The sequence below is a fragment of the Leptopilina heterotoma genome, unplaced genomic scaffold (assembly GCF_015476425.1).
Source record: "Leptopilina heterotoma isolate Lh14 unplaced genomic scaffold, ASM1547642v1 Lhet_32, whole genome shotgun sequence".
NCBI classification, from domain to species: Eukaryota; Metazoa; Arthropoda; class Insecta; order Hymenoptera; family Figitidae; genus Leptopilina; species Leptopilina heterotoma.
Window position 1 is genome coordinate 1,339,690 of NW_025111017.1, and position 288,358 is coordinate 1,628,047.

Sequence of the window (288,358 nt, forward strand, 5' to 3'; positions counted from 1 at the left end):
CGAAAAAAAATGTTCTATTAAATTTATTTACAAATTTCTTCAAAAGTCAAATTATTCGAAAACATCAATACAGTTTTATTTAAAATAAATATTTAATCATTTTTTTTCATTGGAATTAAGATGTTAAAAAATTTCAAATTCAAACCTTTTTAAATTTAACATTTCATAAGAATATTATTATAAAAAATAAAGATGGCCGACTGACAAAATCATTATTTTATTATTAATAAGAATATTGTTATTGTAATTTCTTCAAAATTATTTGTATAATTTCAATTCAATTAACATTTTCTAGAATTTTTAACTAAAATTGTACTTTAAATCAATAACATCAATTATTATTCAATTAAACTTTTTCAAAAAAATTAATTCTACATAATTAATTTTAATTTCTTTTAAAGAATTTAATTAAAATTTTAATGAAATTTATTATATTAAAAAATTTTATAACAATTTATGAAAATAATTGAAACCTTTTTGAAGAATTTTATTAAATTTTTTTAAAATAATTGAATTCTTGAGAAGGATTTAAATAATAATTTTTGAAAATAATTGAAAACATTTTGAAGAATTTTATTAAATTTTTTTAAAATAATTGAATTCTTCAGAAGAATTTAAATAATAATTTAAAAAAAAAATTGAAAACTTTTTGAAGAATTTTATTAAATTTTTTTAAAATAATTGAATTCTTGAGAAGGATTTAAATAATAATTTTTGAAAATAATTGAAAACTTTTTGAAGAATTTTATTAAATTATTTTTAAATAATTGACTTCTTGAGAAGAATTTAAAAAAAAATTTTGACAATAATTTAATTCTTGAGAAGAATTTCCCTATCTATTTATAAAGATATAATTTAATTCTTGACGAGAATTTTTAAAAAATTTTGAAAATAATTTAATTTTTGCAAAGTATTTTATTACTTTTCAAAAGAATTTAATTCTTGTGATGAATTTTGATATTTATCAAAATAATTGAATTTTAGAAAAGAATTTTTATTAAAATTCCTCAGAATAATTGATTTTATGGGGAAAATTTATGCGATTTTGTTGTTTATCAAGCTAATTGAATTGTTTTGCAAAATTACTTAAAAATTGTTGAAAATAATTGATTTTCTGCGATGAATGAAATGTTATTTATGAAAATAATTGAATCATTGCAACGAATTTTATTGTTTTATTGAATAATTGAATGTTTCTTAAAATTGAATTCTTTCCTCAAGTTTTAATAAAATTTTTAATAATAATTGCATTTTTTAAGGAATTTATTTAAAATTGTTTTAAAAATATTTGAAATTCTGCGATGAAAATAATTGAATTCGTAAATGAAATTTTATTATTTATGAAAATAAATGAATCTTTTCGTAGAATTGTATCAAAAAGCTTTTTTATAATTAAATCTGTTGATAAATTTTATGAAATAATAGTAAATATTGAAAATTATTGAATTGCAAAAATCTTTTGAAAATAATTGAACTTTAAAAGATTTTTATAAATTTTTGAAAATAATTGAATTTTGTCGAAGAATTTTGCTATTTATTTATAAAAGATAATTGAAATGTTGACGAGACATTCGTGTAAATTTAAAAATAATTGTATTTCTTCGAAGAATTTTATTACAATTAAAAATAATTGAATTTCTGTGAAGAATTTTGTTATTTATCAAGATAATTGCATTAAAACTTTTGTAATAATTAAATCGTATTAAAAAAACAACCGCAACTTTTAAACATAATTGATACTTGACTTCACCAAAATACTAATTTTACAAATTTTATAAATTTCATGAAAAATTTCATCGATTATAAATTTCAAGATTTTAAACTTTTAAAACAAAAGTTTCCAATTGAAACTTTCAACGGCACTTTGCTAAATTTGGTGTAAATTCATCATTAAAAGATAAAAGAAAAAAATAGGGGAAATTTTGAAAATAGGGTACGTTTAGGGGACAAAATTAAAAGGGGACTTTTAGGGAAATAGGGGACAGACTGTGAAGCCTGTATTAGATATAGAATTAATTTTTTTATTTTTTATATATATATTTTTTAATTGCAATCATTAAATAATTAATGTAAATTAAAAGATAAATGCTGGAAGGTCGTTTAAAGTCGAAATAAGGAGTGAACTATGTAATATGTATAATAATAATAATAATAATAATAATAATAAAGTCCATTATAATATATACATATATTCATATATACATATGAAATTATATACATAGAGCAAATTGCTGATTTTAGAGATCCATACAATTCAAGAAAACTAAAGACAGGAAGGTCTTGTACTTATTGCTTAATATTATTTTCGATGATAAATATATTCTGTATTGCATCACACTTTCCTATATATAGGAAAAAATGCGAGTTTACCATTCTGTCTCCAATCTTCTTCTTACAGTTAACAGTATCTAATTCTTAATTTTAAGTAAACGTAGATACTAGTTTTTACAGTCAGGTCGCCTAAATGACGGATTCCTCCCTACTTTCATTTTTATTTTTTCACCATATTAGAGAATAGTGTAAAATAATGTAGACAACTTTCACAGGATCACACTTCAAAAGCAAATGAATAAAATATGAAGAAAAAATTATTTCAGATAAAAGAATTGAATTTATTAAAATTTATTAATGAAAATCAAATGGATTAGAAATTCTTCTAAGCTGAAAAACGATAATTTTCATTGAAATATTAATGTTTTAATAATAATTCTTTCAAATATTAAAAGAATAAAAGAATCAAGCCAGAAAGATTGTGAAAGTATATAGGCAATATGTAATTTAGGCGAACCAAATGTGTACCACTATAATATTAGAAATATCAACTATTTAATTTTTCGTAGCAAATTTACACTTTTACAATTTTTTATAATTATGTTAAGAATGATAGACCTATAGAAAATAAATAAAAATCTTTAAATTTAAAAACTATTATGTACATATATATCGTTTTTCATGTAAAGTAAATCTTAAATATGTGACATTTCACTCAGTGAAAAGGATGTTAAACTTTCCTAACAAAGCTAAATTTTCGAAGTGAAATTTAAAGTGATTCGTTCTTATTGGAAATTATTTATATTCGATTTATATGCAATTTATTATATGCAAAATATTAAGTGAAATAAAATACTTATTAAAGAAATTGAATCTTTATTAAAGCGAAAAGTATATTATAAAATAATCTAAAAGTTAAGAAAGATAAGATCCCTTTCACTTTGAAATATGACATATGATAAAACTAACATTTATTTTTCAACAAACAAATTTTGTTTTAATTTTCAGAGAAAATATATCTTAAAAATTATCCAACATAAATCGCATTTTTTTAAATGGAATTTTAACAAATAACAACATACTTCGATACTTGTTAATAATTTTTAGAAGCTTTATGCTAACAAACTTGTGCTTCAGTTTAAGTGCATTTCCACTAAATGATTCTAATTTCGATTTACAAACACGACCTTATCAATATTTCGACGTCGTAGTACTGCGGAAAAAAGTTATTTCTACACATAGTTTTGAAGTTTATTGTCATAAAAAAGTTGTTTTCTTTAATATTAATTTTATGAAAGAGAAAAAAGAAATTAAGTTTCTATTCCAACCAATGAAATTATTTTCATTAAATTTTGCACTTGCATAGAGTATATGTCAGGGTTTAGCTTATTCTTGCATTCAGCTACTAAAGAAGACATAGTTTGTAGTATCTAAAAACAAATATGAATCTGTAACAAGTTTCTCAAGAAAAAAAATTAAATTTTTTTTCACGAAAATTTATAAATTTGATAGAGTTTCATTTTCGACTGTCAAATCTCATCAAGAATATTATGATTTGCCGGTGAGATGACAATATGTAATTTTAGCATATCCTTATTCGGACCAACGAGAAAAGAAGAGATCGCCGTCTCCGAGTTCATAGCTCCATTCTGTTGAGGATTCAGCTCCTCAAAGGGCAGTAAATCATCTAAATTAAGGACACGATCATTTTTATTAAATCTGTGAATAGTTTCCATCACTCTAGCAATGTGTTCGACACCATCTTGAAGTCCATAGATCAAAACTCCGATTTTAACTCTTTTATCAGAATCACTATTGGCTGGCGGCTCTTTACAGGTCAAGGAAAGTCTCACCGATCGTATGACATGTTCCGGCATTTCCACAGTTCCTTGCCAAACTATGAGAAAGAATTTTTTAAACCAAACACCCTTCGGATAAATATCAACGACCCATTCGCAAGTTTGGTCGCCTGCGTATTCGGCGAGATAAGAATGACTAGAAAAAACAAGAGTTCGCGTATGATACGATCGCAAACTATGAAAGTTTTCTATCGTTAAAAGAGAGCTGCACGTGTCAACGGTGTAAAGTCTTGGTTCGAACAGCAAACATCCGTCTTCTTCAGTTTTAATAACTTCCCTAACGCGTTCGTTTTGTCCGGAATGAAAGGACATTCCAATCGCCATGCGTTCGACAAAAAACTCTTTGTACTTTTGAGTGAGAGGCGAGAGAAGCAAATCAGCCAGCTGACGTGGAGACATCATGGGAAACCTCACTGGTGACATGACCGCCATTACAAGTTGCTTTAAAGTTAATTCCAACTCACTAATTGGCATCTGACATTTCAAACGATTTGCCTGATGATCAAGCCAGGACTCAAGACATTTATACAATGTCATTTCGTCCTTGATTACTAAACTGCTTTGATGAAGAAGAGCAACGAGTATGTCCAATTCAAAATTTCCAAAATCTGTCGTTTTTGCAACAAGTTCAAGATTCCATTTGATGAAATTTTGAAATGCCTGGGTGATGTTGTGATGACCACAATTGAGTGTGTACTGGAGCCAAGATACTAATGTTCCATGAGTTGCAGCTAGAGCAATGTGATTTTCCATATAATCGAGACATAGGGAAATCAAATCTTTTACATTGTATTTATCGGCTAAGGAGAGTATTGGGAGTACAATTTCATGGCTGATTCTTATTTTACCAGTATAAAAATAACGGAGAAATTCACTAAAAATGGGAACACATTGAGGAGTTTCTTGTAATGTGACTCTGCTTTCTTGGGATTCAGTCCATTGAGGGCTCATTAACATCACCTGCAATATAGAAATTTGTAAAAATTATTATATTTACAGGCAAAGAAGCAAAGATTCAAAAAATTACATTTTTTTAGGTAGGGCGACAAAAGTACCAATTCCAAAAGTTCTTAATTACAGAACTTGGATCGACTTTAAACGAGAAAAAAAGTCGCTTTAGTCGATTAAAAAAACAAAAAAATCGAAAAAGTCGATTAATTAATTCAGTGTTTTCACAAAATTCTATTTTTTATCTACCTGACTGATACTACTTTTTAGTAGATTTTAGGTAGAGTGGGAGCAATTTTGTCATTCTTATTACGCTAGGCCCTTTTACAAAATTTGAATTATTTAAAAAATAGTTTAATATGTTTTAAAAATTCAATTATTTTTAAAAAATTAAAAAATATTTTTTTTTCGACTTGGGGCAAATGTTTTATAATAATTAAAAATGTTGGACTGATAAAATCATCATTTTATACCTATTATTATTATAAGAATATTGTTACTGTAACTTATTAAAAATTACTTTCATTATTTTAATTCAATTATTATTTTCCACAATTTTTAACTAAAATTCTTCTTTATAAAGTGTAAATTAATTATTATTAATAATTTCTGAAAAATTTCTTTCAACATTTTCAAATCCTTTTGTTTACAATTCAATTTTACGAAATTTCATCTATTATTCAGGTATTCGGAAATTCTTCAATCAAATATATATTAGAAAATAAAAACTTCAAATAACTTCAAAAAAATTCAATTCAACTTTTACAAAAAAATTAAATCTACAAAAGTGTGAAAAATTCAAACATTCAAAGATTATAATTTGAGACCTGCTTTTCAAAACTCAATTATTATCTAAAGTTTTAACTGAAATTCATATTTCAATCATTATTATTAGAAAATTCTACGACAATTCAATTATTTAAATAAAAAAAAAAAATAATTTGTTAAAGAATTTAATGTTTATTAAAATTTAACTCTCATTTAAAGAATTTTATCAACAAATTTTTAAATAGGTAATGAAAATTCTTTTGACGAATTTCAATAAAATTTTTAAGAATAATTTCATTTTTCGAGAAATTAGATTAAAAATGTATTCAAAATAATTGAATCTCTGTAAAAAAAATTTCATTGAATTGAGAAAAGTTTTTGAAAATAATTGATATTTTGTCATGAATTTTATTAAAAATTTGTTTAAATAATTGAAATACTGCCAAGAATTTTATTAAAATTTTTGAAAATAATTGAATTTTAGAGAAAAATTTTAATATTTATAAAAATAATTGAAATTTCGACTATAACTTTTTTTAAACTTTTGACCATAATTGAATTTCTGCTAAGAATTTTATTACTTTTGAAAATAATTGAATTCTTGAGACGAATTTTTTAATAATATTTCTTTTAAAATACCTAATTATTTTTAATACAAAAATAAATAATTTATTGAATAATTGAATGTTTCTCAAAATTGAATTCTCATAAAGAATTTTATTAACAAACTTTTAAATAATTGCATTATTTTGACGAATTTTAATAAAATTTTAAGAATAATCACATTTTTCGAGGAATTTGATTAAAATTGTATCAAAAATAATTGAAATTCTGCAATGAGATTTATTATCTACGAAAATAATAATTGAATCCCTGTAAAAAATTGTATTACATATTTATAAAAATAATTGAATCTCTGAAAACATAAATTGAATATTTTTGAAAATAATAGAATTATCGCGAAGAAATTTATAAAAAATGTTTAAAATAATTCATTTCTTTTGGAAAATTTTATTAAAATAGTAGATATTGAAAATCATTGACTGGAGGAGAATTTTTGAAAAAAAAATTTTGTTAAAAAGAATTTCATTAAAATTTTTGAAAATAATTGAATTTATCGTCAAAATTTCAATTGAGGCTCCGAATCTTAAAAGGGCACTTTTAACCATTTAAAATCAATGCCCTCTTAAGATCCATAGCCTCAATTAAAATTTTGACGATAAATTTTTTAAACTTTTGACCATAATTGAATTTTTGCGAAGAATTTTATTGAAAATTTGAATTTGAAAATAATTGAAATTCTTTGATGAATTTGAATAAAATTTTTAAGAATAATTATACATTTTTCGAGAAATTCCATTAAAATTGTATTAAAAATAATTGAAATTTTGCGATGAGTTTTATTATTTATGAAAATAATTGTAAATCTATAAATTTTTTGATTATTTATGAAAATAATTGAATTATTGCGAAGAAAAATTGTAAAGGCAACTCTTTTAAAATTGAATTAAGAAAATTGAATTAAAGAAAAATTAGATTTCAAGAATAAGCACAATAACTTTAGAAAACAATAATTTTCCAGAATTGCAATCAAAATTCCCTGACTTTTCCAGGTTTTTTCAAGGTTTTTAAATATTCCCTGACATTTCCAGAGTTTCCAGGTTTCCAGGTTGCGTGGCAACCCTGTCCCGGCTTTGTCCTAATTTTTTCCGTTTCTTTTTCTCATAAAATTTAAATTTATTTGATTTCAAACATAAATAAATCTACAAATGGCTTTCAAATTTTTTATTAGATTTTTATGAATAATTAAATTCTTTTAAAGAGTTTCTTTAAATTTTTTGAAAATAAAGTTTTTTTAATAATTTTAATTAAAAATTCGGAAAATAATTGAATTAAACAAAGAATTTTTTCAATTTTTAAAAATAATCTTGTTTGTTCATAATTATTATTGAAACTTTGATTAATTCAATATTATTAAAATGTATTGATACTAATTGAATTTCTGTAAAGAATCTTACTATTTATAAAAGTAATTGAATTCTTCCGAAGAATAATTATTACATATTTATGAAAATAATTAAATGTTTGTTTACGTAGAATTTCATTACAATTTTTGAAAATACATATTTAAATTGAGCTCCCGCGTCCAATAACTCGATCTGCGCTTGAACTGAAAAATTCAAGCCAGTCAAGCCGGCAGAAAATGGAAAAAAATAAAAGTCGGAATTTTTAATTTTAAAACATACTACCGTATAGAGCATAAAAATGCCCAACTTTTTTGTCTTTGAAATTTTTCTGTAGAACTTTTATTTTTAATAATAATGGACAAAAACTGAATTTTTTTTATTCTTCAATTTCATTGAATTTCAAAACATAAATCGACTTTTCTCAAACAAATCTTAATGAAATTAATTAAAAATTGATATACTTACTTATCAGGGTCTACCGAAGACGATGAAGTGATTGAAACATTAAAAAAAGTTTATTGCAAAATTATTTGTTAATATAAATACAGACCTGTCAATAAATACGTTTTCTCAACTTTGACGAGAAAAAGTGTGCGGTGAACTTTCGAGTTGACACAACTTCCAGTGAGACATTTGTTTATTAACATGTGAAGAAGTTTTTTGAAAATTTTTATTTAAATCGGATGAAAAATAAAGAAAATACATAATGTTTAAAAAAATATGCGTCGTGCGGTGTTTTGACATTTCGACGCAAGAGGAGAAAACTATTGGAAACTAACAGTGGTCGCCTTTTAAAAATGGCTGCTTGAACGTAAACGTAATTTCAAAAGGATTTTTCTCCTAATTTGGACAGTTATTGCAAAATAGAAAAAAACCAGTTATCCTGAAAATTTGCTTTTTCATTTGTACACAAGAAATTGAAAATCCAATATAATACACGACGTTAGGAAGTAAAATATGAGAATTAGATATGCCCATTAGGTGCTGCCCTCTGGTGGTAATTTTATGCATCGCGCATTTGTTTAACTTTTTCCTATTTTTCTTCCTGTCGTTGTAAATCTAAATAAATCTTTTACTGCCTATCATATTATAAATGTATAGAATTGTTTTTATTTTAAATATAATACATGAATAAACTTATTTTTAAATAAATCAACAGAAAATAGCAATAGTTTCCAATAGTTTTCTCCTCTTGCGTCGAAATGTCAAAACACCGCACGACGCATATTTTTTTAAACATTATGTATTTTCTTTATTTTTCATCCGATTTAAATAAAAATTTCCAAAAAACTTCTTCACATGTTAATAAACAAATGTCTCACTGGAAGTTGTGTCAACTCGAAAGTTCACCGCACACTTTTTCTCGTCAAAGTTGAGAAAACGTATTTATTGACAGGTCTGTATTTATATTAACAAATAATTTTTCAATAAACTTTTTTTAATGTTTCAATCACTTCATCGTCTTCGGTAGACCCTGATAAGTAAGTATATCAATTTTTAATTAATTTCATTAAGATTTGTTTGAGAAAAGTCGATTTATGTTTTGAAATTCAATGAAATTGAAGAATAAAAAAAATTCAGTTTTTGTCCATTATTATTAAAAATAAAAGTTCTACAGAAAAATTTCAAAGACAAAAAAGTTGGGCATTTTTATGCTCTATACGGTAGTATGTTTTAAAATTAAAAATTCCGACTTTTATTTTTTTCCATTTTCTGCCGGCTTGACTGGCTTGAATTTTTCAGTTCAAGCGCAGATCGAGTTATTGGACGCGGGAGCTCAATTGTGGAAAACAATTTAATAATTTATAAAAATAATAGAAATTTTGAGAAAAATTTAAAGAAATTTCAAACATAATTCGAATTTCTGCGAAGAATTTTATGGAAATTCATGAAAATAATTGAATTCTTATGAAGAATTTTTTTTAAAAATAATATTCAAAAAAATTTAGTAAATCTAAAGAATTTTGCTATTTATGTAAATAATTGAATTATTTTTGAGAAGAATTTTTTTACAATTTCTAGAAATAATTGAATTCTTTCCAAGAATTTTAATAAATTTTTTAAGAATAATTATATTTTTTCAGGAATTCGATTAAAATTGTATTAAAAATAATTGAAATTCTGCAATGAGTTTTTACTATTTAGGAAAATAATTGAATATATTGCTCATCGAAGAAATTTTTAAAAATAAAATTATAATTATGGTGACTAACTTCCCTTGATTATTTTCGAAAAATTTAAATAAAATTCTTTAAAAGAATTTAATTATTTTTAATAGAATGTAAAGAAGTTTCAATTATTTCAAAAATTTCCAATTATTTATTTATAAAAATTCAATTATCTTGAAACAATAGAGTTGAAAAATTTCAAAAAAAGGGTGAACACCTTTAAATTTTCATGTAACTTAATAGTTTGCTTTACCTGAAACACGTCACTAGAAGCACAAAGAATAAGTCGGTGTGCTGGATACTCGACACCATCTACGACGAGGCAGATATCATTCATTAGACGTTCAGCGTACAATGTTGCTATTTTCAGCAAAACAGTTCGGGAATTGTCCACCTGGAAATTACAAAATAATTAAACAATGATACAACAAAATATATACAATATATACATTTCTTTGTACAAAAAAGTCAATATATTGATTTATTAAATGAAAATCTAGACTTTTGTTCTTAACATCTTACACCAAATAATTACTCGAAGAAGTCGAAACGAAAAAAAGCATTTATTCATTCAAGTTATTTTTATACTTTACAGAAACGGTCTAACAGAAAGCAAATAATTAAATACAGACTTCGTACTCGATAATTAATTTTAGAAAAGTAGCAACTGACAAAAATTCCATTCTATATTTTAATTTGCTGACTTTTTCCTAATTTTCATAAAAAATATATTTACTTTTTTCTTATCCTGCAAATAAATTTAATTCCTGCAACGAATTTATTATTCATGAAAGAATTTAAATATTTATAAAAATAATTTCCTTTCAAAACAATTTTATAAATAAAAATTTTTTAAATAATTCATTTCTTTCGACTAATTTTATGAAAATACTAATTTAAATAATTGAATTCATGAGAAATTTTTATTATTTGATGAAAAAAATTGAATTCTTACGAAGATTTTTACAAAAAAATTTTTAAATAATTGAATTCTGTTTGGAAATTTTATGAAAATAGTAGATATTGAAAATTATTGAATTACGAAAAGTTTATAAAAATAATTTAATTTTATAAAAGAAGTCTATTAAAATTTTTGAGAATCATTGAATGTCTGTGTGACATTTTATTAAATTTTTTTTAAAATAATTAAATTCCTAAAAAGCATTCTATTATTTAAGAAAATATTTTTTGAATTTTTGCGAACGATTTTATTAAAATTTTTTTAAATAATTGAATTTCAAAAATAAAAATATTACTTTTAAAAATAATTGAACTCTTGTGATGAATATTGATATTTATGAAAATAATTGAATTTTGCAAAGAATTTTATTAAAATGTCAAAATTTAATTAAAATTGTATTTAAAATAATTGATTTATTTCGAACAAATTATATTAAAATATTTAAAAATAATTGAATTCCTGTGAAAAATTCTAATATTTTTGTAAATAATTGATTTTTTCAAAGAATTGAAATTAAATTTTTAAGAATAATTACATTTTTTTAGTAATTCTTATAAAATTGTTTTAAAAATAATTGAAATCCTGCGATGAATTTTATTATTTATGAAAATAATTGAATAGTTGCTAAGAATTTTATTAAAATTTTCAAAAATAATTGAAAAAAAATTGAAAAAATTTTATTATTTTGTGTATTTTGTTTTCGCAATAATTCAATTATTGAATGATTGCGAAAAATTTTATTAAAATTTTTAAAAAAATTGAATTTCTGTGAAAAATTTTGTTATTTTTAAAAATAATTGATTTCTTCATAAGAATTTTATAAACATTGTTTTAAATAATTACTTTTTTCGAAATATAATAAATAATTATGAAAATTTTGTTTTAAATAATTGAATTCTTGTGAAAAACTGTATTTGTGAATATGATTTAATTTTTCCATTAATTAATTTAAAATAATATTAAAAATAATTGAATTCTTACTTAGAATTTTATTAAAAATTTTTTTATAAAATTGAATTTCAATGAAAAATGTTATTATTAGTGAAAGTAATTAAATTATTGTGAAGAATTGTATAAAAATTTTGTTAAATAATTTATTTTTTCGAAATCTTTTTGTAAATGCTATTCTTAAATAATTTAATTACGGTGGAAATTTTATTATTTATGAAAATAAATGAATTTTGGATGAAATTTTATCAATTTTTTTTAAATAATTGAATTTTTTTACGAAATTTTATGAAAATACTAGATATGGAAAATAATTGAATTTTGAATATTTTTTTTTTTAAATTGAATCGTTTTAAAGAATTTGATTATAATTTTTGAGAATAGTTTTTTTATTTCTAATATTAGCGAATTTAAAGTAGTGGAAATTCTCAAAAAATAGAAATAGTAGCTTTTAATAGGTGAAGTCTAAAAAAAGTACCCAAATATTAGCATAACGTAAAAAAAGTAGTAAATAGTAGGTTTTAGTATATAGTAGATGAGTGCGAAGCCTGTTATTACGATTCCATACCTGCACTGAATCCACAGTTTCATTTCTTTCACTGGAACTAGGAACATCAGTAATATCTTCATCTTTCTTACATCCTTCTTCCATCTTGAATCTAATAATAAAGACAAACTTTTCAATGTTTGTAAAAATATTAAACACATTTGTACTTAGTTTTATTGTTAAGTAATGAACAGTAAGATGAAATTTTAACGAATTTGTCTTTAAAAATTTGAATATTTATAAAGAAATTTTTTTCGATTTTTCCATCTTTTCCATCATCTTCCAAAAATCGAAAAAAATTTCTTATAAATATTACAATGACAGGAAAAACTATTTCAAATATAAATTTGAATAATTTTAATCAATTTATTCCATTTATTCTGCGTGTAAATTCGATGTAATTATTATATAAATATTTCCTTCATTTGAAAAATTGTTACTTGAAAAGGTTAATCTTAGGGAATTTTAGTTAACAAACACTTTCAGATGATTTTCAGTGGAATGACCCGAATATTTCTTGAGAAGTGATAAAAATAAAATTCTTTCGTAACTGAATGTTTTTTAAAAGCCAGTCATGAAAATTATTTACTTGAACCAAGAATTTTGTTTCGCTTTTAATGTAAGTAGGTATTAAAGATTAGAATTATTTTTATTAATAATTACCATAGTCAGACAAAATAAATGGTTTGACAATTTAGTGAAATGAATAAATAAATTATATTAGGGGTCAGCAGGCGAAAGCTAGTAGACTAAATTGAAAATAAAAATTACGGATCTTATAAAGAATTTCTAAATTGTAATAAAATTCCCAATCAAATTTAAACATATTTTCTAAATTTTATTTTTACATCAATTTAAGAAATTTATAATTAGGAATTCTCGATTAGGGAAAAAATTACTTTGAAATAATTTGGGTAAGTTTATTATGCATTATAATAATATTATTTGAATTTAATAATAAAATTGATGTGTTAAAATAAATGAAAGATTATTAGTCTTTAACGAATATGGATTAAATAACCTATTTACATTTTTCAGGAATCCTTTATGTCTTCTATTTTCGTACACAAACACAACCAAAATAATGGTTATTTTGACATTATTTATATACTTTCATTTGCATATTATTATTTCGTTTTATATAAAATATAAATCACTTTCTGAAAAACATTATTCTGAATAACTTGTGATCGTTACTTCCAAGTGCAGAAATGACCTTCCAAATTTAAATTATTTTTTCTAACCCGAATAAAATAAAGATTCTGCACCACGTACCTAAATGAACATTCCTAATAAATTTTTCATTATTTTTTAATTTTAATATAAATATAAATATTTCTGTGAATGGAGTTGGCAGAATTTTAGTACTAGAAATATCAGCTTGAAGGCGCTGACATAGCTTTAATTTAGAAATTTAAAGGTCAACGCACAACTGCTTCGCGAAAGTCGTTCGCGAACGCAAATAATAAGTTAGAAAATGACAGAGATATATTTGTGTCCTTTTCTAACTCATTGTTTACGTTCGCGAAGCATGAGTTAGAAAAAGACGGAAATATATTTTTTTTTGTTTTTATCTCTTACTATCTCATGGTTCACGTTCGTGAACCTATTGACAGGATTTTAGCATGTGTTGCTATAGCAACCGACGCAGACGCAGAGTTTTGGGAACCTATTGGAGAAAGGCCTTAAGGGGATGTCAAAGTCGATGCGATTTTCCCATTGAAGCTCAATGCAAAAATCCAATCGACTTTGACATCCCCTTAAGGGCATCCGGGAAATAATACTGGTTTCGTGATAGACGTCTCATTTAAAAAGAAAAGAATATTTTGATTCGGGATTTTTTGGTAAATATAGAGAAATGCTCTGGGACCAGCGGTCCTCTCGGAATTTAGAGAAATTTTAATAATTAATTATTGAAAAAAACTGTTTAAATATACGGAAAAAAGGGGTTTTGAACGTTTCAGTATAGACGTCTCATTTTGAGAGGATAAAATATTTCGGGTTCATATTTGGAGGGTTGATAGAGGAAGACTCTCCGAGGAGCGGCCCTCTCCGTTTTTGCAATAATTTTGCGAGGAAATTATTTTATTAACGATTGAAAGTGGAGTAATTTGAGTTTAATACACGGAGTAATAATAAGGAGACTGTACTACCAGCAGGGATGGGTACGTATTATACATGATGTATTATACCTGGTTTTCTACACGTATAATACGTGGTATTATACATCTTTAGTTTTCTACGTATGTCATGTATTTTACATACATTGCGTGACGCGCGGGATTTTTAAATTTTAGACAAGAAACATGTGATTTTAATAGTATATTAAATAAATTTTAAACATAATTTCAATTTAAAAATTTATTAATTAACATTGAAAAGTTTTTTTAAAATTTATGTTTTAAAGAAATAGCACACAAACAAAGTTCTAACTGTTCGTGGTCAGGTCAGGTTGTCTGCTGCCGCCAGACCCATTTATAGGTTATACATCTCCATGTGCCAGGCCATGTGTCAGTGATTGTTGTACAATATTGCTTTTTTTAAAATAAAAAAAAATTAACAAAAGAGGTGGAAGGCCGAAACACAATTCCTGGGAGGAATTGTGTTTTATTCCCAAAAATAATAAAGGGAAAAATGTTGCCCTGTGTCCTATTTGCAACAAAACATTGCAAAATACAGCTATAATAATAATTTAGTACTTTTGTATGAAAAAGTTTATTTGAAACCCGTTTATTTTCAAATAAATAATAAATTAACGTGTCTTTTTAAAATTGTTCTATATAAATATATAATACAAGTTATGAAAAAATGTGTGTAAAAAACCATATGAAAAATCAATAAATATATATTATACGCATTTTTTTGTAAACTTACCTTATATGTAACCTTTTTTGGTTTTTTCTTGGTATTTTTAGCAACAATTTAGTAATGAAAACCAGGAAACAAATAAAAAATAATCAAACATATGATTTTTATTATTATTGTGAGGTTTGTACGCATGCGCAGAACTGGACATGTATAATACCAGGTTTTCTACAATTTTCTACGTATTATACGTCATTTATGTATTATACGTAGAAAACTCCGAAAAAAACACTTTTACCCATCCCTGACTACCAGTGAGATACCGTGCCAAATGTCTGCCTTGGTTCACTGAGTAGTAAATTTTACTCAATTTCAATGTTCAGCGTTGGCACTTATACTTGCGTTACGCTGCGTATATACGGCCATGACCTGGTGACTCTGAGTAGTAAAGACTTCTCAAAAATAAAGCGCATGCGCAGTTTGCAACTATCTTCGTCACTCTTGAAAGAACGATGAGAGAGATCATTATTTTGACGTGCGAGTTAGAAAGTGTGGTTATGTTTTATTGTTGACAACAGCAACTATACGGGAAAATCAACATTTAAATAAGAAAAAATATTAATTAACAAACTGCAAAGAGAAGAGTAAGTTCAATATATTATAATATTAATAAATTGTAATATAGGTGTGAGTAGATATTAATAAAAAGATTATTTTTGTCGAACCGGAGTAATTCTTTTCTTTGTATGATAAACTGAATGAATACAATATAATATAATGCTATAATCGCTATAATGCTAATATAATTAATATCTACTCACACATTTCCTATATTACAATTTATTAATATTATTTAATAGTATAATATATATTGTCAACAGTAAAACATAACCACACTTTCCAACTCGCACGTCAAAATAATGATCTCTCTCATCGTTCTTTCAAGAGTGACGAAGATAGTTGCAAACTGCACATGCGCGTTATTTTTGAAAAGTCATTACTACTCAGTGAACCAAGGCAGAAATCTGGCACCAGTTTGACTAGGGGATACGCTGGAGAGCAGTCTCCTTATTATTACTCCGTGGTTTAATACATTTCCCTCAGTTCAACTCGCGACCACTTCCGAGAATTGGCGCCACCTCCTTGACCACTGACACATAGATCCACTTGTCTGTGTGCTCGCCGCCATATTGTCTCTCACTTTCGCCAAAAATCCAACTTTTGTAATTTCGTTTTTCAATATTTATTTCAAAAATTACTTGCAAATTTCGAGAATATTCTTTATCATCATGAATTCCCCTAATTATCATGATAAATCCGAACTAAATATCTCTAATTATTTAGGAGTGAGATGACACGCGGGAAAACACTTTTTGGGCTCGATTTTTCCCGGATGCCCTTAAAGGCCTTTCTCCAATAGGTTCCCAAAACTCTGCGTCTGCGTCGGTTGCTATAGCAACACATGCTAAAATCAACGCAACGCAATCATTCGCAGACAAACGCAGAGTTTTTGGATCCTATTGGAGAAAGGCCTTAATAAGGAAAGAAGAAGAAGAAAACGTCTGCTGAAGTGTTGTTTTGCCGCATGGACCATCGCTGTTGTTTTGAAAAAATATATTTGTCATTGAACGAAGAAGAATATTGATAGTTCACCAATGCTATAAAAAGGTTAATATAATTTTTAATATTCAAATATGTTAAACTATGCGTAATTTTTTTTAAAGAATTGTGGAGTAATGGCCCAAGTAAAAAAATAAATTATGATATCTGCATCTTATTTACATGGTGTATGTTTAAAAAATACCACTTTTGGTATCGTGAAAAAACATTTTAAATACTTTAAAGACATTCAAAAATATAAGTTTTGTGTAAAATTAATTTTAAAAACTATGACCTCCAGCAACGTTTTATTTTCTTGTGTTCTATAGAGGTTAAATTTAATATAATTAGAACGATTAAAACTTTTAAATTGATGTTTTTTCCAAGAAAAACTCGATAAAATGTTTTTAATTTTAAATTATTCTTTCAATATTATTTATTTTATTTATTAGAAAGAAATGATTTAATTTAAGGATTAAATTGTAACCAGAATTAATTTTTTAATATTATTTAATTATTTCAAAAGTTTTAATGCAATTATTTTGATAAATAACAAAATTCTTCACAAAGATTCAATTATTTTTAGGAATTTAAAAAAAAATCTTTGAAAAATTCAATTATTTCTATAAATAACAATATTCATCACAAGAATTCAATTATTTTAAAAAATAATAAAATTCTTTGAAGAAATTCAATTGCTTTTACAAATTTTAACGAATATCTTGTCAAAAATTCAATTATCTTTATAAATAGCAAAATTTTTCCCCAAAAATTCAATTATTTCAAAAATTTATAAATAAAATTCTTTGCAAAATTTCAAATATTTTCAAAAGTTTGTCATAATTCAATGATTTTCAATACCTATTTACTATTTTTATAAAATTTATCAAAAAATTTAATTATTTTTATAAAATATCAAAATTTATCACAAGAATTCAATTCTTTTGAATAGTAATAAATAAAATACTTTGCAGAAATGAAATTATTTTCAAATTTTTTTTTAAAATTCTGGTCAATAATGAAATTATTTTTATAAATAGATAGCGAAATTCTTCTCAAAAATTAAATTATTGTAAAAAATTGTAATAAACATCTTTTCAAAATTTCAATTATTTAAACAAACTTGAATAAAATTCATCGCATGAAATCAATTATTTTCATAAATTATTATTTAAATTCTTCTCAGGAATTCAATTATTTTAAAAAATTTTAATAAAATTCTTCAAAAAGTTTTCAATTATTTTCAAAAATTGTTATAAAATTTTTAATGTAATAAATTTTATTAAAATTTTAATTAAATTCCTTAAAAGAAATGAATTATTTTCAAAAGTTGTTAAAAATTCTAGAAAATAATAATAAATTGAATTAAAATGATGAAAATAATTTTGAAGAAGTTGAATATTCTTATATAAAATAATAATTTTATCCCTTGGTTATCGTTAATTATTAAAAAAAACATGAAGAAATCGATTACTCCGAGTCGAAGACTTGGATATTTAATACTTTAAAATCAATTTAATACTTTAAAAACTTATAAAAGAAAAAAGTCATTTGACCCAGTGCCTGAACGTCAAATTTCTTATGTTGTCCCGTCGCGTTGTGCAGTCTCGATCGCTGCGCAAAATTGAGGTTGTAAATATTTTATTAAATTCGGAAAATATTGTGTTATTTTTAATATGAATACATACTGAATTGGCTCAGGGGGATTCCCGGTCATTTTTCCGAAAAAAATTTTCCGAAAGCAAATTTCCGCAAGTTTTTTTTTCCGAAAAATCATTTATTCAGAAAAAAAAATTCCGAAAAAATTTTTCCGACTCCAATTCTCCGAATATAAACTTTTCAAAAAAAAAAATTCCGACTCTAATTCTTTGCATATAAATTAGTAAAAAATTTTGCCAAATAAAAAAATTAAAAAAAAACAATTGAAATCGGTTTCTTAATCAATATACGAGACAATATATGAGAAATAACTTAAAAAGGCTTGCAGAACAAATATCTTAAATCGAATCAGTTTTGAAAAAGTTTAACCTTTTAATATAAAGAAAACTTTGATCATATGAAAAATGACTAAATAAACAATTTTTGTAAGTTTTAAATATTTTTCTTGAAAATTGATATTTGTTCTTCCAGAAGATATGAGTAACAATAATATTAATATTCATTAATATATACAATAATAATAATAATAATATTCTTTAATGTCAATTCAATATTTTTTCTAAAGGTCTGCATAGTAGGTTTTTGTATAAAAGAAATAATAATTTCAACTTGTTCACAGTTTTTCAACACTTTTATTGATTAACAAAAACCACAAAGTAATTTGAATTTTCGGAATTATTAATTTTCGGAAAAATTATTTCGTAAATTTAGATTCGGAAATTTTTTTTCGAAAAATTAGACTTGCGGAAAATTTTTTTCGGAAAAATGACCGGAAACGCTCAGGGGACATTGTACCAAAAAAAAATGTTAAACTAAAATTCTTCTGAAATTAGTTAAATTTGTTTATATATATATATCCTTATTAATAAAATCAGATGTCTGTCTGTACATTGCTTAAAACTTCAAAATGTTAACATGATTAGTTATTATGGACATCAGAGATTCCAAAAATGTTCTTAAAAAATTTAATGTATGTATGTATGTATGTATGTATGTATGTATGTTTGTCTGTCACAAAAACTTTGTACCCCAATCACACAAAAACATGTGAATCGATTTAAGTCCAACTTGGTAGGTTATTAGGTATTGACCCAAGGAAGGTTTATAAATTTACAGATTTAAAAAATATTAATTAGAACGGGAGATATTCAATTTCTTCAAAAAATTCAAAAAATCGAAAATTTCAAAATTTTTAATTTTTTCATGGATTGCTTTTAAAGTTTCTATACTTGAGTATCACATGTTATTTAGTCACATTTTAGCATAATTTTGCAAAAAATAAAGTCCTATAACTAATATGTAAGTATAAAAATGTTTTCAAAAAATCGAAAATTTCAAAATTTTACATTTTTTTATGGATTGCTTTTAAACTTTCTATATTTGAGTATTACATGTTATTTGGTCACATTTTAGCATAATTTTTCAAAAAATACTATTCTACAACTAAGATGTAAATATAAAAATATTTTCAAAAACTTGAAAAATGGAAAATTTCCAAATTTCACAATTTTTAATGGATAGCTTTTAAACTTTCTAAAAATGAATATTATATGTTATTTAGTCAGATTTTATCATAATTTTGCAAAAAATACTATCCTACAAGAAATATAAAAAAATTTTCAATATATCAAAAAATCGATACTAATTACTATATGAAGTATAATTCAGTAGTATTTTTGGAGTCTCTGATTAATATTTTGATGTCAAAATAGTGCAATTCAAAATTATTTATCAAATCAATCTAATATTTTCAAGAAGTTCAGAAATATTGAAAATGGAAATTTTTTATGATTAAAATGATTTCGCAGGATGTCAAGAATTGTAAGTCACCTGTGATACAATACAAGCATATTATGCCACTAGGCAAAAACTTACATGTTAAAACGTTTTTTCATTTTAACTCTAGATTTAACTTTAAGAGATGTTTTGAGCAATGTAAAGACAAAAGTTAACACGGTGTCTATTTTTGTTTAACAAAATTCCCTGCTTTGTCCAAACTTTTCACGGTTTATCTCTTTTTTGTCAAATTTAAATTTACTTGATTTTATCCATAAATAAATCTACAAATGGCTATAAAAATTTACTTATTTTATGAAAATACTGTTTCTTAAGTTCATATAAATATAGATTGTATTACTTGCTGTCGTACAGTTTTCTGTTTATACTAATACATTTAACTGGGTATCTACCAAACGGGAAAAACTGTAAAAAGCTGGGAATATGCCGAACCGGGAATTTTCCTATCAAATTAAGAAAAAGTTTCATTATATTAATTCGCTTTTAAAAAATTGCTTTTTACTTCAATTTTTATTGATGTATAATATTTATGAAAACAGACCCGAGTCAAAATTTAAGCCCTACTTTCAGCCTAAAATTTAGGTCTTATGTTAGGTTTTAGCAGTCGTAACGTAGGGTCTACTTGCGATACAATTAGTTCCAATTAGACTCTACTATAACTCCAAAAACTGTATGGAAAATTTAATTTTTTTAATACATTAATTAAAGTACTACAAATTGATAAATATTGTTCTCTGCATTTGAATTGGTTAAAATAACTAATTTGATAACAAAAAGTCAATCACTGATTCAAATAGTAATATTTTCCTACTAAAATAGCTATAATGGTAACTAATTATTATTTTTTTTCCGGTCAAATTAAATTCCCTAGCTATTTCCTGATTTTCCAGATTGGTAGAAACTTAAATGTATTGGTAGAAACTAAAACCCGTCGAAGACGGGTACGACAGCTAGTATATATATATATATATATATATATATATATTTAACTAGTTTTATTAAAAATAATGGATTTATATAAGAATTTTAGTTAAAAACACTAAAACAAATTGAATTTTGAAGCAATTACAAATGATTGTAAATTATTTTCAAAAGTAGTAAAATTCTTCTCAGAAATTCAATTATTTTCAAAAATTTTAATAAATAATTCTTGGCAAAATTTTAATTATTTTCAAAAACTTTCCTCAGTTCAATGATTTTTAATATCATCTACTACTTACTTTAATAAAAATTTCTAAAAGAATTCAATTTAGTTAAAACAATTTTTAATAAAATTCTACGCAAACATTTAATTCTTTTCATAAATAAAGAAAAATTGAAAGAAATTCAATTATTTACTAAGTATTTTAATATATTATTCAATTATTTTCATAAATAATAACATTTTTTACTGGGATTCAATTATTTCCATAAAAAATAAAACTCAATGTTAAATTTCAATTATTTTTAATACAATTTTAGTGCAATTCCTTGAAAAAAAGTTATTAAATTCTTAAAAATTTTATTGAAATTTATTAAAGAAATTTTGCAACAATTTATTTATTAGAATTTAAGTATTATTTTTAATACATTTTTAAATAAATTTTTTTAAAGAATAAAATTATTTTCAAAAATTTTAATGAAATTGAGCTCCCGCGTCCAATAACTCGATCTGCGCTTGAACTGAAAAATTCAAGCCAGTCAAGCCGGCAGAAAATGGAAAAAAATAAAAGTCGGAATTTTTAATTTTAAAACATACTACCGTATAGAGCATAAAAATGCCCAACTTTTTTGTCTTTGAAATTTTTCTGTAGAACTTTTATTTTTAATAATAATGGACAAAAACTGAATTTTTTTTATTCTTCAATTTCATTGAATTTCAAAACATAAATCGACTTTTCTCAAACAAATCTTAATGAAATTAATTAAAAATTGATATACTTACTTATCAGGGTCTACCGAAGACGATGAAGTGATTGAAACATTAAAAAAAGTTTATTGAAAAATTATTTGTTAATATAAATACAGACCTGTCAATAAATACGTTTTCTCAACTTTGACGAGAAAAAGTGTGCGGTGAACTTTCGAGTTGACACAACTTCCAGTGAGACATTTGTTTATTAACATGTGAAGAAGTTTTTTGGAAATTTTTATTTAAATCGGATGAAAAATAAAGAAAATACATAATGTTTAAAAAAATATGCGTCGTGCGGTGTTTTGACATTTCGACGCAAGAGGAGAAAACTATTGGAAACTATTGCTATTTTCTGTTGATTTATTTAAAAATAAGTTTATTCATGTATTATATTTAAAATAAAAACAATTCTATACATTTATAATATGATAGGCAGTAAAAGATTTATTTAGATTTACAACGACAGGAAGAAAAATAGGAAAAAGTTAAACAAATGCGCGATGCATAAAATTACCACCAGAGGGCAGCACCTAATGGGCATATCTAATTCTCATATTTTACTTCCTAACGTCGTGTATTATATTGGATTTTCAATTTCTTGTGTACAAATGAAAAAGCAAATTTTCAGGATAACTGTTTTTTTTCTATTTTGCAATAACTGTCCAAATTAGGAGAAAAATCCTTTTGAAATTACGTTTACGTTCAAGCAGCCATTTTTAAAAGGCGACCACTGTTAGTTTCCAATAGTTTTCTCCTCTTGCGTCGAAATGTCAAAACACCGCACGACGCATATTTTTTTAAACATTATGTATTTTCTTTATTTTTCATCCGATTTAAATAAAAATTTTCAAAAAACTTCTTCACATGTTAATAAACAAATGTCTCACTGGAAGTTGTGTCAACTCGAAAGTTCACCGCACACTTTTTCTCGTCAAAGTTGAGAAAACGTATTTATTGACAGGTCTGTATTTATATTAACAAATAATTTTGCAATAAACTTTTTTTAATGTTTCAATCACTTCATCGTCTTCGGTAGACCCTGATAAGTAAGTATATCAATTTTTAATTAATTTCATTAAGATTTGTTTGAGAAAAGTCGATTTATGTTTTGAAATTCAATGAAATTGAAGAATAAAAAAAATTCAGTTTTTGTCCATTATTATTAAAAATAAAAGTTCTACAGAAAAATTTCAAAGACAAAAAAGTTGGGCATTTTTATGCTCTATACGGTAGTATGTTTTAAAATTAAAAATTCCGACTTTTATTTTTTTCCATTTTCTGCCGGCTTGACTGGCTTGAATTTTTCAGTTCAAGCGCAGATCGAGTTATTGGACGCGGGAGCTCAATTGTTTACGTAACAATTCAATTTTTTTCAAAATAATTTTAATAAAATTCTTCGCAGAAATCGAATTATGTTTAAAAATTTACAAAAATTCTTGTCAAAATTTCAATTATCTTTATAAATAATAAAGTTTTTCACCGAAATTCAATTATTTTAAAAATAATTTTAATAAAATTCTTGGCAGAATTTCAATTATTTTCATAATTTATAAAATTCTTCGCTGGAATTCAATTATTTTTAAGAATTTTAAACGGCTTAGTCCCGTTTACTTCTTAAATAAATAAATAAATTTTAATAAATTTCTTCTCAAAAATTTTATTTTTTCGAAAAATTTCAATAAAATTCTTACCAAAATTTCAATTATTTTTATAATATTAATAACATTTCTCAACAGAATTCAATTGTTTATAAAATTTATAATAAAATTCCTAAAAAAGAATTAAAATATTTTTTTAAAAATTCAATAAAATTCTTCTCAGAAATTCAAAATTTTTTTATTAAATTCTTTAGGAGAATTAAAAATTTTTAATACGATTTTAATTAATTTCCTAGAAAAAATTCAATTATTTTCGAAAATTTTATTCAAATTCTTCGCATAAATAAAATTATTTTCTGAATTTATACAATTCTGTCACAGGAATTTAATTATTTAAATGAATTTTAATAAAATTCTTCTCAGAAAATCAATTATTTTGATATTTTGTTTATGAGAATTGAACTATTTTCGTAATTAATAAAATTCTTCGCAGGAATTTAATTATTTTAATGAATTTTAATAAAATTCTTCGCAAGAATTTTATTATTTTAAAAAATTTTGCAATAAAATTTTTTATAAAAAAATGAAATTAACTATTTAAAAAAAAATTTATTTTTTCGCAAAAAATTCAATTATTTTGAAAAATTTAGATAAATTTTTTTATAATAAGAATTCAATTAGTTCAAAATTTCTTGATAAAATTTTTTATGAATATTGAATTTTATGAAACATTCAATAGTTTAATAAAATATTTATTTTTATATTTAATTATTTAAATTCTCGTAGAATTTTCTAATAAATATTGATTTAAAAATGAATTTCAAATTAAAATCTTTGAATATTTGAACTTTTCAAACTTTTTAATATTAGAATTTTATAGAATTAATTTTTCTCAATAAGTTTAATGGAATTTTTTTTAATTATTTGAAGTTTTTAATTTCTAATATAGGGTAGAGGGCCCCAAGGTGACACGGGCCCTAAAGTGTTTACCCTAGGGAAATTCTTGTTGAAGAATTTTAGTTGAAAATTCTAGAAGTGAATAATTGTAATGATGAAAATAATTTTTTAAAATGTTATAGTAACAAAGTAGCAAGTTTTATATAATAATATTCTTATATGTTATTGAATTTCAAAGTTTTGTGAATCTTAATTTGTATTAAAAAAAATAATGATTAAATATTTATTTAAAAATGAAGTTATTGACGTTTTCGAATAATTTTCGATTTACAAACCTGAAAAAATTCCGTTTTTAACCTGGAAAAGTCAGGGAATTTGAAAAGAGCAAAAGCGTGGCAACCCTGGAAGATTAAAGTATGGTGTAATCCAATATTTCTATATAATTTTTTTAAAGATATGAATAAATAGATTTGCTTATTTCCGAATTCAGCGCCTTTTGGGAATACAAAAATGACGCCATTTTGACTTTTTGAGTTGTAATAAGTTGATTTTCGTTGATTACTTAGAATTTTGAGCAGAGCTCGGTGTTGGTTAACGTAAAATGTCCCAATTAAATAGGACAAAAGCACCAGTACTTGGACATTTTTAAAATATTAGTAGCAAATTTAGCTACGATTTTTACAAAGATAATATAGTTTACTTGACAGTCTAATTTTTATTTTAATTAAATTTAAATCTAAAAAATAAATAATTTCTTCTTTACCTTGATAGTTGGTCATGACATTTTATAGGGTGTCCAGTAGTTTAACATGATAAGGACCAATAGTTGGACATATCAGGAAATTCTCTCTAAAATTGAATTAGTAAAAATGTTTACTAATTTGAATTAGTGACTGACTTTTTGCTTTTGAATTAGTAAATTTTACTAATAAATAGTCATTTCTACTAATTAATTAGGAAAATTTACTAATTTAAAAGCAAAAAGTCAGTCACTAATTTAAATTAATAAACATTTTTACTAATTCAAATTTGGAGAGTACGCATAATATTTATTTGCATGAAATGTTTGTATTTTATATTAATTTATTGTCAACTTTTTAATTTACTAGTAAGTCATTTTATATTAATTAATTCATTATTTAAATAAATTAATGTCTGTAAAGATTTTGTCCAACTACTGGTGCTGCTGTTGCTCAAGGTTAAAAAGCAGAAGGTAAATTTGGACACTCGAGTTTTGGTAAATTTTTGGCTTAGAAATTAAAAACTTGAATTATATCCATAAGCTAACATTCAAAAAAGGTATATAGGCTGATTCTATGCATGTAGGGCGAATAGGTTAAAAATTCTAAATCAAGTTAAAGGTAATTTTTCTTCTTCTTTAGGACAAATAAAGAGACACGTATTTTTTTATTTAGCGAAAAAATTTTTTTAGAGCTAAACAGCTGACAAATTATTTTCAAATCTTTCTAGTTTTTGCAAAAATAAATATTTTTCAATTTTTTTTCTTGATTTTAGTAGTGTTTGTGATACTTTTTCTTTCCAAACTTGAAAATTTGAAAAATTTTGAAAATTAACAAAATGGCGGCCATTTTCCAAAAAATCAAAAAAGTCAATTTTCTCAAAAACATCATTTTTTATTTTTCTTAAAATTTTTGTGTGATTACTACTAATGGCGCATCTAATGTCCCGGAATTTTTTCTGTGTAGTAATCACACAAAAATTTTAAGAAAAATAAAAAATGATGTTTTTGAGAAAATTGACTTTTTTGATTTTTTGGAAAATGGCCGCCATTTTGTTAATTTTCAAAATTTTTCAAATTTTCAAGTTTGCAAAGAAAAAGTATCACAAACACTACTAAAATCAAGAAAAAAATTTATTTTTGCAAAAACTAGAAAGATTTGAAAATAATTTGTCAGCTGTTTAGCTCTAAAAATTTTTTTTTCGCTAAATAAAAAAATACGTGTCTCTTTATTTATCCTAAAAAACAAGAAAAATTACCTTTAACTTGATTTAGAATTTTTAACCTATTCGCCCTTGCATGAATTGAGATAGAATCAGCCTATATTATTTTTTTCATTTACATTGAAAGCATTTTAAATTATTTTTGTTACTGTCCATCTATTGGTTCCATTTTTTGCAATGTTCAAGTACTGGTGCTTTTACCTAGTTATTCTTAAAAATTTTTGAATTGCAATGTTTATTAATTTTGTTTATTAATAGATTTCTAAAACAAATTTATAAAGAGTTGAATAGTTTTCTAGATAACGTAAACTTTGTGGAAGAAGCATGGGTTTAAAGCTAATCTCATGCCACACTTATTAAGATGCATTTGTACAGAGATTTATAATGCAGAACATAATCACATCGGATTGTAGAGGTATGATATTACTACTTGAAAATCTACAACCAACTTTGAGTTTTCTTTAGAATAAGTAATTCCATTTATATTCATAATATATACTTGCAGGTTAATTTCTTAAAATCCGTTAACAAGGGCAATATAAATAATGATTCTATTTATACTTTTCGTTATATTGATGAGAATTTTGTACGTCATATTTAAAAATGGATTCTGCACTGCAAGATCTCGGAAAGCACCAGTAAAAACAATTATTTTTCTGGGATCTGGAGGACATACAACTGAGATTTTGCGGATTGTCAAAAATTTAAATTTCGATCTGTATACTCCAAGGATTTATATTCATGCGCAAACTGATAATCTTAGTGCGAAAAAAATCAAAGAACTTGAAAGTGATAACAAAGATTTTGAATTAATTCCTACATTTCGCTGTCGAGAAGTTGGTCAATCTTATATTTCTTCAATTTGGAGCACTGTTTATGCATCACTACATTGTTTTCCAATCGCGTGGACAAAAAATCCAGACCTTGTTTTATGCAATGGACCCGGTACTTGTGTGCCGTTATGTGCTATTCTGTTTCTTTTAAAATTATGTTTCATTTCTAATGTAAAAATAATTTTCATTGAAAGTTTTTGCAGAGTCCGTTCACTTTCATTAAGCGGCAAACTTTTGTATCTTATTGTAGATTTATTTGTCATTCAATGGCGTCATTTAAGCAAATCTTTGTTACCTTCTATCTTTCAAAAGAAGACTGTATATATTTGATTAAATAATTTTTCTAAGCTGCATTGTTTTATTTAATCACTTTTTCAAATTTATGTTTGTTTAAAATATCTTTTAATTTATTGGGAAATCGAAAAACACTTGAAGTTAGGATTAGCTCGAAAAAAGTTGAGACAACATGAACAAATTTTCTCAATAATAGTTACTTATAAGGAGAAATCCACAGAACCGATCGATTTCATGTTATTGACAAATCTTTTAATTTTTAAAGTATGCTATTAATTATTTTCATATTTTTACTACTTTAGAAAACCTCTAAGAAGCTATTGGACTAAGAAAATTAAATAAATTTTAGCCTATTTCGTGTAATAGGCATTTAAAGCAAGCGAGTAACTTACCACTATAAACAATTTTAGTAACAATTCGAATAGGGCTGATGCAATTTTTAATTAATAAGTGCTGAATTGTTCCACGGTATTATTCCTTATTTCTTTTTTTCTTAGTGCTTTGTGTCGTGATTTATCAACCTGAAACCCGTAAACTGGCTGTGAAGTGGGACTGCACAGGAATTGAGAGAAATTCAAATAACTGAAGGTAAGATCGTAATTCTTTGTTCTAGATTACTTGTTTTCTTTTCTTCTTTTAGTTTAACTCAAATATATTGGGCAAAATTTTTGAAGTGTGATAATGAGAACGGATATTTTTCCCAAAATTCAGCAGATTCGTTTGAAATGTAAAATATTTGTCAAAAATGTAATCACAGTCATTTTTCATGAAAAATCTCATGGTTTTTCTAAATTCGTCTTCAAAATTAATGAAAAAAAAACTTTTTTAAGTTTCTTTCATTTCGAAACAATATTAATGCTGCCATCTCTATGGAACTGTCACGTACTATTACGCATAGTTGAGCCAAAAATTATAAATAATTAATAAAAATAGTTATAAAAAATTATTCGTATTCAATTTAGAAATGTTATAGATGATTCTTGGTATTGTAACAATCGACATTCACTTTGTGCAGTTGTTACAATTAAATAATAGATATAGAGCTAAATCACCTATAATCTATATAAACAGAAAGTCTGACCTTTATCCTATAAATTGTGTAAAATTCAGTGTGTTTAGAAATGTTAGTAATTAAGATTGTAAATTTATATTTAATTAACCTTTGGATTTTAAATTTCTGCGCCGTTACCTGTGCGCCATCTGGTGGTAAATTGTAGAGTTGTATGCTATATTTTTTTTGTTTGCGTGAGTGTGATAAGGCCTAAGCACAACTGCTTCGCGAATGTCGTTTGCGAACGCAAAGTATGAGTTAGAAAAGAACAGAGATATATTTGTGTCCTTTTCTATCTCATGCATCTTGTTCGCGAACGACCTTGGTTAACCAAATTGTGCGTTAAACTTTAGAAGCGACGCGACGCCACAGCATTGTATCACCAGTTCTTAACAATAAAGTTTTTTTTTAAAGTGCTACAACGAAAATCTAAAAGGTATGATTCTCCTTTTCTCATTCAAATAATTATAACACAGAGAATTGGGACCATTGATCGATTTTAAGAAATGAATCCTTAAAGTACTCCATTAGGCCAGTCGTCGAATGCCTCATAGTTTGCTCTCGATTTCCGGTTGCGAAAAATGGTATAAACAATAGTCAAAGTTTGGAAAACGTGGGTTTTTGATAACAGTTGAGACCCCCGGTCTGTCAGGCTATTCCCATTTTTACGCTTTTTTTTAGTAATTTTCCAGTGGGCAAAAAACCATCATTGTTTTAAAAGCGTCTTAAAAACGTTTTTAGAACGTTTCATGTCTGCTAAATAATGTCCCAAAAACGTTATATGGTTCTAAAACGTTTTAAAAGCAATGGGACGTTTTTGGAACATTATTTTGCAGACATGAAACGTTCTAAAAACGTTTTTGGAACGTTTTTAAAACAATGATGGTTTTTTGCCCACTGGGTTATAATTTTCTAAAGACAACTGTTATAAATATTTTTTACTTTTTAACATAATAAAAAAGTCATTTCTATATTATTTTGATTCAAATTTTTTTTATTTTTACATTATGTTACAATACAAAATTTTACGAATAAAATTTTTGTAAAAAGTTGACACCTTAGGGGAGCGTGGGGGAATTGGAGCCCCTTAAGGAAAATTATTTAAAAAACCAACTTATCTTTATAATAATACATTGTTTTCGTTATTTCCTACTCATTTCGTTATTTATCTTTATAATTATGTTTAATTAGAAACTTAAAAAGAGAAAGTAAATTGGAAAAAAAAATTTAAAAAAAAAAATACATTTTTTGCAATCACCCAATTTGTGGGGTAATGGGAGCTTTCACTTGAAATTTAAAAAATTTCCATATTTTAGGAATATTTTTTGTTTTTTAATAGAAAAAAGTGTTAATACTTACAATGAAGCCAAAACTTTAGACTTAGAATAAATTTTTTCCTAAATTATAATTGAATAAAAAATTTTTGAAAAAAAATTAAATTTTTCATTTTTCCCACCAAAAATTATTTTTAAATTAAAAGTTTTTTCATAAGGTGATATCTTTTACAATTTTCAAAGAAATAACGAAAGACGCAACATAGTAACGAAAATTCTTTGGTCTGACACTAATTCTCCCATTACCCCACAGAATTTTCACAGGCCAAAATTTGAATAAAAAAATAAAAACATAAACAAATTTTACTATTATTTCGATTTTTATACAAGTATACATATCTACACATATTCACCTATAATATAATGAAAAAACAGAACTAAATAATACGATTTTAACTACTTATGGTGATGTTTAGAAATATTTGGCATTTTACAACGAAAACGCAAAAAATACATTTTCCCTTGTCTTTACTAAAAATTTGTCAAGAATGTGATCGTTTGTTTTGGAATGATATAAACAAAGGTTGTAGAAGATTTTCTATACATTGCAGCGAATTTGAAGGCTTTTAAGTGCGTGAAATTTAAAAGCTCCCATTACCCCACGCTCTCCCCTACAGGTTTTCATAGAATATGAAGCTACACTGAAATTTTCTAGTTCTTATTATACTTTGAAAAAAAGTTACAAGCAAAGAATAATTTTGTAGTGGTCTGTCAGACCGGCATAACAGTTTAAAGGTTAAGGTAGGACGGATTTTTTTTTTAATTTTTCGGAAACAAATAAAATTAAATACCGTATACACATAATCGAAAAAATGGAAATTGGCTATATGCGATTAAATGAAATTTCTATTTCAGTAGAACGAAAGTAAGTCTACGTAAGTGCAAGATCAAAGAAGAAAAAATGAAATCGGTACACGTGCAAAAGTGGCGAAATTTCGTTGAAAATGAGATGTTTTTATAGTGATGCACGTCAAGCAGAAAGCTTTCTTTTTTCGTTATCTTAACCCATTAAAGCCCACCAGGACGCAAAATGTACCATGATTTGACGACTCTTATTTTGTATGAAATAATTAGTTAAAAATTTTAGGAAATACCATTTCCGACGTAAAATTTATCGCTCTTTCGGAATATGAAGCTAAAATTTCTTTATAATTATCTCAAAAAAATTTATAACAATTTTATTGCAAAAAAACACTTTTTTTATGAAAAACAAATTTTTCAATTATTATTTTGACATGGAAAACTAAAGAATAATATGGTCTCCAAAGCACAAAATATCGCGTCCTCGAACTTTCAGCTATAAAAATCCATAATTTAATAATTAATTTTAATTAATTTTAATAATTTAATTTAATAATAATTCATTTATAAAATGGCCATTTTTCCAAAATGCAAAAGGCTGAAAAAAAATTTCGGGTAATGTTTTTCAAAAGTTATTAGATTTGCTTGAAAATGGTTACTCGGGGGTTTTTGGGGTCGCTGATTATGAATCTGATGTTACTTTTTTAAAATTCAAAATGGCGGATCCAATATGGCGGAAATATTTTTTAAAAAGTGATTGGATTTGCTTGAAAATAGTTACTCAGGGGTTTTTGGGGTCTCTGATTACGAATCTGATGTTACTTTTTCAAAATTCAAAATGGCGGACATATTTTTTAAAAAGTGATTGGATTTGCTTGAAAATAGTTACTCAGGGGTTTTTGGGGTCTCTGATTACGAATCTGATGTTACTTTTTCAAAATTCAAAATGGCGGACATATTTTTTAAAAAGTGATTGGATTTGCTTGAAAATAGTTACTCAGGGGTTTTTGGGGTCTCTGATTACGAATCTGATGTTACTTTTTTAAAATTCAAAATGGCGGATCCAATATGGCGGACATATTTTTTAAAAAGTGATTGGATTTGCTTGAAAATAGTTACTCAGGGGTTTTTGGGGTCTCTGATTACGAATCTGATGTTACTTTTTTAAAATTCAAAATGGCGGATCCAATATGGCGAACATATTTTTTAAAAAGTGATTGGATTCGCTTGAAAATAGTTACTCGGGGTTTTTTGAGGATGTTGTTTACGAATCTAATGTCACTTTTTCAAAACAATATTATGTTTATCCTCCACGTCCGTTAGCCGTCAACAAAATTTTATTGACGTTGCCCAGCTCTTACCACAAGGAGGTCGACGTGCAAAAAAGCTACTTTTTTTATTTTATTTTAAACAATTTTTTTGTTTTTTTATTTAAATGTTTTTTTTGGCTTTTTTAATATTTTTGCTTCCTCATAAAGCAGGGTGTCTACTAACCGGGAATTCCGGGAAAACCGGGAAATAACCGGGAATTTTATTTGACCGGGAAAAACCGGGAATTAGCCGGGAATTTTATACCGAACCGGGAATTTTTTCACAAAAATTAAAAAAGTTTTATTATTTTAATTTGTTTTTAAAAAATCAATTTTTATTTCAATTTTTATAGATATTTATACTGTTCTCTAAATTTAAGTTAGTTAAAAATAATTAATTTGATGATAAAAAATCAGTTACCAATTCAAATATATTATGTAAATAAATTTAAAAAAAATTATGGAGTTAATAGAAATATTGTGAAATTCGACTGAAAATATGTAATTAAATTTGTTAAAGAAATTCATTAGAAACTTTTTAACAAATAGAATTTTCAAAGTATTTTAATTTAATAATTGATTAATAATTGAATATTATAAAGAGTAAAATTCTAATGTATTCATGTTTCTTACTCCGAAGATTAATAATTAAAATTTTTATTAGTTATTTTAAAAAAATATACATACTTAAAATTGTTTAATATAATAAAATTAAACTTTCGCAAAATTTTTTTTAAGTCTAAAAAATAAAATTGTTGTAATTTTTCAATTCTATTGTTTCAAGATAATTGAATTTTTCTAAACAAATCATTGAAATTTTTTTACTTTTTTTGAAAAATAATTGAATTCTTTTAAAGAATTTTATTTAAATTTTTCGAAAATAATCAAGGGAAGTTAGTGACCATAATTATAATTTTATTTTTAAAATTTAAAGTCCCTCTTACAGTTTTAAATCAATTTTTTGCTTCTAAAAATTATACTATTCTATTAATTTTTAATAATTATAATTATTAAACTTCTCTTAAATTTTTATCATTTCAAATTTCTGAATGTTCAAATAAATGATATTTATTTATTTCTTGAGCAAATTAAATGTTTATTACATATTAAGTAAAGAATTAATTATTGCTGCTTATTATTTTCAAAAATTTTAATAAAATTCTTCACAAGAATTAAATTATTTTCATAAATAATAGCATTCTTTGGAAGGATTCAAATATTTTTATAAATAGTAAAATTCTTTGCAGAAGTTCAATTATTATCAATGTAATTTTAATAAAATTGAAAAATCCAATTTTCAATTATAATTATAAAGAGACAAGATTATTTTTAAAAACTTGAAAAAATTCTTTGTTTAATTCAAGTATTTTCCAAGTTTTTAATTAAAATTACTGAAAAAAACATTATTTTCAAAAAATTTAATGATTTATTTATGTTTGAAATCAAATTTAAATTTAAATTTGATAAGAAAAAAAACCGGGAAAAAATTAGGATATAGCCGGGAAAAACCGGGAAATAACCGGGAATTTTGTTAAACGAAAATAGTAGACACCCTGTAAAGGAAGTACTGTAATACCGAAATTTTTCAAGTTCGATTTTTTGACATATATCTTTATGTTATTTGACGTCAGGAGTTCAAAAATGACATTTTTAAAAAATGTCATTCCGTATGTGTGTGTGTGTGTGTGTGTGTGTAAACATCACATTTTCATAAATATCTCGAAATCATGAAAAGCTTTTGGATTGAATTTTTTTTAAATTGTAGATCTCACCTGCGGACATAAAATGAGACTACTTTGAGATAGATTAATAAAGTTTAACTAAATTTTTTTTGGATTTTTAATTTTGCAAAAAAACGTTTTTTGCCCATAACTTTAAAAAAATGTTAGGACACCTATAAATGTTTGTCCACAATTTTTTAGAGTTTTTTTAGACGCATCTTTTGAGCCCTAATTGAATATTTTTCGTCCATATTAACCGGAGTTATTAAACTTTTAAAAATCAAAAATTTTGAAAAATAAGAGTTTTTTGAAAATTTTGTTGAAAAACGTGAAAGTAACATTTAAATTATCGTTATCAACTTGTAGAGCATTAAAAAACGCTTCGATTGACCTATTTTTGAACCTAATTCGATAATAAATTTCGAAATTATTGGTATTTTAAAAACCAAAAATTGTGAAAAATGATATTTTCTCAACTTTTTTGTTTGAAAATTTTTGTTTAACTATTAAATTATTGTAACTATCTTGTAGGATATTTAAAAATACATTGATTGACCCAAAATTCAATCACTTTTACCATATTTATAAAAAGTTATTCATATATTTCTATTATTTTTATCTCTATGAGGAAGTAAAGTGTTCATGAAATGAACACCAAAATTATTAAAAAAAATATACAACCTGGCAGCGGTTTTTTAAATAAATAATATAAAATTTTAATTTTGCTTTCTAAATCTGAATCAACGATAATTATGACACTTATATAATTATGACATTTTTTATACAATGATAAAAAAGAGACTAACACTACATGTGGTTTGATTGAAAACAAGTGACGCACATATAAAGTAAGTTCTTTTTTAATGTAGCCAACTGCCTTTAACAACATATACTAGGTGGCTACATCAAAAAAGAACTTACTATATATGCCACATTGAATGCATAATTTTTGTGTCCTTTTGTTGCACTTTGCATGATAGTGGCTATATTTTTTGAGGCAAAATCCAAAAAAAATTTTTAAATAAAATTTAAAAAAGTGGCTTTTTTGCACGTCGACCTCCTTGTGGTAAGAGCAACGATAAATATAATATTGTTCTGATGTTAGATTCGTAATCAGCATCCTCAAAAACCCCCGAATGACCATTTCCAAGCAAATACAATTACTTTTTAAAAAAATGTCCACCATATTGGATCCGCCATTTTCAATTTTAAAAAAGTAACATCAGATTCATAATCAGCGACCCCAAAAACCCCCGAGTAACCATTTTCAAGCAAATCTAATAACTTTTGAAAAACATTACCCGAAATTTTTTTTCGGCCTTTTGCATTTTGGAAAAATGGCTATTTTCATATCCGCCATCTTGAATTTAAAAAAAAGTAATTATGGATTTTTATAGCTGAAAGTTCGAGGACGCGATATTTTGTGCTTTGGAGACCACATTCTTTAGTTTTCCATGTCAAAATAATAATTGAAAAATTTGTTTTTTATAAAAAAGTGTGTTTTTTTGCAATAAAATTGTTATAAATTTTTTTGAGATAATTAAAAACAAATTTTAGCTTCATATTCCGAAAGAGCGATAAATTTTACGTCGGAAATGGTATTTCCTAAAATTTTTAACTAATTATTTCATACAAAATAAGAGTCATGAAATCATGGTACATTTTGCGTCCTGGTGGGCGTTAATGGGTTAAAAGAAGAGAAACTATAAAATTCAATTGTTTTAAAAAAAACTTTCCAAAAAAGTCAAAACTTTAAAAGATTATAACTTATTATTTTTGTTTTTTAAAATTCAATAGAAATTAATATTTAGACTTCTACTGATGATACACGGAAAGAAAAAGTTTACGGATCTCTCGTGAACTAGTACACAGGCTTCACTGTCTGTCCTCTATTTCCCTAAAAGTCCCCTTTTTTTAATTTTGGCCCCTAAAAGTACCCTATTTTCAAAATTTCCCCTAAGTTGGTTGTTTTTTTTCTATGCAGGCAACGAAAACGTACCTACATAATTATTTAATTATTACAAAAGTTTTAATGCAATTATCTTGATAAATTACAAAATTCTTCACAGAAATTCAATAATTTTTAGGAATTTTAATAAAATTTTTTACAAAATTCAATTAATTTCATAAGTTACAATATTCATTCCAAGAATTCAATTATTTTCAAAAGTAATAAAATTCTTGGAAGAAATTCAATTGTTTTTAAAAAATTTCACGAATATCTCGTCAAGAATTTTAATGAAATTCTTTTCAAAAATTCAATTATTTTGATAAATATATCAAAAGTCATCACAAGAATTCAATTCTTTTGAAAAGTAATAAAAAAATAGAAAAAATTAAATTATTTTCAAAATTTTTTTAAAATTCTCGTCAAGAATTAAATTATTTTTATAAATAGATAGGGAAATTCTTCTCAAGAATTAAATTATTATCAAAAATTTTTTAAAAATTCTTCTCAAAAAGTTTTCAATTATTTTCAAAAATTATTATAAAATTCTTTAATATAATAAATTTCATTAAAATTTTAATTAAATTCCTTAAAAGAAATTAAATATTTTTAAAAGTTGTTAATACAATTCTTCGTAAAAATTAAATTGTATTTAAATAATTGATTTCTTGTAGAATTAAATTTTTTTTTCGTACTTTTAACTATGTAACAATTTTGAAGAATTAATTTTTTTGACAAAGTTTAATTGAATAATAATTGATGTTATTGATTTAAAGTAGAATTTTAGTTAACAATTCTAGAAAATATTAATTGAATTGAAATGATACAAATAATTGTGAAAAAATTGCAGTAACATATCTCAGGGCTCGGATTGTGCGACTTTTTCAACTTTTTTCAACTTTTCTAAGGAAATGTGACTTTTTTCGACTTATAATATATTATATTATTATATTATTATACTTATAATATTATTTTTTGTGAAAAAATGCGACTAATCGACTTTTTTCAAATTTTTCAATTAGTTTTCGACTTAAATTGTAAATGGCAGAAATCTTTTTTTGTAAACAATATTGTTCACAAAATCATTCTTCTCTTTGGTGAAAAAAACATAACATATTCCCGTTTCTTAATATTTTTGTAGGAAATTCTCAATTTTCATAAGGAAATAATTTACATTTCTTTACAAATTTTTCAAAAACATCAATAACTTCTATTTTAAATAAAAATTTAATTATAATTATTTTTCCATATAGGAATTTAGATTTTTAAAACATGCAAATTCAAACTTTTTTGAAATTAAACAACTTATAAAAAATTGTTATAAAACATGAAGACATCGATCACTCAGAGTCTTCGACTCCGAGCCATCAATGTCTTCATGTTTTATTACAGTTAAAGATGAGTGAGTGATAAAATCATTATTTTATATTATAAGATTATAAAAAAAAAATTATTTTTAAATTATTTTTTATGAAACTAATTGAATTATTGCGAAAAAATTTATAAAAAAATTAGTAAGTAATTGAATTCCTGTGAAATTTTCATTATTTATGAAAATAATTAAATGCTTGCGTACAATTTTATTAAAATTTTTGCAAATAATTGAATTTCAGAGAAGAATTTTATTATTTATAAAGAGAATTGAAATTTTGAACAGATTTTTAAAAAAAATTTTAAAGTAAATTGAATTTTACAGAAGAATATTGATATTTATAAAGATAAACGGGATTTTGACGAGAATTTAAAAAAATTTTTTGAAAATAATTGAATTTTTGCGAAGAATTTTCTTACACTTGGAGATTATTGAATTTTGCAGAGAATTTTATTAGAACTTTTAAAAATAATTAAATTTCCAGGATGAATTTTATTATTTATGAAGATATTTAAAATTTTGACGAGAAATTTAAAACAATTTTTGAGAATAATTGAATTTCTGCGAAGAATTTTATTCAGGGTTGCCACAGGTCAGGGAAGTCAGGGAATTCAGGCAAAAGTCAGTGAAAGTAAAATTGGTCAGGGAGAGTCAGGGAAAAGTCAGGGATTTTTACTAAAAGTACTGGAAAAAATTGAATTTTAAAAATTCATGAGAAAACTCTGAATTTTTTTTCCTTTTTGCCTCGTAAACTATAAAATCACCTCGAATTTTAATACAAAACCTTCCATTTTTTCAATTTCTGACAATAATTTTTTTTTTAAATAACTTAATTTTTCAAAAACTATCATAAAATTATGACTTATAAATTATTCAATGTATAATTTTTACAATTTTTATAAATACTAGATTGATAGAAGAATTTTAGTAACAAAAACTAAAAAAAATTGAATTTTTGAAAAGTTACAAATGATTCCAGAAATTTAATTATTTTCAAAAGTTACAAAAATTCTTCGCAGAATTTCAATTATGTTAAAAAAAAAAAAAAATTCTCGTCAAAATTTCGATTATCTTTATAAATAATAAATTCATCAAAATTCAATTATTTTTTAAAATTTTAATAAAATTCTTGTCAAAATTCCACAGGAATTCAATTATTCAATATTTAATAAATTTCATTGTAATAATTCAATTATTTTCATAAGTAATAAAATTTTCACAGAAATTCAATTATTCAAAATACAAAATTTCATAAAATTTTTCGAAAAATATCAATTATTTTAAAAGATTTTTATAAAATTCGTCGCAAGAATTTAATTATTTCAAAAAATTTAACATAGTTCTTTTCAAGAATTCAATTATTTTTATAAATAATAAAATTCTTCACCGAAATTCAATTATTTTTATAAACTTGAATAAAATTCGTTGTAAGAATTCAATTATTTATATAAATAATAAAATTCTTCACAGAAATACAGTTATTTTTATGAATAAAATTCGTTGGAAGAATTTTATTTTATTTTATTTTATTTTATTTATTTTTTTTTTATTTTATTTTCAAAAGTAATAAAATTTTTAGGAAAATTTTAATTATTTTGATAAATAATAAAACTCATCGCAGGATTTTAATTATTTTTTATACAATATTTTAATCAAATTCCTCGATAAATATAATTGTTCTTAAAAATTTTATTAAAATTTGTCTAATGAATTCAATTATTTAAAAATTTATTGATAAAATTCTTTATGAGAATTCAATTTTAATAAACATTCAATTATTCAATAAATTATTTATTTTTTAATTTAAATAATTGAATTTTTCTAGAATTTTCTAATAAAAATTGATTTAAAAATGAATTAACGAATAATTGATTTATTATTATTTATGAAAATAATTGAATTATTGCAACGAATTTTATTACATTTTTTTCAAATATGTACTGTTTTTTGATTAAAATTAAGGTCCTAAAAACAAACTAATTACATTTTTTTTAACCCTCGGAGAACACACCTCTTTTTTAGACTATTTTTCAAAGTTCAACCAATTTTAAACTGCTCATCTAATCAAGCTAAAGAATTTTCTAAATTATAGTTTAAACTCTGTAGTCTGTAGAATAAGTCTGTATACTTGAAAGTCCTTATTAAAAATATTAAAAAAAGATAAAAAGCTTTTCGTAAAAAAGCGTGGGGTCAAAAAGACCCCATGTGTTCTCCGAAGGTTAAATATGAATTTTTTGTGAAATTGTACTGTTTGTAAAATTAATTGAATTCTTGCGAAGGATTTTTTTAGAATTTTTGTAAATAATTAACTTATTTTAAAAAATTTTATGATTTAAATTATTACAAAACATGAAGAAAAAAAAACTCACTCCGAGTCGAAGACTCGGAGTGATGTTTTGAAATAATTTTCTTAAAAGTTGTAGAATTTCGAAAAGGTTTGAATTTGAATGTTTTGAAGAATTTTAATTCCTACAGTAAAATAATAATGATTAAATATTTATTTAAGAAAGAAGTTATTGATGTTTTCGAATAATTTGACTTTTAAAGAAATTTGTAAATAAATTTAATAGAACATTTTTTTGAGTATCTAATAATTTTTAGAGTGAATCAGAATATATCAGAATATATTATAAGGTTCTAAATGGATTTATTCAATGTCCGCATTTATTGTCATTAATTAATTTAAATGTTCCTGTGAGATCAAGTAGATACTATTCTGTTTTTGTTGTACCGTATCATAGAACGAATTATGGTTATATGTCTTTAATAAGTAGACTTAGTAGAGAGGCAAATTCGATTTCCAATAATATAAATTTTTTTCAAATTAATATTGCCAGTTTCACTGCATCTTTGCGGGCATTATTGTATAATTAAATTGTTGTAGTACTATGTGTGATTTTTGCTTTTGATTAATTTTAGTTATTACTTACCAGCCACCTAGCTTTATTGTTTATTGTTAAAACAAATAGGTATAGGTTGTTTATTCGCCTTAGATTGTAAGAGTACAAATGTACAAAAGGGTTTGATCCCGTTTATTATTAATAAAATAAATAATAAATACTCTTTAGGGTCAGGGGGAAAAGTGAAAATTTTGTCTGGAAATCAGGGAAAAGTCAGGGAAAAATAAAATTAAATATTTGTGGCAACCCTGTTATTACTTTTGATAATAATTGAATTTCTAGGATGAATTTTATTATTTATAAAGATAATTGAAATTTTGACAAGGTATTTATTAAAAATTTTTAGAATAATTGAATTTTGGTGAAGAATTTTATTATTTATTTAAAAGTAATTGACATTTTTAAAGAGAATTTTAAAAAAAAATGTTAAAAATAACAAATTAAAATTTTGCTAAGAATTTTATTAAAATTGTATTCCGGATTGTTTGAAATTAAAGTATGTGTTGTCGAGAAATGTTATTTTTTTTACAATTTCTTGTTTCTTTTTTGTCGTTTTTCTAAAATTTCATGCGACTTTTTTACGACTTTTTCGGACATTTTATGCGACTTTTCGTGACTTTTGTTGTGAATTTTTGCGACTAAAGCGACTTTTTTGAGTCTTAAAGACGATCCGAGACCTGATATCTTGCAAAATTCTTTTAAGCAGGTATTACTTGTGAAAGATGAGTGGTAGAGCTACGCGTTCCAAAAATCCGGTCCTAGAGTCCGGCCTGAAATTCAGTGAACGTTCCCGTTCCACAGACGATCGACCTGACGTTAACGAGCTGTACAATAGATTGGACAAGATATATTTTAATGGCGAGGTAAAGTTGGCAGGCTTTAGCGTAAACTGGGGAGCAAACATGCGATCGACTGCTGGAATTACTGATCTACATAAGCGAACAGTTAGCATAAGTTGGGAGGCTTACCAGCTGTTACCGGAAAGTGATCGCAACGGAATAGTTTTACATGAAATGATTCATGTAAAACTGTTCAGACATAGGATGGACAAAGACAGTAAACATCACACTGGCATGTTCATTTCTGAGATGGACAGAATCAATGAAATGGGACCCTATAAGGTATATTGTTAGAGATATATGTATATGTTACGCACTTTTTATATCCATAAAAAATATATCGATTTCTATTTCTTTCTAGGTGAAAGCACACCATGAAATACCGGAGGATGTGAAAGAACAGCTGCACCCATACGTGTGGAGATGTCGCAGTTGCAATTATATTCTCCGATTACCCAATACTGGGGCACCAGGTCCGCAAAATCGACATCTCACCGACGGTCAAATTGTATGTGATAATCCTTCGTGGAAGAAATTGTGGATATCATATTAAGCAGTTCTCTTTTACACATTTTTAAACTATTATATTTTTTGTTAGCACTTTAATAAATGTATATTGTTTACTTGAAGGAGATGGAGTAGTTTAATAAAGTAAATCTTTATTCTTAATATGTTGTTATTTGCCATACTTACCCTACTTTACTGAAGAAAGAAAGCCTCACCTTTTAAATTTGATTTTTTAAGTAAATTGAAATTTAATAAAGTATTTTCTTTAACTTTTCAGCAAAAATGTGCAACAATACGCTTTTAACGACAGAATCAATTTCCTGGAAATCTTTATTGATGGAATCGGAACAAACTGTTCCCAATGAAATTAAAATACAATTAATACCGATGATTGAATATTTCAGTAAATATAGTGAAAAAAACAAGTAATTCAAATTAATATTTTACTTTTCTATTCTTTTATATTTCTTTCAAAATGCTAAAACACTTAAAATGTACTTTAATTATAAAAGGAATGGCTCTAATGAGTTTATTAAAAATATGGAACTGCGATTAGAGGCTTGTTTGAATCGAATTTGGGAGACACTACATTCTGGTCACTGGAAAGATGTCCCAATTCAATATAGATATTCATATTCCATTTGCAGTATTCTTAAGGTAATGTATCAATTTATTTTTACATTTATCGTATGTAGTTCGAAAATTAATCTGAAAAAAGTCAGTCTGAATTGCTAACAATATTTCAAATGTAAAAAAATCAATTATTATAAAGAACCGTTTTTGCACAGACAATTTGTTTGGAACTCGAAAACAATATCGAAACAGATTTGCCAATAGTTTTAACGATGATAAAGCAAATTGACAAAGGAATTTTATTAGGAGCGCCTCTTCAGAGTTCTCCTGAATTGCTGACAACAATTGCCTCACAATTAAACGGTCATTTCATAAGTACGTCTTTATTTATTTTAAATAATTTTGATTTTTAACAGAATTTTAAAACTTTCAAACATGCACAGAAATTTCGTTTAAAAAGGAACTCAGCAACAGGATTAATATTAATGACATAGACATGTGCTCTCCACCGTTTCCTGAATTTCGATCTGTGCCTTGTTATGAACAACCATCAATGGAATCATTCTATAGAGATATTTTTCAACCGAAAGTTCCTGCAATAGTAAAAGGTATTTCAATTTACTCTCACGAAATTCTCTTTCTATAAAAATTAGGTTAAAAATAATTTCTGTTAAGTAGAAAATTTTTAATATTGTTAACGCTTTTACTTATTCAATACTTTCATATTGAATCTGCCATTTTGAATTTTTGAAAACTGACATCATATTCGTAATCAGCGACCTCTAAAACCCCCGAGTGACGAGTTTCAAGCAAATTCAAAGAGTTTTTCAAAAAGTGTCCGCCATATTGGATACGCCATTTTTAATTTTTTAAATTTGGCTCCTTATTCGTAATTGGCAAGCATAAAAACAACTAAGAAACAAGTTGTGAGCGATTTCTATCAGTTTTTAACTCATTTTAGCTGCGAAAAATCTTCACATAAGTTTTTTGAATAAAAACATTAATTTTTAATAATAATGTTGCTGTTTTTCCACAGGACTAATAGGTAATAAAAGTCATTTTTAAACTTTTTTCTTTATCCACGGTGTCTACTGGTCCTTGAAGTTCTGGAATTTGAAAAAATGTCCTTAAATGTCCTGGATTTGGAACTTTTGTCCTTGAATTTTCCATATCTTGCTTTTCAATATTCAATAATTTAAAAATTTTACTCAAATTTAAAAAAATAATTTTTTGATACATCAAAAAATTTACAAAAATTTTCGTCAAAATTTAAATTATCTATACAGAAAATAAAAATTCCTCTTCGAAATTTAATTATTTTCAAAAATTATAATAAAATTCTTGTCAGAATTTCAATTATTTTTAATACAATTTTCATCAAGTTTCTCGAAAAATGAAATTATTCTTAGAAATTTTATTAAAATTTGTCAATAGAATTAACTTATTTAAAAATTTTGTTGATAAAATTCTTTATAACAATTTAATTTTAAGAAACATTTAATTATTTAATAAAATATTTATTTTCGTAGTTAAATAATTGAATTCTTGTAGAATTTTCTAATAAATATTGATTATAAAAATGAATTTCAGTTAAAATTTTTAGATTATAATTGAATATTGAAAGCATTATAGCGTGGATTTTTAGAAATAATTGAATTTTGAAAAAGTTTCGAATTAAAATCTTTCGAAATTTGAACTTTTATACTTTTAATTAAGAATATAATTTAATTTAATTTTTTAATTATTTAAAGTTTTTAATTTCTAATATATTTAAAATTTAATTGAGGAATGTCAGAATAATCGAAATTTTATAAAATTAAATTGTAAACAAAAAAACTTTAAAATTTTCAAAGAAGTTTTTGAAAAATTATTTGAAAAAAATTGACCTAAAGAAGAATTTTAGTTGAAAATTCTAAAATGAATAATTGTAATGATGACAATTTTTGAAGAAGTAATAGTCACAAAGTAGCAAGTTTTAATTATTATAAGTTATTGAATTTCAAATTTTTAAAAATTTTAATTTCTATATGAAAAAATAATTATTAACTATTTATTTAAAAATGAAGTTATATTGATACTTTCGAATAATTTGCGTATTAAAAACCTGGAAAAATTCTGTTTTTTAACCTGGAAAACCTGGAAAAGTCAGGGAATTTGAAAAGAGCAAAACGTGGCAACTCTGGACAAAGAATTAAAAAAATTTTTTTTTAAATAATTGAATTCCTGTGAAAATGTTTATTTTTGAAAAAAATTGAATTCTTGGGAAGAATTTTATTAAAATTTCTTAAATAATTGAATTCCTATAAAAAAATGTATTATTTGTGAAAATAATTGAATTCTTAAGAAGAAATATATTGAAAACAATTGAATCGTATAGGAAAATTTTATTAAAATTGCAATTCAATGAACTAAATCTTGCAAAGAATTTTGTCAATATTTTTTTAAATAATAGAATTATAATTAAAAGAATTTTATTTAAATCTTTCGAAATAATTAAATTTCTCAATTGAAATGAGGAAAATTTTTGAAAATATGTAATTGAAATTTTGCCAAGAATTTTATTAAATTTTTTTGAAAATAATTGAATTTTGGAGACGAATTTTATTTATAAAGATAATTGAAATTATGACGAGAATTTAAAAAATTTTTTGAACATAATTGAATTTATGCGAAGTTATTTAAGTTATTTAAAAAGAAATTATTGGCAAAAATAGAAAAAATTGAAGGGTTTGTATTAGAATTCTTGACAAGTTCATAATTTATAAAGCAAACAAAAAAGACACCAAAATTCAAAATTTCCCTATAAATTCTAAAAATTTAATTTTTTCCAGTACTTTTAGTAAAAATCCCTGAATTTTCTCTGACCAATTCTAAAGTTCTAAAGTTCTAAGTGATGTACCGACATTTTCTTATTATTATTGTTTATTAAGGTTGTATAAAGCATTGGGAGTCTTTGGAAAAGTGGAAGGACATAGAATATCTTAAAAGAGTAGCTGGAACTCGAACTGTACCAATTGAAATTGGCTCCAAATATACGGAAGACGATTGGGCACAACAGCTTATTACATTTTCCGAATATCTTGAAACTTATATTTCTTCCAAGTCTACAAAAATTGGATATTTAGCTCAGCATCAATTATTTCAGCAGGTGTAACATTATTTTTAAATTTTTTAGTTTACTTTCGCTTATGATAAAGAACTCGTTTCTTAAATTCGTTTCTACAAATAAATATTTATAGAAACGAATGTATTAAATAAAATTACTGTTGTTACTTAGTAATTATTCAATACTATTTTTCACAGATACCAGAATTACAAAACGATTTTTCAGTACCGGATTTTTGTTCTTTTTCCGATACAGAAGATGAAAGTTCGACAGACATTAATGCTTGGTTCGGTCCAGCAGGAACTGTTTCTCCTTTACATTACGATCCAAAGAATAATTTATTATGTCAGGTAATGCAAAAATATTGCTTAAATTTTTATTTTAACTAATAATAAAATAAGATTTTGACTTACATACATATTTATAGGTGTTTGGATATAAACGAATAGTTCTCTATAAACCAGAGGACAGTGAATGTCTCTACCCTTACGAAACAAGATTACTCTGTAATACAGCGCAAGTGGATCCTTATCAACCGGACTACGAAAAATGGCCTAAATTTAAGTCAGCGGAAGCTTTCTTCTGTTACTTGAAACCAGGAGAAATGTTATTTATTCCACCCAAATGGTGGCACCATGTAGTTAGTCTTTCTCCTAGTTTTTCCATCAGTTTCTGGTGGAATTAAACGTCACTTCAGGCCAAAGAGAAATAAAGAGAAGCCTATATTTTTTACGAAAATTATTTATTTTACATCTGAAATCATTTCTTTTGTTTTTTTCTTAAAAAAAAAGATATTACAATGTTTTTCTAAACAGTATTGTTATATAAAGTAAAATAATTCACAGAAAAATAATAACAGATTGTATGGAAAACTATGTGAAAAAGTATAAAAAATAATTGAAAAAATAGAAACAAACTGTATGATACATTTGATGTCCTTAAGATAACGTAATACAAGTATGTAAGTATTTAGGGAAGTGGAGGGTAGTCCTCGTGGTGGGTAGCGTACTCCCTACAATTAGGACACGAGCGGCTATTATTCAACCATTGTTTTATACACTGAAATCAAACGTTAAATTTTATTAAATTATTAATTGTTCTTTTATACATTGTCCAATAAATAACACTTAAAATGTAGAAAATCACCGCCGAGTAAAAAATATCGAGTTTATTTAATAATTTTAATTAAAATTTTTGAAAATAATTGAATTTTATGTATAATTTCTTTCAAGTTTTTAAAATAATCGTGATTGTTAATAATTGAAATTAAACATTTAATTCTTAAATTTTATTAGAATTTTAGAAAATAATTGAATTCTTTTTCATAAATTTTATAACGAAATTAAGAAAAAAATTCAATTCTTTCGTGACATTTTTTTTAAAATAATTAAATGTTCGTACACGGAAAAACCTTTGAGAAGTCTGTCTTCCCACTGTCACAAAATTTCGCTTCTCACTGCATGGAAAGTCTGATCGCCCGCCACTGGGTGCGTAGCATTACCGTTTTCGATAGACAAACTTCCCAAAAAGTTTAGAAAATTACAACTGGGTACGTTGGTCACCCAGTTTGGGAGTGCAGATGAACAAGTTTAGTGGTGGCGCTGACGCATAAGTTTCGGGTGAGCAGACTGCTTAAAGGTTTTTCCGTGTATAATGTTACCTCTTTATGGAATGAGTGTTGGCAATCTAAGGTAGAGACACTTTTTCCATTCGCAACTTGATCCAGCGCTTCAAAACAAATATTACACTCCGCTTCAATGGTATCCTTTGTCCAGTTGTTAGCACTTGCTTTAATCGGAACCCAAGCCGACTTTCCTGAAGATTTTTTTGTAGTTTGAGCTTCAATCTTAATAGTTGCAGCGCCTACTGAAACAAAAGGAGGGTTGAGAGATTATTATAAATAAAAAGACACGTAAAGAAAATACAATAAAAATAATAAATATAATTTAAATAATAAATACAACAGGGCTTGGATCGTCTTTAAGACTCAAAAAAAGTCGTTTTAGTCGCAAAAATTCACAACAAAAGTCACGAAAAGTCGCATAAAATCTCCGAAAAGGTCGTAAAAAAGTCGCATGAAATTTTAGAAAAACGACAAAAAAGAAACAAAAAATAACATTTCTCGACAACACATACTTTAATTTCAAACAATCAGGAATACAATTTTAATAAAATTCTTAGCAAAATTTTAATTTGTTATTTTTAACATTTTTTTAAAAATTCTCTTTAAAAATGTCAATTACTTTTAAGTAAATAATAAAATTCTTCACAAAAATTCAATTATTCTAAAATTTCTTAATAAAATTCTTGTCAAAATTTCAATTATCTTTATAAATAATAAAATTCATCCTAGAAATTCAATTATTTTTAAAAATTGTTTGAAATTTCTCGTCAAAATTTTAATTATCTTCATAAATAATAAAATTCATCCTAGAAATTCAATTATTATCTAAAGTAATAAAATTCTTCGCAGAAATTCAATTATCTCCAAATGTAAAAAAAATTCTTCGCAGAAATTCAATTATTTTCAAAAATTTTTTTTTTAAATTCTCGTCAAAATTTCAATTATCTTTATAAATATCAATATTCTTCTGCAAAATTCAATTACTTTAAAAAAATTTTTTAAAAATCTGTTCATAATTTCAATTATTTTTATAAATAATAAAATTCTTCTTTGAAGTTCAATTATGTGCAAAAATTTTAATAAAATTCTTGTCAAAATTTCAATTATCTTTCTAAATAATAAAATTCATACTGGAAATTGAATTATTTTCAAAAGTTCTAATAAAATTCTCTGCAAAATTCAATTATCTTCAAAAGTAAAAAAATTCTTCGCAGAAATTCAATTATTTTCAAAATTTTTTTTTTTAAATTCTCTTCAAAATTTCAATTATCTTTATAAATATCAATATTCTTCTGCAAAATTCAATTACTTTAAAAAAATTTTTTAAAAATCTGTTCATAATTTCAATTATTTTTATAAATAATAAAATTCTTCTTTGAAGTTCAATTATGTGCAAAAATTTTAATAAAATTCTTGTCAAAATTTCAATTATCTTTCTAAATAATAAAATTCATACTGGAAATTGAATTATTTTCAAAAGTTCTAATAAAATTCTCTGCAAAATTCAATTATCTTCAAAAGTAAAAAAATTCTTCGCAAAAATTCAATTATTTTCAAAAAATTTTGTTTTTTAAATTCTCGTCAAAATCCCAATTATCTTTATAAATATCAATATTCTGCAGCAAAATTCAATTTACTTTTAAATTATTTTTAAAAATCTGTTCAAAATTTTAATTATTTTTATACTTAAATAATAAAATTCTTCTCTGAAATTCAATTATTTGCAAAATTTTTAATAAAATTGTACGCAAGCATTTAATTATTTTCATAAATAATGAAAATTTCACAGATTTCAATTTAAATTGAATTTAAATTTCAATTACTTACTGATCTTTTATAAATTTCTTCGCAATAATTCAATTATTTTCATAAAAAATAATTTAAAACAATTTTTTTTTCGGTCATCTTTAATTATTATAAAACATGAAGATATCGATTGCTCCGAGTCAAAGACTCTGAGTGATCGATGTCTTCATGTTTTATAACAATTTTTTATAAGTTGTTTAATTTAAAAAAGGTTTGAATTTGTATGTTTTAAAAATCTTAATTCCTGTGGAAAAATAATTATAATTAAATATTTATTTAAAACTAGCTGTCGTACCCGTCTTCGACGGGTTTTAGTTTCTACTAATATATTTGAACAGGTGTCTACCAATTGGGAATTTAATTTGACTGGGAAAAACTAATAATTAGTTACCATTAACTATTTCATTATCAAAATATTACCATTTGAATCAGTAAATGACTTTTTCTATCAAATACTATTTTCAACTAATTCAGATTTACAGAACAGTATTTGTCAATTTGTAGTACTTTATGCGTTCGTAGTATTTTAATTAATGCATTAATAATTAATACTAATTTTCCACCAGCTTTTGGAGTTATATAAGAGTCTAATTCGAACTAATTGTATCGCAAGTAGACCCCACGTTACGACTGCTAAAATCAAAAATAAGACCTATATTGTAATCTGAAAGTAGGTCTTAAATTTTGACAAATAAAAATATTACATCAATAGAAATTAAAGCAAAAACAATTTTTTTAAAATGAATTAATATAATAAAACTTTTTTTAATTAGATAAGAAAATTCCCGATTTTTCTAGACGAATTAAATTCCCGGCTATTTCTCGGGATACCTTTCCGATTAATAGACACTCTGTTAAATGTATTAGTAGAAATTATAACACGTTTTTGATTCCCACATGGGAAATCTACATGGGATCTACTTTTATAAAGGAAACCATATTGATTCCTATGTAAAACCGTATGGTATAATTTTTCTATATCCCTATTAAAAATTTCCACATGGGATTTTACATTTTACCCGTTTTTGCGTAATGCCCGGATAGAATTTTGGAAAGCAACACCATACCCCAAACATTTCTAAAATTCAAGAAGAACAATTTTAATTCATAAATAGGAATTTGTTATTTATTTTCAAAGTCATTTCTAAAACATTTCTTGAATTCAAAAAAAGAAAATTTTGATTCATAAATCCCAATTCATAAATCTTAAGGACTTTCTGTGTCCCAGTGCCCGCTGAAGTCAAATTTCAGTATTATTGATACTTTTACTGTATACCCTTTATATTGAACATAAATATTTTATTTTCTACGTTAAATATGATAATACATACTATGAAATTTTCAAACTTAAAACCTGAAAATATCAATATAGAAATTGTTTGCAAACTCTCACGTTAATTGATTTTAGAAAATTTGTAATCGGCATCAAATTCATGACTCTAAACTTTTTAATAAAATAAATGTAATTAATGTAATTAAAAATTTAAAAACATCAATCGATATCACTACCAACTTAATAAAAAATTAAACAATATTCAACAAAAAAAATTAATTAAAAATTTTGTCGAAAATCAAAAATATGATTTTGGCTTAAAAATTCGGATTAATTATTTATATTTCATTTTTACAGTAAAAATTAGTTGTATTTACATTAAAAAGTAGCTACAAAAAGTGTCACATCAATTTGACAAAAATTTAAAAAATTTGCATTTTTTTTGATTTTTTGAATTTTGTGAAAAAAGCTATAACTTTCGTTCAGCTTAATATTTTTCAATCGGATATGGCTATAAATTTAAGTTAGACTCAGACCAAAGAGACTGTAAAGTTTCGTTTTAATCGGTCAAGTAGTCTTTGTGTTTATCCCGGACAAAATATTGCGTACAGACATACATACATACACACAGACATACATACATACATACATACATACATAATTTTTTTTATTGTCATTTTTGGAATTCTTACTACTCGAATAGGAAAACTAATCATGAAATTTCAAATTCTATGCAATGTACAGACAAAAGTCTGATCTTATTTATAAAGATATAAGTTATTGATGTTTTCGAAAAATTTGAAAGAAATTTGTAAATAAATGTAAATTATTTCCTTATGAAAATTGAGAATTTCCTAAAAAAATATTAAGAAACGGGAATATGTTATGTTTTTTTCCCCAAAGAGAAGAATGATTTTCTGAACAATATTGTTTACAAAAAAAAAATTTCTCCCATTTAAAATTTAAGTCGAAAAGTAATTGAAAAATGTGAAAAAAGTCAATTAGTCGCATTTTACTATAAAAAAAAAAATCTTGAAAAAGTCGATTAGTCGCATTTTTTCACAAAAAAGTCGAAAAAATAGCACAAACCGAGCCCTGTAAATATAATAAAAATAAATTGTATCTTGTGCTTGCACAATAATTACCGTAGAATTTTTCACCGTCTTTATAAATACAATGTATTTTTTAACAATTATTAATTTTTTTTATTAATACTATTTCCATATTTGTTTAAAAAGTAATTTTAGTTCTTACTTGAAGATGACGAAGAAACAGAATTATTACGTTTACGTAACTTCTCCATTCCAAAGGGATGAAAGTTATCCTTGATTTCTGGAACTAAAAAGCAAGAATTCATTATATTCATTCATTTGAATTATAAATTTTCTTAAGCAAAGTAACAACTCACTTTTATCGTTAATGTCGTTATTTTCTTTATGTTCATTAGGAGTGTCGTTATAATCGAAGATATCTGAAAGCAGATAAATTTTAAAATTAATTATGAAATCTTGAAATTAAATACATTCAGAAAAAGTATTATTTTTCATACATAAAAAAGAAGTGTGAATTCTGCTACCTCCCTTCCCTAATATTTTTGATTTCTCAAGAAAGACTTTGGTTAGAAAAAAAGGTAAGATATTATTTAGAGACTCGTTAAATTAACGCAACTCAATAATTAATTTTAAACAAGTATCAAAAAGTAGCTTTAAGATTTAAAAAAAATATCAAAAAAGTAACAACCGAAAAATTAAATTTTTACATAATTTCTAAATTAAATTACATTTTTAAAAATAAAATAATTCTTTTTAAATACATATTTAAATATCTATTTATTTTTCCACAGGAATTAAAATATTTTAAATGTAACTCTTAGTGTCACAGATCTAAAAAAAAGTATGAGTAACATTTAGTCGAATCTAATACCTATCATTTTGGTAATTTGAAAATAGTGACAAAAACTTTCAGGTTTTACTTAATATTTGACGCCATATTTGGTCCGCCATCTTCAAATGTTTAATTCTGCATTACTTTTCTTGAAAGTACAGTTTCGTTTATAAAAATTAATTTTCTTTAATTCCTTAATTATTTTTAATTTAATAAAGTGTTCTGAAGATGATATCAAATGAAAATATTGTTTCCTTTAGTAACTGGTATTGATCTATATTATTACTGAGTAATCATAAGTTTATTTATAGAAAAATTGCTTAAATTAATATCAAACGTTGAATTAAAATAATTTTAATACAATAAAACTACTCACGTTGTCGTTGTCTTTTCAAAACGAATTGTCTAGCTTCATTTATAATTTCGAATATGTTTGTTCCGCTTAAACTATTATGATGGTCTTTCCTTAATTGTAGAATACAATCGATTAAATCATATCTGCAATATTTAAAATTGTCAATTACAATAATTTTGTTAATTTACAAATGTTTATAAATAAAATATTAAAAAACACATCATTTTGACAAAGTTAAGAATTAACACATTTATGATTATATGTTCTGAAAAATGTCTTGTTTTCGTTTCTGGCTTTTAATTTATATAAGGAATTAAATGCTTAAGTACATTTCAAAGAAAATCAAAAATAAATAAAAGTTGTGCGTAGAGTTTAAAAATTTCTCCCTTCTTTTCTTTTTTTAAAATTATAATATAAAACATTTGTAACTAATAATACATACTCAGGAACTCCGACAAATTCTAAGCGCAATTTCTCCATAATTCTATCAGCTCCATACTTTGGTACTTTAATTTGATGAAATCCATTTCTATAAATAAATATAATTTTTATTACAGACAAAAGGGTTAATCTAATTTTAGGGAGGGGGGGGCCGCTTGACCGAGAAACCGGGAAATGACAGTAAATTTTTATCTTGACCGGGAGTTTTGAAATTTTTTGTTAAAAACACTATGATTATTTTGTAAGAAAAAGTAGAAATATTTATTTTAAGAACTTGAATTGAACTGAGACTTTTAAAACTGATAAGTAACTGATTTTAAGTAACTTGTCTTGTGAGGACACTGTTTTTAAGATATTGTCCCTACTCAGATTTTTGGACAATATTTTTAGGGAGATGGAAAAAGCGGCTGACTAATTATCAGATTGGTTTTTTAAGAAGAAAATAGAGAAGAGAAAATGGTAAAAAGTTAAAAGATTTGATTCTGTCGTTTCGGGATTGGCTCTTCTCGAACCAACCCTCATAAAGAGACTGAGTCCTCGAGGATTGTATCCTAGGTCAGTGTCTTTCTAAAATAGTAGGGATATATTATCTCTATGTTTTTGAGTTGGTAGGGATATTATTTCACGTTCTTGAGAATTTACAAAATATTGTTATAAATCTAGTTAATAATAATTTTACAATCATTTTTATAGCGTAGTTTAATTGTTTATAATTTTTAAATGTATGTAGGTTTTTGAATTTTAATTTTATCATAATTTTTAACGTAATATGGCATTATTTATTTATTTCTATTTTATGATCATTTATTTTTTTATAAATTGTTATTAATAATTTGTGAATTATGATTGGTTTATTGCTTTTATTTATTCTTTGTGGGTATTTATTTGTTATTAATTATTTTATAAACAATAAATATTTATTTATATTTATACACATTATTAATATTTATGTACGGGAAATGTAAAAGGCCGAAAGGTCATACATATGAATCCAATAAAAAAAATAAAAATACACATTATTAATAATATTAAAATATTAATTGTTTACAATTTATAATTGTTAATAATTTTTTTCATTGTTTTATTTATTATTCATTTGGAAATGAAAATTAACGTTTAAACACATTTTAGAATGTGTATATGTATATACTCTCGACCGTACCCTCAAAAGGCCGTTCTTTAGACATCTGGTCATAGGTTATATTTCAATTTATGGTTTCCTTTAACATTTGGAAACACTTTTACTTTTGTTCGGAAAAAGTATTTTTTCTGGAAGGTTAAAGTTAACTGTTAAGAAGGATGCAATTTGAACTGCCTTTTTCACGGTACAATCTGTGAGCGAAAAAAATGTAGTGTGAACGAATTTTCTTGGGAAAAAAATAATTTTCAAATGTTTGTCTACTCTCTTTAATGTTACTCTTATAGGGCCCATTTTGAGTTATTTGTAAAATAAAATTTAAAAAATAAAAGTTAAAAATATACAGGATGTAACAAATGTTTCTTAAAATTTAATTGTTACCAGAGATGTTAAAAATGGGTCTCAAAACCTACTTAAAATGCTAAATACTAAATGGTATCACAAAAAGTATTTCAAATATAAAATATAAAATAGTTTTCAAAAAGTTATTTCAAATGCAAAATAGAAAATACGCATTTTCAAAATGGTTTTACAAAATAAAATGCTTTTTTTAAATGAACTTTATTTTTACGTAACTTTTTGACTTTTCTATAAAATAAGATTGAATCCCTTTTGAAACTGTTTTATATATTATTCTATTAATTTGACTTTATACAATAAACTACTTTTTTGAAAAAATTGTAAGAAAACTTTGTCAGCAATTAAATAAAATGTCTCATTTTCGAATGCTGGATGTGAAATCCTATATAAATATTAAAACTTTGAACCTGAAAATTTCCGTTTTTAGCATGTAAAAATGAATATTTTCCCAAAAAGTTTGGTAAAATTTAAAATAAAATTAATTAGCCGGAGAACCTCCTTAAAAGAAAAAATTGCTACAATATAAAAAAATTTTTCTTGTATTTTGCATTTTCAAATACAAAATAATGAAAAAAACCATTTCAAATCAAAATGCAAAATGGTTTTCGGCAAATGCATTTAAAATGTAAAATGAAAATAGGCATTTTGCATTTTCTATTTTGCATTTGAAATAGATTTATTTGAAATAGTTAACATCTCTGATTGTTACGAAGAATTGTATTAACAACTTTTGAAAATATTTAATTGCTTTTAAGGAATTTAATTAAAATTTTAATGAAATTTATTATATTAAAGAATCTTATAACAATTTTTGAAAATAATTGAAAACTTTTTGAAGAATTTTATTAAATTTTTTTAATATAATTGAATTCTTGAGAAGAATTTAAATAATAATTTTTAAAAACAATTGAATTCATGAGAAGAATTTTATTAAAATTTTTGAAAATAATTGACTTCTTGGGAAGAATTTAAAAAAAAATTTGACAATATTGTCAAATTTAAAAAAAAAAAAAAATTCAACTTTGAATTTTGTAAAGAATGTTATTAAAATTCCTAAAAATTATTGAATTTCTGTGAAGAATTTTGTTATTTATCAAGATTTGCATTAAAAGTTTTGTAACAATTAAATAATATTAAAAAAACAACCAACTTCTAAACATAATTGGGACTTGACTTCACCAATATACTAAGCTTACAAATTTTATAAATTTTATAATTAATAAAATATAAATAATCGATCATAAATTTGAAGATTTGAAACTTTCAAAACAAAAGTTTCCAATTGAAAGTTTCAACGACACTTTGCTAAATTTGGTGTCAATTCATTATTAAAAGATAAAAGAAAAAAATAGAGGAAAGTTAGGGAAAATTTTGAAAATAGGGTACGTTTAGGGGCCAAAATTAAAAAAAGGGGACTTTTAGGGAAATAGGGGACAGACTGGGAATCCTGTTATATGTTAATTACCCATTAAATTTCGGGTAAAAAAACTCGATGAAATATACTATAAATTGATTTTTTTCAATTATTTTCTTTTTTCCAAAAGTTAATTAATCAGGGTGGCCACCGGACCTCGAAACCTTGAAATGGACGTGAATTTTGTCAAACCTTGAAAAAACCGTGAATTGGACGTGAATTTTTTAAAAACCTTGAATTTTAGTATTATATATTATTTAAATCGGAAAAAAAAATTTTCGACCATTTTCAAAATTTTATTTTTGAAAAAATTAAAATTTTTCAGGCTTACCACAGGTCAAGGAAATCAGGGAAAAGTCAGGGTAAGTAAAATTGGTCAGGGAAGTCAGGGAAAAGTCAGAGATTTTTATTTAAGTAACTGGAAAAAATTGAATTTTGGAGAAGTTACAAATGATTGCAGAAATTCAATTATTTTCAAAAGTAATAAAATTCTTCGCAGAAATTCAATTATGTTCAAAAATTTAAAAAAAATTCTCATAACAATTCAATTATCTTTAAAAATAATAAAATTCTTCTCCAAACTTCAATTATTTTCAAAAATTTTAATAAAATTCTTTGCAAAATTTCAAATATTTTCAAAAAATTTTACTCAATTCAATGATTTTCAATATCTATAGTTTTAATAAAATTTTTCAAAATAGTGACATTTTTTGAAGAATTTACTTATAATTGTATTAAAAATAATTGAAATCCTGTGAAGAATTTTATTAATTTATGAAAGTAATTGAATTCTTGCAATGAATTTTTTCAATTTTTTTTTTTAAATAATTGAAATAATGTAAAGAATCTTATTATTTATGAAAATAATTGAATTCCTGCATCGAATTTTATTACATTTTTTTAAATAATTGAATTCTTTTGAGAACTTTCATTAAAAAAGTAGATTGTGAAAATATTTGAATTTCAACGAAGAATTTCATTATATTCGTGAAATGTAATCAAATTCTTACAAAAAAATTAAGAGAATAATTCAATTTTTCTAGGAATTTACTTTAAATTGTATTTAAAAATAATTGAAACCATGTGAAGAATTTTATTATTTATGAAAATAATTGAATTGTTGCAACGAATTTTATTATAATTTTTGTAAATAATTTAATTTTTTTTTTTTTTTGAAAAATTTTATGGAAATTAAAATTTTTATAAGTTGTTGAATTTTAAACATTTTTGAATTTGAATGTTTTGAAGAATTTTAATTCCTATGGAAAAATAATAATTAAATACTTAGGGGAGAGTGGGGCAAACCGGACCCCCTAACGGTTTTTTGACTCTTGTAACTAAACGAATCAACCGATTTCATTTTTCGATGGCTTGTTTGAAAGATCATTTAATTGCGCAACTTTTTCCCAGAGACACCTATACTTTATCTTTTATTGTTTAGTTGCTGTGTTAACTTTAAAAAAATTCTGCAAACGGTCCGGTTTGCCCCACCCCCTGGGGTAAACCGGACCGTTTGGTTTTTTATTTATAATATTGCATTTACATAATCTACAATAATAAAAAACATAAAGAATCATGTAAACAATGGTTGTAGTAATGAAAATAATAATACGGGATTGAATTTTAATTGAATAAATATTTTTTTTAATAAAAAAATAAAAATGTTTGTCATTATCAGAGAAACAATATTAAAGGGTCCAATTCTCATTGGAAGACAATTATTTTTCATTGTAAGTAAATATTTTAATGAAAGAAACGTTTTATTTAAAAATAATTTTTATGAAACTTTAATTCAATGGAAATATCCTATGGCCGGTTTGCCCCACAGGCCCATTTTGAGAATAAATGTTTGTCAAAAAGAAACGCTTTGCAAATTCATCAAAGTTTTTGGTGGTAAATATTCCTGAGGTGTGTACCTTCAGAACCTAAGACCTAATATTTGGAAACATTACACGATTTCCTCAGAATTTCCTTAAGAAAACATTCGAAAAAGTGTAGAAAAAAACTAAAAAAAAAAACTTTTCCTCCCTTCGTCGCACAAACGCAAGCTAAAACTGCCAGATTGAAAAAATAAGGTATACTAAACATAGTTGTTTTAAATTTGTAAACAACACTTTTTCCAATTTCGACATTTCGGAAATATTGAGGGGGGTCCGGTTTACCCACCGGTCCGGTTTGCCCCACTCTCCCCTATTTAAAAATTTAGTTTTTGATGTTTGCAAATAATTTTACAATTTAAGAAATTCGTAAGTAAATGTAATAGAATGTTTTTTTGAGTATCTAATAATTTTTAGAGTGAATCAGAATATTCTTTATGGTCAGGGAAAAAGTGAAAATTTTGTCTGGAAATCAGAAAAGAGTCAGGGAAAAATAAAATTAAATATTTGTGGCAACCCTGAATTTTTTAAAATCTATACGATTGATTGTTCAGAATCGTAAGAAAAGCCTATAAAAAATTCGGCAATAAAAAATAATAATAAATGTGGAAGTAGTTGAATTTTTTAAGATTTCTATAGTAAAATTTGAACCAACAAAAAAACCTTGAAAATTTCCTAGAAAACTTGAAAAAACCGGGAAATAGACGTGAATTTTATTCACGAGTTTTGGTGGCCACCCTGATTAATTAATGTTATTAATAAAAGTGAAATTATATAAAACTTGTTACTTCAGGAATACTAAAATATGATTTCTAATGTACTTAAAAATTTTTTAAATGTTAAAAACTTTATTTTATAGCAACATATCGATTTTTTCATACTTTGTTATAAATGTAAATAAACAAAAATCGATAGAAATTTTAGTAACGAAGATTTAAAAAAAAATTTGTTTAATTTGAATTTTGGAGTTGCTGATCACGAATGAAGGTAGATACTAAAATCTTACGGATTCTGAAAGCTTAAAACTTGGGCAAGAGATAAGATTTAGCCAAAGTTTAAGTTATTGTATTATTTAATAATTTGGAGAACAAAATTCAATTATCGTTCGTTACTTTTAACAACTATTTCTCTGCGTGCAATAAGACAAGTGAATAAATAAGGGGTTAATGTATTATTAATTATTATTGATGCATATTACTCACTGAGGAGAGATATCCGACGTAGACAGAGAAGTTGTACTTCCTCCTAAACTTGAAGCTTCACTCAATTCATCTTTCTCTTCCAGCACAACATCATTCAAACTAACATCATTGTCATTTACCAAATCTTCTCTTGAGCCAGAGTAAAATGTTTTATCATTGTCATTCATAACTGTAAAAAAATATAAATGATTCTTTACTGAAAAGAATGTCCAACTTATTAAGAACAAGAATTCGTAAGTGAATGTAGAGCAATTTTTACCTATTGTATTATCAATATTTAATGGTCTGTTTGGTTCATTGTAGATCGAAACTGGAGGTGGTGGTGGCATATTCATGAATTGTTGTGGGTGCCTAACTTGCTGTTGCCAGTTGCCCATCATGTTCTGCCTTGGAAAGCCTTGATATCCATGATTCATTAGATACATAGGCGGCGGCGGGAATCTGGGATCCATTTGGGGTGGATAAATTCCCGGTCGTGGATGAGGTGGCGGAATATTTGACATGCGATGCACTATATGCCTATGTGAAATTTGAAAAGCTTGATGAACACTTTCAGCCAAAGGTATAGCTGGCTTTAGGAGAATTTGAGATATTTTCAAGTTGAAATCATCCAGGTGAGAGAATTCGGTTTTCGAATTTAGTAAATCAACCAATCTTTTATGTTCATTCTGCGAAAAAAAAGAATACACGTTTCAAAATGTACAACTTGTTCAAATATTTCCATAAATCAAATTTTTCCTGATAAAAACAGACTTCGGATAGACTTTAACGCAGGGCTCGAACTAGGTTCGTAAATTCTGTAAAGGTCCGTAAAAGTCAGTATTTTAAAAAAAACGTTCGTAAAATCCGAAATTTGTTTTAAAAATACTGAAAACTAATTTTATTTAACACCTTCTTAGAAAAATTTTTGGAACCAAGGCCACAATATCAATAAATTTATTTGACAAAAATTAAGGTCCTTGAAAACATTCTAAGTTTTAAAAAAGTACGAAAAATCCGTAAAGTGTACGATACAATTTGAAGAATTTTAGAGAAGTTACAAATTATTTGAGAAATTCAATTATCATCGAAAGGAAAATCGATTATCATCGAATAAAATTTTTCGCAGACACTCAATTGTGTTAAAAAATGTTTTTAAAATTCTAGTCAAAATTTCAATTATCTTTATACACGGAGAGACCCACATTCGTAAAAATTACTAAAAATGGTTGCAATGACCGGAAATAAGGGGACTTTTAGCATAATGTGCTACAGAATTAGATAAATTTACAAAAGAAATAGATAAATTTGCTACATTGAAATAGCAAGTTTTAATATTTTGTGTAAGAGTTGTAAATGTAGCAAAAATTGATTATAGTTTTCTCTAATTTAATTAGACAAAATCTGACAAATGAAAACATTTTCCACTAAAACCTACGATCCACTGTAGTAATTTTTGGTGAGCAAGTGTGGCTAGCGAGTGCAGTCATATGGCGCCTGCATTTCTATTGGTTGCTAACTTTGTCAATCTCCGTAAATGAGCCGATGCCATCCGATCATTGACAGTGACTATGTTTCGCGTATGCAAAATAAATTTGGATATTATCTACAATAATTAAATATAAAGTGAAACGTAGGTCGTTCGTTATCTCAGAAATTGACCATTATAAATTAATAAACTTTGCATTTATTCCTGTCCCAAGAACTATGTCTTATAATAAGTTGTTAAAAGTACACTGCTTTCTCGTAAGTGCTGTAAATTTTCATCATTCAATATATAAGGAAACAAAGATGTATGCTTTCAGTGAAATTCGTTGTCGTGCGTGCAGTTGTGTATTAGTGTATTAATTAACCGCGTCTATACATATAAGTGAAATAAACATGTGTGTGTCTTCAAATATTTATCCAACAAATATATAAGTGTGTGTGTGTGTGTGTGTGTGTGTGTGTGTCTGTGTATATAAAAATTCTTCCAGTTTGTCTCCATTAGTCAAGAATTGACGGGAAATCGGCGACAAAAATCCGTATTTTTTCTTTCACTCTTTCTTTCTGCATTTACAAACGACTGTAGTAATTTTACGTACACAATGCTTCTGAGTTTACTACAGTTGTTTGGAACTATTGGACGAAATAGTAAGAAACTTTGCTAATTTGGTGAACATTTGTCGGGATTAGTGACTTAGTGTAGAAAATAGTAAAAAATACAAAAAGTTCCCTTATTTCCGGTGGTTGCAATGTGAAAATAGTAAATTCTAGTGTGATTTTATACAAAAATTAGTAATCTCGGTCTCTCCGTGTAAATAACAAAATTTTTCTCGGAAATTCCATTATTTTCAAGAATTTATATAAAATTCTTAGCAAAATTTCAATTAGTTCAAAAAATTTTCCTCAATTCAATAAAAATGGTAGATATATTGAAAATCATTATTTTCAACATCTACTATTTTAATAAAATTTTCCAAAAGAATTCAATTCTTTAAAAAAAAGTTAATACAATTTTACGCAAACATTTGATTATTTCCATAAGTAATACAAATTTCACAGGAATTCAATTATTTATCAAAATTTCTTTCTTCTTGAAAATTATCAATTATTTTCAAAAAATTTTCCTCAATTCAATGATTTTCAATTCTACTATTTTAATGAAATTTTTTGAATTATTTTTAAAAATTATAGTCAAATTCATTGCAAGAATTCAATTATTAGTATTAATAATAAAATTCTTCTCAGAAAGTAAATTATTTTTAAAAAATTTCATAATATTAATTACAGGAATTCAATTATTTTCAAAAATAATAAAATTCTTTTTAGGAATTTAATCATGTTTATAAATAATTAAACTCATCGTAGAATTTCAATTATTTTTAATACAATTTTCATCGAATTCTTAGAAAAATGTAATTATTTTAAAAAATTTTATTAAAATTCATCGAAAGAATTTAATTATTTAAAAATTTGTTGATAAAATTCTTTATGAGAATTTAATTTTAAGAAACATTTAATTATTCAATAAATTAAAATTATTCTAAATAAATAAATTGAATTAAAATTTTCTAACAAGAATTGATTTAAAAATAAATTACAGTTTAAATTTTGATAATAATTGAATATTAAAAAATTAGTGTGAATCTTTAAAAATAATTGAATTTTAAAAAGGTTTTAAATTAAAATATTTCAAAGTTTGAATTTTTTGAACAAATTTTTTTTGAACAATTCTGTAGAACTAATTTTTTTAAAAATTTTAATTGATTTTTTTTTTTTTTTAAATTATTTGAAATCGAAATTACAAAATTCAAAATGGCGGATTAAATATGTCCGACAAATTAGTCGAATTTTTGAAAATAAATAATTAACATTATTTTAAAAAATTAAAAGCAATTATTTGAAAGAAATCAATTATCTTGATAAAGATCTAAATTCTTTCCAAAAATTCAATTATGTTAAAAATTTTTTTAATTTCTCGTCAAAATTGCAGTAACCTTTGTAAATAATAAAATTCTTCTATAAAATGCATTATTTTTAATAATTTTTGAAAAAATTCTTTGAGAATTTTCAAATTCATTTGTTAACAATTCAATTTTACAAAATTTCAATTATTCGTAAATTCTTCAATATTAAATATGTATTTTAAAAAATAAAAACTTTAAATAATTTCAAAAAAAATCCGCAATTAAAGTTTTTTAAAAAAAATTAACTCCACAGAATTGTAAGTTAAAAGTATGAAAAATTCAGGTTTTCAAAGATTTTAATTTGAAACATTTTCAAAATACAATTATTTCTAAAAATCTATGCTATAATGCTTTTAATATTAAATTATAATATAAAATTTTAACTGAAATCCATTTTTTTAAATTAATTTTTATTATAAAAGCCAACTAGAATTCAATTATTTAAATACAAAAAAACAATTTATTGAATAATTGCGTTTCTTAAAATTGAATTCTCATAAAGAATTTTATCATCAAATTTTTAAATAATTGAATTCTTTTGATGAATTTTAATAAAATTTGTAATAATAATTACATTCTTCGAGGAATTCGAATAAAATTGTATTAAAAATAATTCACGGTTGTCTTCAAGCACTTTTAGGTTTACCTAAAATGAGTCAAAATTGTGCTAACGCAGTTTTATCTGGAATCGGCGCAAGATTCCAAATTTTCATTTCCGAAAATCGTAGCTGATTCTTTTTTCGAAAAAAACCAAAAAAACATATATATATCACGGTGGTCTTCAAGCACTTTTAGGTTTACCTAAAATGAGTCAAAATTGTGCTAACGCAGTTTTATCGGGAATCGGCCCAAGATTCCAAATTTTCATTTCCGAAAATCGTAGCTGATTCTTTTTTCGAAAAAAACCAAAAAAACATATACAGTACGAAAACCTACCACGTCAGTCATATCCCATGAGTGGGAGTGAGACAGACTTATGCGATTCCCATACTTTCCTATGACTGACGGATAGCTTTTCTTACTGTATATATATGGGCAATTCCACGTGAGATTTTAGTCGACGTCTTGAAATCGACCAAAAATATTTTTTTTCTATTCTGTATCGAAAAAAACAGATACGTATTTTTTTATTTTTGTTTAATTGTCCAAATTTTCGAGTTATGAATTTTCGAAATTTTGGACTTGTAATTGTAGACCTATATTTAGTAGCTTATAAGTCTGAAAATATTGAGTTTAGGAAAAATTTGTCACAGAATGAAAGTTTTAGTTTTCTTTCGACTTTTAAGAAATGTAAACAAAAAATTTTTTTAAAATTTTTTATTAAAAAAAATTTTTTTTTTTTTTTATAAACAAATTAATTTTTTTTAACTTTAGCCCGGATTTTTTTTATTTCTTTTAAATTTATTTATTCCTTATAATATATAGAAGATTTTTCAAAAAGTCCCGAGGTGGGACTGATGTGTTGAATGAGTTTTAAAACATTTTCAAAAATCACTTGCAAGCATCACAGTGGGATTTTTTTACAATTAACTTTTTAAAACTGTCTACAGTGTATAATTTTAATCTATTTGAGAGTTCTTTTTTTAAATTAAAGGATCTACGCTGTATAGACAATTTTAGAAGTTAATTGTAAAAAAAAATCCCACTGTGATGATTGCAAGTAATTTTTGAAAATGTTTTAAAACTCATTCAACACATCAGTCCCACCTCTCGGGATTTTTTGGAAAATCTTCCTCTATATTATAAGGAATAAATAAATTTAAAAAAAATAAAAAAAATCCGGGCTAAAGTTAAAAAAAATTAATTTGTTTATAAAAAAAAAAAATTTTTTTTAATAAAAAATTTTAAAAAAATTTTTTGTTTACATTTCTTAAAAGTCGAAAGAAAACTAAAACTTTCATTCTGTGACAAATTTTTCCTAAACTCAATATTTTCGGACTTATAAGCTACTAAATATAGGTCTACAATTACAAGTCCAAAATTTCGAAAATTCATAACTCGAGAATTTGGACAATTAAACAAAAATAAAAAAATACGTATCTGTTTTTTTTCGATACAGAATAGAAAAAAAATATTTTTGGCCGATTTTAAGAGGTCGACTAAAACAGGGTGGCCACTTTTTTTGTAAAAAAAAATTCACGGTCATTTCCCGGTCCATTCCCGGTCATAAATTATTTTTCCCGGTCATAAATAATAACTCTGAAAATAAATTATTCAATGAAAGATTGAAAGAATTTCCTGATTTTTAGACAAAACTTTGACTTTTTCCCAAACCCTAAAAATATTTTAGTTTACTCTAAAAATAATTTTGAACTTAAATAGATTTTTTGAAATAAATATTTAATTATTATCCATTATTTTTCCATATAGTAGGTACTCAAATTTCAAAAAAAATTCAAATTTCAAATCCTTTAAATTTGAATAATTTTTAAGAATTGCTACTGCAACTTATTAAAAATTATTTTCAAAATTTCAATTCAATTATATTCTAGAAATAACTAAAATATTTCTAAAATCCACTTGTTTACAAGACAATTTCATGAAATTTTGAATAATTTGAAAATTTTTCAATTAAATATTACATATTTAAAAACATACACTACCGATGTACGGCTGCACACGCTCGGCCCAAAAACATACCAATCTTTAAGGCACGATTTTTTTGTAAATAAAAATGTCAGAAAATTAAAAAATATACCATTCGAAAGATTATTAAATTCTACGATTAATGATACATAACTGAAAATTTTAATAATTTATACAAAGATTGCAGCAATCGACAAATTTGACAAAAAAATTTTAAAAATACAATTTTTTTGGAAATTTTTTCAACCCCTGCACATTTTTCAAAAATTGCAGAAAAAATTTGAAACTTGTATAGGTGTGATCATTCAAGTCGCATCTTTAATTTAAGACCAAAAGAATTCAAAAATCTTAATCGGTTAGTGAGATATCATTATAAATGGACGAGCATTTTCAGCCAAAAACCGTTCAAAATCGACTAATTCAATGCATTTGTCAAAAAACATGCTCGGACGTTTATAATGATATATCACGAACCGAATAAGATTTTTAAACTCTTTTGGTCTTAAATTAAAGTAGAAATTTGAATGATCACACTTATATAAGTTTCAAATTTTTTCTACAATTTTTAAAAAATGTGCAGGGGTTGAAAAAATTTCCAAAAAAATTTTATTTTTTATATTGTTTTGTCAAATTTGTCGATTGCTGCAATCTTTGTATAAATTATTAAAATTTTCAGTTATGAACCATTAATCGTAGAATTTAATAATCTTTCGAATGGTATATTTGTTAATTTTCTGACATTTGTATTTACAAAAAAATCATGATTTAAAGATTGGTATGTTTTTGGGCCGTGCGTGTGCAGCCGTACCGATAATTCCCGACGGTAGTGTAACTAATTTGAAAAAATGTAAATAAAAATATTTTTAAAAACTGACTTATTCAGAATTTTTAATTAAAATCTTTTAAAATTCAACTTTTCTAAAACTTAAATTTGAAATTTTTTAAAATTCAATCTATAATAATTATTAATTTAACATTCTAAAATACAGAAAAGTTTGCTTATCAATAATTGCAAAAAAAAACTAATTGATATTAATGAAAAATACGGTTTTTTAAAATTTATTTTCTAAGAAAAGAAATTTTATTTATTTTTATTTACTTTATTTATTATTCAAAAATTCATTTTTATAAATTTTGTATCACTTTTGTTCTAATTAGTTCAAATTTTTAATAATTCTTATTTGTTTTGTTATAATATTAATTGCAAAAAAATTTTTAAATTGATTTATTTTTCATTATTTTATAGGATGTGAAATTTTTTCTCTTTGAAATTTTTTTGACAAATTTAATTAAAATTATATTTTGTTTAATTATTGTTAGAAATAGAAAGAATTTAAAATTAAATTTAATATTTTCTTTTTCTAAGTCTGTTATGTTGGACAACAAAATTCATAATTTTCTTATAAATTCTATAAATTGAATATTTTTATAGTACTTTTTATAAAATTCTCTGACAAAATATAAATAGATTTTATAGAAGATCATTCAATCTTTTTTAATGAAATATAGTTAATACCTAAGTCTTAAAATAAATATTTCTATTTTTTCTCACAAAGTAATGTGTGTTTTTAAAAAAAAAATTCCAAAATCCCGGTCAAGATCAAAATTCACTGTCATTTCCCGGTTTTTCCCTGTCCAAAAAAATTCACTGTCATTTCCCGGTTTTCCCGGTTTCCCGGTCCAGCGGCCACCCTGTAAAAGCTCACGTGGAATTGCCCATATATATATAATATATATATATATGTTTTTTTGGTTTTTTTCGAAAAAAGAATCAGCTACGATTTTCGGAAATGAAAATTTGGAATCTTGCGCCGATTCCAGATAAAACTGCGTTAGCACAATTTTGACTCATTTTAGGTAAACCTAAAAGTGCTTGAAGACCACCGTGAATTGAAATTGAAATTCTGCAATGAGTTTTATTATTTATGAAAATAATTGAATTCCTAAAAAGAATTTTATTATTTACGACAATAATTGAATCCCTGTAAAAATGTTATTATTTATGAAAATAATTAAAGGTTTTTGTAGAATTTTTTTTTTAAATAATTGAATTCTTTTGGAAAATTTTGTTAAAATAGTAGATATTAAAAATTATTAAATTAAGGAAAAATTTTTGAAAATAATTGAAAGTTTGCCAAGAATTTTATTAAAATTTTTGAAAATAATTGAAATTTTGGAGAAAAATTTAATTACAATTTCTAAAGATAATTGAAATTTTGACGATAATTTAAAAAAAATTTTGAACATAATTGAATTTCTGCGAAGAATTTTATTACTTTTGAAAATAATTGCATTTCTGCAATTATTTGTAATTTCTCTGAAATTCTCCAAATTATATCGTAGAATTTACGAACTTTTCATCCTTTTTCAATCAAATTACGGACTTTACGGATCTTTTTTCAAAGAAACGGACATTGTTCGAGCCCTGTTATTGTAAAAAATGTATTATAGTTATTGCAAAAATTCCTTTTTAACATTGTTACATATTACAAGAAGAGAATTAAACGATTCTTCCAAAGTATCAATTATCAAAGTTGATTTTTTCAACTGTATGTGGCGTCTTCCAAAATGTGAATTTTATTCAGGGAGACAGTTTCCAGACAACCAATTTTACAAAAATAAATGATTTTTATGGGACAACATAAATAAAACTTTTTACCTGTTGAGCAGTCATCACCTCTTGCATATTGGTCTTAACTTTATACCATTCTTGCATTTCAGGAAATAACTTTATTCGTAAAACATCATTTGCATATTTATTTACGCTATTAAAGACATGTATTGCTGTATTGCATTGCTCTATGTGACTGTAAAATAAAAAAAAGTTATGAAACATTTTATATGCAAACAATTTTTGATTTAAACACAAATGTTCAACTTACCCGTTTAATAAATTCCCATTAGCTTTCAATTGTTCATCAAGCCATTTTCTAAATAACATTTTTGTCCATTCTAAAGAAGATTCTCGTTCTTTCCTAAAATATTCAAAAAAAAAATATTATGTGGAATTACATAATTTACAGAACTTTGAATTGATTAAAAAAAATAATTAATTTTAAAAAAATTACTCTAAATCTGATGATCTGGACTGCAACTCTCCGGTTACTTTAATTTTATCGTTTTCGCTCTTCTCAAGCTCACATTTCAAATCTTCCTTTTCTTGAAGGACTGTCATCATATTTTCACGTAACTTAGCATAATCTTGAATTTGCGAGTTGTATCGAATTTTTAAATTTTCATTTTCGACTGATAACTTATTCCGCTCTTCTTCGTAACTTTTCACTATAATACCGTTATCATGGTACATTTGAGCAATTCTCTGCTCAGCAACATTTTTCTTTCTAGTTACTATATCTATTTGATTATTTAAATGTTTAATATGATCAACACACTGTTTATAAATAACGTCGTCCATATTTTTAATGTTGTCTAACTGCAAAAAGAAAGTAACATTTTGTATTATTGTATGTACTGTAATACCAAAATTCCCGACTTTTTTTTTCTCATCAAATTTAAATTTATTTGATTTCGAACATAAATAAATCTACAAATGGCTTCCAAAATTGTTATTACAGTTTTTATAAATGATTAAATTCTTTTGACGAATTTCTTTATATTTTTTGAAAATGATGTTTTTTTTAATTAATTATAATTAAAAATTTGGAAAATAATTGAATTTCAGAGAAGAATTTTATTATTTATAAAGATAATTGCAATTTTGACGAGAATTTTTAAAAAATATTTGAACATAAGTGAATTTTTGGAAAAAATTTTGATATTTATCAAGATAACTGATTTCTTTCAAAGAATTGCATTAAATTTTTTGAAATAATATTAAATATTTATTTTAAAAAATTCGATTAATTCGTCCAAAATTTTGAATACACCGTTTTGAATTTTGATTTCAAATAATTTCAGAAAAAATTCAAATAAACATTTTCCAAAAAATTAATTCTGCAAAATTGTTAGTTAAAATTGTAAAAATTCAAATTTTCAAAGATTTTAATTTGAAACATTTTTAAAATTCAATTATTTCTGAAAAAATTCATTCTATAATGCTTTTAATATTCAATTATTATCTAAAATTTTAACTGAAATTCATTTTTAAATTTATTTATTAAGAATAATTTAATTTATTGAATAATTAAATGTTTCTTCAAATTGAATTCTCACAATGAATTTTATTAACAAAATTTTTAAATAATTGAATTCTTTCGACGAATTTTAATAAAATTGTATTAAAAATAATCGAAATTCTGCGATAAGTTTTATTATTTAATAACATAATTGAATTTGTAGAAAGAATTTTTTTTATTTATGAAAATAATTGAATTCTTGTAATTCATTTTTTGTTTGCCTTATAAACTATTAAACTACCACGAATTCTAATACAAAACATTCAAAATTTTTTTCTATTAATTTCTGACCAGAATGAATTTTTTAATATTATTTAATTATTTCAAAAGTTTTAATGCAATTATTTTCAAAAATAACAAAATTCTTCACAAAGATTTAATTATTTTTAAGAATTATGAATAAAATTCTCTGCAAAATTCAATTATTTTTATAAATGACAATATATTCATCACAAGAATTTAATTATTTTCAAAAGTAATAAAATTCTGCGAAGAAATTCAATTACTTTTACAAATTTTAACGAATATCTCGTCAAAAATTCAATTATCTTTATAAATAGCAAAATTTTACGCCAAAAATTCAATTATTTTCAAAAATTTATAAAAATCTTTGCAAAAGTTCAATTATTTTCAAAAGTTTTTCGCATTTCAATAATTTTCAAATATTCACTATTTTCATAAAATTGATCAAAAAATTTAATTATTGAAAAAATATTTGATACGTTTCTACGAAGATTCAATTATTTTCATAAATAATAAAATTTCATTTAGGAATTCAATTATTTTCATCGCAGAATTTTAAATATTTTTAATCCAATTTTAAATAAATTTCTCGAAAAATGCAATTAATCTCAAAAAATTTTTTAAAACCCGACGAAAGAATTCAAATATAAGAAATATTCAATTATTCAATAAAATAATAAAATTCGTTGCAATGATTCAATTATTTTCATGAATAACTTTTAATTCATCGCAGAAAATCAATTATTTTCAAAAAATTTTAAATAATTGTGAAAAACAATTCAATTATCTTGATAAACAACAAAATTCTCCCCATAAAATCAATTATTTTAAGGAATTTTAATAAAATTCTTTTCCAAAATTCAATTATTTTCATAAGTATAAAAATTCTTCACAAGAATTCAATTCTTTTAAAAAGTAATAAAATACTTGTCAAAAATTAAATTATTTTCAAAACTTTTTTCAATTCTCGTTAAGAATTAAATTATCTTTATAAATAAATAGCGAAATTCTTCTCAATAATTATAAATATTTTCAAAAATTTTAATAAAATTCTTGGGAAAAATTTCAATTATTTAAACAAAATTTAATAAAATTCTTTGCATAAATTCAATTATTTTCATAAATTATTATTTAAATTTATTCTTCTCAGGAATTCGAGTATTTTTAAAAATTTTTATAAAATTCTTCAAAAAGTTTTCAATTATTTTCAAAAATTGTCATAAAATTCTTTAATATAATAAATTTCAGTAAAATTTTAATTAAATTCCTTAAAAGAAATTAATTATTTTCAAAAGTTATTAATAAAATTCTTCGTAAAAATTTCCAATATAGCATGGATTTTTAGAAATACATAATTGAATTTTGGATAGGATTCAAATTCAAATCTTTGGAAATCTAAATTTTTCGTACTTTTAACTAATAATTGATTTAAAGAAAATTTTAATTAAAAATTCTTGAAAATAATAATTGAATTTAAATGATGAAAATAATTTCGAAGAAGTTAGAGTAACAATATTCTTATATAAAATAATAATTTTATCCCTGGGTTGTTAATTCTTATAAAAACATGAAGAAATCGATTACTAATTGACTTCTTCATGTTTATAATAATATTCTTATAAGTTATTAAATTTTAAGATTTAAATATGAAATTTTTGAAAATCTCAATTTTAATGGAAAAATAATAATGATTGAATAATTATGATAAATAAAACAATTGTTTTCAAAGAATTAAATATTGTGAAAAATTGTATAAAAATTTTGTTAAATATTAGTTTTTTTCGAAAATGCTATTCTAAATTAATTGAATTCCTGTGGAAATCTTATTATTTATGAAAATAATTGAATTTCGAATATTTTTTTAAAATAATTGAATCATTTTAAAGAATTTGATTATAATTTTTTATTCTCAAAAAATAAACAGAAATATTAGCTTATTATTTATTAATTTTTTTTTAAAATGATGCAAAAATTTGTTATTGTAAAAAAAGTTATAAAAATTTTAAATTTTGAAAAATGATTTAAAGCGTTTCTTTAGTTCGTTATGAACTATCGATTTTCATAAATGTTTATACTTTTACAAAAAACTTTAAAAATTTTATTCCTGGTTCACGTGGTTTGACCGCATACAGAAAAGATTATATATTAAATAATGAATTTCTCACTTCTCTTACTTTTTTATATATAGATTACGTCTGTCATAAGCAGGTTGATATTTTATGAACAAATTTTAATCATTTTCAGTGAAGAGTTTTTCAGTGTTTACACAAAGCTAAATATTTGTTTGAAAAAACATTTTTGTTGCAAAATTTTAATGAATCACCACATACCTGATGTAATTCATATTATTATAAACATTTCTCAATAACTCTGTTATGTTGTACAAACACAGGGAAAGTATAAGTGAAAATTACCTATGGTTTTTTGTTTTTACGACAAAAAATTAGTTTTCTTAAAATTTAAGTCAACTTAATTTAAACACAAAAAAAGGAGTAATTGATATAATTTTTTTCTAAATTTTTATAAAATAAGTAGAATATTCAACAGAAAGCCAAATGACAATTTATTTAAAATTCTACATTAATGAAAACTTTCTAAATGCCAAATTTATATATAAACAAAAAATTAAAAATAAGAATAAGTCATTTTTTTTAACTAATACAGAAAATTATATTCAGGAAATGTCTATTGTTTTTGTATATTATAAAATAAAGTCTCAATATACCACCGTTGGGAAATGATAACTCACGTATTCACTTATTATGAATCACAAATCACGTCACGAGTAATAATTATTATCTTGTTTTTCATAATAATTACTAAATACTGAATTAAATGACATATTTTACTATTTATCGTATTTATATTTCATTAAAACCTAACCTTCAAAGCACTTTTTGAAATAATAAACTATTAATGAGATTTAATTGATAAACAATACAAGTGTAAAATATAAAAGAATTACATTTTTGTTTTTATAAAGAGTGTTGTTAGAAGATAAATCCAGTAATGAATAAATTTTTTGGTTTAACGTGTTATTATAATTTTTCTTTCCTGCTTTTTTAAAAACACACTTGAATCTTTTAAGGTGCGTTCATATTTTGTAAGGTAGCACCAAGGAACATAAGCATAGGCTGATTTTACAATGGCAGCATTTGCGTTGCGTTTTGTTAAGGTTTAGGGTGCGATCCCATGTGAGCAGAATACGTCGACCGAAAGCAGAAAATTATGAATGGAAAAGAGATAGGTAGATATTGTTGTTCTTTTCACTCTCATAATTTTCTGCTTTCGGTCGACGTATTCTGCTCACATGGGATCGCACCCTTAAAGGCCAACGTAGAATGAATACGGATACGAGAACAGAAAATGCAAAAGAAAATGACAGAAGTTGTCTGCGTCCTTTTCTTCCCAATGCCTCGTACCCGTAACCGTGTTCATTCTGCGTTGGCCTTCACCTTTGGAGGGCCGGTAAATTTGCACGAATTTTAGTAGTTTTTTATTATAAATAAAATTAAATAAAAAATCAATTCGACAAAAAGATTAGACAAAATAAATAGTGGTCACCCCGGCCCTCTCAAGGTTAAGCACAACTGCTTCCCGAACGCAAAGCATGAGTTAGAAAAGGACAGATATATATATTTATTGCTCTTTTGATTCCTAACTTTTTGAATGTTTTAAATTTTTAAATTAATGTACTGAAAATCATTTAATTCTTGCAAAGTATTTGTCAAAAAATTTGAAAATAATTTAATCCACTTCAAGAATTTTATCAACATTTCTTTAAATAATTGAATTCCTTCGAGAAAATGTAATTCAAATTGTTTTGAAAATAATTTAATTGTAAGCAAGATTTTTATTAAAATATTTTAAAATAATTGAATTGTTTTGAAGAATTCATTTCAATATTCTTGAAAATAGTGCAGTTTTTTAAAAATAATTTTTGAAAATTTTGAAAGTAATTGAATTTTATGAAGAACAGGACTCGGATCGTCTTTAAGACTCAAAAAAAGTCGCTTTAGTCGCATAAATTTACAACAAAAGTCACGAAAAGTCGCATAAAATTTCCGAAAAAGTCGAAAAAAAGTCGCATTAAATCTTAGAAAAAATAAAAAAAACGACAAAAAGAAAACACAAAATTGTCAAAAAATCACATTTCTCGACAACAGATACATTAATATCAAACAATCCGGAATAAAATTTTAAAAAATTTAATAAAATTCATAGCAAAATTTTAATTATGTATTATTAACATTTTTTTTTAAATTCTCTTTAAAATGTCAATTATTTTTATAAATAATAAAATTCTTCGCAGAAATTCAATTATTTAAAAGAAAATTTAATAAAACTCTTCTCTAAAATTCAATTATTTTCAAAAGTAATAAAATTCTTCGCAGAAATTCAATTATATTCAAAATTTTATAAATAATAAAATTCATCATAAAAATTTTATTATTTTCAAAAGTTCTGATAAAATTCTTTGCAAAATTCAATTATCTTAAAAAGTAAGAAAATTCTTTACAGAAATGAAATTATTTTCAAAATTTTTTTTTAAATTCTCCTCAAAATTTCAATTATGTTTATAAATATCAAAATTCTTCTGCAAAATTCAATTTCTTTTAAACATTTAAAAAAAAAATCTGTTTAAAATTTTAATTATCTTTGTGAATAATAAAATTCTTCTCTGAAATTCAATTATTTGCAAAAATTTTAAATAAAATTCTTATCAAAGGTTAAATTATCTTTATAAATAATGAAATTCATCCTGGAAATTTAATTATTTTCAAAAGTTTTGTTAAAATTCTTTGCAAAATTCAATTATCTTCAAAAAGTAAGAAAATTCTTGGCAGAAATTAAATTATTTTTCAATTTTTTTTTCAATTCTCCTCAAAATTTCAATTATTTTTATAAATATCAAAATTCTTCTGCAAAATTCAATTACTTTTAAACATTTTTAAAAACATCTGTTTAAAATTTCAATGATCTTTGAGAGTAATAAAATTCTTCTCTAAAATTCAATTATTTGCAAAATTTTTTTAAAAATTCTTGTTAAAATTTCAATTATCTTTATAAATAATAAAATTCATCCTAGAAATTAAATTATTTTAAATTTTTTTTTAAATTTCTCGTCAAAATTTTAATTATTTTCATAAATAATAAAATTCATCCTGGAAATTTAATTATTTTCAAAAGTTCTGTTAAAATTTTTTGCAAAATTCAATTATCTTCAAAAAGTAAGAAAATTTTTGGCAGAAATAAAATTATTTTCTAATTTCTTTTTAAATTCTCCTCAAAATTTCAATTATCTTAGTAAATATCAAAATTCTTCTGCACAATTCAATTACTTACTAATGTTTTATAAATTTGTTCCCAATAATTCATATATTTTTATAAAAAATAATTAAAAATTTCTTTTTACAAAGTCTTATAATATAAAATATAATGATTTTATCACTCGGTCATCTTTAATTATTATAAAACATGAAGACATCGATTGTTAAAATAAATGTATTTATTATTAATTGTAATTAACAATTTTCTTGTTAAATTATATATAAAATTATTCATAGAAAATTAAATTCTTTTAAACAATTTTAGTAGAATTTTTGTAAATAATAACATTTTTTTTTGTAAAATTTCATTAAATTTCGTAAAAATAATGTAAAATAATTGTAATTGAAAATTTTGAAAATAATTGAAATTTACAAATAATTTTATTGAAAAATTTTCAGAACATTTGAATTGTATAGAAAAATTTTGTTACAATTTTTTAAAATAATTGAACCTGTTAGAGAAATTTTATTGAAATTATTATCTTGAATATAATTGAATTATTTCCTAGAAATTTAGTTACAATTGCATTGAAAATATGTAAATTTCTCAGAAGAATTTTATTTATATTTACAAAAATAATAATTGAATTCTTACCAAAAATTTTACAATTTATAAAAATAATTGAATTGTTTCGAAGAATTTTATCTGAATTTTTTAAAATAATTGAATTTTTAAAGATACATATTTTATTAAAAATTTTGAAAATAATGATTTTTTTAAAAGAATTTCATCAAAATTGTTGAAAATAATTGAATTTAATTAGATAATATTTTTAAAAATAATTGTATTCTTTCGAGATATTTATTAAAATAATTGAATTGCTTTGAAAAATATTATTATTTATGAGAATAATGAAATTCTTGCGAAAAATTTTATTAAAATTTTTGAATAATAATAAACAAGAATATTTAATATTATGTACTTAATAAGTGAATTTTTTAAATTCATGGATTCTTACTTTGGTTAAAAATTATAGCAATAAAACCGTGTTTTTGATTTCGAATAATTCGTTTGAAATATAATAGTAATATTGGTATTAATATTAATATTATTAATAATAATAATAATAATAATAATAATAATAATAATAATAACTGTTTTTTTTTGTTATTATCATATTATTATTATTTCTTTAATTTAAAAGAACTGTCAAAACTCAAGTGAATCCGAAAAAGTTTAGAAAAAAGTGTCCGCCATATTGGATTCGCCATTTTAAATTTTTGAAAACTACCATCATATTCGTAATCAGCAACCCCAGAAACCTCCGAATAACCAGTTTTAACTGAATCAATTATGTTTAAAAAAATGTGCACTTGCTGTATATTATTTATTAAGAAGTCAACTTTGAACGCCATTTTGTTTTATTACTATATTTTAGGTTGGATATTTTTGAGGCAATATTTATACCTTTGAGACGTATTCCTTTGCTATAAATAATAAAAAAATTTGATTTCTAAAGAAAAATCTTTAAAAAATCGTGTTTTTTTATTAAATAATTGTAATTATGTAATTTGTTTATTTATGAATTCACAATATTTTTTATTGCATCACTCGAAAGGGCGGTTCCTGAGCTTTAAGAAATGTATATTGAAAAATTTTTATCACTCCGTTTTCATACCAACAATTTCTGACAAATTTCAGGTAAAATTTTTGTACATTTGGTCCTTAAAGGGTTAAGAATAGAATTTCCAAAATTTCGCGTCTTTACTCGTTTGAATTTCTAAAAGTTCGAATGTTTTCTTGTTTAAAATTCCTAAATGTTAGAATGTTTATTTGTTCAAAATTCGGTTTTCAAGCGAAACCGCATTCTACTAGAGTTATGACTTAAAATATAAATTGAATTTCAAGTGTCCATTTATATAAATATGCAAAAAAAAAATTTACTAAACCAAAAAAATAACTTACCACTTTATCAATATTATCAACAGCTTTAATGTTCTTGGGAGCATCATTCATATATGAAACATTTTCTTCCAGCTCAATTTTTGTTGATAAACTATCAACTGCTAAAAATTATTATTATTATTATAAATATTATTATTTTGAGATTATTTTTATAATATAAATCTTTACAATTAGACTCACATTTTCTCTTCTGTTGAAGTTTTCGATCAACGTCCTCAAAATAAGTCCTTAAAGTTTGACTTACTTCGTCTATAATTTCTCTTTTATTAAGATCTTTTTCAACATTTTCAATACTGTAGATTCCATTAGACTTTTCGCATACAAATTCCTGTTCGCACTGAGTAACATCGATATTTTTATTGAGATCTCTGACTGGTTCCTCTTCTTTAAATATAAAATCATCGAAATTTTTGTCATAGCCTTTGACCGATTCAGTTGCAGGATTTCTACCAAATATATATTTATCATTATCTGCCTGTGAAGAATAAGGAGTGCTTTTCATATATTCCATTTCAAAATTTTGAATTTTTGGTTCGATGAAAAGAGTATTTGCGTTGTCGTTTTGCTCTATTAGATTAAACAAACCGTCATAATCTTCGCCTGTAAATAAAGTTTAAAAAAATATTAAATCTTTTACATGCTTTGAGAAAACTAAAGAAATCTAAGTAAAATTAATTCTATTTTTTATTATTATATTATAAAATAAAAATAAAAAAAAAAAATTAATTAAGTTTGTATAAATAAACTAGCAAAAATAACATCATTCTACCAAATAATATAAAAAACTATCTTTGAATAGGTATAAGCTAAAATTTTATTAATATTTTACCTGTAACATAACCTCGTGTATAGTGTACTAAAACGTGTACTAAAACGCAATAGGTTTGAATGTAAATTAAATATTAAATTTCAAATACCTTCTAAATCCGGATCATCGGGGTTCAGTGCATTTCTCAATGCAACTTCAAGAACACCATTTGTTTCTCTTTTAATTAAATCATAAACAGTTGGTAGCATTTGTATGATGCAGATATATTCTCCAATCATCACAATGTTTGAAGATTCCAATAAAAAGTCTATTATTTCTGTAATAAAGTAAAAAATTTACAAAGACGTGTCTGAAACATATTTGGAATTATAATTTAGTTTATAAACTAAAAAAGCCTCCTACTCATGCGATATTTACTGAAATAAATAATTTTTATTAAATTTTTCGTGGAATTATTATTCTTAAAATGCAAGAAAATTGAAATTGTTGCTACCTATTTCCAAACAGAATTTGGACTTTTTCCCTGACACTAAAGAATATTCTGATTGACTCTAAAAATTATTAGAAACTCAAAAAAAATGTTCGAATATTTGCGAATTTCTTTAATTATTGTAAAATTATTCGAAAACAATTGTTTTATTTATCTTAATTATTTAATCATTGTTATTTTTCCACTAAATTAAGATTTTCAAAAATTTCAAATTCAAAACTTTTGAAATTTAATAACTTATAAGAATATTATTATAAACATGAAGAAGTCAATCACTTCGAGTCTTCGACTCGGAGTAACCGATTTCTTTATGTTTTTATAATAATTAACGATAACCAAGGGATAAAATTATTATTTTATATAAGAATAAGTATTGTACTTCTTCAAAATTATTTTCATCATTTCAATTCAATTATTATTTTCTATAGAATTTTTAACTAAAATTCTTCTTTAGATCAATTATTATTTAAAAGAACGAAAATTTAAATTTTTTTAAAGAATTGAATTTGAAACCTTTTCAAAATTCAATTATTTATAAAAATTCACGCTATATTGCTTTTAATATTCAATTATTATCTAATATTATTTCAAGTGAAATTCATTTTTAAATCAATTTTTATTAGAAAATTCTATGAGAATTCAATTATTTAAATACAAAAGTAAATAATTTCTTCAATAATTGAATGTTTACTAAAATTTAATTTTTACGAAGAATTTTATTAAAAACTTTTGAAAATAATTAATTGCTTTTAAGGAATTTAATTAAAATTTTACTGCAATTTATTATATTAAAGAATTTTATAACAATTTTTGAAAATAATTGAAAACTTTGTGAAGAATTTTATTAAAATTATTAAAAATACTCGAATTCCTGAGAAGAATTTAAATAATAATTTATGAAAATAATTGAATTCATGCAAAGGATTTTATTAAATTTTGTTTAAAAAATATAAATTTATCCCAAGAATTTTATTAAAATTATTGAAAATAATTATAATTCTTGAGAAGAATTTCGCTATTTATTTATAAAGATAATTTAATTCTTAACGAGAATTTAAAAAAGTTTTGTAAATAATTTAATTTCTAAAAAGTATTTTATTACTCTCCAAAAAAATTGAATTCTTGTGATAAATTTTGATATTTATGAAAATAATTGAATTTTGGAAAAGAATTTTGTTAAAATTCCTTTAAATAATTGATTTTATGGGGAGAATTTTGTTGTTTAACAAGATAATTGAATTCTTTTGCAGAATTACTTAAAAATTTTTTGAAAATAATTTATTTCCTGAGACGAATCAAAAGTTATTTATGAAAATAATTAAATCATTGCAACGAATTTTATTATTTTATTGAATAATTGAATGTTTCTTAAATTTGAATTCTTTCGTCAGGTTTTAATAAATCTTTTAAGAATAATTGCGTTTTTCGAGAAATTTATTTTAAATTGTATTAAAAATACTTAAAATTTTGTCGTAAAAATAATTGAATTCCTAAATGAAATTTTATTATTTATGAAAATAATTGAATGTTTTTGTAGAATTTTATCAAAAATTTTTTTCAATAATTAAATTTTTTGATAAATTTTATGAAAATAGTGAATATTTGAAAATTATTGAAATGCGAAAAACTTTTAGAAATAATTGAAATTTTTGAATAGAATTTTATTTAAATTTTTTGAAAATAATTGAATTTTTGGCGAAAAATTTTGCTATTTATAAAGATAATTGAATTCTTGACGAGATATTCGTTAAAATTTTTAAAAATAATTGAATTTCTTCTAAGAATTTTATTACTTTTGAAAATAATTGAATTCTTGTGATAAATGTTGTTATTTATAAAAATAATTGAATTTTGCAAAGAATTTTTTTAAATTCTAAAAAATAATTGAATCTTTGTGAATAATCTTGTTATTTATCAAGATAATTGCATTAAAACATTTGAAATAATTAAATAAATATTAAAAAATCAAATTTGGTCAGAAATAGAAAAAAATTTGTAGGTTTTGTAGTAGAATTCGTGGTAGTTTGATAGTTGACGAGTCAAACAAAAAGACACTAAAAATTCAGAATTTTCTTATGAATTTCAAAAATTTAATTTTTTTCAGTACTTTTAATAAAAATCCCTGACTTCCCTGACTTTTCCCTGATCTCCCTGACCTGTGGCAACCCTGATTATCGCAAAGATATTAACTGCAAAATGGAGACTTTTTTTAACCCTAAACAGTACAACTGAGGTACAAAAGTGCCCCAGAGAAAAATTATAAAAAAAATTTATTATTATAAAAGTTATAATTTATTTATTTCAAAACATAGACGGGTTCAACTGTATTCATACGCATGAATGCATTTTTCATTTTGGACATTTTCACTTTGGACTTTTTGTACTTTGGATTTTTTTCTTGGATATTTTAGATTGGACCTTTTGTCCTTTATTCGAACCAGATATCTTGTACTGTCTAGAGTTAAATATGTGTTATCAAAAATTTAAATATAACCTTCGTTTTGGTCAGAAACTATCTAATATCATTAGATATGCGATCATCATATCGCAAGATAATAAACACTATATGAACATTAGTTGTGGAAAAATTTATCACATACCTATATCGATATTTACAACACTGACAGAGGCCGGAATTAAACTTTTTGCTTCATTCCATTTGGAAAGAATATCACTAACTTTGACGTATTCACTTTCAACGATGTATTCATACAACAGCCTTGAAATAAAAATTATAATTATTAAAATCTCAGTTTTTTGCAATTAATATGTTATAACTAATTTATTCTTAATTAAATATGAATAAATTAATTTTTATTTCAACTATTTAATAATTAATATTCAAAATTTTTAGTAGGTAACCAGGCACAAGACATATGAATAAGTCACAAAGTTCATTTGTTGCATAAAAATCCATCAAATAGAACGAAAACATTTTTTTAAAAATAAATTCATGCTTAAAAATTATTCAAACTGTAACTCCTATAAAAATTTACATTTCTTAGATGAACTTTAGGATTACTTTTCGATTCGAAAATACTACAGAATTATATTAATAAAGAATTTAAAAATTGCTGCATTAAAAAATTAGTGCCTACTTCAGGAATTTTTACGCAATAATCGAGCAATATCAAAAATGTTAACTGCAAAATAGAGTCAATTTTAAAGTCCTTCTAATTACATGGCTCGGATCGACTTTAAGAATCAAAAAAAGTTGCTTTCGTCGCATAAATTCACAACAAAAGTCACGAAAAGTCGCATAAAATTTGCAAAAAAGTCGAAAAAAGTCGCATTAAATTTTAGAAAAAAGGAAACACGAAATTGTCAAAATTGTAAAAAAATCACATTTCTCGACAACACATACTTTAATATCAAACAATCCGGAATAAAATTTAATAAAATTCAAAGCAAAATTTTAATTAGGTATTTTTAACATTTTTTTTTAAATTCTCTTTAAACTGTAAAATATTTTTATAAATAATAAAATTCTTCTCCTAAATTCAATTATTTAAAAAAAAAATTAATAAAATTCTTGTCAAAATTTCAATTATCTTTATAAATAATAAAATTCTTCTCTGAAATTCAATTATTTTCATAAGTAATAAAATTCTTCGCAGAAATTCAATTATATTCAAAAATTTTTTTTAAATTCAAATTTTCTCGATAAAATTCTTTACAAAATTCAATTATCTTCAAAAATAAGAAAATTCTTCTGCAAAATTCAATTACTTTTAAACATTTTTAAAGAAATCTGTTCAAAATTTCAATTATTTTTATAAATAATAAAATTCTTCTCTGAAATTTAATTATTTGTAAAAATAATAATAAAATTCTTGTCCAAATTTCAATTATCTTTATAAATAAAAAGATTCATCCTAGAAATTCTATTATTTTCAATTTTTTTTTTAAATTCCTCGTCGAAATTTTATTTATCTTCATAAATAATAAAATTCATCCTGGAAATTTAATTATTTTCAAAAATTCTGATAAAATTCTTTGCAAAATTCAATTATCTTCAAAAGTAAAAAAATTCTTCGCAGAAATTCATATTTTCGAAATTTTTTTAAAATTCTCCTCAAAATTTCAATTATCTTTGTAAATATCAAAATTATTCTGCAAAATTTAATTACTTACTAATGTTTTATAAATTTCTTCTCAATAATTCAATTACTTTCATAAAAAATAATTAAAAATTTTTTTTTATAAAGTCTTATAAGATAAAATAATGATTTTATCACTCGGTCATCTTTAATTGTAATAAAACATGAAGACATCGATTGCTCCGAGTCGAAGACTCGGAGTGATCGATTACTTCATGTTTTATAACAATTTTTTATAAGTTGTTTAATTTCAAAAAGGTTTGAATTTGAATCTTTTGAAGAATTTTATTTCCTATGGAAAAATAATAATGAAATATTTACTTAAAAAAGAAGTTATTGATGTTTTCGAAAAATTTGAAAGAAATTTGTAAATAAATGTAACAGATCATTTTTTTGACTAAAACTTTTTCCTTCAATTTTCTAAAAATTTTAAAAGTTTCATTTTCTAATTGACAAATCGAATTTATAAACATTTTTTTTCATTAATTTTTAAAAAAACTTAAAATTTTATTAAAGCAATTGTAATTAAGAAATAGAAATGATGCAAATTGTTTCCTTATGAAAATTGAGAATTTCCTACAAAAATATTAAGAAACGAGATAACATGTTATGTTTTTTTTCCCTAAAGAGAAGAATGATTTTGTGAACAATATTGTTTACAAAAAAAGATTTCTGCCATTTACAATTTAAGTCGAAAAGTAATTGAAAAATTTGAAAAAAGTCGATTAGTCGCATTTTTTCACAAAAAAAGTCGAAAAAAGTCACATTTCCTTAGAAAAGTCGAAAAAGTCGCACAATCCGAGCCCTGTAATTAGGTAAATATTATTTGCAATTATATTTTTATTTAATTATTTAAATATCCATTGAAAACATGGAATTTTCTTGATGTATCAGAATTCGGAAATTGGGTCACTTACCCTATAAATAATAAAAATGTAATATTAAAAAATGTACTAACGAAAATGTAAAGTTGTGTAATTCCGTTATCTCGGGTTCTGTGCAGGAATAAGTATGATGAGAATAGTCATTGAGGTTCACATGTAAGTTTAGAGGTCCATACATCCCAACGTTTGGTTTCCACTTGAAAAGATTAAACAAAAATATTCATAAAAGTTAAAAGTTTGGAAAAAAATGCAAACAATTTATACGGGCATATCTCTAGAAATTTTAAACTTTTCGTTATCGCTCATCATGATACATTAAAAGTTTTATTCATTTTTTTGTTAATTAATTAATATGCACTTTTTTAAATAAACATAATTGTAGAAAAAAAATTTTAATTTTGAATAATAATTTCAATAATGAAATTTATACATAACATATCTTGGACTCTTATCTTTATATTCCCGAAAAAAATTTTTGGGAATTTAATGCCGAGTGTTTAAAAAAAAAGAAGATAAAAATCTGTTAAGATTTACGTGCTCTACGATATTTTGAACTCAGTTTTTCGATTTTAAATGTTTATATTTTCAAAAATTTGAATACAATTCTTCGAAAGTATTCAATTATTATCATAAATAATAAAATTCTTCTTCAAAAGAATTCAGTTATTTTTAAAAATAATAAAATTTTATGCAAAAATTCAACTATTTTCAACAAAGTTTTAATGAATCCTTCAAAACAATTCAATTGTTTTTTAAAATTGTAAAATCTTTGCAAAAATTCAATTATTATCTTTCTAAATATTTAATTATTTTCAATACAATCAATCTTAACTAAATTCCTACAAAGAATTTAAATGTTCATCGAAACAATTATATTATTTTTCAAAAATTTTAATAAATATCTTTGCAAGATTTCAATAATTATTTTCATAAATAATAAAAATTTTTCAAAGAATTTCAATAATGTTAAAAAATTTTAATAAAATTATTCCTAAAAATCCAATTATTCTCATAAAAAGTAAAATTCTTTTGGAAATTTCAATTATTTTCAAAAAATTTAATAAAATTATTCGCAAGAATTCTATTATTATAAAAAATCAAATTCTTTGGAAGATTTCCATTATTTTCAAAAATTTGAAACAAATTCTTGTCAAGAATTCAATTTTTTTATAAATAATTGAATTCTTTGGAGGATTTCAATTATTATCAAAAATTTGAAACAAATTCTTGCAAAGAATTTAATTTTTCCATAAATAATTGAATTCTTTGAAAGATTTCAATTATTTTAAAAAATTTGAAACAATTATTGTTAAAATTTCAATTTTTATCATAAACAATAGAATTTTTTACAAAATTTCAATTATTTTCAAAAATTTGAAACAAATTCTTGCAAAGAATTTAATTTTTTCATAAATAATTGAATTCTTTGGAGTATTTTAATTATTTTCAAAACTTTGAAACAAATTATTGTCAAGAATTCCATTTATTTCATAAATAATAGAATTCTTTACAAAATTTTAATTATTTTCAAAAAATTTGAAATAAATTCTTGTCAAGAAATCCTTTCGAAGTAAAATTCATCGCAAAATTATTTTGAAAATTATTTTAAAAAGTTGAAAAAATTCTTTTTTTTAAATTCATTTATTTTCAAAATTCTCAATTGAAATTATTCAAAAAATACATTATTTAAAAAAAAATTCTTCAAAAGAACTTAATTATTTACAAAAACTCTAATAAAAACCTTCAGTAGTATTTATTCTTTGAAAGAATTTAATTATTTTCTATATTTTATTGAAATTCCTTGAATGAATTAAATTTTAGAAAATTGTAATAAAATTCTGAGAAGAATGTAATTATTTTCTAAAAATTTTAATAAAATTAAATTACTTTAAAAATGTTTAATTAAAATTATTAAAGAAACTCCATTATTAAAAAAAATATTTAAAGAATTTAATTAGGATTTTTTAAAATGTTAATAAAATTTTTCTTGAGAATGGAATTATCTTCATAAATAATAAAATTCTGCGAAAAACTTCAATTATTCTCAAATTTTTTGACAAAATTCTTTGCAAGAATTCAATGCTTTTAATATATATTAATTTTAAAATTGAAAATATTTTTTAAAAAAATTATTTAAAAAGTTAGGAAACAAAAAAGCAAACAACTAACTTCAAACTGCAAACAGATTTTACCGGAATACAACGATTATTGTTAATATATAGATTTTAAGAATGTGCCTTGAAAAAAACTATGTTTTCTAAAACCTAAAAGTCTAAAAGTTCCAGAGATTGGTTAAATTTCGACAAATGTCACATTCATGTGTATTTGTTTATGTTACAATTAATATTTATAGTTTAATTTAAATATAAATATACTTTTATACTCTTGTTTAAATATACTTTGTAAATTTATCATAGTAGTACAATTTAAAAGTAAATTGCACAAAAATCAAAAGCCAAAAAATTCTCAGCGGTAATACTTGTCGAATTTTGTACCCACATATTGCTATTTTGCCCTAAAATTTGAAAACTGCATTAAGTGACACTGTCACTTTGGTTGATTTCCAGAATGTTGAAAAAACAGAAACTACGATTTAATCGTCAATATCACTTTCCGCAGTTTTTAAATTATAGGGCAGTATATCAATTGATATTCTGTTGTTATTTTGAGCCTCGGGAATGACGTGAATCCAAAGAACAAAAATTAATTTTCTATCTGTGAAACATGCTGTGCTTTAATAAGATAAAAACATTTGAAAAGTGTGCTGAAAAAAAGCTAAAAGTACAAGGACAAAATTTTTAATTATAAAAAAATTATTATGGAAAAAACATCGATTTACGTGACATAGATTTATTAAATTAGAATACTTAGTATAAAACAGGGTGTCCAGCGGTAAGAGAAGTCAGGTCAGAGAAGTGTTGCTCTTGACATCCCCATTATCATCTGTTACTATCATAAAATATACGTCAAAAACGTTACTCATTTTTCTAAGTCGATAGATACTCTACTTTTCTCTAAACAATTTTTCTAAACTTGGGAAGTATAAAAAAACAAAAGCCAACGGTTATTTATTTTACAGGGTGGCCACCAAAACTCGTGAATAAAATTCACGTCTATTTCCCGGTTTTTTCAAGTTTTCTAAGAAATTTTCAAGGTTTTTTTGTTGGTTCAAATTTTACTATAGTAATACTTAAAAAATTCAACTACTTCCACATTTTTTATTGCCGAATTTTTTTTAGGCTTTTCTTACGATTCTGAAGAATCAAAATTTTCACTTTTTCCCTGACCATAAAGAATATTCTGATTCACTCTAAAAATTATTAGATACTCAAAAAAACTTTCTATTACATTTACTTACGAATTTCTTAAATTGTAAAATTATTCGCAAACATCAATATTTAAATTTTTAAATAAGTATTTAATTATTATTTTTCCATAGGAATTAAAATTCTTCAAAACATTCAAATTCAAACATTTTTAAAATTCAACAACTTATAAAAATTTTAATTTCCATAAAATTTTTCAAAAAAAAAAAAAATTAAATTATTTACAAAAATTATAATAAAATTTGTTGCAAGAATTCAATTATTTTCATAAATAATAAAATTCTTCACATGGTTTCAATTATTTTTAATAGAATTTTAAATAAATTTCTCGAAAAATAAAATTATCTTCACCAATTTTTTGCAAGAATTAAATTAGGTACATTTCACAAATAATGGAATTCTTCGCTGAAATTCAAAAATTTTCAAAATTTACATTTTTAATACAAGTTTTCAAAAGAATATGATTATTTAAATAAAATGTAATTAAATTCGTTGCATAAATTCAATTATTTTTACAAGTAATAAAATTTTCCACATGAATTCAATTATTTTAAAAAAAATTGATAAAATTCGTTGTAAGAATTCCATTATTTTCATAAATTATAAAATTTTTCTGAGGATTTTAATTATTTATAATACAATTTAAAGTAAATTCCTAGAAAAATGGAATTATTCTCTTAATTTTTTTGTAAGTATTTAATTACATTTCACGAATATAATGAAATTCTTCGTTGAAATTCAAATATTTTCAAAATCTACTTTTTTAATAAAAGTTCTCAAAAGAATTCAATTATTTAAAAAAATGTAATAAAATTCGATGCAGGAATTCAATTATTTTCATAAATAATAAGATTCTTTACATTATTTCAATTATTTAAAAAAAAAAATTGAAAAAATTCATTGCAAGAATTCAATTACTTTCATAAATTAATAAAATTCTTCACAGGATTTCAATTATTTTTAATACAATTTTAAGTAAATTCTTCGAAAAATGTCACTATTTTCAAAAATTTTGTTAAAATTCTTCGAAAGAATTCAATTATGTTTTATGTATTTTATCAATTATGTATTTTGAAAAATTCATGCTATAATGCTTTTAATATTCAATTATTATCTAAAATTTTAACTAATATTCATTTTAAAATCAATTTTTATTGGAAAATTCTATAAGAATTCAATTATTTAAATACAAAAATAAATAATTTATTGAATAAATGAATGTTTTTCGAAACTAAATTATCATAAAGAATTTTATCAACAAATTTGATTTTTTTCCAGAAATTTTAATAAAATTTTCAAGAATAATTAAATTTTTCGAGGAATTCAATTAAAATTGTATTAAAAATAATTGAAATTCTATGATGAATTTTATTATTCATGAAAATAATTGAATTTTTGTAAAAAATGTTATTTATGAAAATAATTGAATTATTGCGAAGTTTGCTTAGAATTTTATCAATCATTTTTTTTAAAAATATGTAATTGAATTCTTTTGAAAAATTTTATTAAAACTGTAGATATTGAAAATCATTGAATTGAGAAAAATTTTTTGAAAATAATTGAAATTTTGCGTGAAAAAATTCACGTCCAATTCACGGTTTTTTCAAGGTTTGACAAAATTCACGTCCATTTCAAGGTTTTCAAGGTTTCAAGGTCCGGTGGCCACCCTATTTTTATAAGAATTTAATTAAAATTAAATTGAAAGTTATTAAATTTAGGGAAATTTTTTGAAAATAATTGGAATTTTTGTCAAGAATTGTAATGAATTTTTTTGAAAATAATTAAATTTCTGAGTAGAATTTTATTCTTTATAAAGATAATTGAAATTTTCACGAGAATTTTTTTTTTATTTTTGAATATAATTGAATTTTTGCAAAGAATTGTATTATTTACAAAAATAATTAAATTGTTCCGGCGAATTTTATTAAAAATTTGTGAAAATAATTGAATTTTGTCGAAGAATTTTCTTTTAATTTCTGTTCATAATTGAATTTCTGCAAAAGAATTTTACTATTTATAAAAATAATTGAATTCTTGGGAAGAATTTTACTATTTATAAAAGTAATTGAATTGTTTCGAAGGATTTATTAAGATTTATAGAAAATAATTGAATGCATTCGAAATATATTAAAATTTTTTTTTAAAAATTGAATTCTTCCGAGGAATTTAATTAAAATTGATTTGAATTTTAATTACTTTCAAAATTTACAATTAAAATTCTTCAAAAGTTGATTTTCAAAAATTTTTATAAAACAAAAAATCAATTATTTTCAATTAAATTTTTTCAAAATTTCAATTATTGAAACTCTTTTTAATTGTAAATACGCTATTAACTAAATAAAAAAATCGACTTAAACCAAAAAATTTAGACATAAACTTTTTGTTTTTTCTATACTAGACCAAAGGCTACAAAATATTATCTCTCTTGACTTCTTAAAAGAAAAGGTCTACAAAAATACTAAACTATTGTCATTCCCGTTTAATTGAATTGATGAATCGTGATTCATTCGAAACAACATTTTCAACAAATTAAATTCGGATAAATGACGATTTTTGAATATAAAAATTTTCCATTCCCAACAAATTTATTTTCCGGTTAAGTTATTATAAAAATGAGTCAACTAATCAGACACCAAAAATCAGAAAATCTAATTAAAATTTGGACAATCGAAGTAGCAATAGATAGTGCAAAATTTAAAAAAAAAGATAATTCAAACTTTTATAAATTGTGTTTTTAAAGTCACAACAAAATAATACATAAAATTTATTAAATAAATTATATTTTAGAGAAATATTCAAGATTCACACATTTTTTAAAAAATAATCAAGGGACTGGATTCTATAAGGGGATGCCATAAATTCACAAACAAACCTTTAGTGTAATTTAAAAAAAGAAATTAAAAATAATGAAGTAAACTTACACTTTGTTCAAATGGAAGTCCGAAGTCGCTGGATCGAAGTTTTACTAACTCAAGCAGATTTGATTCCAGATCAAATCTAAAACGTAAGAGTTAAAATGAAATTATTTAAATTTTTATCTACATTTAAAGGTACAGTTTACAATAAAAATAAAACTGAATAACAAACCTGGAATAGTTGGAAATTTCTTTAACTATCGGTGATTGTACAGCAACAGGAGATGATTTTTTCAATTTTACAAAAAGCTTTTTTTGTTTTGGTGGAACGATCTAAAACATTAAAGTATTTATTACTCGAATACAGGAAATTGGTAGTAATAAGCATTGCTGAATAATTCTAAAAAATCTGACAAGTGTGAGTTTAATTATTGTATTTTTATAAAAATTTACTAGTAAAAATACGCGGTGTGCTTGAACCAACTTTAAAAAAATTCTTGCGAAATAGGATTTGTTATTTATGAATTCCAACATTAGAGGCCTTCGTGAGGCCTTTTAAGAAAATTAATTTTTAATATATAAATTCTAGAGTTTTTGGGTCACAATTTTTTTTAGAATATCAATTCTAGCCCTAGGAACTTTGAAAATTTAAATAAATAAATAAATTCTGTTTCATGACAATAAATTCTAATTACGAATCTGATGTTAGTTTTTCAAAATTCAAAATGGCGGACCGGAAAAGTAAATAGAAAATACTTACATTCTTTCGAATTGCGCCTTTCGCAACTGGAGTAGGCTTCACTGGTTGTGCGGGCACTGTTCCTTCAATGACGGTTTTAACTTCTCCTTGTTCATCAATAATTTCTATTCGCTCAATAACACTATGTGTAGAATTACTTTCACAATTAGGTGTAAAACACGCAAATCCTATAACATCCTAGATATAAAAATAAATTTGTCAAACATTTTCATCCTCTAACACCAATTTAACAATTTTTCAGGGTGTCTACTGAAAGTATGACTTAAAATTCCAGGACATTTTTAGGACATTCCAGAACAGATTTTTTATTTTTCCAGGACATTTATATGTGTAACAGGGTTGCCACAAGTTAGGGAAGTCAAGGAATTCAGGGAAATTAGAATTTGTCAGGGAAAAGTCAGGGATTTTTACTAAAAGTACTAGAAAAAATTAAATTTTTAGAATTTATAAGAAAATTCTGAATTTTCGTGTATTTTTTGTTTGCTTTATAAACTATGAACTTGCCAAGAATTCTAATACAAACCCTTCAATTTCTTCTATTTTTGACAATAATTTCTTTTTAAATAACTTCGCATAAATTCAATTATGTTTAAAATTTTTTTGAAAATTCTTGTCAAAATTTCAATTATCTTTATAAATAATAAAATTATTCTCCAAAATTAAATTATTTTCAAAAAATGTAATAAAATTCTTGGCAAAATTTCAATTATTTTCAAAAATTTTCCTCATTTCAATTAATTTTGATATCTACTATTTTCATAAAATTTTCCAAAAGAATTCTATTATTTAAACAAAATTTTAATAAAAATTTAACAGGAATTCAATTATTTACCAATTCCTTTTATAAATTTCTTCACATCAATTCAATTATTTTAAATTTTTTAATGAAGTTTCTCGAAAGAATTCAAATATATTTAAAGAAAATTGAACAAAATAGTCTGAGAAATTCAATTATTTCGAAAAATTTAAATAAAATTCTTTTAATAATTCTATTATTTAAAAAAATGTTGACAAAATTCTTTGCAAGATTTAGTTCATTAAATTGCAATTTTAATAAAATTTTCCTATACAATTCAATTGTTTTTAATACATTTCTTCTTACGAATTCAATTATTTTCACAAATAATACATTTTTTTATAGGAATTCAATTATTTAAAAGAATTTAAATAAAATTCTTCGCTAGAAATCAATTATTTTCTTTTTTAAGAATTCAATTATTTTTAAAACTTTTGATAAAATGTTTTATAAATTTGCAAAATTATAATAAAATCGGTCATAGAATACAATTATTTTAGTAAAATACATTTTTTCTAGAAATACAATTATTGTCAAAAATGTTTCTAAAACTCTTCGAAACAATTCAATTATTTTCGTAAAAAATAAAAATTCTTTTAAGCAATTAAATTATTTAATAAATTTTAATAAACTTCTTCCCAAGAATTCAATTTTTTTCAAAAATAAACATTTTCACAGGAATTCAATTATTTAAAAAACAATTTTTTTAATTCTTTGTTAAATTTCACTTATTTTAAAGTTTTTATTGAAATTTCAAGATAGAATTTAATTATTTTTAAAAAGTTTTTAAAAATTCTGAAAAATTCAATTATTTAAAAAAATTTAAATAAAATTCTTCACAAGAAATTAATTATTTTCATAAATAATAATATTTTTTTCTGGAATTCAATTATTTTTACAAATAAAATTTTTCACAGGAATTCAATTCTTTAAAAAGATTTTTAATAAAATTCGTTGCAAGAATTTAATTATTTTCATAAATAACAAAACTTATCGCAGAATTTCAATTATTTTTATAAAATTTTAAATAAAATGATAGAAAATTGCATTTATTCTTACAATTTTTTTTGAATTCGCCGAAAGAATTCAATTGTTATTAAAATTTTTGATAAAATTCTTCATAAAAATTCAATTTTAAAAAAACATGCAATTACTGAATAAATTATTTATTTTTGTATTTAAATAATTGAATTCTCGGGAAATTTTCTAATAAAAATTGATTAAAAAATGAATTTCACTTAAAATTTTAAATTATAATTGAATATTAAAAACATTATAGCGTGAATTTTTAGAAATAATTGAATTTTGAAAAGGGTTAAAATTAAAATCTTTAAACATTTGAATTTTTAGTTACAATATTCTTATGAAATAAAATAATGATTTTATTACTGTGTCATCTTAAATTTCTTCATGTTTTATTATAATATTCTCATAAGTTATTGAATTTGAGAATCTTAATTCCTATAGAAAAATAATAATGATTAAATATTTATTTAAAAAAGAAGTTATTAATGTTCTTCAGGGTCAGGGAAAAAGTGAACATTTTGTTTGGAAATCAGGGAAGTCAGAGAAAAACAAAAATAAAATTTTATGGCAACCCTGTGTAATATTATTTCATATTACGATTAACATAATTTAAATTAACCTACTTGAAAAAAAATATTTATTTTATTATAAAAAGAGTTAAAAATCAATATTGTTTATACCAGTTTCTTTAATCAAATGACAAATTGAAATTATTTTTTGATGGATCAAAAAATTATTTTTTTAAATTTGAGTAAAATTTTTAAATTATTGAATATTGAAAAGCAAAATATGGAAAATTCAAGGACAAAAGTTCATAATCCAGGACATTTAAGGACATTTTTTCAAATTCCAGGACATTTCCAGGAATTCCAGGACTTCAAGGGCCAGGAGACACCCTGTTTTTCATTCTATTACCTTATCAGATAATTTCTTAATAGGAGATAAATTTTCTTTCATAAGTTTCCAACAAAGCTGATGAAAATGGACTTTACATGGATTTTTCGAGTTATTGCAGACAATCCTGACCATTCCAGTGAATGTGGTATCCCTGAAAATCGTTTAGAAAGATAATTGAACAATTTTATTGTATAAATTTAAATAATATTAATAATAGACTGAATTCTTTTGAAATATTTTTTAATACAACTATAATAAAATAAAAGTAAATTACCTGAAGAAAATGTTCCGATTCGGAGATAAGGAATCTGTTGTAAAATTGTGACATTTATTACAGACAGCATCTGGTTGATGCCATCCGTAAGAATCTTCTGTCATTTGCGTTAAATGTTCCTAATAAATTAAAGAAGAGAAATAAATAATTATACACAAAATTATAATCAGAAAGGGATCGGTACACTTTTTAAAAAAAAAACTTTTTATCTAATTGACGTTGCTTTTGTCTCATTCGATTGCAAATACCAATCAAATAGTTTTTGAGAAAATAAATAAATAAAATTAGCAATTTTAAAAATAATAGAAATTATAAATTTTCTAATTTAAATTTTTGTTGAAAACACTAAAAAAATTCAATTTTGCAGAAATTACAAATATTTGCAGAAATTCAATTATTAAAAAAAAAAAAATAAATAAATAAAATTGAACTATGTTCAAAATTTGAAAAAAATTCCAATTATCTTTATAAATAACAAAATTCTTGTCCAAACTTCAAATTATTTTATTTTATTTTTTTTATTTTACTTTCAAGTTAGATGTGTTTTTTTTGTTTCTGAACTTTTTTATAATTTTTCTTTTCAAATATTTTCAATTTTAAAATTAATGTATTGAAAATCATCGAATTGTCGCAAAGAATTTTATCAAAAAATTTGATAATAATAGAATTCCTTCAAATAATTTTATTATTTAGGAAAATAACTGAATTCTCGCGAAGAATTTTATTAAAATTTTTGAAAATTCTAATTAAATTCTTTTGAAGAATTTCTTTGATTTTTTTTAAACTAATGGAGTTTTTAATAATTTTAATTAAAAATTTTGAAAGCAATTGAATTTTATGAATAAGTATTTTATTAAAATTGTATTGAAAATAAATGAATTCTTGCGAAGAATTTTACTATAAATAAAAATAATTGAATTATTCTGAAGAATTTATTAAAATTTTAGAAAATAAATAAATTTTTTGTTAATATTTGAAAATTTAAATTCTTTCGCGGAATTCTATTAAAATTCTTTTGAATAGAATTGAATATCTGCAAAGGATTTTACTATTTATAAAAATAATTGAAATGTTTCGAAGAAGTTACTGAAACTTTAAGAAATAATTAAATTGTTATGAAGAATTTTATAGAAATATTTAAAAATAATGAAATTTTTTCGAGAAATTAAATTAAAGTTGTTTAAAAAATAATTGAATTTCTTTAAAGAATTTTATTAAAATTAAATATATTCAAAATAATTGAATTCATCACAAGAATTTTATTATTTTTTGAAAATAATTGAATTCTTTCAATTTTTTTTGACGAATATATTTAAAAATTGCATTGAAAGTAATTTAATTTTTATATAGAATTTTTTAAAAATATTTTTAGAATAATTGGATTATTTTTAGAAAATTTTGAATTCTTGTTAAAATTCAATTTTAATAGAAAATTTTGAAAATAATTAAATTCTTTCGTGTAATTTTATTTAAATTAGATTAAAAATTATTTAATTCCTGCAAAGAATTTTAGTATTTACAAAAATAGTTGAATTGCTTCGAAGAATTTATTACAATGCAATTTTAGGAAATAATTGTTTATCGAAATAATTAAAAATATTTGAATTCATCCGAGGAATTCAATTAAAATTGTTTTAAAAATAATTGAATTCCTGCAAAGAATTTTACTTTTTATAAAATTAATTGAATTCTTGCGAAGAATTTTACTATTTATAAAAATAATTGCATTTTTTCGAAGGATTTAATAAAATTTTAGAAAAAAATTGAATTTATTCGAAATATATTAAAACTTTTTTAAAAATTGAATTCTTCCGAGGAATTTAATTAAAATTTTTTAAAAATCATTGAATTTTTGTAAAGATTTTACTATTTAAAAAAATAATTGAATTGTTTACAAGGATTTATTAAAATTTTAGAAAATAATGGAATTCTTTCGTGAAATTTTATTAAAATTTTTGAATGTATGAACAGTAATAATTAATTTTGTACTTAATAAGTTAATTTTTTAAATTTTGATTGTGAAATTATTTAAAAAATTTATATTTGAAAATAAAAAATGTTGTAATTTGCATAACAATAATAAATTGAATATCTCGTTCCGCGCGTAACATTTTCTGCTAATAATATAATATACAATTTATCTAAAGTTAACAAAAAACAAAAGTATAAACAAAAGACAACTTCAGAGTGTGAGGGACAAAAAAAGTAAATGGATGAAAGAACATTCAAATTATTATAGAGGCATTTCACGTCAGAAATATCACGATTCGCAAAGGGTATGATGCTTTTGCAAAACTTCGTGGGATTATAGTTCTATAAAAGAGACTTCCTTCCCCCAAATTTTTTCAAAAAAAATTTATAATTGTTGAAGATACGCCATTTTGAATTTTAATATTAATTTTATAAAATTTTGAATATCTCGGAATATTGTTTATGGATTTTTATGAAATTTACACATTTTTCAGGTAAAAGTATGTACTTTAAAATGCAAATAAAGTTAATAAAAAAAATTAATGTTTAATTAAAAAAATTAAAAAAAAATTTTTTGTTTATTTACTTCTCTCTGAGAAAAATGTTATTAACATATTTGAATTTCTTGTAAATTCACCTTTTATTTCATAAACAAAAATTAATCGAGACTCAACTGGTTCCGGAGATATTGAATTTTTTTAAAAAAAGCGTCGCCGCGCCATAGCACCATACTGCACAAGTCGCGTAGTACGTTACCGTAGCAGTGCATTGCTGCTTCAACAATTATAAATTTTTTTTGAAAAAATTTGGGGGAAAGAATTTCTATATAAAAATCTTATATAGAACTATAATCCCACGAAGTTTTGCGAAAATCGGCATACCCTTTGCAAATCGTGATATTTCTGACGTGAAATGCCTCTATAGTTAATTTACAAATAATAGGACAAACAATTGAAAATTAAATTATTGTATTTGAAAACATTTAGAGAATATACATTGGAAACTTACAGTCATTGTAGATGTTTTTTATATTTCTTTTACAAAATTTAAAATTTCCTTTCCATTTAAAGTGAAGATTTTGATTCTCTAAAACAGATTAAAATTATTTAAAAAAAATATATTTTACAAGAATTTTTTTATAATAATGGTAATAATTAAATATAGTAAATAATTTGACATTTTAATGGTTGTTTATGAGAAATGTTTTTCAAGCTTGAGTAGCTGTGAGGAATGTGTATCTGATTTGCGTCCCCAAGGTCCAAAGTTCGAACCCCCGTGTGTGTGTGAAATTTTCAAATATTGTTTTATGTGTTATATGTGCGGCAACTTTTATTATGAACAAAAAGTTTTGAATGTTCAAATGAACGAAATATTTTTTGTTAAAAATATTTTCATAGATTATTGATTACAATTCAAATTAAAAACTCAAATTTTACATTTAGAAACATTATAATTAATTTGCTTAATAGTGACGAAAAATTATAGTAATAAAAATTTAATTTGAAGAAGAAATAAATAAATTTCGTTCATTTGAACGTTCAAAACTTTAACCTCCTCTTTTATTAATAATGTGAAGTGAAATATATGTTTAAATAATATATTGTAATTAATAATAAACAATGTAATTTGGTTTGTTAAAAATAAGATAAAAAAACCGAAATTTAAAAATATATTTTTGCAAATATACACAACGCAATTGTAGTATTCATAATTATTTTTAATAATTTATATGTGACCTGGTAAGTTAAAAGGAACCTTACGCCCAAAATCAAGTTTTCGAGAAAAACGTTCTTAAAGTTAACAAGTCGATATTCTTGCTTCTGCACATTAAAATAGCTTGAAAATTGTTAACCCCTTAGCAGTGTAGTCAAAATAAGCTTTTCGTGACACAAATGTGCAAAAAAAAATTTTTTTTTAAATTACTTGACATTATTATATTTTATGTTTTCGGGGTCGCTGAATCCGAATATTTGATAAAAATTTAAAAATTCAAAATGGCGGCTCCAAAATTTAAAAGTTTCCTGATTTGACTCAAAATGCTCACTTGGGGGGTTTTTTGGGTTGCTGATTTCGAATATCTGGTTGAAATTTTAAAATTCAAAATGGCGGCTTCAAAATGGCAAACGAAAAAATTTTAAAGTTTTCGGATTTGGCTAGAAATGAGCATTTGGGGGTTTTTGGAGACACTGAATTAGAATATTGGGTTAAAATTTTATAATTCGAAATGGCGACTTCAAGATGTCAACTAAAAATTTAAAAGTTTACGAATGTGGATATAAATAGTTATTTGAGTCTTTTGGGGTTTATATTTTTATATATATGTATAATATATTTTACATACATTATATTTTTATATTTATATATATTTACACAAACTATTTAAAACACCGCTCTTAGTCGAATCCGGAGTCACGAACTATTTAATTTAATAACTATTATTAAATTTTTTAATATAGATCGATTTTGAGTATTTCACAATGTTTTAAAACATCGGACATATTAATTCCTCTGCTTTAAGTTTTAAGAACTAATTTGAGAACTTTAAATTTTTTTGGTCGACATTTTGGAGCCGCCATTTTGAATTTTAATTTTTTAACTAAATATTTGGATTTAGAGATCTCAAAAACCCCCGAATGAGCATTTTCAGCCAAATTCGTAAACTTAAAAAAAATTTTGGTCGCCATTTTGAATTTAAAATTTTCAATAACGGATTTGGATTCAGCGACTCCGAAAACCCTCGAGTAGGCATTTTTAGCAAGATTCGTTAACTTTTATATAACTTTTTTTTCGATGCCGCTATAGCGGTCATACACACTGGGGGCACGAATTATTTTTGCCTCTATAGACGTCAAACACTGTGAAGGGGTTAATCGGGGATTTTTGATGTCGCTAATTACGAATCTGGCATCAGATTTCCAAAATTCAAAATGGCGGATTCAATATGGCGGATAAAAATTAAAAATTGTTTGCATTTGTCTGAAATTCATTATTTGGGGGTTTGTGCGTTCGCAGATTACAAATCTGACATCAGATTTTTAATATTCAAAATCTGATGTAAGATTTGTAATCAGTGACCCCCAAACACCTTCATGTAATAAGTATCATAAAAAATAATTAACTTCTTAGTTTTAATGTCCGCCATATTGGATCCGCCATTTTGAATTTTGGAAATCTGACCTAAAGTCTCTTTTAACCTTTAAATCTTAGTCTAAGAGGCTGCTAAAGTTATTTTAATATGGATTTTTAGCAGGATGGTCGAGTCTAACACAAAATAAATTTTGAAAAAAATATAAAATTAAATTGCTTAAATTTGTTTTAAGGGGGGAAACCACATTAGAAGGTTTAAAAAATCGATTTTTTAATTGCATAAATCGATAGTAGGTATAATTATTCAAGAGTAGGCTCACAAAATTTCAAAGCGAAATTTGAAGTCTTTTATGTGATACAGATGGTAGACGGTGATCCCTCCGGTTTAGCCACGAACTCATGAAACATGTAACTAAGGGTGTCCGTTTTTTAATTGTCTCGTTTTGTTGTACATGGACTGAAGGTATAATGGAGATAAGGGAGAAATTTGCCAGAAGTTGCTTTATGGTGCTGGAATAGCAAATTAAAATGTAAGTGGTTTCTTACTCTTTTGAATATAAAATTTGCGAATCTTTATTTTCAAACGCGCTTTTCTGGAACTGACATTTTTTCATATTTTCGGGACGTCAAACTTAAACAGTAATCTACCGATCATTTTAAAATTTAGTAGTTTTATTCTATATAAATTATTTTTATTCAAACATTGTTGAAAGCAGCAGTAAAATGATGTCGAACTGTCATTGAATTTTAAAAAATTTATTCTTGCCTTAAAAAATACTTTAAGAATCCATAGAAATGAGCCTTCTAATGTGGTTTCCCCCCATAAAGAATATAAATTTTACTTTTTCTAAAAGACTTGAAAAAATAAGATACTACAGAAAAAGATTCGACTATAGTTATTTTTTACACTATGGAAATAAAAATAAATTGCATTTTCAATTGTTTACGATTTATTATGTACATCTTAGGCGATTTAGAGATAAAAATATAAAGCTTCAATTCTAATTTTTTGTAAAGTTCAATTATTTTCCAAATTTTCAGTAAGAATTCTCCAAAACTACAATTAGATTTAAAAATCCAATTCTTAATCAAAAAAATTAATATCGATAATTCTTCACAAAAATTGTAATTACAATTTTTCAGAATTTCCAAATTAAATTATTCAAAAATTCAATAATTTTTGTTAAACAAATATTTTAATACCTACTTATTATTTATTTTCTTAGAGGAATTAAATTTTTTTTAAATTTTAATGTGAAATGATTGGAAATTATTTTTATTCTAAAAATTACAACTGTAATTATTCCAAAATACAATTACTTTTTTTTAGAATTTTTAAATAAAATGATTTAAATCATTTTTTAGATAAAGGATTGAATTGTCTTTGGTTTTTTAAAATCGATTTGATAGAATTTGAAGAAATTGCTATAACTTTCTTTCTGTTGCATATTTCTTTGAAAATGTTTCAAGACAATAATTTTATGATACTAAGGAACATTTTAAAGCAAAAAAAGAAAAATCGATTTTTTTTAATCCTTGACCAGAAAGTTCCCTTAATTGTAGTTTTTTTCTTAACACTTAAAGCTTTAATAGTCTAACATAATTGGATCGAGGGATATTTGAATCGATTAAATTTGTTTACATTAGATCAATTTGAATTAATAAAGTTAAATTTAGTAACAAAATTTTTATATAGTAGCGAAACAAGATGAGTTTGTGATTCCTGAATTTATCATTATTTTAACAAAAATAAATATGAATTATTTTATTTAAACTATTAATGGGTATGAAATAGTGTAAATTCTCAATGAGAAAAGTATTTTTAGTGACAAGAATAAAAAAAAAAATGTTTTAAAATAGTAGCAAATCGTGAGAAAAGTAACAGAAAGTAGGTTTTAGTCAATGCGTGCAAAACGTGTGCGTATTCACAAAAAATCGTAAGGAACTGAAAATTGGAAAAGGCAAACTTTTTTTTACATATACATATACATTAGCTTTAATTTTTTTTATTCATTTACCCAGGCGCGAGCTGACAGTGAGTTCAGGCTTTACGAAGCTTGATTGAGACTTGGTCAGTATTGGTTGAAGATTGGTGGGACAGCGAAAGCAAGGCTACTTGAGTCCGGAATAGTAACATCGATGTAAACCTGACGCTCAGTCTTTGTTGAAGACTGGCGTTCAATCTTCAATCAATGCTGCGGAAACCGAAAGCAGGACTGAACAAGACTGCTTCCACTGTTCCCAAATTTACACGCTTCTCACGCGTTCATTCAATATAACGTGAATATATTAATTATTATTATTAATAATAAACAGTATTGTTATTAATATATATGTATTTACATATTTAATGACAATAAGTTATTATTATAATAATTATATTATTTTCATATAAATATTATATGACTAACAATAAATTTCATTTAACATAATAATATTGAAAAATAATTTTAGCAAAAAAAAAACACAATTTGTGATAATTTGTACATTTTTTAACTTCATTTTTGACAGACTTTTAATATTATTTACAAACAAGTTCACAAGTTTTTATTCACAACACTTATTAATTATACAGATTAAATAGTAATTTTATTATTTTATGTAACCGCTTATAATGAAAAAATCCGCTCGCATGTGGGATCGAACTCACGTCCCCCCGCCCCAAACGCATTCCGGAAGTCCTAGACGCAACCACTTAATCCGCACGGCCACTGAGTCTCGATGAGACCTCGGGCTAATGTAATATATTAATGCCAGTGCCGTATACTTTGTTACTTATAAGGGCAAAGTGAAAACTATGACTAAAAATTTTACACATACTAATCCTGAATTATTTTAATTATTAAAAATGAATATTAAATAATTCATAATAAAATTGTAATCATTACAAAATTCAACTTTTAAAACATTTTACAATTAAAAATATTTAATGGATAATTTAATAAACATCGATAAATAATTGATATTTTTTATTATTCAGTAACAAAATTATTAACATTTATTATTAGATATATTAATAATATATTATGTAAATAAATATAATTTGGAATAATAATGAATTATAATGTTAAATATTATAATTATTATTAATTATAATAATATTTATTAATTGAATAATAATTATTAAAATTATAATAATTAATAAATAAATAATAATTAATTAAATTAATATTAAAAGTTAACATAATTAATAAAATGATTAAATATGATGCAGTGTCAGGAATATTTATTGCACATTTTAATTATTATTTATTAATTATCTATAATAATTTTGAAAACATTTATAAAAAAAAATTTTCCATTTAACTTTCTTTAAATATGAATGTTACAATTAATAATATATTTATTTATCAATTGATAACTTAATGTTAATTATTATTATTATTATTTGAAACAATTATTATAATTATAATTATTATAATATTATTTAATTAAGTGAACACGGTAATAAATAAAGATAAACTGAATATTGAGTAAAGATTGATTCAAGCTTGAATCAAGATTAGATGTTCGAGCTTCACTCATAAAGACTGACCGAGTCTTGAATCGAGCATGGGACGAGCATTGGGTCCAATGTTGAACCAATATTGAACTAATATTGATTGACAGTGATGTAAAGACTGCTTCTACTGTGAGTTACCCACACTGAGCGTTCAAGACTCAATCAACCTTTAATCTATCGTCAGCATTGGTCTTTCGCGCCTGGGTATAAACATTGAAAAAAGCATTTTTTTCATAAAAATAATACTCCTTTATTAATTTATCATTGTTTAAAGAAAGCTTAATTAACATTTGCAGTTTCTTTATTTTTAGCTGTTTAAGTCTCGTTTTTTGGTATATTTCCTTGTATATAATAAAATAAATATTAAAGAAAAGCTTTTGTTAATTTATTTCTTTATATAACAATTCAAAAATTGTTTAAACAAAATAGTTAATGCCTCAAAACATTTTTAGAACATAGCTATAATGCTTTTGGTAATTATTAATAATATAATAGGCCTTCGTAAGCAACAATATTTGTTTAAAGTCAAAAAATTTCTCATTTTTTTATTTAACATTTAATAAACAATTAACGGAAATTTTTTTAAAATAAAAAACGTACGTTTTATGCAAAATTTTATTAGCTTTAACTTAAAAAAAAATTTTGTCAATCGGTTAAAAATTGTGGTCTAAAAATCAATTTGTCCAAAAGCGTGTTATTTGCCCCAGTGTGTGGCGGTCCGTGCACGACGCAACAAAAAATCAAAAATCTCCGGTTATAATTAAAAATACACACATTTTTTCGAGAATATAAAGATGTCTGTTATGTATAAATTTCATCAAAATTCTTGCTCTAGAAAGCATCAAAAATACACATTGTTTATAAAATTGTTATTAAAAATTAAAAATTTTTTTACAATTATTTTTATTTAAAAGAGTGCATATTAATTAACTACCAAAAAATCCCCATTAATTTCCAACAAATTAAATTTTAGTTATTAATTTTTTTTAAAATGATGTACAAATTTGTTATTGTAAGAAGTTATAAAAAATTTTTAATTTCGAAAAATGGTTAAAAGTGTTTCTTTAGTTTGTTGTGAACTATAGATTTTCATAAATGTTTTTACTTTTACAAAAAACTTAAAAAATTTTAGTCCGGGTTGACTTAATAAATACATTATTAAAAAGTTGACTTGCATTTTTAAGTATCTATAAAATTTATATATTTTACTCAACCATATTTTCAACATCTTTAATATTAGTGATAATTTTTAAAATTTTTCTGATACAAGATTCTCCACTTGCACCTGTTAAGGAAAAATATTCGCCAAAATACCGATAAATAAATTTAATTCTCCATTAAGGGCATTTGAACCTTGATGACGTTTCAGTTTGTGCAAAGCATGTGTGACGTCATCAAGTTTCAAATGCCCTTAAATGACGTTTAAAATGAGTTCAAGAACGTTAAAAATATTAATTAGCTTTAGAGAAATTAAAAATAAAGAAAAGCAAGCAAAATCAATATTTTTTTCATAGGTATATCCAACAAAGAAAACTTGACGTAATCTCTTCTATTAGGTGTCATTTTTATCATAACTTTATTATCTTTTAGGGAAACAATAGAGAAAACTTTTATTCTTTTTCTTTTCTATACGCTTAACGCTTTTTTACACTATAATGAAAAAAAGAGGTGTCCACTTAATTATGGTCGGTAGTGTGAGTTTCAAAAAAATTCGTGGCGGAGGGGAGGGGGCGGGGGGTTTTGAGGTATCAGGAAACAGGAAATAGAATGTCCCTATTTTTATTATTTACACTGTAAAAATGAAACTTTAAATTGAAATATAAATTATTAAAGAAAAAATTCGTCTAGAAGTGAATAACTTCTTTTAGGTTATCAAAAAAATAAATTATTCATATTCCTAGCAGGATAAACATACCGGCTAAAACCTGTTTCCTACTCTGTGAAAATTAATAATGTAATTCAATATAAAATACTGTAGTTATTTTAGAAAAAAATATTCTAATCGACTATGAGATTAATTTAATAAAATAATATTCCAATATATGTGATAAAAAAAGTTTGTTTTGAAAAACATGAGAACATTAAATTAAAAATAAACATACTGCTGTGATAATAAAAATAACAATATTTATCTCTTAAAGAATAAGACAAAAGAATTTGATTAACATTGTTACCCTGACGTACCATTTGATGGAACATTAAACACTGCTTTCAATCAAATATATTTCAAAAAACATTACATTACACGACTTTATATTCTAATCTAAATGCCATTTCTATAATAAAGAAGTTACATCGAACATAAAAAGAAGGCAACTATTGCTATTCTAAGAATGTAAAGGTGCAATCACATTATTTCAGAGAGTAGTCCCACGTAGTAGTGGATAAAGCCCTAAGCACAATGGATTCATTAACTGAAAAGGTGCCATCACATGTCGGCGTTAGGGTGCGATCCCATGAGAGCAGAATACGTCGACCGAAAGCAGAAAATCATGAGTGCAAAAGAGATAGGTAGATATTGTGTTGTTCTTTTCACTCTCATGATTTTCTGCTTTCGGTCGACGTATTCTGCTCACATGGGATCGAACCCTTAAAGGTACGATCTCACCCTCACCTCGGTTGCCTGCCTGACTGCAAGTTGTCATGGTAACACATAAGAGTAAGAGAGTCAGACAATTCCAAATTTTATGTTTTCTCTCTCTTACTCTAGTTGGTGTGACCGTGCAATAAGGGTACGGTCACACGACTTTTGGAAAAACCGTTCATATCTTTCTCTCTCCTATTACATAGGCATAAGTTTGTCTCATTCTACATTTTCCGTTTTTGGAAAAAGTAAGAAAATGTAAAGTGAGAAAAACTTATGCCTATGTCATAGGAGAGAGAAAGACAAGAATGGTTTTTCCAAAAGTCGTGTGACCGTACCCTAAGGGTTCAGTCCCATGGAAACGTTTTGCGTTGCGTTACGATTACGTTCCGTTTAAGGTGCATAATGAAATTTCATAAAATTACATTATTTTAAATATTAATTTAATATCGTTGAAATATTCAATATTCCTTCTCTAATGGAGCGTTTACACCTTCGGTAAAAATTGTTCAGAACGGAAAATCCACATTGAAGTAAGAGAAACAGATATACAGCCTGTCTCTCTTACGCCAATATAGATTTTTCATTCTGGACAATTTTCACTGAAGGTGTAAATACTCGATAACTCGTTCTTCCGTTAACGGTTGTTGTAAAGGTGTTTCTGCAAAAGCTTAAAAATGTATTTGTTTTTTGTCTGATTCAGAAGAATTGCACATTCTGTAATATAAAATCAATCAAAAGATGTATTTTCAAGTTAATATAGAAACACCTTTACAGTTTAGTGTGAATGACATTTTTTGGTAAATTTTTTTCTTCGACATACGTGTAAATGCACCCTAATAGTGACGTCAACATGTCATGTCCACATGTTACGTGCTGAGTTTGACGTAACGTTAAAATTTCCGTAAGAACCAGATATCGAATAGTCTATTGGTTCAGTTATGATGTTTGAAATACTGTTAGAGCCAGTAGATTAATAGTCGATTGGTTCTTCAATAGTAGACATTGGAAATTGAAAAGAGTTCAAATTTGAATTAAATTATTTAATTAATTTTATCAAAACTTAAAATTATCACTGAACTAAATGAAGAATATTTAAGGTATAAATCAAACTGTTTATTTAAAGTTATTTATATGAATATTAATTAAAATCACTGAAGTTAAATTATTAAATTATATTAAAATGTTTATTTAATTATTTAAGGTTCTTTAAATAAATAACACTGATATTTATAGTTGGAAAATTTAACAAAAACCAACTTTTATTAGTTTTTAGTCACTTATTCTTTTTACCCAGTTTTTAGAATAATGTTTATAAGTTCACAAATTATTTTAAGTTATAATGTTTGAACACGAGTCGCGCGAATACGAAATAATCTGACAATTTTTGGTTTAACATTGGTTTTTATAGTTAACAAAATAGGAGGGATTTATCCCTTCCACAAGCAATTTGACCAATCAAATTGCTGACGTCATATAATTTTATGTTCGTTTAACCAATTAATATAAAATGGGCTTAGACTAAAATCTAGTAATTCTGCGAAAAGGTTGCGCAATCGATGATTGACATTTTTGGTTTCGTATTTCGTTTTATGGTTTTTAGCGACTTCGTGGCGCCAAGGGTAATAAATGAACTATTTTTAATATCATTTCCTAGAAAACTACCCTTATTCTGAGTAGTATTGCGCATGATCGTCGCGTATAGCTCATTGACATCGAAGTTCACACGCGTGTATAACCTTGAATTTTGACCTTTTGGCACGTGTATATATTCAAACACGTGTAGTTTATTAATTTATATTTGTACATAGTATTTTAATAGAATTGAGAGAGAAATGCATTATTATATTAATGATTATTAATATTAATCTAATTTGTTATTTATTTTAATTAAATACTAGTGATTTAAGTTTACTAAGTTACTTAAAGTGAAATTCCCTATGTTAATAAGTCATAGTGACTTTTGTATTTCTTTAAATTCACTGAATCACCACAGATGACACTAGCCGTGACGTCACACCACACTTGTGTGCTAACCACTGTTAACTGAGCTTTATGTTCCTATTGAAGACGTACCATAAGAATAAGTCTGAAACTAGCAAGGCTAGTAATAATAAACAAAAACCAACTAAAGAAATGTTTCAAGCCTCAATTTATTTTTATGTCAACTACTTGTGCTAGAAGCAATAGAATTAAAAAGAATTCAATAAGTATTTTTAAAAACAAGCCATGGATACAGTTCCTAAAGGACTCAGAAGCTTAAGAGCTTGCTTAGGATGTTCTTTAATCAAGGTAAATATACACTCATGAACTGTAACAAAAATTATTATCTAATACTTTTAAAATAAGAAATTACACATACTCATTTCTTCCTTTTGTTTACATTTGAAATTCGTTATACTTGCCTAGATTATTGTTTATTTGTTTTGACATCTTATAAAGTTGTTTAAGAAGTTTTGTTTATGTTTTTAATAAAATACGTTGCGTATGAGATTAAGATTCTAAATATTTATCACAGTATTAACATCTGTTAATTATTATTAACTTAATAATTTTACTGTGCGAAAAAAGTGAAAGTTATCTTTTTTTGACTTACAGTCGTTAAATAAATATGACGCGCTTCCAAGAAAGGTATATCTATATACATAAGAGGCAAAAAATTTTAGGTTATGTTTATAATATCCTAACTTGTCGAAAACTATTTATTTTGTTATTTTGAGTGATAAAAATGTAATTTAGTTAAACCTTTTTCTTTCATCTATCTAGAATCCTCTACATTTAATGAAAAGATATAAACATCCGCTTTTATTTCTATTTCTTATAGACGATAGATCAATTTGAACTTGACGGCTGTGAAAACTGCAACTTATTTCTTAGAATTAAAAATGACAGAGATGCAGTCATGCGGTGCACAAGTGGAAATTTCGATGGGTAAGAATACAGTAAAATTTATTTCATTTTGCTACTAAATTCTTTTTTTTTTATTCATCACCTCAGATAGTTTATAGAAAGTAATTTCAATAAGATATAATAAAATAAATTTTATTAAAAAAACAGGTTGTATTTCTATTAATTTCAGTAATTATCAATTTTTTCAAAATATATTTGTGAAATAATATAAATGAACTATATTATTTCCTTTTCTCTATTATATGATGAATAGAGAGAGTTAATATAAAGTATTACTCTGACATTCTCACACTTTAATAATTTTTTACTTTAACCCCTTCGCTGCTGTTCCAGGCTTCACAGTCTGTCCCCTATTTCCCTAAAAGTTCCCTTTTTTTAATGTTGGTCCCTAAACGTACTCTATTTTCAAAATTTCCCCTATTTTTTTATTTTATCTTTTAATGATTAATTCACGCCAAATTTAGCAAAGTGCCGTTGAAACTTTCAATTGGAAACTTTTGTTTTGAAAGTTTCAAATCTTGAAATTTATGATCGATGAAATTTTTCATGAAATTTATAAAATTTTGATGAAGTCAAGTCTCAATTATTTTTTAAAGTTGGTTCTTTTTGTAATATTATTTATTATTACAAAAGTTTTAATGCAATTATCTTGATAAATAACAAAATTCTTCACAGAAATTCAATAATTTTTAGGAATTTTAATAAAATTCTTTACAAAATTCAATTATTTTCATAAATTTCAATATTTAGCCCAAGAATTCAATTATTTTTAATTGTAATAAAATTCTTCGAAGAAATTCAATTATTTTTAAAAAATTTCACAAGTATCTCGTCAAGAATTCAATTATCTTTACACATAGCAAAATTTTTCGCCAAAATTCAATTATTTTCAAAAATTTATAAAAATCTTTGCAAAAGTTCAATTACTTTCAAAAGTTTTTTGCAATTTAATAATTTTCATAAAATTTATCAACAGATTTAATTATAGAAAAAACTTTTTGATACAATTCTACGAAAAGATTCAATTATTTTCATAAATAATAAAATTTCATTTACGAATTCAATTATTTTCATCATTTAATTTCAAATATTTTTAATACAATTTTAAATAAATTCCTTGAAAAATGCAATTATTATTAAAAACTTTATTAAAACTTGAGGAAAGAATTCAATTTTAAGAAACATTCAATTATTCAATAAAACAAGAAAATTCGTGGCAATAATTCTAATATTTTCATAAATAACATTTAATTCGTCGCAGAAAATCAATTATTTTCAAAAAATTTTAAGTAATTTTGCAAAAGTATTCAATTAGTTTGATAAACAAGAAATCGCATAAATTCTTCCCATAAAAGCAATTATTCTAAGGAATTTTAATAAAATTCTTTTCCAAAATTCAATTATTTTGATAAATATCAATATTCATCACAAGAATTCAATTCTTTTGAAAAGTAATAAAGTACGTTGCAAAAATTAAATTATTTTCAAAATTAATAAAATTCTTTGAGAAAATTCAATTATTTTCAAAATTAATAAAATTCTTCGCAGAAATTCAATTATTTTTAAAGAATCTACAAAAAATTGTGAACATTTCAATTATCTTTATAAATGAATAGCAAAATTCGTCGACAAAATTCAATTATTTTCAGGAATTTGAATAAAATTCATTTTAAAATTCAATTATTTTCATAAATAATAAAATTCTTTGACAATATTCAATTCTTTTGAAAAGTTATAAAATACTTTGCAGAAATTAAATTATTTTCAAAATTTTTTTTAAAAATTCTCGTCAAGAATTAAATTATTCTTATAAATAGATAGGAAAATTTCTTCTCAAGAATTAAATTACTGTCAACAATTTTTGAAAAATTCTTCTCAAAAAGTCAATTATTTTCAAAAATTTTAATAAAATTCTTCTCATGAATTCAATTGTTTTCAAAAATTATTATTTAAATTCTTCTCAGGAATTCAATTATTTTTAAAAAATTGAATAAAATTCTTCAAAAAGTTTTCAATTACTTTCAAAAATTGTTCTAAAATTCTTTAATATAATAAATTTCATTAAACTTTTAATTAAATTCCATAAAAGAAATTAAATATTTTCAAAAGTTTTTAATACAATTCTTCGTAAAAATTAAATTTGAAGAAGCATTCATAGTATATTAAGCAACAAGAGGATAAAGGCAGCCATTTCTTTAGGGTGATTTTTGTGACATGTGACATTTTATTTTTTAATTTTCAGTCCCCTATTTCCCCTAAAATACTTTTTAGGGGCACTGTGAAGCCTGCTGTTTGGAAAAATATTCATATGATTGGCCCAAAATGTCCAACAAAATCTGGTCGATGAATTTTTATGAAACTTAGTATACACACGTTTTTGCGGTCGTTGAATTCAAATACGTCAAGAAAAAAAATTCAAAATGTCGGATCCAATATGGCGGGCAAAATTTTTCAATTTCAAGCAGACATTTATAAAAATTAGTATATAAAGGTTTTTTGGGTCACTGATTCTAATTTTGACGTAAATAAATTACGTCCGCCATTTTGGATCCTCCATTTTGGATTTCTAAAAGTAAATGTCTGAATTCAGCGACTCAAAATACCCCTTGATACTGAAATTGATAAAAATCCGAATAAATTTTACAAATCATGTCCGACATTTTGAATTTTTATAAATAGAGATAGGAACTTTCTGCTAAAGCATAAAAGCAGAATTCTGCTCGAAAATTTTTAAATGTCATAAAACGTCTAAAAACCTTATAAAACACGTTTTTTAATAGAAATTATATGAAATTAAATCAGCAGAAAAAAGCATAATTTTATCATTTAAGCAGCAGAATTTTTATGTGCGAAATATGCCGCCAAATTGGTGATTTTTAGCCGATTTTCAGCAGATATTGAGCAGAATTTGAAGGTTAAATAGTTATTGGGCTTCTAAACATGACTAAATAAGTTAAAGTATACGTAAACAAGTAATTTAGTTAATAAAAGATCTGTGTTTATTTAACAAAAGCTTTAGAACAGTTATAAAGTTAAAAAAATTAAATTAAAAAAAAAAAAAAATTTTGGTTTATTTCACGTGAACGGTCTTGTTTTTGACAGAGTACTTGCCTAATGTCAAATAAATCATTTTTAAACAAATAAACCCAAAAGAACGAAAAATAAAAAAAAAATTTTAATTAACAACATGTAAAAATACATTTAACATTTCGCCCCAGGGTGCATTTTTGGCTTTAACAACAAATATAAAAAATCTAACTAAATATCCGGAGCCTCATTTAGCAAATACCTTTAGGTATCTCTTCAGGGGACCCAAATAATGAAGTAAAAAATCTCGGTGAAAATAAATGCAAAAAATATACTTAAAAGTTGATATTTTCTTTTACGAAAAAAATTTTCAAAAGTAGGGTGAAAAAAAAATTTAAATATGGACACCACAAAAATTAACAGAATGTCACATAACTCCGGACATTTATTTAGGGTGATAACACCCTTCTATAATTAAAATTGCAGGGCTCGAACTAAGTCCGTAAATCCCGTAAAAGTCCGTAACTTTGCTTGAAGTCCGTAAAAGTCCGTTTTTTTGAAAAAAGGTCCGTAAAGTCCGTAATTTGATTAAAAAAGGTCCGTAAAGTACGTAAATTATACGATATAATTTGGATAATTTTAGAGAAATTACAAATGATTGAAGGAATTTAATTATTTTCAAAAGCAATAAAATTCTTCGCAAAAATTCAATTATGTTTAAAATTTTTTAAGAATTCTCGTCAAAATTTCAATTATCTTTAGAAGTAATTAAATTCTTCTCCAAAATATCAATTATTTTCAAAAATTTTAATAAAATTCTTGGAAAAATTTCAATTATTTTCAAAATTTTTCCTCAATTCAATTATTTTTAATAGGTATCTATACTATTCTAGTAAAATTTTCCAAAAGAATTCAATTATTTAAAAAAAATTAATAAAATTCTACACAAACTTTTAATTATTTTCAAAAAATAATAAAAATTTTACAGGAAATTCATTAATTACAAATTTTTTAATAAATTTCTTCGCAATATTCAATTATTTTCATAAATAATAAAATTTTTACAGGTATTTAATTTTTTTGGCAAATGATAAAATTCTTATTAGGAATTCAATTATTTTGATAAATAATAAAGCTAATTGCAGAATTTCAATTATTTTTAATACAATTTTAATCGAATTCCTCGAAAAATGCAGGGCTCGAACTAGGTCCGTAAATCCCGTAAAAGTCCGTAACTTTGCTTGAAGTCCGTAAAAGTCCGTTTTTTCGAAAAAAGGTCCGTAAAGTCCGTAATTCGATTGAAAAAGGTCCGTAAAGTCCGTAAATTATACGATATAATTTGGATAATTTTAGAGAAATTACAAATGATTGAAGGAATTCAATTATTTTCAAAAGTAATAAAATTCTTTGCAAAAATTCAATTATGTTCAAAAATTTTTAAAAATTCTCGTCAAAATTTCAATTGTCTTTAGAAATAATTAAATTCTTCTCCGAAATATCAATGATTTTCAAAAACTTTAATAAAATTCTTGGAAAAATTTCAATTATTTTCAAAATTTTTCCTCAATTCAATGATTTTTAATAGGTATCTATACTATTATAATAAAATTTTCCAAAAGAATTCAATTATTTAAAAAAAATCTCCTCAAATTCTACACAAACCTTTAATTATTTTCAAAAAAAATAATAAAAAGTTTACAGGAATTTCATTATTTACAAATTTTTTTATAAATTTCTTCGCAATATTCAATTATTTTCATAAATAATAAAATTTGTACAGGCCCGTGTGGAAAAGTGGTGTTGGCCCACGCCGGGGGCCCGCATGGATCGTCCACATCCAGGAGGGGCCCACGTGGGTGATCCAGGCGAGGCCCCTCATGGAAACGACATGCTGATCGATGAGGGCGCCCGCATGGGCGATCCACGCGGTCGCCCTCGTCGGCCCCCTGCGTGGCCCTTGCGTTTGCCCTCATCTTTGCCCTCAACTTACTCTCACCTTTATTTTTCAAAATTAAGTTAATAAATTCATTATTTATTAATAATAAACAAGTTCAATTATTAATAAATAACATTGTTACTTAACGATTTTAACTTTTTTTAATTAAATCGTGACCAAAAAAAAAAATCTGACGCACGCGGGTATAGAACCTACGACCTACGGACTATCAGACAAACGCTTATCATTCTATCTTTAATTATTATAAAACACGAAGTAATCGATCGCTCCGAGTCGAAGACTCGGAGTTATCGATATCTTCATGTTTTTTAGTTATGAAAAAATCTAATTTATAGTTTTAAGTAAAATGTTCTCTTATATATTTTTGTCAGTAATTGGTCCGTAAATGGTCCGTAATTTTTCATTTTTGGTCCGTAAAGTCCGTATTTTTAAATACTTTCACTGGTTCGAGCCCTGAAAATGTAATTATTCTTAAAAATTTTATTAAAATTTATCAAAGAAATTTAATTATTTTAATAACCTCTAATTCAATTTATTTATTAGAATTTAAATATTATTTTTAATAAATTTTTAATTAAATTTCTTTAAAGAATAAAATTATTGCATTCAAAATTTTTAATGCAATTCTTTGCGTAAATTATCAATTTTCTTTATAAATAATAAAATTCTTCTTCAAAATTCAATTATTTTCAAAAAACTTTTAATAAAATTCTTGGCAAAATTTCAATTATTTTCAAAAATTTTGCCTAATTTAATTATTTTTAATATCTATTTTAATAAAATTTTGCAAAAGAATTCAAATTATTTTAAAATTGATTGATACAATTTTTTAAAAGAATTCAATGTAATAATTCATATGTAATTATTCAATAAATTGTTTTTTTTTTGTTTTTAAATAATGAAATTCTCGTAGAATTTCCTCATAAAAATTGATTTAAAAATGGATTTCCGTTAAAATTTTAGATTATAATTGAATATTAAAAGTATTAGAGCGTAAAGTTTTAGAAATAATTAAATTTTGAAAAGGTTTCAGATTCAAATCTTTGAAAATTTGAATTTTTCATATTTTTAACTGAGTAACAATTCTGTGGAATTAATTTTTTTGAGAAATTTTAATTGCGAATTTTTTTTTATATTATTTGAAGTTTTTATTTTCTAATACATATTTAATTGAAGAATTTACAAATAATTGAAAATTCGTAAAATTGAATATTGTAAAGAAATGGATTTGAAAATTGTCAAAAAACTTTTTCGAAAATTATTAAAAATAATCGATTTTAAGAAGAATTTTAGTTAAAAATTCTTGAAAATAATAATTGAAATGATAATGATTTTATCACTCTATCTTTAATTTATTATAAAACATGAAGTAATCGATCGCTCCGAGTCGAAGACTCGGAGTTATCGATATCTTCATGTTTATTAGTTATGAAAAAATCTAATTTATAGTTTTAAGTAAAATGTTCTCTTATATATTTTTACCAGTAGTTGGTCCGTAAATGGTCCGTAATTTTTCATTTTTGGTCCGTAAAGTCCGTATTTTTAAATACTTTCACTGGTTCGAGCCCTGAAATTGCAATGCTCTAACTATTTCCCTTCAAAAGATAATGAATTTTAACTGTTTTCACAATTTAACTTTTCGCCACAGTCTCCCCTATTATATGTTAATATCGTTTTATGTACAGTGTAAAAACACTTCAATTATAACAAAAAAAAGTTTATTTAATTTTAAAAAGTTCATTTTTTCTTAAATTTTATTCACTATTAAAATGCTATTCAGTGTAATAAATTACCATATTATATGCATAATTAAAATCGCTGTATTCATTTCCTAAACTTTTTCATTTTATTACCATTTGTTTTAGTAATAATGTTTTTATTATATATAAAGCAAAATTGATAACTAATTAAAGCCGCATTTCAGCAGAATTGGGCTATTTGTTTCAGCATAATTTGACCTCTCAAAAAAGCAGAAAGTTCCTAACTCTATTTATAAATGAAGGTCAAATTCGAATAAGTGTTTACTGTTTATTAAGTATGTTTAAAAATATCTTTTAAATATGTTATGTTTAATCAAAGTATTCATATGTTTTCAGCATGATTGCAGTCATGTGTCCAGAAGATAGTTGGGTTTCAAAGTGGCAGAGAATTAGTGAGTAATGTATAATATTAAATTAGATTGCAATAAGATTCTTCAGATTGGTTTCAGTAATAGAAATAAAAATCGTTTTAATATAAGTATAACTCATTTGTCCTATTCTGTAAGTAAAAAATAAATACTCATCGTAAAAATCTTGTTCTTACTTAAAATTCTTGTTTTACTCGCATGTTACATATTATACTATTATTTGTTCCAGGTAAATTTACAAAAGGCGTTTATGCTCTTTCTGTTTCTGGAACATTACCTAGAGAAGCAATAAAAGATATGAGAAGTCAAGGAATAACTTACAGAAATCGAGATACAAGTCAACGCTGATAATAAGAAATTTTTAAACCAATTACAAAGTAATGCATTCCATGGAAAGGAATGTTTTTGGCTACTCTAAAAAACAATTTCTTTTATGATTTAAATCTTTGCCGAATAATTTTGCAAGCAATAATATTTCACGTCAAATACTTTTGAATTATAACATTACGAATAAATTCCATAATTTGTTTTTACTTTTTACTTGATAATCAATAATCTAAAATTATACATTCTTTAATTTTAAAAATAAAAGTTTTGTACATGTATTGCATTAAAAAATTATAGTTTACTTTATTTCGATGTTGGAAATTTTAAAAACTGTCTACTTGAAATATCGTATATTAAACTAATTAAATATGTAATATGACGAATTTTTTTTGTTTTCAAGGTTGCTTTTTCAAAATAAAAAACTATCTTTTCATTAAAATATCGATTTTTTTTAATATACTCTTTGCTGTGCATTTTTTTGAGAACCGATTCTTAGACATAAGAGACGAGAAATTGCCTTTTCTTTTCATTCTTCATGCATTATGACTTAATTTTTGAAAATATAAGAAAAATTACAGTAGAAATTCTATTATCTGGATTTTCTATTATTCTGACAAATTTTCGGTTCTAATTTTCTTTATTAATTTTTTTAACACCTGGTTCTTTTTTCTCCACAGAAGATATAAGAAAAAGAAAAAGATGTTTATTATACTTTGTGAGTGCAAAAAAATCCTGATTTAACTGGTTTGGTAAGTTATTTTAAGATTAGAATTCAATTATTTTTATTAAAATTTTAATTAAATTATTCGAAATAATTGAATTATTCTTTAAATTTTTCATAAAATGATTCAAAAAAATTCAATTATTTAGGTACAAAAATTTTAATAAACGGATTTTTTATTTAATAAAATTTATATTAACCCAAATTTTTTATTTATAAAAATTTTATTTAATAGAATTTCTATTTAATCCAATTTTTATTTAACTGTGTTTCTACTTATAGTTAGATTTTTAAGTTTTAGAATTTTTAATTCATGAAATCTCTAGTGGTTCGAACATTTATTATTATCACGAATTGTTATTTTATTTTATTCGGCAAAATATTTCGATATTTTAAAATTAACCCCTCAGAAATTATTAACAAATTAAAAAATAAAGTCTCGAACAAATGGAAATTTGGTGAAATAGAAATTCTGTTATTAAAAATTTGGATTAGTATATAGAAATTCAGTTGAATCAGAATTCGGTTAAATAAAAAATCATCGGTATAAAAGATCTGTTTAATCTAAATTTTATTTTATATTTTTATCAAATTCTGTTAAGTTTATTTTTTAAATATTTTATTTATTTAAATGTTTAATTTTTAAATTAAAATTTGTTTTTAATAAATTCGACTAAGGTTTTGACTAAGGTATTTTGGGAAATATTCATTCGCCCCATAAAATACAAATTTTTCAAAATGTTAAAAGTGTTAAAATTTCAGGGTTGCCACGCTTTTACTCATTTCAAATTCCCTGACTTTTCCAGGTTTTCCAGGCTAAAAAAACGGAATTTTTCCAGGTTTTTAAAACTACATTTTTTATATTTTACAAAATTTTTAATTCAAACCTTTTTGAAATTAAACATCTTATAAAAACTTGTTATAAAACATGAAAATATCGATCACTCCAATGCAATCGATATCTTCCCAGTGGGCAAAAAACCATCATTGTTTTAAAAACGTTCCAAAAACGTTTTTAGAACGTTTTATGTCTGCAAAATAATGTTCCAAAAACGTTCCATTGCTTTTAAAAAGTTTTAGAACCATATAACCTTTTGGGACATTATTTTGCAGACATGAAACGTTCTAAAAACGTTTTTGGAACGTTTTTAAAACAATGATGGTTTTTTGCCCACTGGGTTCATGTTTTATAATAATTAAAAATGTTGGACTGATAAAATCATCATTTTATACCTATTATTATTATAAGAATATTGTTACTGTAACTTATTCAAAATTACTTTCATTATTTTAATTCAATTATTGTTTTCCACAATTTTTAACTAAAATTCTTCTTTATAAAGTGTAAATTAATTATTATTAATAATTTCTGAAAAATTTCTTTCAACATTTTCCAATCCTTTTGTTTACAATTCAATTTTACGAAATTTCATCGATTATTCAGGTATTCGGAAATTCTTCACTTAAATATATATATTAGAAAATAAAAACTTGAAATAACTTTAAAAAAATTCAATTCAACTTTTACAAAAAAAATTAAATCTACAAAAGTGTGAAAAATTCAAACATTCAAAGATTATAATTTGAGACCTGCTTTTCAAAACTCAATTATTATCTAAAGTTTTAACTGAAATTCATATTTCAATCAATTATTATTAGAAAATTCTACGACAATTCAATTATTTAAATACAAAAAAAATAATTTATTGAATAATTGAATGTTTTTTACAATTCAACTCGCATTTAAAGAATTTTATAACAACAAATTTTTAAATAGGTAATTAAAATTCATTTGACGAATTTCAATAAAATTTTTAAGAATAATTTCATTTTTCGAGAAATTAGATTAAAAATGTATTAAAAATAATTTAATCTCTGTAAAAAAATTTCATTGAATTGAGAAAAGTTTTTGAAAATAATTGAAATTTTCTCAAGAATTTTATTAAATTTTTTTAAATACCTAATTGAAATATTGCCAAGAATTTTATTAAAATTTTTGAAAATAATTGAATTTTAGAGAAAAATTTTAATATTTATAAAAAAAATTGAAATTTTGACTATAACTTTTTTAAAACTTTTGACCATAATTGAATTTCTGCTAAGAATTTTATAACTTTTGAAAATAATTGAATTCTTGAGACGAATTTTTTAATAATATTTCTTTTTTAAATACCTAATTATTTTTAATACAAAAATAAATAATTTATTGAATAATTGAATGTTTCTCAAAATTGAATTCTCATAAAGAATTTTATTAACAAATTTTTAAATAATTGAATTCTTTTGACGAATTTTAATAAAATTTTAGATATAATTACATTTTTTGAAGAATTCGATTAAAATTGTATCAAAAATAATTGAAATTTTGCAATGAGTTTTATTATCTACGAAAATAATAATTGAATCCCTGTAAAAAATCGTATTACATATTTATAAAAATAATTGATTCTCTTTTAACATAAATTGAATATTTTTGAAAATAATAGATTTATTGCGAAAAAATTTATAAAAAATGTTTAAAATAATTCATTTTTTTTGGAAAATTTTATTAAAATAGTATATATTAAAAATCATTGACTGGAGGAGAATTTTTGAAAAAAAATTGAATTTGCTAAAAAGAATTTCATTAAAATTTTTGAAAATAATTGAATTTTGGAGAAAAATTTTAATATTTATAAAGATAATTGAAATTTTAACGATTAATTTTTTTAAACTTTTGACCATAATTGAATTTCTGCGAAGAATTTTATTACTTTTGAAAATAATTGAATTTCTTTGATGAATTTGAATAAAATTTTTAAGAATAATTATACATTTTTCGAGAAATTCCATTAAAATTGTATTACAAATAATTGAAATTTTGCGATGAGTTTTATTATTTATGAAAATAATTGTAAATCTATAAATTTTTTGATTATTTATGAAAATAATTGAATTATTGCGAAGAAATATTGTAAAGGCAACTCTTTTAAAATTGAATTAAGAAAATTGAATTAAAGAAAAATTAGATTTCAAGAATAAGCACAATGACTTTAGAAAACAATAATTTTCCAGGATTCCAATCAAAATTCCCTGACTTTTACAGGTTTTTTCAAGGTTTATAAAAATTCCCTGACATTTCCAGATTTTCCAGGTTTCCAGGTTGCGTGGCAACCCTGTAAAATATTGCTGAACTTATACTAGAAATTTATTTTTGATTTTTCGATTTCATTCAAATTGGAAAATTTTCCTGACAAAAAATAATATTATAATTGATAAATTCCCTTCCTAATTAATAATGTTAATAATATCAAATAATAATAATAAAAGACGTAGAAAACTAAATAATATAGAGGGGCAAAATTAAAAATACTGGGTTTAAAATATTCTGCAGCCTACAAATTAATCTTAAAATCGAAGTTTGATGAATTTTAATTAGAAATTCTTAAAAGTTTGAATAATTTTCGTAAAATCGAGTAATATACTTAACCAGGGTGTCTAGCGAACCGGGAATCCGGGAAAAACCGGGAAAACCCCGGGAATTTTTTTTTCCCGGGAAAAACCGGGAAACCCCCGGGAATTTTCTTTTAAATCCGGGAATTTTTTTATGAAGTACTTTATTATGTTGTTGGAAAAAATAGTTACATTTTTTCAACGCTTAACTTAATTTTTTTTCAATTTCGAATTGTATATTGATTCTCTTCGTATATTAGACAATGTTTTATTATTGTCCAATTAAGACCTAACTTATATGGGAAATGATTTTCGATGTGACAATCCAGTGGGCAAAAAACCATCATTGTTTTAAAAACGTTCCAAAAATGTTTTTAGAACGTTTCATGTCTGCCAAATAATGTTCCAAAAACGTTCCATTGCTTTTAAAACGTTTTAGAAACATATAACGTTATTGGGACGTTATTTGGCAGACATGAAACGTTCTAAAAACATTTTTGGAACGTTTTTAAAACAATGATGGTTTTTTGCCCACTGGGAAGCTTGTGCCAAATTTTTACAGTGATGCGACACCTGTTTTTGATTTTAAACATGAAATTACCGTCAAGTAAATCACAATACAATTCTTATTATAAGTTTTACAAATATTACGATTAAATTTACTGTAAAATTTTAGTTTTCAATTATCCGGGAAAATTATTTACATACCGGGAAAAAACCGGGAAAACCCCGGGAATTTTATATTTCTAAATTACTAGACACCCTGTTAACGATCAATTTGACATAAAATTGATGAGTTATTTCTTTTTGGGTTAGATTTTATGCATTTTTTTATTAAGTGAACCTTATTTACGGTTCAATTTTCATCAAATTGACGTCAAAATTTCTCAATTTAATGATCAAATGTAATAGAAAAGTGGATAAATTAATTAATTTAATAATGAATTTTACTAGGGTTAAATTTTGTTTTTCAATCATAAAGTAATTATTTTAACTTTTATTCACTTTACAGGTTTCGGTTAAAGTATCTTTCATACAAATTTTTAACTAACTGATCTAACAGCGAGTCACGGGTTTTCTTTTCTTGGTCCTAGTTTCCGAAAATAATTGTTTTTTATATTGTAAAAAATGGTGTCGGACGGTGTAATATACAGGTTACCTCTGCTACAGAAGTTTATATTTTATATAATTTTTTATCTACATAAAAGAATATTAAAAAACTTAAAGTTGAAATAAGAAAATAACATTAAATTTATTTTAAAAAATGTATTTCTTGATTTTAATAAACAATTTGGAATTAAAAATGTAAGTTATTTAGACAACGTTGACCTTAGACAGTAGAGCCTCTGCAAAAAACTATAAATATACGTGGAGCAACGTCTTCAGTATAGGTCATACACTTACCAAAACATGAATGTGTTCACAACTCCCATCGAAAGTGATACATATTTTTTTATTATAAGAAATGTACATAAAACTCTCTTATTCATCGATCTTAAAATTTGAGGTACAATTTTCATACAGAAATAAGTGCGGTTCTAAGAATAATTTATAATATGCTTTCTATTCGTTTTTCTTTAATAATATTAATATATGAATTTACTTCACTATTTCCACTGTTCAGATTAAATGTTGATCAGTTTTTAGTATTTTGCTTTTAATAATAAACTGTTTTACACAACACTATAGTTGAAGCTGAAACCTTTTACAGAATTATTAAATAGGTTAGTAAAAAAACTAATCAGTTCATAAATTATAATTTGGAAAAAATTAATGAATGTTATTATTAATATTCATTAGGACTTTTTTAATTTTATTTTGCTGACCTTAAAATTTAAAAGCATTCTATGATTCATTGTTTGTTATTAATTAATTATGTATATATTTTGACTTAGGTAGATTCAATTCAGAAGTGTGTCTAATTTAAAAAAAATTGAAAATCTGATGGAATCCAAGGATATCATTAAACCATTTAGGGTTTAGGAAACTAGTAATTAGTAATTAATTGTAATTTAAATTGTCTAACTTTTTCACTGTCATACGAAGAATGTATTCTTATTTCAACCAGGAATAATAAACATATATTTTTTGTTAAATACAGGGATGGCAACCGAAACCGATAACTGAAAAAACAGAAATTTTTAAAAAACCGAAAACCAGAAACCGAAACAAAAAAAAATTATCTGAAACTGAAAACTGTAAACCGAAACCCGTATTATAAAAATTTAAAACCCTTTATTTCAAAACCTAAATTTTTGAATTTTAATATAAAAGTGAAACTAAGTAGAACTAAAAATTGGACAAGTGCGGGGTTGCTCTCGCACTGAAATGGGAGAGATTCCGTACACCAATATTAAAATCATTTTTGGTACAAAAAAATAAATGAAAAAGAAACATTGAAGTATGGTTTGTCTAATTTTGTAAGCAATAAGTAGAGGAACCAAATTTTCTGATCACAAATAATTAATTTAAAAAAATTGTAAAAAAAAATTTTAAAAAAGTTTTTAAAATTTTCTTAAATTAATTATTTGTGATCAGCTTGTAAAAGTATACTAGCATACCAATTTTTGAAGAAAATAATAATTTATCATCATTTTCTATAGAAAATAATGATGAATTATTATTTTCTTCAAAAATTTCTATGGTCCCACTCTGATTTTTACATGCTTTCGATTGGGATAGGTTAGAAAAAAATAAAAAACACCGATTTTGAGATATATTGAAATTAAGAATTTGACCTTGAATTTCAAGGTCAAATTAAAAGAAAACAACTTTTTTTCATCACCAGCTTATAGCCCGTGAAAAACCCTTTAAAAATCACTATTCATACTTTAAATTTGATTAATTTTACTTATCAATATATTAAATCGAAAAAAGATATTTTCAAAAAAATCAAAATTTTGAAACTCCATAACTCAAAAAATATTTTATTAAATTAAAAAAAAATTATATTTACACTTCTACTAATAATAGTAACCTTTTTGGTGAAAGGAATTGGTTGCCTAGGTTTAGGGGTTATTACAAATAACTCATGTAAGTAGGCAATTGTCCTAATGGGCCTTGTCGTTTGACTTCGGGCTTATAATAATTAAAAATTGATAAAATCATTATTTTATATTATAAGAATATTGTTACTGTAATTCCTTCAAACATTATTTTCATCATTTCGATTTAAAAAAATTTTTTTAAAATAATTTTTTGAAAAAGTTTTTCGAGAATTTTCAAATCCTTTTGTTTATAATTCAATTTTACGAAATTTCGATTATTCTGACATTCTTTAATTAATTCATTTTTAAATTAATATTTATTAAAAAATTCTATACGAGAATTCAATTATTTAAATACGAAAATAAAAATTTTATTAAATAATTGAATGTTTCTTAAAATTCAATTCTCATAAAGAATTTTATCATTAAATTTTTAAATAATAGATTACTCTTAATATGAAAAATTATTAAATTGAGGAAAGTTTAGGAAAAGAATTGAATTCCAAAGAAGAGTTTTATTATTTATGAAAATAATTGAATAATAATCATTTATGAAAATAATTTGTAAATAATTGAATTTCTGCAATAAATTGTATTACTTTTGAATAAATAATTGAATTCTTGAGACGAATTTTATTAAAATTTCTTTTTAAATAATTCAATTCTTTTGTGGAGTTTTATTGAAATAACAGACATTAAAAATAATTGAATTTTGACAAATTTTTGAAATTAATTAAATTTCTACGTACAATTTTATTAAAATTATTTTGCCAAAAATTGAATTTGTTACAAAGAATTCAATAAGAATTTTTGAAAATAATTAAATTCTTTGAAGAAATTTAATAAAAAATATGTAAGTAATAAAATTCTCCAAAGAAATTAAATTATTTTAAAAAATTTTAACGAATATTTCGTCAAGAATTCAATTATCTTTATAAATAGCAAAATTTTTCGCCAAAAATTCAATTATTTTCAAAAAATTTAAATTAAATTCTTTGCAAAAATTTCATTTATTTTTAAAAGCTTTTTACATTTCAATATAATTTTCAAATATTCACTATTTTCATAAAATTTATCAAAAAATTTAATTATTGAAAAAAGTTTTTGATAAAATTCTACGAAAACATTCTATTTTCATAAATAATAAAATTTTATTTAGGAATTCAATTATTTTCACGACAAAATTTTATATATTTTTAATACAATTTTAAATAAATTCCTCGAAAAATGCAGTTATTCTTAAAAATTTTATTAAAATTTGACGAAAGAATTCAAATATAAGAAACATTTTTTTAAAATTCTCGTTAATGATTAAATTATCTTTATAAATAGTTAGCGAAATTCTTCTCAAGAATTAAATTATTGGCAAAAATGCTAATAAACTTATTCTTGTCAAACTTTCAATTGTTTAAACAAAATTTAATCAAATTATGAAAATTCTATTATTTTCATAAATTATTATTTAAATTCTTCTTAGGAATTCGAGTATTTTTAATAATTTTAATAAAATTCTTCACAAAGTTTTCAATTACTTTCAAAAATTGTTATAAAATTCTTTAATATAATAAATTTCAGTAAAATTTTAATTAAACTCCTTAAAAGAAATTAATTATTTTCAAAAGTTGTTAATAAAATTCTTTGTAAAAATTAAATTTTAATAAACATTCAATTATTGAATAAATTATTTACTTTTGTATTTAAATAATTGAATTCTCGTAGAATTTTCTAATAAAAATTGATTTAAATGAAATGAAAATGAATTACGATTAAAATTTTAGATAATAATTGAATATTAAAAGCAATATAGCATGAATTTTTAGAAATAATTGAATTTTGAAACGGTTTCAAATTCAAATCTTTGGAAATCTAAATTTTTCGTTCTTTTAAATAATAATTGATGTAAAGAAGAATTTTAGTTAAAAATTCTAGAAAATAATAATTGAATTGAAATGATGAAAATAATTTTGAAGAAGTACAACATTCTTATATAAAATAATAATTTCATCCCTTGGTTATCGTTAATTATTATAAAAACATGAAGAAATCGATTACTCCGAGTCGAAGACTCGGAGTGATTGACTTCTTTATGTTTTTAATAATATTCTTATATGTTATAAAATTTTAAAAGATTTGAATTTGAAATTTTTGAAAATCTTAATTTCAATGGAAAAATAATAATAAGTAAATAATTATGATAAATAAAACAATTGTTTTCGAATAATTTTACAATAATTAAAGAAATTCGCAAATATTCGAACATTTTTTTGAGTTTCTAATAATTTTTCGAGTGAATCAAAATATTCTTTAGTGGCAGGGAAAAGGTCAAAATTCTGTCTGGAAATCAGGCAAAAGTCATGGATCGAAATACAAATTTAAATTTTTGTGGCAACCCTGAAATAAAAATGTTTTATTAATCAGTTAATTTTTAAGTAATTCAGTTAAAAATTTTTATATATATATATATATATATAATTTATGTAAGGGATGGAAAAAATTTCATTTCTATGGAAAATCTATAAGTAATAAAGATATTGAGAATATTATTTTATATATTATATAAAAATGATAAATCTAATATTAAATTCATTAAAGTGTTATTTTTAACATTAACTTTGACAAAGCAATCTGAATGCGTACTTCGATTACTTGCAAAAGCGACTATTATGGATAAAGACTCCTATGACTGACGAAGCAACCCTCGCACTTCTTGCGCAATCGTTGACCCTCGAGTATGCGCTTTGAATACTTTATGGGGCGGCTCCTGTTGTGTGTTCGTCGTGTAAAACCGGCTTCGTATATAGTGATTTAAGCATTTTTCTCATCAAAAAATCTTCGAGAAATTAATCTTACAAGGAATTCCAAAATTTTCCTGCTTTTGGGAACTACACTCGACGAATGTCGAGATGGTTACTGACAGCACCAGCCAGGTACACTTGCTTTAGCATTCTTAATAAATTTCAACTTTTCAGAAAACTTAACTAGCCGGTTGTCTGTGTCTCGCCACACCGATCGAATTAGGGTTGAAATAGAATTTTAATTCAACTAAAATAAAAATATTGTCGCTTCATTCTTATACATTTATAGCATTTTATAGTAGAGAAAAAATGTTTCTTTTTTTAGATTAAATTTTTTTTAAATGTTGAATATAAAATCTGTTCTAAAATACTGATGAAAAATAAATGCAAATTCTATATTATTGTAAAGAAGAAAAACAAATTGGTTTGTTATATATATTTATTGCCTAATTTTTTTAATTATATACATATATATGTATATATATATATTTTTTAATTTAAAATAAAATTAAAAATTGATTTACATAAATTATATTTATTTCATTATAATATTTAAATAATATAAAATAATATTTACTGGTTGATTTAATTTTGACCAATTACATATTTTTTAATCTATATATTCAGCAAAAATTGAAATTATTATTATTAAAATTAATTATTAAGCGAATTGTGATAATGATTTTTAACCAAAAATTCCACTTTATTGACTCAAAATACGAAACAATATGTAAAAATATCAATCCTGCAAGTCAAATTATAGTGTTATTTTAAATAAATAAAACACAAAAAATTCATTTAACGTTTCCTACCGTCCTCATCAGAAACTATAAAAAATGTTTATTGTTAATAAGACAAATTAAAAATTACAAAACGAAATAAACAAACAAATTTTTTTTTAATTTTGCACTAAAACTAATATAACATTTACCATTAGAAATTTCGACTCAAAATAGTTTTATTTTAGAAAGTCATTTGAAAAATCGATTTATCCAATAGCTAGGAGTTAATAAAGATAATGGTTTTATAGTTCATCAATGAAATTTTTATGATATATAATTTTTTTTCTTTTTTTGATAGATATTTTGGTGATTATTATTATTACTAGCAAATGTTACACGCGGAACGTGCTGTTTAATTTATTATTATTTAATTATTATGCAAAATTATTTTCTAAAATTTTAATAAATTCTTCAAAACCATTCAATTATATTTTTAATAGTAAAATTCATTTATTTAAAAAAAAATTTAACGAAAGAATTCAATTTTTTTCTTAATTCGTTATAAAATTTTTCAAAAGAATTCAATTTTCTTCTTAATTCATTATACAATTTTTCAAAAGAATTGAATTATTTTCTAAAATTTTAATAAAATTCGATAATTAAATGTTCAGTTTTAATTATTAACAAACACGCTTATTTTAAAAACTTGAAAGAAATTATTCATAAAATTTAATTATTTTCAAAATTTTATAAAATTATTAAAGAAACTCCATTATTTAACAAAATTTTAAATGAACCATTGTTGCGAATTGCATGAACTCATGTTTTTTTTCACTGCAATGAAACGTATATTTTCTAAAATACATTGGCTTAAATTTTTCCTCGTTAAGCCATAAAAAGGTATTAAAATTGTACAAAAATAATCCGTCGACAAAACTATTTAATTAATTTTTAAAACAAAATATTTATAATAATTAACATTATTTTGGCAAAATTAAACATTTTTTAAAAAATATATTAGGGGTCATTCACATATTACGTGATACATTTAGGGGTGAGAGGGGGGTCAGCTAAGTATCACGCTTTAACAAATTTTCTATACTAAACTATAGAAAAAGTATCGCGCAGGAGGGGGGAGGGGGTCTAAAATACCTAAAATATTTATCACGTAATATGTGAATGACCCCTTATAGTGATACCTATAAAGCTTGTTTTATAAGTAATTTAAGGGGGTAGTCTGGTGTTCGAGCCTGTTTTGAAAGCATATTTCGGGAATTTTTTTTAATATAAAATAAAATATAATCAGATCAAATATTTTTACATCTATTTTTTATTATTATAAATTCTTAAAAAAAATTATTTCACTAGTTTATACTTTATATTGTTATATAGATATTTACAGTTAATGTTTATAACAAAAAAAAGAAGTAGGAGGCTGGTGCAGGTGATAACATCCGTTGGCATTGTCTAAATCAAAAAAATCAAATTGATTATTCTTCTGTACTTCAGTGGCTATGGCCCGAACTAGAACGAACCAGTTTAATTAATAATTAAAAATAACAAAATGGCGGACTTAAAAAAAATATAAATATAGTGAAATAATTTTTTTTAAGAATTCATAATAATAACAAACAGATGTAAAAAGCTTTGATGTGATTATATTTTATTTTATAATAAAAAAATAGAATTCCGAAATATGCTTTCAAGACAGGCTCGAACACCGAACTATCCCCTTAACATAGAATTAAAATATTTTATTTTGACTAATGTTGTCATATTTTTTTAAAACTAACAGTTCTTGAAGTTTGGTTAAAAAATAATAAAAAATTGAAATAAATATTTTTTTTAATGTAAAATATTTAATTTTAAAATACGAATATGTTTGTATATTTATACACTTAAAAAAATCTGTTTAAAGTTACCACATGCATCAGGGGTGTTTACGAGGTACACGCTGTGAGCGCTCTGAGCACGGGATATCCTCTCTTCTAACCGCATTGATTAGAAAAAGATACACTTATGCTCAGAGCGCTCACAGCATGCACCTCGGAAACACCCAAGGTTAAAAAATTTCTAGTTAAACTAACTAGAAATTTATGGCTTTTTTTAAATTTAAATAATTCAAATAAGTATTTAATGTTATTTAATGTTTTCGCTTTATTAAAGTTTTTTTATTACATATTTTAAATATTCAAGAAAAAAAAACCGCTGCCAAGTTGTATATTTTTTTTTATAATTTTGGTGCTCATTTCATGAACACTTTACTTCCTCATAGAGATAAAAATAATAGAAATATATGAATAACTTTTTATAAATATGGTAAAAGTGATTGAATCTTGGGTCAATCAATGTATTTTTAAATACCCTACAAGATAGTTACAATAATTTAATAGTTAAATTAAAATTTTCAAACAAGAAAGATGAGAAAATGTCATTTTCCACAATTTGTGATTTTTAAAATACCAATAGTTTCGAAATTTATTATCGAATTAGGTTCATAAATAGGTCAATCGAAGCGTTTTTAATGCTCTACAAGTTGGTTGTGAGACTTTTAAAATTACTTAGGATACATTTTTTTAACAAAATTTTCAAAAAAGTCTTATTTTCCAAAATTTTTGATTTTTAAAAGTTTAATATCTCCGGTTAATATGGACGAAAAATGTTCAATTAGGGCTCAAAAGATGCGTCTAAAAAAACTCTAAAAAATTGTGGACAAACATTTATAGGTATCCTAACATTTTTTTAAAGTTATGGGCAAAAAACGTTTTTTTGCAAAATTAAAAATAAAATTTAGTTAAACTTTATTAATATCCCTATTGAAAATCCCCATATGGGAAACCACATGGGATCCTATGTCAAAAACCATGTAAAACCCTACTTCCATGAAGGAAACCACGTGGTTTACCATGTGGTTTCCCATGTCAAACCATATGGAAAATTGAGACAGGATTTTAGTTAGGAATAGACATGGGAAATTTGAACAGTTCATCTATGCATAAAACCATATCAAATCCCACATGTTTTTCCCAGTCAAATCCTAAACCGAATCCCATGTGAAAAACAGTATCATTTATTTATAATTATTTTCCCAAGTCAATCCCCAAGTGAAAAACAGTATCATTTATTTATAATTATTTTCCCATGTCAAATCCTAAACCAAATCCCATGTGAAAAACATTATCCGCCTTATTGAATATCCCTACATGGGAATCCACTTGGAATTTTACAAGGGATTTCACATAGGATTTTATATGGGAATTGACATAGCATTTCATGCAAGATTTCACCTAGGATTTAATGAGATATCACATAGTATTTTATTAAAGATCCAATGAAGAAATTTTCAAAGGATTAAAAATTATTTAATAAAAAATTAAATAATAAATAGTTTTAGTGTTACAAGTCATCAAAAAAGTAAAAAAACGATAATTTGAAACACGTCTTCTCTGCTACAGGTTCTCAGCTTTTATATACTTCCAGAATCGTCTCAACAGCGAGAGAAGTCACTTTCGCCACCTAGCGGTGAAAGTATAGGAGCGACAGTAATCTTTAACATTACTAAGGAAACCATGTGGAATACCACGTAGGATTCCATGTGGTTTCCTACGTGGGGATTTACATGGGATTTTACTTAGAAATTTAAGTAGAAATAAATTCCCAAATGAATTCCTAAGTAAAATCCCATGTAAATCCCCACGTAGGAAACCACATGGAATCCTACGTGGTATTCCACATGGTTTCCTTAGTAATGTTAAAGATTACTGTCGCTCCTATACTTTCACCGCTAGGTGGCGAAAGTGACTTCTCTCGCTGTTGAGACGATTTTGGAAGTATATAAAAGCTGAGAACCTGTAGCAGAGAGGACGTGTTTCAAATGATCGTTTTTTTACTTTTTTGATGACTTGTAACACTAATACTAGATATATATTATTTAATTTTTTATTAAATAATTTTTAATCCTTTGAAAATTTCTTCATTGGATCTTTAATAAAATACTATGTGATATCTCATATTAAATCCTAGGTGAAATCTTGCATGAAATCCTATGTCAATTCCCATATAAAATCCTATGTGAAATCCCTTGTAAAATTCCAAGTGGATTCCCATGTAGGGATATTCAATAAGTCGGATAATGTTTTTCACATGGAATTTGGTTTAGGATTTGACATGGGAAAATCATTATAAATAAATGATACTGTTTTTCACTTGGGGATTGACTTGGAAAAATAATTATAAATAAATGATACTGTTTTTCACATGGGATTCGGTTTAGGATTTGACTGGGAAAAACATGTGGGATTTGATATGGTTTTATGCATAGATGAACTGTTCAAATTCCCCATGTCTATTCCTAACTAAAATCCTGTCTCAATTTCCCATATGGTTTGACATGGGAAACCACATGGTAAACCACGTGGTTTCCTTCATGGAAGTAGGGTTTTACATGGTTTTTGACATAGGATCCCATGTGGTTTCCCATGTGGTTTCCCATATGGGGATTTTCAATAGGGATATCAGAAAGTACTCTCTTCTTATGTCCGCAGGTGAGATCTACAATTTAAAAAAAAATTCAACCCAAAAGCTCTTCATGATTTCGAGATATTTATGAAAATGTGATGTTTACACACACACACACACACACACACACACATACGGAATGAAATTTTTTAAAAATGTAATTTTTGAACTCCTGAGGTCAAATAACATAAAGATATGTCAAAAAATCGAACTCGAAAAATTTTGGTATTACAATACTTCCTCTATGAGGAAGTAATAATTCTCATATATATTATATTATTTTATTATATAACAGAGATCTTTTGGTGTAACAGATAAAATAAAGGTTTCAAAAGTCCTCTGCTCCTGAAGAAGTTAAATTTAAAGAAACCATAACTTTAATAATTACTTAATTAACAATAATATTAAATTTACTTAATTTAAAAATATTTAATTAACTAATATTTAATTAAATAATAATTAAATTTAATAAGAAATTTTTTCCACTTATGCCAAAGTGGTGTTCTTTAGGGTTCAAATGATATTTAAAATTATGTTAGTCGTTGCACAAAGTTTAGAGCTGGAAATTGAGAAATTAAAGCACTTCAGAACTTCATTTCATTAGTAAGGCATTTGTCTTGTTTGTAATTGAAGGTTAAAGTTTTAACAAGTAAGTGTAAAAGTCGAATGAAACTCTGTGCAACGACTGACATAATTTTAAATTAATAATAATAATTTTAAAAGTTCTTTATTTATTAGTGATTGTCATACAAGAAAAAAATCGATTACTTTGGTTTTGAGAAAAGTCACTTTTTAGAAGAAATTTCAATTTATTTAATGTTTTCGCTTTATTATGACGTTTATTTTTACTACATATTTGAAATATTCAAGAAAAAACTAATTTCTGCTTCTGAAGACATTAAATTTAAAAAAATCATAACTTCCGTAATTTTGATCAAATAAAAATATAAAAAACAGGTATTTACTTATTTTTCATATATAGAAATAAAAAAAATTGTTTTAATAATTAAAAAAAAAATTTCAGTGAACATTTCACGGAAAATGCCCCAAATAATAAAAATAAAAAAATCACATGAGTGAATCCATGTGAAGTGATCAAGGTAAAAAAAAGGTTTTTTTCTAAAAAACTGGGGAACTAGTAGAAGTTCTAGTAAAGTAGATGCATGGTAATAATTCTTGGTGAAAATGTATTCATCCGTTTAGATAAATATTTTCTGAGGGGGAGGGGATCAAATTTTTTAGGTTTTGCTGTGCTTTTTTTAATATTTATTTTCTCTTCAAGTTTTAAATATGGTACTTTTTGTTAATATTAATTTGAATATGTTTTTTCAAAAAATTTTATGACCGAAAAAAATAAAAGTAAAGAATAAATTTGACTTTTTTGAGATACGATTTATTTAAAAAATCTATTGGTTATGTGTCCTTCTGTGATCCGTCGGGAATTATCGGTACGGCTGCACGCGCAAGGCCCAAAAACATACCAATCTTCAAATCACGATTTCTTTGTAAATACAAATGTCAGAAAATTAACAAATATTCCATTCGAAAGATCATTAAATTCTACGATTAATGATACGTAACTGAAAATTTTAATAATTTATACAAAGATTGCAGCGATCGACAAATGTGACAAAACAATTTAAATAATAAAAATTTTTTTGAAATTTTTTCAACCCCTGCACATTTTTTAAAAATTATAAAAAAAATTTAAAACTTATATAGATGTGATCATTCAAGTCTCATCTTTAATTTAAGACCAAAAGAGTTCAAAAATCTTAATCGGTTAGCGAGATATCATTATAAACGGCCGAGCATTTTAAACTCTTTTAGTCTTAAACTAAAGATGAGACTTGAATGATCACACTTATGTAAATTTCAATTTTTTTCTACAATTTTTAAAAAATGTAGGTATATTTTCACAATATAATGTTAAAATTTTTTTTTTTTAATTTTCTGGATATTTTGGTCTATGAAGTTTTTTGAAAATAACATTAAAGAATCACGGCGGGCGTGATTTTCGCTCACTGGAACATCAAAGATCTTTAAATCCTTAGTTTACTCTATATAAGAATTTGTACACTGAAAAAAAAGTTCTGGTTGGAATTATCAGAAAACCTGTTTTTAACTAGAATTTCGTGTTAAATATGCCCTAACTAGATTTTTTCTGGTTAGGTTAACCAGAATTCTAGTTAATTTAACCAAAATTCTGGTTGTTTTAACTAGAAGATTGTGTTAAATATACCCTAACCAGAACTTTTTTTCAGTGTAGATGGGAAAATGAGTCTAGATTGTTTTAACTTTTGAAAATTAGTGACTTATGCTCAAAAAAGGTGTTTTTAGCATAAATCACTAATTTTTAAAAGTTAAATAATACTAGCAGGATCATATAAGCTTTAGCAGAAGCCAAAGCAGATATATTCGATTATTGCGTATATCAACTCTCGAAAAACTAGAATGCAGTTTTCGAAACTTTTTTAAAATTATTATTGATTTAAAAATAGACTAAAAAAAGAAAAAACAAAATTAGTTTCGACTTTGTTTTTTAACAATACCTATGTAATAAAAATTTTTAAATTACATTTATTTTAAAAATTTTAAATTACACTGCAAGCAGAAACAATTGGGAAGAAATTTTGAGATATGCGCAGAAGACTTGAACGCATTGCGGATTTCGAAAAATGAGAACAGCAGTCATAAACTTTCATGAAGTTTTTCTAAAGTTTATTGCACTCGTACAGTCTTTCGTGAATTCAACGGACGTTTAAAAAATGCAGTTGGAAATCTTCTAAAGCTTAAATGACTTATAATAAAAATTTTATATACCTTTTAAAGACGAATTTGTAAACAGTTCGAAATTAAATCAGAAACCAACGTTCTCGCACTGAATCGTATTGAATTTTACAGACTCTATAACTCGTTCCTAATGTTTTAACAACGATTCTCAGTTATTAAAAATATTAAGTAAAATTCAACCAAAAATGGGTCCCGTCTAAAAACGTGAATAGTTTATGAAAGTTTCAACAACTCTTTTCCTGTGTAGGTTTAGAAACAGAATTGTCTTTTAACTTGATACTTCTTATAGAACTTACAAAAAAAATTGAAAAATAATTTTTCTTAACGGCCATGATCCACTTTAAAGCTTTGAAACTACCCCTTGAAGTTATGCGGGCGTGTAACCACTTAATCAATGCTTATAAGAAGAATATTAGTAACAAACAAAAAACAAATAATAAGTTGACAATAGGTATAAAATTATTGTTTATTTTCAAATAATGAATATACTCCATTGAGCAATTCCATGGTAAGTGATCATGTGAATTTCCTTCTAGTATGGGATTTTGATGAAACTGTGCTTTATTGTTCTCTTGAAAGCAACTAAACTTTTTTGGAAACATATTCATAAACATAGAAGATATACAACTTTTCAATTTTTTAGCATTTTTTCTATGAAACCGCAAAACTTTTTATTGGTGAAAATTGAGATAATTTTTTTTTAAATTGTCTATAAAAAACACTTTTTCCACTAAAAAATTTTGAAAGAAAATTTATTCGATACTTTGTTGATATTGAATAAAAAAAATTTTATTTTCGATTTTTGAAAAAACTCTACTTTTATTTGGGTTAATTTTTTTGTGGTGGTAGTATATACTTACCTCTGAGTGCGCTGTGAGTATCAAAATGATCTGCATAACTTTCCGGGAAATAAATAAAAATGTACTTTTATTCATTTTTATTTATCCAAGTTGTATTATTTTTCAGACTGATAATACCACTGCATTTCTTCGCGCTGCTCGCTCAGGAAATCTTGAAAAAGTGATTGAATATCTTGACACTGATCTAGACATTAACACAGCTAATTCAGTAAGTAAACTTTTAAAAATTATTTGTTTTGAAAATGTATTCGTCTTATATCACTCTGGCCACAGAGAGTACATCTACCAAAGAATCATCTAAAAATAGGCGCATTTCGGTAATTCTTCATGTAGTTGTAATTTTTAAAAAGTGGAATTTTTATTCAGTAATGTTTTAGAATATATATTACATTTTAGTTTCTATGAACAAAAAAATTGTACCCTTTCAGCATAAAAAATTTGAACAAGTTCTAATGTATGACCTTTTACAAGAAAATAAATAGGTGGGCAATTCCACGTGAGATTTCAGTCGACCTCTTAAAATCGGCAAAAAATATTTTTTTTCTATTCTGTATTGAAAAAAACAGATACGTATTTTTTTATCTTTTTTTTTGAGGTCAAATTTTTGAGTTATGAATTTTCAAAATTTTCGTTTTTTAAATGTAGGTATATTTTTAATGTCAGATAACTCAAAAAATATTGCTTCTTTTCATTTTTTGACAAGAGAAAAAAAGTTTTGTTTTTCTCTCTACATTTGAATAATCATAACAAAAAAATTTTTTTTTCATTTTTTATTAAAAAAATAAAAAAATTTTATAAACAAATTAATATGATTTTGAACAAAATTAAAAAAAATATTTTTTACATGTAGAATTAAGGGGTTAGACCAGCCTAACCGCATAATAAAAAAAAGGCATTCGGCTTTTTTTATTGCCATCCTCCCCAACAGCACCGAAACTTTCGGATTTATTTAACCCTTTGAGGGGGACATTATTCATATGGACAGATTTTCTTTACAACTCATGTCTTAATATTTTTGGGGTCGCTGATTCCGAATTTGAAGTTAGTTTTTAAAAATTCAAAATGGCGGATCCAATATGGCGGACATTTTTATTTAATTAATCGGATTTGCTAGAAAATGTTTACTCGGTGGTTTTTGGGGTCGCTGATTACGAATCTGATGATAGTTTTTAAAAATTCAAAATGGTAAATCTAACATGGCGGTCAATTTTGTTTTAAATTAATTGGATTTACTTAAAAATGGTTATTTGGGAATTTTCGAAGTCACTGATTTATAAATTTCTCCGCTAATTATTAACCCACAATCTAAATTTTAAAATAAACTAAACATTGGTAATCAGGGACTATAACAACCTTCGAGTAACAAGTTTCGTGACAATCAAATAAATTTTTACATTTGTCATCTGACATATTGGATCCGCCATTTTGAATTTTTAAAAATTAATACATCAGATTCGTCATCAGTGATCCCAAAATCCCCCGAGTGACAAGTTTCAGGTAAAACTAGACAATTTAAAAAAAATCTTCCGCCATATTGGATCCGCCATTTTGCATGTTTAAAAACTAACATCAGAATCGTAATCAGCGACCCCAAAAGCCCCCGAGTAAACATTTTCAAGCGAATCCGATTAATTAAAAAAAAATCTTTCGACATATTGGATCCGCCATTTTGAATTTTTAAAAACTAACATCAGATTCGTAATCAGCGACCCCAAAAATCTCCGAGTAACAATTTTTAGTCGATTTTAAAATGTTTAAAAAATTCGTGATTTTTAACAATAATTTATGAATTTTTTTAAACTATAAGAATTTTTTTAACATGATCTAGGTTACATATTTTTAAAGCCCTATTCTTCCTGAAGAGAACGCACTAAATTTGACTGAAAAATATTAATTTTTGTCAAAGATATTGAGGTTTTTAAAGGTGGGACGTATACGTCCCACCGCCCCTCAAAGGGTTAATCGGGACATTTAAATCTTTACATAACTTTCAATAAACATTGTAATTACATATTCCGAACATTGCAAGTAAATATTTAATAAATTTTTAGGAAAGTTTCGGTGATGTGGGGGCTGTGAAGGAATCTATATAAGATTCACAAAAGGATAAGAAAATATTATAATAAGCAAAATACAATGGTTCCTACATGGGATCCTACATAGGTTCCTTCAAAAATGTCAATAAAAGCTTTCCTGTACAGGATTCCATGTAGGTCTCTACGAGGTAAAATTTTTGTGAAAAATCTGATGTTAAGGTCAGATAGGTCATACAGGACAAGTCAAGGATCCCCAGCGGATCAGTTAGAGCTCCGTTGAGGATCCTGCGTACGGGAATTTTAAGCTGGCAGAAGAAATATTATTTTTGTAAAACTATTAAGGATGGAACTTTTTGGTTTTTATTAAATTAAATTACATAATATTCATCTTTAAAAATATATAATATTACATTTTTAAAAAATTTAAAAATATTGGAGACGATTTTTATATTGTGCGCCCGTGAGGCGCACGTCACCTTGTGCAGTTTAGAATATGACGTGTACATTTTTTGAGGTAAATTTTGAGAAATATAGTTTCGAGAAAAACGCAAAAGATGTTAAGAAAGCACTTTATAGCTGCATAACTTAGAAACTTTTCAACATACTTCTTATTCAGCTATTCCTAGGCCATAGTAATCTTCTCCTAAAGTGAAAAAAGTCTTGGCCTTCTTTTTGTTGATCTCTTTTCAATTTTCGAGCCTCCTTTGTGGCCTCTTGCGTTCTTCAATTTGAATTAGTTATTGACTCCAACTCCTATTGTTTTTCAACGTTTATGGGTTTTACGTAAAAATTGACAAATTTTATTTTTATGACGATTTGAAAAAGATTATGTAAACTATATCACTGATTTATTTCGACTACCTAAAGAAATCGTTAAGGTTTCGAAATGTTGGAGAAAAAATACAATAACATTTGGTCCAAATGAATTCGTTTTATTTACCATATAAGATATAATAATATAATATAATAATTTGAAAAGGTTGATGGGCGTTGCGGACTCGCTAGGCGGTTAAGCGGCTCTCGACTTCTCTCAATTAAATAGTCATAACTATTGTACATAATTATTTGAATATTGTCATCGGGATTGTTGTAAATTATTCCTAATAAGGCTTCATACTTTGAAATTAAGTAAAAAATTATATTATTAAAGTTTCAAGTGGTCTAATTCCTCAAAACTTGTTCTTGAACATGTTTATTTATGTTTATGTGCAGTAAAAATTAAACTCCGTAAAGAATTAGTAGGGAAGTACCGTCGAATATAGGGTAACTTTGGACATGTGAACATTTCTGTAAATATTTGTAATTTCCATTGTACCTAATTGTTTTCATAAGAATTTAGCATTTCTGTTGCTTTACCTAACATTCAGGGAACATATATGACAGTTGAGAAATAAAAATAATCGAAGAAAAAAATTAATTCAGTTGGAAGTTATTGAACTTTGTGAAAAAAACTTAATATATAAACGATCATATATGTATAAGGTAAAAGCAATTTCTTTTTTGAAATTTAATCTACTATTTATTGACATAAAATTGACACTAATTTCAATAACCTAAATTCAAAAATAATTTCGTAAATGATTTTTATTTAAGAAAATGTAATTTTGTAGGGTATTATAACTTCGGACATGTGCAGATACACGTTTTCTGGCGTTGATTACAGTAAATTGAGTTAATGTTTACTTCTATTAAATGTTTAAAAGCTTTAAAAATATATGAGGAGCAAGTTTTCAAATCTTGATAAATCCATATTTTCTTATTTCGAGAAAATTAAACAAATGACTTTTCTCACATAACCACTATAATAGTTAATTTTAAATTAAAAAATTTGTATTAATTTATTTTTATAACAATGTTTTTATATTTAAGACGTTGTTTTTAAATAAACATTATCATAATTAAGTGATTTAAAGGTTTTGGTAATTTTTTCTAATAAAAAACATAAAAATTATAAGTCATCTTGGTTATGTCGAAAAGTTTTTAAATTAAAAATTGGTTGTTAATAAAATTTTTTTTAAAAATTTAATAGTGACAGGTCGATTTGTGAGGTCTTTAAAATATTAAATTTATGTTTATCTCAATTTTTCTAAAAATGGATTTATCAGCTTTTGCATATTTGCTCCTCACATGTTAGGCTGAAAAGACGAAAACGGCCAATGGACGAAAAAATAAGCGACACCTAGTTTTGGTAAGAGCATTTTTGTTGACAGTCGAACATTACTTCCTATGGACTTGTTTTAGTTCTAGCATGAAGGGCACGATTCTTTTTACTCTGAACAAAACGTAACCCTTCGACCACTTTTTACTTTTATTATCGGCCATCCACGTTACCAACATATCCCAGATAACAATCGTGCGTCGCATTTAAACGCATGTTTCTTGCACTAACTGCGACTTACCAGATGAGTCGGTTCATATACGCATCTTACTATCGTCTGTGACGCTGGTAATAATGCGAGTGTTGTGAACTGCATTTCGTAAGCGCCTGTGATACAAAATGATAAGCATGTTCCGTTCACAAGTGCGACTTGCTAGAAGAGTCAATCCATACGCATTTTACCATCCACAGTGCGAATGCTGTGAATGCGTGTGCAGTGAACTGCACTTAATACGCACGCAATTAATGATGCGCAACCACCCGTATCGGCAATCACACATTTTATAATGGCGACAGCATTGTTTGTGGTGTGTTATCAAAATAAGTTTTTATTGTGATTTCATTTTTTATTGTTTTTTATTGCGATATTATTGTGAGGAATTATTGTGGATTTAATTTTTAGTACTGCAGCAAAATAAGAAAGTTAAATTTAATTTGTTTAAAGTACATATATATTTTTGTTGTATTAGATATAACCTCAAAAAAAGAATTTGGAAGTTTTTAACAATTTCAATTCCAAAATTGTACTGAAATATTAAATTAAAATCGTTTTTATAAATAACATTTTAATTTAAAAAAAATTACTAATGTCAATAATCTTTTCTTTTTATTTAATTCAAATAAGGCTGAAGTATAAATATAATTTATTCGCATTATACCGTCACGCATGTGCCCATCACAATATGCGACAGTTATGGATCGCATATGATGACGCATCTGAGTGGTCCAGTGAACGCACATAGTGCGGATAAATCGGCACGCGTGCAGATGATATTAGTAGCACACAACGCGCATTTTGTTATCTGGGATCTCTTACCCAGTGGGCATACTTGTTCAAAAGACGTCCTAAGGATGTCTTTTTGCGGACGTCTTTTGGACTTGTACAAAAAGACGTCTTTAAGACGTCTTAAAGACGTCCTATTCATGTTCTATGTCTTGGCCATTAGATGTCTTTAAAGTGTCTAAAAGACGTCTTTTTCATTCAACATTTGAAAATAGAAAAATTTTCATAAATAGAAAATATTATTTCCTAAGATCAACTTGGACTTAGAAATTCATGAATGTGAAATTCATTGGAATTTTTCTAAGTTAAATTCATTTCATTGACAAGGGAGATCGATAACTTTGTAGAGGTTCATATCTCTCTTGAACGGCTGAGGTGCTTAAGGCGCAGTGCTTCAAGCCCAAGGTATCCGAGTTCGATCCCAGCTTCGTAGGAATTTTTTCATTATTTCTCCACATTTTAGAAAAAATAAAATTAAACTTAAAATAAATTTAATACAATGTTACTGAATTTCAACTTAGAAAATGTTATAGAAGAAATGTTTATTTAAGATCTGAAGGAATGTAAAAAGGACGTCCAAAAGACGTCTTAAAGACGTCTTTTAGACGTCCCTTTTATGTCTTTTAGACGTCCAAAAGACGTCTATTAGACGTACTTTAGACGTACTTTCTTATGTCTTTTAGACGTCTTTTGGACGTCTTTTGGACCAGACATAGAACGTCTTTTAGACGTCTTTTAGTTGTCTTTTTGATGACTCAGAGACATTGCCATCATTGTCCCCGAATCGTCCGCGGACAAAAAGGAACGTCTTTAAGACGTCCCTGTGCCCACTGGGTATGTCCTGATTGGACCGTTCAACTAATCCTTTGCTGTAGGAATGACAAGGCCTAGTTCGTGGACCATTTTTAATCCAGGCCATATCTCTACAAGGTTGTTAATAATTTGATTCCGAAATTCGCGGCCATTGTCTGCGATTGCAGAATGTACGGAGCACACAATATACAGAAAATGTCTATAAGATTTTATGCGACTTAGCTGTTTTGGACTTCAATAGTCGAAGCAATGTAAACTTTGTCAAGTGGTCCTGATAATACATTATGAAGCGAAACCCACCATCCTTTTCACTTTGCATGTCAATAAAAATCCACTTGGCACCTATTGTTCATTTCATTAGATAATAGTGGATGAAAAACTAACTCTCGTTTTTAGTCTTCTTTTTTAACTGACATTCCTCACCCAATGACAAAATGTTTTCAATAACTGGTTTCGAAATATTTACATACTTTTTCTTCAACTCGGCTTCCATAACTGATAAAAAGATAAATAATATTTATTATTATCCAAATATTAATTAATTAATGTCCAATATACAAAAAATCTTTCACTTTGAAAAAATATCGTATTTCACGCTGGCCATTGTCAATTTTTGTATTTTCAATTAATTTTTCGTTGTCTCGGATTCTCACAACATCAAATCCTCTCGAACTCGTCGATATTGTTTCTTCGTAAGTGGTTCTTTATTAATTTGTTTATTTTTAGATTCATTTACTTCTGATAAAATTAATACGTACTTTTCATCAGTAAGAATATTATCGGAATTAAGATTTTTTAAATACCCTACTGGAAAATCCAATATAGGTCCCTGCAAGGAATTCTATAAGGATCCCATGTAAATTACTATAGGATTCTTCATAGGAATCTATGTAAGTTCTTATCAGGAAATTTCCTGTAGGAAAAACATGTTTTCCTACAGGGTTCTATATAGATTCCTATAAGGCTCATATGGGAATGTAACAGGATGACCTATAGTTTTCTATATACACTGACACTGAGAGAAATGGATAGTTGGAATTTGATGGTTAAAAAAAGATTGTTCGTGGTACTGTCATTATGTTACTAGGTACAATCTACTATCCACTTTTTACAATCTAAGATGTTACCCGAGAACATATAAATATACTAACTTTCTGATTGTAGTCATTACTATCAAGTATTGTCGAAATTTAATATCTTCTAATCTTTTTTTATCCCCTTTTTTTAATCTCTTTACTTCCAGCAGGGTGGACAATTTTGTAAAAAATATTGCATTTTTGTGGAATATGGAATCTTTGATTCCAAATTTTGTCATTTAGTTAATTATTTTTGTTATAGTTAATCAAAGACTATAAAATTTATACATGTTTATAACCTCAAAATTTTAAACGATTGAATTTTCTTTTAAAATGCCCAGTGGGCACAGGGACGTCTGAAAGACGTCTTCAAGACGTCCCTTTTTGTCCGCGGACGATTCGGGGACAATGATGGCAATGTCTCTGAGTCATCAAAAAGACAACTAAAAGACGTTCTATGTCTGGTCCAAAAGACGTCCAAAAGACGTCAAAAAAAAGAAAGGACGTCTAAAGTACGTCTAAAAGACGTCTTTTGGACGTCTAAAAGACATAAAAGGGACGTCTCAAAGACGTCTTTTTGACGTCTTTTGGACGTCCTTCACGGAGAGAAATTTATACTAGTGGGTAACATAATTGTGGTTAGGGTGACCATCTTTAATGCTACGTATACAGACAGCTATCTAGATAGTCACCGTTACCATCAATATCATCAGGAGTAACATCTTGGTAGTACGGGGTAGCATAACTATATATTTTTTTAGCATCTGTGATGGTTGGCAGTAGCATAATGATAGTATCGTGTAACATCATCTTTTAACATCAAAATCTGACTATCCATTTCTCTCAGTGTTTTTACATTCCTTCAGATCTTAAATAAACATTTCTTCTATAACATTTTCTAAGTTGAAATTCAGTAACATTGTATTAAATTTATTTTAAGTTTAATTTTATTTTTTCTAAAATGTGGAGAAATAATGAAAAAATTCCTACGAAGCTGGGATCGAACTCGGATACCTTGGGCTTGAAGCACTGCGCCTTAAGCACCTCAGCCGTTCAAGAGAGATATGAACCTCTACAAAGTTATCGATCTCCCTTGTCAATGAAATGAATTTAACTTAGAAAAATTCCAATGAATTTCACATTCATGAATTTCTAAGTCCAAGTTGATCTTAGGAAATAATATTTTCTATTTATGAAAATTTTTCTATTTTCAAATGTTGAATGAAAAAGACGTCTTTTAGACACTTTAAAGACATCTAATGGCCAATACATAGAACATGAATAGGACGTCTTTAAAACGTCTTGAAGACGTCCGCAAAAAGACATCCTTAGGACGTCTTTTGAACAAGTGTGCCCACTGGGTGACAGGTCAATGCTTGCACGAGTTATTCTCATTTTACAATAAATTTTTTTAAGTGTTGGAAAGTCTTTGAAATTTGTAGGTTAAATGAGATTTCTGATATTATCGCCCAATAGAACGGCACTGACTGGTTTAAAAGACCTGAAATAGGTAAACAAACATTTTTCAACAAAGTTTTCTCTTAACGTTTTACAAAATCTGCTTACATACACTGAATAAGCGTCTTCTAAAATATAATAACCGAAAAGATTGTTTAAATCCATGCGTAAACGGTATTATAAAATGAAAAATTGGAAAGTACTGTAATTCAAAGTATACGACAGCTCGGCCATTGTTCTCGCTCTGCATACTTCTGCCCTCTTCTGGCGATTGGCAATAATCTCTGATGGTATAACCCCAACCAACCATTTTTAACATCAAAGATTGTTATTTGTACAATTAAATTTCAATAATCTTCTGATACAGGAAGGAAGAGTAAGGAGACCGAACTCTGCTTCTACAAATGTCTGAGAAATATGCACGAAAAGTGCCAGACTCACTGTGTTCTAGTTGATCACCAATTAAGTCGATCATGCGCATTGAACTAAAGTTCAGTGTTGACATAGATGAAAAGTGTGGTTATGTCAAGGTAAATATTACATAGTTTAAACAGTGTTAATTTTAAAAGCAAATTTATTTATTTGCAATTGTGATATTATTTAGATTTTCAAAATAATTTAATAATATATTTATGAAAAGGGAAAAATTTTGCGAAAATGGTTAAGAAGAATTGTGTTTATAACTAGAGTATATTTACATACCGTAGAAGGATAGAAGAGACTAATGTTTTTAGACTCTTTTTCTTTCTTTACATCCTGGCACACATCACGACATTTTTTAAATAAAATATATAATTATTAAAACGAAATGTTAACATTGTTATGTTAACATTATTATGTTATGTTAACATTTGAACAAATGTAAACATTAGATCTATGGAGAATTTTACTCGCAATTTATATGGAATATTTATGGTTTCTCCAATTTACCAGGATGTTCAGGATAAGAATGGATTTTATGTTCTAGAATTAATAATCAACGACTGATAATTCAACAATTTAACAACAGTATATTACTAAAGAATTTACAGAGCGATATTTAGATCACTGCTCAGTTTGCCGGTAGTCAAAACCAATCTGACTCTCCTCATCTCTACAGTCTTCTTTTCCTTTCCGTGCGGTTGGCCCACGCGCACTACTTTAACTCTAAAGGTTGGTCCCCACATATACTCCCCCCTAAGTGTTAACGATATATAAAAATTATTAACAATATTTGGGGTCGTAGACAGAAAATTAAATTACATTTTGTTATGACAAAAAAAGAAAAAATTACGAAGATTAACTTTGTTAAGTGAAAAGAATTTTGTTTTTTTTTAAACTCAATATAAAAATTATTCTTAAATGGTTATAAAAAAGAAAAATAAAATATGTGGAATCAATCAAATTTCTGAGCAGTAGATCTTGTATACAAAAAAATACATTGGTATAGAGAGAATTTCTCTTTAAAAAAAAAAAATGATAGAAAGGTAAAAATACTTTCTAATATCTTATATAATATGAGAATAAAATTTATGAGATCATTTTTCTTCTCTTTAAATACTGTCGTGTTTCTTTTTTAAAAAGAAATTATTTTACGTAATACAGACGTAGACTAGACATTTTACATCTTTCTCGCGCTGACAATTTTCTATCTATTCTCTAAAAGTGACTTTCTTTCTTCTTAAAATATTCGGTTGAAACTTTTTCGGTTTATTAATACTGACAAGAGGATTCACGATATAATCGTGATCGAGTAATACGTTCGTTTTAGTCGCGATTTTTGAACTTTCATGATTTGTTATCGCTCTTGCAAGATTATCACGATTTTCGACTTTAGGACTAGAGTCATAAGAATTTTGATCGTCAGAAGGTTGATCGCTTTCGAAACTTACAAGCACAGGAATCGGTGGCGGCGAATCTTTTTTATTAGAATCGTTATTGAAAATCGTCTCATCTGGCTGAGGATCCGCCCGCGTCGAAATGGATCTCGGAATTTGGAGATTATTTATCTCGTCAGGTCCGAGTACCACGAACGCGGGTTTCAATCTCTCGACAGACACCACTTTGTTTGATCCATTTATTTCTATCTCGAAAAGTCGATCAGAAACGCGGCCAACGATTCTGTGCGGTCCGGAGTACGGAGGTTCAAGCGATCTTCTCACCTTATCGACGCGTAAAAAAACATGTGAGCAAGAGGTCAAACTTTTTGATACAAAAATCCTGCGCCTGCAGTGATGAGCGACGGTCGCGGGCCTTACTTCGCGCATGTGTTTTTTGAAATCAGACAAGAAGGTCTGAGGATCGCATGAAAAATCATCGGAAAGTAAAAACTCGCCTGGCAAACGCAAGGTTGTACCGTACAGGTATTCAGCGGCGGAAGCTCCGCACTCCATAACGGCCGATCTCAGGCCCAAAAGCACGGTGGAAAGAACACGTGTCCATCTGTGATCAGAATGACACATTATGGAGGCTTTGAGCGAGCGATGCCACCGTTCAATCATCCCGTTTGATGCGGGATGATAGGCGGTGGTTCGAATTCGGTATGACCCGGACACCCTCAAAAGCGCGGTGAAAAGACGGGACTCGAATTGTCTGCCCTGGTCGGTAGTAACGGTCTAAGGGACTCCGTATCTAGAGATCCAATGATCCACAAAAGCCTGACAAACGGTCTCAGCCTCCATGTTCCTCATGGGGATGGCCTCAGGCCACTTTGAAAAACGGTCCATGATGGTGAGACAATAAACGAAACCCTGATCGTCGGGAAGTCTGCCTACGATATCAATATGGATATGCTTGAATCTTGATTTGGGAGAAACGAAATGAGCCGGCTGTAAAGTCGTGTGACGAGCGACCTTGGACCTCTGGCAATCCAGACACTGTCTACAATACTCCGCAATTTCTTTGTGCATCGAAGGCCACACGAAATGTTTGCGAATCATGCGGTCCATGACGCGGGCGCTTGGGTGAGCTGGAGAATGGTGAGCGTGAAGGATTTTTTTACGCATGGTAAGTGGAACAAAGAGTCTCAAATCGTCGCCTGAAACGTCACAATAAATAACAACATTCTCGGGACCCCAAGGTAATCTCTTCAAGCGAATTGACCACTCCTTGGTCTGAAGGGCTTTTTTTACATCCTCATCATCTCTCTGAGCTAAAGCAATTTCTTTCAGTTCGACTTCCGATGACAAAACGATAGATTCGACCCGGGACAAGGCGTCAGCGACAACGTTCTCAGATCCGGATAGATGTTCGATATCCGTCGAAAACTGAGAAATGAACGATAGTTGACGCGGAGATGACTTTTCTGACTTTTGTTTAAATGAAAATATCAGGGGCTTATGATCCGTCAGAATGCGAAATTCGCGGCCTTCTAAAAAATGGCGGAAATGACGAATCGACTCGTAAATGGCCGTCAATTCTCGGTCAAAAGTACTGTAAACACGTTGCGCAGATGTGAATTTCCGGGAGAAAAAGGCCAGTGGTCTCCAAACTTCGGAAGAAGATTCTCCACTAAAATCTCTTTGCTCAAGAGCAGCACCGATTCCGGAATCTGATGCGTCCGTTACTAATCGTATCTCACAGTTTGAGGAAGGATGCACCAGAAGAGAGGCATCCGCGAGAGCATTTTTTATTTTTTCAAAAGCCGCCACAGACTCCGGGGTCCAATTTATCTTTGTTTTATCTTTCTTTTTAGAATTAACGAGATACTGATGTAAAGGTTCAAGAATCTGAGCAGCGTGTGGAATGCTACGACGATGGAAGTTAACTAACCCCAAGAAACGACGGAGATCATGAACCGTTTTCGGAAGAGGATACGAGGTCACAGACTTCACCTTCTCGGGAGTTGGAAGAATTCCCTGAGCATTAATGATGTGGCCCAAAAATTCTAGTTTTTGTTGGCCAAATTGACACTTATCAACGTTAATACGAAGGCCGGCATTCTTCAATCTTTGAAACACCATATTGAGATGTTTCTTATGCTCAGTGACGTCAACTGAAGCAATAAGAACATCATCAATATAGGCGAATACGAAATCCAAATCTCCTAGCGTTTGAAAAATATAACGTTGAAAGGTCTGACCTGCATTTTTTAGGCCAAAGATCATTCTGCAAAATTCGAAGAGACCAAAAGGTGTTATTACAGCGGTCTTCTCGATGTCCTCGGGGGCAACGGGGATCTGGGTGTACGCCATATGGAGGTCAATCTTTGAAAAGATTTTCTTTCCAGCGAGGCAAGAAGCGAAATCGTGTATGTGTGGGACTGGATATCGATCTGGAACAGTTACGAAATTCAAACGACGAAAATCACCACAAACGCGAAAACCTACCCCCTTCTTTGGGGCCAAATAAATCGGAGCGGCCCAAGAACTACCAGATGGTCGACAAACACCCTGTGCAACCCAATTCCTGAATTGATTCCTTGCTATCTCGAGCCGATCAGGAGCCAAACGACGAGCACGCTCAGCCAAAGGAGGTCCCTGAGTATCGATATGATGAAAAACATTATGTGTTGATGCAACAGGTGACAACATGCACAACAGGTGAGATCCCGGTGAGTTCCGGATATTGTGCTAAAATTCTTGAAAACGGTGAAGAGCGGTCGATCGTTTTTACACTCAAAGCACAAACATTTCGAAATGTCGCGTTAGAATGCAATTGTGTATGTGAATCAACAAGACGTCGTTGACCAAGGTCAACGGCAAGACCAAAGTGAGCCAAAAAATCGGCACCTAAAATGGGGTGTGGAACCGAAGCGACACAAAAATTCCAGCTAAAATCGCGTCTAATTCCGAGATCCAGGGTCATGCGTTCTTTACCGAATGTCGAAATACGCGAATCGTTAGCGGCGAATAAAACCATATCGGAGGGTTCGCGTTTTGAATTTTTTTTTACTGGTATGAGCGATACATCCGAACCGGTATCAATAAGAAACAATAAACCGGAAACACGATCGCGTATATGGAGACGTTTAGAAGCTGATCTCAATCTGATCGTCTCAACACGATTAGACGAATTTAGTTTTCCGAGATCTTTTTTTTTCTTTGATTTGAAAGAACACGGTTCTTTGCAATACTTTGCATCTTCAGCGAATTTTCGGTGATACCAACAATCCTGAGAATCCTCAGGTTTTTTATCGCGTTTAAAGTTGCGCGACTTCGAGCGAGATCGATGGTTATTCTGTTTTGATATCTTTGAGTCAATGGCATTTACACGTTTTATTAAATCGCCAAGTTGAGATTCAAAATTATGTGCGGAAGTGGAGGGTAGACTAGGTGAAAGTTGTTGATTTCCCTGAGTGGAAGCGGAACAAGTGTACGAGGCATTTGTAGTCTCGTAAACTTTATCGGCTAAATCAGCCAATTCCTGAAGGTCTGTGACTCGAGAAACTGCGAGAATCGATTTTGTACTAACAGGAAGCTGGTCCAAGAAATCTGACTTCAACACATCATTATTACACTGAGTGTCACCTAAACTCCGCAAACGAGTAAGAATCAGAGAAGGTTTATCGTCGGAAGGGAAGTCGCCCTTTAAAAGTTGACGCAATCGAGATTCAGAAGAAACAGAATAAGAAGCTAAAACCCTGAATTTAATCTGCGTATAAATATTTGCAGGGCGTGGTTGAATCATGATAATGTCACGAGCGCACAGCAAAATTTCAGGGTCGAGTTCAGCGATAAGGTATTCGGCTCTAGTTCCTTCGGAGGTAATACGAGAGCTATTAAATGCTGCTTCAATTTGAATAAACCATAACGCGGGATCATTTGTAATAAAACGAGGTAACTTAGGTGTACGGATCGGTTCGACTCGAGCGTGATTGTCGTACAACGTTCAAAGTTCCTCAGTAACATTTGCCAACTCGGCCCTTAAATTCTCAATCGCGGCATCCGACTCGGCCTTTATCCCGGCAGCCACGGTGTCAAAGTCGTCGTCTGTCATCCTGATTCCGGAATTAAGCAAATTATTGATAATATAGACAATAAAAAAAAATAATAATATCAATAAGACCGAGGAACCGAAGCCCAACAGTGCAGGCGCAAAGTGGCAAAAAAAAAAAAATTCAAATAATCCGGTAAAAAAGAAAAATTTCTTTTTTAACGATCAACCTTTTTCGACGATTAGCGCGAGAAAAAAAAGAAAACAAGGTATATTTGTTTTGCATAAAGACGTATGCAACAGTAACAATTTACATTATGGTCCGAGAATTGTTATGTAAATAAAATGCAGATTTGGATCGTAACACCGCGCGTATTTTTTTGTTTGTTTGTTTTTTTTTAAAAAAAAAATTATTAAAATTTTTGTCGATAGCTCGAAAAGAGAATCGTTTTACCACGAAAAACAAATTATTTTATTTTCGCGATGAGGGAATGCATTTAACGTGCCAATTTAATAGAAAAAAAAATTTTATGAAAGTTTCATCTCTAAAAATAAGAAGAAAGAAAGCTATTTTCCCTGTCCTTAAAGACTAGTGATAAATTATATTAACTTTGAGAAGCAACTAAAATTTACTTTAAGTCAATAATGAGAAAAAAGTGAAAAATTGATAACTTTTTGAAAAATAAAAATATTTTCGAAAAAAATTACTATAATTTTCCTGATGATTACGGCGGTGTAGTCCATCGGTGGAAGATCTGCGATGGCCTCTGGTGAGTGCAGTCGATTTCCCAGGAAGCGCTGAGTCGAGAGGTTTAGTAAAAGAAATGGCAACTGGTTCTGTTGAATTTTTGTCGAACGATGTCACTGTATTTGCGAGGCAAGGCAGGAAATGTCCCTTGTACGTGAAAACGAGGGAAGACGCTCGGCTTGTACTCCACAGCATTCGGAAATTTTTCAGCATGTAAAAAAATAAACGTGTCACAAATTGGACCGCTTTTTGAGACGCTGAATAAAAAAAATGAATTTTTGTACTGACCTAGTGTGGGTGAACAATGTTCACCCACATACGAAGATCTGCGCTCGAAAAGAATAAGTGGCTGCTTGGCAAAACAGGATACTGAAGTCGGAATGAGACCTCGAATCGATCCTTGTTGAAACCTTCTTGGTTGCAGTAAAATCCCTTGAAGAGAACAGGTATCGGATCAGCTTTTTGTAGTGGTAAAGTAGCCTTGATACGTTTCCACACCATGTGCCGTTCGTCAAAGTCCAGGAGTTGTTCGAAATTTGTCAAAATCAGTAAAAATATCTCGTCAGAATTGGTGAGAAATATTTTCTAATTTTTTTAAAGTTGTTTGATGCAGTAATAACTGATGGATTGTCGAGATACAGGTAGATTCTCCTTTTTTTCGAAGGTCGAACATGTGCACCGGAAGTGAGGTTATGTGAAATTTTCACAGTCGAAAAAATGGTATTTTTCGGAGTTTTTTTGAGCTGAAGGTAGAAAATTCTTTTTCATCAAGAAAAACTTTTTCCTCTTTTTTTCCAGTTGACGCTTTGTAGACTCAAAATGAGAAAAAAAATCCTATTCCGAAACTTGCGACGGGGTCACCACTATGGAGAATTTTACTCGCAATTTATATGGAATATTTATGGTTTCTCCAATTTACCAGGATGTTCAGGATAAGAATGGATTTTATGTTCTAGAATTAATAATCAACGACTGATAATTCAACAATTTAACAACAGTATATTACTAAAGAATTTACAGAGCGATATTTAGATCACTGCTCAGTTTGCCAGTAGTCAAAACCAATCTGACTCTCCTCATCTCTACAGTCTTCTTTTCCTTTCCGTGCGGTTGGCCCACGCGCACTACTTTAACTCTAAAGGTTGGTCCCCACAGATCTTACATCTCACTCGCACAATTTTTACGAGAAACAGAGACACACCACAGCTTATGCGCATGATCAACTTAATTGGAGGTCGACTAGAACGCAGTGAGCCTGGCACTTTTCGTGCATATTTCTCTGAGATTTTTAAAGCGCTTTCTACACAGAGTTCGGTCTCCTCACTTTTCCTTCCTGTTGCAAGGATAATGTTAATAATTATAATAATTCAATATAACGTAATTATATGTAATAATAAATTTCATGACATTATTCAAAGTGTATATGACACTCGCACTTAAAAATTTATGTAATAAGATGAAAATAATATTAATGGAATTGAATGTTTAATTAAAAGTAAGTATACACATAATGGTTACAAATTATTTATGAAACGTGATTATTAAAGGGAATTCCTCAATTTGTGAAATTTAATTTATATTATTATTATTATATAAATTTAAAGTAGTAATTAATATGCACATGTTTCAGGTTATGTTACAAATCATGACATCTCCAAAACGAAACGTGTGCTTAGAAATGTTTAAAAGTAGTCTAGAAAACCTAAAATTACCATCGACAGATTGGGGTTTCGTAAAAGGATCACCAAACTTTTGTGGTTTTCTGAAAATAGAAAACACTGATGTGATAAGAAAAGTCATAATACTGAAAGATTTAAGGGTTAAAATTTTCATAAATGAACAATTAAATCCTCTTTCAGAATTTATAAAAATTACGAATTTTGAAGAAACTAGAAGACTTTTGGACGTTGTTGATAAAATGATATAAACAAGAAAATGTGCTGGAAACTTTCTTATCAAATGTAGCATTACCGATTTCACAGCCACACAAAAAAAAGTTATGATCTGGGGGTCTCACTATGTAGACTTTATGTTTTTTGGGTCGCTGAATTCGAATCCGAGGTCCATTTAACCTCATCAGGTCAGGATTTTGACATAACCTCAAAAAACCAATATGGCGGACACATTTTTGAAAAGTTCATTGGATTCGCTTGAAATTCATTACTCGGGGGTTTTTGGGGTCGCTGATTACGAATTTGAAGTCAGATTTCAAAAATTCAAAATGGAGGATCTAATATGTCTGTGTCAGCCATATTGGATCCGCCATTTTGAATTTTGAAAAACCGACATCAGATTCGTAATCAGCGACCCCAAAAACCCCAGAGTAACGAATTTCAAGCGAATCCGATGAATTTTTCAAAAACGTGTCCGCCATAGTGGATCCGCCATTTTGAATTTTTGAAATCAGACTTTAAATTCGTAATCAGCGGCTCAAAAAACCCCCGAATAACAAATTTCAAGCGAATCCGATAAACTTTTCAAAAATGTGTCCGCCATATTGGTTTTTTGAGGTTATGTCAAAATCCTGATCTGATGGGGTTAAATGGACCTCGGATTCGGATTCAGCGACCCAAAAACCATAAAGTCTACATAGTGAGACCCCCAGATCAGAACTTTTTTTTGTGTGGCTCTGTTATCAGCCCATATAATAGCAAGTAAAATGATTTCAACACCGACTGCTCACCATTTCAAATACGATGAAAATTGTTTTTCTATACATTATTTATTTATAAAGTGACATGTTGTATATTTTTAGTTTTATATTAATTTTTTAATTGTAATTTTTACAATTATTATCCTTGATGAATTTTTTTTTTTATTTTTATCTATAATTTTATCTTTTTTCATGACTTAACATTTTTTTATATTAAAGTAACATGATATAATTATTTTTTGTTTATTAATATTAATTAATATTATTGCGATAGTTTCATATGTAATCAAATTGTGAAACTCTTTTATAAACTTTGTATGGGTTAAAATCAAAAGATCGTTGAAATCTTGTCCTGTATAAATAATAATTTGGTTGTTAAAAATTCATGATTTTAAATACAAACATCTTGCAGAGTATAATTTTATCTACAATATCTGGTTATTTAATTTAATTTTTTATTGATACAACAGGTACAAAATAGTAAGAATATGTCCAAAATGTCATCGTGTCCCGTGTCCCTATATACATTTTACGATGTAAAAAAATTTTTAATTCAATTTTGTATTATATAAAATAAAATTTCTCTTCGTGTACGTGTTCTCCAATGTATAAAGTGTAATATAGGAAAGTGGTAAGAATTTATATAACACTAAATGCGAAATTTAAAGAATTTTTAATGTGTCCCCCAGATTTGAAATTTGTTAATGTCATCGTGTCCTCACACACATTTTTACCGGTTTTTAAATTGGTATCGCAATTGAAAGTTAAAAAACTATGAAATAAATCAAGTACGATATAAAGTTGATAATATATACGTGAGCATAAAGAAATGTCAAAATCAATTCAAAAATCAGTAAAATGATATTTTGATAATATTAAGAAAAGAGTACATCTTTTTTTTGTCATCGTGTCCACAAGTTTTTTTTTAAAGGCGAACATTTTTAAATGGTAATTAATGTATAAAAAATTTTCTAGTATATGTATTTTATTTGTGTAAATGTACAATTAAAACTAAATTCAAGTTTTCGAATAATAACAAAAATAAAAATTCATGTTTATTATTTTTTGTCATCGTGTCCCGTCCGACATATCTGTTTTTAGGAGTGAAGTCAGACGTTACATATTGACAGAAAGAAAATTTCTAAAATCTATTTGGTTAGATATCAAAAAATATTTTCAGAAATTCATATTAAAACGATTAACACGCTAAATAATATGTTATTATTATTTAACAGGTAAATTAAAGTATTACTAATTATCTTAAAAAATGTAGTTTCATAAAAAAAATTAATTTTTTTTCAATTTCCCCCCCTCTATCCCCCCTTCAAATTTTTTCAAAAATACCCAAAAATGTTCCTTATTTTATAAGCTTTTCACCCCTCAAAAGCCATTTTGGGACATTGAAATGCGTACAAGCTACAGATGATTTTGTAACCCGATGCAACTCATCAATTTAGCCTTTACTGTTCTCTTATTGTGTTTTTGTTTGTTTTTTATCTGCATTTGGCGTAACCCAGGATCAACGACGTGGACGTAGCAGATATTTGATCCCTTTATTTTTTTTAGTTTTTATTATTTTTTTGTATTTTTAAAAAATTTTATAGTTTTTTGTGGATAAGAAAATTGTTTTTAAGCTTATATCAAGCTGTGGGATTTTGAAAATGATTTATATGACCTTACATTGTTTTTACGATGTGCTCTTACGTTTACGTCCACGGTTTGATGGGAAGACTGTATTTGATTCTGAAGAACTAAATGTCTTTAAAGAAATTTGATTATTACCCAAAGGTATGAATGCGTGATACTTTTGAGTACCAGGAATCGTTTTAGCTACAGGGAATCTTTCTTTGAACTACATACATTCAGCGTCAACGTCAAAATCTTCTTTATGCTTCATTAGGTTAGAGAAATTTAACCTATTTTTATAATGCTGAGCTGCACCGTCAGTAAAATATATTATTTTTGTTAATAGTATGTTTCTCTCACGCAAATGATTCATAAGGATTGTTTGAAAAGCATGCACAGTTGAGGTATTGTGCTTTAGATCATCGGAAAGGATTGCCATACTTTGGTGTTTTAATTCCCCACATAGCACAACTTCTCACTGTAAGGTTACCTGAGACGACATCTGTAGGGCTTGTAAGGTTATCAAGTAAGAGTGTGGTAAACACGATTAAGTCTAAAAACTTCCGCCTTACTGTAGCCTTACATATTAAAGTCACTGCAAGCTTACACAGTAAAGTCACTGTAGCCTTACACATTAAAGTCACTGTAAGCTTACACAGTAAAGTCACTGTAAGGTTACACGGTAAGGCCACTGTAAGTTTACACGTAAGGTTATGGTAAGGTTATACTGTAAGGTTGTGGTAAGGTTATTATTAAGTTGTAAGGTTGAGGTAAGGTTGTGGTAAGTTTACAAATTATGGAAAATATTAACAAAATAATTAATAATCTAATTAAAAAATAAATATTAAAAAAAATTAAGTTTGTTGCTCTTCTAAATTTTGGAAACCTAACATGAAACAGAAAATTTTGGAAACAAATTTGGGGGCACTAGGACTCGAACCCGGGATCGACGCGCATAAACCTAACACTCTAACTAACTGAGCTAAGCGGGGAACTGAGGAAGAGAAAATCAATTTTGCTTTTAAGGAGTTAGCTCTCTTCTTAGTGCACCTTAAAAGCAAAATTGATTTTCTCTTCCTCAGTTCCCCGCTTAGCTCAGTTAGTTAGAGTGTTAGGTTTATGCGCGTCGATCCCGGGTTCGAGTCCTAGTGCCCCCAAATTTGTTTCCAAAATTTTCTGTTTCATGTTAGGTTTCCAAAATTTAGAAGAGCAACAAACTTAATTTTTTTTAATATTTATTTTTTAATTAGATTATTAATTATTTTGTTAATATTTTCCATAATTTGTAAACTTACCACAACCTTACCACAACCTTACAGTATAACCTTACAATTACAATTAAAAAAAAGTAAATTAAAAAAAAAAATTTTAATTTAAATTTTTTTATTTTATTACAGTATTACCTTACGTGTAAGCTTACAGTGGCCTTACCGTGTTACCTTACCGTGACTTTACTGTGGAAGCTTACAGTGACCTTACCGTGTAAGCTTACACTGACTTTACTGTGTAAGCTTACAGTGACTTTAATGTGTAAGGCTACAGTAAGGCGGAAGTTTTTAGATTTTATCGTGTTTACCACACTCTTACTTGATAACCTTACAAGCCCTACAGATGTCGTATCAGGTAACCTTACAGTGAGAAGTTGTGCTATCATGATTTTACAACGGTATGGATCGATACCTGGTTATTGTTCCAATGGAACGTTTGTTAAACATTCTGGGCAACAAATGCAAAATTTTCTGCAAAATCACAGAAAACTAGCACTTCTCCTTCTTGAAGAGTTTGTTTTCTGAATGATAAATATCTTGCTTGTTGTCGGGCTATAAAGTCATGTTGTCGTAACGAAATCAATTTATCGCATAAATCTTCTATAAATTCATTAGTTTCTTAAAGTCGAGTTATTAATGTTGATCGATCTGTACTTTCCCATGTTTGATACTCGATTTTGTCAATACCTTCACCTTCAAAAAGCTCTACCAAGTGATTTTAAATAGTACACGGAGAAACTTTTAATACCACTAATTCTTAAAACTGGTGAGACATTTTAGTATGTTAGGTTAGATTCAAGGGAAAAACGACATAGGTTATAGAAATTGCTATTGAGACTATCAAAAACACTCATTCAGTATATATTTTACAGTTCTTCATAAGGAAACTAACGAAAATTAGTATGTTGTTTTAGAAAGAAAATAATAATTTTTGCAAAGTTGGGAAAGCCATGAATTAAAAAGAAACACAACAAATTAATTGTCTATAGATACTCATAGAGACGATAGTGATACTTGGATCTGATGGTAGATGGCATTAGTGTATGTCACTGTGTGGGGAATATACTCTGTCTCTCTATTCCCCTCTCACTCTTTACTACCGCGCAGACTCGTTCTTTTGGAGCTGCAAGGCGCGAGACTTTATATGATATATATGTAATTGAGTCGTGTTACTGTAAAGTCGACTTTTATCTCGTCCAGCCTTTTGGCTATAATTATAATTATTATTAAAGTATAATAAAGTGGTTATTAAAGTTATATCATGGAGTCAGTTTAATTGAGCACACAAGTGGGAATAATTATTTAATATCCTTACACTTGAAATTCCCACATTGGTGACCCCGACGTGATCGGGGAAATGTGTGTTTCTAAAATTTTCCTTATCAAACACGTGGCGAGAGACGCCATCGCCATTTTACCTATCGGAAAAAACCACTCTTCATAATCCAAGTTTTCACCAAACTAGAAGAAAATTGGATTTTTAATTTTGGACGATGATAAACCATTTTTAAAAAATTTTTTGGACGAATTTTTGGATATTTTTAACTACCTCTCCGATGTCTACTGTTTTCTATCAATTGTGATGTAATACTGTGCTGGGAATCTTCTTCCACGAGGCTGTGAAGGAACATCTTCTGTCACATGGACTCATAATTCCTATTTCGGAGCGAGGTTGGCGAATCTGCAATTATTTTTTATGTTTTTGAAAACGGCGCATGGGCACACTACTCTGAGCCCATGCAACAGGTATGTTTCGTTCTATCTACCTGGTAGCAATATAACAGTTTTCCGTCTCCCTGATTATTCTCTCCCTTTTATGAACCGTTGCTGAGCATATCCTGGAGTTTGGCCCTTTACACCAGCCAGTGATGCCAAGGTTTCAACATCGCATTTTGGGGAACATCTCGAGAGTTCACCTTGATGCGACTATGTTCAATGAGATGACAGTTTGGAGTTCGCCATCCTTATCATGAGCAACTTCGCCTTTGGAGGAAGCTTCGCAGCGTTTTGGACGTTTTTTCGTTTTATAAGTATCACTGCGTATTTTTTGTTATAAATATTTCTTTTTAATTATTTTCTTTTCGAAAATTTCCGACATTCTTCGCACTAATGAATTTAATATTAAATTTAAATATTTTTCTTTTGAATTTGAATTCAAATTAAAATTTTTCGTAATAATCGTAAAACATAGATTTTTTTTTCTCATCATGTTATCACATTTTATGTTCATAACATTATGTGATGTTTAAGAGTTTTGATTGCTCATTATTATTATTTTTTCAACGAATTTTATAATTCTTTTTAAATGATATTTTAAAATCTTGAACTTGAGAAATTGGTTTAAAATGTTATTAATATTAATTTTAAAACATTGAACTTAAGGAATTTTAAAAATGGTTTGGAATATTATTAATATAAATTTAAAAATTTTTGATCTTGATAAATTTCGAAATTAATTTCCTTTATTTAACATAAATTCAAAAATTGATTATATTTTTGACCTTGTCGCTGTGTCGAAGAATATAATATTTCTTATTGTTGTTTTTCTTTAAACGATTATCAACGTCATGTTTTCTTTTCGATAATTAAATACTTTGAAATTTTGTCACCATGAGGATAATTCTACATACTCCGTATTTCGTTGACAATATTATTTGTGTTGTAATCATTATTTTCTTAGTGCGTTTAATTTTGTCGTTTTCTTTTGTGATTGATGTAATATTGGATAGTATATTTCCTTAATTTTTTTGATTTCGGGAGGAACGAGGAAGACCTTTTTGTTTTTTTTCTGGAAACATTATTGAGGATGGACTTTCAAGAGATTTGTTAAATTTTTTTTTCAATTTTTTCTTTTATTTAAATTTAATTTCAGATTGTTAAAAGAATTTTTTTTTTGTCGAAGAATATTTTTTTTGTTGAAATGGCTGATCGAGGTTACGTTTTTGTTCCCGCAAACGATCCTTTGGGACCGGGTAGGCCTGGCCGCGCGTGTGTGCCCGGTGGTTTTGAAGGTCGTTTTGGAGATTCCTCACATCCCGGAGTAGTGGCTCAAAATCAGCAAAATTTTATTGGTCGTATTCCTCAATTGCCTGCATTTATTCGAGCGGATCCATCGCTATGGTTTGCCCAAATTGAATTGATTTTTGAATCCTCGGGTATCTTTTCTCAGAGATTAAGGGCCGGTGCAGTCGTAGCAGCTCTCGAACCTGATGCAGTACAAACTGTCGGAGATTTATTGACAAATAATCATCATATCGAAAATTTATACGTTGAAATTAAAAATCGAGTTATCGAAAATTTTTCCCCTTCTCCTGAAGCTGAGTTAAGAACCATTCTACGGGGCGAGGTTGTTGCTAATGGTAGACCGTCTTTGATGCTGAGCAGAATTCGACACCTCGGTCGCGGCAGATGTAGCGACGAAGTGTTGAAAACAATTTTTCTCGAACACCTCCCTGCTAATTGTCGTGCTGTCCTTGCTGTTGCTGAGACTAATGACCTTGGTCGTTTGGCCACTATGGCGGATCGAATAGTTTCATACGGACCTTCCGAGGCGAATGTCTCTGCAATTTCAACCAATTCTGATATTTTAAGTAAGCTCGAGGAATTGACATCAAGATTTGACGCGCTTTCAACTAGATCTCGTAACCCTTCCAAGTCACATTATAGAGATCGTTCGAGATCACGCTCTAAATCTAATTCAAGAGTTGATGGTGGTAATGGTGTTGATTCGGATGGTTCAAGTTCGGGAAACTAAATTCGCCGCTCCGCACTAAGGCGGTGGGAGCTTCGGCAAAATCAAAACGCCTTTTTATTCATGACTCTGAATCAGGCTGCTGTTTTCTCGTTGACACGGGTTCCGATATTTCCTTACTCCCAGTCGAAGCTAAGACTAAATTGCGTCCGGCCCAATACGTCATTTATGCCGCGAATAATTCGCGCATAAATACGTATGGTGAGTGTCGCCTTAATCTTAATCTTGGACTTCGACGTTCCATGTCGTGGAATTTTTGTATAGCGGATGTTCCCTATGGTATTATAGGAGCTGATCTGCTTTCGAGTTTTGGATTAAGTGTCGATCTTCGTAACCACAGAATTTTAGATTCTGTAACAGATTGCCAATCTTTCGGTAGTATTCGAGGCACTGATTTTTTGGGCGTTAGTTCCATCGATAAATCCTCTCTTTTTTCAAGTATTTTAGCCGAATTTCCAAAAATCACCGGACTAGCGCAATCCTCGGAAATCATGTCAAATGATGTTGAGCACCATATTTTGACAACTGGTCCTCCCGTCGCTGAACGACCTCGAAGACTTGCTCCGGATAAGTGTGCGATTGCGAAGGCTTGGTTTCAGGAGATGGTAAAATCTGGTCGTTGTCGTCCTTCGAGTGCAGCCTGGGCTTCACCCCTCCACATGACCCTTAAAAAAATTGAGAATGGAGATGCTGCGGGGACTATCGTAGAACAAATGCATGTACTATTCCTGACAGATACCCTGTTCCTTATCTTTTGGATTTTTCGAATATTCTTCACGGTAAAAAAATATTTTCGAAGTTGGATCTTTTTATGGCATATAACCAGATTCCAATCGCGAAGGAAGACATCGCAAAGACTGCGGTAATAACCCCCTTTGGGCTTTTTGAGTTTACGGTGATGACCTTTGGCCTTAGAAACGCGAGTCAGACGTTCCAGCGCTATTTGAATCAAGTCCTTGGGGATCTCAACTATTGTTTCGCGTATATAGATGATATTTTGATAGCATCTTCCGATTTGGAGGAACACAAGTTGCATTTGAGAGAGGTTTCCAACGCCTTTCTAATGCTTCCCTTCGATTAAATACCAGTAAGGGTGCAGTCCCATGGCACCGTTTGCGTTGCGTTTTGTAACTAGGCCATGAGTGCAAATATAGCGAACATATATCTTCATCTCTCTCACACTCATGGCCTAGTTACAAAACGCAACGCAAAACGGTGTCATGGGAATGCACCCTTAGTGTGAGTTTGGCCTTTCTGAAATTGAATTTCTTGGACACACCATTGATCGAAATGGAATCAAACCTACTATCGAGAAAGTTAAAGCTATTAATGATTATTCTAGACCAAAAACAGTTATGGAATTGCAGCGATTCTTGGGTTGTTTGATTTTTTATAGGCGCAGCCTTCCCCATGCTACTGAAAATCAAAGACCATTAAATTCATTCCTTAAGAATTCTCGAAAAAACGATCGCCGTGAAATTGATTGGACTCCCTTGACTATCGAAGCGTTTGAAAAGTGCCGTTCGAGCATTGTTGATGTCACTCTCCTAACTCACCCTGATTGTCAGGCCCCTACTCGCGTGATTTCTGATGCTTCAGATTATGGCATGGGCGCTGCTTTGGAACAGTTTCAGGAGGGTTCTTGGAGACCCTTGGCATTTTTCTCTCGAAGCTTTAATTCAGCACAAAAAAAGTACAGCACGTACGACAGAGAGTTGACGGCCGCTTATGAAGCTGTGAAATATTTCAAACACTTTTTGGAGTTCAGAGATTTTCACATTGCTACGGACCATAAACCTCTGATCTACGCTTTCAACCAAAAATCGGATAAAGCCTCTCCCCGTCAGGTTCAACAGCTTTCATTTATTTCCCAGTTCACGACGACCTTTAAATACTTACCTGGTAACGAGAATGTCGTCGCTGACAGTCTTTCTCGTGTGGACGCAATTCGTTTGGCAACTGATGTCAATTTCGTTGAACTTTCTATCGCTCAGAAGGATGATGTGGAATTACAGTCTCTTTTAAAAACAGGATCGACTTCTCTCAACCTTTGTCGCATGCTTTGGGGTACTGATCAAACCGCCATATTTTGCGACCTGTCTGGTGAGATAATTCGACCTTTTATTCCATTATCTTTACGTAAACGTGTTTTCGAGACATTTCATAATCCTGCTCATCCTAGTGGTAAGGTTACCGATCGTATTGTCCGCAAAAGTTACGTCTGGCCTGGGATGAATTCAGATATTAAGAAATGGTGTAGAGGTTGCTTGGATTGTCAAAAATCCAAGGTATCACGACACACCATTTTACAACCATCAAATTTTTTGGCCCCTGATGGACGTTTCCGCCATGTTCATATGGACATAGTTGGTCCTTTACCAATTTGTGACGGCTACAGGTACTGCTTGACTCTCATTGACCGATTCTCCAGGTGGCCTGAGGCTATTCCGCTCAGGAATGTGGAGGCGATAACGGTGTATCGTGCCTTCGTTGATGGGTGGATTTCGCGGTATGGTGCGCCTGAGACCTTAACAACTGACCAGGGGAGTCAATTCGAGTCTCAGATATTCTCCTCGTTGTTGAAATTGTCCGGCTGTCATAGAATTCGAACCACTGCCTACCATCCTGCCGCCAATGGTATCATCGAGCGTTGGCATCGAACGCTGAAGGCAGCGATCAGATGTCATTCCGATAAGCAGTGGATTCATGTTTTGTCAACGGTTCTCCTTGGACTCAGAATGAATGTTCTCGACTCTGGTTCTTCCCCTGCTGAGTATTTGTATGGCACCACCTTGAGAATCCCAGGTGAATTCATTTTGTCTGAGGAATTCGAACCTGATCCGCAGATATTTTTGGAGGAGTTCCGCGAGCACATGCGCGCGGTCCGGCCTGCTCCGGTTGAGCACAGACATAAGAGAAAGATTTTTTTCCATAAGGATCTTTATTCGTGTTCTCATGTTTTCCTGAAAGTTGGAACTATGAAAAAATCTCTTGAATGTCCATATTCTGGTCCTCACAAGGTTTTAGATCGCATCACTGAAAAAATTTTTGAAATTGAGGTAAATGGAAAGAATCGCCGAGTTTCGGTAGAGAACGTGAAACCGGCCTTCTTCGTTCCTCCTGATTCTGCGTCAAATTGCAAAAAAATGATTTCAGTAATGTTTCTCGTCCTGAAATTCATTCGCCAATAGTAATTAGTAACGATTCAAGTCAATTTCAAGTACAAAAACCTCTTAGAACTTATTCTAATAAAAAGAAAAAAGTCTCTTTTAATTTAAAGTAAATTAGCAGTATTATTAGTACTAAATGCAAAAATTTTATTAAGAATTAATTTTAAAGAGATGGCCATCTCAAACAAAATAATATACAATTTTCTTTTTTTTGTATAAGATTGCGTATTATTATTAATATCTAGGATTTTGTTCAATCCTGAATTTTTTTTGTATTTCTTAGGTTTAGTACTTATAATTAGAGAACTAAAATTTTGTATTTTTTAAGAAAAAAGAAATCACGATATTTCTTAAAGTATGACTGCGATATGTATATATCTTTTTTATTTTTTTTTTTTTTTTTGAAATTTGACTTCGTTAATTTTTTTTAAATATTACATTGTTACGTATTTTGTAATAGTTTTTTATTCGTTATGTTAGACACTTGGGGGGGAGTATGTGGGGAATATACTCTGTCTCTCTATTCCCCTCTCACTCTTTACTACCGCGCAGACTCGTTCTTTTGGAGCTGCAAGGCGCGAGACTTTATATGATATATATGTAATTGAGTCGTGTTACTGTAAAGTCGACTTTTATCTCGTCCAGCCTTTTGGCTATAATTATAATTATTATTAAAGTATAATAAAGTGGTTATTAAAGTTATATCATGGAGTCAGTTTAATTGAGCACACAAGTGGGAATAATTATTTAATATCCTTACACTTGAAATTCCCACAACTGTAACTGTAGGTAAATATATTTAACACGACGTAAGAACCTAACCTATATTATTAACGCACACACGCACACGCAAGTAAAGACACGACGATTGGTCACGGAAACCGAAAGATCGCACGATTCGTTAGAAGTACACAGCTGAATCGTCCTTATATATTAAACGAGTGGAAAAATATGTGCCTTCGAGAGAGAGCATTTTTTAAAATAACTTACTAATCAAATTATGTAAATAAGTAAAAGTCGTGAAAAAAATTATGTTATATTGAGGAACAGTTCTTGAATTTAATTTGGCATGAGGAGACATTCACGTTTATTAATAAAAGGTTTTTTTCTTTCATACACGTGTGAATTTCAACTTCGAAAACATTAGGGTTAGTTCGCGACGTCAGGTGATGGACTCGGTGATGCTCGGGCGAAATCGGTTAAGTCCGCCCGCAGTCCTTCCAAAATTGGTATGTTACGTTAGAATGTCTGTTATATATTCTATCTATATGTGGAAAAAAGGTTAGAATTACCGTATTATTTCACAAACAAAACTAGCATTTTATTCTTTTCTAAAGAAAAATAAGACTATTTCTAATGCAGATAGTAATTTTTGTACACCGAAGGTTGCTTAATATATAACGAACTTATCATATTTTCGTATTAATGTTGAAATTATTAGCACAACGCACGAAAAATCCTCACATTCTAACGTACTTTTAGAATAAAGATAACCAAATATATTCAATATTAGAAGAAAAAGTTTCTCCGTGTATCAACATTGTCTTGACAATGTTGACACTCTCCAAAGTGACAACTTGGTGTGGGGGAATCACAGACCAACATTTTTAGAAAATCTTTGTACGAGGTGAGCTTTAAATCTGCAGATTTTGTCAAAGAAGGCATGGAAGCCCCATCAATCATTAAATGTACATTTTTATGATACGTACATACGCAGACTGAATGGGTTCCACTTGAACCCGCTAGGATGCAATGTTTAGGACGCAATCGAGCAAAAGTAGAGAATCCTATTTTGTAATTAGGATATTCTGTTTTAAAAAGGTTAAAAAGTTCTAAAAGATTGCATAAAACTAAACGCTTTTGTGTGTGTATATGAGTTCCATCCGCTTGTTTGGCCGATTTAAAATCTTTTTTGCCCGCTAAAAGACGACTATTTATGTAATTTTCATAGAAGTTTATAACTGCATTTTTTACTTCTTCAGATAAAGTATGTCCCGAATTTCTATTTTCTATTCCTTGTCCTGCTTTCTTTACAAGTGAGCGGGAACAACCAAATATTTTTGCAGGCATAAGACTCAAAATTTTCTTTCTTTTCAAATTGTTTGTTAGTGGATTGTGAAATAAATTTTTCAATTTCTCAACTAGTTTTTTATAATGAAAAGCATTTCCGTCGTCGTCTATATCTATATCTTCCTCATCAGGAGACCAATCGCTTTCCAATTCGTTCTCTGATTCAGATTGCGTATTTACTTCTGGAATTAAAACATTCGGAATTTCAGTGACAAAATCATCAGGCCAACCTTCTTTGGAAATTTTTTTGCGACATTTATCGCACAAAATTATTTTTTCTGGTACGTTTTTACCATTAATTGTTGAACTGTTAATTTTATGAACATTTTCCTTTTTATGGATTGCGAATTTGAAAGGAATTAAACATTTATCGACTGTCATTATTTTTTACAAATAGATCAAACAATGAATATGTAATATGAAATATTAATTCTCTGACACCTCATAAAGCGGTGTTGTAAAAACCAAACCAAAATATAAATGCAGCGTAATAGGATGCAAGTGTAGGAAATGATGTTAATCAAGCAGAAAAGGGAAAGCAAGAGTGACTTTTTTATGATATTCCGAGTAATTAGTATTTATTACAACTAATAGTAAAGTAAATATATTTATTTACTGTGTAAAAATCAACTGATATTAACAAAATTCTATAAAAGCAGTGATATTCTAATCACATGAATTGTTATGAATAAGTAAAATACTTATGGTGATTCAGTATTTTTTACAATAATTAAACACATGGGCAAATCTCTGAAAACTTTAATATTTGAATTTGAATTTTTTTAAAAAAATTCTTGTGAGCACAATTTTGATATTTTTAGTATTACATCTTCGACCAAAATAAATTTCATTTTTATTACTGTACAACCATTATTTGGTTGCCTTTTATTTTAAAATATAAATTTTTGGAAAGAAAATAATGTTAGGTTATCTAAATCTGTAACAAGATATACATAAACATTTTATCTCCTACACTTAGGTAAGTTATTTCTTAGTATCACAAAAACATAATTAAACATGAAAATAAATATAATAAACGTCTAATGCAACTAATAAGGACAAAATTACAATAAAAAAAATTAATGAAAATTTTTGACGTATAATTATTTGAATTAGTAACATGAACTTTTCTAATTATTTGATTGGCTGAATTGTTTTGAAAAAATATCGAGAATCTTAATATAACCTTGAAAAACACTAACAGTTTTATGAACGTTTAATAAATAATAAATAAATATTACTTAAGTGCCTTCCGTTGATAAATTTTTCATTCCGCGTTTCCTTTTTCTCGATTTTTATTTTCTTTTCTTTGATTTTCTTTCATTTTGCCACTTTTTATTACATTTTTGGTTACTTCGTGATAAATAACATGGAACAAATAAATGCGAAACTTCAGATTGATTGGAAAACGATTGATTTGACCAAGCGACATATTTGACGAGCGACAATTTGAATATCCACGTAAAAAAAATAATTAAATAAGAATTAGAATAAATAAAAACATATGCACAGTTTTAAATACATCTAAAGTAATATGTGCCCCAATTTTAGAGCAAATTAAATAAGAAACTTTGGAGAAATTAATGATTTGACCAGCGACATATTTTCCGTACTACACCAGTATCACAAGTATCCAACAATTATTTTGCTTAAAATATAGTTGAAAATAAAAATAAAAATCACGCACATAAAACTTGAATTACAATTCAATTGTGCCTCTTATTTCAAATTTTTTCATTTAGTTTTTTAATGTTTATTTTATAAAACCATTTTGATTTGACCAGCGACACAAAAACTGAGGGACACTTATTAGAAGATTATATCTTTTCTAATTTTTACTTTTTTTAAGTTTGTTTATGGAATTCTTAAGATTTTTTAAATAGTTTATAACAGTAAAAAACGTGTTTTCCAAAAAAACTTTATTTAAACAGTTAAAATACCTTTAGAAAAAGTGAAAGTGACACTTGCAAAATCATGGTATTGTGAACTTTAATAAAGAAAAACATAGAAAAAAAACAAAATAATTTATATCAATGGTTAAATCGTAATCCTTATTTTCTTTTTTAAAACATGTAAATATTTAAAAATCATTAGTTTTTATATTTAGGCTGTTTAAGTGAAAATAATGTGAGGGACTTAAAGGTTAAAAGTTCCTGAGATTCGCCCACATATTTGAAGTCTAGAATTTTTTTTAAATAATGAATTTTTAATATTGCAAGGTAAAGCACCTACTTCCCATGTTCTAAACAATATATTTTACTAAAAATTCCTAATTGACAGTCACTGCACAACACTATGGTAACCCGGTGCAACTCATCAATTTTTGATGAGTTGCACCGGGTTACAAAATCATCTGTAGCTTGTACGCATTTCAATGTCCCAAAATGGCATTTGAAAGGTAAAAAGCTTATTAAATAAGGAACATTTTTGGGTATTTTTGAAAAAATTTGAAGGGTTGAAAGAGGGGGGAAATTTAAAACAAAAAATTTTTATTTTTTTTATGAAATTACATTTTTTTAAATAATTAGTAATTTTATTCAAAAGTTTGGAAAATTCTCTACTAAAAACACTTATACAACTTTAAAATCCATTGATATGGGTAAAAGATATTGCCATTTGAAAATTATACTGAAAAAAATTGAGCCCCTGATAACATGGCAACCACGCATTTCACAGACCTAAAAACCTACTTTACATACACTGGAGCTTTACTTATTTTCAGTCTCACTTATTTGTAGTTGCACTTATTTTCACAATTTCCAGTCTCACTTATTTTTAGTTTAAAGGTTCTCCGTGCGTTCTCATTGGTTGATGTTAGAGAATATGCACCAATCAAATCAACTCGAATATTACGTTTCAGAGTGAAAATAAGTGCGACTCTGCCTTTCAGTTTGTTTGGACTTGGTGAAAATAAGTGAAGCTCCAGTGTACTTGTTTTTATGTATACTCTAACATACTTCATTTCAAAAAAGAAATTTTTTTAGGGTGGCTTTTATGTTAGAGAATGCCTCATTTGCCTCAGGTTATATTCATAACCGGCAAAAAAACATGTAACCACGTGATTTTAATACCAAATTTTCCCGCGGTTGGCGCAAGTGTACTTAAGTTCATGAAAACTTGAGAACCGTGAATACCGAAAACGGGGCCACTTTCCGTTAGAGCCGCCCATAGGTGATACGTCTCCTTATAATACTTCGTGACTACAATCTAGATAGCTGTCTGTATACGTATTATTAAAGATGGTCACCCTAACCATCATTATGTTACCCACTACTATAAATTTTTCTCCGTGTAGGATCTTATGTGGATTCCTATATGAACAAGAAGATTAAATAACAATTTTACAAAATTTACAATGAAAACTTTTTAAAAATATATTGTTTTGACACGTAATATTTACAAATATAAAAATTAATTATATATAAACATTAAGTATAAATTATTATTAAAATAATAAAACAGAGACCGACAGATTAGCTCAGTCGGATAGATGCCTCGCTTGGCGGTCGTATAAGGACCGAGGGTATAAGTACCCTTGGTTCGCGCCCATTTGGCTTGGTATTTTTCCGGCACGTGAGACAATCTGAGCGGGAGGTTTGACGTCAAGGTATAATGATGTGCACCGTCGATTATTGTCCGGTACACACCATTAGAACTCGACTTTCGATAAACCGGTTGTACTCAGGAGAGGTTTTCTACAGTTTCCCTCTTCTCTGGTGAGAAAACTCTTTGACTGGTAGTCCAGGCGGATGCGAGTACTCCTAATAAAGTCGTCTGTAGACGCAAAAATTAGGTTAATATAATTATAGGAAAAATTTAATATGTAGAATGGTTATGCTTAATCCAAAAAAGTATTTCTCGGGGACTCTTGTCGAAGTGCGTAAGGCCAATAGGGCAGGAGTATAAACAATAAAAAAAATAGTAAAACAGTTAAGATAGTAACCCTACTTTTTTACAGTATGATATAAAGTATCACCTGAAGATGGTACTGTTTTAAGTATTACCAGAAGATAGGACTGTATCTCACTGAGGTATCGAAATATTGTTGTTTAGTTCATTATATGACTTTCGTTAAAAAAAATGTGTTCTGCCGTAAAGTCTCTCTTTTAAATAAATTTCACTACTTTAAGGCGTTTTGATAAACACAATAAATATTCCAAATTACATACATAAAGGCCTTTATTAAACTAATTACAAATTGAATATATAAAAGATTACAATATAGTTTCTATAATTTATGCTTGCTTGACGACTACTCGTCGGGAACTATCGCACCTTCCTATCATAGTCGTTTACCAAAATTCTCCCCACTCATTCAAATTAAAATTCGTCGAACACAATCGCGTAGCGACAAAATGTGTTAGGCTATTTATAAGAAAAATCTTAGGGCCTAAAGGAACATGTTTTTTGAGTTTTTGGAAGCTCATAGAAAAACCAACCGACGGTTTAGCGCAGTCGGATAATGTCTCCTACGAAATTTTCGCCACCTTGGTTAGCGAAATTGGCCAGAGTGGTAGCTGACAGAGTCCTCCTCTGCCTACCAACTGGGTTTCTCTAAGGGGCCGCCTGGACTTCCGGAATGAGTCGAATGGACCCTCTGCTTCCTTTGAGTCCGAAGAGATAGGGTCCAATTCCATTCCCTGTCGGGAAGGTCGTCAACAAATTCACCTGTGTACGGTAGACACTACAGAATTTTGCAAGGCAGCGCACAACGTCCACCTTATCGGGCACTCTTCGTTATTACGTTGGCTATACCGTAACACCATCTCATGACGCAAACGGAACAACAATGAATGAAGTGTTCCAGCCAGGCCAGACAGACAGGAACGGCTGGATTGGATCCCAGAATGGATCTTCTTCTAACTTCACCTCTACCTCTTCCGGTGGGTCGTGGATATTATATGGCCCCTCCTTGACAAGCTCTGTTGGATTCCATGGTGATGGTGTTAGGATTTCCTCTGGTTGATCTTGAGATGATAAAGAAATAATTCGAGGTTCCGCCTAAATCTGCCAATCCCCATTCTTCAGTTCCCTTTCCTCTCAAAAATTCTCATTTTCTCCCAGTTCCACAGCGTCCCTAAGTCCTCCATCTTAATCATCTGGATACTTGAGGAGCTAAAATCACAAATCAAGAGTTTCTGAAGTCGCTGACTTCTAATCCAATGTCAATTTTAAACATTTCAAAATGTCGGACAAGTTTTTTAAAAATCGATCTCGAGATAAGGTGTCTCACCACCAGAGTTATATCATTGGAAAATTAATGGGATTAACTGAAATAAATATATTAAAATTTTCTTAAGAAAATGCTTAGTAAGGTAATATAGGACCGGGTCTTAGAAAAGGGATCAGTTAGCCAGAAAATCGATTTTTATGATGGTTTAGTATAGTATATATATTTATGATGGTTTAGTATATCTTTTTGTAATTGTTAAAACAAATTAATAGAATATTGTGCGTCAAGGGACAAAAAGACATCTGTCACGTGACGGTGACCGGGACAGACCCCGGTCGCCCCAACCACAAAAAACCAATTAAAAAGAGAAAAAACTGTACTTATAATGTTTTGCCCGTTTTCTCTATCCAACATCATTTTTGCTCCCTAGGGAGTATTTGTTTCTGCTACTCTAGACCAATCAGAAAACAACGATTTCGCCTTTTTTTGATTATCCGACATTATATTTACTCCCTCCATTATCCGATCAGTATGAAAACATCGTGAATTTAATTTATTATTGTTTTAAAATTAAAAACTTAAAATGCGATAATTCTATTTTTTCAGAATGACTTAAATGCTTTGCATTTGGCTTCAAAGGATGGTCATGTGGAAATAGTTACAGAACTTTTAAAAAGAGGTGCTAAAGTCGATGCTGCTACAAAGAAGGGAAATACTGCCTTACACATAGCTTCATTAGGTAATATAATTTTCTTTGTTATGATTCTAATATTACGGGATCACAATAAATGAATTAATATTCATCGCAACTCTCGAACATTATTATACATGCGATTCCAGCTCATTATTAAACAGTTTTGGAGCATCCCTACCAAATTATTTGAAACTTAGTATAATATTACATTTATTTGTATAAAGTTTCAGAAAATCAATTTTTTGAGCCAAGATAATAGTTTATTTATAAGATATATGACAATTGTTCAAAATTTGTTTAATTGCTCATATCTTTTAAACGATTAAAGATAAATCTTACCAAGTTTCAAGTAATTCGTTGAAGCTGCTCCAAAATTCTTTAGCAATAAAAACTCAAATTCCCACACTAAATTCAATTGATCATAATTTAATTTTAATTTACAGCTGGTCAATCGGAGACAGCGAATATACTTATTCAATATGGAGCACAAGTCAATATTCAATCTCAGAATGGATTTACACCGCTTTATATGGCAGCACAAGAAAATCATGACAATGTTGTTAAGATTCTGCTCAGTAATGGTGCTAATCAAAGTTTGGCAACAGAGGTAAGCTTGGTTTATTAAATATATTTCAGAAGATGCATCATCTACTGATAGTACTATTTTCTTCCTTTGAAAAACATTTTAAAATTGCAAAAATCCTTTATATTGATTCCATGTATATTGGAGATTTGAAATTAGAAATACTGAACAACATTTTCAAATATTTAAGTGGAATTTTTAATTTTTTCCCTAACGATGACTTCAAACTACTCTAAACAAACATTGTTCTTATTTGTTACAGGATGGCTTTACCCCTTTAGCTGTTGCAATGCAGCAGGGACATGATAAAGTAGTTAGTGTTCTTTTAGAAAATGATTCAAAAGGAAAAGTAAGGCTTCCTGCTCTTCATATTGCTGCTAAAAAAGATGATTGCAAAGCAGCAGATTTACTTCTTCAGGTATATTTGTTCATTTTACATATTTAAAAGAGTTTCAAAATTCTGTATATTTTTTACAAGATTGGATTAGACGATGAGTTCCCCTTACAACACATTTAAGTAAACTAGACCTGGAATATGACCATTTCCCAGTGGGCACACTTATTAAAAAGACGTCCTAAGAATGTCTTTTAAGACATTCCTGTGCCCACTGGGTTCAAGCTTATTTTTAGTGTGAACTGTCATAAATTATTACCTTATGATAACTTTACCCTATTGAATATTATACATATGAAAGATCTAAATTTATACTGAGCTTACTAATGAATTTCACCTAGTGCGCTTTAAGAAAACTTTCAGTAAGATAATGTGTTATGTAGATATTTTTTTATGAAATACCTACATAAGGTAAATAAATAAAATAGTACCTATTACAATTCTTTTATTACCATAATATCATTATATTTTAATGAAAGGAAAAATTGTTTTAGAATGACCACAAACCGGATGTTACCTCAAAAAGTGGATTTACTCCTCTTCATATAGCTGCACACTATGGTAATGAAGAGATTGCAAAGCTACTGATAAAAAAACGTGCTGATGTAAACTACCAAGCTAAGGTGAGAAATAAATTTTTTTAAAATTATTAAACTCCTAGTTATTTCTATTCTTATTTATATATAATATTTCTATTCCTAATAAATATGTGACGCGTTGATGAAATAAACTTGAGAGGAAACATTTATAAGAATTTGATGATTAAAAAATCATCATAATATATTACATAATACGAGTTTAATTTACAACAATTATGAACTCTGTGAATATTAAGTTAACTCTCTGACAAAAATGTTTTTTTTTCAGTTTAATATTAGTCCATTACATGTAGCTGCAAAGTGGGGAAAAAACAATATGGTAAAAGTACTTTTAGAAAATGGAGCAGTTATTGAATCGAAAACTAAGGATGGGTTAACACCACTTCATTGCGCCGCTAGATCTGGTCATGAGGAAGTTGTTTCAACTCTTTTAGAAAATTCCGCACCTATAAGTGCACGATCGAAGGTGAGTTTTTTTTAAATAAGTTAGCAATTTATTATAAGAGATTCAAATTTCATGTCGAACATTATTTAAATTTTGATTTTAATGCTACTATTTTTAATCTAACAATAAATCAATTGTTAATCAATCTGGACACCTATTTTAAAGTTATTGTTTTCAGAACGGATTAGCACCTTTACATATGGCATCACAAGGAGATCATGTAGATGCCGCGAGAGTTTTATTGTATCATCGAGCACCAGTTGATGAAGTAACGATAGATTATTTAACATCTCTACACGTAGCGGCTCATTGTGGACACGTTAGAGTGGCAAAACTACTTTTAGACAGGAAAGCAGATCCAAACGCCAGAGCCTTAAATGGCTTCACTCCATTACATATTGCTTGCAAAAAAAATCGCATTAAAGTTGTGGAACTTTTAGTAAAGCTTGGTGCATCTATTGAGTCAACGACAGAGGTAAGGGGCCGTCCATAAATTACGTAAGGTCATTTGGGTGGGTGGACAATTTTTCTATGTTAACTTACATGGGTGGGTACCTGGTTAAACGAATTTCTTACGTAAGATATATTTTCTTACATTACTCCATAAATTTCGGAAATTCTCAAGCTATGATAGGGTCGTTCCAGAATGAGCCAAAACGCAACGAAGACGCGACGCGTCCCAATGCCAAAGATGGTAATATTAAGCTAAATTTCTGCATTAAATTGTATTAATTGTGTACTACTACACTTTAGAAGGCTCTTAAAAGACCAAATTAAAAAAATTTTTTTTAGGTTTTTTATTATAAATATTTAAAAAACTTTTTTGCTTATATTAGTACATATTTGGAGAATAAAAATAATGGTTTGTTTTTAATTTTTATTTAATATCATAATCTGCAGATAGCATTCAGATCGAAACTCCAAAAAGTTAGTTGTCCAATTGCGGACAGTTTATCTCAAGATTGACAAATCGGAAACAAAAAATCCAAAATGCTTTTTAAAAAGGAAGGTGTCTTGCATAGAAATCTACCACCAATAATGAAAAATCGACTAAAATAAAAAAATAGCAGATGTTTCAATAATTTTTGTCAAAATACACTATGTTTTTCAGTATTTTTCTAGTTTACGAAAAGGTTTTTTTTTTAATTTTTTGACCATTTTCTGGTAAATTCTCACACAGGACATGCTAACAAACAAAACGAGTTATCATTTATTAAAATCGGTTCAGTAGATTCAGAGATAAACTGTCCGCAATTTGAGAAAACGTTATTTTGAGAAAAACGCGTTTAAACTTATATGTATCGTTAGAGGCTATCTATAAATTATCTAAAATTCTTTTGCAAATTGAAACCCCACCATTTTTTTTATTTCAGACACTGTTACATACATTAGCACCAATGTTTCTACTGGTCGTAACAAAAAGCTGGACCCCACCATCCCCTTAAAGACTTACTTAATTTGTCAATGACTTTTTACATTAATTGAATATTTTTTGAAAAATTTATTTTTATTTTTTACAATTGGTTATAAATACTTTAGGAAGTGTTTTCTAAAGTCATAAAGAGTCAAAAAATGCAATAAAAAAATAAAATTTTTTTAAATTCTAAAGTGTAGTAGTACCTTAATATTTATTATTTTGACCAAAGTAAAATATGTTTAATAAATTTTATATAAATTAAGTATATTCTAAGAAATACAGAACTATACACTAAATACCAAACATTTGTTTATTAATTCATTTTATTAGTTAAACAATTTTTTGCATTGCTGCTAGCAAATTCTCGTAAAAAATACCTAAGCAAAAACTTACGTAAGATAGGGGGGGTGGGTGGTTCAAAATCTTGCGTAGCCTTACAGACGTGGGTGCATGGGTCAAAATTTAAGAAAAATGCCTTACGTAATTTATGGACGGTCCCTAAGTGATTCTGATTTTATAAGTTTTTAAATATATATTTTTTATTTCTGCACTTTTGAATGTAGCTCTTTTAACTCTGGAAGGTTTTATCTATCTTATGTATTTAGTTCATAATAGTAACTGAAAAAATTACTCTAGTTTTTGAAGAATAAAGAATTATGTTTTTAATGATACATATTTTTATAGTCAGGACTCACACCTTTACATGTTGCAAGTTTTATGGGCTGTATGAATATTGTCATATTTTTACTTCAACATGAAGCGAATCCTGATGTTCCTACAGTCAGAGGTGAAACACCATTACATTTAGCAGCTAGAGCAAAACAAACAGACATTATTCGTATTTTACTTCGAAACGGAGCAAAAGTTGATGCTCGTGCGAGGGTAAGTTATTTGCACATAATTTTTCCTCATATACAATGTTAACATTAAAATTTTGCATTTACCCAATTGAATAAGTTTTTAAAAACCATTTTTGGATGCCTGAGTTACATTCGATTAAGTTGTATCTGATTAGTTAATATCTCAAATTTGATGTAAAAGGTTGCATTCACATGCATTAACTGCTATTCAGACTGACTGATAAGATAATTAAAATTTTGGGAGTAAACAATTATTTTTATATTATATTTTATTAATTTAGAAAAACAATTTAAATTACAAAAATTAAAGTAATAGTTAATTGTAGCTTTAAATATTGTGAAATATTTTATTTGAATTGTGCGGAAACGAGAGTTTTGAGGTTTTAACGTTTAACCCATAGGGGATCTTCCATTCAAGAGCATTCTTTACAAAATTAAATTCGTTTAATTCGTACCAAATACTTTTCTTACTTTTTTACTATTTTAGCTTTATTAAATAATAATTAATAGATTCGCCTAATAGTAAAAGTGTCTTAAGTAATATCACGTGGTAAAAAAGAAAATTTCTCAACATGAGCTGCACGTTGTCTTATAGATGTCCCCTGGACATTAAAGATTGTCAAAAGACAATCTTCTAGATAAAAGTAACTTCGATACTTGAAAACTGCAGATGCAGGCAGTTCTGATAAAGCCAGACTTATGTGAATACGTGAACGGGGAAATAGTTAAACCCGAGGTAGGAGAAGGTGCAGCGGAAATAACTCAACTTCAAGCACGGTCGAAAAACTATCTGAGCGCCAGGTCAGATCGCAAGAACCGGCGACCTTACTAGAAAGATTGACCTTGCACAAGATGGTGGAGGGAAGTAATATACGGGATCATCTGAATTTTTTTTCGACACAGTGGACAAACTTGGTGAAATGTACATTCAATTAAATCAAGATTTGTTAACGGTGATGCTGTTATCTAGCCTTTTAATAACTTCGAAAACTTTAGGTGAGCGATAGTGTCAGTTTCGTGGCGAACATAAGTGATTCCCAACAGGGGACTTTAAATGTCGCCAACAACTCAACAGCACAAATTTTAGGAAAAGGGTTCGTACAAGTTAACGATAAAAGTGCGGGATGACGAAAAAACGTTTCGCTTGCTGATGCTTTATACGTACCGGACTTAAGAACGAACCTTTTGTCGGTGTCAAAAATTGAGGATTTCAATGAAGTGAACGTCAATGACAATGATGGTGATTTTCCGGAACTTGACAACGAAGTTGACGACGGTAGCAGCGATTTCCTCGCAGTCGACAACGAAATCAACGATGACCTTGAAAACTCAGATGGAACATCCCAAATCGAAGCGCAAGAAACTATGCAAAAGAAACCAGGTGGACCAAAAGGAATCGTAAAGAAACAATCAGATAATCCAAATATTGGTACAAGAACCGGTCAACGAATCAGTACTTGGAAATTACAAGAAACCGGCTAACAAAACCGAAACGAGATAATGGATGCTGTCAAGTGAAATGTTTTATCAGAAATACTAGTGAAGAAGGCAATTGCGATTCCAGACGTCGAGGAAGAGATTCATGCTATATTTGATGAAATGAAGTCAATCATAAAAAACAACACTTGGACTTTGGTCGATCCGCCACATGAAAAAACAACAATCGGCAGCATAATGATTATAAGAAATAAATTAAAACCAGATGGGGACATTGAAAGGAAAAAAAATCCCGCCTAATCGCCCAAGGCTTCAATCAGCAATCAGGAGTGCACTTCACAGAGACCTTAGTTTCAGTCACTAGGACTAGTAACATTCGAGAAATAGGACTTACGCCAACTAACTCCAATCCATGTCTCTTCCAAATCGGGATAGGGGAAGAAATCACTTTAGTAGCAGTCATTGTAAATGATTTTCTGATAACCTCCCGGAGAACAAAGACATTTGACGGAATTCGTAGGAAATTAGCCAATGAATTCGAAGTGAAAGATCTTGGAAGTGCATCATACTGCCTGGGAGTAGAGTTTATTCAGGAAGATGGAGAAGTCACCATGCATCAAAAGACTCTGATAGACACAGGCACCAAACTCACGAAAAGGGTCGATATCACCACCAAGGAAGAAAAATTACAATATAGCGAATTGATAGGAGCACTGACTTATTTGTCAGTAACGACTCATCCCGATATCTCATACGCGATAAGTGCTCTCGCTCAATTTAATAAGAATTACGGTTTTGAACACTGGAAATATTTTCTTTTAAATTTTATATTTATATTTTGTTATCATGAAGGGATATTTAGTTACGAATTCGATCGTAACACTGGAGAAAAGTGTTTCGTTTTATTGAAAAGTATTGGGAAGTCACTTACTCTTAATGCTAAACGGTCCCAACAGTTCTAATAGCAGAAATGTGAAAAAAGAGAAGAATACCTATTTACACTTACACTGAAATCTCACTTATTTAAAGTCTCGTTTATCTGAATCCGTTTTCGCTTCAGTTACTTTCAGTTAGGATCAGTCCTAACTCCACTTGTCTTAGCTCATGCGCAGTACGCGACCAATGGAAATATACTTTCATTCCCATTGGTTGAGTTCAAGCAAAACCAGCCAATCATGTCAATTTATCGAATTACGTCATCAACATAAGTTATGCCTACCAAAGTACAAATAAACGCGACACTTCGTGTCGAATTGCGTGAGCCATGTTCAAATAAGTGTGGTTTCAGTGTATATCAAAATTTGTTAAAAATGTTGTTGATAAATCTTTTGTAATTCAAAATTTGTTAATTTTTTTACAGGAGCAACAAACACCGTTACATATTGCTTCAAGATTAGGAAATCTTGATATAGTAATGCTCTTACTGCAACATGGTGCTGATGTTGATACAACTACAAAGGATATGTACACAGCATTACATATTGCAGCGAAAGAAGGACAAGATGAGGTAATGTACAAAGAATTCTCCGAAATAGTGGATCACATCAATGAGTTAAATATGTTGTATCTTTTTTGTGCACGGCACCGTGAATATTTAATTTAAGCTTTTTATTATCTTATAAGCACATTTTGTTAAGTTTTATTTAGAGTTATTTATTTTATCATTACTGCTATTTTATATTATATATATTGTTCACGACTTACAATTTTATAAAATCACTTATTGTTTATTGTACAATGATTAATAAAATGATTTTTTGTTGAATATATTTTACTTATATTATATTTTTACATTATGAATTTTGCAAGGCATGTTAGACAAAATATTTTGTTTCTGCACATATGTATAGTTGCGTGTTTCATATTATTTTTATAAAAACAATATAAGGATCAAAGTGACCCAATATTTAATCTTCAGACACAATACTTATTGAACTTACGTTAATGGAACAATAAGTTAGCGTAATTTAGGTAAAGTATCCACACTTTTCGAGGTTGAAACAACATCATTTCAATCTATTTTGTGTAAAGTTGAAGTTCGATTTTTAACAGTGTAAGGTAAAAGTCCCAGTTATGAAGCGCTTTCGTAATTTCGTCCCTATTATGGAACAGTATTACAAAAATTAAAATAAATGCAATTCAAATTGGTGGTAACAAAATTCTAGTTATTTCAATAAATTTTACATACAGCAAACACAACCTCAAATATTTTCAGTATTTTCGCATTAAATTTCTACAGAAAAAAATGATTTTATAATTACCTACTTAACTAGAATTTGTTCTTTGTATTTAATTCTTTAAGGGGTTATACTACCCAGGCGCACTAAAAAATGAACGTTTTTTTGGGAATTTTTTTTGGAAACTATTCTATGGATCAAAATAAAATTTTGAGGCTTTATTATGCACGTTTTGAGGTACAGAAAAAAATTTCCATTAATAACTTTTGATACAAAATAGGGCCTTAACTGATGATAAACAGAAAATGAGTTTTTTACGAGAAGTGAAACTGCGTACAACGTAACATTCTCAATTTCGGAATTTAAATGAGGTTCATTATGAGAGTGTCAGATATTTACCTTTTTAATTATTCCACCGTCCGACAAAGTTAATTTTTTTCACACATGAACGAACCAAGGATTTTCGGAAACTAGAGCAAAAAAAGATACCCGTGTCTTGCCGTTTCTCGAGATCAAGACGTTTACGGTTTTTAGGGGTAAAAATAACCCTTAAACAGAAGGTAACCAATTGTCTTGCAAATAATCTAGAAAAATAGGAACTCAATATGAGCAGACTAGCCGCAAAGGGTAAGTATAAGTCTGGTAGAAAATGCACCAAACTTCGTCTTTTAATTCTAATTTTCCTAGAGTTAAGTATTGTGCAGGATAGAATGATTAAAATGGTGAAATTTAAACCCTGTCATAAGATCTTTATACCTTCTAGAATAGACTGCAAAAGAAGTGTATTCCACTTGGAGACGCAGTATGGTATAAGGATGGCTCTAAGGTGGACTGCGGTGTAAGTTTCGGAATTTACCAAAAAACTGGATGTATTAAAGTGGTTGAATCATTGAGACAATATGCCACTTGCCTAGGAACTCTGAAATATCTCTCAATAGAATCAAAACTCGTCTAGGAATGCCTACTGGATGAGTTGGGTTCAGTAAATAAACTTTTATTGATCTGAGTACCGGGTCACTCGGAGATTAGGGAAATTTTTTAAATTAATAGTAAACTTTAATGAATCGGCATTCTTACTCAGTAAAAAATGTATTCAGAATAGAAAAAAGTGAGAGGCAGAATTGCTTCATAGATCCATAATAGTGTATCCGGTTTAAGACCTTAGTTGACACCAATTGCCAGTGGCGGATCCAGGGGGAAGGTCATGGGGGTCATGACCCCCTCTGGGACGAAAAATTTACAAATAAAAAAGGTCAGCTAATTATGGTCGTCGCTCGCCGCATCTAAAGAAAGATGACCCCTTCTAGAGTAAACTCTGGATCCGTCACTGCCAATGGCCCATTTGCATTTTCAAAGAGCAGCTGTAAGTTTCTTGCACTTCTCCTCTAGGTGCTTTTTCCAAAGCAGCTTACTATCCAGAATTTCTCCAATACCGTCTGGTATAGATAACAGCTTTTGTTTTCCCAGAATTTATAGACAGACCTACCTTCTTGCACCATCTATCTACCCGGTTTAATGCCTCTGGCGCCACATCGAGTAATACATCAAGGTGGAGGCCACTAACGATTAAAAAAATATTGTCTGTGTAACCTTGCCTCAGTGAAGAGACTCAGTAGTTCATCCACTACCAAGAACAAAAGAAAAGGTGAAAGGATTCCATTCTGAGGTATTTAGAATTAACTGTTCCTTCCAGGATTGAGTTCCATTTTGTTGATAAAAGGTCTCCGTTCTTCAAGATACGACAAGTCCTATCAACAATTACTGTAGGGATATTAAAAGCTGTCATAGCTAATTTTATAGACTTTGGGGAGGCCTGACTAACAGACCTTTTTGTGCCCATAAACTACCGCAAAACCCTGGTTTTGTACTTGTCCATCAATGAGATCAACTGCTTTACCCAGCGCTGTCTCCGTAGAGCATCTTGTTCTATACGCATTTGTATAGCGGATACTGCTTCAAGATCTCGCTGCGGATATATCTATCGATCAGTCTTTCAACTAATTTTACAATAAAAGATGTAAGGCTAATAGGGCGCAAATCCTTCCGTGAGGTATACCCGTTTTTGTCCGGTTCAGGTATGAATACAACTTTCGTACCTGTCTACGATTTTGGCACATAACGCTGTAAAGTCAAACTGGCCATAGCAAGCATAATCAATGGCCCTACACCATCATTTATAAAAGGACAGGGAAGACTCCATCTTGACTGGGAAGCTTGTAAGGACTAAAAGATTTCACGGGACATCTGCCCCTATCAGCAGTCACGGTCCTATTAGCCAACTGCCTTTGAGACCGATAATCAGGCTGCGGAAGGTTAATCAGAGGCCTAGGATCGGAGCTGCTTTCTGCAGACTTTGAAAAGCCCGGAAAGTGTGACTTGACCAAATAGGACAAGGTCTCATCGTCTGACTCAGAAAAGCTCCCATCAGGCATCTTCATGGTGCACAAGATTGCATCGGAGTTTTTAGCAAGCAGCTTATCAAGCCTAGCTGCCTCCTTCCCTTTTTCGATGATAGAACAGAAAGCATTCAAACTATTTTGTTTTGCTTTTCTCATTTCGTTTTTAGTCCCTTCTGGTTTCTTTTCTGAGATGTTCTAATTTCTTATTCCGCCAGCATTCTTCTTTTCCCGAAAACATTTTGATCAGTTTGCAGCTATTTCCATAAGCTGCTTTGATGGCCTTTTTAAAGTTACTTGCCACTTTATCAATGGTCTCACGATCTCTAATCTTACATGATAAACCAGAAAGAGTCTCTCTGAGTTCTGAGTTACATTTAGCCCAATACGTCTTCCTGGGATAACGAATCCACTTCGCTTCAGAACGACCCGCAGACTCCACCTTAAAGACAATCTGTGAATGATCAGCAAGCGAAGGTTCATTAGAAACTCTATATCTTTTTACCTTGTTTCCAATGCTCTTAGAGCAGAGAGAAATATCAACCACTTCTTTCCTAATAGCATTGCAACAGAGGGAAGTTTGTCATATGGGAAGTATGCTGATACAACGGCCGTCTTATCTATCTCTTCTAGGTCAGTTACTACCAATATCAGATCCGCAGACGAGGCGCCTTTACTATAATGCAAGTTATTGTGTATAGTAGTGAGCTTGCAAACTGTGAATTATGTTTGCTCTCCGTTCACCTCTATATTTTCTGAATCTTCATGATCCGGGACAGTCACCTTAAAGGTTACCCGCCTTCGAGAGCTTCTATGGCCTTTGCTTGTCTCTCAAGGACCTGGAGAACCAGGAGGAAGCTCCTGTCAACCACCTGAGATCCATCGACATTCAGCAAAAGCCAGGTCGATGTCTCCAAAGTGGGGTTTCAACCCCTCGAGATGCTGTAAGACCATCTGCACGTCCTCCGGTTCTGCCTGGAGTATTTCAACCCCACTGACTCTTAACTTTGCTCCTTCCCAGGGCCTAAGCTCGGCTACCCGACCCGACACAATCAACCGGAAGGTCGCCCGGTGTTTAGCCTCTTGGGAAACACTAAATTGGTCACGGACGCAAGAGTCTCTCATGGTCCTTGTCTTAGCGGTCTCTCTGTAGGTGCTACGGTGAAAGAATACGATAATATGAATAATTATCTACTGCTTTTTCTTGGGTTTTGTCGTCAATGAATGAAACTTTTCCAAGTGTTTTTATGTTTTTATTAACCTTTCCTTTTTGGTAATTATTAAAATGCTTTTTTGTGCCCTCGTTATAGGCCTTCATCTTATTTGCATTGTTATCTATTAACATTTTCGTGTTCAATTTTTTGTTCTAAATTCTTTATAGAATCTGCTACAAAAAATACTTGAGCGCGATTAAATTAATCATCACATCTTCATACTTTGCAACTTCTGCAAATTTATATTTGTATATAATAAGATTTAGTACAAGTAAGAATCTTAAATTTTCCCTCTTGTTGTCCTTATAGAGAAAGATTTGTTTCATTGTACTTTTTGCTTTAGGAAGATTTAACAGTACTTAAAATAAACTTATTTTGAACAAGAAAATGATCAAATATACTATATAAACTATATGTTTAAACAGGTTGCTGCTATTCTTCTTGAAAATAAAGCATCTATTAAAGCAGTAACGAAAAATGGATTTACACCTTTACATATTGCTTCAAAATACGGAAACATGAATGTCTGCAAAATTATTTTACAAAAGGAAAGCAAACTAGATGCACAAGGAAAGGTTGGTTTAGGAAATTCTAAATTTTGTATATTTTATTTATTAGATCAACATATATTTAAAAAATTGAAAATTCAAATAACAATTCAGCGCACTTTTTTAGGAATCTATTCATAATAAAAAATTTCATTATTAATAACTTTTATGACTTACATAAATGTGACGCGATCTGAAGAAAGGGACCTTAGAAGCAAAAAATTATAGGTTATGTTTGTAATTTTTTAAATGAAAATACAAAAAAAGGATCTATTGTCAATAATAATCATTGATGTTTTAGTCTTCATTAAAACTAAAATATTTCATTAACACTGATTTTAGTTTAAAAAAAGTGAAAAGAAACTTTCAATCAAGAAAAATTTAACACTAACATAACCTTAAAGTGATTTGCTTCTAAGGTTCCTTTCTTCAGATCGCGTCACAAATGAATACAGAACTTCAGTAGGTTTTAAAATTTTTCCAAATAATTTTTTTTCAGAATAATATAACTCCATTACACTTGGCTTGTCATTATGATCATCCAAATGTTGTACAATTATTGCTGGAGAAAGGAGCATCTCCTAATATTACTTCTCAAAATGGTCATACTCCATTACATATTGCAGCACGAAAGAATCAGGTAATGTGATAATTAATATTAATATCATAGTTCCAAATATAATATTAACTCAAACAAGATCACATCGATTATTTTACTTCATAAGTAAAAATTCCTGATGTGTAATGGTAAAATTTCAAATTTACTCTATTCAATTGAAAACATGTAAAATGTATAGACATTATTGTGTAAACAGTTCAAAGGATTTTTAAAAAAAATAAAATGATGTCAACTATGTCCCATAGACTTTCTATACCATATCATTAATAAGTGCAACGTTTGCCTAATTATTAAATTACAAAGATCTAATACATCCTTAAATACTTCTTTTAGATGGATACAGCAACTGTTTTATTAGAGCATGGGGCTAAAACAAACGTTGAATCGAAAGCTGGTTATACTGCATTACATTTAAGTGCACAAAAGGGACATTATGATATGATTAATTTATTGATTGATCATGGCGCTGATCCGAATTACAATGCGAAGGTAATATATAAAAAATATTAATTTTACGGATAAAAAATGCTTATTCTAAAGAATTAGTACTGTTGTTTTCATTATATAACTTAAATTTTTTATTCAAATTTCGTCTTATAATTGAGCTTCTAATTTAACGAAATCAAAGATATACTTTAGATAGGGTAGCGTAGTGTGTATAAGAGAAAAATAATTTCAAATTAAAAACTAATAATATTAATTGAAAAATTAATAATTGAGGGGCCGGACGTATCAACTGCCCCTACGTGCCGTCGTAAAGGACTATACCAGTCAGTGAGCAGTGAGCGCCTCTATGGACCCCTCGCTGCTACCTGACTGGTATTATCCTTTGCGACAAAGCGTAGTGGCAGTTGCTACATCCGGATCCTGAATTAATGTTTGAACATTTATCTCAAGTATGTTATGGCAGAAGTTTGAAATTAATTAATAATTTAAAATCTTATATTTAATTTTAAAGAATTAAAAATTTTCCCCCCTAATTTAGAAATTTAAATAAAGTTTTTTACAGAATGGACTCACAGCCTTACATTTATGTGCCCAAGAAGATTTTACTAGAGTAGCTTCAATTTTAGTAAAAAATGGTGCAAATATTGAAAAAGAAACACAAACTGGTTATAGACCAATACATATTGCAGCGCATTTTGGAAATTTATCAATGATACGATTTTTATTAAAACATTCTGCTGAAATTAATGTTAAGACTAACCAAAACTACACTCCATTACATCAAGCTGCTCAACAAGGACATGCCCACGTTGTATCTGCTCTTATAGAAGGACAAGCTTCACACAGAGCACACACGAATGTAATTATACATTACCTATTATATATTTGTATAAGGAAGTGTAGGATAAAGCTGACCTTCAACTTATTTTGAAAAGGGATTGACAGTGAACTTTATTCTTTTGTTGAAAAAATTTTAAAAAAGTAGCTTACAGTACTGTCATTTTTTGTTATTTGCAAAAAGGATTTAATACATTTCCCTTACAATAATATGTTTAATGTTACTAATACTTACATTTGAAGTTAATTTTATAATTAATGTTTCTTTAGGATGGATTAACAGCACTGAATATCGCTCAAAAATTAGGATATATATCTGTAATAGAAGTTTTGAAAGGACTATCTTACGATAGCGAAACGCATGATAACAAAAATTGGGAAGAGAAATACAAAGTAATCGCCCCAGAAAGTTTGCAAGAAACAAGCTTTATTTCGGATTCTGATGATGAAGGAGGTACAAACTTAAAAATTTTAATTGTTCCATAAATTTAATTTTTTAGTTTAATACTTTTACTACATTATGACCGTAACTTTAATCTAATTCTTCAATTGTAATTTATAATTGAGCCACTGAAAATTTGTTAGCTTAATATGATTATAAGTACATTGTCTTTATAATTACAGGTTCAGACACTTTGATTAGTGAACAACCTTACCGATACTTAACCGTAGATTTAATGAAAAGTCTGCGAGACGATTCTCTTCCCATTGATGTAACTCGCGACGACCCTGTACACAGACATGGTAACAATTAATTTTTAGAAAATCCTTAACTTATGTCTAATATTTGCTTACAAAAACTTTTGATTTACAGTTTCAAAAGAAGAAAAGCAACAGTTTGTTGAGAGCAACAATTACTGCATAGGAGAAAATTTTGATAACGATAATTTTGGGTTTGGGTAATTAAATTACTGTTATTTATTTGAAAATTTAAAGTCATTAATAGAAGGTTATTAAAAAATTTGTCGATATTTACCTCAGAAGCGAGAAGCATGTAAGACAATCAGATTTTCAATGTATGAAACACGTGATAGATTTGATTTTGTTAATATATATGTTTCATTGAAATATTTTTTGGAAACTGACATTCATGATTAAAATTAAATAAATGAAAGGTAATTTACTAAAATATGTAAAACTGTCAGAAATTATAAGGAAATGCTGTTTAAGAAAGGAATTTTTTTCTCTGAAATATATAGAACATGAATCTCTATTTGTAATAATTCCCAAACAGTTTAGAAGAAAATGAGTATAACATGACTCACGAGTTTAAAAATATATAAAAATCCATTGAAATTGTCTTTGCTTCAGGTGTAAAAATATCAACACTTTTTTAATCAATTCGCACCTAAATAAACATAATGTTAAGTCTAACTCCAATTCAAGATAATTTTGATTTTGTCTGATTAGAAGTTAATCCTTAATATTGTCCTTTAATACTTTATGCAAATAGTTTTTAATCTACTCTTCATTTTATTTGTAGGAAACTTCATTTCCGATCGTGAGTATTTTTTGATTAATTTAAATAGCTCTTACTCTAGGAATAAATTCCAGGTATTAACAATCATTGAATTCAGATTTCTAGTAAGCTTTTTGGTGGATGCAAGAGGTGACACAATGAAAGGCTGTAGACATAGTGGAATTCGAATAATTGTTCCACCTCGAAGAGCTACAATGCCAATTCGTGTTACTTGTAGATTAGTAAAACCAAATAAAGTTGTAAATCTTCCTCCATTAATGGAAGGAGAAGCTTTAGCTGCTCGCATTATTGAGATGGGCCCAGTTGGAGCTTCATTTTTAGGGTAAATATTACAATTTTATTAAATATTTCTGAATAATTGAGCAAGTTCTCTAGCTTCAGTAGATTAAAGTTCCGTATAATACAAACTTTAAAGATATCTATGGTTTGTTTAAAACTTTTAAAGATATACACATTAATTTTTAAAGAAGACGAAAACTTTACTATTTATCCTAATCTGTTTATTAATTTTTAATAAAAAAATGTTTTTGTAGGCCTGTATTAATTGACATTCCAAATTTTGCTGCAATTCGTGGCCAAAACAGAGAAATTATTATTTTAAGAACTGAAAATGGGGAAACTTGGAAAGAACACGATAATTCTCTCGATGGTGATGACAATTTATTAAACACTACTTACGGTGAGTACCAAAATTTAGAATTTATATATTTAGACATTCATTTTTTAACTCAAAGGCTTACACAAGCAGAGTAAAGCAAATAAAAGCTTATAGACAAAATAATTTTAATTTATGTATGAACTGTTTTGTCTCAAAAGGAAACTGAGCATATCCAAAATTATATATGTTTAATTTGTCCGGCATCGGTGATCTAAACCTGATTTATTCATAGAGCGAAAGCTCTTATCTTAAGGGACAGGGTTAAGAAAGAGGAACTGTTAAATTAAATTTAAATTATTAAAGTTTTTATTTGAATCTTTTACAATTAGAATTAGAGAGAAAAAGTAGATCCAGATGTCTTCTGTAATACTGAAACAGAATTAGAACTTTGTAGAAACAAGGAGAATTTAAATGGGGACAAATTTGAAGTATTAGAAATTTACCTTTAAAAGTTATGGTTAGAGTCGTAGACCAAGCTAGCGGTGCCCCCTTTATTGTGAGGTCGAAGAAAACAACTTGACTAGCAGAGATATAGAATGCAGTAGATTTCCCTCAAATTATTTTCGGGCCAGCCAAAGTGAAAGGTCAGAAGTCAAGATTTCGATGTATATTAGATTAAACATCCTTCTGCCTTGGAATGACCGATTTATTTAATTAACTTTGATGTCGAAGTAAGGACTGCTCCTTAGAAAAACAGAAATGTGTCTCGTAGTAAAAATTATCTCCTTGAATGAATTTGACTAAGACGAGACTTGAAGAAGACCCTTAGTTCTTGAAGAGGTTTTCTATACTGGAGTCAAAGAACAAACTCGATGACAGTACATAACTAGTTAAGTTGCTGGCGGTTGCTGGATTGACTGGCGAATTTGGCGAGGGTGTCCCTTTTATACAGCTGCTCCCAATGAAACAAAATGCCACCCACTTTAATTGCTTGTGGGTCAGTTTTTTTGTATTGATTTAAGGACCTCGCATTGCAAAATTTTTAATGATTCAGTAAAATATTTCTAAAATAGATAAGAAAAATTATGTGCTCTGTAGGAAGCCTGAATTACATTATTTTTTCTAAATACACCCGGAAAATAACCTACACAGAGATGAGTGATGAAAATGTGTCGACAAAAGTTGGGCCCCACTTATAAAATTTATGTAAAAAAATTTAACAAATAATTTTAAATTGTTAATTAATTTAAATATTTCAGATACCCAAATGAGTGCCTTACACTCGGGACGAATAACTCGTATTCTAACTAAGACTTTCCCACAATACTTTGCTATTGTTACAAGAATCAAGCAAGAGGTTCATGTAATTGGAGCAGAAGGAGGAATTTTAATATCCAGTGTTGCAAATCACGTCCAAGCAGTGTTTCCACCTGGTTCACTTACTAAAAAAATCATTGTTGGATTGCAGGTCAGCTTTAAAAAATGCATCTGGATTTTTTAGATTTGCTTATATACATTAATTTTTCCCTATATATGAAAGTCTAATACGAAATATTAAACGATTAATCCTGAAATTTTAGGCACACGTGATACCAACCGAGCTAACAGCAAAACTTCTCGGAAACAGTGTAGCAGTTTCACCAGTCGTTACCATTGAACCAAGAAGAAGGAAGTTTCATAAACCTATTACTCTTACAATACCGGTTCCTCAAGCAGCAAATAAAGGAATGATTAATCAATATGGAGGTGAAACTACTTCGTTACGTTTGCTATGTAGTATTGCAGGTGAGTCTAATAAAAAATTGAAAAGAAAGCTTTTTAATTCAGTTATAATCATCCTTATTTAAAAAGGTGTAGATATAAGAAAGAATTTCTTTTTTTGTTTGTAATCAGAAATGGAAAATCTATGAAATCAGATACCTGGATATAGAATCCCAGGTTGTGTGGGGATGACCGCTCTTGTTCTGGTCGACCCACTAAAAACCACTTCCGTCTTAATCTGGACTATTCTTCAACCCACGGAACTACCTATTGGCTTTGAACTCCGTGGGGTGAAGGTCCCATTTTGTTGCTCGCACAACCCTTCAGTGCCGCTCTTGTTCTGGCCTATTTATTTTTCGTTCTATCAAAAGTTTTTTTCACGTCCTCAAGAGCCGACCTGACCGCATCCTAGGCACCTATTGCACCTGACGACTATACATCTTTTTCTGATTGGACACGACATAAAGCCCACCTTTATGCGTCTCAACTTTTCAAGCCTTTCAGCTTCCTCTAAGTTCGTGACTACAACAACAAGCATCAGGCCACGCTTGGTGGGCCCTAGGACCGTCACTTTTTTGCTAGCTGATGGTGTTCCTTATAATTTCACCAAGGCTTCCTGGACTTCGGCGTTGTCGGTAATGCAATCCAGGTCACGGATCTCCAGTGTAACCATTCGATCCGCCATCTGCACTTTACCAAGATCACCTACAATTCTTGTCACCTCCTCGGCGAACTTCTCCTTCTCTTGTGAGCCTTCTATTTTTATAAGCAGGTCAACCTTCTTAGTGGGTCTTGCTCCCACCATACTTGTTTGTCTGGTATCAGGTTCAGATTCTTTTTTGAGCTTCCCCAAGTCATCAGCATAGCTAATTCCTTTTTTGCCAAGGTTACCGCGACAATCAACAGTGATTTTCGGTTAAGGCATTATTTTACTTTATTATACTTGTTTGCTTTATAATCGTTATATTGGTAAAGATAGCGTTAGAATTTTATTCTTTATGATTTTCTAAAGGCGGTACCAGTGAAGCTCAATGGGAAGATGTGACTGGATCAACACCATTAACTTTTATGAATGACCGAGTTTCCTTTACAACCACGGTTTCTGCTAGATTTTGGCTAATGGACTATAGAAGCGCAAGTGATGTTCCACGAATGGCGACTGAATTATATAAAGAATCATTATTTGTTCCATTCATTACAAAGTAAGTTTTTAAAGGATTTCTATTATTATAAAGTACGGAATTTTTTATTTCTACTTGATAAAAAGTTTATATAGAATAATATGAAATAAAAATACACTAATTGTAAGTATAATTGTTGATGTTAATTACCTGCTTTTAAAGATATTCTGATATCAATTTTTACTAGATGAACACAAGTGTCTGTTTAGAAGGGTTTCGTAGATACACCTTCTGTGTACGAAACCCTCAAAGTAAACTAACTTTCAAAAAATTTAGCATTCTTATGTTTTTTGAATCGCTCATTAACAAAACTAAAACTCAGTTTTTTAAATTAGAAATGGCGGATCCAATATGGATGATCAAAAATATTGTTTGTAAAAACAAACCTAGAAAACTTTTAAATAGTGAGGGTCATGGGAATTCGAAGGCATTTAAAAAAATTCCGACATATTGGATATGACATTTTCTATTTTGTAAAACTAACTTAAACTTACAATAAGAGATTCCAAAGACGTAAATGCAACCAATCTACCAATTTTAATTTTTGAAATAGTAACTTGAAATTCATAACTATCGACTAAAAAATTGTTGGAACCCTAAATATTATGCAAAATCCGTAATCATATTTTATAAATAGTTTAAAAGAAACTAAGAGTAAAGCGATTAGTCATCGCTATTCTATTTATTTTGTTAACATATAAGTTCTTCATATTTGTTAAAAATTGTAAAATTGTAGGGGAGTATAGTCGAGGTTGGACCACTAGCGCCACCTACGTGCATGCTTGTCGAAGCTTGTCTTAGTAAATCTAACTTTTTGTTCAATTACATTTTCGGAGAATCGAAAATTGTGTTTTCTGTGACGTCGGTACAAAAAAAGCTCAAAAAAAGTTTTGTGCATCATGTAAAAAATCATTAATAAAAGTTAAAAAAAATTGAATCGTCAAGGCAAGCATGCAGAAATTTTGTGGAACTCATTGTTGAAAGAAAATCAAAGTGAAAAATCGAATCCCGAAACGTATTTCTTTTTGGTTACAACAATTCGGTAATGTTACTTTCTGTCAAGGTCGGCCACTTTGTGTTTAAAATGCGCAAATATGAGGACGAGCTACTTCATTTGCAAAAACTGCAATTCTGTATAACTCATTATATAATTGATCATCTTATTAATATTTTTATTTAATTTTATTAATATTTCAGTGCAAAATTTTTTTTATTTATATTTATTTTTTTATATTGTTTATTTTTATTATTTTGTTATTTCATTAAGTTACAAACTGTAAACAATAAAGAATCAATTTTCCGTAACTCCAAACATGTTATTTTATTTTTTAACGATTGAATTTTAAACATGGCCGACCTTGACTGTAAGGACCAACCTGGACTACAAATTTTTTTTTTTTAAATCTTTATAACTTTTTCATTTTAAAACTAATCAATTTACTTTGTACAGAAAAGATGTTCCTATTAAACAGGACTTTCCAACCATATACTTTAATTGTCCAAATTCATTTTTAAAAAAAAGTTATAAACAAAAGTCAAAAAGTGGGCCGACCTCGACTATGTTCCCCTACATAAATTTTCATTAATATCTTCTATATTTTTCAATTTTAAGCTTTGTCATTTACTCGAAGCGGTTCGATTTAATAGAAGCTACTTTACGGATATTATGCATGACAGATGGTAAAGATGGAATGCACTCTCTAGAAAAGCAAGAAGATTTCTTGGAATTAGTTAAAAGTCGTGATGTTGAGGTAAAATTATAAAGATATAATCCTAACAATAATTTTCATGATTTAAAAATGGAAAAATTTAATTTGTTTCTTAGGCTCTGGATGGGAAAAATTTGTATATAGAATTTAGTGGAAATCTTGTTCCTGTTACAAAGTCTGGAGTTCAGTTGAAATTTGTCTTTAAATCATTTCGTCAAAACAGGATATCGTTTCATGTAAAAGTGAAAGATCCAACTTTAGATCCTGTTGCAAGAATGCTTTTCATGAGAGAACCTAAAGTAGCTAAAGGAGAACCTCCTCAGCAACCAGTTTGTGTGCTGAATATTGTGCTTCCAGAAACATTTAGTAACTCAGTATTAAAGAACAAACATTTAGGTTCGTAAGCTATATTTATTTATCTTTAAAAGATTTGTGTAAATAATTTAAATCCTGAAATTCATAACTAAAAATTAATATAAATAATATCTGCTCGTCCTAGCAACTGTATGTCGGTAACAGTGCTATTGTTTACGGTAACAAAAAAATTCCCCGTAACGTCCGAATTCAATTTTTACGCGAATCCACATTCAGCTAGCTTAAGGGGTTACATCCACTTAGGATATTCCCCAAGATATTGTAAATAAACAAGACCAAAAAAAGTTCTAGAAGAGAGTTCTATATGCTGTTCTAAATTATTTATAAATTATAATTGAGGACATAAAATTTCAGAATCTTTAATGTTCTAGATTTAACATAATTATATTTAATGAATATTCATTTTTTAGCTATGGAAGATTCAAACAAACTGGCCCAAAGTTCTGATATAAAATCTAAATCAATATCAGATCACAAAGAGAAATGCGATGAACCCAAATCAACTTCTCCTTCGGAAAAGAAAGTTTTAAATGACAAGCTCCAATTAAAGCTAACAGGTACAAAATTTTCCATTTACTAAATATTTTTGTAGCTAGAGTAAGAGTGAATACAAAAAAAGGAGAATAAAGCATAACCTTCATTTCATCGATAATATAAGAGACACAGAAGGTTTCTCAATGAAACCTCAGTGCATTAAATGCAATTAGGTAAGCTGATGTATAGTCGTCCAGTGCCAGACTGCTTTTTCTATATTTTTATTTAAGAAGAAAATTAAATCCTCTTATGACTTGGGAAGCCGTACCGCTTCTTTAATTCATTTAAAGACAATGTACAAACAAATCTCAATACCAAGGGTAGAGTTTCGTAGTCAGTAATCAACTGCTAGTATACTATTTACCACCAACTAGTGTATTAAAAAATATATTTCTAAAAGTCATACAGGAGTGAGTTCTTTTATTTATTTTACTAGAGATTGTTTTCTTTCTGTTTTGATTTGATATTAATTTATTTAATTTTATTTCAGGGTATTTTTTAAATAGACAATTATAAAATTTTCTTTTCCTTAAAAAGTATTTAAAAATTCAATTTTGCAATGGAATCAGAATATAAATGCAAAGAATTCTCAGCAGATAGTTGTATACTAAATCAAAGTAGTAGGTGTGGTACTGCTCAAGTAAAACGCAAAACTAGGTCCACCCGAAGACGCCTGAATGCTTTAATGAACAATACTTCGCTACACTTTTCGGATACTGATTCTGAAGGAGAATTGACAATCATACATCCAGGAGGAAAGAAAAATATATCTTCTAAAGTCAATGCTATTCCTCAAAACATACCCAATCCCGTTGTTTCGGTAACTGTAGACGGAGTTGAATATCAAGAATCAGACTCTACGTATCAGGAAAATTTTTATTTAACAAGAGAACGTCGGAATAGTTTTGTAGATAACTTAACTGACGTTGATGAAATTTATACAAGTGATGTTGAATCTCATGATACTAAGGAAAAGAAACCAGCTAGAAATAGTTTGAGTGTGGGTTTCAATAGTCATCAAGGAGAAACTGATGTTGAAGATTTAGCATATGAAGACGGAGAAGAACCAGCTCCAATATGTGTTGAAGCTCGATCCGATATTTTCACTGACTTTAATGGAGAAACTATTACCACAAAAGAAGGAGATGGTCCATTTTCGGTTGAAGTAAGAAATCAAATTTGTACAGCAAGGGAAAAAGAAGTTCATTCTAAAATGCCAGATATTATTGTCATGCCAACAACTGATAGTGAAGATATGGATGCCTCTGACGAAGATGATGAACTTGAAGGTGCTTGTGGAATTCAAGAAGAAATAGTTTTGGACGGCCTTGCAGCTTCTCAAATTGTTATGAAAAATCTGAATAAAATAGATCATCTACTTAATGTTGCTAAAGATGTTTCAGACGATGGAATTAGTGACAGTCATACCGATGTAGAAGATCTGGAGTAAAGTAATTTTTAAATTAGATAAAAAAATAAAACGTGGGCGAATGATGATCTCGATTATAAAATAACTGGCAGAGTTAGAAAAAAATTTGCTATAATATTGTTTTCGTGTAAATGTGAACATAAGAGAAAAATTATTTGAAAGCAATTAAACAATACACTTTAAAAATTCTTTACTTTGTCAGCAGAGAAAATTAACTTTGCTTGTAGTTAAATTTATAAAGGAATCAATTTTTTAATGCAATGTTAAATTCCACATCCTTTTTTCCGTTCTTGTGATAATTATTTAAATAACACTAAAAGATTTAATTTAATATTTCAACAATTACGATCGAGATAATTATATAAAGTAACATTTATCATATACAGCAAAATTAAAATTTTAAACGTATGACCTTGACCCTTGTACTCAAATTTTAGTATGAATTATATTTGAACTGAAGTAAATTCACTTTTATTTTAACAAACATTATATAAACGGAAGAAAAACAATGTGATATCAAATAAAAATTGCATTATACATCGTAATACATATTAAGCTTATTTTATTGTACTTGAAAATTATTTTTACCTTAAGATATTTGATTTTTGTGAAAGCAAAAAAGCTTATTTTTACTCCTTCTACAATTTTTTTTCTCTTTTACAAATAAGAATATTGAAAGTTATTGGTATTGATAATTTAACAATTGAATAACGTAGTGTAAAAAAATAATTATTTTTGCATTTTTGTGAAATAAAAGTGATGTACCTTTGGAAAATGTGATATGTAGAAAAAAGAATGATAATTTTTTAATAAGAAAGAGTGGATTCTTTCCAAATCCTATGTAAAAAACATCTTAATTTAAATAAATTAATACTTAAATTGCCAATGCTAAAGCAACGACATTCAATTTTTATATAAAAAAAGTTTACACATGAATTTAAAAAAAACTTGTAATAAGTTGGCAATGTAAAAACGTATGTTAACCAGGAATTAATTCTATGTAATTTAGAGTTATATTAACAGTGTTGTTATTAAAAAATGTTCAGTAGCTTCTCTGTCGAAAATGTAACCAACAATAGTAGGTTTAATAAATGTTTAAAGATATTTTTATTCTGTTTTAAACACTGAATTTAGTTGTCTTGGAAGACACTTATATGATTATATACAGTATGAACACAATTTAGACATAGAATTTGCAATTAGAAAATGTTTCATGCAACACTATTAAAACACATTTCCAACATTATGTAAGAATACTTACAAAACACTTTTATGACATACATACTATGTTTTGAGAACACTAATAAGTTTACAAACTATTCATCAAGTGCTTGTAAAACACTGATTCATTTTAATATACATATACACGCATCAAACATATTATTTGTGTTCTTAACACGCAATTCAAATGGAATAAACATTTTATAAAACACTCTTTAAACGCACTTTGTATCAATTTTTTCGACAGGGTTGTAACTAGAGGAAAATACTCTAATTTAGTAATACAGAGGGTCGATTCTGTATCTTTTCTACTTTCCCCTCCCACTTCCCACCTTCCAATATATATTTCCACTTCCCACCTTCCACTTCCCACATTCACATCCCACCTTCCATTATCTATTCCCACTTTCCACTCTCACTTCCCACCTTCCACTATCTACTTCCACTTTTCACTTTCCCTTCCCACCTTCCACTACCACTTTCCACTCTCACTTCGCACTTTCACTTTCCACATTCACATCACACCTTCCACTATCTACTCCCACTTTCCACTCTCACTTCCCACCTTCCACTTCCTACTTCCACTTCCTACATTCCCTTCCCACCTTTCACTACCACTTTCCACATTCACATCACACCTTCCACTATCTACTCCCACTTCCCACCTTCCACTACCACCTTCCACTACCACTTTCTACTCTCACTTCCCACTGTTACTTTCCACATTCACATCACACCTTCCACTATCTACTCCCACTTTCCACTCTCACTTCCCACCTTCCACTTCCTACTTCCACTTCCTACATTCCCTTCCCACCTTCCACTACCACCTTCCACTACCACTTTCTATTCTCACTTCTCACTTTTACTTTCCACATTCACATCACACCTTCCACTATCTATTCCCACTTTCCACTCTCACTTCCCACCTTCCACTATCTACTTCCACTTACCACCTTCCACTTCAAATTTCCCTCTTTCTCCTTCCACTCCCACTTTCGCTTCTTACTTTCCACTCCTAATGGTAGGAAAGTGGAAAATGGGGATAGAAAGTGGATGGAGGGAAGTGAGAGTGAAAGGTGTGAACTGGGAGTGGAAAATGGAAGGTGGGAAGTGGGAGTAGATAGTGGAAGGTGGGATGTAAATGTGGGAAGTGGAAAATGGGGGTAGAAGGTGGGAAGTGAATGTGGGCACTGGTAAGTGAGAGTGTAAAGTGGAAGGTGGGAAGTGGGAGTAGATAGTTAAGGTGGGATTTGAATGTGGGAAGTGAGAGTGTACGGTAGGAGTGGAAAGTGGGAAGTGGAAAATGGGGGGTAGAAAGTGGAAGGTGGAAAGTGAATGTGGGCAGTGGGAAGTGAGAGTGTATAAAGTGGTAGTGGAAAGTGGGAGTGGAAGGTGGGAAGTGGGAGTAAATAGTGAAGGTGGGATTTGAATGTGGGAAGTGAGAGTGTACGGTAGGAGTGGGAAGTGGAAAATGGAAGGTAGAAAGTGTAAGGTGGAAAGTGAATGTGGGCAGTGGGAAGTGAGAGTGTATAAAGTGGTAGTGGAAAGTGGGAAGTGAGAGTGGAAAGTAGGAAGTGGATAGGTTACAGAATTGAACACCAGTATTATAAAAATCTTTAAAATGTTTACAGATTCATTAAACTACAATGCGGATGTTTTATAGATATCAATAAATAATCGTTCACCCAGCTAAACTTTAGTAAAATCTCATGTAACTCTTATGTTCAAAAACTTTAGGGTCCAAACTATGAAATGAAAATTATATTTTTTCACGTACCCTAACTCTTAGGATATCTGAAGGACATTAGTTCATCTTAATTAACATAGTATTTTAATTAATGTGCGATATTCATAAACTGTTAATTTATAGTTAATACTAAATTATAAAATGATTGTTACTAAAGAATTGTAAGCAACTAATAAATACTGTTTAAAAAATTATGTATTAAAAGCCCAAGTAGCAGTTATGTTAAGAGCTACTTGGGAGTAGTATTTCGATTTGTTAAAATTTCTAAATCTTATATTGTTCAAAAATTATTTTAAAAATTAACAAGATAGAATCTTGTCTTCAATAATTCTATTCTTTATCCTTCTTCTATTTAGTTTTAATTTTTTTGCATTTTTTATTATTTATTTTAAATGTATAGAACATTATTTCATGTGAATTAATATTATATTATTTATTTTTAATAGCAGAATTAAAATAGAAAAATCAAATTATTTTATTTAATTAATTAATGTAATTAATTTATTTAATTATTATTGTTGCAATTTATATTTTCATTGTTTTAGTAATATTCAATAAACAGTTCAAATTGCACTTTCGGACTGTAGTCATTCTTTCCTTTTCTATTTTCCGTATAATTTTTTAATACTCTGAGAAGTACATAGCTCTTTTCTAATTTCTTTTTCTTTTTATCGGTGCTGTTCTTTTTCAAAACCAAAACTTATTGAGAGATTTTTGACAATACTTTTTGCTTTCCCCGATTATTATTATTTGTCACATTCAAAATATAGGTTTTATAATAAGATTTTTTATGAAAAGTTTGCCAATATGTGAATTGAGAATAAAAATAAATAAATCTTGTGGATGACCGTTTAATGTTGATCATGTTGATTAGAAATGTGGCAACACTGGACGATAACCAACGGTTTTCTGTTTTGGGTCTTATCCGCCCATCAAAGCACTGGTCTAAGCTAAGCACTGTTCTACTGCATTTTAACAAACTTATCCGCTTTAAAAAAGATGGTGTATATCCGGCTAGAGGGTGCAATTATTTGCAATTGTGCCAACGTTTTGGGTTTTTGACTTTGGAAGAAAGAAACTTAATTACTGAAACTACATTTTTATTCAAAATTCTGTTTAAGTCAAATAGATAGTCCTTACCTGTTAAGTCAAATTTTATTCAAAGTACCTAGACTTTCTTCTAGATCTCAGCATGAAGCAAGATTTAGAATTATTCTTTTCAAATCAATCAACTTTCAATACATGCCTGAATTAATACATCGAGAGTCTTCTTTAATTCTTTTATTTTGTATAACCCATTTTATCAAAAAAAAAATTAATTACAATAAACAATTATAAATACGATATTTGGTTGTTACAGAGACTGACACATTCCAAGGTTCCTTTGCGAAGAAATCTACTTTTCACGATGAACCTGTTGATTCTAATTACGCTAATAAAATAAACGATGAAGAAGACGACTTAATCTTAGAAAAGCAGACTTATTTAGAAAAGAAAAAATTTTGGGAGGACATTACAAAAAAGCGAAATAGCTATCAGAGATCGGAATCAGAGATTTCAAAATCTTCTCAACTTACTTATAATGAAAGTGACAGTGAGAATCTTCCATATGTAGTGTCAGAAGAGTATACACCTGCTTTTTCAGGAAGATCATCTGAGACTTTAGAGGACATGAATATTCCAGATATTTCAGAATGTTCTGTTGCAGAAAAAGCGCATTACTTTGAAGAACAAATTCAGAAGGAAATTTCCAATGTGAAAGTAGTACATAAATCTCAAGAATCTTTAAAAGAAAAAGACAAGGCAACAATTGGAATAAAAATAGACGCAGGTAATTTAATTTAAAAGTTTGATTTAGATTACTTCAAAAATAAAACAAAAGCAGAATTAAACTTAAAAACTTTCAAAGTGTAAATGTTTTTTATCTTTTACAACAAAATAATAATATACGATTTACAGTTATAAATTTTATTTTTCAGATACAGAAGAAAAACCTTCAGAGATTAGCGATACAAAAGAAAAGTTTAATGAGAAAGAAGATTTTAAAGATAAAGGATCTACTTCCGATGACATAGAAAATAAAATTACATCCCAGAGTTCAAAAAACATTCAAGCTTTAAATGAAAAAATAATTCATAAAATATCACAAGATATTTCAAATATTGATAAATTAGAAGCATTAGAAAAAGAAGTTAATGTAATTAAACAAGAGATTGAATACGTTCCTGATGTTCAGTCTGATTCTAAGATTCCAGTTAAAATATTACCGCATGCGAATGCAAAAAGAAAACCTGATTTTAAGAAGGAAGAAGAAATAAGTGAAAAATTTAATTTAGAAGCAGAACATGGAAGTTTGTCTGAAGAAAAAGTAGAGAAGGAATCGTTTTCAGTACCCGAAACAAGCGAAGTTCAGAAAATAGAGAGAGATGTAAAAGAAACACAAATGATTCCAAAGAAGAAAGAATTTGTTCCTTTAGTGGAAACAACTGTCACACAAAAATCAGAAATTAAAACGGAGTTAAAAAAAGAATTTAAATCAAGTATTCCGATTGCAATGACAAAAACTGAAAAGGATAAATTAGTCTTAAAGGATCAAAACAAAACTGAAAATATACTTGATGCATCTTCCGAAAATATTTTGAACCCTTTAATTTCAAATGTAGGCAAAATTGTAGCAGATCGAAAAACAGATCTGGAATCACGTATTCCGAAAATGATTACTGAAAACAAAGACTTATTAACAAAAGAACATCATCGTATGGAGAAAACAGTCAGAGAGGAAGTTACTTCCACAAAAAAGAAAAGTGAAACCCATATTTTCTCAAAAACATTTTCAGCTCGTCCACAAGATGCTAGAAGTATGTTCGAGGATCTAGATACTTTAAAAAAGGATTCTGATGTTGTTGTAACTTCAATAGTAGATCAGGAAGCATCAACAACAAGAGAGAAAATTGAAACTAAATCTTCAGAAATTTCAAAAGGTGATACTAAATTATTATTCGAGGAAAAAAAAGAAGATCATAAATCAAAAAAGTCTTCAGAAAAATGTATAAAACAACAGTTTCAGGAAAAAATAGTACAAGAAAGCCAAGTAAATGTCAAGGAATTAAATAAAACAACTCTTCAAAATACATCAATAAATCTTACATCAGAAAAAGAGATTGTTGATACATCTGCATCACAGGCAATGATTAAAAGTGAAGCAAGTCAAAACAGCTTAATACTAGAAGACAAAGAAAGAATAATAAAAGAAGTAGAAGATTTGACTAAAATAAAAAAAAGTAAAATTGACGTTGGTTTGAAAATAGAAACTGATTTGTTAAATTTGAAAGAAAGTATTAGTGATGTCGTCTCTGATGAATACTTTCACAAAGAAGAATCTAAATCATTCGCTGCTAAAAATATTTTTAAAGATGAATCTCCTTCTTCTTATGATCCAGCTATGACTAAATTAGAAGCTCAAAATATTGCAGAAACACTTGTACAGTCGATAGAAAAAGAACTAAGTAATAGATCAATTTCTTCAGATGGTTTGAAGAGAGAATTAGAAGACCTAGAAAACGTGGACTCTGAAATTTCAGATAATCAACTCGCTGATGATTTGACGAAAAAGTTCCAAGATATGACGGAGAAATCATTATTGCAAGATAATATTGTGTCAGGGTCTTCGATACAAGAAGAAAATTTCGAAAAAGATAACACACAAGATAGTGTTAGTTTCAGCGAAGATTTAGCGAGAGAAGATGAATTGTTCCTTCAAGATAAGGAAGGTCTTTCATCATCTCGTTTTCATGTAACTTTAAGTTCTAGCAGTATTTCTGACCATATGGACTTAGAAGATGTAGAAGGTTTTGTACCAGAAGGTGATATATTAAATCATAAAAAAACTCCATTGACAGATAAACAGCTTGCAGAAAGTAAAATAAAGGAATCTTTAAAATATCAACAAGAACCGGATAATTCCGAAATGTCTACTGCTCGAGTACTGGAAATTATTGAACCCCAACAGGATATTTATTTAAAAGAAGATTCTATTCATTTAAAAAATTCACCAGATAATGATTTGATTGAATCTACATCTACAAAAGTCTCGACTTTACATGAAAGTACAGCAGCCAGTGACCTTGACAAAATGTATCCGTCAAGTAGTGGAGAATTAGAAGAAAACTTGACTACAATGTCCGAAGGAACTCTTGTAAATATTCTTCCTTCAAATCTTCCTCCTATTAGATCTTATACAGAAAGTGATCTTATGCCACAAAAAAGAGATAGTGACGAAATCCTTAGTCCTCCATTGATATCACCTAGGTCAAAAGTTAAAGATCTTGAAATTAAGCCTATTAACTGGATGATTGGAGACGAGAAAATTGAAATTTCAGAAACTTTACAACCTTTCCAAGAATTTGACAAAGAATTAGAAGAATATAACTCAAGTATTATGCAGGACACTACAATACAAAAGGATGAACCAAAGTTCGAACCAAAGCTGCCGTGTGAAGTTGAAGATGAAAATACTCTTAAAGGTTTAAAGACATCTAAATTTTCCGTTACAAAAGTGAGTGATCAAAATTTAGAAACACAATTAATCGAAGACAAAGTGCATCAAGGTCATCAAAAAGTAGATCATACATTAAGAAAAGAAGAAAAAGAAACTAAAGATCAATTTGCAGATCATATGACAGAAGAGAAAATAAATAAAGAACGGCAAAAGCCAGATATTACAGAAACATATTCTCCAGGTAAATCATCAAATATTATTACAGAAACTTATTCGAAAGACCAAAGTGAAATAGATGCAGAAAAGAAATTTATCGAAGATTCCAAAAAAATTATAGAAAAAGAGGAGACACCAATTGACGATCATAGTTCATTTAGAACTAAAAAAGAAGATTTACAAAACGTTAATTTAAGTACTCAATATGCAATAACAGTTTTGGACCAAGTTGTTAAAAAAGAAATTGATGAAGTAAAAGAATCATTGCAAGCAGCAAAACAAGATTTAATTGAAGAGTTAAGCGAAAATAACGAAGTTGTATTTAATATCAAGGATTCTCCTTCAGAATTTCAATTTAAAATTCAGCCTGAATCAATTCCAAACGAACTTCCCTTTCTATATAGAACATCGTCTTCAGAAAAAGGTTCTGATCAGGATTCAACACCTATGTCCGGTTCACCAATCATTAAACATAAATGGAATAGTAATTTAAAAGAGAAGGAAGATAATTCAGAAACATCAACAATAGATACAAAATACTCATCGTTGCAAAGTGAGGAATCTCTAACGGATGGCGGTAAACAAAAACTGACTACTGATTCCACAACAGTCGAAGATTCCACTGTATGCCAGCAATCTAGTCAAATATTAAAAGATAGCAAATTAGAAGAGTCTTATTCTTCTTCCCCAATTCCTGCTAGTAGATCAATTTCAGACACCGATAATAAAGATGACAGTTTCTCTCTACAACCACCACAACCTGCTCCTAGAAAAAGGATAAAACCTTCAAGACCAAAGAAAATTATTTCTGAAAGTGAACCTGAAAGTTCAGGAGAAAGTAACTATCAATCCTGTGATTATGAAATTGGCAGCAGTAGCAGACCCAGTTCATCTGAATTTGATACAATGCAATCAGCTTTTTCAGGTACACTTTCTGAATACGAAACAGCAATGATGTCTATGGAAAATTCTCGACCAACTTCTCAAGATTATCAGACAGCTGCAAATACTCTAAGTTCTCGAGAATCAATGAAGTCCCTAAATTCCTTAAGTTCAGGACATCTTGGAAGTGTAGATAGCACAAGCGAATTATCAGAAACTTTAGTACCTTCTGAATCAGAAATGGACGAAAAAGACGCAATGGATGTTAATCTTGAAATAACTCTTGATGATGATCAAATCCCCAATGTCACTTCAACGACAACAATAGAAACTGGCGAAAGTGATATTCCTTATAGAATGAAAAGATCTTCCGAGATGATATTTCCTCAGTTATCTAAAGACTCTTCTGCTGATCAATCCTGCCAAGAAATTGCAGATATTATTGATAGAGAGACAACAGACCTAGAACTAATATCTAACGAAAGCTTAGAACCTAATGTGTGCCAATCTAGAGATTTAAATTCAGAAAAAGATTTAGATCACATAGATACTACATTAAAATCAAATTTTGATGGCGGCGAGAAAAATGAGATAGATGAACATAGTAAAAGTAAATCTGACTTATCTACATCAATGGATGAAACAAAACTTGGAATTCTAACATCAGTGGATTTAATAACAACTCGAGTTAGCCAGGAAGATGTTCAAAGTGTTTCAACGCAAATAATATCTAGAGAATCTGAAAGTGTTATTGATGATCAAGATGAGCAAGCACTTTCATTTGAGCCAGATTCATTAGACCAAAGATTAAGTTTTCTTGAATCCGATGAGAAAAATGACGATTTACAAACATCAACAAGAACATGGTTACAACAAGCAAGCATGTCTACTTCTTCTACTTCTGGAATGTCAATTGAGACTGTAATTGAAAAAGAATTGCAAAGTAGAAACTCGCCGGATAGTGACTCATTTGAATTAGTAGATAAACCAGATATCATGGATGATTTTGTAGTAATTGAGGAAGTAGGAAAAGAAGCTGAAGAATTTGATGCAGAAGGAAAAAGTATTATAATTGGCAAATTTCATTGTACAAGTACTAAAAATTATGACAGAGATGTAGAAAATCTAATTACTGAAAAGAAAGATGAAAAAGAAGTTTCAACAAGTCAGATATCTAGAAGCAATGAATTATTTGAATTTGAATCAGAGGAAAGCCCCCCACAAGTTTCTAACGAAGAACAGTATTCTCAATCTTATTCTGATGAAGATCCAGATGAAGGTGCTAAGAAATGGATAGAGATGCAGTTCCAAAGTGATACAAGAGTGTATGATATAGAATACGAAAGAGGACCTTTAGAAGATATTAAAGAAGAAGAAATAACTGATTTTGAAGCAGGAAGCAGCAAGTTTGGTAGTATGGGGAGTCACAAGGAGTCAGTTGGAAGTATAGGAAGTATAAGAGGTAGTTTTGGAAGTACACCTGATTATGACACGATAATTGGAAAGAAGTATTTTATAAAACCGACTGATCATGATAATGTTTCTTTAAGTTCACTTCAAGAATTCGAGCACTTAGAGAATGCAGTTGCCTTAGAGAACTCTAAAAAATTTAGCAGTGGATCTCAAGACTCGGGAAGTAATGGAAGTCTTCCAAGAAGATACACTAGTAGTCGATCAGGCCATGGAGACGATATTTCTTTATCGTCTTTAAAAGATTTTGAAGGTTTAGAAAAAGCTTGTAAAGAAGCTCATTTAATTGAATTAAGAGCAAAGGAGGAAGAAGATTTATTAGACCACGAAAGTCCAGAGAATAAATTTAAATTAGAAAATCTGACAAAAGTTAAAACGCATATCAGCGCACATGGTTCAGGTAATCAAAGTACTTCAGGTTCAGATGATTATGAGAAAAGAATTAAAGAAATCGATGAAATAATTCGCATTGCTCAAGCTAATGTTGAAAAATTAGAAAGACAGGATGATACGACAGAAGATATTTCTCAGATAGAAGGTGAAAAAGGAATTACAGATGACGAGATTCCCACTGCAATTCAGAAACCACAAGGAACCAATATTATGGAAACAAGTGTTGACTCTTTGGAGTTAGAGGATAATTCAGAAATGAAGCAAAATTTAATGTGTCGAAGTTCTGATTCTTTGGAATTGAAAACAACGCTTGATTTACCATCTTTAAGTTCAGATTCACTTAACAATTTAAGAGATCCAAAGGACATTATAACAGAAATAGGTGAGAATTATCAAATTGCAAGAAGAATTTCATCAGATTCACTTGAAATTCCCGAACGAGAACTGCAGGAGTCTGACAAATTATTACAAGAAAGTGAAACCAGTAGTAACCGCTCCGAAGAATGTGCAATTTCTGTTTCATCCCGCATACATTCCACATCAAGTAAAAATGATAAAACAAAATCCAGTTCAACAAGTGGCATTTAGAAATTTTTACACATTATAGGTAAGGCTACAACATTTTTTTTCTAGTATTTACGATAAATTTTTAGAAGAAGTTATGAGATTTTGACTCGGGCGAGATTAAAGTCCCCTAAGACTTGAAGCGTTTCTGTCACTTTCAATGTATGACGCTCAAGATTTTAACGTTTCTCTACTCATAATACAGCATAAAATTAGTAAATTAAAGAATATTTCGTTCTCTGTTTCAGATATTGGACCATTTATATCTGTTTGGCACAAACATATGCAGTAAATACAAGTATGAATCAAGAAGCTTTATGTGTGACACGTGATTAAATATGAAAAATGTAAAGTGTCAAGAAACTCGTTTATAATTGATTAGATTCCACTATGCATGCTGATTTAAATTTTAGTAATTGTAAAATTTTTATTTGCAAACACTTTTAATAGACTAACGGAATTTAAAGTACAAAAGTAACCTTACATCCATATGCATAAAGAAAACTTGTATAAGGTTTTTAATAAGTCTTTGTCGTTTTTGATAATAAGAAATTATTATAAAATATTAAATGTATTATTAATTATTTATTGTTTTGTTTATGGATAATATTTGTATGTTATCGAGCAGGTTTAGAATATTGCAGCAATATTAATTATATACTTTTATTTAATGAAAATTTTAAAGTAATTTTACCAAAATTCTATCTGTTTATAATTGTGTCCTCATATCTCCATAGCATGTAAGCTTGCCGCAAACTTATTGAGCAAGCTGGATTATGTAGATATTTTATCATTTGCAGTAAGCCTATACTGCAAGCTTGTGGCAACCTTATTTGTTTTTTCAGTTTAATAAGTATAATGAGTAACCTACTTTCTAAAATTGTAGCTTACCAGTGTTAAAAAACATATTACGTTTGGGGAATGTTCTTATAACGTGTTATGTCTGATAAATTAAAATTTAAAAATGTTTAATGATTTGGAAACGTTTATGGAACGTTCGTTGAACGTCATTGTATTTTCTGTCCAGTGTGAATCCTCAGTTTCTCAATACAAGTTTAGTTCTTATATCTGCTATTTATAAAAAACATTTTAAAACTACCAAAAAAAATTTAATAAATTTTGATTATTTTGTTATTACTGGGTAAATATTTATACATAAAAAGATACGCCAAACGAACAAAACCAAAAAATTCTCATTTAAGTTATTTTGTCAGCATTGTAGTAGGGTCAAAATAAGTTGGGGTGCCTTAACAGCAACGGATATTTATATCCGAAAATTTGAATATCACTAGAATATCCTTAAGATATCTCAGGATATCCTCGGGAAATCCTATGGATAAAATGGTTTCCAGATATCTTTGGGACATCTGTAGGATATCCTAAATATCCGGGTACTGTAGGGCGATCATTTACAAAAATGTTGTCTTCTGAGTGAATCCCTCACATAAGGACAAATTCAGAATTAAGATTAAATAAAAAATAAATAATTATTTAATGTTTAATAATTGTTTCATTTTTTTCGCAAGTACAATATTTGAATTAGCTAGACTTATTACTCAATGGTTTTTAGGATCGCTGATTACTAATCTGATTTTAGTTTTTTAAAATTCAAAATAGCGGATAGAATATGGAGAATATGGGTTTCAATGTTGCTGTTCACGAATTTAATGTTAGTTTTTCAAAATTCAAAATGTCAAAATGTTGTTCATTTCACTAAATTACTAACTATTTTGTCTTCCATGTTGTATCCGCCATTTTGAATTTTAAAAAAACAACACGTGATTTGTATTTAGCGTCCCCAAAACTCCTGAATAACGAGTTTTAAATTTATTTATTATTTACTTATTAAGAAACAAAAACAATTTTGGTTGTCACGGAGTAGAGAATTTTTGTTCTCTTAGGCAGAATGTGAAATTGAATTTGATATTATAAAAAAAAATTTTAAAAGTAGTTAATAGTATTTGCAATTTTTTATTTATAAATAAAATATTATTTTAAGAATTATTAATAATATTCTTTTATTTACTTTTACCAAAAAATTGAAAATGTTCTGTCCGAGGTTCTGGCGGTTACGGATTGGAGTTTTTCCTCCTTGACAGCTCGAAAATATATTACTGATTCTGATATTAATATAATATATTTTATAAACAAACAATCAACCGATATTATAATTAACTGTTCACACGTGGTAACGCAATTTGTAAGACAGATGGAGGGAATCTTATTTTTATTGGCCTTTTTTCTTTACACATTGAGACTAATTTATATTTTTTCAAAATTAAATAAAATATTTTGTTTTGTAAAAAGGAGGAGTATAAATCTTATTTTAATTGGCCAAAAGCTTTCATTTTTCTTTAGAGGTTGAGACTAATATGTTTTATTTAAAAAAATAAATTTTCTCACCATCTTTATCAATGGAGCAACAAATAAAAAATTGCATTTTGTAAAATCCTTTGAATCTTATTTTTATTGGACAAAGGTCTTTATTTTCCTTTTTAAGTGTTGAGACTATATAAATATATAAAGACTAGCAACAATTTGTACGCTAAAGCGCTCGGCTACTTTCTTAAATATACTTTTTAAAATAAAATTAGCAATTTAAAAAAAATAAAATTAAAAAATTTTTAATTCATATTTTTTTATAAATATAAAATATGAGTTGTAATATAGATTATTACTATTATGACCACAATAATCATATAGGTATTCTAAGACAGAAAAGTCAGACAAAGTACTGGGAAAAATTAAATTTTTAGAATTCATAAGAAAATTCTGAATTTTGGTGTCTTTTTTGTTTGTCTCATAAAATATGAATCACCACGAATTCTAATACAAAACCATCAATTTTTTCTATTTCTGACAATAATTTTTATTTTAAATAACTTTCATTCTAAATAACTATGTAATTCTTAAACAACGATCATAAAATTATTAGGGGAATGTAGTCAAGGTTGGCCTACTGTCTAGGTAGGCCACTCGCGTTTTTTTGTCAAGTTCACTAGCGCCACCTACGCGCATTTTTGTCGAAGCTTGTCTTAGTGAAACCTAACTTTTTGTTCAATTACATTTTCGGAAAATCGAAAATTGTGTTTTCTGTGACGTCGGTACAAAAAAAGCTCAAAAAAAGTTTTGTGCATAATGTGAAAAACCATTAATAAAAGATAAAAAACAAATTGAATCGTCAAGGCAAGTATGCAGAAAATTTGTAGGACTCATGGTTGAAAGGAAAACAAAGTAAAAAATCGAATCCCGAAACGTATTTCTTTATGGTTACAACAATTCGGTAATGTTACTTACTGTCAAGGTCGGCCACTATGTGTTTAAAATGCGCAAAGTTGAGGACGAGCTACTTCATTTGCAAAAACTGCAATTCTGTATAACTCATAATATAATTGATCATCTTATTAATATTTTTATTTAATTTTATTAATATTTTAGTGCAAAACTTTTTTTTATTTATATTTATTTTTGTATATTGTTTATTGTTATTATTTTGTTATTTCATTAAGTTACAAACTGTAAACAATAAAGAATCAATTTTCCGTAACTCCAAACATGTTATTTTATTTTTTAACGATTAATGCCCTTTGAATTTTAAACATGGCCGACCTTGACTGTAATGGCCAACCTGGACTACAAATTTTTTTTTTTTTAAATCTTTATAACTTTTTCATTTTTAAACCTGTCAATTTACTTTGTACAGAAAAAATGTTCCTATTAAACAGGACTTTCCAACCATATACTTCAATTGTCCAAATTCATTTTTAAAAAAAAGTTATAAACAAAAGTCAAAAAGGTGGCCGACCTAGACTATGTTCCCCTACTTAAAAATTACTTAATGAAAATTTCACTTAAATCACAATTATCACAATCATCTTTATAAATAACAAAATTCTTCTTCAAAATTCAATTACTTTAAAAAAATTTCCTCATTTCAATGATTTTCAATATGAACTATTTTAATAAATTTCCCAAATGAATTCAATTATTTAAAAATAATTTTAATAAAATTTTACTCAAACATTTAATTATTTTCATAAATAAAAAATAATAAAGCTCATTCGCAGAATTTTAATTATGTTTAGTACAATTGTAATCGAATTGCTCAAAAAATGTAATTATTCTTAAGAATTTGATTAAAATTCGTCAAAAGAATTAAATTATTTAAAAATATATTGATAAAATTCTTTATAAGAATTAAATTTTAAAATACATTTAATCATTTAATAAATTATTTACTTTTGCATTTGAATAATTTTATAATTTTGAAAATGTTTCAAATTAAAATATTGGAAAATTTGAATTTTCTATACTTTTAACTGGCAATTTTGTAGAATTAATTTTTATAAAAAAGTTTAATTTAGTTTTTTAAAAATAATTCAAAGTTACATGGAAATGTTTCCAAATATGGGAATTTTTAAATGCTCAGAAATTTTCATATTTATAAGGAAATTTTTCTAAACGTTTAAGAGAATTTTTCTAAACTTTTGAATTTTTTTCTACATTATTTTATGGGAATGTTTTTCAATTCATAGGAAGTTTTCGATAATGTTTTAGTAAAATTCCGATATTTATGTTAGTAAATTTTTCTAAATAATTAATGAAATTTTCTTCCTAAATTTTGTTTGGAAAATTTCCAAAATTTTTCTTACAGTGTATTATTTAATTGAAGAATTCCCGAATAATCGAAATTTCGTAAAATTGAATTTTAAACAAGTGTATTTGCAAATTCTCAGAGAACTTTTTGAAAAATTTTAAAAAATAGTTGATTTAGAGAAGAATTTTAGTTAAAAATCCTAGAAAATAGTAATTGAATTGAAATGATGTAAATAATTTTGAAGAAGATGAAAAATACCTGCATATTTTCGATTTGTCAAACAATATTTTTTAAAAAACAAAAGCATATACAAGAACTAACTTCAAAGTGTTGGCAGACAGAATGAAAGAATGAAATACGAAGATTATTATAGTTAAAATTTAAAAAATTAGATTCAAACTTCTCCTACTGTGGGAAATTTGGATGGTAAGTACCAAAATTGGTCAGATTCCAAAAGACCAAATAATCACGTTATAAATTCTGTTTAACATTATTTATTAGAAAATAATACTGCCATCTGGCTTACACTCAACTATAAGATTACGTTCTCTTCTCGACGTTACAACTAGAAAGAATGACATTCATACCTCGATGATCACAGTTAGTCCTCCTCATAAGGAAAAAGAGGGGAAACCTAAGGACCAATTCTATGGCAAGCAAAGCGAACATTAAGCTGCCGCCACACACTCCCTCCAAGTGTCTACGATAAAAAAGAAAAAAAATTAATAAAAAAATAATAATTGTAATAATTAAAAAGGTATGTTAGAATTATGACAAAATGACTAATTACATGATACGAAAAATTACGTTAGTCATAATACAGTCATACATTCCACACAAAATTAATATCACACATTTGACAATACTTGTCAAATTGGTTGACACTTTGGTTTAAAAAAAAGGAAAAACATAAAATAGAATTAAAATTAAATTTTAACGAAAAAAATGAGTACTTTCGTTGTACAAGAAAAAAAACTTGATATTAATTAAAGGTCGAACGAGACCTTCTTTCTCTTTAAAATGTTTGGAATAAATTTCTTAGATTTAGTCGAAGTATTTACAGGTGGTTGGGTTGTAGACGGTTCCACATCAACTGTCACTCTTCTTATTCTTCTTCTTCTTTTGTTTTAATGGCCTCTTGTATTAACAAATAGCCAGTACTATAATTGTCTTATTTGTGTTATAGTTTTAAGTCCGGTTCATACGGTTTTAAGTCCGATTCACATATTCGATGATTTCATTGTTTATGTTAAGTAGGAATAATTTTCGATGTTATGTTCTTTTAAGTTCAGATCGATTGTATTAGAATGTCTCTTTGTTAAGTTTGCGTTTGTACTTTTTTATTTTAATACTGAATTATGGATAGGTGATTGCGGGAAATTAAAATTACAAATGCTTGATCTAGATGATCTGGTCCGACTCTTGATTTTATTTATTGTTATTGTTATTATACTGTCCGTTAGTTCGCTAATGCTGTTTGACTATTTATTTATTTTATTCCTGTTATTAATTTTAATTATTTAATTTTTTTAAAATTTATTTCAGATACATATGTGTTTCCCTTAATAAAAAATTTGCTTATTTCGATAACCGTTGAAATGTCTGGGTCAAATATTAAATTATCCAAGTTAAAATTTTCTGAATTAAGATTCGTTATTTTAGACGCTAAATAAGAGAAAAACTGAGGTCTTCCCGGGGAAAGACGAGGACAGTCCTTCAATAAGTGATCCAGATCTTTAAGTTCGGCTCCGCATTCACAATCAACAGGAAGAGTCCATCCCATTCTCTGATAATGTTCGCCTTTGCATATACATATGTGATGTTCGTAGTCTTGTTATTGTATTTATATTTCTCCTAGACGTGCTGATGCCTTGGAACCATGGTCTTTTAGTTTTGACATTTACTCTCGTGAAATATTTGTTTCTTAAAATTCGTCCCTCGGAATATGGCCACGACAGCAACCTCCATCCCTCAAAATCTCTTTTGATAATAGGAATCATATATCTCATTATGATTACTGAGAAGTTACCAATTTCTAAGTTTAAAGCTTGTTTTGCCAATTTATCCGCTTGTTCATTACCTTCAATTCCCATGTGAGATGGAACCCATAAAAATCGAATAAGGTGTCTCTTGTTTATATTTTGGATAATGGATTTGGTTATTTTGAGAATTAATGGATGAGGGATCATATTGGAGATTCTTGATTGAAATTCTTCTAGAGCCTTCCTAGAATCAGTAATTATTACAAATTTTTTCGGCACCATTCGCTCCAACTGTTTCAGAGCCGAATAAATAGCATACAATTCGCAAGTATAGATCGTAGTATGGCCATTTAATCTAACCCCAAAATTATAATCAATTTCCGGAATCACAAAGCTAGAACTTGAACGAGAACCAATTGGATCATGAGATCCATCTGTATAGATACGACTAAAATCGGCATATTCATTCTCCATAATATTTGAAAAAACACGATTAGGAAATTCCTCAGACTGCAACATGAGACTACTTGATAAATTAATGTCTAATTTTAGGGTCAATTCATTCCAACTATAATAAAAATGAAGGGTTTTGAGTTTTTCCATTTTTATTCAGCATACGACTCATATCAATGAATGTTTCCAAAATAGAAAATTTGTGATATGTGATTCTCTTACTGTTCTGCCCTCTACCAGTAACCACATCTTTCAAAAAGTGTAACTTAGGTATCAATGGATTCATTGACCAAGCCAAATTCTTTATCATATGTTTTTTGTTAAGTATAGATCTCGTCATTCTCAAAGGGGGCTCGTTCAACTCGGAGAGCAATATACTTATCGGTGTTGAACGCATGCAATCTAACACTACTCTTATTGCAGCATTCTGCACACGATCGAGCTTGTCTAAATGAGATTTACTAGCAGAGGAGAACAATTGGCATCCTCACTCAAGATGAGCTCTAACCAGTCCACGACATACCATTGCCATTGTTGTAGGATTAGCCCCCCAAGAAACCTTGAACATTGCTTTAAGAATATTGATTGCTCTCATTGCCTTACACGAAATCTCATAAATGTGGAGATGCCGCAATAGTTTGTTATCTAGTTTTATTCCAAGGTACTTAAGACTACTTTGAACCCCGATTTTAACTCCCTGAACCATGAGCGAAAGATGATCAAATTTTTTTCTTGTTCTTGAAAAAACCATTAATTGAGATTTGTTAGGAGCTATTGAAAGACCCACTGTCCCAAGCCAAATAGTTAGAGAATCAACTGTTTCTCCCAATGATTTAATTCCATATTCAACATTCTTACTTCTCACATACAGCAAAAGGTCATCAACAAACATCAACCATTTAACGTTACGTGGAATAACATCAGAAATCTTGCTTATAGCAAGATTAAAGAGTAGGGGTGATAGGACACCACCCTGAGGAACTCCTACATAAGAAGTTTTATAATTAGAACTGTCAGGTGAAAAAAATAATTTCTTTGATACTATTAGAAAGGAAACAAAATTAATCAGTTTATAAGGTACTTGTAATTCAACCATTCTTTCGTAAATTGAAAGTGAAGAAACACAATCGATGGTAAAACGACCTCTCCGGAAACCCACGGTGGGTTTGAATGAAGTTCAACCCAAAGATGCTTGCGTATCAAAATTTCTTTCTGATTTCTTTTCTAGGATGGCCTCTGATAATTTTGAGCCCAAAAAGAAAAAAATCGCTTGGGCCGTTTTTGAAAAACCTCATTTTTTGATTTTTTGAAAATATCAATTAACTTTTTCTCTAAGAAAGTAAATAATAGTATGGTTTAATTATAGATTTAAATCTCTTAAATTAACATTAGTAAACGGTCCCTAGCCTAGGTGCTGAATATATGCATCAACTAAAATGCTGTAAAAAATCTAAAAAAACCGTTAGCAAGTTGGTTTTTAAGGGAAATCCCTCATAAGAAGTGTGCAAAATATGTCAAAATTTAACACTTTTTTCTCGTTTATTTTATTATAAAAGTTAAAAAGCCCTTTTGCATATTAAAGTTTTATTTAAAGTATTAAAAACAATACAAAAATTATATTTTTTGTATTATGTTAGGCTGCAGAGGGCGTCAACATCGATGCTTTTATTTTGAAGCGTTCCGCGGTTGCAGGTCTAGGGCCGTCCCCAGTGGTCTAAAATAAAAACCCAAAAGAACTTTTACAGTTGAGCTACTAATCTAGTGGTTATACCTAAAATTACCTTAAAAAATCAAAATTAAAAAAATGGTAGGTACATACTACTTTCAACAAGAAAATTAAAAAATGACTTTTTTTCTCAACATTTTTCATTAAAAAAAAGTATTAAAAAATTTTTGTTTTCAAATTTTTTAGGTATACCCACTAAAAATAGTATATTAAGCCATTTGTTTACGGTGATTTTTGTGACACGAGTGGAGGTCGAGGGCGCCCCGAGACCGGAACGAGTGTCACAAAAATCATCGTAAACAAATTGGCTGCCTTTGTTCCCATGTTACTTACGATATTTTTTATTCCTAATGCACAAAAATGGCGATTTTAGATAGCAGACGACAGGGAATAAAAGTCAGTCACTTGTTCGACTTATATGAAAATGGCGTCCGTTTTCTCCCTTGGGCAAAAATAACGCATGGGATCAGCGGTAATGTTTGCACATGGGAGAAAATAGACGCGATTTTCATATGGTCGAACAAATGAGTGACTTTACTTCCTGTCGTCAGCTATCTAAAAGCGCCATTTTTGTGCATGTGGGATAAAAACATATTTTTTAACAATATGCTAAAAGAATTAGACATAAACATCCATCCGTTTACTCAGAATCCCTGCAACCGATTTAAAAAACAGCGTTTTGAACAAAACAAAGTTAAAGTTCCTTTTTATCAAAATAATGAACAAAACAAAATCAAAATATCAAATCGAAAAATAAAATATCGCAGAAACTTCACAATATATATATATATATATATATATATATATTATGTATATAATCAGAAAAAAACTCTCAATTCCCGAGAGCAACAAAGTAAATATACACAACTTTGTTGCGGGAGGAACCAAGTCAAACTCAATCATTAATCGGCTCAAGTCTTGGATCACACCCTGAATTTCGTTAAATTATTAATAGTGGGGATACTATTACACATAGCTCATTGAACTTCTTGTTGCGAGGCAAGCTTTTTGCAAGCTTGCAAATTCCTTAAATGGCATTACATGAGTTCAATGATTTCTCACCACAGTAGTTTCACTTGTATGTGTCTTTTATTAAAATATTTGACATCAATACATCTGAGTTTTTCGATGAAAAACAAGCTCTTTGGAAACTGTAATGAAATTCATTTTGAAATATGGGTGTTGTCCGTGACTTTCGCAATAATTTTATAAAATTGACATATCTAAATAATAATGAAACCAAGGAAGTTTAATGAGAGTTACTAATTTAATAGAATTGAAATTAATAATTTTGTAACGATGATAGGTTGTTTTGTCTGCCCTTTCAGTGTTTGTTGTATATGTGTACTTAACCTAATTACAAGATTCCCAATTTTAATGAAGCTATATAATATAATAATTTTTAATTAATAAAAAAAATTAAAAATAGTTACGAAGTCATACGTAACAAATACCCCTCTTTTTTCTGGCTGACGTCCCTTGGCAGCTTTATGTTGAACATATAATTTTGTGATATTTACATATAATCCTTTTTTCAATGGTTTTACAATATTTAAGTTGTTGGTTTTGCTGAAAATAATGGTTTTTAAACAGAGGCAAACTTTTGGTTGTAATTTTATTTCAAAAATTCGTTTCCTCTCTTTTTTGTTTTAGGAAGATTTTTAAATAAATGAAGTTTGCTTTTGTTTTATTAATAATAATAATAGTCGGAAATTTTTTTGTTGTTTAGAGGAAAGTATTTTTGTATTTTAAATTATTAAGATCGAGCATGGTAAAAAAAATGCGCTTGAATATGTGATTTTAAACTTGCTTTTTTTTAATTGAGTTACTGAAAACCTAAAACTTACTTTAATTACTGATATATTATTGCATTTTTTACCAGGCTAGATTTTATTTGTCTTGTTTCGGTGTACAATGATGTTTCTTTCTACGAAAAAAAAATTTAAATAATTTTATTGGTGATGTCTGATTTTTTTTAAATGTTAAAAAAAAAATTATTATTAATTATTATTCATGCTACAATTATTTCGGATTTTAAACGTAGAATACATAGAATAGATCTTTTTGTAATGAAATGATTTCATAATGTAAAAAACTGAATTTACTGTATCAATTTGTTTAAATTTTAGTACAATTTTTAAATCGCCTTTTTGTTTATAAAGAATTGTTCATTTCTGAGGATATTTTGTTCTTTTTAAAGAAATGTGTTGCATCGATTACAAAGTTTTATTTGTTATTTAATCTATTCTTCTTGTATTTTAGACGAAAACAAAGTTACAAGTTATTTCATGCTTTTTTTTTTGGTACAATTTGGTACATCTACATGAAATGACTTTTACAAAACCACCTATGTGTCACTAATTTCTTGATTTGGTATAATAACAATGATAGATTTTAAATTTATATTAAATTTTATTAAAAAAAATTTTTTTTTTTAAAACAAAAAAATATATTTTATTAATTAAACTTACAATCATGAAATTTTAAATACATTTATAAAGAACGAAAATCTAAACATGCCTCGATGATTTGTGTTGGTTTCCATTATTGCAAAATTTTAAAGAAATAATGTTAATTTTTATTGGCTGACATTGTTTCTTTAATATAAGTTTTGCAGGAAATCATTTAAAAAAAATGACAAGCAATAATTAATAAAATTTATGCATACATGGTGCATAAAAAAATGAAAATTTCTGATTTTCTACCCCTATACCCCCCCTTTTTATGCGCTGTCGTCCCTTGACAGCTTCATAGGTTGACTAATAGAAAAACTTCTTAAATAGAGGCAAATTTTAATTGAGTTTTGCTAAATGGTTTTATCTGTAACTTTCCTTTTTAGGAGGATTTTATTGTAAATAAAAATAATTTGCTTTTATTTAATTTTTCTTACAGTGTACGTGATACATTTCATAAGACGAATTTGCTTTCGATAAATGGAAATTAAAGACTTTTTTTTCTTTTTTATGAAAAATGATTTTGTTACAAATTTATGTATTTAATTATGTTGTAATATTTAAACATTTCTTTTTTTATTTTAAAATTTTAAATATAATTTGAGTTTTCGAAATTTGAGTTTAATAAAGTGCTAAGATTGCTTTTATTGTTTTATGTGTTATAACTTTGCTTCTTAGACATTGTGTATATTTTGATAATTTATTTCGTTAAAATATTATTTTTAAATTTATCAGCTATAATTTTTAGAGAACGAGAAATAATAAGAAATATATATTTTCCATTTAAATTACATAAAAGTGAATGAGACATTTTAATTGTCTATTCAGGCATTTCTTTCAATGTTTATATCCTACTGACCTAGTCACCTGAAGTGTAACCTGATACGGTGTCGCGTAACCAAGTTCGTACACCTAATTTTAAGCATTTTCTCTAAATTTTATTTCAATTTTTTTTTATTTTTGTATTTATGATTAGTACTGCGATAGAAGCTTCTAATAAAATCAATTCAAGAATTAATTTTATTTACAATTGAAAATAATAATTTCACATTACAAGTATTAAAGCGTGGATCTTAAAAAAAATTAGACTTTGCAAAAATTTCAAATTGAAATCCTTGAAAATCCAAATTTCTGTTATACTTTTCGACGATAACTCTGCAGAATTATTTTTTTTAAAAAAATCCAATTAAAAAAAATTGAATTATTTAAAAAAAAATTTTATTTCCATATTTACTTAAAGGATTTTTAATGATTAGAAATTTTTTTTTAATTTAACTATAAACTCTAGATTTAAGAAAAAAAATCTTGTCTTTTTTTTAAAATAAATTTTAAAAGAAGTTACTTTAGAAAAGGTTCATTGCTAAAATTGAGTAAAATAGAAGATAGAAATGATGAAAGTAATCTGAAAGATTCACAATGGAAATATTTTTGTAATATAGAATAAAAATTCTGTTACTAGGTTGTCTTTAATTATTGTGAGTCATTAAATTTATAAGAGATTCGGACTTAAGACTTTTTTTTTTAAATTTCCATTTCTAAAAGAAAATAGTTAAGTAGAGTGGGATAAAAAATTCCAAAAAAATACCATCTGAGTTTTATACCTACAACAGTTATTAAATCGATCTGTAATCCATTTAGCATGTAAATTAAGAAAATTATTTTTTTACTTATTTCAAGTATTATGACAAGAAGAAACATACTTTCTGCATAAAAATGTAATTTTTTTTTTTATGTGAAAAACAACTTTAAGCAAAATTTTTGAAAATTATTTTTGAATTAGTTCTATAATGATTAAATTTTTAAATATGTATATAATGGAATGTTTTTAGAATAATTGAACTTTGTAAAATGTAATTAAACATGATTATAATTTTTTTGAAAATATGTTTGATATATTTTGTATTTATGCTATAGTTATATTTATTATTTATTAAATTGAACATTATTTTGATTAAAAAAAATAAGAAATCGTTAGTGGTTGGTTTATTCTTTATTATTGTTTTAGTTGCATAGTTATTTTTTTTAAATAATTAGTTCTTTTCTTAGTTTGAGAAAGACAATATTCAATCTAATTTTAAATAATAGTAAAGAATATTAGAGTGGGTTTCTTTTATTGTAATTGAGTCATTAGAAAATGTTAATATTAGTAGTTCAATGTTACATTGTTAGTTTTGATTAATGTTAATCATATATGTTTACTGTTTTCTTTTTAACTTCGAGAATTGTTTTCTCTATTGCTATTTTGTGGTAAATATTACTTTTAAAATGCTATATGCGGACATTTACATTAAAAAAATCAAAAGCACAATTTATTAGAGCTTAAATGTCATTTGATTTTATTAGTAAGTCAGCTTGGAATTTCGATGGTTATTTAAGAAAATTATAGAATTCCATATTTTTATAAGAGGGTAAAATAACGGAAGGTGTGGCAATTTTGATTTTAAGAGTTACAATAATCTAGTTTTATCCTTTTTAATATTATTGTTTTGACGAAGTTTAATTCATGCCTATTTATAGAAACAAGCGCAAATTATTTACAAGCAATTTTATTTATATTGTTAATTTTTAATACGATGATTGTTTCCTGACAAACGACATTCAATCAAATTTACCCATTTTTACCCACATTTATAAAACATGCATGTTTTGTATTTATAAGTATTTATTTGCTTAATTATGTACTTTTCTTAGAATTTAATAAATCTAAATGTATCCCTTATAGTATCCATAAAATTCTATTTAAATTCTATATCCCATTTAATTAAATAATAAGCTATAATGTATTTTTTCCTTGTAGTATGTTACTATGTATTGTATGTTATATGCACCCATATTTTTAAATTATATGATTTACCCGTGTTTATTATATAGTTCGTTTATGATATTTAAAAGCCAAACAACAAAAAAAATCAAGCTTTTCTATATTTAACCAATACCCAACCTATTGAAGGGAATTTTTGTTACTACTATTTTTGGCACTTTACATTGTAGTAATTTATTTTCTTCAAATCTGTAGATAATTTCATTCTTTTTATTTATGCCAAGTAAAAATATATCCCAAAAATATTTTTGATGTGTTCCTGATAATTTGTTGTGTACTGAGATATAGTATTTTATCATTTCTAAGATTTCTTGATTTAAACTTGTTCCTGAGGGCGGAATCTTATTTATGATAAATTCTTCCACCTTAACATAAGTATTTGTTGAAATGATTTCATCTGCATTTGATATTTGAACACTAAGTTCTTCTTCTTTACTTCCTTCTTCATTTTTGATACTTAATTGTTCTTGAGTTATAGATTTGATTTTACCAGGGGGTTTTCCTTTTTTTAAATTTGTCGTAGGGCTGCCCGAATTCATATGTTCTACTATTGAATGCGAATTATCTATAAATGAGACATTCTCAATGTTGACCTGGTTAATATATAAAAGTTCTTCGCTTTTCTCGATAATTTTTTCGTTGATTTTTTTATCTAATATTGTTTCATTTAGTTTATGGTTACCCTTGGATTTTGAAATATCATTTTTTGGTTGTAAAACTTCGTTAATAGGACAAGTATTGTTTTCGAATTGATCTTCTTCCTCTAACTCCATTGTAAAGTTGCTTCTTTCTGGATCAGGATTTTGTAAAGTGTCCTCCTTATTTCCTTTATCATCTTCAAACATTTCACTGTCCCAAAATTTTATCATTTCCTCTGCTGGAAGTTCTTCATTGATGCTGATATCTTCCTCGTCATTGGAACTATCTATAATAGGACTCATGTACTCCACTATATGTTCTTCTTCCAAATGCTTTTCTATACTGCGAATTGTTTTATGTTCTCTGGATTCTTCACTTTCGATGGTAGGTTGTAGTGCATTAATAGAAGGTAAGACGTTAGGATCCCTTTGTTTTTTATCCTTTATAAGGTTCATGCTTGGTTGCGAATCGCTGAATATAACGGGTGGTATTATGAAATCATCAACACGTTCTCTATTAAATTTGCGTTTGTTTATAAAATAATCTCTTCTATAACAATCATTGTTAAAAGATGGTTCCTGTCGATTGCATAATCTTCTATAAATTTTCTGTTGTTCGTTGTATCTTCTTTCTCTTTCACTGAGATGATAACTTCGGTCATCGTTGGTGTATGAATTCTTTCTGGAATTAGTGTTATAATCTTGAAAATACTGATTTCTGTTGTTAAAATTTTCTCTTTCATAGCCCTGTGATGTCATGTCCGTATTTTGCCAATGTTCTTCTAAATCCGTGTTCCTATTTTGGTAATCAAATTCATTATTGTCATAGATCCTTCTATTAAATTGTTCACTTTGTTGTTGGTTTCTTATTTGACATTTTTCGCCAATTGGTTCGTAGTAATTATTCTGTGTATTTGGTTCATACATGCTGCATTGGTTATTCGCATCTTGGTAGTTGCATCGATCCTCATAATCCATGTTATCATCATAATAATCAAAACCTCGTTCATAATCACTTTTTTCCATCCTGTGCACATCTCGCCTAACGTTATAATTATTTTGGTATTGATTTGTTTCGAAATTGTCAGTAAATCTGTGTTGTAAATTTCTGGATTCTGGATCTCTAAAATTATTTTTATGTTCCATTGCTTCAAAGCTATATCCCTCCGATTTCCATTTTTCTATGTAGCCTCTCCGTAACATTGCTTCATACACTGTACCCATTTTATGATTTAATACGATTTAAACATAAGCAATAAAAAATAATTGATTTTGTTTAACTTCTATTTAAATGGAACTGTAATTTAATTTGAAGTCTTTCATATTTTTTTTACGTAATGTAGTAACACGATTGACCTATATCGGCTCATGTTACCGTATTCTGTTATTGTTTTTACGTTTATATTATTAGACTGCTTTTTGTGTTTTGGCTATTTGCTTTGTGAAAAGCCATTAAGTCAACAAAAGAAAACTGCTTTTTATTATAAAATTGCTTGATACTAATAATAAACATTTGATCAAAAGAAAAATTTTGCATTTTTTTTTACTGTACTTTGTCAATCGTGGATTTACTTTTTAAATTTATGTATACATCAAATTAAAAAAAAATTCTCGACTCTTTTCAAAATAATAATAAACAATTACTATTTGATTAAAATTATGATTACATAAAAAATTTGACACCACTTTTGATAGAAATAAATTTATGTATATAGTGTTCTCTTTAATGCTTTGCTGATTGTGACCAGCCTTGACTTTGCAATTGTACCCCGTTTGACTCGTCAGCAGTCTTCCTTCCTCAATCTTGGAATTATTTTATATATTATGTAATAACTGAAACTAGTTCTTCAGAGATGTACGTATCTCAATTTTATGCCAAATAATTATTTACCAATATTTAGTAAACATTTTTTTATATAAAAAAATTAGTAATTGATCTTATTTTTATTTTAAACTTGAATATTTATTATTAAAAAAAAAACTTCATTCATTTTTTAAAGTGACAATTTCTTTTTCTTTTAATCTTTATGCTCAGGATGATTTGTTCAAATTAAACTTTATTGAATAATATTTTCACTAAAAAAAATTTTCAATTTTTCTTCTGCTAGGTACTTTTTGCAAACATTCTTCTGTTAATAATCCTTTATTAAACATTTAATAAAAAAAAATTTCATCAAAGAAATTGAAAAGAAATTCTTATTTTCAATTCTTCTGTAATTTTCAGATAAAAACCGTAACTAATTGTTATAAATCTTCATAATATTTAATCCTCTCACTTGTCCAAGTGGCTACACACTTCCGACAAGGTTGTTTTTTTATTCGAGGAAATAGTACCGATTTATTAAGGAAACCAGTGCTTGCCGATCGCAAGGGTGGTTACCGTGCCCTAGACTCGACGTTAGCGAGTCAAAAAAAAAAAATTTTAACTACCAGCACTTGTCAAAAACACAAAAATAAATTATTTCTGAAAAGAAAAATAAATACAATGAAATATTTCATAATAAACATAAATTGCACATCATAAATCGATTCAGTATTTCTGTTATGCATATTATATGTGTATAAGTGTATATATATGAAAGTATTTTTTTTAAATTTAATTATTATATTTCACATGATCTTTTTCCTTCATTTTTTTATTTTTTTAAATATAAGAAAGTCATCCCACCGCTGACACCATTTTTGTTACAGATGAATTGATAAATATTAATTAATTAACAAAATTTATTAATAACGCAAATTTTCATTATACTGTATTAAATTCTACATTAACTTACTCAACAGAGACAGAACTTTAACTAATTCATCTAAGAATAACTTAGGTACTCTTCGTAAAAATGTAATAAAATAATTTATTAATTTAAAATAAAGGTAGTGGATTCTTTTCTAAAGTCCACTATTATTCAGCGGCTCCGATTAGACGGTATTTATAATGAAAATAAGGAAGGAAAATATTTTGTAATAGGTGTAAGATTTCAATGATACGCTATTCCATTTGGTTAAAATAATATATGATTTATTATTAACAATTGTATATATTTAACCCAAATGACAATTTTAATTTTATATGCTTGTTATCAATTATAAAAAAAACAATAATCTATTCTTTTGCACAATATCATGTAGTATCAAAATGAATGTGTAATTGTATAAATTGTGTGCTGTGATGGACAATATTAAATCAACTCACCAAAACAATTTTATTTCATTCAACTTATTTCAGAAAAGTATCTTATTACTTCCTCAGGTAGAATGCTTAGTATACACCTGTTTTTAGATAAGTATTTCTGTACTCCAATTTTATTTCCTTGGCCACTTTGTTATTTTCAATATTAATCCTCATATATATTTATACTATTTGCAAACTCACGATGAAATAAATTCCTTTTTCTTTTTCACTGATTTCATATAATTGAATAAATATTCAAAACTCGGGGTCACCGGACTTAAACTTTATTCAATTGATCGATTTTACTTTTTGTTTAAATACACTATATTTTTAATAATTAATCACTTTAAATTGTAATGCAAATTCCTTTTTATCAAAATAATGAACAAAACAAAATCAAAATATCAAATCGAAAAATAAAATATCGCAGAAACTTCACAATATATATATATATATATATATATATATATATATTATGTATATAATCAGAAAAAAAACTCTCAATTCCCGAGAGCAACAAAGTAAATATACACAACTTTGTTGCGGGAGGAACCAAGTCAAACTCAATCATTAATCGGCTCAAGTCTTGGATCACACCCTGAATTTCGTTAAATTATTAATAGTGGGGATACTATTACACATAGCTCATTGAACTTCTTGTTGCGAGGCAAGCTTTTTGCAAGCTTGCAAATTCCTTAAATGGCATTACATGAGTTCAATGATTTCTCACCACAGTAGTTTCACTTGTATGTGTCTTTTATTAAAATATTTGACATCAATACATCTGAGTTTTTCGATGAAAAACAAGCTCTTTGGAAACTGTAATGAAATTTATTTTGAAATATGGGTGTTGTCCGTGACTTTCGCAATAATTTTATAAAATTGACATATCTAAATAATAATGAAACCAAGGAAGTTTAATGAGAGTTACTAATTTAATAGAATTGAAATTAATAATCTTGTAACGATGATAGGTTGTTTTGTCTGCCCTTTCAGTGTTTGTTGTATATGTGTACTTAACCTAATTACAAGATTCCCAATTTTAATGAAGCTATATAATATAATAATTTTTAATTAATAAAAAAAATTAAAAATAGTTACGAAGTCATACGTAACACATAAAATTCATAAAAACTAAATTTTTTTTGGTTTATATTTTGAAAGACGATAAAATTTTGAAAAGAATAAGACCTTACAGAAGTCATTTGGCCAACATTTGTAGAAGATATTCTTGAAAATCGTCATTTTCAATGTTTTACAAAAATTTGAATAACTTCTAAAATAATGAACGATTTTTAATACTTAGGCTTATTTTAAAGGTCATTTTCTACGAAATAAGAATTACTTATATACAATAAACCTGTAATTTTTTTCTTGGAATAAGCATGACGTCAAAATTGGACAAAAAAATTGGAAAAATTTGAAATAAATTTTTTGTACTAAAACCTATTCTAGAACATATATAAAACATGATATGGTGTAGATTTTTCAAAAAAATTTAATAAAAAATAATTTATTAAGGTTTTTGGTCTTAAATTAAAGATGAGACTTAAAGGATCACACCTATAAAAGTTTTACATTTTGTCTGCAATTTTTAAAAAATATGCCAGAGTATAACAAATTGTCAAAAAAACTTTAATTTTTTAATTTGTCTTTTTAAAATTTGTCGATTGTTAAAATATTTGTGTAATTTCTTAAAACTTTGAATTGTATATCATTTAACATAGAATATTATAAGCTTTCAAACGGTAGATTTGTTAAGTTTTTGACATTAGTTTTTACAGGAATATCATGATTTAAAGATTGGTATGTTTTTTGGCCATGCGCGTGGAGCCAGTGTGACGGTAGTGTGATGTACTATAACTTTTGATAGGAGCTAAATTTTGTCTTAAAATGTTAAACCTTTATTCTAGAGATATTTAGGATTTTAAAAAAGCAACAAAAAAATTCGAAGAAAAATTTTTTTCTCATGAGTAATTCCCCTTAAAAATTACTCCCTTCCATTGAATTTTAACCTGTTAAAAATCCTCACCAAAATTAAAGCTTACGAAAATATCTATAAATTGCAAAAATTCAATGATTTATATTTAAAACTGTCGAAGTTATGACCATTAAAGTATAAAAAATCTATCAACAATAAATTATTTTCTTTTTATTTCTATAACGTTACATTTTTAATATTTTTATTATAACGATGTTGTATTAATTAATCACTGGCACTGAAAATTTAAGAAAAAAAATCAATATTATTTTGAAATGAGAATCTTATTACAAGCGTCATATATGTCATTTGTGATTTTCATAATAATGTAAAAAAATTAATAATGTCGAAAACTCACGCAAAAATGCATAATGAAAATTGTTTTACCATAATTTCCAGTTTCCCTTGTCTAATCACCGGAAACATTCTCTTTGTTTTACCAAAGCACAAGCAAATTTGTTGCTTATTTACATTAAGTTTTGGTGTGTTTTCGACATTATTAACTTTTTTTTACATTCTTATGAAAATCACAAATGACACATATGACGCTTGTAATAAGATTCTCATTTCAAAATAATATCGATATTCTTTTTTTTAATTTTAAGTGCGAATTATTAATTAATATAACATCGTAATACCAAATATATTAAAAATTTAATGTTATAGAAATAAAAAGAAAAAGAGTAATAATTTTCAGATGGTTATAACTTTGGTTCTAATTAAGCTATAAACATTTAATTTCTTTGGATGTTCTCAAAATTATGTCCACTTTAATTTACCCATAAGTAGTAGTATTTTTAGATTTACTGGAAGAAAGTTATTTCACAAAAACTAAAACTTTAATTTTTTTTGGGTTTTAATATGTTTTTAGATTTTTTTAGGGTTTTAGTTCATGCATATATTCAGCACCTAGGGACTGTTTACTTATGTTAATTGAATTGATTAAAAACCTATAATAATTAAACCATACTATTATTTACTTTTTTAGAGAAAAAGTTAATTGATATTTTCGAAAAATCAAAAAATGAGTTTTTTCAAAAATGGCCCAAGCGATTTTTTCTTTTTGGGCTCAAAATTATCAGGGGCCATCCTAAAAAAGAAATCATAAAGAAATTTTAATACGCAAGCATCTTTGGGTCGAACTTTATTCAAACCCACCGTGAACCATATTGAAACTTAGGAATTCCACCCTAGGTTTCAACATAGTGTTCAAGTCTTTTATATATTATTCTCTCGAACAGTTTGCAAATAAGTGAGGTAAGTGACGTAAATGGTTGGTTGAGTTCATCCGAATCATTTCCCGTATGTATTCTTGGTAAGACAGTTGGGGGAATATCCTCATGAACTAATCTTTTTGCAGGGCTAGGAAGACGCTAGAGTCTGGATCGTTCCATATTCCTGTTCTCATGGGTTGAGAGGATGAGGAAAATGCTTTGATTTTGGACCAGATGGTTGAAGTTTCCATTGAAGGATCAATTGAATTGCAGAAATTTGTAAAGGATACTTTTTTTTCGCGTGAAAACCATTTTACTTCATTATCTATTGTTCGGAAGTTATTTCTCCTTTCTTCAGTTTGGTTTTCTAATAATTCCTTTCTAGCCCTTCTCCTCCTGTCTGGGGCGTTCTCGCATTCCCGATCCCACCACAATGGTTAGGATTTTCTTTTGCCTGTTAGTCCTGATGGAAAAAAGCACCACTCTCAAGTAGAGCTTCCTCTATCTTATTTAAGAATACACTATAAATATATTCAAGATTTTCGCTCCTTTCCAATTCTTCCGTTAGAGTGTCAAGTCCATCTCCCACCAGATCCGAAAATTTAACCCAGTCAACTTTTTTGACATTAAACCTCTTGGTAGAAGATTTCAACATTTTTGGAGAAGAATCAGTACTCGCAACAACCAAAAAATGATCGGATGAAAAGGTATCGGTTGTCACCTCGACACTGGAAATCTGTCCCAACGCAGAAAAGACAAATATTAAATCCAAGTTGTTGCCAGTTGACCCTCTCTTGTCACAAAGGTAGGTGTTTCATCATTTAGAGGAATTAGATCAAATCTTCGATTATATTATTTAAATCTTCACCTCGCTGATTATTATAACTGGATCTCCAAGCCGAAGAGTGGGCGTTAAAATCCCCACATAGAATGATTGGATCCGTTTGTTTGCAAGAGTCCATAAGTTCCTTCCAGACCAATGAGGGAATCGCCACTCCAGGAGGAGCATATACTGATAGAAATTGTAGTTTTCCCATTGCTGTAGAGATTGATATACCCACAGCATCAATATGTCCAAGTACGTTTTCAGGTATCTTAATAGGGGAGATTATATAACAGTTTCGAATCAATAAAAGTGATCCGCCTCCCTGGCGTCCATCTTTTCGATCACATCTGTAGGTATAAAATCTAGGTATCTGCCAAACCATTATATCGATGTTCAACCAGGTCTCTGTAATACATAGTATGTCCAATTTATAAAGGTGTAATAGAGATTCTATTTCAGCTCTTTTATTTAGTACACTATGTGCGTTCCAATTGCCGAAATTAATCTTTCTGTTTTGAGGAGACATTTCAATATTACACGACGTCCAACTAAGGCTTGCTTGAAGCAAGAAATTAAGTCTCTATCAATTTACAGTTTAAAAAAGAGAGAAAAAAGAAAAAGGAATCTCTTCCTTCCCCCTTATTCCTCTCCTTTTCAACGATTAACACAATTTGTTCATATGAACTGAGTATTTCCAAAACATCAATATTTATCAAAATTTTTATCAATACCAAACAATGCCTATATTACACACTAAAATATATTTTTCGAATCCAATGTTAACAATATTTAGGGGAGAGGGCCCCAAGGTGGTCAGGGCCCTAAGGTGGTCACCCTAAGAAAATTTTTGTTTATTAGTTAGTATCTTCAAATGTTTTTTGTTATTGTTATTATTTGAGAAGACAAAGATTTTAGTAAAGTTTTGAGGTAAATAGTCGTATGAGTCTCTTTGTAATGTGAACGTCATAAAATTTCTGTTTTTAAATGATCGAGAAACTTTTTTCTAAGGGTGTTAAAATCATCGAAATTAACCATTTTAAATTAGTAAAAATCGTTATAATTATCTTTATATATCGTACAATAATATTCCAAATGAATATAATTAATATTTTGTTTTAAAAAATTTTTTCATTAACGTTTAAAAAATTGTGTCTTGGCCCTAAAGTGGACACTTTTTTGGCCACAAGGTGGTCACTTTTGATTTTTTATGAAAATGTGTTCATACGCTATATTTATCAACATTTATCACTGTGAATGTGGATTTTATCATTTTTTAAGTTTTATGATGAATAATGATGAAATAGAATTATTTTCAAAATTTTACCTGTCTATTACATACACAAAAAGTATCATTTTTGACGAAAGGACAAAGTGCAAAAAAATATGTAATATGTTTCTGTGATCCTAAAAAACAATTAATATTAAATAAACAACCTAATAATACGTTTTTTACATTTTTTTAAAACTTTTTTAGTGAATTTTTGTACGGTGACCACCTTGGGGCCACTTTTTTAAAAGTCGAATTTTCAACTTTTTTTAAAAAGTGTCATAACTTTTTTTTTATTAATGAAATGAAAAAAAGTTTATGGTAGGAAGTTAGGTAATAAGATAAAGTTTCAAACGCCGTATTATTGACCTTTATATATAATTCCATTTGAAATCTACAGTCGTTCAAAAGATGGGTGACCACCTTAGGGCCCTCTCCCCTATATAATATATTTATTTATTTAAATCGATTTAGGTACATATAGTTCAACCATTTATTTCAGACTCATTAATCCTAATTTATTAACGCAAAAACAACAAAACAAATCACAAAGTGTAACATTAGTATATATTCAACTCGTTAACAACCGTAATAATGTTTATTTGATATATATTCTTCAACCAACTTAATATATTGATCATCACCTGTTGTATCACTATTACTATATCACTAAGATAACAAATTATTTCTAATTATAATTATATTCAACAAATTTTGCTGGCCGCTATGACCAAATTTAATTAAATTAGTTGTTCGACTACAATATTCATTAATTTGCAGTTAAATCTAAATTTTCAATTCGTTCAATAATTTCACGATTCACAATTCCGACTGTATATAAAATATAATTATCGTAGATAAATAAAACCCATCAGTAATCCTTTTTCTGCGTTTTCAATTAAAGTGTGTTTTTAGTTAGTACATTTTTCTGATTTATTTCATTTTATTTCCATATAACTCAATTAATAGTTATTAATCAATTATTTCTATTTACTATTTGGTTGTTTTATTAGGGTATGCAATGGTTAAGTAATTTATTCTCTCTTAATTAATTATATTATATTATTTTTTATTTACTTTATTTCACTTATTTATTATTAATTTTATTTATTTATTTTTTTTAATGTGTGGGGGGAAATCGATTGTTGAGTTTTCTTCCGTAGGAGTTGCTAAACTTTTCTGCATGGACAGAATGAATTCCTGTTTTGTTTGATTTAAATTTATTAGATCTTCAAACAACACCACGAGTCTGCGTAATACTTTGTTCATGAAGAGCCTCAGTGATTTCCCTCACTGGGTTCACACGATTATTATCATGGTTGTTTGATAATAACTTAGATTGATTAGCCTCAGGAGCCTGATTTTTATTTCGACTCTGTGAGGATACAGGAGGTGAATCCAGTGACCTCCGAGTCTCTTTTAAGGACAAGTCAGGATTTTCTGCAAAAAACAATCTTTTTGCTTCATCCCTATCACAATTTAATGTGTATTGTAATCTCAAAATATTGAAATCAAATTTAAAAATTGAACATTCCGAAGAGGTTGTAGGATGGTTTCCTTTACAATTTTTACAGGTAGGCATTCTTTGTTTGTTTGGGCACAAATGCACTGTATGGCGACCAGCGCAATACTCACAAGATGGGTATGTCGATCTGCATTGGTTCGATAAATGACAGAAACGTTGACAACGGAAACATCTCCTGGGTTTTGGAATGACTGGAGTTATTGGTGAGATGAAAGGACTAGAACTGTGCAAAATAATTCGAACTCGAACTCGGTTCGGTTCGAATTTTGCACAGCTCTAGAAAGGACCTATTTGAACATTTTTCGGAATTGTAAGCGAATTAAAAGTAAACTCAATTCGATTCAGAACGTGATTTTCATTATCAACTAATCTTTTGATCGATACTATCTCTTTTAAGTCTTTACTAGTCGAATTCCTTATTATATCCCTTATAGATCTATCAGGAAGAAATGCAACTGTAAAGCCCTTTCTTCGAATAAAAGAATCCGGAATATAAACCTTAAAGCCAGCGAGGATCAAATCTAAGGACTCTACCAAATCGTTGGCACTTTGCCAATTTTCACATTCTATCTTTAATTGATTTTTCGCGTTTCTCCATATTACCTTATTCCCTTTAATTAATGGGTTCAGAAGATCAATCACGCTCACAGGGTCTAATTTTCCTATATTCCTACCCTGTACTGTACTCTCCATTAACACAACATACGGGGATGGATTAGAGGGACCATACTTGATTAAAGAATCCACAAAAATCTCATTAAACCATTCCAAATCTGTAGACTCCCACAAAAGAATTTCCTGATCATTATGAGGATCAACAGGACGAACGGTCGGGTCAGGTGCCGACCCCGCTTGATCAACATCAGTCCCCTGACTATTATGATGATTCGCATCATCAGCAACCGCTCCAACCGTCCGTTTAAAGGAAGGGAAACTTGAAAAGGATTGTTTTGTTACTAACTTTTTTTATGTATGTTTGGAGGTTTCAGATGATTCGGAGGTTCCTGACTGATAGTTAACAGATCCTGTTCCAAAACACCAGCAGCAGTCAGTTGGAATGTTAAGTGTTCAAGCATAGTAGACTCCATTCTATCAAAGTTGTTTATTTTGAGCTCCTGTCGCGGTGAAAAGTTTTCACCTCCAGGATCTTCAATTGTGGATGAGATGGACCCCTCCTGTCGCTCATGAGTAGTATCCATTTATTGTATGTTTTCTAAAAAATTCCAAACTTGTTACTCGGGGGTTTTTGGGGTCGCTGATTACGAATCTGAAGTTACTTTTTAAGAAATTCAAAATGGCGGATCCAATATGGCGGACTAAATTTTAAATTTGATCAGATTCGTGTAAAGCTTGTTACTCGGGAGGTTTTTGGGGTTGCTGATTACGAATCTGAAGTTACTTTTTAAAAATTCAAAATGGCGGATCCAATATGGCGGACTAAATTTTAAATTTGATCAGATTCGTGTAAAGCTTGTTACTCGGGAGGTTTTTGGGGTTGCTGATTACGAATCTGAAGTTACTTTTTAAAAACTCAAAATGGCGGATCCAATATGGTGGACAAAATTTTTTAAATTTTATCAGATTCGCTCAAAACTTGTTATTGGGGGGTTTTTGGGGTCGCTGATTACGAATCTGAAGTCACTTTTTAGAATTTTAAAATGGCGGATACAATATGTTAGACTAAATTTTTAATTTGATCAGATTCGTTTAAAACTTGTTACTCGGGGGTTTTTGGGGTCGCTGCATACGAATCTGAAGTCACTTTTTAGAAATTCAAAATGTTGGATACAATATGTCGATTAAATTTTTTATATTTGATTAAAAATTGTTATTTGATTGAAATTTGATTAAAACTTGTTACCCGGAGGTTTTTGGGGTCAATGATTACCAATCTGGAGATACTTTTAAAAAATTTTATCTTCATACTGTTTTATAATGTAAATAAAGTAGAGAACCCGGTTATTACGATTCTGTAGGGACCGCGCTCAGAATGCGTCTTATGCGGGAAAACGTATTAGGCGGGAAATAAAATGTATGTCTTTAACTGCAGGAACCACCATAAATGAGCGTTTTAAGCGGGAAATCGTATTAAACGGGATCGTATTAACCGGGTTTTACTGTATATATTAAATAACCCAGTGGGCACAGGGACGTCTAAAAGACGTCTTAAAGACGTCCCTTTTTGTCTGCGGACGATTCGGGGACAATGATGGCAGTGTCTCTGAGTCATCAAAAAGACAACTAAAAGACGATCTATGTCTGGTCCAAAAGACGTCCAAAAGACGTCTAAAAGACATAAGAAAGGACGTCTAAAGTACGTCTAAAAGACGTCTTTTGGACGTCTAAAAGACATAAAAGGGACGTCTAAAAGACGTCTTTTGGACGTCCTTTTTACATTCCTTCAGATCTTAAATAAACATTTCTTTTAAAGACGTCTTTTGGACGTCTAAAAGACATAAGAAAGGACGTCTAAAGTACGTCTAAAAGACGTCTTTTGGACGTCTAAAAGACATAAAAGGGACGTCTAAAAGACGTCTTTTGGACGTCCTTTTTACATTCCTTCAGATCTTAAATAAACATTTCTTTTATAACATTTTCTAAGTTGAAATTCAGTAACATTCTATTAAATTTATTTTAAGTTTAATTTTATTTTTTCTAAAATGTGGAGAAATAATGAAAAAATTCCTACGAAGCTGGGATCGAACTCGGATACCTTGGGCTTGAAGCACTGCGCCTTAAGCACCTCAGCCGTTCAAGACAGATATGAACCTCTACAAAGTTAACGGTCTCACTTGTCAATGAAATAAATTTAACTTAGAAAAATTCCAATGAATTTCACATTCATAAATTTCTAAGTCCAAGTTGAACTTAGAAAATAATATTTTCTATTTATGAAAATTTTTCTATTTTCAAATGGTGAATGAAAAAGACGTATTTTAGACACCTTAAAGACATCTAATGGCCAAGACATAGAACATGAATAGGACGTCTTTAAGACGTCTTAAAGACGTCTTTTTGTACAAGTCCAAAAGACGTCCGCAAAAAGACATCCTTAGGACGTCTTTTGAACAAGTGTGCCCACTGGGAAGCTTGTGTATACTGTGGAAACGATTTAATTGATTCAAACCCGTTTTGGTTAAATCAAGTTTAAAAAATCTTTCCTCTGCAGTTTAACATTGTATTTATATTTGATTGAAATATATTTTTTCATTTAAAGAAATGATATATTTAATTCAAAGATAGGTTATGCTGAATTTTAAATTATTCATTATAATCCACTTTTAATCTTTAACTAAACAAAATTTTAAACTAATTTTTTATTTAAACCAAAACAGAATATATGGTCGAATTAATTATAACTATTCAAACAAATAATGCTTTTGAATCAAATCAGTAGACATTTTCTATGCATTATGATTAATCTTTTAAACTAATTTTAATGAAACAAAATTATCTAAAATAATTTATGTGTTTCATTAAAGTATAAGGTTTTCTCAGTGAAGAGTTTAACTCTAAGGTTTACAAGACATTTTTTTTTATTTATTAAATGTACTCGTGTATAATTTAAACAGGGTAAAATTTTATTTTGGAGAACTTATTACTTTATTAAATTATAGTAAAAAGTATGTATTTTGTAGAAATGAGGAGCAAGTTATCAAAACTTGATAAATCCATATTTTCTTATTTCGAGAAAATGAAACAAATGACTTTTCTCACATAACCACTACAGCAAATTTTAAATTAAAAAATTTGTATTAATTTATTTTTATAACAATGTTTTTATATTTAAGACGTTCTGTTTTTAATCAAACATTATCATAATTAAGTGATTTAAAGGTTTTAATAATGTTTTCTAATAAAAAAAATAACAATTATAAGTTATCTTGGTTATGTCAAAAAGTTTTTAAATTGAAAATTTGTTGTTAATAAATTTTTTTTCTTACATTTAACAGTGACAGGTCGATTTGTAAGGTCTTTAAAATATTAAATTTATGTTTATCTTAATTTTTTTAAAAATGGATTTATCAGCTTTTGAAAATTTGCTCCTCAAATAGTCTTCTAGTAGAATAATAACCAACATCTATTGGTTGCGATTCAAAAGAAAAATAACGTTTTTCAATAACGTTTTCACTGGATTGACAAATTAAAATATTTGTAAATAATTACACCAAGAAAATAGCAATCTTAATTTTAGAAAAACAATAGTCTTCTAATATCTTTAAAAGGGTAGTCTGGTGATCCAGCCTGAATTTTTTAAAGGTGACTTCAGATTCGTAATCAGCGACCCCTATAACATCCCGAGTAACAAGTTTTAAACGAATTTGATCAAATTAAAAATTTAGTCCGCCATATTGGATCCGCCATTTTAAATTTTTAAAAAGTAACTTCAGATTCGTAATCTGCGACCCCAAAAACCCCTGAGTAACTAGTTTTGAGCAAATCTGGTCAGATTTGAAAATTCTGAAAGTTTATTTATTTTTTTTGTTAGCATTTATTTATTTATAGTGCTATATTATCTAATAAAAATTTTTAATTAAAAAAGCCATACGGCTCGCTGTGCTTCGAAGGGGCTAAACAACGATTTGGACGTTCCTGATTATCTCCTAAATTAGAAAATTGAAAATCAGGATTCGCACTGATCCTGTCAGGTATAGTCGCAGGCAATTCCGAATTCAAAATCTTAGTAGATTCACGAGCAATATGAGCAGGTTTAAGGTTCCTAATGAAAGTTTGTTTATGAGTTCCCTCGATATCGATTTCAAAAACGCGGTCCGTACTACGATTTACAATTTTATAAGGTCCAACGTATGGACATTGTAACGATTTTTTTAAGGCGCGAACAATTCTCACGAAGACATGCGAGCAAGTTGCCAAATCCTTAGGAATACAAATTTTACGCTTATAATGATGAGTGACTGGGACAGGCTTAACGACACGAATATGATCTCTGAATTCGTTAAGAAAAGCACAAGGCTCGACAGAATGGTCATCCGGCAGGACGAACTCACCGGGAATTCGCAACACTTTACCGAAAACAAACTCTGCAGGAGATGCCCGACAATCTAAAACGGAGGTTCTTAATCCTAAAAAAACGATAGGAAGAGTTCGAGTCCAACCCGAATCGAAATGGCACATAATGGCAGCTATCCTGAGCGGGAGGTTTGACGTCGAGGTATAATGATGTGCACCATCGATTATTGTCCGGTACACACCATTAGAACTAGACTGTCGATAAACCGGTTGTACTCAGGAGAGGTTTTCTACAGTTTCCCTCTCCACTGGCGAGAAAACCCATTGGGTAGTCTAGGCAAATGCGAGTACTCCTAATTTCAAGACGTTCTGTAGGCGCAAACTTAGTATTAAGAAATACATTTATAAGAAATATTGTAAGAGAAATGTAAACACATTTGTATAGCTAGATAAGCTTAAGACGGGTGTATAAAACAAATAAATAAATAATGGCAGCTATCAGAGTCCTATGCCATCGTTCTACCATCCCGTTGAATGCGGGATGATAGGCAGAAGAGCGGACTCTGTAGCAACCTGATAATTGGTGTAGAGAAGAAAATAATCTCGACACAAATTAAGTGCCTTGATCGGTAGTTATTGTTTTAAGAGTACCGTAACGAGAAATCCATGTGTTGACAAAAGCGTGTGCGACGGTGGCAGCTTCAATATTCTTAATTGGAATCGCCCCGGGCCAGCGAGAGAAACGATCAATAAGAGTCAAACAATAGCGAAATTCATTGTCAATCGGGAGAGGTCCAACTATATCCATGTGAATATGTTCAAACCGCGATTCAGGAGCAACGAATTGAGCCGGCAAGACGATATTATGTCTTGAGATCTTAGCTCTCTGACAATCAAGACATGCCTTGCAAAACTTAGAAATTTGCTTGTGCATCTCAGGCCAAACAAAACGCTCCGAAAAATCGATTTCAGAAAACAATTTGATCAAATCAATCTTGGACAATGCGTCCGCAACAACATTATCCGATCCTGAGAGATGTTTGATGCGAGTGGAAAACTCCGATACAAAGGACAACTGACGCTGCTGTCGCGGTGATGATTTTTCAGTTTTCTGTTTGAATGCAAAAATAAGTGGTTTATGACCAGTAACAATTAGAAAATTACGAGAACTTAAAAAATAGAAAAAATATTTTATTGATTTGAAAATAGCAGTAAGCTGTCGGTCATAGGTGTTATAATTTTTTCTAAAAGATGTAAATTTTTTAGAAAAGAAAGCCAAAGGTCTCCAAGCACCTGAAATGAATTGCTCGAGAGCAGCTCCCATTCCGAAGTCGGCGGCATCGGTAATGAGTCTAGTTTCAGCGTCATGTTCAGGATGAAAAAGGAGAGCTACGTTGTCAATCTCAGTTTTAATTTTCTCAAAAGCGAAGTCAGCGTCAGGATTCCAGAGAATCGAAGTCTTGTCATTTTTCTTAGAGCTGGTCAAGTAAGCATTCAATGGAGCAAGAATTGCAGCAGCACCCCGGATACTACGCCGATAAAAGTTGGGAAGTCCTAAGAATCTACGCAATTTTGTAACGTTATCAGGCTTAGGATAAGACAATATGGCTTGAACCTTGTAACGTGAACTTTTTTACACGTTACATCCGAGTTAATAATTTGAGAAATTAAATTTAGGAGAAAATGGTCTTCTCCTGTTGGACACTTTTCTGCGTTAATCTCTGCTCTACGATCGACCACAATGATTTTGCGCTTATTATTATTTTTTTTGTTTACTGCATTATTTTTTTTCTATGTTCGCTGTGAGCTATTTTTGGACATTATTCTACACCACCGCAACTAAGGAACGATAGTAGTCTTGGAGGAGTTTCTGGCCCAACCATACATCACACTGGCTGTTCGATGCCCTGCTGGCTGTTTGACGCCGCACACTTACTCTCGATACACTTTGGCTGTTCGATGCCGCATTTTGGCGATTTGCTGCCGCACTTTGGCTGTTTGGTGCTTTGCTGGCAGTTCGATCTCGCATTTTATTTTGGGGTTGTGACGACCTTGTTTTTATCGTTGCCTATTTGGTGCTGTATCTTGGCCTGTGGATGCCGTATTTCGGCTGCTTTTGCCATATTTTGGATATTGGAGAGGATTTTAATATTTGGCTGTTTTCGCCTGTTGTTCTTAACACATCAAGTGGTTTGGTTTCGGACCAAATCCAATTTTGGAATTTTGACACGCACACCACTCACATGGATGAGCCACTTCCATATGCTGTTACCAGTTAATGTTGGGTGCACCAACAAGATTGCTTAATTTTGCTAATTTTGGTTATTTTGCTAAATTTGGTTAATTTCGGCAATTTTATTTTGTTAATTTTGCTAATATTTTGGAGTAGTAAGTTTTGCTAATTTTGTGGTTTGGTAATTTTTATTAGCATAAAAACTTAGTAGTCTTGCTAATTAAAATTAGTGCATTTATTTACGTATTTTGATTTGAATTAAAATGATTTTTGCAATTATTTAATTGCTGTAATTTTTCGCTTTTGTAATTAATTATATTTACTTAATTTAGTTCATGGATTAATTAGTCAATTAAATATTAGATTAGCTATCTAGTTATCGTTGTGGTCGATACTTCGAATTTATAAATTTTGAATTTAAATAACTTGCTATATTAATTACTATATTGCCGAATTTTTGTCATATTGCATTTACGTTCTACGGTTATTACTATTATTATATAGAATGGATGTTTGAATGATCAAAATAATTAATTTGCGTTTTGTCGAATTATATCGTTTTGAATTTGAATTGTTTTGCCGCCACGGCGCTGTCACGAACTATTGGCGCGCGCGAGCACCGTAGGTTTGGTTGGGCTCGTCATTAGACGCTACCGGCGAATCTACGAAAAAACGTGCTCGATACACTTGCGAGAGCACTCACAGAGATTAGAATTGTGAAAATTTGATTGTCATTCGCTGCGTTTGTAAAGAAACAAGTGTCCAACACGAGGAACTTCGTCGTTTGTGGGTCTTTTGAGAGCCGTAGCTGATTTACATTTGTTTGGTGAGTCGATACTCAATTATGTAAAGATTCACATTCTCATTTTTTATTTATATTGCTGAATAAAATGTTCTTCTTTGCATAGAGAATGTGGATTTTACACTTTTCCTTTCGAAATGACGCCACTTTTGACCTCGTGGTTTCTTAAGTTCTTTTGCGGTTTTAAAATAGTCTAAAATGACTTAACTTGATTTTAATAAATAATAATGGTGTTCATTTCGAATCATTACTTTGATTATTGTGTGTAAAATGTATATTCTTGAGTTTGAGAAATTTCGTGATGCCTCGTGTAGCGACCTTTTTCTTTTTTGCATAGTAAGTTTTCAAAATGTCGCGTTTTTTTTGAGTAGAATTTAATTTTCGTTAGTGATGATTTTCCTTTGTAAAATAAAGTAGATTATCATGATTTTTTTTGTAATCATCCACGTTATGATTTTTTAGTGTAGAATATTGCCGATATTTTGTGAAATATTTTAGTTTAGCGGAAATGAATATTTTGTGAATTTCGCGTTTCTATTTCGAATATTTTGTTAGATCGTTTGGTGCGAAACCTTGGTTGATTTTGCCGTTCTAAATTATCGAAAATGGCCCGAAATTATATTTTATTAATTCGTTGTGGAAATAATATCATGGTAAAAACCTTTTTTTTTGTAAATAGCCGAAGGTTAGTTTGAAATACAATTTTGTTAATAGTTATTGATTATGATTTGATTTTTTTGTGGCGAATATACACTCCCATCAAAGCCCTATGCCCAATGCTTTCCCTGTTTTGTGTTGAGTTAGCTAGAGTAAATTTGTGACGTGCCGGTAAATTGTATTTGAACCACATTCGTTTGATTAAAAATTTATTTTGAGAATTTGCTTGATTAATTCGGGTATTTTGAGTTTTTTTTGGTGACGAATAGTCTTAGAGGAATTAACCTGGTGGTCTTGTTTCCTCAAGACAAACTATTGGATTATTTTTGGTGGTGACGTTGGCTCATCGGTGAGCCTGGCGCCCAACTTCTCTTTTTTTGTTAAATGGTTCAAATACAGTTCCGAAGGTGAGTTGCATATATCTCTGAACAGCAAGGGATTGCAATAAAATAAGAATTTTACAGATTTTGTTGATTTTGAGACTTTCAATTTTGAATAGTTTTATTGTTGAATATTTGTGTAATTACCACTATGTGCCATTGTAAAATTATTATTTTTTTCTCTCACAACCTTTACAGTTGTAGGTCGCGAACCCTGATGATCAATAAAAAAACCGAGAAACTCCAACTCCGACCTTCCGAATTGACACTTATCAAAATTAATTTGCAAACCAAACCGTTTAAGACAGGAGAAAACCTCATCAAGATGACACTTATGTTCGTCCAAGTTAGACGAAGCAATAAAAATGTCATCGTTATAAACAAAGACATACTCCAAATCGCCAAGTGCTTAAGAAATGTATCTCTGCTCAGTGACTGACTGAACTGAGACGACGGAAGTCACCACGCGGGCGCCAATCTCCATTTTTCTTAAGAACCATATTCATAATTCATAATTCATAATTTATTTATTTTGTCCCAGGCAAGCCACAAGAACAATAATTAAAATACAATTTTCAGCAAAAATAAAAAATTCAAAATATACATTATGTTCATAAAAGAAAAAACACACATAAAAATAATATTCATAAAATATTTTCAACAATGATAAACAATCTTCAATATTACACTCACAAAAAATTTTAACAATGGCAAGAGTCATAATAACAAGATTCTACTCATCCAATAAAAATAAATATTTATATAATCTAAGCTTAAAAATTTTTGGACTTTCGATAGTAGTAATAGAGCCCGGAAGAGAATGCCACAAATTTATTGCAGTTATCATAAAAGAATTATAATATCGTTCAGTTCTATGTGATGGTATCCTAAATAAATTAGGACACCTCACCTCTCTCGAAGTAACATCGTTTCTAAAAATAAATTTCTCATATACAAATATAAAGGTTTTTTAGTATACAGGATAACCTGTGTAAAACAACCAACAAGCCAAAGTGTTCTTTTCCTAACACTAAGCCATCCAAGTCTTAACCTATATGGTGTTACATGTTCATCCCTCTTTAAGTTGAATATGAATCTTATACATGTATTAAGAAGCTTCTTAAGTTTTTGATTTAATTCATCAGTTAAATCATTATAAACAGCGCAACAGTAGTCAAAATGAGGAAAAATCAACGAAGTAACAAGTTTTATTCGAATGTCAACAGTAAGAGCTCCTTTATCCCCCTTAAATTGTGACAAGGTTGCATAAACACTTTTACAAATTTTACCAACTTGCTTGTCCCAACAGAGAGTCGGTCTAAATATAACACCCAAATTCTTAACTGAATCAACAAAAGGTATGGTAATATCATTAATCCTAATTAATAAGTTACCATCTAGTTTGATATTATTTGTATACCAAGTTGATCCAATTATCATATAAGTTTTATCAGTATTTACTTTAAGAAAATTTGTTGATGCCCAATCTAGTACCGACTTCACATCTTTATTTATTAAAGCCAGATTTTCGTTTAAATTATCTAGACTAGAATGAATATAAATTTGTAAATCGTCCACGAAGTACATATGTTTAGAGTATTTTAAAACATCCCTTAGGTCATTCGTAAAAAGGTTAAATAATAAGGGACCCAGCACCGATCCCTGAGGTACTCCCGTTCCAATATTTCCCCAATATAAAAATTCCCCCCCTTGGTCCACAACAGCCTGCATTCTCCCAGACAGATATGAAGCAAACCATCTTAAGACAGAATTTGACAATCCAAAAGATTTAAGTTTCAATAGCAAAAGAGTATGAGGCACCATGTCAAAGGCCTTACTAAAATCAAAGAAAACAATTATTGTGACCATCCTTTGATCAATTGCTTTACATACATCATCCTGTTACGTCCCAAAAAAAAATAATTTTAAGGTTCGTAATGATACTTTTATTTAATTTTATTTATTTTAAGCCTAGACTTGCGTCCAATAGCTTGGGAATAATTTCAATGATTATTTCTCTTATTTGATTCAATTAATGAAGAAACGACAAGAATTTTAATAGACACGATTCCATACATTCACATAAGACGTATGTAATTTGTAAAATAAAGATTTTAATAAAAACTATTCCATACATTCACATAAGACGTATGGAATTTTGTAAAATAAAGATAATTTTTAAAGAAGGTAGGAAAAGAAAGAACACCGCAAAATTAATTTGTTACTCACTTTTTAATAACACTTTAAAGATGTTTTTCAGTTGAAATTGGAACTGGAAGCAGAGATAAAGTCGATCTTGGATTCTTCTTTTATTATTTTAATTTATAATTTGAAAATAGAATTAGAACTTGAATATAGAACTTGAATAAAGAACTTGAATATAGAACTTGAAAATAGAATTTGAATATAGAACTTGAATATAGAACTTGAATATAGAACTTGAAATTAGAATTTGAACTTGAACTAGAACTTGAGGAGAACTCTAAGTTATAGTTGATGATTGTTCAAGAACTGAATTTTCCTTAAGGAACACGGGTATTTATGTCAATGTTCCCACTACTGATTTTCTTAAGGGAGGAAAATTTAGGGAGGAAAAGGTTGTAGAAAGGGAAAAAGAGGTTGGTTAATTTTGGATTGGTCCCATTTTTAGGGGTTTATCGCGTAGGAGGATCTTTTAAAAGGGTCTGAGTCTGACCTTCCTCAACTTCATCTCCCCTTCCAACTCCAATTTCTAGAATTTACAAAAATGGTTATTTTCCTTAAATTTAACATATTTCTGATTTTTACATATTTTATACAATAAAAATTGAATATTTTGTTTATACATTATTTGAAATTAATGATTATTAATGTTAATAACAATAAAATAGTTAATTAAAGAATTTTACAATTAATTCGATGTAAATTACACAATTTAATAATTATTTAGTCAATTTGTTAATTAACAAGATATTTTGAGGTTAACTGTTAATAAATTGTTTAAAAGGTTATTATTGTTAATGTTAATAACAATAAAATTGTTATTTGTAATAATTAAATCTATAAATTGATAATTGTTGTATTATTTAAAGAAATGTTATAATAATTTTAATAAATTTGTTAATTAACTTATTGTTTAAATATTTATTGTTTAAAAATGTTTAAAAATTATTATTACTAATATTACTATTAATAAAATTAATAATTTTGATTAATTTATAACTGATTCAGTGAATATTCGGTTTATTAGTTTTACTAATTAATAGTTAGTTAATAATTATTTTAATTTGTTAATGAACAATTATTTAATTTTTACTTTATGAACAATTTATTAAAAATACTCTATTAATTAATAAAACTAATAGTTAAGTCTATCATTTAATTTTTATTAGTAGAATATTAATTATTCATTATTTAAATAATCACTGTTTATTAACAATTTATTTTTAATAATTGATTTTTATTATTATTTTATTTTATTAAGAAATCTGGTTTTTAAAATATTAAATTTTGGTTAATTATAGTAATACTTATTGATATAATTATTTATAACAATCATTTATTAAACAATTAATAATTATTAATATTAATTTGAAATATTAAAATAAGATGTTTAAAAAAAAATCATATTTCTGTAATTTTAATATTTCGTATATATCTATATATACGTGTACAGTACATAGCCAGATGCTCACTTTCTCTTTTACTATATGTATATATATAGATATACAGTGCGTCAATAGCCATTAAAGGTACCTTTTGAGAGTTTTCGACAAACGGGGACCGCTCTCTCTTTTACTATAGGCATATACCTATATATATACATAGATATGACTCTTAAGGGTTCTATTCAAACGGGGCCTTAAGTGTTTTTGGCCATCTGGAAACTATCGTATATGATGTCTTGTTTGGGGTATTTATCGCACTTAGACTAAAGTGTTGATTTTTGGGATTTTCTAAATTTATGGCGCTATAGAATTTTACGATAATTTTTATTTAACAAGATTGGAAAATAGCAATGTTTATTTTGGGGATTAAGATTTCGAGTTTGAGAAAATTTTATAACCCATAAATTTATATTATCCTAAAGAATTTTGTTTCTTTAAATGTGTTTGTTTCTTTACATATGTTTTGAGTCCTTAAAGGTAGATAATAAAAAAAAAAAAAGAATTTAAACAGAGAAAAAAAGGAAGAGAGAGATAGATATATAAGAAATAGTAAAAGCTATTCTAAAAACATTGGTTAAATTCACGGGACGTTAAAATCCGTTAAACTAACCAAAAGAGTCTGGGTGCTGAAACCTATTCTGTAGCCTGACTGAAAAGGGCTCAATGCATCATTAGACTCAATATAATCTGTCAACTGATAATGTACCATTTTCTCAAGAACCTTAGACAAAGAACACAGTATAGCAACAGGTCTGTGATCCCCAGGCTGCTGCGGAACCTTCACTTTAGGCACTGGTTTAATAATAACCTTTTTCTAGTCATCCGGAAAAATAGATGTCTGCAAGGACAAATTGAAGAGATCAAGCACCCGAGAAAACAACGCCGGCATTCCCTTCATAATTGCACTTATTGACAGTCCATCAATTCCTTGCGCTTCAGTTTTAATACTGTTGAAAGCCTCAAGCAACTTAGAAGGACATATATCTTTAAAATAAAAAAGAGTGTCATAAAACTCATCATCATCCACTACATTTAAGAGATAGGAGGGTGTAATATTGAAGGACGAGTTTCCACAAACAGATAGAAAATAATCATTGATTTCATTTACATTAAAAAGGAGAGGAGAATCGTTTTTTTTACTCTTAGCAAGACCAATACGTCTTAGTTCCCCCCATAGTTTTTTCGAATCATTAACACCCTTTAGCCTGCCAGCGTTGTATTTATCACGCGCTTCCCTCATCAATAATTTTACTCTATTTCTTAGTACTTTATATTCACCTCGCTTTGATTCACCACCAACTCTCTTCCAAGCTCTAAAAGCAGAATCTCTTTGCCGTAAAAGACCACTAATATCTTCCCAGCAAACACGTTACGTAAGTGTTACATAACAAATAAAGCACCTTGTTATGTCTCACTGTGACAATATTGTTATGTAACAACTACATAATGAGATAGTAACAATATTATATAACACTGTTACTGAATGGTGATATAATAGTTACATAATTTTTTCAAATAACTATTATATAACTGTGTGATATATTCATTACATCACAGAGTGATAATTTTTGTCTTGTTAGATTGTTCTCTAATTGTTACATAACTGTTACGAAACTGTGTGACATAACAGATACATAATTTTGTTATAATTAATAAAGTAGGTTACATTATTATATCACACTGTGACAATATTATTATGTAACCATTATATAATGAGATAGTAACACTGTTATATAACACTGTTACTGGATGGTGATATAACAGTTACATAATTTTTTCAAATAACTATTATATAACTGTGTGATATATTCATTACATCACAGAGTAATAATTTTTGTCTTATTGCATCGTTCTCTAATTGTTACATAACTGTTACGAAACTGTGTGACATAATAAATACATAATTTTGTTATAATTACTAAAGTAGGTCACATTATTATATCACACTGTGACAATATTATTATGTAACTATTATATAATGAAATATTAACACTGTTACTGGGACGTGATATAACAGTAACATAGTTTCATAACATACGTATTATACAACAATGTGATACATTCTTTTAAACTGCACTTAAATAAATAATAGGCAGAATGTGTTTTTTACATAGGCAATTTTTTCCTAAAAACAAAAGCAATACACGCAAAGCAATTGCTTATTCTTTTTAAAAAGAAATTTTTGCTTTAGTTCCTAAGGTTAACATAACAAGGCAAATTTTAATTTGAATATTTAGAGAATACTATATTAAATAATAAATTTATTTATTCCAATATTCACAACTAATCCAATGAAGAGATTAAACCTTATAAACAGAATTAATATTATATATATATATTCATTTTTACTATCGTGAATATAATGATAATGTATTTTTATAGTTTATTATTTAAAAATTAAAAAATTATATTTTACATTTTTATTAATTATATGTGACGCGATTTGAAGAAAGGGAACTTAGAAGCAAAAAATTGTAGGCTATGTTTGCAATTTTTTAAATGAAAATACAAAAAAGTAACAAAACCGTCAATATAAATAACTGACATTTTAAGTCTTTATTACAACTAAAATATTTAAAAACAAATTATTTAAATAGCAAACATGTTCTGTAACTGTTACGTAACATTTCTGTAGTAATAAGAGCTAAATTACGTAACTGTTATGTAATTTTTATGTAACATAAAAGTAACAATGTTCTGTAACTGTCGTTACAAAATTGTTACGTAAAATTGTAGTCTCTCTGTTACGCAATAAAATTATGTAATTGTTACATAACTGTTATGTAACATGAAACACTATTTTATAATTATTGTTTCGAATAAATATTTTTTATTATAAATCTAGTTTAACTGTTTAAGTTTATTAATTTACAATAAATTATTATTAATAATTATTATCAGTATTATTTATTATAATTATTAATGTCCAAAACTTTTAAAGAAGTATACGTAAAAGTAAAGTGGGGTGAAGAAGCCGACTTTTGGAACATTTTACGATATTTAATATATCACTCACTTTTAATTTTATTTAAAATTTTTTAACGTACTCTGAAAAGTTTGTCTATTAAAAATTTAAAAAATATCTTAATTTTTTTTGTAAAAAGTTGTCAGAAATTAATAAAGAAAAATTTTTATTTGAACAAATTTATTTAAAATTAATTTAAAGTTTATAACTCTCAAATTTTATGTGAAGAAAAATAGAATTTTCAGAATAAAATAAAAATTTGTAATCCCGATTAGTATAATTGTAATCGTTTCTTTTTGTTACTCACATGTGTGTGACATTGTTATGTAAATGCTACAAAATTGTTACTTATATGTGTGTAACATTGTTACGTAAATGTTACAGAATTGTTACTGAACACTGTGACTAATGTGTGGTAGATATTTTTATTAACACGTTAATCGTATATTACAAATAAAAAAATCACAAGTTTGTCTTTGTTACGTAATAGTTACATAACAGTAAGTAACAGAATATACGGCACTGCAGTTGATATAGTAGATTAGGAGAATTCTCATCCAGCCTTCAGTGGCCGTGCGGTTTAAATGCGTTGCGTCGGGTCGTCAAGGGCGGGGGGACGTGAGTTCGATCCCACATGCGAGCGGATATTTTTCATTCTAAGCGTTATGTAAAATAGTAAAATTACTATTTAATCTGTATATAAGTGTTGTGAAATGTGAATAAAATAAACTTGTGAACATGTTTATAAATAATATTAAAGATCTGTAAAAAAATCAAGTTTAAAAAATGTACTAATTAATAAATCAGTTTTTTACTAAAATTATTTTTGGATATTACCATGTCAAATGGCATTTGTTATTATCTATTGAATAAAAATAATAACAATAATTTTCACGTAGGTCATAATAGTGATGTTACAATTATATAACAAGCTCATCAAATTATGTAACAGAATCTCATAATTGTGATATAATAATAAGTCACAACGTGATATAAGTGTGATATAACAATTATGTAACATATTTACATAACTGTGATATAATAATAAGTCACAACGTGATATAAGTGTGATATAACAATTATGTATCAAATTCTTCTAATTATGTAACATATTTACATAACTGTGATATAATAATTAAATATCACGCTGCAACATAATTGTTATATCACCCTTCTTGTAACAATTATGTAACTGTGACCCTCATGTTACGACATTTCGTGTCACATGTTCATATCATGTTATATCACGTGTGATATTCTGTGACATAACTGTTACATAACTGTTATGTAACAATGTTTGCTGGGTTCATTCATCCAATGACATACTTTTTCCCTGTTTACATTTTTACACAGAGGGGCATGCTCATCTAGCGCCTTAATAATAACATTAAAAATAAAAGATTGTTTATCATCAACCGAGTTTAATTGATAAAATTCAGACCAGTTAACAGTATCCAAAGTAAACAAAAAAGCATTATCATCAATCTGTGACAAATTTCTATAACCTTTAGTTGGGCATGATTGTTTTTTAAAATTCCATTCATAAGATATTGATATAAGATCATGCCCATCAACAAAAGGAACATTTGATTGAAAAATCCCCTTCAATTTATCCTCCTCATCTACCACAAACAAATCTAGCCAAGATTCAGAATGAGAAGTATGGTGCGTTGAAGCAAATGGTACAATAAATAAATTTAGGGATTCAAAGAAATCTCTAAGATAATTTGAGTCATTGGATGACTTACTGAGATCATAATCAAAATCGCCACAAATTGTAACATTATCATAAGAATTATAAAATCTATTAAAATTGTTTTCAAAATCATCCAGATTCTCCCCACCAGGTCTTCTATAGACCACAGCAAAAAACAAAGGTTTAAGATTAGGACTGGAAACTTCAATGAAAACATATTCTGGTTTATTATCAAATTTTTCAGGAGAAGATAATAACACCCTATAATTAAGATCTGCACTTACATATATTGCCACCCCACCCCCCCCCTTTTACCCAATCTATCTCTTCTGATCAAATTGAAACCATAAAGATTAACAATACTATTGTCAATTTCACCATTTAACCATGTTTCACTAAGTGCAACTATATCATACTTATTTACTAACAAATGAGAACGCAGGAGATTAATATTTGACCTAAGTGAATTGATATTGATATGACAAACTTGTAAAGATCGGTCAAAAGTTTGACCAGAAGTAGCAGCAACAGCCGTTGATACAATTCCAGATGTAGAAGGCTGAGTTGATACAGATGATAGTCATTCCCTCAAACTTTCTAGATCTTCAATAGAGTGAATACATATAATATCCTCCTTATCCTGACGTCGTACAAAAATTGTGCCCTCTTTATGCCAAACGTATTTGTAGTTGAGCTGTTTAGCCTTATTTCTAGTTTTTATTAAAAGACTATAAAAGTTAGCAGGTAAATATTCATTTATATAGACTCGTGATTTCTCCAACTGTGGGAAAATTTCAGTTGAAAGAAGTTGCTTTTTGTTCTTCATGGAGAGAGAAAATAAAGTCATTTTTTTGTTACGTTCCGAGCAAGAGCGAGGCTTTTAAATGAAATTAAATAATTTATTTAAAATAGATTTTAAAACCAGTTAGCTGATTAATCAGGTTGGTAAAGCCTGATCTTTATTTTTATTGTAGGATCGTGATCACCTGTCAAAACTATGGGCTTTGCGTTAATAACAAGATAAATATTCCTTTTATTTAATTTATTGTTTATAGTAAGAAGAAAGTTACAATTGTTACAAATTGTTACTTACGTTTAATTACAGATTCGTTGACAAAATTATCGCAGGGTTGTTATAATTGGTTTTCTTGTTTTGAACTCGTTTCAATTGAATGAAACTGAAAGTTTGTTTTATTACACTTGTGTAATATTCACAACTTTATAACAGTTTTTGTGCTAAAATAACAGTTTCACGTTTTCTAAGTGTTAAATTATTTATCTTGCACCTTTTTAGGGGAAAGAAACTTGTTTCTAAATGACAAATAATTATAACTTGCACCTTTATGGAAAGAATTAGTGAAATTTATACTATTAATTATTAATCACAAATACGACAGTTAAAATAGCAAAATTATCAACTCTAAGTGTTAAATTATTTGTCTTGCACCTTTTTAGGGGAAAGAAACTTGTTTCTAAGTGATAAATAATCTAACTTGCACCTTTTTACGGGAAAGAATACAATAAATCGCGTTTTAACCGAAGGGTCGCTCTACAATGATACTGTCCGCACTGAACTACACCGGAACTTTTGACAATCGTTCTGCTTTTTACAGCAGCTTATATAGTTTCTAATCTAATGCATTTTGGGGATGTTAAGTGGTGGAAACATTTTGTTTTGGGTGTTTTCACCACGCGCCGTTTTAGACACGTATACCATGCACCGTTTTAGTCACGTACGCCATGCACGATTTCAGGCACGTACGATATGTAATATGATCTTTTTATTCTATTATATCTTCATTTTATTGATTATTTAATTTTATAATTGCTAATAGATCCATTATTCGTCCAATTCAAACATCGATATGCATATTTAGTTCATTAATCGAATCAACAATCGATAATCGATTAATCGATTGTCGATAATCGATTTATCTCTGATTCGATCAATTTGAATGTATTTATATTTACAATTTGGTGATAATGTTACACATCGACAACTGAACGAACCAATAAACCAATTACCAATTAATTTTATTAATATTAAGTATATGCATTATGAATGCGTTTATTCTTTTTATATTTTCTTTTTATCATGCGTCATCTCTTTCATTCATGGCCTTACACTTGTCGTAAAAACATAGTTCGTAGATTCATCTTACTCTTTCATTCATATGAGTAGTAACAAGTGTTAATGACTCACATGAATGAAATATTAAAATATTTAATTATGCTTTTCTATTTTTATGCTTTTCTAATTTGAAATATAAAATGACAATGTAATATTTTTAAATTATGTTTTTAGGCATGGCTAATGTTACATTTATAATATTATTTAATTGATTATTTAAAGAAATTATTAAATTTATGAAAAATATATAAGTTTTGAAATATGTCGGGATATAACAGTCCTCCCTCCTTAAATTGTTCATCGTCCTCGATGGACATGTACTTTTAGTACATAAATTTTTCATAAATTTTACAATTTTGCTTTTTAATTATAAAAGATGTAATGTTGCTGACGAAGAACATTTTGAGTTAAGTGTAATAGATAAGTGTTTAAATTATACATCATGTGCAGTACGTGTTCAAAATTGAGAATGGCGAAGAAGAAGGTAAGTTGTTTTCAAAACATGGTTTCTCGGGTATCCCTCGGTCCAACTGAGTTGTTCAAAATCGTGAGAATCTTCATGCTCATCAAATTTTTGACTGATGATATCAGGATCTGTCGTCCCCACTTATACTGTTGAAGTCCTTTGTAATTAGTTCTTCATTAGCTATGAGTGATAACAGTTCAGTTAGTGACGCTTCCACGGTTGATTTGGTTGATTTTTATGTTCAAACAATGAGACCAGTTCCTCTATTGTTAAATCGAGATGTTTCTCATGGTAATAGTGTTTTTTGATTAGTTTTGTTTTGTTTTAATTTGTGTGTGTTTTCATTGTTTCCTTTTTTTTTTATTCTTTATTTATAATATGAGTGATTCTATTGAAGAGATTGACAATGATGTGTCAGATTATGTGGACTTATTTGATCTCAATGTTCTTGAACCATTGAGAAATACTGATAACATTCAAGCAACTGTGATGCCACAAGTGGAAAATGTGACAGTTAGGGAAATTGATCCTGTTCCTTCTACTTCAAGATCAGAAGGACATTGGCACGCATCGAATATTCCAATAGATGTTCCGATAATTCCACAGTTGGATCATTTATTGACTGCTAACGTATCCAGACAAAGACTTATAGGACTACGCATGGTGGAATTGGAAGAACGTATGGGCATTTTTCAATTTGCTATATGGAAAATGCCTGTCGAGGGAGCAGCAGAAACAGTGCGTCGTTTGATTAGTGATATCACAGGCATTGAATATTCTTTAAATGAATTTATAATTGTGAGTGCCTTAGACGCGAATCGACAAGGTGTTTTAGTGCGTGTCTCGACTGCTAGTTTAAAACAATTAATTTTTAACTGTAAAATGTTGCTGATATTCCGGGGATACAATATTGACTATTTGTGAATATCAACTTTTCTTTCTTAATATGTGTATATGTGAGTGTGCTTAATACGATGTTAGTTTTTATTATATTTCACCCCTGTTTGTTTACTTTATTGTTTGCAGATTTTCTCAATAGTGCCTTTTCTCGTCGGCCCTTCAAAATAGAACTATTGGCTCAAATAATTTTTGGCGTTACTGAATTACACAGGATATCCCGGGAAATAAAAGAGTTAAGATGTTCCCGAGGATTTATTCCAAATTATCGGATGATAAGATGTCCTGACTCGCAGCTGAAAGTTGTTTTTCGCAAGGTGTCAGCCTCTTGGTCGGTGGTGAAAGGGGATTCGAGGAAATCGAGAAAATTGAAAACTTTTAAGTCGAAATTGGAAAAAAGATTGATGCGTTTGGTCACAGCCCTTATTGTATCATCACAAAATAGGACGAATCTCATAAGGTAATTTATGAATCTATATTTATTTCTTCTCTCTCATTTGTGAATTATTTGAAATTTTATAGATCGTGTTTTCTCCTTTTATTTCAGTTTGCGGGGTAAAAACGGACGTTTCTGTCGTTGTGGAAAATTCGTCTTGATAGATCGGAGACATTCGATATGTGCTTGTGGTGGTGACGTCGCAATCCTAACGAGGGTTGAATCCGATGAAGAAGAGATAGACGTAGTGAATTAATTATTACGAATTATTTTATATATATAATTTTATACACAAACCTATACATATTCACAAACATGCACACATATATATACTTTCTAACAATAATTCATTTTATAATAAATTTATTTAACGTGACATCATCGGTGTTTTACTTTGTTTCCTTGTGTCTTTTGATCCCTTTTTATTGATTTTGAATTCTAAATTTCATTAATTATTTAATAATCATTTAAAACTTATTTAATTACTCAAATTAATATTATCTATTATTAATATCAATATTTATTTATCAATTATAAATGTTTTCTCTTTTATTTCAGAATTTACTTTAAACTATTAATTATGTACTATAAAATATTTCTTGTTATGTTTACTAGTTATTGCGTTGATAAATTGTATAATTGACTTTTTATTATTTTCATTAAATATATACCTATATGTATATATATATATATTTCATATACTTCAATTTAAATTTTTATTAGTTCTATGATCGATTAAATCGATTATTTTCGCTCAGTTTCAAGAAGAAAGTATCCGAGGAGCATGAATATGCAGGGAGTATGTTCATGTGTTCGAGCGGAGATCGAGAGACTTCAACGCTTAGTTAAATGGTGAAGTCGGCCTTGAATTTCTATGCGGCCAGAGTCCCATTATTCCTTACCCTTTTGAATTTATTTCATCGTAATTTACCGTAATTTAAATAATAATAAAATTTTTAGTTTCATTATACATTGCCGCTAATAAAACATCAATTCAATCATTTTTATTTTATTTAATTGCCTAGTTGAACGTAATAATTGGTAGTAAAAGATATGTTGAAATTTTAAACTAATTATCTGTTTTGTTATTTTATTTTCTCATAATTTCATTCATTTAATTAATTATTGTCTTTATTAAATTGATAATTAATAACAATAATCAATAATATTATAAATTTTATGAACGAAAAACCTTCATTTGTTAATAAGACTTAAAATCATTGATATTTTTAATTATTTATTGATTTACTTGTGAATAATTGATACGACACCTAGTGGTGCTTAGTTTTGTATTGATATTTTAATAATAATCGATTATGGTTCGATAATATTGAGACCATCTGTCGAGAATCGTATCAAGAATTCACGTATACTAAGAGTGTAAGCGACATCGGGTTGTGCATGAGCTGGAGACTTTAATGCCGCTCGATCTTGCTTACCGTATAAGAGAGGCGTGGGACTGTCTATACAATCATTGGGAAGGAGGCGTGGGCCTGACCACACACTGTGTCGCGAGAGATCCTCCTACACTTTCATGCTTCTCTGATATCTTCAGCTCAACGTTGGGACTTTTAACGCCATTTATTATTAACAATAACTGTTAATAATAGCAAAGGCTAATGTATTAATCTATTGTCTACCCTTTTACACATAATTATTGTATATTTAAAATTTTTAATTACTAATTTCATCAAAATATGACTTTTAAAGCAACAATAATTATTAATTGTTATATTGTTTATTAATAATTTATTAGTATGTTGTTAATAAAATCTATTAGATTGGTTATTATATATTATCAATAATTATAATATATGATTTATTTAAATTTTAATTTTTATTCCTTTTAATAATTTTCCTTATATTATTTTTTTTTTTTTTTTTTTTTGCTATTTTCATCTAATTTCTATAATTAATATTGATTGTTATTATTTATGTAATTTTAATTATTATTAATTTTATTGGTTAATTATGCAACTTTGATTAAATATTTATCTGATTCATTGTTATTTAATCAAGTTGGTCTTTATGTTAATTGTTAGTTGTTAATATTTTAGTTAACCAATTTATTATTTATTAACTTATTTATTGTTAATTAAACTATCTTAGCGTTTATTAATTACTTAATTAATTAATTTAAAAATTTTTTTTTGTTAATATAGTATTATTCTAATTAATCATTAATTATTATAGTTTATGTTTTATTAAATTGAATGATATAATATTTATTGATATAGATATAATTTATATTTATTTTTTTTTTTTTTAATAATTAGTGATTATTTATTGATTAATAAGGATTAGTTGTTAATATTTTAGTGATTGTAGGTTAGTTAAGAATTATTAAAGAATATTTATTAATTATAGGCAATAATGTTAATTTCCTTGCATTTTTATTCGATTTCCATCATGAATTACGAAATTTTTAATTTGAATTTAAATTATTTGCCGCTTTTTCATGATGGCTGCCGAATCAAGCATGCGCTATATATACATAGCTTTAGATCTATTCATGCGATCGATGTTGTAGGCTTGAGGTTTTCGGCGCGCTGATTTGAATCGCGCTGCTTCTTGTAGTTTTATAGTAGCCTGGTTGTTTTAACTCTTATAGTGGCTTTATTTTTCCAAATTTTTTCGGGATTTTTGGGCCTGGTCCTCCTTCCTTAGAGTGTACATTGTCCTCAATGTATGTGGGCTGCAATTGGGCCAATAATCCATATTTGTTGTTTATACGTTGGATCGATTATTCGATCTTTGTCTTCTCATTGTTACGACTTTATAAAGTACGTATAGGTTTTTAACTACTATCAATGCTATCAATAATAATAATATTTTGAAAGCTATTGACATATAATTAACAGCTTCCGATATATGTCCCAAAAATGGAATTTCCATCTGCAACATCAAATATATTTTAGTTTTTATTCTTATTTTAGGTTTTTATTAAAATGAGGAGGAAAGAAGAAGGCGACCGCCAAATCCCCTTCCTTCTTTTTCTTTCGTCCTTCTTTTAATTTTTTGTTTTTTTTTGTTTTATTGATTATTATATTTATACATATAGTTGATTGTAATATTGGGCGATTGATTACATGGTATTATTATAATTGATTATTATATTTCTTAATTTTAATGAAAATTTGAAGTAGTGTTTTTATTTGATCCAAGTGTTTTTTCTACTTCATGATTTTTAATAATTAATTAAAATATTGATTATAATAGGTGATAATGTAGTATAGTTATTTAATATTATTATTTCTTAATTATATTTTTCATAAGTAATAAGGGTTATATTAATTGATTATTTAATAATATCAATATGTAATTCTTGGTGTAATATATTAATTATTGTAATTATTTATTAAGCATGGTATTGATTATATAATTATCATTTTAGTAATATTGCTTGTTATATAGAGTGATTAATATAAGTATAATATTTATGATTATATAGGTTTTGTAATAATGTGATTTTTATAATTATTTACATCTTGATAAACATTTTGTTCATTAATTAATAATCACATTATTTTTAATAATATTGTGTTAAATTTATCTTCAATATAGGGGTAAAATTTGAATTTTCGTGTCTCATTAACAGTCGGTATATTAGATAATTGGTGGTTATATTATCATATTGTTTTCTTTATTTTGACGGTTGGTAATTTGATTCATTAATTAGTTGTTTAGTGTTTGAATTCAGTTATTTTATATTGTTGTTAGTTAGTTGTATTTGTTTTTGAATTATTATTTTATTATTATATTGTTTTTATTTATCGGTTGTTGATTTGATTTGGATGCTGTGTTTTTCATGATCTCATCTAAGGGCTTTTATTTCTTCAGAATTTGCAAGGATCATCAGTTTTTGAAAATGACTCATTTGAAAACAAAACATTGAGATGGACGGAGGTGAGTGACATTTTGTTTTAATTAATTATATTTTTAATTTTAATATTTACTCATTTTATTAGTAATTAATAAAAATATTTTTTTTTTTGTGTGCTTTTAGAAAATAATAATAATGTTAACGAGGAAGGGCGTCGATGGAGGCACGCTGGGCCCAATGAAGGAGGTGATAATTTTATTTATATATTTTTTTTTTGTTTTAATTAATTTATTATTTTCTATCATATTTAATATGTTTTATTAATAGTATTTTGTTTTTATGTTTCAGATTATGGTTACCAGAATATTTTGGTGACCCGTTTTATGGGAGGGGGAAGGGTTTTTATACCCCCTCCTTACATTAATTTAAAAATTATTGTCGCTGGGGACGGGACGAGATACGTCTTGTTCCCTGGTCAGGCCCGTTTTGGGCCTAGTTGTTAGATTTAATTTTTTTTGTATGTTTAATTTAGGTTTTTAATAATAAATAAAATTTTTTAAATTTAATTGTTTGTGTCTGTGTTTTATTTATTAGTTCTTCTTTTTTTTTTTTTTGATTGGCCTGTATTTATGAGCTCCGCAAGTTGAGCACATAAATATGGGCATAATACTCATGGCTCGTATTTATGGGCTTTGTGTATATAGAGAAGCCCATAATTACGGGTTTCATTATTATGTTTACTTGCACTTGTGCATGAATTTAAATGTGGATGGGGAATTTTAGATTTTTGTGGAATCTAGGGAATTTTATTTTAAGTAGTTTGTGAAGTCACTAGCTTTAAATTCACCATGATATATTTATTGATATTTATCATCTAGTGTTTTATCTAGAGACTTTTATTTTCAGTAGTTTTGATGAGTGTACCTTTATGTTTGATATTTTTATTTGGGATTACATTGTTAGTTATTGTTTATTTATCAATTAACTATATAATTATTTAAAATTTAGTGTTTAATATTATTATTTCATGTAATTTACAGTTTTTGTTGTAATAATGCGTATATTTCGTAAAAGGTACATTATACGTAAATTTAGAAAAGGATAGAAGTATTCCTTTTTTTTTCGTTATTATTTGCAATATTTTACAAAATTTTGAATTTTATACTTTGATTTAATAAGTTATTACTTATTTGATCCTATTTGAGTATATTTTTCAAATTTTTATTTAGAGAATTTGTTTATTTATGAGGATTTAACTTTTTAGAAAAGGATAGATATATTCCGTTTTTTTGTTATTTCTTCTGGGAAAACATATATTTTACTATTTTTATGATTTGAACTTTTAAATTAATAATTCTATTAGTTAATTCTTGTATTATATTATGAAATTTAAGGTCGGTTTACAATAAAATTGACGTATGACGTGAATGTGATTCTATGTGTTTAAACTATTGGATAATGAGATAATTGAGATTTTTATTGTTATTTATAATACTCTGACCTTAATTTATTAATTTCATATTATAATTTATGGTCAATTTACAATAATTAATCGTAATAATTTAAAGATTATTTGTTAAAATGAGATTTTGTCATTTTAATTTTTGATTTGTCAATTTCCTAGTATATCGATTATGGTTAACAATATTCTTGTTTAATTAATCAATTTGTTTGTTTATTCATGTTAATTGAATATAATCGGTTATGTACATTTATTATTAAATTCCTTAATATTTTAGGAATTTCTCAACAGAATTGATTCGTTTGATAATTAATCGAAAGTTAATGCCATTTGTGACAATTGAATTACGTATCATCAACATGCTAAAATAACATCTTCATCGTGAAAATTAGCTTCAACTTTCATGTTAATGGTGTAAAATAGAAAGATTTGTTCATTCAAACTTGATTAAAATTACAATTTGCAAATTACAATCATGCACATATATATACATATATACATACATACACATGTATACCCATATACTTGCTTGTTTCTGCAATATTGCTTTATTGTAATTATTGCAAGTAATTAATTATTTATGTAGTAATTGATATTTTATTTTGATGAGTTTAAAAGAATTAATTTGTTTTACAGACTGTTAAAGAGAACTTTGTATTTTGGGTGCTTAGTCCCATGAACAAGTGGGACCAGGTAGCTCCCAAAATTCATCTGAATCATTGTCCTTATCATTGAATGGGTTTTGTTTATTGAGGATTTTCTTATTCCTAATTACGCTATAACAGTGTTCTTTTGTGTGCCCTCTTTTATAGCAATATTCACAGCAGTTTTCCCATTTATACAATTTTAATTTTATTAGTGAAGGTTCTTCGTGTGTCATAACATGAATTTTGTGTTTTAATGATCTTGGCTTTTCTTCTTCGCTAAAATAATACGTTTTGTTTAATTCTTTTAATATTATTTTTGCTGCTGAATGTTCGGATTCTCGAATAGTTCTACAACTATCTCCAGTTGCAATGAATGCATTGCTATTTTTATTATCTGTGACGATGCATTTTACTCTCCAAAGTCTACCTAATTCAGGACCAGTGGTCTTGTCCACGGTATAAGTTGGTTTATCCAAATTATATTCTGCAGTCAGTTCTTCCAATATTCCCTTTGGGTAATTAATATTGTCAATGTTTCCTTTGGGGAACACATAATTTCTTACTAATTCTCCTTGGATTGGTGGAGTGAAAATGATTGATTCTGACATCTAAAAATTAAAATCATGTTATTATTTTATTCATATGCTAATTTTAACTTATCTACATGTTTTTGGAACCTATTTCCATTGTCATTTATTAAGATTACATTGTTTTTATCAAGGATATCCACAATTGTGTATGGGCCATGGTAATGGGGGTCAAATTTTCTTTTCATACCTTCTATTAAGACATAGGTTTTGTCACCTATTTTTCCTAAGAAAGGTTTGATCGATTTATCGTATCTTTCTTTGGATTTTGTTTTGGAGTCTATTAAATTTTTGGCTGCTAATATTCTTATTTCGGTTAGTCTGTTTATAAGCTCTGTTAAATAGGAACCATAGGTTTCTAATTTTTCTTCTTGGGGAAAAGAGCTAGGAGTACGAGCAGTTTTACCAAAAACTAGCTCATAAGGAGTGAAATTAGTTGCTTCATGTACTGAAGTATTATAAGCAAACATTGCGAAAGGTAATAATCTGTCCCAGTCGTCGCAGTCTGTAGCGTATTGTTTTATATAATCGGCTAATACTGCATGACTACGTTCTAATGCTCCATTAGTTTGGGGTCTGTAACCGGAGGTTGTTACTTGTTTGACTTTAAATATTTTTGATAATTTTGACATTAATTTACCAATAAATGAAGTGCCTTTATCAGTTAAAATTACTTTAGGGGCTCCATAAACTGAGAATAGTTCTTTGGCAACTGCATGGGCAATTGTAGTTGCTGAAATGTCGGGTATTGGTACTGCTATGCAATATTTAGATAAGTGATCTTGCATGGTCAAAATGTGACAATTTCCGTCTGGGGTTGTAGGGAGTTTTCCTACAGTATCTAAAGAAACTTTATCAAAAACGTCTAAGGGTGTGTCTGTTATAATCATTGGTTCTCTGGTTTTTGCCCTAACCAATTTTTGAGTTTGACATGTGGGGCACCTTCTTACAAATTCTGTTACCTGTTCTTTAATTCTAGGCCAGTAAAATTTTTCGCGAATTCTTCTGTAAGTTTTTACTATTCCTTTGTGTCCTGCTATTTTGCTTTTATGAAATTCACTGATGATATCTTCTCTATTTTCTTCTTTTGGAACAGATACTTGTCCATGACAAATAGTTACATTAATATCGCTGTTATAGAAGATTGATTCAATCATTTGCATTAATTCTCCTTTCATTAATTCGTCAGTGAAGTCTCCGTGTCGAGAAATTCTGATTTCTTTTGCTTTTTCTTTATACAGGAGAATTTTTAAGTTCTGTATTCCTGAAATGATGTCTTCCTTTAATAATGGATCGTAATAGTTGTTTTTTACTATTACAGAATATACATTGTGTCTTCCTCTTGGGGTTACTAGAATTTGTCCTTTAATGGGCTTTTTGCCTTTAATTTCTTCTGGGTCTATTACTGCAATATCTATAAGTAATCTACTTATTGGGGTGGTAAATTCACAATCAGCGGATAGAAAATGCACGTAATTGTTCCGATGATAAGTTAGATTTTCTCTATGACTTGTAATATTTGAAGGTTTTTCTGGTATTCTTGAATAACATGAAGGCAAATTTGGAGGAATACTTTCTAGGAGTGTTGTTGTTATTGAATTTGACTTAGTTTTATTTTCTTCAATTTCATTTTCTGTGGTATCGCTTTCTTCTTCTTCATCCGTTTCTTTTTCTTCGCCTGTTTCGTCATTCGATTCTATATCTGTTTCATCTTTTTCGTCAGTTTCGTCGTCTGATTCTACATCTATTTCATGTAATGAAGTGTGATAAGGTGTTGACATAGCCTTTGGAGTTTTGAAAACTACAGGTGTGTTGGGTTCTGATGAAGTGGATCTGAAAGTTACATTTTTGTTCTTGTTTATATCCGTGTGAGCTTTCTTTGGTGTTAAATGTATTGTTTCTTCTGGATTTACAACTTTTTTAGTAAATGTTTCATTGTTTGAGTTGTTTATTTGTTTGTCTTCCCACATAGATTCGCCTTTGGCATAATCCCATTGGAAATCTAATTTTTGTGAAAATTCCGTGTGGTCTCCTGGAATTAATTCATTAGCCGCTTTATGAATACTTTCATCGTCGTTTCCGTCAGAAAGAGTGAGCCAATTTCTAGGGGATTGTGGTGAGTCTATTAGCCAATCTTCATGTTGTTTTACATATTCATTAAAACGAGATATGGAATTTCCTAGATCTTTAGCTATTTCTTTTCTGCTTAAGTTCATTGCGTTAGCTTCTTCTTCGTCAGAGCTTTCTTCACTCTCGCTAACTGGTGGTTCTATTGTTATTACAGTGGTTTCTGGGATTGGGAAGTTTACAACTTTGGGTTGTATTTGTGGGGGTGCACTTTTAGGACCTGGTATATTTTTTATAGCCGCTGGTGGAAGTTTCAAACTGGGAAGTAAGCTTCTACTTGCCTTTTGAATGGGAGGAATTGGTATCTCTCTCTCTTCGTCAGTGCTACTGTCAATTGATTCTTCGTCTATTGTTTTTACTCTAGGTTGTAATGCTCGTCTTTGTGCTACTCTTGATCCAATAGTGCTTTGATTAAAATTGGATTTTGAAGTGGATGGTTGTAAAGCTTGTCTTTGTGTCAACTTTGAATCAGTAGTATTCTGATCTAGAGTAGATTTCAAAGTAGATTGTTGTGCAGCTCGTCTTTGTGCTAGTCTTGAACCAATAGTACTTTGTTCTAAAGTAGATTTTAAAGTAGATGGTTTTAATATTGATTTTGGAGGTTGTATTTTTGACTTTTGAGGATTAGACAGAGCGGTTGTTGATGGTTTAGTTGGTTTCTTTGGAATTTTATCAACACGTTTATTGATTAAAATTTTCACTTGTTTTTGATCAACGTTGATTTGGGAATTTTCATTTATTTCGTCTTCTATAACATTTCTGGATAGGGCATCGGCATTGGTGTTTAATTTTCCCGATTTATGCTGAAATTCATACTCGTAGTCTCTCAGTTTTAATCTCCATCTTATAAGTCGTTGTCCTGGATCTTTTATAGTGGCAATCCACCTTAATGGTTCATGATCGCTAACTAAAGTGAATTTCTTTCCATAAATATAAGGTCTAAAGTGATGAACTGCATATAGTACTGCTAGACATTCCTTCTCAGTTGTGGAGTAGTTTAATTCTGGCGCATTTAATACTCTGGAAAGATAAGCAATAGGCAAGTCAAATCCATCTTTTTCTTGACTTAATACTGCACCTATAGCAAAATCAGATGCATCAGTTGTTAATGTGAAAGGTTTTTCATAGTCTGGATACTGTAAAATTGGGTTAGTGCATAGAGCTTCTCTTAGCTCTTTGAAACTAGCTTCCTGTTCTTGTTTCCATTCGAATTTTACATCCTTTTTTAGTAGATTAGACAATGGTTTGGCCTTTGCTGAAAAATCCTTGATAAATCTTCGATAATATCCTGCCAATCCTAAGAATTGTTTTATATTTCTTGGTGTTTTAGGAGTCGGAAAATTTTTAACCGCTTCTACAGTTTTTGGATTAGGTTTTACTCCTTCACTGCTTATTATATGTCCCAAGTATGCTACTTCTTTGAAAAGAAATTCGCATTTTTCTGGTTGTAATGAAAGGTTGGCACCTTTTAATCTTTGTAGTAATCTTCTTACCTTCTTGCCATGTTCTTCTAGATCATTTGCGTACACTACGATGTCGTCTAAATACACGAATAATTCAACACCTTGAAGTCCAGTTAAAACTTGATCCATTAATCTTTGGAACGTTGATGGTGAATTTTTTAATCCCATGGGCATTCTTATGTATTCATAATGTCCATGTGTAGTAGAAAATGCTGTTTTTGACCTATCGTTAGGGTCTAACTCAATTTGATGGAATCCACTGGCTAAATCAAATACCGAGAAATATTGAGCGCCTCCGATGGTGTCAAGTATAGCAGTAATATTTGGCAATGGATAGCAATCACCAATTGTCTTCTCGTTTAGTGCTCGAAAATCAATTACTATTCGCCACTTTTTCTTACCACTTCCGTCAATCTTTTTTGGAATTATTAATAATGGTGAGTTATATGGTGAACAAGAGGAATCTATAGCTCCTTCGGATTTCATTCTATCGATGACTTTATCGATTTCTTCTTTTTGAGTAGGTGAAAATCTATATTGTTTAACGTGGATTGGTATTTCGTCTTTTGTAATGATTTTATGTTGAACCATATTAGTTGGGGTGAGTTGTTCTCCTGGGAGATGAAAACTGTCTGGAAATTCTTTAATAATTTGTGTTACATGTTCTTTTTCGTCTTTGTTTAAGTGATCTAATCTTAGATATTCTAATATGGCTGAAACTCTATCTATTGGTGGTGTGTATTCTTCTTCTGTCGAGTAACCATCTGAATCTTCACCAGGTAATTTGTAAAATTCAAAAGGAATTAACTCTTGAGGTGGTATTTCGATTTCTGCGTCTTCAGATGTCATATTTATAGCGTAAATATGACAAACTCCATCATGGTTCGTTACTACTCCTTCACCTACTAGTAATCCTTCTGCTGTTTTTATTAAAGGCAAATATCCTTCCTTTAATTCTGTATCTAGAACATCAATTGGTATTACTTGTCTTGTTCTAGCTTTAATAGTTATATTTCTTCTTTTGTTAGCCTTATTTTCGGTTAATGCATCTCTAGCTTCAGTTGATTCTTTATCTGCGAAAAATATTGGTTTTATAGGATTTGAATGTGTGACTATTGTATTATGCCAAAAAGAAATTTCAACTTTTTCTTCACGAAGGTATTCTCTACCTAGTATGCCGTCAGATTCTATAGGAAAATCTGTGGAAACTACTTGGAAAGTTATTGGTTTTGTATTTATTTCAATTTGGACTGTTCCTAGTGTTAAAATTTTTATAGGAACGATTCCAGCTATATGTATGGCTTCTTCTTGAATTATGTTTAATTCTGGCAATAATATATTCTCCTTAATTATGTTTACATCGGCTCCTGTGTCTATTAATAAGATTGCTGATGATGTTTGAAAGCTTGGAGAATTTATAATTATTAATGGAGATTCTCTTGATTTTCTGGCGTGGAAGATGTGTTTTGTAACGATAGGATTCTCGCATTGGCTGGACGCTCTTTGGGATCTGCACTCGTCGTCGCGTCTGTTCGTCGAGTCGTGTTTGAGTTTAAATTACTCTTTTCAAATGAATATGGGGATTGAGAACGAGGTGGTGTTCTACTTCCATCTTGATTTTTATTTAAATATCCTTCTTGTGGAGGAGGATATGGGTAAAAGGGATATGATGTATAAGGCATATAAGCGTTAGGAAGATGAAAATTAGGTTGATTAGGATATGGTTGTGGATAATGATTGTTTTGCATATATGGAGGATATGGATTTCTCAATATTCCCGTAGGAGTAGGTGATTGAGAACGATATCTCGTTTGATCGTAAGGATATGAGAATTGTACTCTATTACTTGGACTTCTTTCTCGATATCTATAATCTTGTGGTTGATGTCGTGAATAATGATAAGCATTATAATCAGGCTTATAACTTTCGTGACGTTGTTCGCATTGTAGGGCAATTTCAAAGGCGTCTTTAAGTTTTTCAGGATTTCGTGCCTCTATTACAGTGGACATTGAGTCTGGAAGTCCTTTAATGAAAGATTCCATGGCACAACAATTTAGGGGTTCCATTTGAATTTTAGCATTAGGGGCTCCATATGAATTTGCGAGGGTTGCATTTGCTCCTGCTAATAATTGAGACAATCTGTCATAAAATTCGCTAACATTTTCATTACGGTTCATACGAATTGTGGATATTTCTTGCAAATACCATGCATATGATTTATGAGTGGAATATCTTTGTTTTAAGTGTTCTATTAATTCATTAATGGTTCCGAAAAACTTACCTTGAGTACTACTTCTAGCAGCACCTTTTAACTTAGCAAGAATAGATTTCAAATACTGATCTTCGCAATTCTTTGGAATAGATGATGCAGCATTCAAAATATCTTCAATGAAATCTTTGACTGGCATGTTATGCCCGTCGTAAAAAGGAATATTCATTATACCTTGTTGTAAAGCAAAGCATTCTGCCATAGAATTAACCATAGTGTCATGAAGGGTTCTATTCATAGAGGTTGCAAAGGTTGCACCATTGGTGTGAGTAATATTATCATCATCATCACTTCTGTCTGTATAATTCTTTTGATGTTTATTTTTACGAGTCATTTTGTTATTAATTAGAATAATTCGTTAATAATATCAAATGAAAAAGGTAGTCCTAAAACTCCAATAATGTCTGATTTGTCGTCACAAATTATTGTTTGAAATTCTATTACAGTATAATTAATACAGATCTTTGCTTCTCCGTGTGTTCGTATAGTACCGTCTCTTAAAAAGTATTTTAATACACGATTTATTCCTAGGAAAGGATTAATTTCGTCTTCTTTGATTAAATTTATTGGTAAAGAAGGATCTAATATAAATCGACCTTCGTTACCGATGAAGAAAGATGAATTTAATAATAATTGAGGATATAATTCGTTATTTTTTATTAAGAAGTGAAAATATGAATTCATAAAGAAGTTCAAGATGGCGGATTACTGGAGGAATCGCGACCAGCTTAAGATACGTGTGAGAGTTGCCTTTAAGTGGACGTCTGACTTGTCTCGTGGCGTACTACTTGTAGCTTCCGCGCGCGAAGTCCATGAGTAGTTTATGTCAATGAAACGATGATTAATTATATTAACCGCGCGAATTTAATTATGACCTCTTATATTAATATATTCTCCTAATCTTTTTCTCGCGCGAGGAATTGTTTAAATCAATATATTTTGTAAATTATTGATTTTAAAATTTTGAAAGATATGCCAAATTTTTAGGCACCAAATTAGGGAAAATATTGTAATAACAATAATTGTTGTTATTAATGAAAAATATTGCATATATTAATATCGATAGCAGTTTAAAATGTAAACTCACTAGGATTGGTATTTAGGAAAGACAATCCCAATATACCTGTCAATTCGTTTTGTCTGCTATTAATATAAGTTCGAAATTTGATTGGTTTTTGAGCTATTATTATTTCTGTTGTTCCAGAAGTAACAAATGAGCCTGAATTTAAAGTAATCAATTCTGTTCTATCGATTATTATACCTGATGCTAATTTTCTTTCGTTTATTAAATTAATGTTTAAAGCAGGATTCACTAAGAAAAGACCTCTCTTCTCTTTTAAACTTGGTGAAGATATATGAATATTTGGAAAAATATCGGTATTGAATTCGATATTATTGACGTAACAATTCATGGAAATTTTCGGAAAGACGAATTTCGTAAAATTCCGCAAATGCGTCTAATAAATCGTTGTCGAATTGATGTTTCACGTCTTCGCGCTCTTCTATCGTAATCTATAGCAATTCGACTGAAATGATTAGTTTCAAATAACTGATCTAAAAATGGTGCGCCTAAAATGCCAATAATTTCGGAATTATTCTCGTAATCGATAACTTCAAATTTTAAGGAAAAATCATGAAATTCTATTATAGCACTACCTCTAGTATGAAATGAATTATGTCGACCTGTATATCGAATATTTCTATTGATATTGACAAATGAAGATAATTTGGTTTCTTTTATTAAGTTTAATCGATTAGTATTATCTATTAGAAAAATTCCTTTGTGTGCTACTAAATCGCCTGAGATTAATTCGATGTGTGGATAGTTAAATCGATTAAAATTAAAATAATTATTCATTTACAATAAATATCAAAATTTTTGTTTGTTTAAAATTTATTAGATTTATTGATTTTTATGAATTAATATTAATTTTTCCTTTTTTTGGACTGGTATACCAAATTACTGCAATTAATATTACATATACTAAGAGCATGCAACAATAAACGAAACACATTAGTTTTAGTAAGGTTTTATTTTATTAATTATTAGAATTTTAAGTACATTTACTTGTTTTTCAAAATTTGTTCGGTTTTATTTAATAAATTTTCAAAGAAATTGGAAAATTCTTTTTGTGTTTCTATTTCTTTTATTGCTATTGAATTTAGATTTTTTGAGAATTTTTCTGATTCTAATGATGTTTGAATATTGAATCTTCGTTGTGCTTTTACTCCTCCTCGATTCTTAATTTTCTTTGTTGTTGGAGTTTTATCACACATCATTTATTCAACTGAAAATAAAAGACATTTTTGTATTTTAATGTCTTTAAAAATGATTCAAATATTTCAAAAACAATTGACAATTTGTAGAGTCTTAGAATATTAGAAAAATTATGAAAGGAACAGATAAAATGACAGGTTCGCCGGACGGCGCAATATGTCGTTTGATCAATTAAAATTCGCCGGACGGCGTAATAATAATATCACAATTTTATCTTAATTAAAATGAAGGAAAATCCTTAATTGAACGGCTCCGCCGGACGGCGCAAACTGTTCTTAATTCAAGCCGAGATTCGCCGAACGGCGCAAAAGCAGCTCAAATTACAGGATTTTATAATGAAATTAAGGAAATTGTTTATGAAATTTATAAACAATTAGGAATTGGTTTGGTTTGAATGAGGGTTTAAGTATAATTATTGAATTTAGAAGGAATTTAGGCTCTCAAAATTCAAAATTGTTTTCAAAATTATTCAAAAATTTTAAAATTGTTTTAGAATAATTAATTTGTTTATAACAAAAGTGACAATCCCACCGCTGCCACCAAATCAGCTGTTACGTTCCGAGCAAGAGCGAGGCTTTTAAATGAAATTAAATAATTTATTTAAAATAGATTTTAAAACCAGTTAGCTGATTAATCAGGTTGGTAAAGCCTGATCTTTATTTTTATTGTAGGATCGTGATCACCTGTCAAAACTATGGGCTTTGCGTTAATAACAAGATAAATATTCCTTTTATTTAATTTATTGTTTATAGTAAGAAGAAAGTTACAAATTGTTACTTACGTTTAATTACAGATTCGTTGACAAAATTATCGCAGGGTTGTTATAATTGGTTTTCTTGTTTTGAACTCGTTTCAATTGAATGAAACTGAAAGTTTGTTTTATTACACTTGTGTAATATTCACAACTTTATAACAGTTTTTGTGCTAAAATAACAGTTTCACGTTTTCTAAGTGTTAAATTATTTATCTTGCACCTTTTTAGGGGAAAGAAACTTGTTTCTAAGTGACAAATAATTATAACTTGCACCTTTATGGAAAGAATTAGTGAAATTTATACTATTAATTATTAATCACAAATACGACAGTTAAAATAGCAAAATTATCAACTCTAAGTGTTAAATTATTTGTCTTGCACCTTTTTAGGGGAAAGAAACTTGTTTCTAAGTGACAAATAATTATAACTTGCACCTTTATGGAAAGAATTAGTGAAATTTATACTATTAATTATTAATCACAAATACGACAGTTAAAATAGCAAAATTATCAACTCTAAGTGTTAAATTATTTGTCTTGCACCTTTTTAGGGGAAAGAAACTTGTTTCTAAGTGATAAATAATCTAACTTGCACCTTTTTACGGGAAAGAATACAATAAATCGCGTTTTAACCGAAGGGTCGCTCTACAATGATACTGTCCGCACTGAACTACACCGGAACTTTTGACAATCGTTCTGCTTTTTACAGCAGCTTATATAGTTTCTAATCTAATGCATTTTGGGGATGTTAAGTGGTGGAAACATTTTGTTTTGGGTGTTTTCACCACGCGCCGTTTTAGACACGTATACCATGCACCGTTTTAGTCACGTACGCCATGCACGATTTCAGGCACGTACGATATGTAATATGATCTTTTTATTCTATTATATCTTCATTTTATTGATTATTTAATTTTATAATTGCTAATAGATCCATTATTCGTCCAATTCAAACATCGATATGCATATTTAGTTCATTAATCGAATCAACAATCGATAATCGATTAATCGATTGTCGATAATCGATTTATCTCTGATTCGATCAATTTGAATGTATTTATATTTACAATTTGGTGATAATGTTACACATCGACAACTGAACGAACCAATAAACCAATTACCAATTAATTTTATTAATATTAAGTATATGCATTATGAATGCGTTTATTCTTTTTATATTTTCTTTTTATCATGCGTCATCTCTTTCATTCATGGCCTTACACTTGTCGTAAAAACATAGTTCGTAGATTCATCTTACTCTTTCATTCATATGAGTAGTAACAAGTGTTAATGACTCACATGAATGAAATATCAAAATATTTAATTATGCTTTTCTATTTTTATGCTTTTCTAATTTGAAATATAAAATGACAATGTAATATTTTTAAATTATGTTTTTAGGCATGGCTAATGTTACATTTATAATATTATTTAATTGATTATTTAAAGAAATTATTAAATTTATGAAAAATATATAAGTTTTGAAATATGTCGGGATATAACATCCAACACTGGAGACCTTCCTGAGTGTTTAACAACAAAAATTAAAATAATCCATCAGGCCGTTTTTGAAAAAAGTAATTTTTAGTATTTCCATCGTGAACTCTGTACACAAGCACTTTAAAAAAAGGTACAAAATCAAATTTAATTTCAATTTCATGAGTATACAATAGTATTTTGGATCGCATAATCTAAATTTGATGTTGGATTTAAGAATTTCAAAATGGCGAATCTAATATGTCGACCAAAAGTTTAAAAATTGTTTAGATCTACTTAAGGGTTTTCGGGGTCATTAAACTTGAATTCAATGTTGGGTTATGAAAATTAGAAATGGCGGATCCAATATGGCGACGAAAAAGTTTAAAAATTGTTTAGATATACTTGAAACTCAATTCTTGGGGGTTTTTAGGGTCGCTAAATCTGAATGCAATGTCAATTTTTGGAAATTAGAAATGGTGGATCCAATATAGTAAACAAAATTTTTAAAATGGTATGTGGATTTAATTGTTGAAATATTTTTTAACCCTTGGGCGGGCAAGCTAAAAAAATTACGTAAGCGGGTAAGTGGGGTCCATTGGACCCCGCTTTAAAAACGCTTACAAAAACGTAGATCTTTGTATATATTTTGTTTTCTTTTTATTATATTATGAATTTTAATGCATTAAATTTAAAATATAAAAATGATGATTAAGATTTTAAATTTAACGAACTGTTAGATTTGCGAAGTATCCTGGGAAATACACACACCGTTCTGAGTGCAAGGCAGGATTAATTTATGTAGGCGCAAATTTCTTGAAAGAAAAACACTATTTTGTTATTTGTATATAACACAATTAGTACAATTTTTATCATTATGACATTGCGGGGTCCTCTGGACCCCGATTACCAGTTCGTGCTGGTAAAATGTTTTAATGCCCACGTGACATTATTCCAGTTGGAATATGAAAAATGTAAAAATATTCAGATTATTCGGTGGTACTATTAGTTTATTTAAAAAAATTTGTAGGATAAACTCATTTTTTCATACGGATTTGGAGAAATTTGAAAAAGAGATTCTTGCAGGGTCTAATGAAACCTGCTTTCCCGTCCAATGATTAACCAAAGCAGTTTTAATTGAATAATTATTACAGTGCTATAATGTGTAAATAAGTGTTAATTTTAATTGTAAGTGATGTCATTATTTATATAATCTTATTTGTCTATTTCCTTTTTTAATGAAAGTAATTCTTTCAAATACGGAAATTCGGATTCAGATTCAGCGATACCAAAAGCTCTGAGTAATGAGTTTCTAGCAAATCTAATCAATTTTTAAACTTTTTGGTCGCCATATTGGATTCGCCATTTATAATTTTCAAAACCTAACATTGAATTCAGATTTAGTGACCCCGAAAACCCTCAAGTTTTGAGGTTCAAGTAGATCTAAACAATTTTTAAACTTTTTGGTCGCCATATTGGATTCGCCATTTTAAAATTCATAAATCCAACATCAAATTCAGATTATTCGATCCAAAATACTATTGTACACTCATGAAATTGAAATTAAATTTGATTTTGTACCTTTTTTTAAAGTGATTGTATACAGAGTTCACAATGGAAATACTAAAAACTACTTTTTTCAAAAACGACCCGATGGATTATTTTAATTTTTGTTGCCAAATACTCAGGGAGGTCTCCAGTGTTGGAATCCACAAAAATATCCCATTTTGCAAGACTTTTTATTTAAAGTTGGTTCAAGCTCACCGTCGCCTGTGTTATAGGTCAAATGAAAGCTAAGAATGTCAGCTTTTTAATGCCGAGTGGGATTTTCCGAATTTTTAAATGGTGGAGACGTTATGGCGGACTAAATAAAATATAGTAAAAATTAGCATCATATTTCTATTCAGAAATGCAAGATAAACGCAATTAATAAACTTATTTTAAGCCTTAAACATAGTGGTTCACTTTGATACGAGAATCTCGACTTTCTCGTACATTTATAATCGCTGTACGAGAAATTTTTAAATTAAGCTTCTCATATTCTTTTGTTATTTCTCGTCTGTTTTATATTTTAATGGTTTAAATGTTTTGACAGTTTTCTCGTTACTTATATTAACTCTTTTAGTCCCATAATTAAGGCAATTGAAAATAAGTACAAAATTTATAGTACCTATGGTTTTCAGGGTCGCTGATAACAAATCTGGAATCAGATTTTCAAAATTTTTTAATTTCAAAATGGTTTCTATAAGGGTTTTGGCCCTTGGCCACGAAACCCTAAAAAGAAACTAAAACAAAACAAAAAAAGGTGTATCTGAAAAAAAGTAGAAACTGGAAAAATAAGAAGAAACTGAAACAAAGTAAAAAGAGAAACTGAAACAAAAATAAAAGCTGTATTTTAAAAAAGCAGAAACTGAAACAAAATAAAAAAAGCCTGCAACAGAAAAACAAGAAGAAACTGAAACAAAATAAAAAGAGAAACTGAAACAAAATAAAAGATGTATCTAAAAATAGTAGAAACTGAAACAAATTAAGAAAAAAGAAACCTGTAACACCAAAGGAGAACTTATAATACCAAAAGTCTATACTTACTATTTGTTTAATGTTGATATTTTACTCGAATTGCTAGAACAGAAATACACCTTTTCTCGTTTTTGAATCACTTTATATAGCCCTGTCCCCACTTATAAAACATGCGCACGCAATCAACCCACAGTTATAAAACTTGCACACACACACACACTCAATCAACTCTTAATATTACTTAAGTACACTTTCCTGTGCATGCAAGTAATGCTTGTTACTTGCTTTGATTCTAAAAAAGAAAAAAAAACCTTTTTTTCCAAAAATAAAAAAAACTATTTTAATCTGTTTTAAAGAACAGTCAATAAAATTCACTTGTAGTTTTAATCGTGTTCTGGTAAATTTTCAGGAGATGAATTATCTGACAGAATTGGAGGTGGTGTTTCCGCTGAAAATAAGTTGACTGTATCCAACATATCGTCAATGTCTGTGATACACTCTAAGAACTCTAACATTTGTAAATACAAGAAACAAATTGTTATGTTCATTAAGTTATTAAATTAATTGCTAATTAAAGCTTAACTAATTGAGAATTAATTAATTGAAGAACCTCTTCGTCACTAATGTTGATTTCCAACAAATCAGCCGCATCATAAAAAAAATCTGAATTTTCTTCCTCCTACAAAAAACTCTCTTCATCGCTACTTAAAATTATGGTAAATCTCTGACTGTTGTATACCTCATCTTGATCAGACTCCTCGAAATCTGAGTCCTCAAATGAATTGTCATAATATTCATCGAATAATACAACGTGCAGATGCTCTTCAGAGATTAGGGTAATGTCACCTTGAGTGGACCGCCTAAGCTTTTTTTCGAAAAAATTCTTTATGAAAACAAATTAATCGGAGGTTTCTATTCCATGCTTTAGTTTATATCCCTAGGTAAGTGTTTACACCATAATAGCTTTGTTTTATTTTTATTTGGAAAAAACAATTGACTTTAAAAAAATAGCTAATTTTTAAGGAATGAAAAAAGTGTAACCTTGAGTGGACCACTCCTAAAAAATTGTAAAAGTTATTCTATTTTCTTTAATTTATTTAATATTTCTGATATATTAAAACAAAATTTATGCTTATGCAGCTTCAGACCATGATTGTGTCGCAATGTTTACAAGTAAAACCACTTTTAATAATTTTGGCACATATCACATCAATATCACAAAAAAATTAATAAAGAACATAAAACATAGTTTCAAACCAATTTATTGTCAATTTATTTCCTTAAAAATGGTAAACTGACATTAAAAATATAAAAAACAGGCAGTCCTTTCATGGTTATAAACAGTGGTCCACTCATAGTGAAATACAACTTTTTATGGCAGCCACCACAATTTTTTTTTATCAAAATTATCACTTAATTAAACTAAGACAATCAATTTCAATGTCCAAAGTAGTAGGAAAAAATAAGTTACCTTTTAAAACTTAAATTTTACACTACTTTTACACTTCTGAATCACTTTACTCATTGTAAGAGCGACTTCGTTTTTGGTTTGTATTCTTAAAAATGCGTTACATCAAACAATAACGTACATGTTTATCGCGGAACTTAATTTCTTACGGTTTCTAGGTGCGGTGCTGCTATTCGTTTTATTTATTTCATGTTTCCGCTGTCAGATAACTTAAAAACTCAGGTGGTCCACTCAAAGTGGCGGTCCACTCAGTGTGACATTACTCTATACTCCAGTCATTTTCATTGTCATTATTTTCAACTTCGCTAAGATTTGGTTTTGGAAAATTATCCATGTTTTCTTTAATACAAGACAGCGATTACAGACGTTTAACAAAAAAGAGAATGGTATAGGAAAATAAACTTGATGTTTCTGTTTCTGCTGGAAAAGAAATAATGAGCTACCTACGATCACACACCGCCATTTAAACCCTATCGTTGCTACATCTCCTTCGCGATCGACACCACACCTGGGAAAATGATGTACTAAAACTCATACCTGCGAACATTTAACCACATAATTGAAATTAAATATCATACATTCATATTAATAGTTAAAATAGTTAAATAGTAATTAAAATAATCAAAATTAATAATTACAAATAATAAATTAGTAATAAAATTAATATATAATAAAGAAATATGAAGAGTAATAAAAAAAATTGAAAATTAATAAAATAAAATATAATAAAAAAATATAAAGAGTTATAAAAAAAATTTAAAATTAATAAAATAATTAAAGAATAAATTATTTACAATAACTATTTAATATAAAAATCAAAGATACATTTTATACTAAAGCGTGATATTTTGATGCAACTTTTGGAAAAAAAAGTTAAAAAGTAATTATATCCGAGGCTTGTAAATAAAATAATTACGTAAATCAAATCAATTTTTTTATTTAAAAACAACAATGTTTATAAAAATATAAATAAATAAATTAAAATTGTTTCCTAAAACAATATAAAAATTACATTTATCCTATCCTATTCTACTCTTAGTAAATTTAAAAACGAAAAAAATAAAACGAACTTACAAAAACGAAAATGGAGAAATTCACAAATAGCGATTTAAAACATATTCACTTGGAGTGATTAAAAATGAAAAAAAATGTTCTATTAGTAAATTTAAAAACGGAAAAAATAAATCGAACTTGAAAAAAATGAAAATGGAGAAATTTACTAATAGCATTTTTAAAAACTACTTACTTGGAGTGATTAAAGTTAAGAAAACGGGAAAAGTGCGAGTAGAACTCGTAGTAAAACGTAGGGTTCCGTACCCTCGTTTAAAACTTATACTTTCTTCCTAAAAAAATACAAAGGTCAACTCCAATATATTTCGCTGTATTTTTTCTGTAATCTACAAGTGAAAATAAATAAAAATGCCCAACGCCAGTCTATTATATTAAGAATTTTGAGCATTTAAGAAGGGGGGTAAAAATATTTTTTTACTAAAACGTTCATTTTACTTTGAATTGAGTTCAAATATTTTTATCCTAAAAAGATGCACTTGATGAAGAGCTGGTTGAGGTGCTTGATGAGGAGGTAGTTGAAGAACTTGAGGAAGGCGAGCTAGTTGGGGAGCTCGAAGAACTCGAACACGTTGAAGCTGGAGATGCAGGAGGTGAATATATGTGGTCCATCTGACTATTCACCTCATGCTCCTCAGGATCATCAGGATGGTCTTCAACGTTCACGTTCTCCTCCTCCCTAGGAACGCCAGGATGGCGTTCGGCGTTCACGTTCTCTCCTTCGAGTACATTTGGTCTAAGTACAGTATCAATTTCATGTTCAACTAGGAGAACGAAAGCCTAATATTAAAACAGCAGTTCCAAGTTTCAACAAATCTTATATCGAAGTATCACAAATTTCGAAGTATCGAAATTCGTTCAAGAGGCGACAACTGTCTGGAAGAAAGCAGATATTTTCAAAATACAATACACTATCTCATTAGTGTTAACAAGAGGATCAACACTCACTCATTAAGGACAACTGTGACAGCCCCCATTGCGTCTAGCCCACAACACCATTGGAGATCGGAGAACCAGATATATCCACCAGTTCATGCAACACCAGTAATCGTTATTCTTTAAAAGTAAGATTTCCTAAACTCAACTATACTTATTGTATTTTGTCAATTCTTTTCTTTCTTGTTGGTTTTTAAATAAATTATTCTTTGGAAACATTAGTAGGCTCATTGACTTATCCACATCCCAAATTAGATTCATTTCTGAAACTAATTTAAAACGAAGAACGTTAGGTAAAACGCTTTTTAATGATCTTAGGTTTATTTTACAGGTCATTTGCTACATTATAAGAATTACTTATAGGCATTAACGTGTAATTTTTTTCGAAATTGCAGGCCGTCAAACTTGGACCAAAAAATTTCAAACAATTTTTCTTTACTAAAAACTATTTCAGAAAATATATAAAACATTATATGGTGTAGATTTTTCAAGAAAATTTAATAAAAAAACGTTTGAATTTTAAAAATTATTTTTCTGTTAATAAGAATGTTTCAAATTTTTATATTTTTTTGGTTTAAGTTTGACGGCCTGCATTTTCTAAGAAAAAAATTACACGTTAACGCTCATAAGTAATTCTTATAGTGTAGCAAATTACCTTTAAAATAAGCCTAAGATCATCAAAAAGCTTTTATTATTTTAGAAGTTATTCAAATTTTGGTAAAACATTGAAAATGACGATTTTTTTAAAAATATATTAATGAATTATTGGCCAAACGACTTCTAAAATATCTTGTTTTGTTTAAAATTTTATCATCTTTAAAAAAATGAACAGAAAACAATTTTAGTTTTAATAAATTTTATGTTTTAAAACGATTTTCATTCGCCTGAAAATGGGTGGTCTCTTAATTTTGACCGGTAGTGTATACCTGGTTTGTTTAAAACATCTACTAAAATCTACTAAAAAATCTACTCATCGTAGTGTCAAGAACAATAGCAAAAAGGATATCGATAACTCTATCGTTTAATTCTTCTACATTAACATTCGCGTTGATAAATCCGATAATATTCAAGGGCGAGAAATTGATTCCCGCGTACGACCCGCTGTTATGACACTTACTCAATTCATAACACAGGTCTACAAATTTCAGACCCAGAAACGGGATAAGTCATTTCCGATGTAATTTATCACCCTGAATCCAAAACTGGCAGCGAAATTACTTTATCACACCAGGATTCTGAGATATTCTAACCTAAAAGAGTAAAAAAGGCCATTTTTGGTAACATTCGTCTCTCAATAAAATCTACAAAAAATTGTTTTTATCATTGAAACAAATTTTAAAAGAAAATACAATTATTCACCTTTCAAAATATTTTACACCCGATCCGATCCGACTTTTTTTCACTAAGATACAACAATTTAAAAATTTAGGTTACACGACCTAAAAACTGAAAAAAGGAAGAAAAGAATAATTGGAAAGTACTTTAACTTAAGCATCTGATTCTTAATATTTTGGGATCGCTGATTAGAAAACCGATGTCGGATTTTCAAAATTCAAAATGTCGGATCCAATATAACGGCTGTCAAAATAAAAAATTGATCGGATTCGCTTGAAACTTTTTACTCGGGGGTTTTTGAGGTCGCTTATTACGAATCCGATGTCAGATTTTCGAAATTCAAAATGGTGGATGTAATATGGCGACATATTTTTAAAAAATTTAACGGATTCGCTTGAAACTCTTCACTCGGGTGTTTTTGAGGTCGCTTATTAAGAATCTGGTGTCACATTTTGAAATTTAAAATTATTATGAATCTAATATGGTATTATATGTTAGTAAAATCGAAAAACGTGAAATTCGAAGTCTTTTGAGTACTTGAAAAAAAGATTACCACACCTATAGATATCTTAATTGAGAAAAGATGTATTTACAGGTCCACTTATAAGCAAAGAAGTGATTCTGTTTTATATTCTAGAAACGAAATTAACTATACGACGATCCTTTGAAGAAAAATGTGTAAACTTAAAAAAAATAAAACTTTTAATTTTCTGTTCTAAAAGAGTGTATAAATTATGCCTTAAATGTTCGAATTTTACGTTTTTCGATTTTACTAACATATAATACCATATTAGATCCATAATAATTTTAAATTTCGAAAATGTGACATGGGATTCGTAATTAGCGACCTCAAAATCCCCTGAGTAAAAAGTTTCAAGCAAATCCGATCAATTTTTTATTTTGACAGCCGCCATATTGGATCCGCCATTTTGAATTTTAAAAATCCGACATTTGTTCCAATGATAAAAACAATTTTTTGTAGATTTTATTGAGAGTCGAATGTTGCCAAAAATGGCCTTTTTTACTCTTTTAGGTTAGAATATCTTTCGCTGCTAGTTTTGGATTCAGGGTGACAAATTACATCGGAAATGACTTATCCCGTTTCTAGGTCTGACAAAATTCTAAATTTTGTAGGTCTGTGTAATTATAAAAATTGCGAAAATACACATTTTCCTTTAATAACGAAAACGGACAACCGTTGTCGATTAAATCTTTAAAAAAGTACTTATTATGTGACTCGTTGCTCAGGAGGACGGTATTCGTGGTACTCGGCTCGTTCAGCGCTCGACGTTTTATTGATGATTGACATTGAATTTTCTCTGGAACTCGTAGTTGATGATCTCTCATTACTTCCCGGTGGTCTCAATGTTTCCCTAGACACCCTCTGGCTTGGTGACCCGTCTGCCCACATTTGAAACATGCGGCCCTTTCCTTTGCTGGATTCTTGCACTCCGTAGACACATGCCCAAACTCATGTCAATTATAACACCTTATTCGTGGTGTCGTGTATTTCTGGTCATCAGTATTGTCACTCCATTTCGATTGTCTCTATGATGAATGAAAAGATCTATTCGGTTTTGGACCCATTCCTTTCTTGATATCCATTCTCGGTTCATTTCGTGTTATCCGCTGCATTCCATCTAGAAGATCGACTAAATTTCGATAGTTTCCCGCACGCGCGTGTGATTCAGTTAACGTTTTTCCCACTAACCCGGGGGTATTGTTATACCAGTCAATAGCACGTTTTTTAGTCGACGCTTTAGGATTGCAGTTTGATCATAGTATCAGAGACAGCGTATGCTTCTCCAATCTCATCCACTCGACGGATCCTATTTCACTTGGACTAGCATTGTTGTTCGTAATCGGTACTGCTTCATACATGTTTTCTCGATTTTCTCTGTTAGCGTTTGGTGTCTTGTCATCTAACCTCATTGTATATCTAACCTTCTTGTATATCCACCACAATTGCTCCTCGATGAGTTCTATTCGCATCATCTGAGCCGGTATTACTGATATGGTCGTCATCCCCTGGATCTTGTACTACACTATTGTTTTCATGATCACCTCTATTCAGATTATTAGCGTCGAGTCCTCAGTGATTTCCAACGCCATCACATACACCGTTAGCCATTTTACACTCCCCGAAATCTTCCAATAGTTTACGACTTTTCACTAATGATAAATTTTTTCTCGTTTTAATCACAATACTTCACGATTTCCCACACGGTGTCTCCTCAAAAGGCACAAAATTTTCTTTTTCCCCAGCCACTATTTGTTTGAAAACTTTACACAACGCGGATTGAATTCACAGTTTACTTGGTAACACTGCACTCAATTAGACGCTCACCTGATTTCTCAGAAATGGTCCCACGCAGCGACGCTTCTGGAAATTTCGTTAACGATTTTTCTCGAGAAATATCAAACGAAGCGTTCCCCTTGCTTCGCAAACCTTTATTAATTTGGAGATTTTTCTTGTAATTTTCTTTTTCTCAACTCGCGACCCGTATCTTCAGTTCCCTTATCCCACTTCTAAAACTGTAAGCAATTCACAGAAGGGAATGAGATAATTTCTAGGAATTTGTAAAGACTAAATAATATGTGTTTATTCAGTGGCGGTTCTTTACAGACTGTCCTTACGACAACGCACCGTGCTTCTAAGAGTTAAGACCAGCCTCCTTTTGGGTTAGAATATTTAGATGCTCAGGTGATTTTTTTGAATTATTTGTATCAGTGTCCACAAAACTCTTCTCGACGACACTATCGGCACACATTAGACCCATCTTCCTGATGACATAATCATAATCACCTTCAAATATAAATATTCAAAGTTATAATACAATAACAAATAATCACAACTAAGAAGTTTGGTATTGGTATTTTTTTGAGACTGAAAACTTTATTTAAGAGGTACTTACGAGCTTCTTCAATGACTTCAATATGCAATTCTTTCCATGTAGACTCGGGAGGTACTTTCTTTTTTATCCACTCTTCCAATTGGAGATAATTTTTCTCATCCGGTTATTTACATATTTTTCTATTTTCTGAAGCCCAAGAAATAGGAATAACGTCATCGCATGTTTTCAAAGGACGTTTTTATTTCTTTTTTATGGTCTGCATAGAATTCGTTTTGTAAAAACCTTGCTTTTGATTTTATTTTTTCTGTCATCTAAAAACATTTTAATTGATGAAAATCAGCCAATTCAATATATTTCGTCAATATCGTTGCTGACTGATTTTAAAAAACTACGATATTTTGTAAGAATGATTTAATATGTTTCTAAAATACAATGAAGTAAAATAATTTTAAAAAATTGTTGCCAGTTTTACAAAAATTATTTTAATGCATCTTCAACATATTTAAAGATAATTAAAATCTATTCAGAAATTTGCTTTGTGAAATGAAACTTTCGATCAATTATATTTGAATGAAAATATGTAAGTGGGCTTTTAAAGAACATTTAATCTTGCTGAAAAAGAGCCAAAATTTGCCCATGAGGAAATTGAAAACCATAGTAGTTCCTAATAGTTTGAACCCTGCTGAAACCGAAAATGATATCACGGTGGGCTTAGACTAACTTTAACCTAAAAGTATTGGCCCATCTCGGTTCTCTTCAGATAATTATTCTGCTGTATTTTCTAAGTAATTTGACCCCAGAATGAAATAAATCGGTAGAGGGATATTCGAACAAACTCGATTTTTGTGAATTTTGCTTCTTTATGAGGATGCTTTGCATTCCTCACAATTTTGAATTTTTCAAAAGAAGGATATATTGACTCATTTTTATATAAAATACATATAGGTATGTGAAGTATTGAACAAATGTCCCGATCTTTTTTATATCCAACACATTTTTAATACAAAATTTGAAAAATTGTTTTCGAATTTTTTAAAATAACTTTTTTTTATTTAGATATTGTAACTAATTTTTGTTGTTCATTTCGTGATCATTTAACTTCTTCTTTATGATAAATAAATTTCTTCTTGAGAAAGAAAATATTATTCATGAAATGATTATAATTTTTAAATTGTTGTATGAATATATGGTAAAATTTTAACTTTTTATATGACAACTGCATCATCTTTTATTGTAGAATAATTATTTCAAATTGTTAAGATAAGTTTTTTAAATTTCAAAGTTTTAATTTTTTTTCAATATAAAATAACTATTCAACTATATAAATATTGGTAAACTGTCTACTTTATGTAGCCAATCGACTTTTTCTGTACCAGGAATATAATTCTGACAAAAATTAGTTACAATTTCTAAATAGGAAAAAGTTATTTCAAAAAATACAAAAAACAATTTTTCAAATTCTGAAAAATTTATAAAAAAATTTTGTGGATATATTTAGAAATTCTTTTGTTAGATTCTAGATATTTACGGACAAAAGCGTATAAAATTTTAAAACAATCCGTAAAAACGTGTCACATAATTTGTACACAACATTTTATGACACACACACAAACACATGCATAGATCTGGACATTTGATCAGAACTTCACATGCCTAGAGTAGAGGGGGGTAATGTAGTACAGGGGGTAATGTACATAGTGCACTGGCTTTACCGACTAAACGAATGAATTGAATTACCTGCCGTTGGTATGGTAGGTTTAAAGTATCAAAGTATATTAATGTATATCATTTTGCCATGATTGTGCTTCTTCTAAAAGAAGTTGTGGCGTCACTTCAAAAACACTAGATTAAGAAACCATACTTCCGTTTTTTAGTGACTTGAAGAAAATGTAAGGCTCGTTAAAAAAGTATCAGGAAAGTGATTTTTCCATATAAAATTTACTTCTGAACACAAATTTAGTATTGTTTTGACGCTTAATTTTGTTTTTATTGAGATATTGAAGTCAACGTGAAGAAAGTGCTTGGGGGCATTGTAATGCACGGGGTTGGGGGGAATGTAGTGCAATTATACAGAGTACCGTAAATATGTATTATTTAACCTTTTTGCAGTTTTCTTTTAGTTTTATTTAACACAAAGAAATCTCTAGTTTATAGCTCTGTCCACGAGACGAGATGATACCATGCAAAGTCTCAATCTCGTCTCGGTTTTTACATGCCAAGTCTCGTCTCGTGGGCATCACTACTAGTTTATAGTTTTTTAAGTTTCTTATGTTCCTAATATTATATCTAATAAAATAAAATTGTTTATAATACATTCTCTGCTTTTTATTTCACTAATAAAGTGGTGCACCACATTGCCCCACAAATTTTAGAATGTCGAAAAAAGTGCCTTCAGTTTTTTGGATATAGAAAAGCTCCATCTACATCTACAAAAAAATAATGTACACCATAAATGTAGCTAAAAGCATTGTCTTTCCAACGAGTCCTGATTGATCAAAATTGGTTGACAATTGCAAATTGATAATAGTTTTTCAAAATGACGGATCCAATATGGCGGACGACGTTTTTAAAAAATAATGGAATTCGCCTAAAAGTTGTTATTCGGGGGTTTTCTGGGTGGTCTTCAAGCACTTTTAGGTTTACCTAAAATGAGTCAAAATTGTGCTAACGCAGTTTTATTTGGAATCGGTCCAAGATTCCAAATTTTCATTTCCGAAAATCGTAGCTCATTCTTTTTTCGAAAAAAACCAAAAAAAACATATATACATATATAAATATATATAGGAAATTCCACGAAAGATTTTAGTCGACCTCTTAAAATCGGCCAAAAATATTTTTTTTTCTATTCTGTATCGAAAAAAACAGATACGTATTGTAATTGTAGACCTATATTTTGTAGCTTATAAGTCCGAAAATATTGAGTTTAGGAAAAAGTTGTCAAAGAATGAAAGTTTTAGTTTTCTTTCGACTTTCAAAAAATGTTAACAAAAAATTTTTTTAAATTTTTTATTAAAAAATTTTTTTTTAAATTTTTTATTTAAAAAAATCTTTTTTTAAAAATAAATTAATTTTTTTTAACTTTGGCCAGGATTTTTTTTATTTTTCTAAAATTTATTTATTCTTTATAATATAGAGAAGATTTTTCAAAAAATCCCGAGGTGGGACTGATGTGTTGAATGAGTTTTAAAACATTTTCAAAAATTGTAAAAGATGTTATTTGTTTTTTTGAAAAATCAATCCACATTTATTCAAACAATTATTTATGTCAAATGTGAAGCTTTTCGTCCATCGACGATGGACCTCTTCAGACAATATATGGAAAGTGCAAATTATTATTATTTAAATTATTTTATTTTTTAATTATTTTATTTTTATTATATTTAAATTATTATTTAAATATATTTATTTTCAAAAATCACTTGCAAGCATCACAGTGGGATTTTTTTACAATTAACTTCTAAAACTGTCTACAGCGTAGATCCTTTGATTTTAAAAAATGACCACTCAAATAGATTAAAAATTATACGCTGCAAACAGTTTTAGAAGTTAATTGTAAAAAAATCCCACTGTGATACTTGCAAGTGATTTTTGAAACTTTTTTAGAACTCATTCAGAACATCAGTTTCACCACGTGAGATTTTTTGGAAAATCTTCTCTATATTATAAGGAATAGATAAATTTAAAAAAAATAAAAAAAAATCCGGGCCAAAGTTTAAAAAAATTAATTTGTTTATAAAAAAAAATTTTAAACAAATTTTTTGTTTACATTTCTTGAAAGTCGAAAGAAAACTAAAACTTTTATTCTCTGACAACTTTTTCCTAAACTCAATATTTTCGGTCTTATATAAGCTACAAAATATAGGTCTACAATTACAAGTCCAAAATTTCGAAAATTCATAACTCGAAAATTTGGACAATTAAACAAAAATAAAAAAATATTTTTTTTTTGGTGGCCAAATTTCCGAGTTACGAATTTTTGAAAATTTGACTTTTGAAAAGTAGACATTTTTTAAATGGCCTACAACTTGAAAATTATTGGATTTACTAGGACAAAAAAAGTTCAGTTTTTGTTCAACTTTTAAATGCTGTTAAAAAAATTTTTTTTTAATTTTTCTTAAAAAAATAAAAAAATTTTATAAACAAATTAATTTTTTTTAAATTTGGACATTAAAAAAAAAACTTTTGAAGAAAAACAGCTGGCAATGATAAGAATAGTTTGCAAAATGTTTCAAAATGGTCTTTTTGAATTTGATGGTTAAAATAAATATTTTATTTTGGCGTGCAAGTTTTACGCGCGCGCTGCACTGTGCACGCTTTTTGGAATTTTTTGAAAAAATTAAAATTTTTTAAAATCCATACGATTAATTATTTATTATCGTAAGAAAAACATACAAAAAATTTGGCAACGAAAAATTATAAAAAATGTGGATTTAATTGAATTTTTAAAAAAAAAATTTTAAACAAATTTTTTGTTTACATTTCTTGAAAGTCGAAAGAAAACTAAAACTTTTATTCTCTGACAACTTTTTCCTAAACTCTAGTAAAATTTGAACTATTCAAAAATGACCATTTTTAGGAGTATCAAAATTTTTTTTACCTTTTTTCAGTTACCTGAAATCATATAACACACATATCGAAAATTAATAAAAGCAATTTTTAACTGATTTACAATTTTGCTTCCTCATGAGGAAGCTTTGCATTGGTGACGATTTTCAATTTTTCAAAAGAAGGTTATATGGACTCATTTTCATCTAAAACATATGTATATTATTCAATTATGAGCAAATGTCCAGATGTATGTGTGTGTATGTATGTGTGTATGTGTGTATGTGTGTGTGTGTATGTCACAAAAATTGTGTACAAATTATCTCAGACAAATTTTGATGGATTGTCCTGAAATTTTGCAGGTTTATTGCAGTCATTAATACCTAAAATCTGACAAAAGGATTTTCGAAAATATCTACAAAAATTTTTTTTATACAATTTTTTTAAAATTCAGAAAAAAATTTTTTTTTATTTTTTGAAATAATTTTTTTATTTGTTAATATTTTCATTAATTTTTCTCAAAATTACATTCCTGACAAGAAAACGAATCGATTGATGTATACAAAGTATATATTTTATTAAAATTTATCAAATTAATAAATATTTTTCTTTTTAAAAAAAATTCAAATTTTGTATTTTTTTCATAATTTATTTAATATTAATATTTTGAAATGATTATTCTATCATAAAAAAGAAGCAATTGTCAAATGAAAGTGTAAATTTCACCAAATATTTATATAACAACTTATAAATTATAAATGATTTATATAATTTTATTTTTAACAAATCTTCTGGACGAACCCTTTTGTACATAGTTTTTCAAAAGTTTGCAAAACCGCAATTTTTATACATTGAGGAAGCTAAATGGTCATGAAATGAACAACTTGTGTTACAAACCAGAATAATAAATTTATGTTGTTCCTTTTATTCGAGCTTTTGAGATGGCTCTTATTTAAATTCGGTTTGGGGAGGCACCAAGCTGCCAGGGTCTTTAAGGCCCTGTTTAATTGTGTGGGTTCGTGATCCTACTTTTAAATGTTACCGTTTCTGCTTTGTTTTAACTCTGATAAATAATTATTTCAATTTACTTTATTTATTTCAGGAGTTTTAAAATAAATAAAATCAGATTTGGCATTCACATTAAAATTTTATTTTAACAAGATTTTAAGAAATTTATAAACTTGCACATGTTTGAAAGAGAATTAAAGTTGAAAGTAACATTAAATCATTGAAACGATACAGACTTACCGCTAAAATCCTTAATCCTACCGACAGGGCATAATTTCTTTTAGACGGCGCAGGCGCTACGCGCGCGGACTGGCCGGTCGAGAAACAGGGATCCTCCATCGGGCAAAACACAAGTTGAATTTTGAAAATTAAGTCGTCTATGCGACCAATTTTTATTTACGCGAACTCGCGAATTATGTGGGGCCACTGCATTGAGACGGCGCAGGTACTACACGTACGGACTGGCCGGGTTAAGAAACAAGATTCACAATTGTTAAATATTTAATTAATTGGAATCTCACTCAAAACAGCTCTCACTGGACTCCGTCGGTTAGAAGATTCTATTAAATTTTTCGTCTGCCTTTCACGTTGTACTTGATATGTTATACGCGGGGGTCCGACGCGCAGACGGGCTTAGTCGCGGCATTTCCTACTTTCTTGCGATCAACAGATTTGTCAGGCCGCAGCCAGGACAGGTGTTGATCGCTTGAAGAGGAAAATTGTACAGCAGCGATGGAAATATTGCGACAAGCCTCTACTCCTTGTCCTAATGTCAAAGTGGGGTAAATTTGTCAACTAAGGATTTTTAGAATTAGAAGTAGGGATGTTCTTAAGGGGATCCCACTTATCGACATTGCAGATCTAAAATGATTAAAAATCTGCAACGACCGTTTCTTGGAAAATATAAGATATTATTACCTATAAATTTGGAAAACTCATTTTTTATCATGAATACACAGGATGAGTATTTTATTTGTTGTAATTATTTGAAAAAAATTATCGTTAGAAAGTTAAATATGGGCAGTTTCCCTGTAACACATCTTTGACTACTAGCTCAAACTGCAACGACCATTTCTCGAAAACAACGAAACAAAATAATTTTTCCATTTGGGTAATTTAATTTTGTAGGAAAATACGGAGGATGAGACTCATTTGCCATTCAGGAATAAATAAAAACTTTATTTTTTGTAAAGTGTATATGTGACAGCTGTTCGGTGGCACTTGATATTTAATTTACTAGCATTAACTTTTCTTTAACAATTTGAACAAAATAAATGTCTCTCATTGTGTGTCTTTCATCACTAATGAATTTTTACTCGAAAAGAAAACATTATATTTTATTGTTGCTAATTTAAAGCTAAAAATAATCAAAATTGGTCAGTTTTGGAACCTTTGGCGCCATCTCTTGGTTCTATGAACTACTAAAAGCTGTCACATGTGTTCTTCTTGTTGTAAATTGCTATACAAAACAGTTTACATAAATTAAAGTTTTTTATTGTTGTTTTCATATGTAATGAATCTTATTATGTGTATTTTTTATTAAAATTAAGTTTGCTAAATGGAAAAATTATTTTGTTTTGTTGTTTTCAAGAAAAGGTCGTTGCAGTTTGGGCTCTTGGAAACTGACCATATTTAATTTTCTAACAATATATTTTTTTTAATAATTACAACAAATAAAATACTCATCCTATGTATTTATAATAAAAAATGACTTTCACAAATTTATAGGTCATAATTCCTTATATTTTTCAAGAAACGGTCGTTGCAGATTTTTAACCATTTTTGATCTGCATTGTCGGTATGTGGGATCCCCTTAAGGCCCATTGGACTTTGCATTATGCTGACTTTTCTGATTGCATGCAGTTTTCGTGAGAACGGAAACGGCGTTGTTAATTTGATACTTTTTAGAAACTATTTTTATAACTAAATATATAAATTATAATTATATTGTAAAGAAAGAATTTTTTATTTATAATTATAATTTATTAATAGTTATAAGTATTTAATATAAGTTGTATAAATAACGTTATATTGATCCTACATTTTATAAGTTACTAGTATATGTACTTTGCATTCATAATTATACATATACACATATACATGCAACTTACAGTCCTCCGGCATTTTATTGTTAACAATAAGTTACAATAAAATGTTTAGCTATTATCAAATTATTTTCTGTAAATTTGGAATAGTGCATAAAACGAATAAAATATATACGCTTCATAAAGCGTTGAGTCAGCCTCCAAATGCATGTGCATTTGTTATGATATTCTAGTCCCTAAGTTTGTAGGCCCAAAGGGGAAAAAGGAAGGAGAGACAAGAAAAGACAATAGGACAGACAAGGCAATGAGCAGAGGCATGTGTAGCATGCTTGTATGTGTGCCCGTAACGCGAAGAACTCAAGGGTGTGGTAGTGTTAGATCTTGTAGCCATCGGAATCAGTGGATGTGCACGTATACACCCTGGTCGTCTCAATCCATGTGTGAAATGCATTACTTTTGATTATTTTCAAATGGAGGTTTCATTTATTATATAAAAATTTTAGAATTAATACTGTTCATAAATTTATGCATCTAATTTATAAACAGTTTATAAAGTATTTAATAATAAACATGTTTTACTATTTCTGTCCTATGTTTTGTAGCTTTATTAAACGATAATAATTAAAATAATATTAGCTGTTAAGTACCTTGTACGTAACAATCCACCATGGAAATTTTCTGTTTTCGTCCCCGAGAACTTTTTGCTTAAAAGATAAGACAGAAACCACATAAAACATACTGTCAATTAAATTCAATTTACTTCTCAACTGTAGTTTTGTACGTCAAGTCGGTAGGATTAAGTTTCGTTATTTTAAACTTGCTTAAAGGTTTGCTCGATTCTTTGATATAATTGACATAATATTGATTTTTGGTTCAATAGTTTAAGGTATGTTTTTCGATGTCGATTAGTTAATTACTAGATAGCGCTACGTATTACTCCTAGATTTACAATTTCACAATGATTAACAGCTACAAATGTTTACATCTTTATTTTTTTTTGAAAATCATAAGTTCAAGAATTTAACACAGGAGTATACATTTTACTAGATCAGACAAAGGCAAATTAGACTATTCTTGAAATTATAATTTTGTTGATTGAACTGTAGCTGCCATTGAAAGCTCAAGCATGGCTTCAAATGAACGTTTGCATATCAAAATCTTTAATCTTAAACTTTATATATTTCAAAGATCAATGTGAGTCATTTCAATAAAAAAAATTTTTTTTTTTATCAAACTTCCATTTTTTTCACATTTGAACCTTCAATATTATTTCTTTTCATACAAAATTAAAATGTAGTCAATTAATTAGATTCATATTTTAATTGCAGAAATAAAAAATTAAAAAAATTAAATAATTAGTTATTTGAAATCTAAGTTTTTGATTTCGGACGTAATATTTATCTCAGCGGATCATGTTGCATATTATATTATGAAAACAAAATGATCCGTCGAGACTTACATATTTTAATTATTCTTATGTTTCTGGAGTTTTTTTTAAGTAAATATCAAAAAGAAATCGTGAACTCGGTGTTTATCGAGAGGCAGCAATCAATTTTACAATTGATAAATTTGCTTAATACAATACAGCAATCATGGTTTTACACGGTAAACGATAGTTGTTTTTCTTTTGAGGTAATTTAAAATTCTAAACATATGATTAATTTAAGGTAAAAAGAATGATTTTGAAATTTGAAGATAGCTTTAATTTAAACCATAATACGATGTACTTAAAAAAACAGTTTCTTTTATCGACAGGCTTTATTGCACAGAACATTATTTTTAGCTACAATATTATTGGTTAAAACCTTTTTCATATTATCAAGTAAAATTGATTATTATTATTTTTTTTTTAAACTGAATTCTCAACAATGTGTTCATCTATTACTCTTCAATTTGCAACTGAACAATGGACAACAACTAAAAAAAAGAACACAATTTTAATTCTTTAAAATCATAACATCAAGAATTTACGACATTTATTCTTTAATAATTTTGACAAATGCAAATTAGACTTTCTTGACATTGTAATTCTGTTTAATGAATTGTAGCAATCGTTAGAATTCAAATACATCGTGAGATAGCCGTTCGCTAATAATGGCTATTTTTTTCGTAAGGCACTTATTTTTTTTACAAATTAAAAAAAATAAGAAATGTACGTATTCCAAACTGACATGTTATTAAACCTTCAATTTTAAAATTAAATTCGATCCATTGTTTCGTTTATACTTTGAGTTACAAAAATTGAAAGTTTATTTACATATTTTCTTTTATTGCTTGTTGTAACAAATTTTTTTTTTATATCCAGGAAATTGTTTATACACCCTAAAATATAAGCTGTTTATGTTAGACTTGAAGCATATCACGGCGAATCAATTTGCATTACATATTCTGAAAACAAATCTACCGAATTAATCGAAAAAACAAACAATTTTTGGTTTCTGTATTGTTCTAGTACAATACAGCAATCTTCATTATAAAGAAAATTGTCTTGTTTTATATTTAATTTCACGGAGAAAACTGGAGTATTCAACTAACTATCTGGAGGGAAAAGTTAACTATTCAGTTTTCTCAGTGTTATGCTGAAGTTAATTTTTTTTAAATTGATTTAAAGTAAACAAAATTAATTTTTAGATTTTAAAATGCCATGAATTTTAAATAAAAAAGGTTGATTTTAAAACAGAACAATTTTGTTTAACGCTTGTTGTTGCACAATGATACAGTTATAAATTTTGACGAATTGTTGAATTTCAAACAGGCGAAAGGAAGATGTTTCCATAAGAATGGTTCCATAAGAAGAATCTGAAGTGACTGGTTTGTATTATGAGGTGTTCTCCATCCTTTCTCATTATCAGTTGTTAGTAGATTAATTAATAGTTTTAATGATGATGAGCGATAGGTTGATTGAGAATATTTTCCTTTCTTTTAGAAAAGATGATTCATTGATAATTATGCCAAAGAAACTGAATTTTAATATATCTATAACACAAGAAAATTATATGATCATATAATACTTTAAGATTTTGTAGATTGCGAATAATTCTTCCCTTGTGGACTTTATTGAAGTTTGTTTAGAAGTGAGATAACCTGTTCTTATAAAGCTAATTTAAAAAAATTGTTTTTTTTTTACTTTGTTATTTGTAATACTTAAATATACACTTAGGCCAGACACTGCTATTGTGATTTTAGTTACATTGCAAAATTGTTTCTTATAACTGAATATTTCTATTTAATGACCTTTTTTCCCAATTATAATATTCGAGCCATTTTAATCATGTAACGAAACAATAATCTGAATACTACAGTCTAAAAGTGAAATTTTAACATCTAGAATATTTAATTAGTAATATTAGTTATAAATTAAATTAAAGAGAATAAAAATCTTTTTTTTTAACTATTTCATATAAATTTATCAATACATAAAATAAAAGTAGATTAATTGATTTTTAATTAAATTTGCTTGCAAGTAGAGATAATTACAAGAACGCAATTTACAATTAAATATACACAAACACTAAGGCTAGTTTGTTTATATGGTATAATTATTTTATTTTTATATTTAGTTTAATTTATATTTTTCTAAATTTGTACAATCTAAATTTATACTGCCTATATGATCATATTAGTTTTTCCTAATTGGTTTAAGAAAATAAAAGATATATATATATATTTTTTAATTGTTTTTTTTTAGTTTTTTTTTTAATATTTCTTTTTTTTTTATAATGCTAATTTTTAGAATAACGTCAAAAGAATTTATACTTATAGTCAATTCGGCCGTAAACGGTTATTGACTAAATTAAAATCAAAACAAATTAAAACTAAAAAAATTTATAGGATTATTATAATTTTAAGAAAACCTATCAGCCTTCTTTCAAAGTTATTATGGTACTTTCCAGCATATAGTAGTATTATTTACAATTAATTTATTGTGTAATATATTTTATAAGATTATAAGATTTTTTTTTAATCAATAAACTAATTAGATGAATAATGACTTAATCATCGGTATATTTATTTATAATTAAAAGATTAAAATTAATTGTAAATAAATTAAATATATATCTTACTTCTTTTAATTTATTGCATTTAATCAAAACATTTGTACATCATACTTATTTATTTTGTGTAATAAAATCTTACTAACTAATATAACTAATAATATATATTATTATTATAACTAATATGATTTACCAAATAAAACTAAATTACTAACTAAACTTCCAAACTAAACTAACTACCTTATTAACTGACTTACTGAACTAACTAACTAAATTAGCAAACTAGACTAACTAATTTACTGAATTAACTAAACCATTTAACTTTATAACATTCATCTACCACTATATCCTTAAATTATTAAAATTAATCAAATTATTTATTAAAGTTATAAAAACATCCAAAAAAATTTTCTTGCAAGGCGTTTGGGATAAAGTTCGTGTACATCTCGTGGTTAAAGAATGATCCCATGAGAGTGATTACAGCTCTCGCGCAAAATCACGTACTTTCACCACTAGTTGTACTATATACTTTTTCACAATACAGTTATTGCAATATGATATATGTACGTAAAGATAAATGCTTAAAGTTGTTTCGCTTCTCTTGAAATTAGAGGTATAATAAAGCTCGAACATATATAGTCATAGAATCATTTTTAGTAAGACCATTGTCAGTTTCTGTCATTATCGGAACTTCCAAATTCAGAAATATCAGAAATGGAAATAATTAGTTACTAATAATAAGTAATTATTAAGCATCATCATCTTACATAACAAATGTACAAGGTACTGCAAATTCACCAATTTCTAAGACTTTAGAAGGAGTAATATTATTTAATAATCTAGGAATATATTCGTCTTTCTAACTGTTGGAAATGTTTGAAAAATTAATATTTTTTTTATACAGTTAGACATAAGGTATATATTTACAGAACTATAATTTAAGTAACTTAGTAACTTTAAGTAGTGTAATTTTAATTGAAAATTGAAATTATTTGTAGTAAATTTTTTTTTTATTGAAAATGTTTTAAAATAGGATTTATTCTTCATATACAGTTGAATATGTTTATTTAAAGTATAAAATTGTTCAAGTTAAATTAATGTTCAAATTAGTAGTTGTTATTTTAATATGCGTCTATTAGTGCACTAAAAGAAATAATTAGTTCTAACTAATTTAAATTAGCCAATAAAAATCACTGCCAAATTTTAGTTGTTATTTTTATTTAATTAATTACTAGAATCTCTGGATAAACAAGTTAAATCCATTAATAGAAATTTTTTTAAGTTTATTTATAAAGATTATATTTTTGACTAATAAATTAACAGCAGCATACTTCACCAATTAAATTATTTTGGAAATTTAGTTAACTTAACCAGTTTTTTCATCGATATGCACACAGCATAATCTACAATTCTAATGCTGAGTAATAGATGCTCTTGGTGATT

At 27.6% G+C, this 288,358-nt stretch overlaps 9 protein-coding genes across 20 annotated transcripts; 6 read left to right on the forward strand and 3 right to left on the reverse strand.

The window, feature by feature from the left end:
* Window positions 1–2,135: 2,135 nt before the first annotated feature.
* LOC122504839 (BTB/POZ domain-containing protein 17) lies at window positions 2,136–15,544 on the reverse strand. Of its 3 annotated transcripts, none has more exons than XM_043616122.1 (4): window positions 15,312–15,544; window positions 12,459–12,549; window positions 10,235–10,375; window positions 2,136–5,090 (listed from the first exon to the last, which is right to left on the reverse strand). In XM_043616122.1, exons 2-4 carry the CDS (start codon window positions 12,540–12,542, stop codon window positions 3,801–3,803), a joined length of 1,515 nt encoding a protein of 504 aa, XP_043472057.1. In that variant the 5' UTR covers window positions 12,543–12,549; window positions 15,312–15,544; the 3' UTR covers window positions 2,136–3,800. The 3 variants fall into 3 exon arrangements, with proteins under 3 accessions (XP_043472057.1, XP_043472055.1, XP_043472056.1); XM_043616120.1 differs by lacking the exon at window positions 15,312–15,544 and adding an exon at window positions 13,467–13,800; XM_043616121.1 differs by lacking the exon at window positions 15,312–15,544 and adding an exon at window positions 13,713–13,778.
* Window positions 14,219–45,922, forward strand: LOC122504840 (bifunctional peptidase and arginyl-hydroxylase JMJD5). 5 transcript variants are annotated; one of them, XM_043616124.1, is made up of 11 exons: window positions 15,746–15,886; window positions 16,189–16,465; window positions 16,587–16,910; window positions 28,273–28,363; window positions 41,836–41,983; window positions 42,071–42,215; window positions 42,347–42,506; window positions 42,575–42,739; window positions 45,062–45,279; window positions 45,435–45,587; window positions 45,665–45,922. In XM_043616124.1, exons 5-11 carry the CDS (start codon window positions 41,841–41,843, stop codon window positions 45,920–45,922), a joined length of 1,242 nt encoding a protein of 413 aa, XP_043472059.1. In that variant the 5' UTR covers window positions 15,746–15,886; window positions 16,189–16,465; window positions 16,587–16,910; window positions 28,273–28,363; window positions 41,836–41,840. The 5 variants fall into 5 exon arrangements, 4 of the variants coding, with proteins under 4 accessions (XP_043472060.1, XP_043472059.1, XP_043472058.1 ...); XM_043616125.1 differs by lacking the exons at window positions 15,746–15,886; window positions 16,189–16,465 and adding an exon at window positions 14,219–14,602; XM_043616123.1 differs by lacking the exon at window positions 15,746–15,886 and having other exon boundaries at window positions 16,089–16,465.
* Window positions 29,091–41,720, forward strand: LOC122504842 (DNA-dependent metalloprotease dvc-1-like). Its single transcript, XM_043616127.1, has 3 exons — window positions 29,091–29,262; window positions 40,919–41,333; window positions 41,413–41,720. Exons 2-3 carry the CDS (start codon window positions 40,935–40,937, stop codon window positions 41,602–41,604), a joined length of 591 nt encoding a protein of 196 aa, XP_043472062.1. The 5' UTR covers window positions 29,091–29,262; window positions 40,919–40,934; the 3' UTR covers window positions 41,605–41,720.
* Window positions 45,923–45,960: 38 nt separating the features above from the next.
* Window positions 45,961–103,316, reverse strand: LOC122504838. 3 transcript variants are annotated; one of them, XM_043616118.1, is made up of 23 exons: window positions 103,162–103,316; window positions 95,397–95,474; window positions 92,418–92,536; window positions 92,162–92,294; window positions 89,425–89,601; window positions 88,897–88,997; window positions 88,731–88,806; window positions 82,558–82,679; window positions 80,100–80,218; window positions 77,158–77,325; window positions 76,421–76,840; window positions 76,241–76,338; window positions 67,694–68,058; window positions 67,508–67,600; window positions 67,285–67,432; window positions 58,871–59,279; window positions 58,612–58,780; window positions 52,622–52,708; window positions 52,201–52,322; window positions 51,349–51,411; window positions 51,195–51,278; window positions 46,898–47,103; window positions 45,961–46,296 (listed from the first exon to the last, which is right to left on the reverse strand). In XM_043616118.1, the coding sequence occupies exons 2-23, from the start codon at window positions 95,400–95,402 to the stop codon at window positions 46,207–46,209; spliced, it is 3,375 nt and encodes a 1,124-aa protein (XP_043472053.1). In that variant the 5' UTR covers window positions 95,403–95,474; window positions 103,162–103,316; the 3' UTR covers window positions 45,961–46,206. The 3 variants fall into 3 exon arrangements, with proteins under 3 accessions (XP_043472053.1, XP_043472054.1, XP_043472052.1); XM_043616119.1 differs by having other exon boundaries at window positions 46,898–47,100; window positions 76,241–76,341; XM_043616117.1 differs by having other exon boundaries at window positions 76,241–76,341.
* A 2,318-nt stretch (window positions 103,317–105,634) lies between these two features.
* Window positions 105,635–114,201, forward strand: LOC122504794 (transcription elongation factor SPT4). The gene is made up of 4 exons (XM_043616043.1): window positions 105,635–105,853; window positions 106,386–106,492; window positions 113,552–113,607; window positions 113,813–114,201. Exons 1-4 carry the CDS (start codon window positions 105,791–105,793, stop codon window positions 113,929–113,931), a joined length of 345 nt encoding a protein of 114 aa, XP_043471978.1. The 5' UTR covers window positions 105,635–105,790; the 3' UTR covers window positions 113,932–114,201.
* A 4,995-nt stretch (window positions 114,202–119,196) lies between these two features.
* Window positions 119,197–204,533, forward strand: LOC122504792 (ankyrin-2-like). 3 transcript variants are annotated; one of them, XM_043616038.1, is made up of 29 exons: window positions 119,197–119,570; window positions 132,845–132,946; window positions 168,201–168,333; window positions 168,732–168,895; window positions 169,134–169,289; window positions 169,760–169,888; window positions 170,133–170,330; window positions 170,488–170,784; window positions 172,411–172,608; window positions 175,384–175,530; window positions 180,236–180,385; window positions 180,858–180,998; window positions 181,311–181,466; window positions 181,987–182,283; window positions 182,532–182,715; window positions 182,886–183,005; window positions 183,076–183,160; window positions 183,745–183,762; window positions 183,839–184,063; window positions 184,275–184,420; window positions 185,599–185,807; window positions 185,920–186,124; window positions 187,113–187,302; window positions 188,894–189,032; window positions 189,107–189,386; window positions 189,776–189,922; window positions 195,660–196,130; window positions 196,279–202,365; window positions 202,571–204,532. In XM_043616038.1, the coding sequence occupies exons 1-28, from the start codon at window positions 119,529–119,531 to the stop codon at window positions 202,344–202,346; spliced, it is 10,797 nt and encodes a 3,598-aa protein (XP_043471973.1). In that variant the 5' UTR covers window positions 119,197–119,528; the 3' UTR covers window positions 202,347–202,365; window positions 202,571–204,532. The 3 variants fall into 3 exon arrangements, with proteins under 3 accessions (XP_043471973.1, XP_043471975.1, XP_043471974.1); XM_043616040.1 differs by lacking the exon at window positions 119,197–119,570 and adding an exon at window positions 119,585–119,787 and having other exon boundaries at window positions 202,571–204,533; XM_043616039.1 differs by lacking the exon at window positions 119,197–119,570 and adding an exon at window positions 123,754–123,977.
* On the forward strand, window positions 190,155–192,432 carry LOC122504793. The gene is made up of 2 exons (XM_043616042.1): window positions 190,155–190,309; window positions 190,390–192,432. The coding sequence occupies exon 2, from the start codon at window positions 190,459–190,461 to the stop codon at window positions 191,347–191,349; it is 891 nt and encodes a 296-aa protein (XP_043471977.1). The 5' UTR covers window positions 190,155–190,309; window positions 190,390–190,458; the 3' UTR covers window positions 191,350–192,432.
* Window positions 204,534–232,558: 28,025 nt separating the features above from the next.
* On the reverse strand, window positions 232,559–233,974 carry LOC122504828. The gene is made up of 4 exons (XM_043616096.1): window positions 233,882–233,974; window positions 233,239–233,533; window positions 233,110–233,114; window positions 232,559–233,056 (listed from the first exon to the last, which is right to left on the reverse strand). The coding sequence occupies exons 1-4, from the start codon at window positions 233,972–233,974 to the stop codon at window positions 232,559–232,561; spliced, it is 891 nt and encodes a 296-aa protein (XP_043472031.1).
* Window positions 233,975–245,659: 11,685 nt separating this feature from the next.
* Window positions 245,660–248,669, forward strand: LOC122504795. Of its 2 annotated transcripts, XR_006301865.1 has the most exons (3): window positions 245,660–247,842; window positions 247,949–248,279; window positions 248,367–248,669. XR_006301865.1 is itself a non-coding variant. In XM_043616044.1 (2 exons), the coding sequence occupies exons 1-2, from the start codon at window positions 247,301–247,303 to the stop codon at window positions 247,959–247,961; spliced, it is 555 nt and encodes a 184-aa protein (XP_043471979.1). In that variant the 5' UTR covers window positions 245,660–247,300; the 3' UTR covers window positions 247,962–248,669. The 2 variants fall into 2 exon arrangements, 1 of the variants encoding a protein (XP_043471979.1); XM_043616044.1 differs by having other exon boundaries at window positions 247,949–248,669.
* The last annotated feature ends 39,689 nt before the right edge of the window (window positions 248,670–288,358 follow it).

Coding starts and splice junctions, on each gene's coding strand:
- LOC122504828 (XM_043616096.1), bottom strand. CDS start 233,974: ATGCGAGATCGAACTGCCAGCAAAGCACCAAACAGCCAAAGTGCGGCA. Junction 233,534..233,881: donor ACAGCCAAAGTGTATCGAGA/GTAAGTGTGCGG, acceptor TCTTATCCTAAG/CCTGATAACGTTACAAAATT.
- LOC122504795 (XM_043616044.1), top strand. CDS start 247,301: ATGAGTGATTCTATTGAAGAGATTGACAATGATGTGTCAGATTATGTG.
- LOC122504840 (XM_043616125.1), top strand. CDS start 41,841: ATGTGCAACAATACGCTTTTAACGACAGAATCAATTTCCTGGAAATCT. Junction 41,984..42,070: donor AAATATAGTGAAAAAAACAA/GTAATTCAAATT, acceptor TAATTATAAAAG/GAATGGCTCTAATGAGTTTA. Junction 45,588..45,664: donor AGAATAATTTATTATGTCAG/GTAATGCAAAAA, acceptor ACATATTTATAG/GTGTTTGGATATAAACGAAT.
- LOC122504839 (XM_043616122.1), bottom strand. CDS start 12,542: ATGGAAGAAGGATGTAAGAAAGATGAAGATATTACTGATGTTCCTAGT. Junction 10,376..12,458: donor AAACTGTGGATTCAGTGCAG/GTATGGAATCGT, acceptor TGTAATTTCCAG/GTGGACAATTCCCGAACTGT. Junction 5,091..10,234: donor CTTCTAGTGACGTGTTTCAG/GTAAAGCAAACT, acceptor TCTATATTGCAG/GTGATGTTAATGAGCCCTCA.
- LOC122504842 (XM_043616127.1), top strand. CDS start 40,935: ATGAGTGGTAGAGCTACGCGTTCCAAAAATCCGGTCCTAGAGTCCGGC. Junction 41,334..41,412: donor ATGAAATGGGACCCTATAAG/GTATATTGTTAG, acceptor ATTTCTTTCTAG/GTGAAAGCACACCATGAAAT.
- LOC122504838 (XM_043616117.1), bottom strand. Junction 67,433..67,507: donor AATGGGAATTTATTAAACGG/GTAAGTTGAACA, acceptor TTTATTTTACAG/TCACATAGAGCAATGCAATA. Junction 52,709..58,611: donor ACGTCGGATATCTCTCCTCA/GTGAGTAATATG, acceptor ATTTATTTATAG/AAATGGATTTCATCAAATTA.
- LOC122504794 (XM_043616043.1), top strand. CDS start 105,791: ATGGATACAGTTCCTAAAGGACTCAGAAGCTTAAGAGCTTGCTTAGGA. Junction 106,493..113,551: donor ACAAGTGGAAATTTCGATGG/GTAAGAATACAG, acceptor ATATGTTTTCAG/CATGATTGCAGTCATGTGTC. Junction 113,608..113,812: donor TTCAAAGTGGCAGAGAATTA/GTGAGTAATGTA, acceptor TATTTGTTCCAG/GTAAATTTACAAAAGGCGTT.
- LOC122504792 (XM_043616038.1), top strand. CDS start 119,529: ATGTACATAAAACTCTCTTATTCATCGATCTTAAAATTTGAG. Junction 182,284..182,531: donor CACACAGAGCACACACGAAT/GTAATTATACAT, acceptor ATGTTTCTTTAG/GATGGATTAACAGCACTGAA. Junction 196,131..196,278: donor TGGAATAAAAATAGACGCAG/GTAATTTAATTT, acceptor TTTATTTTTCAG/ATACAGAAGAAAAACCTTCA.
- LOC122504793 (XM_043616042.1), top strand. CDS start 190,459: ATGGAATCAGAATATAAATGCAAAGAATTCTCAGCAGATAGTTGTATA.